The 288,358-nt window shown below is 38.6% G+C and overlaps 1 protein-coding gene across 1 annotated transcript; it reads right to left on the bottom strand.

Moving 5' to 3' along the window:
* Positions 1-44,323: 44,323 nt before the first annotated feature.
* On the bottom strand, positions 44,324-232,591 carry LOC149180535 (protoheme IX farnesyltransferase, mitochondrial-like). Its single transcript, XM_089416165.1, has 8 exons — positions 232,439-232,591; positions 231,939-232,341; positions 171,619-171,748; positions 92,529-92,666; positions 92,267-92,400; positions 45,644-45,769; positions 45,427-45,530; positions 44,324-45,090 (listed from the first exon to the last, which is right to left on the bottom strand). The coding sequence occupies exons 1-8, from the start codon at positions 232,458-232,460 to the stop codon at positions 44,705-44,707; spliced, it is 1,443 nt and encodes a 480-aa protein (XP_089272291.1). The 5' UTR covers positions 232,461-232,591; the 3' UTR covers positions 44,324-44,704.
* Between the last annotated feature and the right edge of the window lie 55,767 nt (positions 232,592-288,358).

The raw sequence follows: 288,358 nt of genomic DNA on the forward strand, positions 1-288,358 counted from the left end.
ACTCTGCTCAAAATTGGAGGGAAGGTGTAAAAATATGTTTGTTATAGCTTCATGGATGCTTTAGCAAGCATCTCCAAGTTTCCCTCATCCTTTTGGTCTTTTTTGGCCTCCTTGACCTTGTTTTCAAGTTGTTTTACCTTCACATTGGCGATCGTGTTTTGAGCTTGGTAGTGGTGTGACATGTGTCTGAGCAACTTATTGTCTCTATTTTCCTTCTCAAGGTGCTTCTCCAAGTGTTCATTCACCCTATTGAGCCAATATTCCTTACTCTGATGAACCTCTACGGAAATCCTATCTTCTAGGTCAAGGTCTTCATTCAGCAGAATTTGCTCTTGCTCCTCTTGCAAAGCTTTCTTGAGGCCTCTTGTTCTTGGTCTTTTCCTTTCTCCTCTCCCCTTTGATGCTTCAGGCTCATTTGATTTCATGATCTCCTTACCTTTGCCAACTTGTTGCACTAACTTGGCTTTTTCCTTTTCTAGGATCAACTCGTTTGCTTTGAGTTGACTGTTTTCATGTTCAAGGAATGATATAACATACTTTTCCATTTCTAGATTGATTGCTCATGTTTGTGTTGTGGTCTGTATTTTACTTTCAACATTTTAGATAGCTTCCATAGGAGTTTGAAGCCTGATAGTGTTCTTGAGCGTAGCGTCGGTCTCCTAAGCACAGCGTAGTGCTTCTAAGCACAGCGCTAGTCTCCTAAGCGCAACGCAGTGCTTCTAAGTGCAGCGCTTGCAATTTCTTGTTAATTTCTCCTAGTAAAAAAACTTTTTTTTCTTTTTTGGACGAGATAGCTTGATAACAGAGTGAATAGGATGTGAATTAAGGAGTTTTGGGGATTTTGAGTTTATATAGGGAAAGTTTCTTCATTTTTTCAAAAAGAAATGGGACCCACCCTCCTTTAGAAACTGATTTTCACTTTATGAAAACAGAGTTACCTTTTCCATTGCAAACCTGAGATGTCCTTTACTTTCCTGAGTGCTCGAGCTTCTTTTTCTGGAACTTTTTGAACATGAGAGTATGAGGAGTGTGTGAAAAATCAAGATCAACCCGCAAAAGTTGCTTTGTCATGTTTTACTCGCCGCTGGTTTTATTCATGAAAATGATGGACCTTGGAAACCCTAGCGACCCAATGGATGACCTAAGACCTAATGGAATAATGATGATGACTGACCCATTTTTATTGTGACACCTTCATAAAGTGTGAAAGGCGACCAGCATGAGTGAATTTCCAAAGAATGTCTTCATCTTTTGACTGACCAAACACTGACCAAATTTGTTGTGTAAACCTAGTAGCAAAAAAAAATTGATTTTGAAAGTCTGGAAAAACATAGTAAAGGCATATTTGATCCAGGTGACAGGCTAACAACACTGACACTAACATTGGCTCCAACTGGGGATGGCAGCGCCTTAGAGGTGTCAAGAACACCGTCGACCAAGTGGCCTTATTCATTGGGCAATGGAGTCAACATGCATAAAAACTGACTTTTGACTTAAGATTGACTGACCTTTCGACATGACAGAAAAACTGAAAAAAAAAAATATATATATATATATATATATATATATATATAATAATAATAATAATAATAATAAATAAATAAATAAAATTAAAATTAAAATAAAAAAAATTAAAATTAAAATTAAAAAAAAAAAAAATAATAATAATAATAATAATAATAAAATAAATAAATAAAAATAAAAATAAATGAAAACAATGCTGACTTAAAGAGCCTTAGGGCCTTCACTTCGGACTTCAAACTCCTATGGCGGCTATCTAAAATGTTGGAAGTAAAATATACACCGATATGTACAATGATGATGACTTTTCAGGGCTTTTTAGACATAGTATTGCTGTAGGAATTTACAGGGTAAGTTCCTCAGACAGAACACCAAAGGACACCGCTCACAACCAGATCGCAGATCAATACACCAGTATTTTGACGTGGTTAAAACCCTCAAAGAGGGAAACAGTCCACGGCCTGAGCCAACGCGGCCACTTCAGGCAATTTATTAATAAAAGAATGAAAATTTACATATGTTTCTCTCATGCACGGATTACACTACAAATGACCCTCCATGCGCTTTAAATAGAATTCATGGACCAATTGAGTGTCAAGCCACAGATCAAGTGTCGGTAATACCGAGGAGAGAATGAACCGTCGGATCACTACATATTGTGATCGTCGGATTGTAAGTTACAAAATGTACAACGGTAAAGAAACACACTTTACCTAACTCTTACCTAACTCTATACTAGACCAAGTTGTACTTAACTATTTCCTATTTGTCGGAATATCCTAACATCCCCCTTTAAGAACAACTTGGGATAGGATTGAAGGATTTACAAATATGACACAATAGGAGAAGGAAGGAGGCACTAGAGCCTATCCCCCCTTAGTGACAACTTCCTGAACTCCAACCATAAATCGAAGTTTAGTGAACTTCGCCTCTGTGAGAGACTTTGTGAAGATGTCTGCAACTTGATCATCTGTTGAACAATATTGCACTTCAAGAACATGGTCGTGAATGAGCTTTCTGATGAAGTGCATGTGCAGTTCAATGTGTTTGCTGCGCTGATGTTGGACTGGATCTTTGCATAGCTGAATGGCACTTTGATTATCACACCAAAGTGTAGTCGGATGCTGTTGTTGAAAGCCAAACTCTGACAGGATCTGACGACGCCACAAGGCTTCCTTACTAGCTTCTACGGTACCACGATACTCTGCTTCTGCTGATGAAAGAGAAATGGCAGCTTGTTTCTTACAAGCCAATGTAATAGGTCCTGAACCAAGAGTGAACACATAACCGGCAGTAGACTTCCGATCATCAGGGTCACCAACCCAATCGGAATCAATGAAACCAACCAATAGAGGAGATGCTTCAGCACTGTAATGAATCCCAAACTGGACTGTACCTCGAACATAACGAAGTATTCTTTTAGCTGCTTTCCAATGACTTTCACGGGGGTTTTGCATAAACCGAGCAACAAGGCCAACAGCAAAGGAAAGGTCAAGACGAGTATGAGTTAGATACAAGAGTTTTCCTACAAGTTGACGGTATAATGTAGTATCAACTTCAGGAGAAGTACAAGTAACTGAAAGTTTGACTCCAGACTGAAAGGGAGAATGGTCTGGCTTACAGTCTTCCATGTGAAAATGACGTATAATATCACAAGCATACTTAGACTGGGAAAGGGAAATACCCTCCTTGGATTGCAAGACTTGAAGACCGAGAAAATAGTGTAAGTGTCCTAAGTCTGTCATTTCAAATTTCCTTTTAAGGCTAGACTTCACATGGTTTATAAGGTTGGGATCACTACCAGTAAGGATAAGATCATCAACATAAAGAACAAGGATGATAAGAGAGTTGCCCACTTTCTTGGTGTAGACAGTATTGTCAGAATGACACCTAGAAAACCCAGATTCTAAAAGAAAGCTATCCATTTTGGCATACCAAGCCCGAGGAGCTTGCTTGAGACCATAAAGGGATTTCTTAAGTCGACACACAAGGCTGGAGTCTGTTTTTATGAAGCCAATGGGTTGTTCCATATAGATTTCTTCATGCAAGTCCCCATGCAAGAAGGCAGATTTAACATCCATCTGATGGACTTCCCATTTGAAAGAGGCAGCAAGGAAAAGAACAAGGTGGATAGAGTTCATTTTGGCACCAGGGGAGAAGGTTTCGGTGTAGTCAATGCCTTCAACCTGTGAAAAACCTTTAGCAACAAGACGAGCTTTATGTTTATCAACTTTCCCATCTGGTCCATACTTGGTTCTATAAACCCATTTGCATCTGACAAGTTTTCGTCCCTTTGGTAGAGGAACAAGATCCCATGTATCATTTGCCAATAATGAATGATATTCTTCATTCATAGCTGCTTCCCAATCTGGATGGCCTGAAGCCTCTGCAAAGGTGTCAGGATCATAATTTACTAGAGCTTGAGCCAGTAAAGAAGAGGCTCTCTCGAACTGAGAACGTGTACGTCGCTGATCTGTAGGATCACCGGCAAGATCACCTGTTGCATCTCGAGTAGCACGAACCCATTTTGGAAGCTGAGGAGCTGAAGGAGGATCCTGAGATGGCGGGGGAGGATTGTCATCCTCACTTTCATCATCTGAAGAAGAAATTTTTTCAAAAGTATAAGAGATAGGGAGAGGTGGCACAACCGTCGGACTAGGCTCGCAGGCCGATATATTTTCATCAAATTTTACATCTCTTCTAATGATAACATTTTTGGACTTAAATGGAATAAGTCTATAGCCTTTGACATCTTCAGAATATCCAACAAAAGTACATTTTTCACTCTTAGGTTCTAAAGCTTTATGCTTTTCATCTAGAATATGGGCCCACGCTTCACTTCCAAAAACACGAAAGTGACTTACATCTGGTTTGATTGAGCTCCATGCTTCTTCTGGAGTGATATTCTTTAAATCCTTAGTAGGAGTGCGATTTATTATGTAATTTGCACAGTTAATTGCTTATGCCCAAAAACTAAGACCAAGTCCTTTAGATTGTAGCATACAATTAGCCATTTCCTTTAAGGTGCGATTCTTCCTTTCAGCTACACCATTTTGTTGTGGAGTATATGGAACAGTATGTTGCATTTGAATTCCATTCTCAGTGCAATAGTTGATGAATGTGTTTTTAACATATTCTCCGCCATTATCAGATCTTAACTTAAGAATTTGATGTCCAGATTGTTTTTCAACAAAGGCCTTGAAGGCCAAAAAAGTGTTAAATACTTCGCTCTTAAGTTTTAAGAAGTATACCCAAGTGCATCTGGAGAAATCATCAATGAAAGTTAAGAGATACTTGCAGCCAGAGAATGACACAACTGGAAGTGGACCACATAAATCACTATGCACAAGCTGTAAAGGGGCTGAGGCGTGCCAAGAGGCACGTTTTTCAAAACTGTCGTGATGATGTTTTCCGAGTACACATCCGAAACAAACACCATCTCTGCAAGATACCATAGGAAGACCTGTCACCATATTTTCTTTACATAGATGCTGAAGGGAGCGATAGTTTAAGTGACCAAATCGCTCATGCCAATGTTTTCTCACTTCATCGTTATGAGCAACAAATACTGAGGGAAGATTTGATGACCCAAATTTGTGAAACTTATACAACCTTGTAGAATCATCAGCAATGCCAGTAGCCAAAATCTGTTTAGGATCTCTTAAGTCCTTGATTACAACATCATGAGGTGAAAATTCAACGATTTTACCTTCACCTGAATGAGTTATCTGATATACAGATAGAAGGTTGCAGGATAAGGTTGGAACACATAATACATCATTAAACTGACCATTGTCTAGATGAACAGTTCCAGTCCCTACAACATTAAGAGATCTATCATCACCAACATATATATTTTTGGTGTTACAATCATTTAAAGAAGAAAACATGGCTTTGTTTTTTGCCATGTGATAAGAAGCTCCAGAATCAATGAGCCACTCATGAGAATGAGAAGAAGAAGATACATTTAATGCATAGCCAGACCGAGATGCTTGACAACCACATGCAGAAAGTGCCATTCCTGAAGATGAAGTTGAAGTTGAAGATTGCCCCAAATGGATGTTATGCTTCTTCATTGCTGCTTCCAAGGCTTCCATCTTCTTAAAGCATTTGGATTCTAGGTGGCCATCTCGATTACAAAAGTTGCAACGTCTGTCAGTCTTCTTCCATTTGTTTTTATTGGTCTTATCATTTTGCTGAAATGATCTTTCATTTTGAGGCTGAGTTTGCTTAGGACCCTTGTTTGGTTTAGGACCATTCTTTTTAGGATACGACTTCTTGGGATTCTTTGAATTTGGTTGCTGCTGGGCGGCTAACGCTTTCTTGGAAGAGTTTCCAAGATTAAGAAGACCAAGGTGTAAGAGTTTTTCTTGTTCTCTTATTAAAGAATCACAAAATGAGTCAAAGGAAGGGGACTTGTAGTCTATTCCTTGAGAAATGAAGGCTTCTCGTGTAGAATGGAAGGTGGAAACAAACACAGAGTAGGCTGGTCCTAACTTTGTAAGAATGGAATAGATAAGATTACTATCTTCTTTCTTAACTTTAACACCTTCCAAAAGATATCTAAGGGTCTTGAACTTGGACAAGAAATCTTCAATGCAAGAAAAATTATTAGGGTCCAATGTAAGCAACTCATTTTCAAGCTGATGGGCTCTAATTTCATTTTTAATCCCAAAAACTTTAGTGATTTGTTCCAATGCTTCATTAGGAGTATCAAGTTCCGCAATATGGAATCTAAGATCAGGGGAAATAGACATTCCTATCAAACCACATGCTTGATCTTGTCTATTTTCCCATTTTGCAACCTTATCTTCATCCTTTGGTTTCTTCTCTTGGCCTGTGGCTATTCTGTAGAGACCTTTACTTCTAAGTAAATCCTCAATGTAGGACAACCATTGGAAGTAGTTGGTGCTGTCAAGGGTAACTTGGTATTGACTTTCCATTTTAATGGAGACTGAAGCTGAAGATGCTGAAAGTAAGTGTTCCAATGGATAGATCTCGAAAAATTAGGCTGGTTTAAAAAAAACGGCTCTGAAAACGGCTTCCGGAGGAAGAAGTTATGACCTTTTTAAAAAAGTTGTTGAAGTTGCCGGCAAAGTGCGGGAATGTGCGGAAATGAAAAATCCGCCCAAAAAATGGAGATTTGAACCCAAGACCTCTACTCTCTTAAGATAGCTTTGAACCAATTGAGCTATACAAAAAATTTGAGAGAGAGAGAGGGGGGGGGGGGGGGGTGCTTTGGGTTGCGTGCTTGCCTTGAGAAAGCTCTTTTTCCCTACAAAACACAAAACACAAAACCCAACACGGACATGCAAAGAAAACGAACCTTATGGCTCGAAGTTAGCTTTAGCCGAAAAACTAAATATTTTCAAAAATGAACCTTGCGGCTCAAAGTTAGCTTTGGCCGGAAACTAAATAATTTTCTCAATGTTTCTAATTTTCCGAGATCACCCTAAGGCGCATGGAAAAGAGCATACGCATGAGAAAAATCCTTCCTTTCTGTTTCTGATTTGCCCAGATCGCACAGAGTCGCAGGGCAAAGAGCATACGCAGAAATGAAAGGTATAGATCCGGTAATAAAAAAAGGTTAAATAAACTGAAACCGAAATAAACAGAGAGAAAATAACAGTAAACTGCAAATAAACACTGTGTACCTCCAGATCTTAAAAAATGACGCAGCTAGGGCTACCAGAAACCTTTTCGCGTGAAACGAAAGGGGTTCCTCACTGGAACAGATGCTCCGAACACAACAGAGCAGTCCTCTCGGCCCGAAAGCAGTCAGAAAAAGCAGATCTAGGAAACGGCAGTCGGATGCAGCTCTACCGACTTCAGATTTGGATCACCAACGGACGCGGCCCTCAAATAGCTCTGATACCATGTAGGAATTTACAGGGTAAGTTCCTCAGACAGAACACCAAAAGGACACCGCTCACAACCAGATCGCAGATCAATACACCACTATTTTGACGTGGTTAAAACCCTCAAAGAGGGAAACAGTCCACGGCCTGAGCCAACGCGGCCACTTCAGGCAATTTACTAATAAAAGAATGAAAATTTACATATGTTTCTCTCATGCACGGATTACACTACAAATGACCCTCCATGCGCTTTAAATAGAATTCATGGACCAATCGGGTGTCAAGCCACGGATCAAGTGTCGGTAATACCGAGGAGAGAATGAACCGTCGGATCACTACATATCGTGACCGTCGGATTGTAAGTTACAAAATGTACAACGGTAAAGAAACACACTTTACCTAACTCTATACTAGACCAAGTTGTACTTAACTATTTCCTATGTGTCGGAATATCCTAACAATTTCTTGAGAAGCCTACCATTGGTCGCCCCTCCTGAATAATCTCTTCCATTCATTTCTTCCAACAAGAAAGCATTTTTTCCTTTGAAGGTAGAAATTTTGTAGGGCCCCTTCCATAAGTTTTCAAACTTACCATGTTTTCCTTTTTCTTCATTTCTAGCATCCCACCGAAGAACCACATCCCCATATTGAAATTGTCTTCCTTTTTAATCTTTTCCTGGAGTTTGGATGTGTTCTGAAAAACCTCTTCTCTTGTCTGTTGTAAATGAATCATCTAATTTATTCTCCTTTGTATGTCATTAGTTTCACTATCCAATTCCTGTATAATTTAATTACCGAGACAACAAGAGATGAAGGAAAAACTATATCAACTCCATATAACAGCTGAAAAGGAGACATACCTATTGTTTTTTTGGTGCTGACCCTATCCACCCACAAGGCATTGATGAGTATTTTATGCCAATTCTTCTTGTTTACCTCCAGGACCTTCTTGATGATGTTAACCAAGGATTTATTGGAAAATTCAGCAAGATCATTCCCTTGCGGATGATAAGCAGTAGAATGTCCTAGAACAATATTATATTTGGCATAGAAGTCCACCATTCTTTCTTATTTGAAAGTAGCAGCATTGTCTGTAATTATTTTCTATGGGCAGCCAAATCTAGACAAAATATTAGACTCCATGAATTGAATGATGACAGAATCAGTAACTTTCCTAGTTGGGATAGCTTCAATTCACTTTGTAAAGTATTCGGGGTTGTTAATATCCATTTATGTTGTGTTGAAGATGAAGGATGGATTTCACCAATGAAATCAAGACCCCATTGCTGGAAAGGAGCTGAAATCAAAATGGGTTGTAGTGGTAATGGCAAAAGTTTCCTCTTTCCTTGAAAAATTTGACATTCATGGCAGCTCATGACTGTTTTGTACTCATCGGAAAAGAGGGTGGTCCAATAGAAGCCAGCGCTTAAGATATTGTTTGTTGTAGTTTTCCAAAAGTGATGACCCCCAAAATCCCCTTGATGAAAATCCTTCATTATATCTTTAGTTTCATTTTCTACCAAACAATTCAGCAGCACACCTCCAGGATCTTTCCAAAATAGAAAACCATCTAGAATAAAATATTTTAAAGCTTTCAGTTTCAGTGATCTAGCTTTACCTTTGGGGACTTCTGGAGGGGGATTCAAGTGTTGCAAGAAATAAACAATGTCAGAATACCAAGGTGAGGATATGAACATATTAGACACCTGCAGGAAAGGGTCGTCTTCTTCTTGTTCTTCTGACAATGCAGCAATCAAATTGATATCTAATGCGTGTATATTTCATTCAGCCATGAGTTTTGCTAACCCTTGTCCTTTGATGAGCTTTGTAGGCTTTATCTCCAAGTCATACTCCAGCATGGCTGCAATCCACTTTCCTCTTTTTCCTTGAGGATTTATCTGAACAATAGTTTCTTTTACTGTTGCAGTAGGAACATAAGCAATGGTATGAGAAGGTAGAATATAAACTCAGAAATCCTTGAGGGATTTTACCAACGCCAATCCCTGCTTCTCAATGATATTGTATCTTAGTGTTGCATCTCTTATAGTGCAACTGAAGAATGTTATAGGCTACTCATTTTTCTAATCTGTTTTTCTGCATTAGGATTGCCGCTAACATATGCTCAAAAGCAAAAGAAAATATGATGAAATCTGAAGTATAATCTTGGCTAATCAAAATAGGAGCAGTAGATAACGCAAACTTTACGGCATGAAATTATTTCTTAGCCTCCAAAGACCACTTTACCTCACTATCCTTCTTCAACATGTTTTTCATTTCTTTCAAGTGCTCAGCTAGATTAGGAATAAATCTCCTCAAAAAATTAATTTTCCCATTGAACGACTGAATCTCTTTTTTGTTCCTAGGGAAGTCTAGTTGTTGAATGGCCTCCACTCTTGCAGGATCAATGTGGCGGTGATATTTAGAGATGATGTGTCCTAGTAGCTTACCTTCCTCCATGGTGAACAAGCTCTTCTTTGGGTTAAGTGAGATGCCAAATTTTCTGCATTTCTGAAAAACAATCCTTAAGTGATGCAAGTGATCTTCATCAGATTTTGAAAATACTGTAAGATCATCTAGATAGATAACCAGAAATACATATTTTTCATTTGCAAATTCTATGTCCATAGCCCGTTGAAAAGTAGCTCTTGCATTCTTCAACCCAAAAGGCATCTTGGCATACATGAATGTACCCCATGGCGTCATGAAGGTTGTCTTGAGTTGATCATCCTTGTGCACCAGAATTTGATTGTATCCAGAGTATCCATCTAACAGTGACATCATAGAGGATCCAACCACCCTCTGTGGTATGTGATCCATCTTAGCCAAGGGATAGTTATGTTACAAGAATACCTTACTGAGATTTCTAAAATCAATACATAGACGAATTTCCCTGGTCTTCTTTCTCACAGGTACTAGATTAGACATCCATTCATAAAACCGAATGGGGACTATTATTCCAGACTAATTCTATTTACCTCTTTTTCAATCGATGGCAACAACTTGGGATTGATTCTCCTCAATTTCTGGCGAAATGGCTTCTGATCGGGCTTAATAGGAATGGTGTGCTGAATGATACTTTTGTCATAAACTTTCAGATCTGAGTAGTCCCAAGCAAATGCATCAAAAAATTCCTTCATTAAAGACATATACTTACCCTTTGTTTCAGGAGATAAGGACTTTGATAACTTGACCATTTTAGGATTTTCAGTTGTGCCAATGTTTACATCTTCAACTCCCTTTTCTATAGGAACCATGGTGGGCTTCTTAGCGACATCATCTCTGTCAAATAGCTCTTCCAAAGGCACCAAGCCTCTTGGAATGTTGTTTTCCTTGAGCTGTAATACTTCAGTGTCATCTGAGTGGATGTTTGGATCATCAAAGTTGTATGCATCATTAATGTGAGAATTATGAAATTTTCCCTCCAATTGCAGAAAACTGTCTATTTTCTTATCATCACCAAACACTTGCCAAAACCTTATATTATCTCAGACATTTGGGTGACGTTTGACATGGATGGAGTACTTATGATTAGAATGAATAGGGATCTTCACCATACTTGTTGCAATGGCGAGTGAGTCAACTATGACATTTTGAGTTCTAGGAATAAGAGATAAAGTATATTCTGGAAAAGTCTTGAAGATATCAAGTACAACATTGCGATAAGCTCTCATTCTTGGGTTCTTGGCCTAATATTCCCCTTTGACTTGCTTGATCACTAATTCAGAGTCACCATAAACAGAAATCTTTTTTGCTCCCAACTTTTTCAAAATTTTGAGACCAGCAATCAATGCCTCATACTCCGCCTCATTGTTTGAACATTCAAAAGCCAAATTGTAAGAGCTCTTTCTCACATTTTGAGGGATTTTATTTGACCGATTTAATGGACCATGTATCCAGACACCAATTCCTGCTCCTTCTCTTCCCGATGCACCATCGAACTCCATGGTCCAAAGACCATTTTCTTCATCCGGAAAAAGGATTTCTGAAGACTAAATTTTTTGATTTTTAGGATTTTGAACAATTATCTCAAAACTTTCTATTTTATGCACTATTCTTTGAATCTCCTCAATAGGATTTGCAGGCTGCCTATATTCTTCACCAACCTCTTTACCTTTTGCTGTAATAGTTTCATGTATGCTTCCCATTACGTTGGGAACTTCTGAAATTTCCACTAATTGACTTTCATCATCAATAGAATTCATATCACTAAACAGAATGAAAGAGTCAAGATCAGTATGAACAGCATGTATAGGATGATTGACTGGCTTCTCCTTACTGTTGATCATAAATTTCATCTTCTTTTCTCTATAAAGTTTCTGGAGCTGTCCAAAAATAGGGATAGTGGTGTATGAAAAGTCAAGCTGCAGAGTGCCCTTTAATTTTGCTCCCCAAGACCTTGAAAGCAACATGCCAAACCTAGGAGGAATATCAGCAACTACGACATCCATGAGTACATTTTTGGCCGGGATTTGGTCCAAGGACACTACCAAGTCTTTAATAAGGCCAAGGCATTTCACTCTTCCAGAATCAAAGGAATAAAGATCATGGTAAGGTCGGGTGATGCTCAATCCTAGTTTATCCATGATGGCTTTAGGCATCATATTATGGGAGGCACTAGAATCTAGCATAACATTATGAAGGATAAAATCATGAAGTTTAAGACTCGGATAAAAAGGAGGAATTTCGCTATCTTCAAGAACTCCTTCTAAGGCTAGACCAAAAAGGATGGGTGGCTCATCATTAGCCACATTAACTGTATCAGACATTTGATCAACCTCGAGCATATTTACAATTTGAAATTTATATTTGTCATTCCTTACCAATTCGGTAAGGGGAATGGCGATTTTCAATTTAGAAATTTCATTCTCCAAACTAAAAAGATTAGATTGTTTTTCTACCTCTTTTGAAGCGATGTCCTTCCTTTCTCTTTGGCCTTTAGATTGAGGTTCCTTCCTTTGACTTTCAGTTTGCAATTCGTTATCTTTCCTCACATTGCTAGTGGAGGCTTCATTTATTCTATTCCAATTTAGTATGACAATGTCCTTGTCTTTATTCTAGCCTGCAGGAGTGGTTTCTTTGCTTGGTGCGTACTTTTGTAGATGTTGTATTTTCTGAGTTAGAGTGACAGGTACATTTCTATTCCTCAAATTGTATTGTTTTTGGAGATGACTGAGGGCATTCTAATATCCTCTTTAGTACTCTTCAGTCCAAATAGCCCACAGATCTTCGCTTACGAACACAAACCGCTGATCACTTGGTATGAGAGTCTTTGAAAAACTGATTTTCCTCTATTAGGAAAGTAGGCAAATAATCTTCTTGAAAAAAGTGATTTGCTTCTACAATTTCTTCTTCATCTTCTTTCTGACCTTCAGTGTAATTTTGTTGGAATGGAGCTCTTACTTGACCTTGAGGATCTTGGTTTCGCTGCTCTTTTTTTCAATTTCTGAACTGTTGTTGTTGTTGTCCGCAAAAGTTAGGATTCCTCACTGAAGGTTCATCTTGTTGATCAGTTATGGATATTCTATCCATCATCCTCTCCATAGTTTTTATTATATTGTCAAGATTTGCATCAGAAGATGATGCAGGCTCTTCTTTGAAGACAACTTTCTTCTCCACCCTCTCTGGCTTTGATTTTGACTTCTTAATGAGCAAATTGGCTTCGACACTGATTGCATTCCACTGCATCTCTTCAAGAGTAGTGGGGTCTCTTTCTCTGAGCTGGTAGGCCATGTCCGGATCGAAAGCATCAAGATAATGAAGAAGAGCCAAACCAGGAGGAGGCTTCATATCATCAGGTATAGAATTGTACACTGTATTAAATCTTGTTGTGAATTCTTGAACTATTTCATTTGGGTTCCTTTTCATTGAATTATACTCAGCCAATATTTGTAATGGATTTTTCTTCTCTTGCCAACGAGCTAAGAATAATTCAATCAATCTTTGAGAACTATTAACAAAATTAGCAGCCATACTTCGAAACCGTTTCTTAACATCTTCTGTGAAACTCTGAGCTATAATCCTCATCTTAGCATTCTCCTCATCAATTTCTTCTAAATCTATGAAATCTATTAACAGCCATACTTCGAAACTGTTTCTTAACATCTCCTGTGAAACTCTGAGCTATAATCCTCATCTTAGCATTCTCCTCATCAATTTCTTCTAAATCTATGAAATCTGCACTTCCATCAAACAAAGGGAGTCTTTGACCATAATTCTGAGGCAAAGCAGCAAGTTGAGCAGGCAGTAAAAGAGGTGAAAATCTCGCCATGACTGCTAGAGATAGTGAAGGTGCTACAATGGATTGTGTAAGTAAGGGTGGTGATGTTGATGAGGATGATGGAACTACTAAAATGGGTTGTGGAGGCAAAGATGGAACGAATGGGGGAGGTAGGAAAGATGATGAAACTGAAACTTTGGGAGATGTAGCAGATGTGCTTGGAGGTGAAACAAAAGATGAATTTGTCACCACGTATTCCACTTTATATTGAACAAAAGCTTTTTCAGTAGTGATCTAGATTTGGTCAGCAAGGCTTTGAAGCTTATCAAAATTTAACCACAGTTCATGATCAATGTTAGCAGACAAATATTCTGAAGAGATAAAGTGAGTTTCAACCTTTAAAGGTTCTAAACAGTGAGTTTCAAACTTTAAAGGTTCTATGTTATCTCGAGATACAAGAGTGAGACTTGGACCTTGTAAGTTATCATTTTATTTTCTCTTCAAAAGGGATTTCCTCAAAGGTGAACAAATTTTTAGGCAAAGTAGTTCTTTTAATTTTACGAATTGCAATTTTAGTGATGGGTAATCTAAGTTTTATGAGCTGTCTTTCCGGATCTTCAACAATAAAGGGCGGATTTGGATCAGGGTTTGACCTGGTATGCCTTTTGGAATAATTGTCCATATGTAAAATTATTCCTTTTTATATAAAATCTTTTCATATCAGAAGGAAATCTATTCCTATAATTTGGCCGAGTATGATGCAAATAATCAAAAAATTGGAGCGTATTTGCTCCGTGAAAAGAAGTTAGTTCGAAATCCAATTCGAGATCGAGCAGCAATTTCACCTGCCAACTGGCCAGTTGTAAATGCCCACTGGCTCTTGACTATGCTCGACTGTCAACCCAAGGCAACCCATCGGAATAACCAAGGAGCCAGAATGTATTTACCCTAAACTGATGAGATTTATGAATTCAGCCTATCTTTGAATACTAAAATCTCAAAAGTACAGAACTAGTTCATTGAAAGCTCTTAGATATTTCCCAGATTTAATAGTCGTTCCCCGGCAACAACACCTTAAAATGTTAGTCCTTACAATCTCCTAGGCTGAAAAGGAAATCGAGAAGGGTAACCTCAAACCACTTCAGCTCAGTAGCTAGCCCTACTGAGCATGAGAGGGATCTCTCTAAGTCTCTTATCAGTGATATGACTTTAAATCAAATGAATTTTAGGCTAGATATGTGTATTTGTTTGTTTGTTTGTGAAAATTTGGTTTTTAGGATTTGTTGAACTTAGGGTTTGGAGCCACAAGTAGGTCTAGGTTGTGGGAATGCAGGAGAAAACATAAGAAGGAGCTAGATATCAGAAGCCATGGTGTAATTTGAGTATTTGTTAGTGTAGTATAGAGGATATAGTGTGGAAGAAACTAATGAGCATAAATAAACATGATTTCATTAGCTTAGGAAGACAAAACACATAACTATGAAAACCAGATAATAGAGCTTGAAAAACAAGAATTCTGAGTATTTTATCACAAGGCATTCATAGAAAGAAGAGATATAATGTAGATAAAGATGTTTAGACCATGAGAAAACAAAAAGAATTAAGTACAAGCACCATGAACTCACTGGGCTAGAGTTCCTTGAAAATAGTTGCAACTTGTTTCTGTATTAGCTGAAAATATGATTACATGCAAGCTTCCTTCACAAAACGTTCAACATTTTTCTCTTGACGTAAATGATACATATAGACTCTCCTAGACCACTTTCCCACCTTCAGGAGTTGAATTCCTTGGTGGAGGAACTAACTCTAAGATTCTCTCAACCAACAGCTGAGAGTGAGAAGGTGAAACTCAAACACTTCATGAAGAGTTTGTTTAGGAATTTGCTTCGTTTATGAGGCCTAATAAACATAAAAAAAAAAAAACAACCTATGATGTACATGTATTCATGCCTACATCACCTAGCCTTGTAACTAGTTCCATTACATAGAGAATCTTGACTTTGACTAAGTCAAACTAGAAACTAGAAATTTACACAGTGAAATTTACAATTTGAAACACAGAAAAGTGCAGAAGCACAACGCCGACTTTGAGTTGAGTTTTAGGTGCCTTCCAGGGGTCAAAATGAACATATAAGAGAACAGTAAACTCGACCTTCAAGTCTAGCTTCCATTACAATTTGAATTTTTGAATTTGGAGCATGGGAAGACCTTCAAAAATCCATTCTCCCAAGGTCGCTCAGACGCACAACACCTATCAAAAAATGGTCCAAAATTCTAGTTTTTGCCACTTTTTTTCCATTTTCTCCAAAACTAAGCCACCTCTACAAAATATGAGAAAAATAGGATTTTAGAGGATGGCAAGAGATTTTCAAAAATTTAGACCTTTCCTTAAATGGAGTCTTGAGGAAAAAGCACAGCGCCAAGGTGTTGCGCTTCTGGAGCCGCTGAATTTCTGAACTTAGACCAAAAATTCTCAAAAAACTCAAAATGCTCATAATTTTCTCAAAATTGGAGGAAAGGTGTAAAAATATGTTTTTTATAGCTTCATGGATGCTTCAGAAAGAATCTTCAAGTTTCCCTCATCCTTTTGGTCTTTTTTGGCCTCCTTGAGCTTGTTTTCAAGTTGTTTTACCTTGACATTGGCGATCATGTTTTGAGCTTGGTAGTGGTGCGCCATGTGTCTGAGCAACTGATTGTCTCTGTTTTCCTTCTCAAGGAGCTTCTCCAAGTGTTCATTCACCCTATTGAGCCAATATTCCTTATCTTGATGAACCTCTAGGGAAATCCTATCTTCTAGGTCAAGGTCCTCATTCAACAGAATTTGTTCTTGCTCCTCTTGCAAAGCTTTCTTGAGGCCTCTTGTTCTTGGTCTTTTCCTTTTTCCTCTCCCCTTTGATGCTTCAGGCTCGCTTGATTTCATGATCTCCTTACCTTTTCCAACTTGCTGCATTAACTTGGCTTTTTCCTTTTCTAGGATCAACTCCTTTGCTTTGAGTTGACTATTTTCTTGTTCAAGGAATGATATAACATACTTTTCCCTTTCCAAATTGATTGCTAGCTCCTTGATTTGGTAGTCCTTATCCTTGATAGTTTGTCTCATGTTTGTGGTCTGATCCTTAGTCTCTGGATCAATTAGTTCAAAATCATGCTCAACTGTGTCTTTCTCTTTTGATGTTGGTTCCCACTTTGTTGACGAAGAAAGCTTGGCCCCTTTCTCACTGTGAGAAGAAAACACAAGCCTCTACCCCTTCTTATACACTTTAGTCACCTCAAGTTTGGGTAGCTGAGTCTTCTCCACTATTTTGCTAGATGACCCCACCTCTGTTTCTTGCTTTGGCACACTAGGAGACTGAGATGCTGCATTCTTCTCATGCCATTTCAAGGCTGCTTCCAAAAAGGCTTCCCAAGCCATACCTTTCTCTGCCAGCTAGTGAAGGACAATGGTTTTGATGAGACTGTGATGGAACAAGATTGGGGAGTTCTCTTTGTCCTTTAATTGTATTTTTTCAGACATTTTGGAAATGCTCCTGAATAGATAATTACACATGTTGAGTGGCTTTTGAGAGGTGAAATGCATCAGGAGGTGAATATGGTAAGCATACAACTGGGAGAATCTACCTTCACAAGTGAAAAACCTCATGACAGTTTTCATCAAAGGGGCGTATTTCTCCAATAAATATCTGAAAGGCAGGGGTTTTCATACATATTTGGCACATGATAGTTTTGGGAAAAGCCCCTGGAAATACCTCAAAGGGAAAACCAATCAAGAGAGATAAATTTTATTAATGAGCTCATAGAGAAAATTATGTGTACAACAACAATAAAAAAAGCAATAAGTGCATTATTTGTTCCTCATTTTTGTTCCTAGCATTGATTTTATGTTAGGTCCCTATAATACTAGTGTATTCCCCTTGTTGTTATTGTTAGTGTAGTCCCCTATTGTTATTGGTGTGCCCATGTATCCCCCATGTTGTTATCGTTGTGCCCCATAGAAGCCCACTATTGCTATTTTTATGCCCTTACATTATTAATCTTATGTAGGCACTGATTATATTATGACCCCTTAGACTCCTATATATACCAAGGAGATATTATCATTTGTATCATCCAATAATTGTTCAATTATTTTATTTAAAGGAGGTTTCCCCCTCGAAGAGGATAATTTTTAAGCCATTGATCTATCTTTTTGTGAGTTGGTTGCATAACATTTGGTATCAAAGCTTTGGATTCTAGGGTTTCGCTTCTTCAAACAAAAGGTCTTGGAATTTTTTGCTATAATTTTTTTCTACAATGTTTCATAAACTAAAATTATGACACATGTAGAAAAAAAATCTTTGTGAACTTCCTGTACAAATTTCAGATATTAGTTCGTTTTATTTTTAGAGATATGATCTGAGGAACTTAGGGGTTTTGCAAGCTCTAGAATTCAATCTTAAACAGGTAACCTAGGAAAAATCGTCATCACTTTCTCTACGAGCATCAGATTGGAATTTCATAAAATTGACTGAAAGTGCATGGACTTTATTTTTTGTGTATCATTTTCAGATCCGAAGTCCAAAACAGTGATGCGCGGCACTCCGTACAAGCTCGCTTTACTGAACAAGTCTATAATTAGGTCATCATGGGAGATTGGTTATAAATATTTCTTGAATAATCCAATCTCTGTCTGACTTTGGGAATGGGAAATAAGACTCATAGGTCTACCATAGGATGAAATTCAGACCTTAGGAGATCGAAATTGTAGAGGCAAAATAGTTTTAATACCGTGCTCCTAAAAGTAAGAAAAAGGTGTGTAATGTTTTTTAAATTGCATAACTTTTGTTTGAAAAATCAGTTTGAAGTCATTCCAAGGGCATATTGAAGCATAGATATCAACAATGGGTTCTAAAATTCCTCCTAAACAAAAGAATTCTACACCCATTAATCCCTCAAAAATCTCTACTATGACACATGAAGAGGAAGGATTACAGCATGATATAGCAAAATTACAGGACCAAGTGCAAAAAATTTCGCTCTCACAAAGAGCAACCAAAGATGAAATAGAAGGGCACATGGATGGCTTAAAAGAGAACATGTATGGTTTAAAATCAGAAATAATGATGGCATTGATGGTTTAAAAGGAAACATGGATGGTTTAAAAGCAGATATGGAAGGTTTGAAGGAAGGTTTAACAAAGTTGCTACAAGAAATGATTCTTAATAGCGAAAATGTATTCCATGAAACTCATGATGAGAACAAAAGGAATGATAATCATGATTTTAGAGACTCAAATGTTGGATTTAAGACCCATCACATTCCAAATATCGAAATGAGGAATTTTGATGGCAAGGATCCGATAACATGGATACTACATATGGAGAAATATTTGGATCTCCATGATGTGAAACACACACAAAAGGTACGCATTGCATCTTTATATTTAGAACCCAATCAACTTGTATGCTATCGATGGATTTTTTCTCATAAACCACTTATCACTTGATCAATTTTTACTGAGGCAATGATAATAAATTATTATGATACAAAGTGCAACGCCTTCTTTAGCCAATTGATAAATCTCAAACAAAAGGATTCAATCACTGAGCACATTGAGGACTTACAAAAATTGAATATCAGGGTAAATGATATTCCATAGGAGCATAGGATTGATGTCTCCATAGGGACTTTAAAGCATAACATCCAACATGAGGTTCGCCTTTGGGAACCTGATTTATTGGAAAAGGCATTCAAGGTGGCAAGAAAAGTTGAAAGAAAAAGTATGGCAACAAGACCTCCACAAGCTACAAGGTTGACACCACAACAATTAGAGGAAAAAAAAGCAAAAGGGCTTTGTTATAGTTATGATAGAAAATACATTAAAGGTCATAAGTTTGTTGAATAGAAATTATTCTACATAGAATGTGAATAGGAGGTAGAAAAGGAATAAGAAACATCAAAAGAGGAGGGTATACACCAAGAAGCAACCCCAGAGAAAGAAGAAATGAGTCTGATCATATCTTGTAATGCATTGGAAATAATTACCACTCTTCAAACTCTCAAGATAGAAGGATATATCAAGAAGAAAAATGTAATAGTGTTTATTGATTCGAGTAGTACCCATAATTTTATTCATTGTAATATAGCCAAGGAATTGAATTGCTTTCTATATCCAGCACCAGAGTGTCAAGCGATGATTGAAAATGGAGGAACTATAAATTGCTCTGGAAAGTGCCATAATATCAAGCTAACCATGGGGTAATATGTATTGAATAGTCCAATGCTTTCCATTCCAATGGGTGGTGTTGATGTTGTACTAGGAGTCCAATGGTTACAATGTTTGGGGATGATAGGTTTTAACTTTCAAGAACTTTTCTTGAATTTTTTTCGGAAGAAAAGGAAGTTGAACTAAGAGGTATCACATGGAAAAAAGAAAGATAATCAGCTCTAATGGCATGACAAATCTTCTAAAGAAAAAAAAATGGGGCGTAATTGAACAACTATGTCCTCTAGATGTCCAAACATCGAAATAATATATTTCTCCAGATCTTCAAAAAGCCTTGGACAATCATTCCAAGGTGTTTGACACTCCCAAAGGCCTCCCACCTATTTGTGATCATCAACATGCTATTCAAATGATTTCAGGAAGTGTTCCTCCAAACATCGGTTCTTACAGATATCTGTGTTCCCAAAAGAGTGAAATTGAACATATGGTTTCAAAAATGCTAGAGGTTGGTATAATTCAACCTAGTCAAAGTTCTTTCTCTGCTCCAGTAGTATTGGTGCATAAGAAGGATGGATCATGGTTATGTGTCTGGATTATAGGGAACTCAACAAGATCACTATTAAATATAAAGTTATCATTTCTTTCATTCATGAATTGTTGGATGAATTACATGGATAAATTTACTTTAGCAAGTTGGATCTTTGTTCAAAATATCATCAAATTAGAATAAAGGTTGAAGACATTCTAAAAACAACATTCAGAACTTGTGAAGGTCATTATGAATTTTTGGTCATGCCTTTTGGCCTTTCACATTTCAAGGTTTGATGAATTTCATTTTCAAACCCACCCTTAGAAAATTTGTGTTAGTATTTTTTGATGATATATTAATCTACAGCGAGTCTTGGAATGATCATGTTCAACATGTTGACAGGGTGCTCAAATTGTTGGAGGAGAATCAATTATATGCAAAAACCTCCAAATTTTTCTTTGGAGTACAAGAGGTGGAATATTTGGGTCATATTGTATCTCATGAGGGTGTTAAGGTAGACCCGAACAAAATCAAATTCATTAAGGAATGGAAAATACCTACAACCATAAAGCATCTTCGAGGATTTCTCAGGTTGACAAGGTATTATCGTAAATTTGTTAAGAATTATGGAAGAATAGTTGCACCCCTAACAAAATTACTGAAGAAAGATACATTTTCTAGGACTCGATAAGAAACTAAGGCCTTTGAACATCTTAAAGAGGAAATGTCCCAAGCACCATTCTTAGCTACGCCAGACTTCACAAAAAACTTTATTATGGAATGTGATGCCTTAGGAAATGGAATTGGTGTTGTTTTAAGGCAAGAAGGAAGACCCATTGCTTTTGAAAGTCGTTCAATCAAAGGAAAGTATTTACATAGACCTATTTATGAGAAGGAAACGTTGGCAACACTACATCCACTAAAGAAATGGAGACTTTACCTAATGGGAAGACACGTATCATGATAGTCTTAAATACTTTTTGGAAAAATTATTATCTTCAGAAGTGAAGCAAAAATGGGTCACAAAGATGTTGGGTTATGACTTTGAAATCATCTACAAAATAGGGAAGCAAAATGTTGTTGCAGATGCACATTCAAGTCTAAAGGATGAGTAGGTAGAATCGTTGCTATGTGCCATTTCTATTATCCAACCTGATTGGATAATCGAAGTAAGGGATGAATGGAAAAATAATGAAGAGGTGTAGACACTCATCCAAAAGTTGCAACAAGATTTCAGTACATCTGATACATTTACCTAGAAAAATGATTCATTATGGTACAAAGATCACTTATATATTTGTAAGAATTCCCAACTCAAGAAAAAAATATTTTGGAATTGCACATATGCCCCTTAAGGGCACTCCATATTTTTAAAAACTTACCACAGGGTCAAGAAGGAATTTTTTTCGAATTGCCTTAAATCTGATATTCAGAAGTCTGTGGCAAAATATTTAGATTTCCAACAAAATAAAGTTGATACAATTAAGACCTCGGGTCTATTACAACCTTTATCCATTCCAAGTCAACGTTGGGAGGAGGCCTTAATGGATTTTATCACAGGATTACCCAATTCTGAAGGAAAAAGTGTCATCATAGTGGTAGTTGATAGACTTACCAAGTATGCATACCTTTTTGCATTATCTCATCATTTTAAAGCTAGTAACGCATTTATGGAAACAATTCAAAAGCTACATGGAATCCCAAAGATTATTGTAAGTAACAGAGATCCCATTTTCACTGGAAATTTTTGGAGGAAATTATTTTCTTGACTTAGTACTCAATTAGCTCATAACTCATCTTATCATCCTCAATGTGATGGGAAAACTGAAATAGTCAACAAATATTTGGAAGGATATATTGGTTGCTTTGTATTTGATAAACAAACACAATGGTTCAAGTGGTTACCTCTAGTTGAATGGTGGTATAACACTTCCTTCCATACTGCAGCAAAAATGACCCCATTTATGGCACTTTATGGATATCATCCACCATCCATCACATCATCTTTAAGAGAAAATTCTAAGGTTCAAGCACTGGAGGATAACATCGAGCATCAACAAAAAGTTCTCCAACTCTTGAAAGATAGCATCACTTTGTAGCATAGTTGAATGAAACAACGAGTAGATCAACATCGTAGTGAAAGAATTTTTTATGTAGGCAACAGGGTATTTTTACAACTACAACCAAAGAAACAAATATCCCTCAAGTAAGCTAAGAAGGATAATAAATTATCACCCAAGTACTATGGTCCTACAAGGTGTTGCAAAAGATTAGTATTATGGCATACAAATTGGAGTTCCCTGCATCTTCTCGAGTACACCTAGTTTTACATGTTTCATTCTTAAATAAGGTTATTGGTGACAAGCTCCCAATTCAAACAATGTTTCTAGAACTTGACAAAGAAGGAAAAGTCATATTTGAGCCTGAAGCAGTCACGGAAGCAAAAACCTGACAGCTATGGAATCGATTAATTTCAGAGTATCTCATTAAGTGGAAGAACTTACCCGTTGAAGGTTCCACATTAGAGGATGAGATTTTTATACAAAAGCATCCAGAACTACTCAAGCGTTGAGGACAACACTTTTTTGAAGGAGAGGAGCATGTTAGATCCCTATAATACTAGTGTATTCCCCTTATTGTTATTGTTAGTGAAGTCCCCTATTGTTATTGTTGTGCCCATGTATCTCCCATGTTGTTATTTTTGTGCCCCCATAGAAGCCCACTATTTTTGTTGTTGTGCCCTTACATTATTTTTGTTATGTAGGCCCTGATTATATTGTGACCCCTTAGAATCCCATATATACCAAGGAGGTATTATCATTTGTATCATCCAAGAATTGTTCAATTATGTAATTTAAAGGAGGTTTCCCCCTAGAAGAGGATAATTTTGAGGTCGTTAATCTATCTTTTTGTGAGTTGGTTGCATAAAATTTTCATGACCAACACTGTCTATGGCCTATGTGACCATGTACCTTGCTATTTTATCACCTCGAAAAATGTGCCCATAATTGTTGTATGGTAATGTACAAACTTCAAAATTGTCACACATCCTATAGAATACTCATTGTACAGTTTGACATTAATGTTTTTCTCTCTATGGAGTGCATGCCCCTTTCTTTCCTTGGGAAATGTGTCATCCCTCTTGTTGTGAATCTTCTCCTTCATCTCTCTAAAATCTTATTCTCTCAAAATGTGCCTCTTCACTCTCCAAAATATATTTTTATATCTCATTAAAAATTTTGTGCATAACCCTAAGATATTCAATGGTTAAGATTAGATATTTCCCTCGCAAGATCAAGTATTGTGATTTAATCTCTCGACGATATGACTCAAATCACTTAATTCTCTCAACTTTATAAAAAACACTTTCTAGTCATTAATATAAAAATCTTTATAAAATCACTTTATACAGTTATTAATATAAAAGGCATGTAGGTTTTCAACATGTAAAAAAATTACCTGCAGACAAATTCTAAAAATAGAAAATAAACAATGGCAAGAACATAAAACAGATGCACAAATATTTTCCCCTAGATCACAAAACTGGGACTATCAGATTGATTTTTCATTATATTTCTTGCATTGTTACAATACATATATATACACATGTCGAAGCATTCATAAACCCCGATCCATTAACCCTAGATTAGAACATAACCGTAGTTAACTTGACGGGATCTGCAAAATACCATGGGCAGAAAACCATCATGCCCAAAACCATGTGAAAAAACCATACACAAAACCATAGGTAGCTCCGCCCACCTGACATAGGGTCCAAAAAATAATTCTTAGGGTGTTGCCCTAGAACTAATATAGGAGGCTGCCGCCCCTTATGAAACCCCCCAAAAGGGGGGGTCTACGCCCAACGTAATGAACAGAGGGGGCATTCACCCCCGTTCTCGTGCGAATAGTAGTGGAAATAATATAACACACACCCAACATTATCCCACTTGTTTTCTTTTTCACACAGGGGGTCACAAGAGAGCTTAGTCATTGGTCCTGCCCTGCAACACCCATTGTTTCTCTACACCAAGAAAACTTCTCAATGCTCACAGACTTCGTCAATGCATCTGTATCATTCTTTAAAGTGTCCACCTTTACCAGCAACACCTTTTTGTCCTCAACCATATACCTCAAAAGTGATACTGAACATCAATGTTCTTTGTCTTGGAATGATAAGAAGGGTTCTTTGCCAAGAAAATTGCACTTTGGTTGTCATAGTCTATCCTTATAGCTCCTTGTACTAACCTCATACTTGAACACAATCTATGCAACCAAATTGCTTCTTTTCTTTCATGAGTGATTGCCTTGTATTTTTCCTCTGTATTTGAAGGTGCCACTACGAATTGTCTCTTGTTTATCCAACTAACTGCACCTCCAAATAGTTTAAACACATACCCACTTATAGATCTTCTTTTATCCAAATCTACAGCCTAGTATGCATCAACAAAACCATGGATGTCCAAAACTCTATCCAATCTTGGTCTTCCTTGGTAGCACAAACCATAATCATTAGTGCCACGCAAATACCTAAAAGCCTACTTCATTGATGTCCAATGCTCCTTCCCTGGTTTTGACATAAACCTGCTCACTACTCCCACTGCATGTGCAATGTTTATTCTAGTACATACCATTGTATACATCAGGCTACCGACTGCACTTGTGTATGGAACATGGGACATGCCCTCTTCCTCTTCTTGTGTCTTTCGAAAATGTTTAGTAGGTAACTTTACACCTACAGGAATAGGAACCTTCATAAGTTTACTATCTTGCATATTAAACCTCTGCAGTATTGTCTCAACATACTTTCTCTGGTTTAACCAGAGCTTCCTCTTTTCCTGATCTCGTTTAATCTCGATGCCCAAAATATAGTTTGCAGCACCAAGATCCTTCATGTATAATTTGGAGGACAATTGAGTCTTCAAATCCTGTATGATTTCTTTGTCATTTCCAATCAACAACATATCATCCACATACAAGACCAGATAAATAACGTGGTCATCAATTAATTTAAAATACACACACTGATCTTCTTTTCTTCTGGTGAAGTCAAGTCCTTGAATAAATGTTTCAAATTTTCGATACCATGTCCTCGGTGATTGTTTTAACCAATATAGAGACTTTCTTAACCTGCATACCAGTTCTTTATTTCACTTCACCGCAAATCCTTCAGTTTGCTTCATATTGATCTCTTCTTCCAGATCCCTGTAAAGAAATGTTGTCTTCATATCCATCTGTTCTACCTCAAAATCAAAAGCATCAACAACAGATAAAAGTAATTTAATAAAATCTACCTTGGCAATATGAGAAAAATTATCACCAAAATCAATTCCCAGCACCTGGTAATAACCTATCATCAACACGGGTAGGAAGTGGAGAAAAATGTGCTAATGCCAAAAATTAGGTTTTAAGGCAACTTTCTCCGGAATTATTTAAAGACAGCTTTTCTTTTATTCTTTAGGGAGGTTTTAGCCTATATATCATGACAGATATTCTGCACAATAGTCAATGTTTTTGCACTTCGGGATACCCCATGGGAAGTGAATAGGAGACATGACAAAATATTGTGTAACACTAGCCATGTCCCTCTTATTCCTTCTACATCACCCTGGATCAAAACGTTTTTTATAGCATCATTTGGAACACATGCAGTTACTTGAGATTGGAGGATATAAACCCTAAAAGCCTTAAGTGCCTTGACCAAAGCATATGTCTGCTTTTCCAAAATATTAAGCTTTAGTTTTGCATCTCTTAATACTCTGCTAAAGAAAGCCACCAGTTATTCCCTCCCTTCTTCATTCCTCTACAAAATTAATGTTACAATAGTAGAAGCAGAAGCAAACGAAAACAATTGAAAAGGATTTTTATAGTATGGGTTTATTAATACATGAGATTCTCGAAGTGCCACTTTAATTCTAGAAAAAGATTCCCTAACAATTGAATTCCATTTCATTTCAACACCTTCCTTTAGCATATCAGTAATGCCTTTTACAATCTTTGCATAATTGGGAACAAATCTCCTAAGAAAATTTATCCTCCCTTAAAAACTCTGAATTTCTTCTTATTCCTACGGAGTGGTATTTTCTTGATTTATTCTACTCTACTTGGATCTATCTTGACTCCTTTTGGCACAATATGGCCTAACAAATTTCCTTCTTTCAAAGCAAAATGAGATTTCTTAGGATTCAATGATAGATCATACCTTCTGCATTTTTCAAAAAAAAATTGTAAATGCTCCAAATGTTCTTCATCTAACTTTGAGAAAACAGTGATATCATCCAAATAAATAACAGCGAACTTATATTTTTCTCCCACAAAATATATGTCCCTAGCCCTCTGAAATGTAGCCCCTGCATTCATCAGTCCAAAAGGAATTTTAGAATACATAAAAGTGCCCCAAGGAGTTGTGAATGTTGTTTTCTTCTAGTCCTCCTTATCCACTGAAATCTGATTATAACTAGAAAAACCATCAATCATTGATAACCTGTAAGAACCAGTCACCTTCTGTAAAATATGATCCATCTTGGGAAGAGGATAGTTATCTTTCAAAGATGCTCTGTTCAAATTTCGAAAATCAACACATAATCTAATTTCTCCATTCTTCTTCCTTACAGGAACCAAATTTTCTACCCAGTCTGAATACCTTAAAGGAACAATTATCTTTGCATCTAATAACTTCTTAACTTCTTTCTCTATTGATGGCAGCAACAAAGGATTAATTTGTCTCAACTTCTATCTGAAAGCTTTCACTCCTGGTTTTAAATGAATCTTGTTTTAAATAATCTTGGTATCATGAGTCTTTAAATATTCATAAGACCATGAAAAAACATCCACAAATTTCTTAAAAAGACTTACATACCATTGTTTGAAATGTTTTGGAACATATTTAGACAGCCTTACCATTTTAGGGTGTTGCTCTGTTCCTAGATTGCATTCTTCAAGATCTTCCTCCAAATTTGCTTTCTTTGGATTCATTGCAACATAATTTGCATTGAACAAATTTTCCAAGGGTACCAAGCCCTTAGATATTACATTATCTTTGATTTGAAGAATCTTGTGATTGCCAACTGAATCTTTCAAAAATGTCATGTTTGTATGTTCTTCTTCAACCTCTTCTTCTTGATCAACATCTAAACTTGCAAACTCTCCAATCAACTCAAGAAAGTCTTTAATCAGTTCCTCATCCTCAAACCCCTGCCAATGTTTAATATTATCTGGGATTGATGGTATGTGTTTGATTTCAATTTCATACCTCAATGTGGCATTTAAAGGTGGTTTGAAATTACTAACTGCAACTGCTAAAAAATCAGCCATTATGTTTTCTTCTCTATGTACAGATTGTATATTAAAAGAAGCAAAGAAATTATCTATCAAATACCATACTTCATTACTATATGTTCTTAACCTTGGATGTTTTGTTTGACATTGATTCTTTATCTGCTTTACTACTGTTATCACCCCAAAATTCTCAAAACATCATTGTCTCAACCCTGCTTTTGGTCATGATTTCAAGGAGGTCTAAAGGTCATTTTAGTCTTGATAATGGGTAGGTGATAAGTTAAGAGTCTCATTTTCATATCCAAATAAAGTTAAATCAGCCTTGTTCCATGTCCTAGAAGTCTCTCATGTTGTTTAGAACCCATATTTTTTACCATTTTGAAAACTGTGTTGAAAAAGAGCATACACAAAAATCCGCAATTTCGTAGTGCAGCTAGTTCAAAAAAGGTGATTTGCGCTATGAAAATAGCTAATTTCGTAGCGCACTATGAGACAAAAACCCTATTGTTCTGTCTTAATAGTCAACTTACAAGGGGCTTCTTGAGCAATTGAAAACTCATTTTTGAAAAATGAAAGAGGTTTTTCTTATAAACATTCTTACCTACAAAAACCTCCTCCATTTTTGTAACAACTATCAAGGATCAAGAGATAGGAGCTCAGGAATGCAGCCTTCTTTTTCAGGAAAAACAGAGTTATTTTTATTGGTTGATGAAGTGGTTGTTGCTTTCCACTCCCTCATTTTGTCACCTTTCTCTCCACATTCGAATATCATTCCTTTAAAAAGTTACCCAAGCTCCTCTCTATCATTTACTTTTCAACCTTTGCATGTATCAATCAATTGTCACCTTTGAAAGGTTAACTTTGTGACAAACAGCTTGCTATCCAAAAAGTTCTTTACAGCTATCATATTTTTAAGAGGGCAGTTTGGGTTATAAAGGGAAATTGCCATGAAAATGAAAGGATAAAAAGAAGGCTATCATGGAGGACCTCAACTTCACACAAGCTTTCATCCACACAGATTACATGTATTTCTACCAAGAGCTGCAAGGGGATTTGTGTGTTTCTTGCACTGTTTTGAGCTATTGGTTTCAAAAGGAATTTCAGGCAAATGAAGATGAGTTTCAAAAATCTTAAGGAGGTTTTTTTCTAAGAGCATAACAAGGAACAAAAACCTCTTTCGAATTTCTCCCAGGTGCTACCAATTTGGAGTTTGAGACCTATTTACAGGATTCTGAATTTTCATGTTTTATACATGATTTTATAATGCAAATTTCGGACAACTGAAGCTTGTTTTCAAAAACATGAGAGAGGTTTTTCTTATAAACATTCTTATCTACAAAAACCTCCTCCATTTTTGTAACAGCTATCAGGGATCAAAAGATATAAGCTCTGTCTCAACAACTATTTTTCAGATAAAAACAGTGCAGAAAATGATAAATTTATAGGACAGTTTTGGCATAAAAGAGAAGAACATCTGTGAAGAAGAACATCTCATAAGGGTAAGTTGTTTTGATTCTTGGTGATCATATCAGTCTTTATGAATTTTTAAAAAATTCCCAAACTACATATTTTTGAAGGTCGTGTTGAAAATGAGCATATACAACAATTTCGTAGCGCACTACAAAACTGCTGAAGGTGACCATTTAGCACCTTATGGATGTATTTCGAAGGTAAGGTCTGATAAATTCCAAGTTTGATGATTGCTGGTAGACATATGAGGATCATTGATGAAGTTTCAGATGGCAGTGATGCAGAATGGTTCAAAGAAGTATTCCATAAATAATATAAAAGCTGTGTGTTGGGTCCCTATAATACTAGTGATTACCCCATTACTATTGTAGTTATACCCCTTATTTATATTGTTGTGCCCCTATTACCCCCCATATTGTTATTTCTGTGCCCCATAGAATCCCCCTATTGTTATTTGTGTGGCTTTATATTATTATTGTTAGGTCGGCTAGATTATATTGTGACTCCTTAGACTCCTATATATAGAAAGGAGGTTTTGTCATTTGTATCATCCAAGAATTGTTCATTTATGTAATGTAAAGGAGGTTGCCCCCTCGAAGAGGCTGAATTCTAAGGCGTTGATCTATTTTTTCTATCTTTTCTTGAGCTGGTTTCATAACATTTGGTTTCAGAGCTTTGGATTCTAGGGTTTCGCTGCTCCAAACAGGTCATCGTGGCATTTTCGCTATAACTTTTTTTCTGTGACGTTTCAGAAGTCGCAAAAAAAACCCATTTGAGACGAATTGGCGCTGAACCTTGGGTCCGAATTTCAGAGCTTTTTGCGCGATATTTTCGGAGAATGTCACGCTCACAAAAGCTAACAGAAGCTAAGATAAGTGGCGTGGAATCTAAGATAAATGGCGTGGAATCTAAGATAAAGGGCATGGAAGCTAAGATGGAGGATTCGATGGTAAATTTGAAGATAGATTTGAAGACAGACATGGAAGAATTGAAGAACTTGCTACAAGAAAGGGTCACTAATCGTGAAAAGGTAGTAAAGAAAACTCATGATGAGAACAAAAGAAATGTTCATCATGATTCCATAGACTCTAATGTTGGATCGAAGACTCACCATGTTCCAAAAATCGATATGAGGAAGTTTGATGGCAAGGATCCCGCCACATGGATATTACAGATGGAGCAATTCTTCGATCTCAATAATGTGCAAAACACACAAAAGGTACGTATGGCAACTTTATATTTGGAACCAAATCAGTTTGTATGGTATCAATGGCTTTGTTCTCGTAAACAATTTATCACTTGGGCAATTTTTACGGAAGAATTGATAGCACATTATGAGGATACAAAAAGCAACACTTTTTTTAGCCAATTGATAAGTCTCAAACAAAAGGGTTCAATAATGGAGCACATTGAGGAGTTCCAAAAATTGAACCTAAGGGTAAAAGATATTCCAGAGGAGCATAGGATTGATGTGTTCATAGGGTCTTTAAAGGATAATATCCAACATGATGTGCGCCTTTGGGAACCTGATTCATTAGAGAAGGCATTCAGGTTAGCAAGAAAAATGGAAAGCAAAATTATGGCAACTAGGAAGCATATCATTCACAACTATAAAGATGGAAGTGTTGTTGCCCATAGTCTTCCACAACCTACAAGGTTGACACCACAACAATTGGAAGAAAAAAGAGCAAAAGGGCTTTGTTACAATTGTGATAGCAAATACACAAAAGGTCATAAGTGTGCTGAGAAGAAATTATTCTACATAGATTGTGAAGAGGAAGAAGAAAAGGAGCAAGAAAGGTCAAAAGAAGAGGATATATTCCAGGAACAAAGCCTAGATGAAGAACAAATAAATCCGACCATATCTTGTAATGCATTGGCGGGAATTACCACTCCTCAAACCATCAAGATAGAAGGACAAATCAAGAAGAAAAAGGTAATAGTGTTGATTGATTCAGGAAGCACCCACAATTTTATTCATAGTAGGGTAGCAAAAGAATTGAATTGCTTCCTATATCCAGCACCAGAGTGTCAAGTGATGATTGCAAATGGAGGAACAATAAATTGCTCTGGAAAGTGCCATAATATCAAGCTATCCATAGGAGAATATGTATTGACTAGCCCAATGCTTTCCATTCCAATGGGAGGTGCGGATGTTGTACTTGGAGTCCAATGGCTACAATCCTTGGGTACAATAGCTTTTAATTTTCAAGAACTTTTCATCAAATTTTCTTCGGAAGGAAAGGAAGTTGAATTAAGGGGTATTGCAGGGAAACCAGGAAAGATAACCAGCTCTCATGGTATGACAAAGCTTCTAAGAAAGGAGCAAAGAGGTGTAATTGCACAATTATGCTCGCTAGATGTTTCCACATTGGAATCATCTATTTCTCCAGATCTCCAAAAAGTCTTGGACAATCATTCCAAGATATTTGAGACTCCCAAGGGTCTCCCACCTATGCGTGATCATGATCATGCTATTCATCTGATTCCAGGAAGTGTTCCTCCAAACATCAGGCCGTACAGATATCCCTATGTCCAAAAAAGTGAAATTGAACGTATGGTTGCAGAAATGTTAGAGGCTGGTATAATTCAACCGAGTCAAAGTTCTTTCTCAGCTCCAGTAGTATTGGTGCACAAGAAGGATGGATCATGGCGCATGTGTCCAGATTATAGGGAGCTCAACAAGCTCACTATTAAAGATAAGTTCCCCATTCCTGTTATTGATGAATTACTGGATGAATTGCATGGATCAATTTACTTCACCAAGTTGGATCTTCGTTCGGGATATCATCAAATCAGAATGAAGATTGAAGACATTCCAAAAACGACATTTAGAACTCATGAGGGTCATTATGAATTTTTGGTCATGCCTTTTCGCCTTACCAATGCACCTTCAACATTTCAAGGTTTGATGAATTCAATTTTCAAACCATTCCTTAGAAAATTTGTGTTAGTATTTTTTGATGATATACTAATCTACAACAAGTCTTGGAAGGATCATGTTGAACATGTTGACAGGTTGCTACAACTATTGGAGAAGAAACAATTATATGCAAAAAGATCCAAATATTTCTTTGGAGTCCAGGAGGTGGAATATTTGGGTCATATTGTATCTCATGAAGGAGTTAAGGTAGACCCTAGCAAAATTAAAGCCATTAAGGAATGGAAAATCCCCACATCCATAAAGCATCTGCAAGGATTTCTTGAGTTGACAGGGTATTATCGCAAGTTTGTTAAGAATTATGGGAGAATAGCAGCACCTTTAACAACATTATTGAAGAAAGATTCATTTTCATGGACTCCGGAAGCAACAAAGGCCTTTGAACATCTTAAAGAGGTAATGTGCCAAGCACCAGTCTTAGCTACACCGGACTTCATAAAAACCTTTATTGTGGAATGTGATGCTTCAGGAAATGGAATTGGTGTTGTTCTAATGCAAGATGAAAGACCCATTGCTTTTGAAAGTCGTCCAATCAAGGGAAAGTTTTTAAGCAAAGCTATTTATGAGAAGGAAATGTTGGCAATACTCCATGCACTTGAGAAATGGCGACCCTACCTAATGGGAAGACACTTCAAGGTAAAAACGGATCATGATAGCCTTAAATACTTTTTAGAACAAAGATTATCCTCTGAAGAGCAACAAAAGTGGGTCACAAAGGTGTTGGGTTATGACTTTGAAATCATCTACAAAAAAGGGAAGCAAAATGTGGTGGCAGATGCACTCTCAAGAAAGGATGAGGATGTGGAAGCATTGTTGTGTGCCATTTCTATTATCCAACCAGATTGGATTAGCGAAGCAAGGGAGGAATGGAAGAATGACGAAGAAGTGTGGGCACTTATTCGAAAGCTACAACAAGATTCCAGTACTTCTGATACATTTAGCTGGCAAAATGATTCGTTATGGTACAAAGATCGCTTATACCTCTGTAAGAATTCCCAGCTAAAACAAAAGATTCTTATGGAATTGCACACTTCTCCCTTAGGAGGGCACTCAGGATTTTTAAAAACTTACCACAGGGTTAAGAAGGAATTTTTTTGGGATGGCCTTAAATCAGATATTCAAAAGTTTGTGGCGGAATGTTTGGTTTGCCAGCAAAATAAAGTTGAAAAAATTAAGACACCGGGTCTATTACAACCTTTATCCATTCCAAGCCAACGTTGGGAGGAGGTTTCAATGGATTTTATCACAGGTTTACCCAAGTCTAAGGGAAAGAGTGTCATCATGGTGGTAGTTGACAGACTTACCAAGTAAGCACACTTTTGTGCATTATCACATCCATTTAAAGCCAGTACAGTTTCTACTGCATTTATGGAAACAGTTCAAAAGCTACATGGAAACCCAAAGATTATTGTAAGTGACAGAGATCCCATTTTCACTAGAAATTTTTGGACAGAATTATTTTCTTATCTTGGTACTCAGTTAGCTCATAGCTCATCTTATCATCCTCAATCTGATGGGCAAACTGAGATAGTAAACAAATGTTTGGAAGGATATCTTCGTTGCTTTGTATCTGATAAACAGACACAATGGGTCAAATGGTTGCCTCTGGCTGAATGGTGGTATAACACTTCCTTCCATACAGCAACAAAAATGACCCCATTTATGGCACTTTATGGGTATCAACCACCATCCATCACATCATATTTAAGAGAAAATTCTAAGGTTCAAGCAGTGGAACATCACATCGAACATCAACAACAAGTCCTCCAACTCTTAAAGGATAACCTCGTGTTGGCACAAAATAGAATGAAACAACAGGCAGATCAACATCGCAGTGAAAGAAGTTTTGATGTAGGTGATTGGGTATTCCTACGGCTACAACCATATAAGCAAATGTCCCTAAAGCAAGCTAAGAAGGATAATAAATTATCACCAAAGTATTATGGTCCGTACAAGGTGTTGCAAAAGATTGGTACTATGGCATACAAATTGGAGCTTCCTGCAGCTTCTCGATTGCACCCAGTCTTCCATGTTTCATGTCTAAAGAAGGTTATAGGTGACAAGCTCCCAATTCAAACAATATTGCCAGAACTTGATGAGGAAGGAAAAATTATATTGGAACCGGAAGCAGTCACAGAAACAAGAACTCGACAGCTACGAAATCGATCAATTTCAGAGTATCTTATCAAGTGGAAGAACTTATCCGCTGAAGATTCCACATGGGAGGATGAGAATTTTATGCAGAAGTATCCAGAACTACTCAAGCGTTGAGGACAACACTTTTTTGAAGGAGAGGGGCATGTTGGGTCCCTATAATACTAGTGATTACCCCATTACTATTGTAGTTATACCCCTTATTTATATTGTTGTGCCCCTATTACCCCCCATATTGTTATTTCTGTGCCCCATAGAATCCCCCTATTGTTATTTGTGTGGCTTTATATTATTATTGTTAGGTCGGCTGGATTATATTGTGACTCCTTAGACTCCTATATATAGAAAGGAGGTTTTGTCATTTGAATCATCCAAGAATTGTTCATTTATGTAATGTAAAGGAGGTTGCCCCCTCAAAGAGGCTGAATTCTAAGGCGTTGATCTATTTTTTCTATCTTTTCTTGAGCTGGTTTCATAACACTGTGCTACAAAAACAGTGTATTTACGTAGCACAGTCATGTTTTATTCTCTTGTTCATCTATTCGAGATTCTCTTTCTTGCACAGGGGGACAAATGAAGTTTCTATGGATTACTAATGCACGCCACATGTACACCAGCAAAACTGTTTGAAGATAGGCATTAAGGATTAAGGGCCTTAAAAGGAGGAACTCTGTCTCCTAGTTTTCAGGACAGTTAGGTCATGACTCAGCAGGTTTTGCAACAGCACTATGGACATCATCAAGCTCGAAGACATGGGTTGGCAGCTGATTAAAGAATGTATTTAAGTCATAGATAAGGTTGTTAAAAGCATGATTTAGGAGTTTCACTCCTATTTGTATTAGGACTCTTAAAGACAGCTAGTTGTCAAGTTGTAATTAAGTAGTTTGTTTTTGGAATAGATAGGTGTCAAAGTTAGGAATTCGAATTCCCCTAAAGATGGATCATAGTATCCAAGGTTGTAAAACTCTATATAAATATTGAGAGTCGAAATACACGGGGTTGGAAAATATGATAGAAAAGGACTACTTTTGTAAATGTTGTGAAGAGACTGATATATACAGAAACAGTTCAAATTTTCTGAATCGGAGATTCTTAGTGTACTTCAATGAGCTCTGTCTTTTATCTTTGATATGTTCTAATTCCATAGTCTTCATGCTTATTACTCAAAATTCATGGAGGAACATGCTCTGACTTCCTTTAAGTGTTAAACTATGGTGAATTGAGTTCTTGGGTCTTATCTTTTGATGTTTTTCTTCAATGTTTTAATACTTATTACTCAGAATTCATGGTTATTCATGCTCTGACTTCCTTTAAGTATTAGACTTTGATTAATCACTTTTAATACTTTCCTTTTGAATACCTTGATGTATCATTATTCAAAATTCATGCCCACATGCTATGAATTCTATGAACTTCAAGTTATTGAGACTTTCCTGAATGTGTTACTCTTTCATTGAAGTATAAACAAGCCTCAGTTCATAAGAAAAGCTATTTGCTACATTTTCTATGTCACTAACTTCATAGCCCAATGGTAGCAAGTCTCCATCTTTCAACCTATAAACATATAAAATCACAAACCATAGAGTTAACCATCTATCTATATCTTTAATCAATATCATTAATCCTTGAGAGATTCCTCTCAAGCTGAGGAGGCTAAGCCTTAGCCAAAAGATTGGTTTGAAATAGCTACTCAGAGTCTTCTTGATTAGCACCCTATCAAGGTCAGATTTTGTGATAACAACTACCAATTCAGAATCTCCAAAAACATAAATACACTGCACCCCTAAACCTTTAGCAGCTTGTAATCCTAGAACTAATGCCTCATACTCAGTGATATTATTCATGGAGTCAAATTCCAACTTATAAGGAAAAGGAAAGAAATAACATTTTGGAGAAATCAAAAATATACCTGCTCCACTTCCATCTCTTGAATAAGCACCATCAAAATAAAGTTTCCATACTCCACTGAACGTTAACAACTCATTTTTAATTGCTGAAGGGAGTTGCAATTTATTGTCTTCAGAAAACTCCTTTGCTTCTTGGAAAATAAAACAAGAAAATTCACCATTTTCTTGACTGTACACAATAGAATTACTAGAACCCTCCTTTGTAATGGTTTTAATAAACCTGGTTTCTCTGTATAACCTCCTCTCTTCACCTCCGAAAATAGGGATTATTGCATATGTAAAATCCAATTTTAGTACACCACCCAATTTTTCTCCCCAGGACCTTGAAAGGAGCATTCCAAAGCGTGCAGGAATATCTACCACCACCACATCCATCACCAAGCTTCTAGCTAGAATCTGGGCCAAAGAAACAACTAAATCTTTGATTACTCCTACACATTTAACCTTTTTAGAATCAAATGAATAAAGATCCTTATAAGGTTTAGTAATATGGAGGTTCAATTGTTTCATGACTGACAATGGCATCAAGTTATGTGAAGCTCTTGAATCCAACATACAATTATGCAAAATAAAAAAATGAATCAACAAGATATGTAGAAAGGTGGAGTGGAAGAATCCACTTCTTCTACATGGGGTCCAAACATTACTACTAGTCTCTCTTGTAAATTTACTGTATCTGCCACATGATCATCTTGAGAGAGATTTATAAAATCAGAAATTTGTTTTTTATATGTTGGAGTTTTAACCAATTCTGTTAAAAGAACTTAATTGTAATCTCCTCTAATTCCTTAGTTAGGCTAAAAACCTAATTTTGCTTCCCAATATTTTCATGTTTTTCATCATTTATCTTCTACTTTGAAACATCATTTTGTTAGGATATTTCGACACATACGAAATAGTTAAGTATAATTTGGTCTAATGTAGAGTTAGGTAAGTATGTTTCTTTACTATGTACTTTTGTAACTTACAATCCGACGGTCACGATATGTTCTAAACATGAAGTGATCCGACGGTTCATTCTCTCCTCGGTATTACCAACACTTGATATGTGGCTCAACACTCAATTGGTCCATGATCTCTATTTAAAGAGCATGGAGGGTCATTTGTAAGGTGGTCGTTCATAAGAGAAGCTTATGTAAAATTTCTTTCTTTTATTAATAAATTTCCTGAAGTGTCTGCATTGGCGCAGGTTGTGCATTGTTTCCCTCTTTGAGGGTTTTAACAACATCAAGAATACTTGGGTATTGATCTGAGATCTGTTTGTGAGTGGCGTCCTTTGGTATTCTATCTTAGGAGCTTACCCTGTAAATTCCTACATGGCATGAGAGCTATTTGAGGGTCGCATCCATTGGTGATCCAAATTGGAAGTCGGTACAACTGCATCCGACTGTCATTTCCTACATCTATTGTTTCTGACTACTTTCGGGCCGAGAGAACTGCTCTATTGTGTTATGAGCATATGTTCCAGGGAGGAACCCCTTTCGTTTCACGCGGAAAGGTTTCTGGTAGCCCTAGCTACGTCATTTTTAAGATCTGGAGGTATACAGTTTTAGTTATTTATCTCTCTGTTTATTTCGGTTTATTTATCTCTGTTTTTTATTACCGGCTCTATACCTTTCATTTCTGCGTATGCTCTTTGCCCCGCGACTCTATACGATCTGGGAAAATCATAAACAGAAAGGAAGGATTTTCTCATGCGTATGCACTTTTCCGTCATGCCTTAGTGTGATCTCCGAAAATCAGAAACATTGAGAAAAATATTTAGTTTCCCGCGAACGCTAACTTCAAGCCATAAGGTTTGGTTTTTTTTGTATGTCTGTGTTGGGTTGTGTGGTTTTTTTTCTTGTAGGCAAAAAGAAATTTTTCAAGTAAGCACGCACCCCAAAGCTTCAGTGACTAAAACAAAAAATAAAAAAAACCATCATTTTCCAAAAATTACTAACTTTTTAAACTAGCTCAGTTGGTCCAAAACCACTTTATGAGAATAGAGGTCTTGAGTTCAAGTCTTTCTTTTTGTTGAGATACTTTTTCAAAAAGCACATGTAACTTATGTTTTAAAATTATTTTATGTAAAAGTGTTATCACCCATATAAAAAGTGATTCACTTATAATTCTAAAGTCTCTTTATCTTTTATTTAAGTTACAATTTAGTGGGTAACTCATAAAGTACCATTGTAAAAGTTCCTTTCACTTATTTATAAAAGTGGGTAACATAGAATCTTTTTTTAAAGTGAAATAATTAGATTAAGTTTGGAAAGGAAGGGGGAGTGGAGGGGCGGGGGGGTGGTTTAAAATATAACATTATCATTCACTTTCGCACATTCACACACTTCGTCGGCATCTTCAATAACGTTTTTTCAAAAAGCCATAACTTCTTCATCCAGAAGCCGTTTTCAATGCCGTTTTTTTTAATCGACCTAATTTTTCGAGATATTTCCATTGGAAAACTTAGTTTCAACATCTACAACTTCAGTTTCTATTAAAATGGAAATTTCATGCCAATTTATTCTTGACAACATCAACTACTTCCAATGGTGGTCCTACATTGTGGATTTAATTAGAAGTAAATGTCTTTATAGAATAGCCTCAAGTGAAGAAACTAAACCTAAAGATGAAGATAAGGTAGCCAAATGGGAAAATAGGAAAGATCAAGCACGTGGGTTGATAAGGATGTCTATTTCTCCAGACCTTAGATTCCATATCGCAGAACTTATACCCTAATGAAGCAATAAAACAACTCACTAAAGTTTTTGAAATTAAAAATGAAATTAGAGCCCATCAACTCAAAAATGAGTTGCTTACGTTGGACTCTAATAATTTTTCTTCCATTGAAGATTTTTTGTCCAAGTTCAAGACCCTTAGACTTCTTTTGGAAGGTGTTAAGATTAAAAAAGAAGATGGTAGCCTTATCTATTCCATTCTTATAAAGTTGGGACCAGCTTACTCTGTGTTTGTTTCCACCTTCCATTCTACTAGAGAAGCCTTTATTTCTCAAGGACAAGACTACAAGTCCCCCTCTTTTGATAACTTTTGTGATTCTTTAATAAGGGAACAAAGAAAACTCTTATATCTTGGTCTTCTTAATCTTGGAAACTCTTCTAAGAAATCCTTAGCCTCCTAGCAACAACCAAATTCAAAGAATCCTAAGAAGTAGTATCCTAAAAAGAATGGTCATAAACCAAACAAGGGTCCTAAGAAATTTCAGTCTCAAAATGAAAAATCAATTCAAAAAATATTAAGGCAAATAAAAACAAAGGGAAGAAGACTGATAAACATTGCAACTTTTGTAATCGAGATGGTCACTCACAATACAAATGCTTTAAGAAGATAGAAGCCTTGGAAGCAGCAATGAAGAAGCATAACATTCATTTGGAGCACCCTTCAACTTCAACTTCATCTTCAGGAATATCACTTTCTACATGTGGTTGTCAAGCATCTCGATCTGGTTATGCACTAAATGTATCTTCTTCTTCTCATTCTCATGAGTGGCTCATTGATTCTGAAGCTTCTTATCACATGGCCAAAAACAAGGCCATGTTTTCTTCTTTAAATGATTATAACACCAAAAATATATATGTTGGTGATTATAGATCTCTTAGTGTTGTAGGGACTGGAACTATTCATCTAGACAAAGGTCAATTTAATGATGTATTGTGTTCCAACCTTATCCTGCAACCTTCTTTCTGTATATCAGATAACTCATTTAGGTGAAGATAAAATCGTTGAATTTTCATTTCATGATGTTGTAATTAGGGATCTAAGAGATCCTAGACAAATTTTAGCTACTGGCATTGCTGATGATTCTACAAGGTTGTATAAGTTTAATAGCTTTGGTTCATCAACCCTTCCCTCAGTATTTGTTGCTCATAATGATGAAGTGAGCAAACTTTGCAATGAGCGATTTGGTCACTTAAACTATCGCTCCCTTCAAAATCTCTGTAACGAAAATATGGTGACAAGTCTTCCTATGGTATCTTGCAGAGATGCTGTTTGTTCCAGATGTCTACTCGAAAAACATCAATAGGATAGTTTTGAAAAACATGCATGTTGGCACACCTCAGCCCCTTTACAGCGTGTGCATAGTGATTTATGTGGTCCACTTCCAATTGTTTCATTCTCTGGCTACAAGTATTTCTTAACTTTCATTGATGATTTCTCCAGATGCACTTGGGTATACTTCTTAAAACTCAAGAGTGAAGTATTTAACATGTTCTTAGCCTTTAAGGCCTTTGTTGATAAACAATCTGGACATCAAATTCTTAAGCTAAGATCTAATAATGGCGGAGAATATGTTAACAACAAATTCATCAACTTTTGCACTGAGCATGGAATTCAAATGCAACATATTGTTTCATATACTCCACAACAAAATGGTGTAGCTGAAAGGAAGAATCGCACCTTAAAGGAAATGGCTAATTGTATGCTTCAATCTAAAGGACTTAGTCTTAACTTTTGGGCAGAAGCAATTAACTGTGCAAATTACATAGTAAATCGCACTCCTACAAATATCACTCCAGAAGAAGCATGGAGCTCAATTAAACCAGATGTAAGTCACTTTCGTGTTTTTGGAAGTGAAACATGGACCCATATTCTAGATGAGAAACATAAAGCTTTAGAACCTAAGAGTGAAAAATGTATTTTTGTTGGATATTCTGAAGATGTTAAAGGATATAGAATTATTTCACCTAAGTCCAAAAATGTTATCATTAGAAGAGATGTAAATTTTGCTGAAAATATATTGACCTACGAGCCTAGTTCGGTGGGTGTTCCACCTCTCTCTATCCCTTCTACTTCTGAAAAATATTTCTTCCTCAGATGATGACAACAAGGATGACAATCCTCCCCCACCTTCTCAGGATCCTCCTTCAGCTCCTCATCTTCCAAAATGGGTCTGTGTTACTCGAGATGTATCAGGTGCTCTTGCAGGTGATCCTACAGATCAACGACGTACACGTTCTTGGTTCAATAGAGCATCTTCTTTACTGGCTCAAGCTTCAGCGAACTATGATCCTGACACCTTTGCAAAAGCTTCAGGCCATCCAGATTGGGACGCAGTTATGAATGAAGAATATCGTTCATTATTGGCAAATGATACATGGGATCTTATTCCTCTTCCAAAGGGACGAAAACTTGTTAGATGCAAATGCGTTTATAGAACCAAGTTTGGACCAGATGGAAAAGTTGATAAACATAAATCTCGTCTTGTTGCTAAGGGTTTTTCACAAGTTGAAGGCATTGACTATACTAAAACCTTCTCCCATGTTTCCAAAATGAACTCTATCCGCCTTGTTCTTTCCCTTGCTACCTCTTTCAAATGGGAAGTCCATCACATGGATGTTAAATCTACCTTCTTGCATGGGGACTTGCATAAAGAAATCTATATGGAACAACCTCCAGGCTTTATACAACCAGAGTACAGCCTCGTATGTCGACTTAAGAAATCCCTTTATGGTCTCAAGCAAGCCCCTTGGGCTTGGTATGCCAAAATGGATAGCTTTCTTTTAGATATTGGCTTTTCTAGGTGTCATTCTAACAATACTGTCTACACGAATAAAGTGGGTAAGTCCCTTATCATTCTTGTTCTTTATGATCCCAACCTTATAAACCATGTGACATATAGCCTTAAAAGTAAGTTTGAAATGACAGACTTAGGACACTTGCATTATCTTATTGGTTTTCAAGTCTCACAATCCAACGAAGGTATTTCCCTTTCCCAGTCCAAGTATGCTTGTGATCTTCTACGCCATTTTCACATGGAAGACTGTAAGCCATCCCCTTCTCCCTTTCAGTCTGGAGCCAAACTTTCAGTCACTTGTACTTCCCCTGAAGTTGATGCTACCTTATACCATCATCTTGTAGGAAAACTTTTGTATCTAACCCATACCCGTCTTGATCTTTCCTTTGTTGTTGGCCTTATTGCTCGATTTATGCAAAACCCACATGAAAGTCATTGGAAAGCAGCTACAAGAATACTTCATTATGTTCGAGGTACAGTTCAGTTTCGAATTCATTACAGTTCAAAAGCATCTCCTCTATTGGTTGGTTTCACTAATTCTGATTGGGCTAGTGACCCTGATGATCGGAAGTTTACTGCAAGTTATGTCTTCACTCTTCGTTCTGGACCTATTACATGGGCTTGTAAGAAACAAAGTGCCATTTCTCTTTCTTTAGCAAACGCAAAGTAAGGAAGCCATGTGGCTTCGTCAAATCCTGTCAGAGTTCGACTTTCAGTAGCAACATCCGACTACACTTTGGTGTGATAATCAAAGTTCCATTCAACTATGCAAAGATCAAGTCCAACATCAGTGCAGAAAACACATTGAACTACACATGCACTTCATTAGAAAGCTCATTCATGACCATGTTCTTGAAGTGCAATATTGTTCAACCGATGATAAAGTGTAGACATCTTTACAAAGGCTCTCACAAAGGCGAAGTTTACTAAACTTCGATTTATGGTTGGAGTTCAGGAAGTTGTCACTAAGGGGGGATAGCTCTAATGCCTCCTTCATTCTCTTATTGTGTCATAGTTTGTAAATCCTTCAATCATATCCCAAGTTGTTCTTAAGTTGGCCTCTACAAAAAAAGTCTGTGACCAGTACTACTGGCTACTGCTAGAGTTGCCAACATTATCTGGCTCAATGTTACTTGGGAGCGGGAGCGAAAGCGGAGAGCAGGAGCGAAAATGGGAGCGGGAGCGACATTTTCAGAAGCTCCCAGTTTGGGAGCAAATCACGAAGGAGTTCAACAACCAATATCACTAACATCAAGGTACATAGAGGGATTGGTGCTCTTGATTAAATACGAGTTCCATACCCTAATACATAACAAAATTCGATGGAAACATTGCAATCCCCCAATCCTGAAATCCTGAAAAACTGATAAGTCTGCTAGATTGAATGAAATCTAAAATTCTACTTTCTCCATATGAAATCTAATGAGGCCAAAACCACTCTCAAACATCCTGAGTCATTTCATGTGACATTCTCCTTAATCTTCATTTTCATCCTTTTACTTTAAGAATTTAACATTACCATGAATAGCATATCAATACTAGGGATCAGAGTCAGACAGGGAAACCCATGAGTCAGATAGGGAAGCCCAGGGAGTCCCCAAAAATGAAATTTCAAAAAGAATGTCGTTGAAGTGACTTGACCAACCGTTGTTACCGAGCCAGCCGAGTTGGCTCGGACTCCGCTGAGCCGCCCAGGTTGTTACCGAGTCGGCCGAGTCGTTAGCCAACTTGGCCAGCTTGGTAACAACTCGGCTGGTCGGTCCGGTTCAAAGACCGAGTCGACCCGGTTGGGCTATGACTCGGACCAACTCGGCCGAATCAGAATCGAAACGGTCGGTTTTTAAAACACTGGATCATATCAACTTGTATCGACAGAGATGATTGTTCCGAGACGAGAAGGCATTCAAAACCGAAAAAGAGATCAAGCCCTTTTCATCGACAAGCTTTGAAGACAGCGTTTTGAGGAGGAAGGCAATGTTATGAATAAATATATAGGAAATAATGTAAATGATAATAATTAATAATGATTAGTTAATTAGTAACTAGGTTGAAGAGTCATGTCTAAATGAGACATGATTCTCCATGAAAAAGCACCTGCATAGTATATAAGCAGCCCTCTCACTCTCATTTGTATCATCTTATTCATACATTTAATATATAATTTGTATCCTCATGGATATATTTATATTCCAAGTCTTTTGGAGTATTTAACCTGAGAACGAACTTTGTTCGCTTCAGGATACATGGATCTTCCGTAAACGAGTGTACCGATATTAAGTAGTGTAATGTTACGCACAAAATTTGTCTTCAATTTTTTTCTTGGAAAAGGAAACCGAAAAACTCAATAACAAAAAATCATACATGAATCTACCAATGGGTGTTCTGCAACACTAAAGTCAGTCAATTTAGCATTTGAATGCTTAAATGTATTCTTCGAAAAACATACATTTTGTTCAATATTCCCTAGCAACTTATGTCAACTAAAGGAGATTATTTGATTAAGAAACAGAAGGCAAATACTCAAACAGACTCTTACACAGTTTCCAGTACAAGCTCCAGACATTCAAACTATATTATCCAGATGCGGTTAGGGTATGTACACTTCCATAATTTAAGCAGTCAAATCACTGCATGGAATGGGGTCCCTTCCCATTCTGGCTAGGCTGTGAACTCACTCTCACAGTTTCCAGTACAAGCTCCAGACATTCACAATATGTTATCCAGACAGGGGTAGGGTATGTACACTTTCATAACCAAGCAGTCAAATCTCTGCATGGAATGGGGCCCCTTCCCATACATGGATTTGACGACTGGTTAGGCTGTGAAACTCAATTAGATTATTACTTCAAGTTCAACAGATTCTTACACAGAGTTCCAGTAAAATCTCAAGGCACTAAAGATAGGTTGTGAATCTATTATTTTTGCCTCTTTATCAGAGGAACTTTAGAAGGTATCTCAATAAAAATATAATGCATGTAACCTGCAATTTACATACTTCCAAGTTGACAAAAACCTAACATGTTGTACTGACAATGGGCAGATACCTTGGTAGACTCAATGAAAGCTCCCAAATCTCTGTTATGTCTCATTCAAAACCGGCTGCCTTAGCTTATCAATCAGCTGAGGAAAATACAGGTACAGGTAAGAATGGAAATGGTGCTGCAGAAGCATAAGCAACAGGCGGTCGTGATGAACGATCACGAGGATATTTCCTCCATACATTTCTGCCTTCCCTTCTTTCACTATCAACCAATTCAGCATTTTCAAAGGCCATGTTGTCACTTTCACCCAGATTAGTTGTAGCCCCATCAAGCTGTGTGTGGGGAAAGCGATGAAAAAGCATTCCAATCATCAACAATGGGAGATACAAAATGCTAGCATGGAAAAGCCTCCGAGCATTTTTTGTATTTCGATTGAAATAAAATAGCAATGCAGCTACACCCATGCCTGAAGTTAGCAATGCTGTCTCTAGCCCGAACCATGCTGATGTGATATTCCCTGATGTCAAGTGATGAAAACTTAGTCAATATGGAGCAAGTTGCATGTCTTTTGCAGTTATACAGCCTCAGAATGGATATCATTCTATAGATAAGACTTTTGGCTCCTAATTGAGAAATTTGTGATCCTTTACTTACGAGTATAACAGACAGTAGCAAACATCTTAAAGAAGGAATTTTCTAACAACACCAAATCAAGCAAGGGAAAACATCACAGAAATCTTCAGAAATAACATCCATAACGTCTAAAAACCTAAAACAGATATGAATATATATTGGAGGCAACTGAAGTAAGACTATCAGAGTATAGAAGGTAATCTCACTTCACTGAACTTACAGTGATATGCAACAAAACCCACTGGAAGAAGGTAGATGCAGTTTCGAAGAGCCACAAGTGATGTTTTCACCCCTGTGCTATCCAGTAGCGAGAGCATTTTGAATCTGCACAAAGTACAAGCAAAGAATGGCTCAAAATCAACCAGCCATAACAGCAAAAGTGAAGCAATTACTAAACAGAAGACTAACTTCCAGAGGCTAGCAACTAATCCACATACCCTCCAGCAGCATAATCATTGCGGCATAAATATGCAAGGGCCATGAAATGTGGGATTTGCCAAAAATAAAGAACTGCTGGAAGAACCAGTCCTTCTAATGTAACTTGTCCTGTAGCAGCCGCCCACCTAAAGCATGCCACAGCATTAATTGAAAATTTAATAATATAGACAAACAGATACATGCATTGAAATCATGATGCCCCTCCTAGCTGTTGCAGTGATTTCATAGCAAATAAACAATCAGAATTGGGTAAACACAATTAAATAAACACCTGTGGATGAATTCTAAAGTTATATATCTGCAAATTATTTGAATAGGAGATTGACCTCATCAGTTCCATGTCGAGGACTAGAATGCTATCTAGACTTGTACATTAACAAAGGAGGTGTGAGAGACTGCACTCTTTTTTAGTGGAAAAAGGATCTTGGCTGTCATACATTATTGAGTTGTGAATTTTTTAGGAAAATCAGAGATACATTATTTTACAAAATATACAGAATACAAGGAAATGTGTTTTGCTCATAGCTACAAGAACGCCAATGAGCTCAGAATGATACACAGGATCCAAGTGAGCTGCATCCTTCTGAAAAACAGAAAACTGTTGGAAAATGTAAGTAGTTTAGGTCTTCATAATTGTCAATGTACTCAAATAATTATGTATATCTTATGTTACAAGAAAAAGAAGAAGGAAAAATATTATTTTAGGCATGGGTTTCATGCTCAATTTTGATGGTCTTCTAGGTCAATCATGTTCTTCATGCTTCTAGGGTTTGTCATGTCAAAAAGAATATTTTTCTTGAGTCAAAACATTTGTATAAAACAATGTTACCAGACTCAGAATCGGCAATAAATCGGCGAGGCAAAAGAGCGAAGAGTTTTAATCGGATCGGGAAAAAATCGGCAAAAAATCGTTGAATTCATTAAATAAAAATATACACATATATTGAATTAAAAAAACCATTTTTCGTTAATATTGGGTAAAGGTATGTCCAAACAATGCATAATATCAATAGATGTCCAAAATATCATGAATAAATAAGTATCTCATATGTGTTATGAGTCCACACATGATCCGATTCCGAGTCTGGTAACATTGGATTGAAAAAGGAAAAACTTAGGCAGGTAACATCATAGTTATTAAAATATATATATATATATATATATATATATTAATAACTATGATGTTACCTGCCTAAGTTTTTCCTTTTTCAAAATTCAATCAAGTTTTTGATCAATTTAAATATATAAAAAATGGTAAATATAATAAAAATCGATTTTACAATTAAAAATAAAATATAATATCAAAAATTAAAGAACAATATTTATAATTTAAAACCATATACACATTTTTAATAATTAAAAAAACAAAAAATCAAATAAAAATATTTTTAATAATTAAAATATTAAAAATTAAATAGAAATCATTATAATTTAAAACGAGCTTAATAAAAATTTTGATAATTAAAAATATTAAAAGTCGAATAAAAGTATTTATAATTTAAAACCAAATAAATATTTTGGAAAAAAAGAAAAAAAGAGATGAAAAAATAAAACCAGACAAAAAAGAAATTAACAAAAAGCTGGATCGTTCTCTTTTGTGCAGCCAATTCAATTCAAATTTTGAAGCGCATGCAATTGGGAATGAAATGCCCGGCCGCATTACCAAACCAAAAAGCTATCAGTTCAGAGCGTTTTGACCGTTTCAAAAAGAGAGTATATAGTACATTATCGCATGCTAAACATCTGCAGACTTTCATCTCTTCTTCATAAACAGAAACGCTGGTGTCTGGACGCTGGACGCAGGAGTATGAATAAACCGATAAACCGTAAACGCCACAAACAGAAACGTTGGTCGATAAAGTGATAAACCGTAAACCGATAAACCGTAAAAGTGATCAACCGTAAACCGATAAACCGTAAACGCGATTTGACTCTGGAAGATTTGGATCTGATCGTTTCCATACCGAGCCGAGCGGGGATCGCGATTAATCGGCTAAATCGCCGATTCCTGTTTCACTGGTATAAAACCGTATTGTGCAAGCTGTAACATGTGAAAGATATTATTTTTTAGTCTAGAGAGTCCTAGAAACCTCCAAGCACAAGTCAGCCCTAACAGCCACAAGTCGGCCTAGAAGAGGCTTTTCGACTTCATGGAAAGGCTATAAATACAGGCAGCATCGACCTCATTTGCTCACCAATTCGATCTCTCAAGAAATTCGATCTGAAGCTGGGAAGATCAAGGAAGCTAGAGTGAAGATCAAGGAAGCAAGAAAAAGTCTAGAAAATTTGTTTTTGGGTTTTATTCTCTCACATGTGAGAAGATTAGGATTTTTGTAGCTTCAAGGAAGGCTGAGAATTGCAGGTCCGAATTGTTGGAGGCCAAATTGCAGATCCAAGTTGCAGGAGAGCTGAATTCTTTGATTTGTTCTAGTTTGACTTTGAAACTTTGGCTTGGTTGAAGGAAGACTTCTTGAAGAATTGATACATACCATAAATAATGTTTCTGCAGCTTCTACAAGGCCGAAGATTGCAAGGTCGAATTTGCAGGGCCAAATCTAGGGGCTGAAGTTGAAGCTGGAAGCTGGTTGAAGAAGTGACCTTTGTTGACTTGGTTGATCTCAGGCCTCATTGGAAGGGTTTCTTGATATCCTCTCTGGTTGAGAGGGAGTGATGATGGACATCACATTTGTATTCTCTTCTTCATGTCTCATGCACTTGACCAAGACTAACAGTTGTAAGTCTAAGTGAAGGCCATGGAGGGAGAATGGAGAATGGAGGATTGGACAAGCATCTGTGATTTCGTTGAGGATAGGAAATCCAAGATAGGAAATGGATGGACAGTCTTTGAGGATTGGACAAGTATCCAAGACAAGAGTGGTCGAAGGGGACTGATATTCTTTGAGTATTCGGAATCCAAGATAAGAATAGTCCTAAAAGGACATACCTAGTAAACATTTGGATGGGGTATGTACCTTGAAGAGGTATTGTGTTTCTCACGTAAAGCCTCCCAGCATTATGCTCTTGTATAAAAAAGAGCTTGTCAAGTTAAGGCCTTACTATGTTGACAATGTTGATCAAGATGTTGATGCTTAAAGATGGCATACCAATCTGTCTCTTCTTATGAGAACCCTTCAGTTTGAGAATAACCTTGTACCTAGTATACAATTATGAATACCTCCCTAGTTAAGAGGGAGTGTTGGAAAATGTAACTAGTTTCGGTCTTCATAATTCTCCAAGTACTCAAATCATTATGTATATCTTATCCTACAAGAAAAAGAAGAAAGAAAAATATTATTTTAAGCATGTGTTTCATGCTCAATTTTGATGGTCTTCTAGGTCAAGTATGTTCTTCATGCTTCTAGGGTTTGTCATGTCAAAAAGAATACTTTTCTCGAGTCAAAAATTTGTATAAGACATTATTGGGCAAGTCGTAACATGTGAAAGATATTATTTTTGAGTCTAGAAAGTCCTAGAAACCTCCAAGCACAAGTTGGGCCTAACAGCTACAAGGCGGCCTAGAAGACGCTATTCGACCTCATCGAAAGGCTATAAATACAGGTAGCATCGACCTCATTTGCTCCCCAATTCAATCTCTCAAGAAGAACTCTAATCTGAAGCTAGGAAGAACAAGAAAGCTAGAGAGAAGATCAAGGAAGCAAGAAAAGGTCTAGAAAAATTGTTTCTGGGCTTTATTCTCTCACACGTGCGAAGATTAGGGTTTCTGTAGCTTCCAAGAAGGCCAAGAATTGCAGGTCTGAATTGCAGATCCAAGTTGCAGGAGAGTCGAATTCTCTGATTTGATCTAGTTTGACTTTGGAGACTTTGTCTTGGTCGAAGAATTGACACATACCAGAATTAGGGTTTCAGCTTGTACAAGGCCAAAGATTGCAAGTCGAAGCTGGGTTCCGAAGTTGAAGCTGGAAGTTGGTTGAAGAAGAAGTGACCTTTGTTGACTTTGTTCATCTCCAACCTCACTGTAAGGGTTTCTTGGAGGGCCGACTTGGTGCTTGGAGGAGGGCTTAGTCTAGGGTTTTGGGTCTTGGTTTTCTCATTTGAAGCAGATTCTATAAGAAGAGAAGAGATTCTTATCGGGTCTTCCCCTTGGAGGGGTTTTCCCTGGCTTGGAGCCTAATACTAGTGTCCAATGTCTTCACTATTTTCTGCACTTGATAATTGTTTGATGAAAATATCTAATAAGAAACAAAAAAAGAAAAATAAAGTTCACAAGAGATTATTAAGGTTAAGGAGAATTTAAATTAATAGTTGCCCTATTTCATTCTCCAACAAAAACTTGGCTTGAAGCATGAAGGATAAACAACAAATCCATGAAACTATATATACAGAGCAAACATCCCAAATACCAGATTAATTGTAGAAGACATGAAAACATGCATATTTTTGCATAAATCAAGATAGATAGCATCCATGATTCCATTGTAGTTAATAGTATGTACAACAATCATCTATATTCTAGCTATTACAAACATACATCAAATTTTTAAGCATATTATAAAACATAAACATTTAAGCATATTATAAAACATAAAACATAGAGCATATTATGATTTATCTAGCAAGTGAGCAACTGTCAACATTTGTCATGTCCAAAATTCAAATAATAATGTTTACAAAATATGTCACTTGGTCACCGCCAAGACAAAAAAGGTTCAAAATTCAAATTCACAAGCCTACAAGTCTAATGAGTAATCTATGAACAAAAGTAGTAGATTGTGAATATATCTACTAATCTCTCCTCCTTCCACCACGAAGAGAATGTGGCGGCGGGCCTCCACGTGGTGGCAATGAAGAAGATGGTGCCTGTGGAAGTTGTGGCACTGAAACTGATGAAGAAGAACCCCCTGCTGTTGGTGTTGAACCATGGAACCTAGGAACCAAGGGACCAGATGGGGGTGGGGGTGGCATATCAACACGATCATCATCATCTTGGAATCGCTCAAAAAATTCATGCAAAAAAAAAAACACTAGTTAACAAAAAAATTAAAAACATGAATTAGAGAAATGCTTTATAAGGAAAAATTGGAAAATTCATACCACAATGGACATACCTGGATAAGAGCATCCTCTAATTGCTCTAATTGCAACACTCCATCCTCCAAATTGGGCTCCTCTGGATTCTTGTCCCAAATCAACAGGTCTTTATTAGACTTTGCATCTTCACAGTAATGGGACAACAATCGCAAGTTGTAATGAACATAAACCAAGCTCTCTGCCCTATCTAAACTCAACATGTTCCTTTTAACACTGTGGATGAAAGAATAAGAGCTCCAACACCTCTCTGCAGAAGAAGTGTTTACCACTTGTGATAGCACCCGCAATGCCAAAGCCTGTAGAAGTGGAGTACCCCCTCCATGCATGTCCCACCACTCAAGAGAAGAAAAAGTCTCTCGATCTTTAATTGCATGCATGCTCCCAAATGGACCAGTGTTAAGCGTATAGTTGCTCACCTGTCTCCATACCAATGTAGCCTCCTCCTCATCAGGGATTAATTTACTCAATGCAGCCATATATTTTATGTGAACCTCTTGATCTTGGTGTGGTTTTCTCCTGCTTCCCCCCCCCCAGGTGCTGGTGTTGAAAGCCATGATGGATGATAGTATTTAGGTGTCAAAACATATGCTAATGCATGCAATGGAACATTTAGCATTTCCCATCAGTTTTCCACCTCTGCACGAATATAATTGTACAAGGTGGTATCTCTAGGCTCAAGAATGTCTTTAATCTGCCCCAACATGTTATCCATTTGCTCATACACCTCCCCAATTACTAGTCGATCTGAATCTGCAAACTTGATCATGTAATAAATTGGTTTGGTGAATTGCAAAACATATTTAACCTGTGCCCAAAAGTAACTGTCAAGAACAATGTCCTTGACTGCATTAACACCATCTATATCAGTGTTAATTTCATCCCATGATTCAGCACACACCAGATTAGTTAAAGCTTGTCTCACCTTCACTAGCCACCTAAAGGTGAGGTAATAACTAGCAAATCTTGTCTTTGCAATTTTAAGCAACTGCAACTTGGAGTAAGTGCCATAGAAGTAGTTTACCCTTGTGTGCCTGTGATGAATTTAATGAGTTGCTTCTCTCTCCTGTAAAGCTCAGTAATCCACCCACATTCTTTGTGCTTCACGATATCATGCATCAAAAGGTTCAATGTGTGAACCAGGCATCCAGACCAAAAGATGTGTGGATAAGTACGCTCAATAATTTTTCCTGCTGCCTTACAATTTGCTGCATTATTTGTGATCACTTGAACCACATTATTCGGACCAACATCTTTGATTGATTTCAATAGGAGATCTGCAATGTTTTTTGCAGATGCAGCGATGGAGGAGGAGTCATGACATGTAATAAATACTGCACCACTAGAAGAAACACCAAGAACATTTATCAAATGTTGGTTTCTAATATTTGTCCACCCATCTGATACAATGGATACCCCAGAATCTACCCACTCATTTGTAAAACGTGTCAAAGCTCTTTGAACCTTAGCTTTTTCTCTTTCTAATAACAATGTTCTAGCTTTCTCATAGTTGGGGGCCTTGTATCCTTTTGGGGCTTCATAGATGGCCTTTACCATTTCATGCCAATAGGGAGAGCGAAGCACATTGAATGGTACACCGCAAGCACAAAAAAAACGGACTATCTTTCCATCCACATCATCCCTCCCAGCAACATTAAGGAAATCCCCTATTGTTCTTCTACCTCCAAAGCTTGCAGAAGTACCATGAGGAGATGAGCAGCTACCAAATTTAGAGGTTGCACTTGATTCAGAATGTGTTTTTTGTTTCTTGTTTTTTTGTTGTGCAACCTCCTCTATTTGCATGTATTTTCTTCTTTCTTCAGTTGAAATGTTTGGGCAAATTTGTACCCCCACAGGACCCCTTTTTTCATCACTGTCCAGCACCCCACAAAGATGCCTCCTCACACGGGTATATGAACCACAATATGGTTTTTCTCCATGACAAACATGAGGGCACACAAATCTATAAGATCCACCACCCTTTCCCCCATCAAGTTTGGTCACATAGTTCCACAAGGGTGTTAATGTAGCTTTCCCATCTTGTGTTTCAGTGTCCCCTTCAGGTTCATCCCCTTCCTCTTCAAACCCTTCCTCCTCATCATACATTGGGTCACTCATATTGGGACCACTGTCCTCTTGTGTTTCTTCCCTTCTATTCTTATTCCCCTTTGCCATCATTAAAACCAAGAGTGCAATGATACATAGAAGCCAAAAGAACACCATCTTGGAATATGGATATAGGTGGTGGACAACCTGTAAGTAAAGGAGCAAGTAGAAACAATGGGAAAGAGTAGGAGAGGGAGAAGAAAAATACAAAAAAATTGTCAAAAAAATAAGGGAGTTTGGGGTTTGAACTTACCTCTTTAGCTCTTGTAGATGAAGTCCTCCAAGCTCTTGCTCCAAGCTCCTCCTCCTTCTCCTAGCTCCTCCTCCTTCACTCCTCGAAGTTCTCCTCTCTTCTCCTCTCCTTTCCTCACTTCTCTTCTCCTCTCCTCTCTTCTCTTCTCCAACTCTCATAAACTCAAAGTGAGAAAATGAGAAATGAATGGGGGCTTTGTTCTCTTCATTCCTCACCTTAACCTCACTCTAACCTCACCCTAACCGACCCCATTTATGCTAAGTTAACATAAATGAAAAAAAAAAAATGATTTTTGCCTTACGCACGGCCTCTTCCGGAAGCGTACGGGAAGCATACGCTTCCTCCTCCGAAGCGTCGTGCTTCCGACGCCCGAAGTGTCGTACGAAGCACGCTTCGGAGGCCTGGAAGCGGCGCTTCCGTACCACGCTTCCGAATTTCCAGGAAGCGGCAAAAAATTCGGAAGCACGCTTCCGGCCAAGCTTCCTAAGCACTTCCACATGGGACGTGCTTCGGGGCTTGGAACCGGGGGGGAGGGGGCGCTTCGTGCAACATTGGGTGCTCCTTCCATGTTTTACTATAAATTAAAAAGTCATCAAAGAACACCAACACAAACTTCCTTAGATATGGACAGTACAACTCGTTCATAGTGGCTTGGAATGTTGTTGGTGCATTGGTTAACCAAAAAGGCATTACTTTAAACTCATAATGACCTTCATGAGTTCGGAACACAGTTTTTTCTATGTCTTCCAACCTTATTATGATTTGGTAATACCCTGACCTTAAGCCCAATTTTGAGAAGTATTTAGCACCATGTAGTTCATCCAACATTTCATCGATAAAAGGAATTGGAAACTTGTTTTTAATTGTTATTTTGTTTAGTCCTAGATAATCGACGCATAATTTGAACGACCCATCTTTCTTCCGAACTAATACAACTGGAGTAGCATACAGACTTTTACTTTTTATGATGATGCCACACTTTAAAAGATCTTGGACTAATCTCTCAATTTCAGTTTTTTGATGATGTGGATATCGATACGGTTTTATGTTGATGGGATTTGATCCTGCTCTGACTTCTATTCTATGCTCGATTTCTCTTTTAGGAGGCATCTTCATTGGAAGGTCTTGGAATACTTTTCCGTGCTTTTGAACTAGCTCCTAGACTTCTGGTGCTTCTTCGTTGACCAAATTTGAAGTTAACATTTCTAATTGATGACATAGTATTACATAAGTTGGTGCTCCCTTCTGAATCATTTTCATCATCTGGGATGATGATACAATTTGATTCTCAGATCGTTGGATCCCATATAACTTGTACTTATGCCCTTCCCATTTTAATTTTATAAATTGCTTTTGATGGTTGGCAGAGTAAGTGCCTAGGGTTTGTAGCCATTGTATACTTAAGACCACATTCACTCCTCCTAATGGTACAGTGTAGAATGGAGATTCCAGATTATAGTCTTGAATCTGCAATTTGAATTTATGGCATTTCCCCACCTTTTCAATTTTCTTCATTGTATACCTAAGACCACATTCACTCCTCCTAATGGTACAGTGTAGAATGGAGATTCTAGATTATAGTCTTGAATCTGCAATTTGACTTTATGGCATTTCCCTGCCTTTTCAATTTTTTTACCATCAGCTACCATAACCTTCATGTTGGACATGGGAAATGTGAAAATGTTGAGTTTTTTCGCCATGGTTGAGTCCAAAAAATTGTGGGCGCTACCGGTATTTATTAGAACCAATACATTGTTCTTCTTGATATGTCATTTTAATTTTAATGTCTGGGGCTGTGATATACCTGTCATGGACGATAATCATACCTGTGGAATACTCTCATCATCTAGTTCTAGAGAAAATTGTGGTGAATCTTCAATTTCTTCTACGTCTGATTCTTCATTGTCTAAATCATTGGTTGCTTCACATGTATACAGGTTCTTGGTTTCTTTCCCTTTAGCACATCTATCTCGGGTCCCATTTTTCGCCACAACATCTGCATTTACCTTCTTTCATTCTTTGCATTTCCAAATTAGTTTTGTCTCCTTCACGAAGATATGGTGGAACATATTTTGTATTATCCATGTTCGCAGCCTGGGGAAATATTCGTCTCGAATATACTCTTTCAACCTTTGGCCACTGCATTTTTTCATGTTTCTTTTCAGCAACTTTTGCTTTTTGTCTTGCTTCTTCTATCGAAGTAATGTCGTGCAGCTCAAGTTCTACCTATAGATGGGGTTTAAGTCCTATGATGTATGATTCAATGAGACGAGTTTTAGATATTCTAGGTACTTGTGTGGCTAAGGTTTCCCATTCCCGAGTGTATTCGTCAACATCTTCTTTTTGTTGCAATCTGGTGAGTGCTAAGAAGAACTCTTCCTCCTTGACACCTTGGAAACTCTACATCTAAATCTTGATTGTTTGAATCATTGGTTGCTTCACATGTATACAGGTTCTTGGTTTCTTTCCCTTTAGCACATCTATGTCTCGGGTCCCATTTTTTGCCACAACATCTTCATTTACCTTTTTTCATTATTTGCATTTCCAAATTAGTTTTGTCTCCTTCACAAATATGTGGTGAATATATTTTGTATTATTTGTGTTCTCAGCCTGGGAAAATCTGTCTCAAATATACTCTTTCAACCTTTGGCCACTGCATATTTTCATGTTTCTTTTCAACAACTTTTTCTTTTTGTCTTGCTGCTTCTATCGAAGTAATGTCATGAAGCTCAAGTTATGCATGTAGATGGGATTTAAGTCCTATGATATATGATTGAATGAGACGAGTTTCAGATATTCCAGGTACTCGTGTCACTAAGGTTTCCCATTCCTGAGTATATTCGTCCACATCGTCTTTTTATTGCAATCTATTGAGTGTTGAGAAGAACTCTTCCTCCTTGACACCTTGGAACCTCTTAAAGAATGCATTTTTGAATTTTATCCAATTGATGCCAAGTGTCGTCTTCTTCCACCACATACACCAGTTATATGCTTCGCATTCCATTTGCATGGATGCATGCCTGATCTTTTCATCATCATTATCAATACCATAAATCTCGAAATATTCTTCTACTTTATTGAACCAAGCAACGCTACATTTTCGTTACCATCAAATTTGGATAGCTCAATGAAGCATCAAAACTCATAGCTTGTTAACTTAAACGTAAAAATACACGAGGTATTGTAAATAATAATTTATTATATATAAAAATGTACAAGTGATGAATGTTACAATGAGGACCCATATATATATTCCTAAGCAAGTGTCCTTTCGTGACTGGGCATGTCTTTTAGACATGCCTTTTCATTTAACCTAATGACTACTTAACATAACCAATATTTGATTATTTAATATTTACATTTATTTTATTTATTTACTTGTTATGAATTATATTCATAACATAGCCCCTTCCTTTAGAGGCTTTGTCCTCAAAGTTGTATTGCTAACAATTTCTTCATCTTTGTGTTTGTCATCTCGGCATATGTAATTCGTTGTTTTTTCATGTTGTGTTTATCATCTTGGCATATGTAATTTGCTGGACAGTGTCTGAATCCTGGGTTAACAATTGAATTTTATTAATTTATTTTTATTTTTTATATATAATAATTTTTTTAATTAAATTACAATTACATAAAATATATATATATATATATATATAAATATATATATATATATATATCCATCCCGTATATTATATAGTTTTAATTGAATTAAATTAACGTAGTTGAATTGATTTAATGCAAATCTTGACGATGTGATGGTCCGACATTGACCAGGTCCTGGTCACGACTGTTGACCACCACGATTCGAAGTCACCGTCGTTTGGATTGCTAACCGACTGGTTCGCTCGACAACTTGACCACGATGGCTCGACGGCGGCGTAACTGTCCCGCTACGGCTTCCACACAAGTCACGCATCGATGCAGAGAGATTGTCAGCACACCACCAGTCACACTCGACCCTCACGGAATAGCCACCGACACATGCACCCATCATGGTACTTGCCACTGAACCAACCACAGCGACTGGCTTAGTCGACCACTGAAGCATAAAAACTGATAGGGAGGGTTCGAGCACGGACTCCTGTTGGGACACCTTTGAGACCATTCCTTCTGCCCATGCTACCTTAATGTCTCCATCCTTAACACCTACGACATTGCCAATCCACGATAGACAAGATTCTTCATTATTCTTGTCAACCTCTACCTTTTATGTTTTCTTCAAAGCTTTCTGGTTTGTAGATACATCTATAGTCTGAACAACGTTATTGTGTCTTATTTCATCCCTAGATTCTATGTGGTCAACCAACTAATCCACAATGTCAGGCACTTCTGCTTCCCTTGACATCGGAGAGTGACGACCTATAACGATGATCCCAACAAAGTAGTTATAATCTGGATGGTAAGCAAGCTCATACACACTTACTAACTCCTCTCCATCAAATTTTAGTGTATCTTGTGGACAATCCACAACTTTCAACCACCTTACTCTTGCTATGCGTTCTTTTGAATCCACATTTTTCACGATTCCTACTCATCTTGATTCAGAAACCTCACCATCATCATCGCCTGAACCCTTCTCCAATACATAATGCTCAAGAAAGAAGTCATGATCCCCAGCATCATCGATGGGAATCAAAGTTGTAGAATCTACACCATATTTCCTTGTACCATCTTGCCATATGACATCTACCCTAGTCCGTTTATTGCCCACAAATAGCTCCCCATCAGGAACATTATCTTTTATGTGGGTAACAATGTCATCTGTGGTAGGCATAGTAACTTCTAACATTCTCCTTTCAGATGCGGGAAGCAGACACCATTCGCCTAGCTGCCAATAAGCGTGTGAAAAACAAGACAATAGATGTAGCTCTTTAGGGTCCTATTTCTCTGTAGGAGTCACAGTTGACTAGGAATTGCAATCAGGTATTGTTGCAGCAATCCAATCCACAAAAACTAATCCCACTTCCACATTGCCTACTATACCTTCCTTGTTACTTTTTTTCCATGTACCACACAACCATCGAGCATTCTTGAAAACTGTCGATGAACTGCCCCAGACACGCCGCTCTGGAAAGTAAGGATAATGGAGATTATCAGGGATTGGAATAAGGCGGTCGAGGTCGGCTTCATTACTTTTCATTTTGATCCATCATCAAATAACACAATCACATTATCAACCACTTCATCAACTTTGCTTAGCCAGGGCCCATGAATTACATAATCACCCACTGCAAGCGCCCTTATTCGTTGAAGCTTTTTACTGGAAATATATTTTATTGTAGCTGATATAGGAGTTAACAAATCTACTTTAAGATCACGTTAACCATTATGCATGTCTGTCCTGATGGGTCCGAAGTTGCTGCAACTATCTCACCATGCAAGAACCCCCTGTGGTTGTCAAACACCTCAATGTCATTGATTTTCTCAGTGGTATCGGAAAGCTTTGTCCAGACAACCCGTGCACAGTCCTCTGGAATAGACTCATGTTCATCTGGATCTTCACTATCACTACTAGTGTTTTCTACAAGGGACGCCAAATGATGAACTTTTTCCTGTCACTAACCCCAAAAGTCTCCATAATGGCATTCTTCAACTTTTCTTTCTTCTCAATTGCTGCAAGTTCTTGCTTTCATGAACTTTGTATTCGTATAGGTGATGGTAACCCTTCAACTATAGTTTTTGAGTTACAGTTCATCCTTTTGGACCACGGCACAACATTTCCCCTTAGAATCTTTTTAGTGTTAGACATTTGTACAGCTGAAGAATTTTCAGACATGTAATCAATCCTTTTGGGATCCTAAATTTCAAGCATGGTGCCTCCTTCACTACTTGATGAACCTACCTGTCTCTGATCTTTATTGTTGAGCCAACCCTGCTTATCTACTGACCCATCAGATGAAGCAAGTGAAGAGCGATGATTCTCCCTTGGCAATTGAGTAGAAGGTGATTGAACTGAAGATTTCCTTTTTGAAGTTGGGGTCTTGATTGGACCAGCTCGTTTTACATCTTCCAAATTCAAAAACATAGTCTGTCTATTACATTTTTTCCCCAACTTTGCTTCTGTTTGTTCACCATCAAAATCAGTAATCTTGATATCTTCATCCTCTACAACTGTATTTATATCCTCTTTTATAGATTCTACATGTTTAAGTGTTGTATTTTCAATAACTTCATCCTCTTTGACATTAAGATCAGCTTCATTTTCATTATCATCAGTCTGATCAAAATCTTCTTCTCCTGCTTCACCTTGTTTTGTTTCTTCACCATCATTATCATCTTCCTTATTATCGATTTCCTTTCAACATGCTTTAACTTCTGCATATGATTTTTCTAAACGCTAAAATGCTTCTTGAATTTTACTAAATTGCTCAATGCATTCAGGACATGAACGTAATGGCACATTGTGCGGCGAACAATGTTCAAAGACCCGCATGATTATATTGTGTGCCATGGCTTTGATAGCACTAAAACATAAAAACTAATAGCTTGTTGACTTAAACGTAAAAATACACCAGAGATATTGTAAATAATAATTTATTATATATAAAAATGTACAAATGATGAATGTTACAATGAGGACTCGCATATATATACCTAAGCAGGTGTCCTTTCGTCACTAGGCATGTCTTTTAGACATGCCTTTTCACTTAACCTAATGACTATTTAACATAACCAATATTTAATTATTTAATATTTACATTTATTTTATTTATTTACTTGTTATGAATTAATATTCATAACACTCAAGTTTTGCTCTTCGTTGATATGTAGCTATCGACGGAGCGAATAAGGGGTATTGATTTGAGAGTAGCGTATTTGTGTATGGATTCCAGAGCTGCCTATTTTGAATATTTGTGTTACTATTTTCTTGATTAGGCATGGAAGATGCCTTTGGAGATTCAGGGTTCAAATGTGAGTCTGATGCGTTTGATGTATCTACAGAATCTAGACGCTGAGTAGCTTCATTACTCTGGAGTATTTGATCGGGTGTAACCTTCAACTTGTCACAAATACAAATCAACAATACCATTGCTTGATCCACCTTATCTGAAAGGACTCCCTGATCCTTTTTAGATTCATTCTGGTTCTGCTCAAGTTGACTCTCTATTCTCTTTGTTGTATCCTGGAGTGCCTCAATTTTTTCGCCTTGTCCGATCACCTTAGTCTCAAGGTCTAACAATCTTTTATTGAAATCAGCCATCGCCATTGATGAAGACATCGAGTGGGTCTGAGGCGGAATATATTTATCCAGTTTAACTTGACTCTAATAATTTTTTTAATTGATTATTATTATTATTATTATTATTATTTTAATTATTTTTTTTAACTTTTTTTAAATAATTATAACTATTATATAATTATAATTAAATTAATTATAATCATTAATTATATTAATTACTAATTACTAATTATAATTAAAGTCTAATATGATTCATATAATTTATATAACATTGGATGAAGGAACCGAACGCAGGAATGGTGTGACTGAATGAATGGATGGGACAGCAGAAATGGGAGATAGATATGGTTGACAGCGCAAAGGAGGAATGGTCAGATAAAACGGCAGGGAGGGCAGAAATGGTCAATGGTGGGAGACGTTTCACAACAGAATGGGCATGGAACAGTGACCGTGTGTAACCAGATTACAGCGGACTGTCGGAAAGAAGTGCAGTGGGTCGAAGGGGAAACAAGGCGTGGAACAAGGGCACGGTGGAGAAAGGGTTACGGCAGCGGATGAGATTGTATGCATCGGAGTAGCAAATCTCTGTGCAATGACTTTTTCAGAGAACTGAAATTGCTTCAATACCAGATGGAGCAAATAAGCTCATTTACAGACAGAAATATATATTCTATTGATGACGGAATGATGATTTACAATGCAGGAGGTCCCTGGCTTAAATATAGCCTTGGATGTCTCTTAATGAATAATTAATGATTACAGATTAACTAATTTTTACATAACAAAAGACCAGAACATGTGATGAAATATTATCTACACAGCGTCCCATCCACTTCTCGCAGCTTTACAGTCCCAGGAAAGGTACTTTACTGCCTCATTGTCCCTAAAAAAGCATCAAGTAGAACCTGTCTTTATATTTCCACAAAAGTAGAGGGGAAAGTAGGGTCATATTTTGAACACCAAAGTTCGAGGTTGAACAGAGCAGGCCCAGTAACTGTTTGCATTAACCATTTCAGTATTTTCAAAATAAAATAGGATCAGTATTTTCAAAATAAAATAGGAGAGAGATTGTTGTCTGAATAATGCACTCTCCAAACTTAGAATCGTCATAGAATTATTTTTGAAAATCATCGTAGAAGTATTTTTTTGCACAGGATATCCAATCTAGAGATGTTTCCACTGTGATTCCATTCCTTTAACTAAAACCTCAGCGAAGGGGCAGTTACTCCAGTACTATGACAAATAGCATAAAGTATAACTAGGTATCCCAAGGCTATGGCAAAAAAAAAAAAAAAATTACAACACAGAAAACAGGTGGAAGTCCCCATTATTAGGGAGATTGGTGATGCTGTGAAGGATGTATTGACAAGCTCAAAAAACAAAAAAATGTTAAGACTGGCAATAGAATTCGTGTCCAGACTCCAGACTGACCTCAACTCGCCAGAGAATAAGATTGAATAGGAAGAGAAGTTTCCTACCCCTATCAAGAGACTTAAAAAGCCAGAACAGAGGCCAACATAGAGGCAATTTGACTTTACAAACTCTACAAGAGAAACTCAAAGTGAAATCTGAATCTAGAAAGAAGTGGGAAGGAGAAAGGCAGAGGTCAAGCAGGAGATTTCCAAATTTCAGTGTTATGGAGCAATCTCTCAATGCAATGCTTCAGAAGGAGAAATGTTAACATAAAATATTATCGAGGCATTCATTTTTGTATTGCAAAAATTACATTGGACCGCCTTTGCAATAGGACTATGCAAAATCTCTCCCTCTTTCACATTTTCACATATCTTACTTTTTGGTCATTGGGGTTTAATCAGGAAAGAAAACAACAATAATCAAACCTTCCACAAGTTCCTAGACTGCATTGATGTGGAGAGCAGGAAATGAAACCAGGACACAGGTGGAGACACCCTAGCTTTTAGGGATCGTCAAAAGGGGCATCGATATCCCTGGCATGCGGAACCCCATATATGAACTCTTTAAAAAAAAAAAATTAAGGGTAAGAAAACATAAGCGATGCATCCGATCATTTAGGCACACATCTAAATGCCAAATTTAAGATGACTTTTCATTTTTTACTATTCAAATTCTGAAACTTAAACATCCTAGCACTAACCAAACACGACACATCCCCAATATCCTTTGAAACTTTTGGGCTTGCATTTTTCCATCTTTGGCAAAATGGGGATGGGTTGATATGCGGAAAGATTTCTATATCAACAAGGGGAAATTACCCAACAGCAAGTCCCAATTAGCCTTGCTCCCATTTGGGATAATGCTTCCCAACCAATATGTGAGCTTTGTTTGCCACTTAAAAGAGATGGAAATCAATTCCAAATCCTCCTAGTAGGATTATATTTAATCTAAATTTCCATTTTATTTAACTATTAAAACTATCTATCCCAGCGGGGAGCATAAACTTAGTTTGAAAAGCAGATATAAGAATAAAGATTGAACATTGAAGCATACAGAAGAAATTTATCTACTTCAATAATCATTAAGCACAGAAACAACATCTGCTAACACATAAGGAATTATTTGAAGTGAAAAACTTCTGATACGCAGAAAAATATATATATCAATGTTTATTAAAAATTAATTGACAGATGATATTGTTTACATTGGGGTTCCTGGCTTATATATTGCCATGGGCACCCTTTGGGGAAAGGGGATGATCTTATGATCGTGCCCTTTCGTCTAATTTAATCCTAAAATTAAATACTAACTAGTTTTTTAACATAACATTGCCTTCCTCTCGAAAGAATGCTTTGTCCTCAAAGCATACGTAACGACGGATGTTGTTGACAAAGTGCTTCATTCTCCCAAGAAGCACTTGATCAGATATTCCAAGATGATCAAGGTCCCACACTTTAAAAGGTCTTGGATTAATCTCTCAATTCCGTTTTTTGGTGATGTGGATATTGGTATAGCTTGATGTTGACAGGGTCTGGCCCTACCTTGACTTCTATTGTATGCTCAATTTCCCTATTAGGCGGCATCTTCATAGGTAGGTCTTGAAATACTTTTTCATGCTTCCGAATTAGATCTTGTATCTCTAGTGACTCTTCACTAGTCATATTTGCAGATAACATTTCTAATTGGTGACATTGTACTACATAAGCGGGTGCTCCTTTGCGACTCAGCCTCATCATCTGAGATGATGATACAACTTGATTTTCTGGTGCTTGGAATCCATGTAGTTTGTACTTCTGACCTCCCCATTTGAATTTTATAAATTGTACTTGATGGTTGGCGGCATAAGTACCTAAAGTTCGTAGCCATTGGATACCTAAGGCTACATCTACTCCTCCTAACGATACTGTGAAGAACGGAGACTCTAAATTAAAGTCTTGAATCTGCAATTTGACCTTATGGCATTTCCCCACCTTTTCAATCTTCTTACCGTTAGCTACCATCACTTTCATGTTTGGTAAGCGAAATGAAGAAGTATTGAGTCTCTTTGCCACGGTTGTATTTACAAAGTTGTGTGTGCTACCAGAGTCGATGAGAACCACTACATGTTCTTCTTTATGTGTGTAACGAATAAAATATATATAAATAATATAAATATAAATAATAAAGAGAAATCATAAATAATAATTAGTTAAGCTAGTAATTAGGCTGAAGAGGCATGTCTAATAAGACATGACTCTTCATGAAGAGACATGTCTAATAAGACATGACTCTTCATGAAGAGACACTTGCTTGGTACATAAGCAAGCCTCTCGTTCTCATTATAATTCATTATCATTCTTATTCTTATTCACATATTTAATATATTATTTATATCCTCATGGATATCTTAATATTCCAAGTCTCTTGGAGTAATTAATTTGTAAAAGGAACTTTGTTCGCTTCATGTGGTATCAGAGCAGTTCGGTCCTCTAGGTTGTTTAACCGGTGCACAAAGCTCATTCTCTGATCCAAGTCTTTGGCTATCGACTCTTCGTCAAATTTATTGATGTTGTAGTTCAAGCTTTTTGCTAAATATTTGTGTTATGTAAAAAATAGTTAATTTTAGGTTTATAATTTAATTTAGGTTTAGTTAGGCGAAAGGGCACGATCATAAGATCATGCCCTTTCCCAAAGGGTGTCCATGGCGGTATTTAAGCCAGGAGCCCCATTGTAATCAGACATCATCTGTCATTTTTCATATCTTTTAATAAATATTTATATATCTATTCTGCGTTCTGGCATTTTCTGCTCCATCTGGTATCAGAGCAACGATCCTGCCGCCTGCAACACCGGTTAACCACCATTATTTTCATTCCTCCGCACTTGCCATTCTCTGTCCCTGGCTGTCGTCCGTATTGTTTTGCTGTTCTGCCAAAATCGTCGGTCCTCTGCATCTACCCGCACTCCATTCACCGTTACTAATTCCCTACCACAGCGGGCCTCGTTCTTGACCAACCGTTGACCCTATCCTCCGCTATCCGTCTTCGACACTCGACTCACCCTAACGATTTCGGACGACTGCCTGCTCGGTGTTACGGTGATAGCCGATATAATTTTTTTTTAAAAATCAAAAAGGTTACCAACGTGCTGCCAGGTTTGGGTTACAGTAAAACATTCGATTTTTTTTGGGAACGATTCAAAGTTAATATATATAGAAAGACGGTTCAAAGAGATCTGAAACGGTTCAAGAAATCTGAAACGTTATAACGTGACTGGGTTATGATATATATATATAAAAAGTTATAACGTGACAAGATATATATACATAAAAAGGGTTATAACGTGACTGGGTTATGATATATATATATAAAAGGTTATATATATAAAAAGTTATAACGTGACTGGGTATATACGTCATATTTTAATTATATATGTTATATATATAATTTAATTAAAAAGTTATATAATTTATAACTTTAAATTTTATATATATATATATATATAATAATTATAAATTATAAATTATAATTATTATAATTTATAATTAAAAAAAATATATATTAATTAAATTAAATTATTAAATTAATTTAATTTAATTATTTAAAAAAAAAGGGGAAGGAAAAATATTTTAGCTGGCAAATAAATACACGCCTCCGCAGACCCGCTCAATGTCGACAATGACAATGGCGGATTTCCAGAAAAGGTTGTTGGATGCAGAGCAAAAGATAAATAACAACCACGACGAGGTCAGTAAGAGATTAAATGACGTCGAGAGCAAGCTTGGGGAGCAAGCAGACAAAATCAAAAATCTTGAAGATACGACAAATCGAATAGAGATAAAGATGGAAAGTCAACATGTCCAAACAGGAGTAAACTTCAGAGAAGTCTTAACAATGCTGAAAAGTCTGTGTAAAAAGTCGAATTGTACACCCGAAGAGCTATTAAAAGAAGGTGAAGAGAATCAAGAACACATTTCGCCAGAGTCAACTAAGTCCACAGACTCTCATGACAAGGTTGAATCCCCAAAAAAATCAGCGACACACCACCAAGAAGCAAGTAACACTGCCTTTACAAACAAGCAACTTTGGGATACCCTTACTAATCAACACCCTCTTTTTGCTCAACCATTAGCCACATACCAGAAGAGGGTAAAGGTTGAGATGCCTAAATTCGATGGGAACGAAAAAAACAATGTGGCATGGATAAATAAAGCAGAAGAATACTTTGAGATATATGACATCACTGACGATGACGAAAAGCTCAGACATGCATCCATGAAAATGGAGGGAGAAGCATATAACTGGTATATGTGGTGGAAAAAGACAACACACGTCATTAGCTGGAGGAGATTTAAAGATGCATTCTTCAAAAGATTCCAAGGTGTGAAGGAAGAAGAGTTCTTTTCAAAACTCATTAAATTACGACAGAAAGGAAGTGTGGATGAATACACTCAAGAATGGGAGACCTTAGTAACTCGAGTACCTGGGTTATCAGAATCTCGTCTAATTCAGTCATACATCTCGGGACTCAAAACCCATTTACAAGCAGAACTTGAGATGCATGATATTACATCTATAGAAGAAGCAAGACGAAAAGCAAAAACAGCCGAAAAGAAATCCGAACCAATATTTTGGTCAACAGTGGAAAAAGCTTATGCAAGACGAAGGATACCCCAGTATGTGAACTCAAATAATACAAGATATGTTCCACCACATCGTCGTGAAGATGAAAAATCTAATGTGGAAGCGCAAAGGATAAAGGAGGGTAAATGCAAGCGTTGTGGTGAGAAGTGGGACCCCAAACATAGATGTGTTAAAGGAAAGGAACCAAAGAACCTATATAATTGTGAAGCAACCAATGATTCAAACAGTGAAGAGTCTGATATTGAAGAAACAGAAGATGCCCCAGAATTCTCACCAGAACTAGATGACGAAAGTATTCCACAAGTATCATTATCAGCTATGACAGGTATATCACAACCTCAGACCTTAAAGTTAAAAGGACACATAAAGAAGAACAACGTAGTGGTTCTCATCGACTCTGGAAGCACACACAATTTTCTAGATGCAACCGTGGCAAAGAGACTCAATATATTTTCATTTCCCTTACCAAACATGAAAGTGATGATAGCTAACGGTAAAAAGATTGAAAAGGTGGGAAAATGCCATAAGGTTAAATTACAAATTCAAGACTTCAGTTTAGAATCGTCATTTTTCACAGTACCATTAGGAGGAGTAGATGTAGTTTTAGGTGTCCAATGGTTGCGAACCTTAGGTACTTATGCCGCTAACCACCAAGTACAATTTATAAAATTCAAATGGGGAGGTCAAAAGTACAAATTACATGGGTTCCAAGCACCAGAAAATCAAATTGTATCATCAGCTCAGATGATGAAGATGATTCGAAAAGGAGCACCTGCTTATGTAGTACAATGTCATCAGTTAGAAATGTTATCTGCAAATATGACGAGTGAAGAGTCACCAGAGATACAAGATTTAATTAAGAAACATGAAGAAGTATTTCAAGATCTACCTCTAAAGATGCCGCCTAATAGGGAAATTGAGCATACAATAGAAGTCAAGGCAGGATCAGACCCGATTAACATCAAGCCATACCGATATCCACATCACCAAAAAACAGAAATCGAGAGATTAATCCAAGACCTCTTAAGGTGTGGAATCATCTCGAAAAGTAAAAGTCCTTACGCTGCTCCAGTGGTGTTGGTAAGGAAGAAAGATGGGTCATTCAGGCTATGTATTGACTATAGGGGATTAAACAAAATAACAATTAAATATAAGTTTCCAATTCCCTTTATCGACGAAATGTTGGATGAGTTACATGGTGCAAGGTATTTCTCAAAATTGGATCTCAGATCAGGTTACTACCAAATTAGAATAAGATTAGAAGACATACCAAAAACCGCATTCCGAACACATGAAGGTCATTATGAATTTAAAGTAATGCCATTTGGATTAACCAATGCACCAGCAACGTTTCAAGCAACTATGAATGAATTATTTCGCCCACACCTCAGAAAGTTTGTATTAGTATTCTTTGATGATATTCTAATTTACAGTAAAACTTGGAAGGAGCACTTGCAACATTTGGATAAGGTTCTTACACTACTTAAAGAACACCAATTTTACGCAAAAAAGTCCAAATGTACCTTTGGAAAGGAAGAAGTAGAATACCTTGGACACATTATATCCCATGAAGGTGTAAAGGTGGACCCTAACAAAATCAAAGCCATAAAAGAATGGACCAAACCCGTTAATATATCCAAGCTAAGAGGGTTCTTAGGTTTGACAGGATATTACCGAAGGTTTATTAAAAACTATGCACATATAACTGCACCTCTAACAAATCTTTTAAAGAAGAATTCGTTTCTATGGGATGAGGAAGCAGGAAGGTGTTTTGAAAAATTAAAAGAAATTATGTCTAATGCTCCCGTATTAGCAACACCAGATTTTTCTAAACCATTTATCATTGAGTGTGATGCTTCTGGATTCGGTATAGGTGCAGTACTAATGCAACAAGGACATCCCATAGCTTTTGAAAGTAGGAAGCTCAATAAAAGAGAGCGCCTCAAATCCACATACAACAAAGAAATGCTAGCTATCATGCACGCACTAGCTAAGTGGAGGCAATATCTTTTGGGAAGTAAGTTTTCGATTCGAACAGACCATAACAGTCTCCAACATCTCCTTCAACAAAAAACGCTTTCCGAAGAACAACAAAAATGGATTGAAAAAATTGCCGCTTTTGACTTGGAGATACTACATAAAAGAGGTAAAGACAATGTAGTAGCCGATGCCTTATCCAGGAAAGATGAAGAACCAACATTACTTGCAATGTCGGTTGTTGTTCCTGAGTGGCTTAACGAAATTCGAAGTGAGTATGCCAAGGATCCGGAAGTAACAGCAATAATCAATAACCTTCCCAATAACTCAAAATTTGAGTGGAAGAATGATATCCTATGGTATAAAGGAAGAATATATCTAAGTACAAATTCCAAGTTTAAGTTCAAGATACTCAAAGAATTACATGACTCACCGTCAGCTGGACACGTAGGATTCTTTAAGACTTACTACAATGCACGTCAATCCTTCTTTTGGAAGGGAATGAATCGTGATATTCAGAAGTATGTAGCAGAATGTGACACATGTCAAAGGAATAAAAGCGAAAATATTATGACACCAGGATTACTTCACCCCTTAAACATTCCAAATCAGAAGTGGGAGGAAATCTCGATGGACTTTATTGAAGGATTACCAGTATCTGAAGGCAAGGACAAGATTTTCGTAGTAGTCGACAGACTCACCAAATATGCTCACTTTATGGCAATAAAGAAGTCATACTCAGCAAAAGAAATCGCTGAAATATTTTGCAAAAATATATATAAGTTGCACGGTTTTCCAAAAGTCATTGTAAGTGATAGAGATGCCAAGTTCAAAGGTAATTTCTGGAAGGAATTGTTTAACCATGTAGGAACTTACTTAAATATGAGTTCCTCTTATCACCCGCAAACAGATGGCCAAACAGAAGTTGTCAATAAATGTTTGGAGGCCTACCTACGTTGCTACGCTACAGAAAAACAAAATAAATGGGCTCAATGGTTACACCTTGCTGAATGGTGGTATAACTCCACCTATCATACATCAGCGAAAATGACGCCATTTCAAGCCCTATATGGATATGAACCCCCGAAATGGAAAGATCTAGCTATGGTCCAAACAAATCTACCTGTTGTTAAAGATCAACTAGAAGAAACCCAGAAAATCGTCCAAATATTAAAAGAAAATCTAAATAATGCAAGGAATCGTATGAAGCAACAAGCAGACCGTAACAGAACCGAAAGAGAGTTTGAAGTTGGAGAATGGGTATTTGTTAAGCTCCAACCATACAAACAATTATCCTTAAAACAGAAAGGAAAAAACAAATTGGCACCAAAGTTTTATGGACCTTATCAGATCAACAAAAAGATTAGCCAAGTTGCATATGGTTTAAGCCTTCCAGAGACAAGTCGTGTTCACAACGTCTTCCACGTATCTTGCCTTAAAAGGGCCCTAGGTAACAATCAAACAGCGCAAACAACACTTCCATCCCTAGATGATGAGGGAAGAGTCATTTTAGAACCAGAAGGTATTTTGTCTACTAGAGAAAGAAAGCTTCGTTATCGTACTATCAAGGAATATCTGATCAAGTGGAAGGACTTGCCCGAAGAAGAAGCTTCTTGGGAGAATGAAGTATTTTGTCAACAACATCCGTCGTTACGTATGCTTTGAGGACAAAGCATTCTTTCGAGAGGAAGGCAATGTTATGTAAAAAATAGTTAATTTTAGGTTTATAATTTAATTTAGGTTTAGTTAGGCGAAAGGGCACGATCATAAGATCATGCCCTTTCCCAAAGGGTGTCCATGGCGGTATTTAAGCCAGGAGCCCCATTGTAATCAGACATCATCTGTCATTTTTCATATCTTTTAATAAATATTTATATATCTATTCTGCGTTCTGGCATTTTCTGCTCCAATTTGGGAGTTTCTCCTTTTCTACGTTTTTCTAGGCATTTGGCCATAAAAATAAAAATAAATAAATAAATAAAATAAAAATTAACCAAAAAAAATATAAGTAAATAAAATTAAAAAAAAAAAAAAAAAAACAAAACGGATACAAAATCTCATACCAAGTATATTTAAAACTTTTTACGTGGAGAAGCCTGTGGTTTTAAAAACAACTCATGGTAATAGCCCATGGTATTTTAAAAGTTAAAAAAAAAAACAGGGATACATAAAAGCTCTCACGTGAATACAGGAGGTTTTAAAAACAACCCATGGAAAAAATGTGTGATCTAAATAATTTTAATCGTTTAAATCTAAAGATTGTGACCATACCAAGAGCCACGTCTCATCCAAATTCTCTGAGAAAAAAAATATTATTATAATTATAAAAAAGGATACTATATAAGCCTTATATAGTTACATATAAAAGGAAAAGTGGGTCTCAAAAAAGTACATATAAATTTTATATAATTATAATTTTATAATATATATAAATTAAAATTATATCATATATATAATTTATTTTTATATATAAAAAAAGTTATTAAAAATATTATTATAATTATAAAAAAGGATACTATATAAGCCTTATATAGTTACATATAAAAGGAAAAGTGGGTCTCAAAAAAGTATATATAAATTTTATATAATTATAATTTTATAATATATATAAATTAAAATTATATCATATATATAATTTATTTTTATATATAAAAAAAGTTATTATTATATAAAAAAATTATTAGAAGAGTGAAAAAAAGAAGAAGAGAATATTTGAAATATATATATATATATATTAGAATTTTATAAGAGAGAAGTGGAATATATTTTATAGATTAAGAGAATATATAAAATAAAATTAAAAAAATAAAAATAAGCAAGAAAAAAAAGAGTGATTTAAAAAGGTATTTAATATTTAAAGAGAAATGGACTAGTAATGAAAGGTTTCCTAAAACCTTTAGTAAAAGTGTTGATACATTATTTAAAATCAAAGGATCGCTCGCAAGAAGAGATATCATAATCACTATCAGTCCTGCTGAAAATTGTAATTATGTTAGTCCTAAATGTGCTAACCAATTGGTGATTCCTGAATCAAATATAGTTGAAAAGAATACTCTTGGCGAATATGACATAAGCAATCTACACCTAAGTATTGGAGATTACACTTTTACCTCACAATTCACCGTGAAAACCTTATATTCTAAGGATAGTGACATTGTTTTGGGATCACCATGGATGGAAACTCGAGGTTCCTTTATTCTAAATACAAAAAAAAAAAGTTTTTGACATTTTCTTACAAGAAGAAGAAAATAATGCTTCAAGATTTTACACTAGAAACCAACTCAGTATATTTCAAAAGTAATTTCTCAAGAAGGTAAAAAGCTGTTACAAAATATGCAAAACGAAATTAATAAAATCACTATTGACAAAAATGAAGAAGTTTATCGACTTAAAAACCATGGTGAAAAATTGCTGACGCAAATTAAGAAACTTAATAAGGATAAGAAGTCATTAGAAAGCCAGGTACAACAACTTATCAAGAAGGAAGCATCAAATGTAGGAATTCAAGTTGATGACAAAACAACAAATATCGATTCAGTGAATGTCACAACTCAAGAAGAAGACAAGCAAGTTGAAGAAAACATGCACTTGGATGTTGCAGTTCAAACAATGAACATCCCCAATGAATGTTTCATAACCAACTCAACAACATCTTTGCCAGGAGAAAATATAAAAATTGGCACATGCCTAGTAAGTAAAAATCAAACAAAAAAAGTTCCATATCGGCATCCGAATCATGAGAACAGACGAATCAACCATGCTACATATTTGAAGTAGTCAGAACCGAAACAACAAACTAATGTTCCAAAAAAGAGTAATGTAACCTCAACCCAATGCTACGAGGACAAGTTGTTACAAAATTCCAATGATTAGAATGCTATATAGAAGATTAATCTCAAATGGTCCGATCCCTTCTCAATGCAACAATTTTGTTTGTCACTAAGAAGATCATATCAGCTTGTATCGATGAAGATGACTATTCCGAGACAGAAAGACTTTCGAAACTAAAAAAAAAGATCAAGCCTTTTTCATCGACAAGCTTTGAAGACAAAGCTCTTTGAAGAAGGAGGCAATGTAACGAATAAAATATATATAAATAATATAACTATAAATAATAAAGATAAATCATAAATAATAATTAGTTAAGCTAGTAATTAGGCTGAAGAGGCATGTCTAATAAGACATGACTCTTCGTGAAGAGACACTTGCTTGGTATATAAGCAAGCCTCTCGTTCTCATTGTAATTCATTATCATTCTTATTCTTATTCACCTATTTAATATAATATTTATATCCTCATGGATATCTTAATATTCCAAGTCTCTTGGAGTAATTAATTTGTAGAAGGAACTTTGTTCGCTTCAATGTGTCCTTTTAACTTTAAGGTCTGAGGTTGTGATATACCTGTCATAGCTGGTAATGACACTTGCGGAATACTTCCACCATCTAATGCTGGTGAGAATTTTGGGGCATCTTTTGTTTCTTCTATGTCAGAATCTTCACTGTTTGAATCATTGGTTGCTTCACAATTATATATGTTCTTTGGTTCTTTTCCTTTAGCACATCTATGTTTGGGGTCCCACTTCTCACCACAGCGTTTGCATTTACCCTCTTTTATCCTGTGTTTCCACATTAGATTTTTCATCTTCACGACGATGTGGTGGAACATATATTGTATTATTTGAGTCCACATACTGGGGAATTCTTTGTCTTGAATATGTTTTTTCCGATTTTGACCAAAATATTTGTTCGCGTTTCTTTTCGGCTGTTTTTGCTTTTCGTCTTGCTACTTCTATTGATGTAATGTCATGCATCTCAAGTTCTACTTGTAAATGGGTTTTGAGTCCCGAGACGTATGATTGAATTAGACGAGATTTTGATAACCCAGGTACTCGTGTTACTAAGGTCTCCCATTCTTTAGTGTATTCGTCCACACTTCCTTTTTATCGTAATTTGATGGGTTTTGAAAAGAATTCTTCTTCCTTTACACCTTGGAATCTTTTAAAGAATGCATCCTTAAATTTTCTCCAACTAATGACGTGTGTTGTCTTTTTCCACCACATATACCAATTATATGCTTCCCCTTCCATTTTCATGGATGCGTGCTGAGCTTTTCATCCTCATCATTTATGTCATATATCTCAAGGTATTCTTCTGCTTTATTTATCCATGCAACATTGTTTTTTTCGTTACCATCGAATTTAGGCATCTCGACTTTTGCCCTTCGCTGGTATGTCGCTAATGGTTGAGCGAAAAAGAGGTGTTGATTGGTAAAGTTATCCCAAAGGTGTTTGTTTGTAAGAGTCGCGTTACTCATTTCTTGGTGGGGTGTCACTGATTTTTTTGGGGATTCAGCTTTTTCATGAGAATCTGTTGATTTTGTTGAATCTGATGAGTTGTGTTCTTGAATTTCTTCATCTTCTTGTAGTAGTTGTGCGGTTGTATAATTCATCTTTTTACACAAAAGTTTCAGCGATGTTAAGGCTTCTTTGAGATCTACTTCTGTTTGGACATGGTGATTTTCCATCTTTATTTCTATTCGATTTGTCATATCCTGAAGACTCTTCATTTCGTCAGCCTGCCCCTCAAGCTTGATCTGGAAATCATCTAATCTTTTATTGACCTCATCGTGGTTGTTATTTATCTTATGCTCCGCGTCAACCGAATTTTTTTGGAAATCCGCCATTGTCATTGTCGACATTGAGCGAGTTTGTGGGGGCGTGTATTTCTCTGCCAGCGTAATTTTTATTTTTATTTTTTTAATTAATTAAAATTACTTAGATATATGTAATTTTTAATTATATATAGTTTTAAATATATATAATCTAATTAAATATACGTATTTTTTTCAAATTATATATAGTTTTAATTATATATAATTTAATTGAAATATATGTATATTTTATATACTATGTGTATATTAGGATTTATTTACTCTTTATGAAATATATCGTTGGACAGTCACGTCCCCCCTGCCACGGTCATGTCTTTTGAATAGTCCGAATGGTTTTAACGGTAGACCTTTTGGATTTATCACCGCAGAGATCACCGCATGGAACAGCAGGTTCACCGCAGAGACCACCGCACGGAACAGCAGGTCCACCGCAGAGAAAAAAACGATGCAGGCTTCCGCTCAACAATTCAGCATGCCTACCTCCGACCCGTAGCGTGGTTAATTGTGGTGGTTTTTGTGTTACAACTCTGCGTAGCTATGTCCTGAAAAACCCTGCGACTGGCTGTTGTTTACCCGCAAGGCCAGTGACCACACACTCCAGCCACGACACTAAGCAGACACATGCACAGCCCACACGTAACTGCTGTTTATGGAAACCCGGTAGGGCCTGATGGCCAACAGAACTTGTGGTTGTCACCATTTCGTGTTGGCTCTAATACCAATGAAGTGAAAAACTTCTGATACGCAAAAAAATATATATATATAAATGTTTATTAATAATTAATTGACAGATGATATTGTTTACATTGGGGTTCCTGGCTTATATATCACCATGGGCACCCTTTGGGGAAAGGGCATGATCTTATGATCGTGCCCTTTCGTCTAATTTAATCCTAAAATTAAATACTAACTAATTTTTTTACATAACATTATTCAGACAGAAGACATGTCCTTAAATCCTACATATTTATTTTTGAAGCACAACTAAATTATGGAAAGAAATTTCTCATAAAATAGTGATAAATGAAAAATCCATGAAACTCACAGAAATATTGTTCATAAAAACATCGATTCACACAGGTTTTGATTCATCAAAAGCTTGGTCTTCTCTAGACTGTATTCCAGACCAATAAAAATATCTAGTCCCTTTTACAAAGTTTTCCAACACTTATTTCATAGAAAAAGGTTCTTTATATAATAATTACATCCGAAAAGGGGTAGTTCCTATCTCTTTCTAACTAATATCTAAAAATAATACAGAAAATAAATGCAAATACATGAAGTAGAACCATCTCCCTTAGCTTTGGAAGATTTTTCATAATTTTCTTCTCCTTTCTTCAAGATAAATCTACCAGATTGCACCATTTCCAAGTAACTGAGTGATGAGGGTAGGTCGTGGAACTCCCATGATAACTTCACAACTATGTTGCAGGAAACGCGGTATAGAGGTCCGTTTCCATGTGGAAACGGGTACGAAACGTGGAAACGCGTTTGGTACGGCCGTGAAACGCGTTTCTGGCCGTACTACCACGTTTCTCGAAATGGAAACGTGCCAGTACGGCCGGAAACGCGTTTCAGGGTAGTACGACCCACGTTTCCTCATTAACTTGTGTTTTTTTTTTATTTTTTTTTTTAAATTTACTTTTAGGGTATGTTAGTGACTTCTTGTTGCTTCTAGATGCGTGTCTAAAGTTATAAAAGTGAATTTTTGCCCTAGTGTTGATATGCAGTTCATCAAGAAGTTTGAGGGATATGCAGTTCATGTTAATGTTAAATTCTTAAAGTAAAAGTGATATTCTCCTTTATTTTTCATTTTCATCCTTTTACTTAAATTTTTAACATTACCATGAAATGACTCAGGATGTTTGAGAGTGGTTTCGCCCTCATTGGATTTCATATGGAGAAAGTAGAATTTTAGATCTCACTCAAAATCCAGCAGACTTATTTGTTTTTCAGGATTGGAGGGATTGCAATGTTTCCATTGGATTTTATCATGTACTAGGGTATGGAACTTGTATTTAATCAAGAGAACCAAGCCCTCTATGCAGGGGAAACTCCCAATAATCAAGATCATGTAGGGTACTAGGGTATGAAACGTGTATTTAATCAAGAGCACTAAGGTCGTTCGACTATGTAGGAGGAGACTCCCAATACAACAGTGGTCCTTCTAAAGAATGGGATGTGGATGCAGAAAATCTTGATTTGGATCTCTCTCTTGCAGCCTTATAGTCTTTATTGTACTTGTAGCCTCATATATTAATAAAAATAAAGGCTGATTTTGAGATTTGGATATATAATAAAGGTTGCTTTTGGATATTCCGATATTTTTATTTTCATTATGTGATCATTCATGAGTAAATGTGATGTAAATTAAATCTTAATGTTTAAGTGTAATAAATTATAATGTATCATTTATGCTTTATGATTGCACATATATATATATATATATATATATATATATATATATATATATATATATTTAAATATTTTCATATATATATATATATATATATATATATATATATTCGCGTTTCCCCGTTTCCAAAATTTGGGGAGGTCGCGTTTCGTATCGCTTCCCGTTTCGGAAACTTGTACCCGTTTCCCCGTTTCGTGCAACTTAGCTTCACAACTGTATAAGTGAGTGGAAACTCAGAGATGACTTTTTTTAATTTTGGTAATGTGGGAAGAGATAGAATTTGAATATTCTTCAGGAGTAGAAATAAGGTCCCAAATTAAGTTGTTCCAGTTACTGATTTCTTCAATCCTCTTATCTTTTTCCATCCTTTGCTCAGACAGGTTGTGACTGGAACTGTTTGACCAAGAAATTACAGAGTTGGCACTTCAAACTCCTCGATAATATCAAGTGTTTCATCCCAAATTTATGTAAACTCACAGTTACCTAACCAGGCATCTAGAGAGACTTAATAATGGAGTTGTTCTTCCTCTGTCAACCTACGAGGATGTTTAGAACTATCACTATTTTTCATTTCCTAGATTTTTAGATTGTCAAGAGCAACTTGTGCATCCTTTTGTTTAATGATCCAAACAGAACATTCAATGAGCTTGTCATGTAATCACTCAATTTCATTCAACGTTTTATAAAAGTATCTCTATAAATTGAAGAATTTTTCATTGATTAATAAGGCTTCAGTCTTCAAGAAATTGGCACTTCCCTGTTTGGATTTTAATTCTTCAACCTCTGTTTCAAGAATAGAAATTTGTTGTTTATATCCAGATATTTCTATGATTTGTCTTTCCTGTACTGATGCATTTCAAAATTTGGCTTAGAATGCTCTTCGTTTATGGATTGCATTTCTTTAGCATGAATTTCTTGAATCCTAAAAACATCAGCATACTTAGCTACCAGTTGAATAACTTGTTGTTTGTGTTTTTTTTCTAACTACAATTCTTTATTCCTGAACTGTTCTTGTAGGACAATAATTTGTTCTTATTTTTCCTTTAGCTGTGTGGTCAATTTATTAACAAATCATTTATTTGCATCTGCAAATACCCCCAATACATCTGTTGTTTCTTCTGCAAATTCATTATCAATTAAGTGAGAGGCATTCCATATGACAGATGGGTCCTAAGGCAGGTCTTCTAATTGCCCCACTTTTCTTTTCTTCCCTTTGGCTTTGACAATACTCTTTTTTTGTGTGTGGGAGACATAATACTTAGTGGGATGATTGTATCCTCCACAGTGAAATAACTTTTGATATTCATATCACCCTTCTTTTTCATTTTACCCTGACCCTTTTCTTGAATAGACTCCAATGAGGGAGGAACATAGCGGAAGGGGTTGGATGCATCAGTACAAGGGATAGAAGAAGATCCCTCAAAATCAAAATGGGGGTGGGTAGCCATCATTTTTTGTATACTCCTTTTCCTTCCAATTTCAGCCTCTATTTCTTTTTGCCTGGTTTTTTCTCCCTGAACCTTCTCAAAGCTATTTAACAACTCCTTCCTAATCTCCTCCATTTGTGGTGATTCACATGGAGTAATTTGGCTTCTAATCCCTGCCAAATGTTGTTTCAGCCTATGAATGCCCCCAAGACCCTCAATTTTTCTATAGCAAAATTTCCAATGCATTTGATTATCAACCACTTCAGGATATGCCCAAGCAGCATCTTTCACTCTAGGAGCCATTTTTTGACATGGAAATTTAAGGAAAAAATCTGAAAATGAAAACAAAAAAAATAGCATTGCTTCAATGTTCATTTCTTTTACAAAAAACATTCTTTTCAATTTCCAGATTTGCACAAAAAATAAATACGCAAAAACAGATTTTAGAAGTGAAAAAAAATACCTCTAGGCACAAACTGCCTCCTCAAAGTTGCTCCAACAAACCAACTCCTCAATGCTACTCCAATGGCTGCCCAAGAAGCTTCTCACTCTTGCTCCAATGCTTGCCCAAGACTTCTTGTTGCTGCTCCAAAACAAACTCCACAACTCTTCACAAACCCCTCACAAATTCTCACTCAAATGCAATGAGATAGTTGTGAGGAAATGAGAGGGGTTAGGTAGCTTTTATAGGGTCTGGGAGAGGTAAATGGAACCCAAAGGTAGAATAGAATGGGCTGTGGGGTCCTGAATTTCCCCCAAAAAGAAAATACAGCCGCTTTTCGGTCGCTGCCACCAAGCCGGCCTAGTTAGCTCGGGCTTGACCAAGCTGGCCGAGTCAAAGTCGGTCACCGACTCGACCGGCTCGGTAACAACCCGGTCAGCCGAACCGATTTGGCCACCGCGCTGACCCGGACAAGCTTTGGCTCGATCTGGCTTGGTCTGGCTCGGCCGTTTCGGTTTCGAGCCAGCCACTTTTTAAAACAGAGGTACAAAAATGTCAAAAACTTCTTTTTCGTATTCAGGATGAAGGAACCTAGGGTTTCCATCCAGGGTGAACCTCAAATAGTGTCACCTTGATCGCTTCATAAGGTTTGAACTAAGAATCGTGATATCAATGTATAATCTCCAATGTTTAATTGTAAATCGGTTATGTCATATTTTTTGTTGTCATAACAGTGTAATTTTCGATTATTTTTTACTCGAGAATCACTAATTGGTTTGTGATTTTAGGTTTTATATAATTTTTATCTTCAGCTTGCGAGATAGTGATAGTAACGTATTTTCCCACAATAGAACCTTTAATTCTAAATAGCACTGAAGCATAGTTATATGAAGTTTCTGGAAATCTTCCTTTATTTCAGAGTTATACTCCAATTTTTTTCTTCAATAGTTGACTCAATATTTGCCTTTGTCAAAATTATAATATTTTTCCAATCACTTTATTCAGTTGATCACTTTCTTTCCTTCTTTTTATTTTTATTTTTTTTAATATATATATACCTCCAAGAGTTCAATAATTCACTTCAATAACTTCCACTTGTAATTACCTTCACTTTAATGTACTTGAACATTTTAATAATATAATATCTTAACCCTTTTAATATCACTTTTTATCCAATTGAATATCTTATATTTTCACCCTTTTGTAGCCCCTTTTTAATTTGGGAGATCAGGAAAGTTATGTTTTTTTGGTTGACTCAAATGCACAGCACGTGTGCCCACCCTTAACATTTTAGAACCACGTTCACAACTTAAGGATATGTTTTTTTTTGAGAAGATGATTATAATTATTATTTATGAAACATTTTGGCCTTTAGGATAGAGTCAGATTAAAATAATTTTTCCACACAAAAAACGTGTTCTCTTGTTAGAAGGTGTTCAACATTTAAGGCATTGTCACCCACGTTTTGTTTTTTTTGTTGCACTGTTAAACGAAAATTCTACTATCCAAGGGCGAAATTTTACCCACCCATGTAGGCATCACAATAGACTACCTATACATTACGGCCCTGTAAATTAATGTGCACAAGCAATAGTGGCTAATAGCGACTAACTTCACAAAAAAAATAGTGGTCGCCAACAGCTAGTCACTACAGGGGTTGTGGGTCAGCAACAACTGCTCATTGTTTATGCGGTTGGTCGTCGAGTGGTGTCTGTTACCATTTTTTCAAGCATAGCAGACGAAGTTGGTAGGTTGCACGTAGATGCAGACAGCAAATGATGGGGACAAGGTGGGATGCCAAGGGCAAGGAAAAAATGACGGAAGTTGTAGCTTGTGGCCGGCTGTGGAGACGAGAAACAGTGGTAGCGGTGGTTGCATTGCGTTGGAAGTCAGCAAGGGGCAACAACATGTCGTGTGCGGATGTCAGCGAGGACAATGGTTGTGGTGCGATGGGTCCACTGCTTGTGGTCTGTTGACGGTGATCACAGGTAAGTCGTTAGTTTATATATATATTCCATTTTTTTATATGGCCAAAGTCCTGAGGATAAAACTTACAAAATGGAGACCCTCCACACTACGTAGCGAAATGCTTAAATGACAACAAGGTTGACGAATTTTGTCGGCCAAAGACCTGGATCGGAAGACGAGGCTCTGTGTAGCAGTGTAACGAACAAAGTTTGTATACTCAAAGGAATGCTCTAATATCAATGTAACGAACAAGGCTTGTATACTTAGAAGTTAAATACTCCAGAAGACTTGGAATATAAAGATCTCCATTGAAGACACAAGAATATATATTAAAATGTATGAATAAGAATGATGTTATAAATGAAAATGAGAGTATGCTTATATACCCTAGGCAGGTACCTCTTCATGGAAGGTCATGTACCATTTAGACATGTCACTTTAGTACTAATTACTAATAAACTAATCACTATTACAATTATCATTATTATTTATATTTATATTATTTTTATATATATTTTATTCATAACATTCTCCTAACTCTTGTTTATTTTTCAAATACTTAGGGCCTAAAAGTTCATTATTGTTAACCAATGTCATCGGAACCGGTCAGTCTAACCGGTTTGGCGGCAAAAATCGATCTGAACTGACCCTCCGAACTAGAAAATACCAGTTTGGTAGCGAACCAGTCCAGACCGATTTGGAGGCCGGTTCCACCAAGTCGCGCAACTTGGGCATAAAAGGAAACGCTTTTTTTGTTTTATTTTATTATTATTTTTCCTAGTTTCTAATGCTACTATACCCCCTCTATTTCACTCACACTATTCGTTCGAGTCTCTCGCAATTCTCGAGCTGAGTTTGGTGAGGAGAATTCGACAAGTTTTTCGCAAGGTTGTTCTGAAGGATATTTTTTATAGATTTGAAGAGTAGATTGGAGTCTTGGAGAGTTATTGGGTTGGCAAATTTTCGAGCTATTTCAAAGATTTCTTTTTTCCCAGAGATCTTTGGGTTTTCTTCAGTGGTTTTTGTAGTTGATGGAATAATTTCTTTTTATTTTGTTGGGGCTGCTACATAGCTAATTTTAGAGGATTTTGGAGCTAATTTTCTCCAAAAAATTGCAAAAATTTGCAATTCAAATTTTGAGCCAGACATGTAGTGCTTCAGAGTGTGAGTGGAATTGGAGTGTGTTTGAGCATAAACACGCTAAGAAGAGGAACCATTGGGAGCAAAAGCAGTTGAATGACATAGTTTTCATTCAGTACAACCTTACGTTGAGGCGCAACCAATTGCTGAATAAAACCCCTAAATCAAGCAACATTGTATTGCGTGACTTTGATCCAACATTAAAATGGGTTGTGGAGAGTCAAACACCAACATTTGACAATGAAGACCTTTCTTGGTTGGACTTAGACCCACCTCCACAGGATGCAGAGGCAGATATATCAGAAGCAACAGTAGCAACTTCAGGTCCAAGGGAATCAAGCCATAATCCCATTGCAGACTTGGATGCTACTCATTGTTCAAAAGAGGATGACAAGGATGATTAGGAAACAGATGATGATTATGATGATGATTGATGATTTGATCATTGATTTGTTGTAGTTGTAGCTTGTAGTATTGTAGGTTGTAGTATAATACTATGATCTATCATGTTATTTTGGACTATAAAGGCCTTTTAGACCCTGCTTCTTGATGTTTGTAACATTTTTGGTTCAACGATGTTTTGCACTAAGTGTTATTTTGGTTATATGCACTATTACTTGCTATATAAATGAGAAATTTTGCATATTTGTGTATAAATGGTTTGGATTCATATGGACGCACATGAATATATTTGTTTTTTCTTTAAAATATGGATATTTTATGTGTTTTTGGTCAACCGGTTTTTTCCCCCGTTTTTTTCCGGTTCCGGTTCCAACCAGTTCTCGGTCCACAAGGTTTTCGAGTTCGATGACCGGTTTGGTTCTGATAACATTGTTGTTAACTTAGAGTTAGTGATATATAAATTCTTATGTTAGAACAAACGTAATAATGTGTTAGGACATTTAACGATGTTTTTAGGACAAAGATGCAATAAGGTTATTATGACATAATAAGAACATGGGTTACTCTTTATAGGAATAATGAAGCATTGTTTCTCCTTCTATATCAATGTGTTTGCCACAAGTTCACTATGATGGAATGATATAAACAAACAACATTGATTCACCCTTCCTATGTTTGAATTTTAATATCTCTAGCAAGCCGACCTGCCCCACATTATTTGCTTGCTTTTTCGGGTTCTTAACTAGATCTTTCCAATATGTAAGGTAATTCTCGGAGACCATGGAATGCGTTCTATGCAGATCTGGTTATTTAAAATTCAATTAATACTCATTGAAATCGACTGTCTGTGTTTTAAACTTCTATCTCTTGTTGCCTAGGCTATAAAAGCTCATGCATTTTCCATTGTCTAGTCCAACAGCAAAATATGTGCAGGATCCCAAACTTTGGAACTTATCCTCATATGCATTGAGATAAAGTGCTACCACTCTTCAATTATACGTTATAGAGCTGCCTTAAATATTTTAGACTTAGTGTATAGAGTTGACAGCAAAAATCTGGAACACTTATTTTCTATCTAATTAATAAGAATGTGAGGAGCCTTCACCTAAAGTTGGATAGGATTGATCTGTTGATTTTTGGTAGCATTAGATGTGCTCTAGCCATGAAAATTGTTGGGCAGGCTAAAGCACATGAAATCTCCAAGACGCAGAAATGGTTTGGGCAAATTCTAACCGGTTTGGGAGATATTAAAATAATTAACTTTTTTAAAAGAGTTCCTAAGTCTAAACTTAGGAAAAGAAAATATTAATGGATATTAATATAAAACTGGGTTAGAAGGTTCCAAAAGTCATGGATCAAGCCAAATCTAATCTAAGCCTTTGATTAGAAATTTAATCTCGGTCATTAAAGGACCAACAGGAAAAGTATAAGAGGAGGCTTGAGGGTAAGTTGGAAGACACACCAGAGTGATCAGTGATTCGATTTACTAGAGCGGGGTTTGCTAAGTAAAGTCAAATCAATGATCAACAGCGAGGGGCAGTGAGTACTGGACAGAGAGGCAAAGATAGTGTCGAGAGACCAGCACAGAAGCAGCAAGGCAGATGCAGAAGCTAGAGCAAGCCACGCAGAGCCTAGCAGAGACAGCGCAAAGGCTAGAGGCCTTGCGTCATCCACGCAAAGGGCAACAGGAGTGACGCAAAGGGTCCCAGAGGCTGTGCAGTGCCTCAAAGGGCTAACGCAGAGGGTTCTAAGGTTGACGCAAAGGCTAGAAGTTCCAGCACAGTGCTTCAGAGTCACTGGAGAGGGTTTCGTGGTACAGGTTTTCCGAATACATGTTTCCGAATCGAGAGGTATTATTATCGGTTGTTTTTTCTCTGTCGGGTGAGCCAGTTTGTCACCCAATTGTACTCAAGGAAAGATGTTCAAACCGCCCGTAAAATGGCCAATCTCGTAGGAACGTAGTCGCTTGTCCGCATCGGGCAAGGTGGGCCTTGATTCCGGGAGGCTCGCTTTGGATCCCGATCACGAAGGTCCGAATCTTAAGCTCGATCTGTAACATCATAATCTGGATAAGAACCACAGGAACTGAATCACGCAGCATGGTCGGACAAGACTAGCTCCTCCCGGCGAAGGGTAAACAACCCGAAATCGCGTAATTACGTATATAATGAAGCGTCATGAACAGGCATACCAGGTTAGGCGTCACACCTTACTTACGAGCATTACTGCATAATAATAAACCCTCAAAATTGTTGCACCGATTTTCCCGCATTGGGTTTTTCCAGGGACGAGCTGTCCAAAAATAACGGTGTCACTTGTGTGTTTGTTTTCTTTCAGTTGTTGATATGTAGATGTTGAGATTGTATTGTGTTTATTTCGTTATTTATATGTTTTAAATAACTTGTTCAGAATTAACAAGTAGAAGAAATAAACCAGAAGAATACAGATTAAATTTCTAACAGATAGACTTGGAAATTTCAACATGGTATCGGAGGGTGGTTGCAGATCACAAGAGAGTTGAAGGCATCAGCTGAAGCAGAGCAATTGCAGTAGAATCAACTGTCTCGAGTGACAAAATTTGATCCTTGCAGAAAGCGACAGAAGAAGGGTTGACACAGAGGGACTGCATCATCAGTCCGAGCCAGAGAGACCAGCGCACTGGCTAAGGGAGCATTTTTGCTAGTGCTGGGATTGCGCAGAGCCTAGAGGCTCAATCCTTCAGTTGCTAGGGCAAAGGAAGTTGTGGGCAATTTGCGGGAACGAAGCTGGTGGGGTATTGTGGGCAAAACAATACCTAACAAGGCAAAACCAAGGTAGAGGGAGTTGCTATCGAGGCGGATTTCTAGCCAAGGAATCTGGATCAGTGTTGTAGGTGCACAGAAGATCGGAGAGGTGCAACTTCACAATTGGCATAAGGATTTCCAGAAGGGAAATCGAGACTTAGAGGGAGTCTAGCAGAGAACTTCCAGGCGAGAAGTAGGGAGACTCAGCAGGAGTCGAAGAGAGAACTTCTAGGCAGGAAGTAGAGAGACTCAGCAGAAGTCGAAGAGAGAACTTCCAGAGTGAAGTAGAGAGACTCGGAGGAGTCGACAAGAAGAGCAGAGAGATGGCCATGAATGAGCTGAGGGATCAGGATATGCTGAACGGGGCGTCCAACTTTATAGTTTGGAAGGCCAGGATCCTGTCCATTCTAGATAAACATCGCATCAAGGCCTTCGCCTTGAGAACAGTGGCGATCCCAGTTGACCCGGATGATAATGAAAAGTACAAGGAGGCAATGGCCAAGGCGAAGTGCATCATCCTTGATGGGATCAAGCATCATGTGGTCCAACATATTGCCGAGAAGGAAACGACAAATGAAATGTGGGAAGCCTGAAGAAATTGTACCAGCATACTTCCGTGCAGAGGAAGATGTTACTTGAGAATCAGTTGTGGGCATACCAAATGAAGAAGGGGGAACAGATAGATCACTTCTTCGGTCGATTGAAGGAGATCTGAGACCAATTGACTTCCATAGGGGCCACGCCAGATGAGGAGATGTTGGTAAGGACCACACTTAACGCAGTCTCCGAGGAGTGGGAGACATTTGTCCAGAGCACACTGGGCAGCACAGATCTTCCAAATTGGGAAGAATTATGGGCATCTCTTCACCAAGAGGAGATCAGAAGGCTGAGCAAGACGAGAAGTAGCAAAAAAGGAGTCCAGATCAAGAAGGAATAGGAAGAGGATGCAGCTCTAGCATCTGCGGGAAAGCAGGAGAAGAGGAAGAAAAAGGACCTCTCCAAGGTCAAATGCTTCAACTGTGGGGAACTGGGTCATTATGCAAACCAATGTCCCAGGAAGAAGAACAAGGGAGAGGCTTCTGACTCTAAGGCAGCACCAGCGAATGCAAAGGAGGTTGAGGAGGATGACGATTGTGCCATGAATGCTCATGTACCTTTAGAGAAGAGGTGAAGAGACACTGAGTTGTAGTCAGGAAGACTACAGATGATGAGGGGCAGGATCCTTGAGGTACCCAACCTCTTGGATTATACCTTCCTACGGGAGCCCCGAAGAGAGAGTAGCAGGACTAGCGGATGTCGGTAGAGACGGATGCGGATAAAGTAGCAGAGCGTGCTACAATGCAGGAGTCCTTGGGCAGCACGAGGCTAGCAGGCTACAGCAGTGTGAGAGGCAAGAAGAGTGTTGCAACAATGCAGGACGGCACAGAGAGGTTTGCAGCGGTGCAAGATGCAAGTAGTTGTTGCAGCAACGCAAAGGTCAGTTGAGAGAGCACTTGTTAGCGGCATAGAGAGCTTCAGCATCGGGAGTGTTTCTAGCCTGAGAGGGATGTCAAAAGTTGGGTGGATCAGTTACTTACTTCCCAGTAACTGAGTTGCAGTGCAGTAGCAATTGGCAGTAGCATGATGCATCATGATGAGAGGGGGATGCAGTGCAGACGCAGTGTTGGGAGGATGGACCAGCAGCAACACAGATGCAGAGGGAGTTGTCGTGCAAATGCAGCAGTGGCAGTGGCAAGGCCATGGGCAGCAGTACATGATTTAGCAGTGCAGAGGATGTTGGGCCAGGAGGCCTAGGATCAATACAGGTACTGGTGCTAGATAATCAAGGTGATGCTCAATGAGGAGTATTACTAGAGCACAGTCCTCGCTAAGAGGGAGTGTTGATTTGTGGTAGCATCAGATGTACTCTTGCCATGAAAATTGGTGGACAGGCTAAAGCACATGAGATCTCCAAGACCCAGAAATGTTTTGGGCAGATTCTAATCGGTTTGGGAGATATTAAAATAATTAATATTTTTAATGGAGTTCCTAAGTCTAAACTTAGGAAAAATAAAATATTCGTGGGTATTAAAATAAAACTGGGCTAGAGGGTGTTGGGCCTCAAAATGGTCCCTATTTTCACTCCATTATTCACCAATATCTTCACATCTTACCTTCATGTCACCTCCATTCCACCTCCACATCATTCCATTTACCTCATTATTGGATTATAACTATGCTTTTCCAAAGTTTATTCATTCTTAACATTTTTAAGTGAATTTATGGCTAAACTTTAGAAAATAAAATGCTTATACTTATACCTAACAATTAGCATGAGTTTGTTGACATGTGTAGGCACAAAGGAAGCTTCCAGGGCATCTTTATGTGGCCTTGAATGATCAAATTCGAATTTGATAAGATAAGCTTCATGGAGAAGATCATGGACCTCATGGAGGAGATCATGGAGGATAGGGTTATGTGTCATCATTGGTTGAGAAATATGTGGGTCAAATGAGAGAATAGTGGGTCTACATTTATGAGGTTGTTATCATAGTTTTTGCATAAATAGGAGTACCTCCTCCATTCCAAAGAGGAGGACTCTTAGAGCATTGTATCCAATTGATGATGGAATAGAATAAAGCTTCATTTTGCATATATTTCTATTATGTAGTTATAGATATAAGTTTTACATATATTTCCATTATGTAGTTTTAGATTTAATTTTCCTTAATGTAGTATATGGAATAATTTGTCTTGTTCTTAAGAGAATTGAGCTCACTCTAAAAGGATGAGAGAAACATGTTATTTCATATTAGATCTTGTTTCATTTCATTGTTTAGATGTTTAAGGATTTGATTGGTGAATGAGTTTTGAATTAAAATCTTATCAGCATGTGAGAGAACAACCAAGGGTCTAAGTTAGACTCTCTCTCCATTTGATTTGCATGATAATTAAAATTCATTCTTTTGCTTTTATGTTTCAAGTATCATATGAGGAGATACCAAGAGTCTAAGTTAGGCTCTCTCTCCAATGATTTATATGGTAATTGAAATTCATCATTTTGCTTTCATGTTTCAAGTTAATTCATTTCCTATGCTTATGAATGAATCCTAGTTTAGTTTGGATTAGTACATGAGAGGACAATCAAGAGACTAAGTTAGTCTCTCTCTCTACTTGAATCTAAACAATAACTAAGTTCATTCTCTTGTTTTCATTTTAATTTTTTTTTAGTTTCATATGATACTGTAGGGAAGGACAACCAGGACCTCCTTAGTTAGGAGCCTCTTCCCTTGCATATTGTATTGAATCTTAAATAATTTAGTTAGACATAGAGTTAGTTGCCTACTCCTGCATATATTGTGCTAGCACCATCACAAGCTTACGAGTTTCCCTGGTCGATAATTTATGCAGCAATTTAAGTCCAATAAATTGCTCAACAGAGGGTTACAAAAGTCATGGATCGAGCCAAATCTAATCATAGCCGTTGATTAGAGATTTAATCTCGGCCATTGAAGGACCAACAAGAAAAGTGTAAGAGGTGGCTTGAAGGTCATTTGGAAGACACACAAGAGTGATCAGTCATTCGATTTACTGGAGAGGGGCTTGCTAAGTAAAGTCGAATTAGTGATAAGCAGTGAGGGGCAATGAGTACTGGACAGAGAGGCAGAGATAGTGCTGAGAAGCCAGCGTAGAAGCAGCGAGGCAGACGCAAAAGCCAGAGCAGGCCACGCAGAGCCCAGCAGAGACAACGCAGAGGCCATAGGGCATGCGTCATCCACACAGAGGGCAGCAAGAGTGACGCATAGGGTCCCAGAGGCTGCGCAATGCCTCATAGGGCTGACGCAAAGGCCAGAAGGGCTAGCGCAGTGCTTCAGAGTTGCTGGAGAGGGTTTTGTGGGATAGGTTTTCTAAATACCTATTTCCGAATAGAGAGGTATTACTGTCGATTGTTTTTTCTCTGTCAGGTGAGCAAGTTTGGCACCCAGTTGTACTCAAAGAAATACTGCATAATAATAAACCCTCGTAATTGCTGCACCAGTTTTCCCGCATTGGGTTTTTCCAGGGACAAGTTGTCCAAAAATAACGGTGTCACTTGTGTGTTTGTTTTCTTTCAGCTATTGATCTGTAGATGTTGACACTGTATTGTGTTTATTTCATTATCTATATGTTTTAAATAGCTTGTTCAGAATTATTAAGTAGAAGAAATAAACCAGAAGAATACAGATTAAATTTCTAACGGATAGACTTAGAAATTTCAACATGATCTAATTAACTTATTACTGACACAACCATCCTGTTTACACAAAGAAAACTTAAGACTATGTATATTCTATATACTATTATCCACCTAATGTCTCAGACCTTTCCCAGAGCTTTCCAAAGCTAGTACAATCAGGAACTGAAAATTAATTTTTTTATGTTTCAGACCTTTTCTGCTAGAATTATCATATGATATACTGCCTACATGTAATTAGTAACTTACCTATATAGCCTACAGTTTAATAATAAGTAATCTAACTAAAAAGTGTTGCAAACATCACATCATGATGTTTTTCCCAGGCACTGATTTTATCAGCCAAAAAAATAGCTGATTTTTAAGTTCGAAAAAATTGGGAAAAAATCATAAAAATCGCAATAAAATTGTGATAAAGCCGTAAAATCACGATAAATTCATGGTTCAATCCAAAAAAATAGCCCAAGTCTTTTATTTTCTTTTTTGTATTTTTTTTTAAATTTTGCCTATGCCTGCAATTTTTCCTGATTTTTTCCCAATTTTTTTGTTTTCCAGACCCTTGCCAGTTTTATCCAGATGTCGATTTCAGCAACAGACTCTAAATAGAATATCTGCTGCTTAGGGTTTCAAACAAGTGGCAAACATGCTTCATAATAAATAAAAAATAAAGAAAAATGAACTTGAACATTACTTACTTTGGATCACAATGTGAGGGCCAGCTGTCACAGGATCCATTTCAGTGGCATGGGATTTGTTTCAGGGATTCAAGCATCCAATTATGTGGCACATCCTATGCAGATATGCGTGGATCCATTTATGTCACATATCTTATGCAGATCTGGTTGGATCCCATTTATGTGGCAGATCCTACACAGCTCTGGGTGGATGCATATCCATATCCAGATCCAGAACATGAATCTGCAGATTTAATAACACAGTAATATTGTAATCATAAACCTTGGTGAAATATTAGGTCCTCCAGCATAACTAACCAGTTAACAAGCTTGTTAATTACCAAGAAGTTCAGAGAACAAAAATTAGTAGGTTGTGATATAAAATATAACAGGAAAATCAAAGCCTAAACCTAGAATTCATTAAGTTTAGGTTAACTCATCTACTGCACATTATAATGCATTGTAAGATTTAGGGCTCCCCAAATAAATGACAGCCCTGATTGCATTGTTGTGGATAGCAGTGGAATTGGGAGCGGAGAAGCTACAGGTTTATGGTGATTTGTAATGAACAGGGATAGCATACGCAATGGAATATTCAAACTATCTGGAATATAAGACAAGTAATATATTATAAAAATGTTGAATGTACAAGAAATATGTTTACAAATGTGGGCCCGAGTATATACCTAGGCAGGTGCCCCTTCATAAATGGTCATGTCCTTTAAGACATGCCTCTTCAATAAATAATTATTATTTAATTAATTATTATTATATTAATTATTTTATATTAATTTTGTATATTATATTCATAACATTGCCTTCCTCTTCAGAAAGCTTTTTCCTCAAAGCTTATTGCTTGCCGTGTGTCATCTGTTTCTTTGTCTTGTAATCTATTTGCATCTTTCAGAATTCTTCCCATTCAATATTCTTGACACTATGCTGTAGAAATTACTAAGTAAACAATTGTGTTTAGATTATAACACGTGTCAATTTTCTTGGCAGCTTGGATGTATGTGATGTGCTGATGGAGGCTGTCAGGTTACTGATAGAGGCAGCGGCTGGTCATCTAGTGGCTGCGGCTGTTGTGCGACTGTGGACTTTCTAGCGGCGTGAAGTGGTGGCTCAACAATGTGCTGAGTTGAGTGGCAAGGCAACGGATTTCAGCGTTGGCTCTTGTATAGTGGGGGCATGGGATACTTGGCCATGGAGCACAGTGATGCTGACAGCATGGGCAGGGACAGGAGAGTGGTGGCTGTGCCAACTGTCGAACAAATGGCAGTTGCTGTGGTGGCCGGTGTGACAGAGCTTTTTGATTTTTTTATAGGCTAGGTCACATTTTGTTTAATGAACACATCCCTTCGTTCAACGTTTCAATGTATCTCTTACGGACAAGCGAGAGGATTTATGACGACAGTGTAGTTTACAATAGATATCGTTACAATCTAAATTCTCTTTGACTGTGGATGCGGTTTCAAGAGTAACAACCAAACAATGGACAGCAATGGCGACTCAATTGCATCATGCGGCTACATACAGTGGCTTTAACGGCTGTTGTGTGCAGCAGTAGCTAGAATTTGTTTTTTGTTTTTTCTACTTTTTTTATAAATCCCGTTTTTTATAAAATATATATATATATAGATATGCATAATTTTTTTAATATATAATCTTAAGTTTTTCTTTTTTTTCCTTGTTAATGGCCAAGGGCAAGTTTTTAGTTTTATTTTTAAATCACCAAAAGTCAACTTCAAATATTGGTGGCCAAAGGCCAAAATCGGACTGATTGTCGAGGTGTAAGAGAAACTCCAAAATCTCCGAGTGTGCGGTAAAAACTTGGCCAATGGCCGAGATTGGAGAACGAGGCTTTGATACCAATGTAACGAAGAAGGTTCATATATGAAACGGAATATTCAAAACATCTTAAATATGTAAATATGTATTATAGGACAAGTAATATATTTATAAGAATTTTGAATGTACAAGAATATGCAATATGATATGTTTACAAATGAAGGCTTGCTTATATATCTAGGCAAGTGCCCTTTCATGAATGGTCATGTCCTTTAAGACATGCATCTTCAGTAACTAATTATTATTTAATTAATTATTAGTAATATTATTATTATTTAAGTTATTTTATATTATTTTTGTACATTATATTCATTACATGGTTCTAAACTGATAATATATTGAGAGTCGAAAAGAATCATTTTTCGGAACATTGGTCCACAAGCTAATATGGATCAGGTTTCGCATTGGAGTAGACAGTTAACAATTGTTTCTTTCAAGCATCTATTCAGGGAACTAAATACTTTGGCAGTTAAACAATCGAAGGATGGTGTTGGATTACAAGATGGAATTCTAAATTACAGAGTTAAAGAAGGAAGAATGCATCTTGCAATGGCATAGCTTCTACAGTTTCCTTATTCTGTTTATTTTTAAAACATTTAGTTTCTGATATTGTCCTCAAACAAAGAGAGTAAAGTTCTCTAATGATGATAGTCTTCAGAAAGCTTTAGTATATACTAATCAGGCATATTCATATAACTTCACCCAACAGGGTTCTAGTGCCCTGAGCACTATTTTTTAATGTAATATTATCTTTTCCATCTTAGAAATAAAAATATAACGATTTCTGTAGATTCCCAATGCAAATGAAGCCCAGGGCTCCCATTCTAGTATAAAATTTGTCACTGCTGCATGCTTAAGAGAAATGAACACATTTGATTGAAAATATAAACTGCATGCAAGAAGGTCTATCTTTAAAAGAGAAACTTTGCATTAGCACAAAATCCTCATTTTTTGTTCTCAACAAGGAAAATATCCCATGTCCTTTGAAGCCAAACTATTGAATAAGAAAACGGACGTGCACAAAGAAGAGTACCCAATCAATGGAGGAATTGCGCCAACAATGGCTCCAACCCAGGTATTTATTGGGTGAATCTGCTTTAAAGGAGTATAAATAAGTGCATAGAAAGCAAGATTTGATGTTGCAAGCCCAGCTGCAAGAACATTAGCCTGCAATAACCTTGCAAAAGAAAATTTACAACCATTAGTAACTGCTACCCAGACATCTTGATGCAGAAGAATACCTATTTTAGCATAAAGAGTTCTGACAGTAAAAATTGAAAGCAACTAATATACACCTTCAAGGCCAACAGAACACTGCCAGTAAAGCCCATACACATAGCCCATGTGACTGCACTAGGTATGCTCAGTCGTCTACCAGGTAAAGGCCTTCTCATTGTACGTTTCATCTTGGCATCATTGCTAACTTCAAAAATCTAAGATGAAACCAAATGAAACAACTCAGATTTAGATAATTATGGAAACGACAAAAACCAGGATCACTAATATCTTGCAAGAAATCAAAATCTTATCAATCCTGCCATGAATTTTAGTTCATAAAACTTTGAAATCTGACAGTGCAACGAAGGACCATGATTTTTTTTATAGTAGTAGGGATGACAAATAACCATAAGAAGGTAATACATTCAATAAATATTAAAAAAATATACCGCTGCAGAGAATAATTATTGCTAAGAACAAACACAAAATGCATCTTTAATATTTAAAGGATAGCCTCATTGAGAAGAAGATATAAAATAATGTTCACAGCAAAAATATAGAGTTGTAGTTTATAAGTATGACCTACCATGGATTTGTTGCAAGGTTGGTCTACATTATATGTTAAAATTTGGGTACCAGAGGACAAGTAATTCCCTAAAGCTTTGATCTTTAGCCTAGGGAAAAGTGTCCAAATTTATTTTTTACTTTTCTCTAAAGTCAATTTAATTTAAAAGTGACTTTATAACTGGTAAAGTTACATTCTAATTTAAAAGTGACTTTATAACTGGTAAAGTTACATTCTAATTTAAAAGTGACTTTATAAGTCGTAAAGTTACATTCTAATTTAAAAGTGACTTTATAAGTGGTAAAGTTACATTCTACTTTAAAGATGACTTTATTAAAGTAAATGATGAATTAGAAAGTGAAAAAGTGACTATGGAAATAAAAGGCTAAGTGGGTCTTTATTTAAGTGGGTGAATTAAAAAATAAAAAGTGAGAATTAAATGCACATTTATTCTCATCCCTAGATCTAAATGAAACTCAGCCATTAGATCTTAGGGTAACCCAAAAGGTCATTTAGAGAATAAAAGGAGAAGAGAAGAGGAAAAGATCAATTCATTCTTTCATAAGCATTTGAGAGAAAGAGAAGAAAAAGAAAGGAGAAAATTTCTGAGCAGTGAAGAAGTGAAGGAGAGCAGCAAGAAGACATTTCGGCAAATCTGGCAAGCAGCATATCCCAACAAAAAACCGTACAGCAGGAGAAAGGCACAGAAATCGAGGAAGAGGGGCAGCAAGTTCTGGGCACATTTTTCGAGGCTGGTCGTACAACATATAATGTTGTTTTATTGCTGTAAAAAAATTCTGTTTTGGTTGTTCGCTGATTGGCACGATTTTCAAGGTAGAGTTCAACCACGGAAATCGAGATAAGTTGTAATTTGTGGTCGCTGGAATTTTTACTATGTATTTCAGTTTCTCTGTAAAAACATTTTCAAAAATAAATAAGAGCTCTCAAACTGGTTTTCCCCAAGAGTTGTAGGGGGTTTTTCCAGGGTCACATTGACCAAAAATCACTGTGTTATTTTCTGTGTGGGGCTGTCATAATTTCGCTGTGTTTTATTTCTGCAATTTCAACAGTTGTGAAATTTCTAAATTTGTGTTTTTGGAAAAATATTATCATTTCTAGATTTTAAAATTTTTATCACGCTTGGATTTAAAACTAAATGCATGGAGTAATAAGGAAAACAGAGAACCAGAGTGGAGGTTGAAGTTTCTTCATGGTATCAGAGGTTGGTTGGCTGAAAAGTACAATTTGGGACAACAAATTGAAAATTACAGCAAGCTGATTTTTACACAGAAAAGTGAAACGTGTCTTTGGGTTTGAGAGTTGAAAACAAGTTGGTTGGGCAAAACAACTACAGTGCATGGAAGGAGAGAATCCAGAGCATCTTTGAGGAAGCAGAAGTCTGGGGCATTATGGTAAATACCACACAGAACCTAGTAACAGTAACTGCTAACCCTGTACAGTTGGAAGAGTTTAATAAAAAGAATCCTAAGGCAAAAGGATTGATTCTGGAAGAAATCAAAGACCATGTCATTCCTCATGTGAGAGGAAAGACTTATACACATGAGATGTGGACAGCCTTGACCAAAGCTCAAATGAAAACAGAAAAATGGTCCTAAAGGAGAAACTGACGACCATTAAAATGGCTAAGACTGACAGTGCTACAGCATACCTCACAAAGATCACTTCAGTGAGAGCTGAGTTGGCAGTCGTAGGTGAGATCATTGCACCCACTGAGTTGGTGAGAATTGCTTTGAATGGTCTTCCCAAGACTTGGGAGAATTTTGTGAATGGCATTGTTGCACGGGAAAACCTTCCCGATTAGGAGGTTGTGGGATGATTGCATTCAAAATGAGATAAGAAAGAACCATCTTGGGGCAACCAAACAAGTGGAGAAGGATGAAAATGTGGCATTGTTAGCAAGAAGCAAGAAGGGCAGAGCAAAGAAGCAAGCTTCCAACAGTGGAGGCAAAAGCAAAGGTAAAGGCAAGCAGCAGAACAAGGAGAAAGACTATTCCAAAGTCAAATGTTGGAATTGTCAAAAGTTGGGACACTACGTTGTTGTGTGTCCGGAGAAAAAGAACAAGAAAGGGAAAGACAAACCCATGGCAGCTTCTGCAGAGATAGAGAGCTTCTCAGAGAGATTTGATCGGGAGTTTGTGTTCATAGCTTGTGAGGCCACTAGTGCAGGATCACCTGCCATATAAGTTCAGAGGGAGCACGCCTTCCCCACTACTAGCAGAGCATCTTCTAGCATTTGGTATGTTGACAGTGGTGCTTCCCGCCACATGACAGGAGTCAGAGAGTACTTCTCAGAGCTTTCAGAGGATGATACTAATATGGAGGTAGTACTTGGTGATGACAGCATTGTTAGAGCAGTTGGTGTGGGGACACTGACATTTGATAGGGGACCCAAACCTCACTTGAAAGTGTCAGATGTTCTATATGTGCCTGGAATGAAAAAGAACTTGATATCTATCTTAGCACTTGAGGATAGAGGGTATGATGTGTTGTTCAGGAGAGGGCAGGTGCTTATACATCCTAGGGGAACTCCAGCTTCTTCAGCTAGAGAGATTGGTGTGTGCCATGCCAAGGTGTACAAGTTCTCATTCCAGCGCCCGATGGCATTGAGTATCAACACCCGAGACAATACCGACAGCAGATCTAGCAATTTAGAGTTGTGTGAGATTTGGCACTGCAGGATGGGGCACATGTATCATGGGGCCTTGAGTACATTGCGGGAGATCACCACTGGTGTGCCAAATTTCAGTTCTGATCACCTTGATGTATGCAGAGGATGTGCTATGGGGAAGTTTGCCAAATCCCCTTTTCCCAGCAGTGACAGCAAAGCGACCGGGATCCTTGACTTGATACATACCGATGTGAGTGGTCGGATGTCTCATGTATCATTGAGTGGCTATGAGTACTATGTTTTATTCATTGATGACCACTCCAGGAAGACCTGGATTTATTTCTTGAAGACCAAGAGTGAGGTCTTCAAGCGGTTTCAAGAGTTCAAAGCTTTTGTGGAGACCCAAACAGGTAGGAAGATCAAGGTCCTCAGGTCGGACAATGGAGGGGAGTATACCCTTGGTGAGTTTGTTGATTTTTGTGCTGAGGTAGGCATTAGGAGGGAGTTCACAGTTCCTTACTACACCCAGCAAAATGGGGTTGCAGAGAAGAAGAACAGATCCATTGCAGAGGCTGCCAAATCCATGCTTCATGATCAGGGGTTACATTTATTTTTGTGGGCAGAGGCCTGCAACACTGTTGTGTACTTGCAGAACAGAAGTCCACATCGTGCCTTGGGGAATATGACTCCAGAGGAGGCCTTTTCTGGGAAGAAGCCTGATGTTGGGCACTTGTGTATCTTTGGGTGCCTTACATATTCCTATGTCCCCAAGGAGAACAAGACCAAGTTAGAGCCCACTGCAGACAAGGGCATCTTTGTGGGTTATAGCAAGACCTCGAAAGCTTATCGAATTTATATCCCTGCGCAGAGGAAAGTGGTTGTCAGACGGGATGTGAAGTTCGAGGAGGAGAGAGTTTTCAGGAGGTCACGGGAGTTAGAGTAGCCAGAGTCACAAGATCCTCAGGAGCAGCTGAGTCAAACACAGGGATCCAGTGGTCAGGGATCAGGAGGTACATCGATTACAATGTCAAGGCCATCAGTGAGCAGTGGCTCTCAGAGTCCGGTGGGTGGTTCTTCAGGCAGCATGCAGGGCAGTCCGCAAAGCAGTTCGCAAGGTAGTCCACTAATGGACAGTTCGCACGGTACTTCAGCATCTACAGGCACAGGTTCAAGCATGAGGTCAGTTGACAGACCTTCAGGAGTTCAGGCTTCTAATAATGATGAGGATTCTTTCACTCCGGTGGGAGAAGTATGTGCAGGGAAGAGGAAGCCCAAGTGGCTTCAAGATACCTTGCGTGAGGCCACATCGGTTGCTGGGCCAAAGAGACAGGTTAGAGAGAGTAAACCATCTGAGCGGTTCTATAGTTAAATGGCATTGGTAACAAGCATTGTTGACTCCGAGCCTTCTAGTTATGAGGAGGCAGCCAACCAACAGGTATGGAGAGAGGCCATGATGGAGTATTCTTCTATTATGAAGAACGATGTTTGGGAGGTAGTGCCGAGGCTTGAAGGTAAATCAGTTGTTAATTTGAGATGGCTCTACAAGACAAAGCACACTACAGATGGCAGCATTGAGAAGTTCAAGGCTCGATTTGTGGCGAGAGGGTTCTCACAGGTAGAGGGAGTTGACTATGAGGAGACCTTCGCTCCCATAGCTCGGTATACATCTATTCGCTCCATTATATCGATTGCAGCAGAGATGGGTTGGAAGATCCACCAGATGGATGTGAAGACCGCATTTCTCAATGGCTTCATTCAGGAGGAGGTTTATATTGAGCAGCCGCAGGGCTTTGAGGTGCATGGGAAGGAGTCCTATGTATGTAGATTGAAAAAGGCACTCTATGGCCTGACGCAAGCTCCTGGAGCTTGGTACTCGAGGATTGATACATACTTGCAGCAATTGGGTTTCACAAAGAGTGAGGTTGATCTGAACCTATACTTCATTGTGGTGGGTGAGGAGCCTCTCATTCTGGTGTTGTATGTTGATGACTTGATCATCACTGGTGCAGAGAGACTCATTGAGGGCTGCAAGAGAGATCTTACTTCAGAGTTTGAGATGAAGGATATCAGCTTGATGCATTATTTTCTGGGATTGGAGGGATTTCCTGGGACAAGGGAAGTACATTGTGGATATTCTTAGTAAATTTCACATGGAGGACTGCAAACCCATGTCTACACCTATGATCACTAACTGGAAGAAGCTTCACGCTTCTGATTCCGAGTTGGTGGATCCTACTCTATACAGACAGTTGATTGGTTGTTTGATGTATTTGGTCAACACTCGACCAGATATATGTTTTGCAGTTAACACTATGAGTCAGTTCATGTGTGAGCCCAGGAGAGTGCACTGGGTAGCTGCAAAACACATTCTTCGTTACTTGCAGGGGACTGTGGATTTTGGTCTGGATTATAGATAGGGTGATGGAGTGAGACTGGCAGGGTACACGGATTCAGATTGGGCAGGTTGTGCTTCAGATAGGAAGAGTACTTCCGGGTGTTGTTTTGGGTTGGGTTCGGTAGTTGTGTCGTGTATCAGCCGGAAACAAAAGTCAGTTGCATTGAGCTCAGCTGAGGCAGAGTATATGGCTGCTAGTTTGGCTAGTTGTGAGGCCATATGGCTTCGCAAGATGTTCTTTGGTCTATTTGGTCAAGGATAGACTTTCAGTAATTTACTGTGATAATCAGAGTTGCATAAAACTCACGTAGAATCCAGTGTTGCATAAAACTCACGGAGAATCCAATTTTTCATGACAGGTCAAAGCATATTGAGATCAAGTATCACTTCATTAGAGACTATGTCCAAAAGGGAGTTGTCAAGCTTGAGTACATTTCTACAAATCAACAGCTAGCAGACATTATCACCAAAGCCTTACCACGAGGCAAGCATGTATACTTCAGAAACAAGATGAGAGTGGTGAGGAACACTTTCCTCGGTGAGAGGGAGTGTTAAAATTTGGGTACTAGAGGACAAGTGGTTCCCTAAGGCTTTGATCTTTAACCTAGGGAAAAGTGTCCAAATTTATTTTTTACTTTTCTCCTAAAGTAACTTTATAAGTGGTAAAGTCAATTTAATTTAAACGTGACTTTATAAGTGGTAAAGTTACATTCTAATTTAAAAGTGACTTTATAAATGGTAAAGTTACATTCTAATTTAAAAGTAACTTTATAAGTGATAAAGTTACATTCTACTTTAAAGGTGACTTTATTAAAGTGAATGAAGAATTAGAAAGTGAAAAAGTGACTATGGAAATAAAAGGCTAAGTGGGTCTTTATTTAAGTGCGTGAGTTAAAAAATAAAAAGTGATAATTAAATGCACATTTATTCTCATCCCTAGATCTAAATGAATCTTAGCCATTAGATCTTAGGGTAACCCAAAAGGTCATTTAGAGAATAAAATGAGAAGAGGAGGAAAAAATCAATTCATTGTTTCATGAGCATTTGAGAGAAAGAGAAGAGAGAGCAAGGAGAAAATTTTTGAGCAGTGAGGAAGTGAAGGAGAGCAGCAAGAAGACATTTTAGCAAATCTGGGCAACAACATTTATTGGCACGCATCCCAAGGAAAAACTGTACAGTAGGAGAAAGGCATAGAAATCAAGGAAGAGGGACAGCAAGTTTTGGGCACATTTTTCGAGGCTAGCCGTACAACATTTAATGTTGTTTTATTGCTATAAAAAAATTCTGTTTTGGCTGTTCGCTGATTGGCACGATTTTCGAGGTGAAGTTCAAGCACGGAAATCGAGATAAGTTGTAATTTGTGGTTGCTGGAATTTTTACTGTGTATTTTAATTTCTTTGTAAAAGAATTTTTAGAAATAAATAAGAGCTCTCAAACTAGTTTTCCCCAAGAGTTCTAGGGGGTTTTTCCTGGGACACATTGACCAAAAACCACTATGCTATTTTTTGTGTGTGGTTGTCATAATTTTGATGTATTTTATTTCTGCAATTTCAGCAGTGTGAAATCTCTAAATTTGTGTTTTCAAAAAAATATTATCATTTCCAAATTTTACAGTTTTTATCATGCTTGGATTTAAAACTAAATGTGTGGAGTGATAAGGAAAACTGATAACCGGAGTGGGGGTTGAAATTTCTTCATTATATGCAACAACCAGCGTTAAATACAGCGCAACCCAATAATGACTAAGCCAACCATAGACATAGTAGTAAGTTACCAGGTATTACTACAAATATGTGGCAAGTATCTGCCATTTTCCCAAGATCATCTGACCTCTCTCTTGTAATAAGTGGTTCACTGGCAATATTTGCAGCATAAGTTTCCATAATTGAGCAGTTGCAGCACTAATTGCAGAGAAAAAAAATCCTCATGGTAAACGCAAGAATTAAATGTCATCTACATTCATAATAAATTCAGTATATATTCCCTAGTAATGAAGAAAATCCTCATATTAAATGCCGCTACATTCCATCTATTAATTGAGCATTCTCCTCTCATAAATAAATTGACCTCGGCCCTGTTAACACCCAAAATAAAGTTCTACAAAACTCATATAAGGCATGCAGTTAGGATGGTTCATGGATACGTTACAGTAATTGGTTGGTAGTTCTATCATTTCACATCGATGGCTTATAGAGTGTTGTTACTAGTTTCCTAATAATAGCAAATGTTCTCTATTACTTGCTTCGTTAGTGCTGCAAAGAACACAACAAAACTCTCTCCTACATCTTAGGCCAATATACATACCCTGTAGAGTCGCCACAATCTTCCCAGCGCCAAAATATACAACATTCCTTGAAGTACAAATCTCCCTACTCTATTCTATCCTTCTTTCTTGTGGAATGAATAGAGTGCCTAACTTTATGCAGCTCATCTTAAATTGATATTCATTTTCTTCCTAATCAGCAATTGTTTCCGCTTCAATTGTTGAAAGACATCTCCAATATCAGCATCTTCTACATACTCCTCTCCCAGAACTTTGAGGGTAAAAGGTTCAAACTGCATTATGGTTTCCATCGCTGCAATTTTCTACTTGAGTGGTATGGTCAACAAATCTACATCTTATAGTTTGACATACCCTATGTCTATTTTAGTACTAGATGAAATTATTGCAAAACACCCATCTACTTGTAGCGTCTAGCTTGCCATGACTTATGCTAACTTGCAAATACTAGAGTGGTTGACAGCCAGTGCAAATCATGGTCTCATTACCCAAAAGATAATGCATTCATTTCTTCATTGTCTGTACAAGGTCATAGAGTTCCCTATTATATGTAGGGTATTTTAACATTGCTCCGCGGAGCAGCTAAGAATGCTAATACACAGGCCTTCCTTGCATAAGGACTGCCTACATGGCATACCCACTTGCGTAAGTCTTAATTTTGAATTGTTGCTACAAATCAGGCATTGACAAGACTAATGTTCAACAACCACTTATCTGAAAATCATCAGAAGACATTTGTTGTTGTTTGCCCCTTTTGTCGCACAAAGTGTCTAAGCACCGCGCCAACGCTTAGAGTAAGGGTTGCCACTCTAATCCTTACTCACTCCATTTAGACTCTCCTAGACAAGTCAAGGGGGGTAGTCCCTAAGGTGAATGGATGAGGGTAGTCTGTGGAACATGGGCTCTAGGAGATATTAAGGATGAACAACTTGGTGAATTTTGTCAGGCCAGGAGGTAACTCCTCAAATCAAATCATATTATTCATTCAGGTTGTTCATTATTATATAAAAGAGGGAGTGATTGTTCAGTTCATCTCCCGATGACTCTCCATCTTCTCTATTATTTATTTACACTAATTATAGTTGTTCACCCAATCCCTATGATTAGGTGTCAACATTCCCCCCCCCCTAATCTGAAGGAATGTTGGTGAGTCCAAGCATCGTTCTGAATCTTTCAAGCTTTTCTCTTCCAAGCACTTTGGTGAAGATGTTTGCAATTTGCTCATTAGTGGAACAATGGTGGAGATAGATTGTTTTGGCCTCAACATGATGTCAAATCAGATGATATTTAGTATTGATGTGCTTCGTTCAATCATGGAACTTTGGGTTCTTGGCCAAATTTATTGTTGAGGTATTGTCAATCACAAGTGGAGTTGATTGTACTTGTTTTACCTGCAAATCTTAAAGAATTTTCCTGAGCCACACAATTTCTTTTTTTGCCTCAGCGGCTACCACATATTCTGCCTCTGTTGTGGAATTTGTTGGAACTGATTGTTTGCGTGATCTCCAGGAGACAGCTCCTGATCCAAGACTCATAGCATAATCTGAAGTAGATACCCCAGTTTCTTTGTCTCCATCGAAGTCTGAATCAGAGTATCCAATCAAGCTGAAGTCGCCCACCTGTGTATACTTGATTCCAAAGTCTTGAGTTCCCTTCAAGTACTTTAGAACTCTTTTTGCAGCAAACCAATGTCCCTCACAAGGCTTTTGCATAAACCTAGAGAGGATTCCAACAGCAAACGAAATGTCTGGTCTGGTAATAGTTAGGTAGTTGAGACTTCCTACAAGTTGTCTATACTTCGTTGCATCCTCAAATTCTTTTCCTTCAATGGATGTGAGCTTTAAATTTTGTTCCATTGGAGTAGTCAGAGGATTGCATTCAGTCATGCCAAACCTGTTCAACAGACCTCCAATGTACTTCTTTTGAGAAAGGAATATGGACTTCGAATGTTGAGTTACTTCAATACCAAGATAGTAATGAACATAGCCCAAATCAGTCATTTCAAAACCTTTCCTCAATTCCTTCTTTATGGATGCAATGTAGCTCTCATTGTTCCCTGTCATCAAAAGATCATCTACATATACCATAAGATATACAACTATTTTGCCAACCTTCTTGACAAACAAAGTTGCATCATCAAGATCATACTGTTTGAAATTGAGTTTCAGAAGATGCTCAGTTAGTTTTTCATACCAGGCTCACGGTGCTTGTTTGAGGCCATACAAGGATTTCATAAGTTTGCATACTTTATGTTCATGTCCTTTCACAACAAATCCTTCAAGCTGGGACATAAAAACATTCTCTTTTAGATCTCCATTCAAGAAAGCAGTTTTTAATCCATTTGATGGACTTTCCAACCGTTATGAGCTGTTAGGGCAAAGAGTGTCCAGATGGTAGCCCATTTTGTTGTGGGGGCAAAAGTATCCTCATAATCGACCACTTCCTTTTGTGCAAAACCTTTTGCCACAAGCCTGACTTTGTGCTTGTCAAGTGAGCCATCAATTTTATACTTGTTCTTGTAGACCCACTTGCAGCCAATTGGTTTGGTTCCCAATGGAAGATCAACCAGCTTCCAAGTGCCATTCTTTATTAAGGCATCATACTCCTTTTGCATTGCTTCTTTCCATTCATCATGAGAAGCAACTTCTTTGAAGGAAGTTGGTTCAAAATCTGTAGACAAATTCAATTCACAATCATAGGAAACATCCATATCAACAGGTGAATCAGAGTCATCTACATCGCCTCCATTTTGTCGGTTTGAATTTCTAGTTCCTGTCTTTCCACCTTCATCGGGATGAACACTTTCAAGTGTCTTTGTCAGCCACTTTGGGGGACCTTTCTCAGATGGTCCACGCTACTCCGTTGATTGAGTTGGCACTGAATCAAGATTGAGTCTCTCAATTTTGTCAATCACATCACTCAAAGTATCATCCATTGTTGGAGTTTCATGCGAGAGAGAGTGCTTTAGAAGAAGATTCCACAGACTGATCTAGTATAGGAATCCACCCTTCAAGATGTGGAATCTGATTATCAAATTCTTGAAATGATTTTGCATTTGCGAATATATCCAAGCGATCAAGTTGCCGTTCAATAACATTGTTAGTTTTGGATGATCAAGAAAGATTACATCTCTAGATACAACAAACTTTTTATTGACTTCATCATAGAGACAGTATGCTTTGGAGGTGTTTGAATACCCCAGGAAGATACACTTACGACTTCTTGCACCAAGTTTGTTTCTATGTACCTTTGGTATCAAGGCATAACATGTGTCACCAAAGACCCTGAGATGATTTACCGAAGGAATGTGCCCATACCACATTTCATAAGGAATCTTGTTTATAATAGCATTAGATGGACATCTATTTTTTACATATACAGCACATAGAACTGCATCAGCCTAAAACATCAATTTTACATTTTTGAAAAACATCATGAAGCGCACCATATTTAAGATTGTCCTATTCATTCTTTCAGCTACTTCGTTCTATTGGGGATTATAAGGCACAGTTGTTTGATGTTTGATCCCATGTTGGCGAACATAGTTTTCAAATTCATTTGAAGTGTATTCTTTTCCATTATCCGTGCGAATAGAGTCAATATGAGATTGTGCATCATTTTCAATCCATGTATGAAAGTTCTTGAATGTTTGAAAAGCATGAGATTTGTTCTTCAATAAATAAACCCAACACATTCTAACATAGTCATCAATAAATGTCATCATATATTTATTTCCATTTGCAGAAGGAACAGGCAATGGACCACATAAATCTGAATGAATGAGTTCAAGTTTTCTATGTGTCCTGGAATGTGAATCATGAAAACATTGTTTGCTATGCTTTCCTAGAATGCAAGCATCACATTGCTTAAGTTTCCTAGGAATTGTAGGCAAACCAGTGACACCATTTTTCTTCAACAAGCGGAAGTTGCCATAGTTCAAGTGTCCAAAGGTAGCATGCCATAATAAACTTGATGGAAATGAACCTTCTTCATAATGAGAATTGTATGAAAAATTTTGTGCACTAGTAGAAGTACCCTGCAGCTTGAGAAGCCTTTCTTCTTCTATCCCCGTCATGACAAGTGAGTGGTTTGATCCTTTTCTCACCTCAAACTTGCCATCAAACATATGAATGGAGTGTCCTTGCTGGCGGATGTGTACCAAGGACAATAAGTTTCTCCTCAGCTGTGGGAGATATAGAACATGATGCAGAAGAAAGTTTGGAAGACCAGGCAATTTAACACTGATTGTGCCAAGCCCTGATGGCTTGAGTTTTGATTTGTCTGCAAAGTATATTGCTCCATCAACATTGTCAGTAAATTGTTCAAAAATCTCTTCTGAAAGTCATGTGGTAAGTTGCTCATGAATCAAGCAACCAATCATTTTTCCAAGAAGCAAGTGAAGCATTAAATAAGCCTTCATTTACTCCAATATTACAGTGTGCCACAACATAGTGAGCGGATTCAAGTGTTTTACCTTTCTCTTTGTCATTAGTTTTACCTTTGGGTTGGTTTCTTTCCTACTCAATTCTATCCCAAGGTAACTTGCATGTGGATGCATCATGTGATCCATCTCTTTTGCAACGTATGCAATGCAAATCTGACTTTTCTCCTTGAGAGTGTATACCCCCCTTACCTCTGAAATTTCTTCCTCTTCCTCTTCGACCACCTCTTCCTCTGGAAGAATCTTGAGCAAGATTCTTTTCTCTATGAGCAAGGCACACAGCCTCTTCAAAAGACTCAGGAGTTGTCTTCTTCCTAAAAGCTTTCTCTTTCAACAAATTTTTTCACAAGGGAGTCAAAGGTAATATCTTTGAGGTTTCCATTTGCTTGCAATGACTCAAGATAATTTGAGTAATTGGGATAAAGTGCCTTGGAAAAAGCTATCAGAGGAATATCCAGTTCAACATTAGTGACTTTGATATCATGCATTATAGATTTTACTTTTGATGCAAGAGCAAGAGGATCATTATTTTGTAATTCAAGGGTGAAGAGTTTAATCATGAGTTCAACAACTTCAAGTGCAGTGTGAGTCATAGAGTTCCTTCAATTTTTGTAAGGCTTCGAAAGCATTTGAAAATGGCAAGATATGGCGACTTACCTCTTCATTTATTGATGTTGCAATCAATGCATAAGCCTTGTTGTTCTTATTTTCCCAAATGGTGAATTACTTGTCTGAAGTAGGTTGCTCTGACTCTTTGTCTGCGTTTCCAACACACACTCCTTTCCACAGCTCATTAAAAATGAGGGTGTGTTTGATTTTCCGTGACCATTCTGGATAATTCTCCTTGCCGGTGAGAACCACTCCCACAATAGATATCAATGAATGCATTTTAAAAAACTATGTACTGTAAAAAAAATATACTTTCTGCTGGCAAAAAAGCAATTTTGGGAGTTGCGAAAAAAATATATAGTCTGATATTTATGGCAACGGTATACCAACCAGGTATGGCAGCGTTAACACTCCAGTATTATGGGTCCACGAAGGGTGGTTTGCAGAGCGGTTTGCAATGATGGGGGTAGCGTATCACTTCAACGGTGGCGTTGGGAGGTATTTTATGACAGTATGTATAGGGGACAATGATAGCGTAATGGGAAAATGTATTATATGAATGGGAGCAGTATTACAAACCAAGCGGTAGTATGATGTCATTGCTCGAGTATTTAACTCTGTTGTCAATGGGGAGTCTCTCCATTATGTTGGACACACACACGACCAAGCAGTGTGGTATCGCACACAGCAACACAACGACACAGTGGAGTGGGATTACTGGGTTTGGTGGTATGCTTCAGGCAGTGGAGCAGTTTTTATTGCACAATGTTCAACACCAGTCACATACAATAAGTAAATACCATCAACCGATGCCAATACACTCGCCATACACTGATAACCAGTTTTCAAACGGAGTATACAACGCACTGTCAGTCAATGAAGTTTTGTTTTTCAACACTGGTAAGAACAACACCAACACACATCGAGCACAATCCTTCAACGGCACAAAGCACAGTCCTAAGTCCTTCAAAGGCACCGAGAATAGTCCTTCAACGCTCAACAACTGAGTATGGGAGCAGCGTATGTGCATATGGTATATTCACAAATAAATTGCAGGAATCGGAGTAGGTTGCTACCTACCATACAGTCGCAACTCCTTTCTCATGCACCTCCACAGTCAGCCCTCCACGACTCCATTTGCTTATAATGACTCTGCCAACAACATTCGACACACAGTAGTGATTTATCAATCTACAAAAAAATGTAGAATGGAGGCAGAATAGGAAGAATAGGCAGAATGGGAAGATACCATGGGAGTTACAAAATAGAGAGGAAAACCAAAAATGGTGCTGGCTCTAATACCATGTCAAGCCAGGAACTCAAATCAAATCATATTATTCATTCAGGTTGTTCATTATTATATACAAGAGGGAGTGACTATTCAGTTCATCTCCCGAAGACTCTCCATCTTCTCTATTATTTATTTACACTAATTACAATTGTTCACCCAATCCCTATGATTAGGTGTCAACAAATTTAAAGCGAGTCTCGGTCAATTGAGATAGATAGACACAATAAAACCAGTGCCTTTACTTTGAATTAACCATAGACTAAATAAAACAAGTTATCCAGAGAAAACTTATAAATGTGACGAATAATGACAATCATGAATGATCAATGCAAATGCTTAAAACTTTATCACACAAGATAGTCCATATTTAAAATAATTAAGAATTCATATCTAGAATTTAATTAACTTTCTCCTATAGCCAATATAAATTTTAAAACATTAGTCGCACTTGACAATATAGAAATATTACCACAAAATGACACTAAGGAAATTTATGTAATCAATTCAACTGTTCCTTAGGAAATTAATTAAGTGTGATGAATGAAGAAATCAAAATCTTTTAATATGACAAAGTAAATCAAAAGGGTTAATAAATTGAAATTTTAATGGGCCATGAGCCACATTAAAAAAAATTAATGTGAAAGCGCAAATACTCTTTTAATTTAAAAATTTAAAGTTTTTTTTAGATTTCAAAAAAAAATGCTTTAGGTTTTTTTTTTTTAAATTAGATTTTTTTTATTTTTAAATGTAAATAAAATCAAAATCATAAAAAGAAATTGAAAAAAAAAAAGTTAAACAAAACAAATCAAAAAATGAAAAAAAAGGGCCAAAACAAAAATCGAATTTAAAAAAATGAATATAACTAAAGCTTTGAAATCGGATTATATAAATAAAAAGAAATAACCTAAAACCTAACCGTGCCAAACATAAAACGAAATATACAACAATGAAAAGGAAAATCAAATGTGTGTGTTTGTTGTGTGCAGGTGAAAAAAGGCGGATGAGCAACTCGAGGAGCTCAAGCGAGGAGCAGGGAGGTAGCAGCAAGGAAGAGAGCTACAACAGCAGATGGGTGATGAGGATTGGAGGCTTTGCAGGTCGACGAGCGGAGAGGGACAGAATCGCAAGGTTTAGGCAGTCACAGAGTGCAGCGAGGGAGAAGATCTAAAGACTGCGGAAAGGCGAGAATGGAGCTGCGATGGTAGAAAGAGCTCGACAGCAGTGAAAGGAGGTTGGAGCGAGGAAGAGAAAGTCGCAGAGAACGGAGGACTGTATTGCAGGTGAAGCCAACGAGGAAGTGTAGGCAACGATGGGGGACGCGGGTTCGAATGCGGATGGGCAGCATATGGAAGAGCTACAACTGCGGATTTTTGGAGGGTTTTCAAAGGGTTTCGTGCAGGAATGGAGGGGTAACAGGATGGACAGGTAAAAAATGCAGGCAGACAAGGGTCAAAATTTTCCAAATATAAAAAATTTTAAAACCCAAACGCAAACAATAAAAAAAATTCGAAATTTTCTAAAAAACCCCAAGATGTAAACAATAAAAACAAATTCGAAATTTTATGTTTAGAAATCCCCAAGTAGCAAAAAAATTGTAGCCCAAAACTTAAGATAAACCCAAAAGAAATGAATTTCACACCAACGTATTTCTTCCTCAGATCTATAGCTCCAAAACAACAAGAAATACCCAAACGATATATAGAATGATAAAACTAAAACCCAGAAAAAACCCAAGTCAAAAAAACAAATAATTTACAAATCTATCTACAATAATGGTAGATCTATCAGATCTGAGTATGAGTCCAACTCCGCTCCCAGATCTGATAGTCTAAGGCTCTCAACAGCCAGATCTATCAATTTCGCACATAAAAAATTAAATTTTTGAATTTTAAAAGAGGTCCTTAATTCAAAACCCTTCATGTATCACCAATAAAAAATCTTATGATAAGCGCGGGATTAAATTAAGCTAGGCTCTTCAGAAAACATGGATCGGGAATTGGCCGGTCCAACTGAAAACTTCCCCTAACGCCCGAGGATCTAAATATCAAGACTTTCCTGCAAAACTCAATTCAGCCATCAAAATAGAGTGAGAAAATGATAATAAATATCAGATAAATAGAGATACCTGCTATTACATTCAAAATTTAAATTATCACTTAAACCCCAACGACTAAGCAAGATACTTGTACTCAAATCGCTCTTCAAAAGCTATCATCAATGGCTAAAAAAAATTTACACATGAAAAACAACACATCTTACAGTGTTTCAATGAAGAGTAACACCGGCGAAAATTAGCCCCTAAGTCTTTCTTTATTATCCAAAAAAATTATATAAGAGCTTTTTGCCTAGCACACGACTCAAAGGTCGGATGGATCAACTAACAAATGACCTCCTATTTAAAGATAAATCCTCCAATGGCTAGTTCGATTGATCCTCGTCAAAGCAATCTCAACCGTTGATGAGGATTAAAAGTTCTTTTAATCTCATCCGTCGAAATATTAAATTCTTCAGGAAATTCGAATTTTTCAATTAAATGCATTTTAATTAACTCAAAAATAAAAATGTTGAGTTAATTTCCTCAAAAATTTGACTTTGACTTAACCCCCAGGGACCAAAGACTTAAAATTTAGCAAAATAATTAATTTGTCTTAGTCCCGGGACCTTTTAAAATTTGATTTTTAAGAACCGATGAATTTTGCCTTTGGAGAATTTAAATTTACCTAGGACCTAGAATTAATTAAATTTTTGGCTTAGGATTTTAATTAATTTTTTGCCAGAAACAGTGTTACTTGGGAGCGGGAGCGGAAGCGGGGAGCGGGAGCGGAAGCGGAAGCGGGAGCGACCATTTTCAGAAGCTCCCGGTTTGGGAGCGAATCCCGGAGCGATTTTTTAAAAATATATATATATTTTATATTTTTTAATTTTTGATACATATATGTCAACAAAAACATGTAGAATGATGAAATAGACATAAAAAACATAAAAAAACATAAATTGATCATTGAACCATATCACATCAATCATCTAGAAATTATAATCGTCATCAACCTTAGTAAAATAATAAATTAAAATAACATTCAATTCAATAACATTTATCATCATTGATCACCAAAGTAACAAGTTGTACTTGTAAGCCAAGTTTAACCATTACAAGAAGTAATATCGAAGATATTTCTAAGTCCTAACTTCTAACTGTTAACATGATATGAAATGTTAAAAATTTATAAAATGAAACATGAATAATGAGATGAAATGAAACAACTTTAGTCTTTCACAAAGCATCATATTCATAATTCACAATCATTACCAATGAGTTATAATTGCCAAGGCCCAACTTCAAACTTCAAATTTTCATTGTCACAGTGATATAATGTTTACAAAAAATATCATAATGTCATAATGATATGAAAGAGTCAAGAGTCAAGAGTCAAGGACTCAAAACTCAACACTGAACAGTTATGAAAACTAAAGTGACAAGTCTAATAGAAACTAAAAAAGACAAGTAAACTGTAAATCTACAAGTGGCCCTTGCCACGAGAGTCTCCAGGAGTATAAGTAGGTCGTGGCGGTCTTCTAGGAATCTCCCGCCCAGACCGACGACCAGAACTAGAGCCTCCACGCGAGGGTGTCGATGGAGGTGGCGACAGCAATGGAACAAGACTCGGGCCCCGAGAACTGCTACTGGATGGTGGAGGTGGAGGTGGCATGGCTGCTGCAGCTGCTTCAGCTTCATCCCGTACAAGCTCATCTTCTAGTTCTTCCATATGTACAATGCCATCCTCCAAATTGTCGTCCTCAGGGTGATTGTCCCAAATTTTATATGTGGGATCTTCATTAGCCCGATCACAGTAATGGCTCAACAACCTCAAATTGTAGTGCACATAAACCAAGCTTTCTGCTCGGTTTTCGTTGAGCCTATTTCTTTTCACATTATGTATATAACTGTAGGTGCTCCAACACCTCTCTGCAGAAGAAGAATTTACAACCTGTGCAAGAACTTTCAATGCCAATTTTCGCAAAAGTCCGTCGCCGCCATATGTTTCCCACCATGTGAGAGAATCAAATTTATCTTTGTCGTCCATTGCATGGAAGTTACCATACAAACCACTGCCAGTGAAGTATCTGCCTATTTCAAGGCGCACAGCTGCACATTCCTCCCTGTCAGGCACCAACTTTTCTAATGCATCCAGATATCCTTTAGTTACCTCTCGATCTAAATGGGGTTTGGTCCTAACACCACCCCCTGCTGCAGGTTTGCCCAACCAAGAATCTGAGTAGTATTTTGGCGTAAGGATATACGCCAAGCAATGTAGTGGAAGGTTAAGCCTTTTCCACCGTTCACACACACAATCGTGAATCAGATTGTACAAGTCGGGATCTCTGTTATTAACAATGTCTTTTATTTCCCCCAACATGGTATCCATTTGCTCATACACCTCGCCAATCACTGGTTTGTCTATATCTGCAAACCGAATCATGTTATAAATTGGCTTGGTGAAATCCAATACCTGTCTCACAGTTGTCCAAAACTGCCCATCAAGAGCGGCCTCCTCCACCGTTTCAAAACCTGCAATGTCAGCTACATTTGTAGCCCTTTCCTTTAACACCTGCCAATTTGGACTTGATACCATGCTAGCTAAACCCTCTCTTACCTTCAAAAGGCGCCTGAAGGTGAGGTAATAGCTACCAAATCTAGTCCTCGCAATCTTCAGCAACTCCAATCTCGAGTGACTGCGGAAAAGGCCATGGGTATTGCTATGATTTGTAATAAATTTTATCATTTTTTTTCCTTTCTTGTACAAATCACCAATCCATTGGTATTGTTCATTTTTGTTTTTGACAATATCATGCAACAGAAGGTTCAATGTGTGAACCAAACATCCAGACCAAAATATGTTCGGGTATCTATCCTCAATAATTGCTCCCGCTGCCTTACAATTAGGAGCATTATCAGTGATGACTTGAATGACATTGTATGGGCCAATACGCTCAATTGTTTCAAGCAATGCTTCTGCAATGTTGATAGCGGTCTTGAACTTGTCTGAGTAATCATGTGCAGCTAGAAAAATGGGACCACTTCGGGACACAGCAAGAACACTTATCAATGGCTTGCCTTTTACATTTGTCCATCCATCAGATACAATGGACACCCCATTGTCAGTCCAAGAACTTGTCATTTTATTCAAAGAATGTGATATTTTTGCTTTTTCATGATCAAGGCCAACAGTTCGTGCCTTGTCATACCCAGGGCTCTTGTATCCTTTAGGGGCATCATTTATGGCAGAAACCATTTCGTGCCAATAAGGTGAGCGTAGAACATTGAATGGTATCCCATTTGCATAGAGGAACCTGTAAATTTTTGAATCCACATCATTCCTACACCCCTCATCAAGGAAATCTGATATGGTTCTACGGCGTAAAGATGATGACCCTGAGCCTCCATGTCCATATCCACTGCCTTGGGAGGATGCTGAAGGAGTTCTTTGTGAGCTTTCAAAGAAACCCCTTGATCTTTTTGCTTTGTATTGGGCGTCCTCCTCTTCCTTTATGTATTTGGCTCTATCTGCTGTTGACACCGCGTCGCAAGTTCTGATTCCTATTTGTTTCTCTCCATCCCATGCCCTTTTCCCGCAAAGGTGTCTTCTCAAACGGGTGTATGAGCCTGTGTAATCAGTGTTGCAATGGGGGCAATGAAATTTAGTGGTTCCACCCCCTCTCCCTGTTTCAGCCCTCTGAACATATTTCCACAATGGAGTTTGGTCTTGTTTAGTTTTTTGACCCTCATGTTCACCCTCCTCCACATCCTCCTCACTGGAGTTTTCACCTATTTGACTTCCTCCGGCTTCTTCATCCACCTCTTCAGTTTCAGGCCCCCTCCGTTTCCTACTCTCCACCACCATAATAACCAGAAAAGGGACCAGGAAGAGGAAAATGCCAATAAAAATCCCAGGTCCATCGTGTTTGATGTTTGTAGGGTTTGAGTCTTGAATCTGCAAATTAATTTAGTTTATTGGGATTAATTCATTTAATTTATTAATTTAATTTAAATTAATGATCTTTAAACTCAAACAGGTAAATTAAACTAAACAAACTAACTACCTAACCAACTAAACTAACTAAATGATTAAGTTACTTACCTCTGCAAGCTTGCTCCTCGCTCCTTGGCACTTGCTCCTCGCTCCTCAGCTCTGGCTCCTTGCTCCTCAGCTCTTGCTCCTTGCTCCTTTGCTCTTCCTCAACTCTTAAGCTCAAGCTCAATCTCATTGAAATGATTTTTTTTTGGCCCATTGGGCTTATAAACCAAAAAAAATTAGTTAAATTTTTTTGTTTTTCCGGGTCCGGCGGAATTTTTTTCCGCCGAACCGCTCCCGGATTTTTAAAATTCGCTCCCGGAGCGTTTTTTAATGCCCGGGAGCGATCAGGGAGCGATCGCTCCCCGATCGCTCCCGGGCATTAAAAAGCGCTCCCTCACAGACCAGGGAGCGCAAATTTTTTTACGGGAGCGCGCTCCCGAAAATCGCTCCCGTCCGGGAGCGATTTGGGGAGCGCGCTCCCGACCCGCTCCCGCCCGGAGCGCGCTTCGGGAGCGGGTTCGAGGGGGGGGGGGGGGGGCGCTCCCCCGCAATAGTGGCCAGAAAATTTAATTAATTAACCTATGAGGGGATAAATTATTTTTCCAACCTTCAAGACACTTTACATCATGATTTTCATACTTTTTACATCTCAAGGGGGAAAACCCATTTGTAAAAGACCCTCACAGACTACCCATTTCTGCGACACAAATATAATCCAACAGACCAAGCAATTTGTAGTAAAATAGCCTAACCAAATAGTCAGGATTATTCCCAAATCACTTTTACATAGACTCGATCTAGAACACTAAGACTCGCCTAAGATTCTAGTGACAAAATCTATTCCAACTTTGGGTAAGGCTGAAGGAAAACTATGTCGACCATCCGACAATGGATCAGTGAAACAAAAGCCTCTCGGAATGTAAATCGTCACCAGAAAAGTAAGTTTACATAGGCAATTACATGCATGACACGGATCTGCTCAGATTATTGACATCATATACATGCAAAATGGGTTTACATTATAACATGATCATCGTGCTGATGATGATAACTGGACGGCACGAACACATCGATCAGACGCTATCCCTTTAGCGAAAAAAGGGGGTGTACTGCTATGGGTCGTTGACACGTAGTGGTCAACATCTAGCTCTACTTGGGGACACGTTACTGCACCGGAGGACTGTGAGAATCCAGAATCTGCATCCACGCAACACACAACATAAGTAGCGTCCATCCAAAAATCATCATATAATGTTAAGCACAGGAAAGCTATAATCTCTTCATTTATTAACTATCCTAATAACATGAAAAACATAAATCTAACTACAAAATGAAATACTGAAATAACAAGGCATAAGGTTAGAAATACAACACAAAGATGCCCCATTGCATCAGATGCATTCAATATAGTGCATACTAAGAATTTTCTCGCTTTCAAGCAAATCTGTCAGTTGTTTCTCAGATGTGCCATGTCCAATCTTGCACATGGTAGGACTTTTTCCTATCCGAAAATCAAGCTGCTCACAGCCATCAGATGCATCAAACCGCTTTCTCATTCTCTTTCTCTTGTGCTTTTTCTTTGTGGCAAGCTGTATCACTGATGATGTGGAACATTCTACTTCAAAACTCTCAGATGAAGTATGTAAGATATGCATGACATGTCTTTCTTCATTCTGCATCTGCTCTGTCAAGAATGATGGATCAGTGTCACAGGTGTCATGAGTTATAACTTGATCTTTTATGACTGGTGGATTAACCATGTAAGCATCAACCTGATTCTTATTAATTTCCATTTTATCTGGGTCACCTTCAATTAGCCACTTTTCAATGGAACAAATGATCTCCTCATAATAAGATGGAGCTTGCTGCAGCAGACAAGGAGGTGTATGCTCTGTTGACGTTTCCTTGTTTCTTTCATCCTCTGATCGATGTTGAAATTTATGTACCTATATTGTTACGACATCCATCTGGTTAGAGTGTTCAACCTTCATAGCACTGACTTCCTTGGCATGGTTTTCTTCCATGGTCAATAACTTATTCTGAAGACATAGCTGACCAGCTTCCATATCTTTTATGACTTTGTCATTATCTGCTTTTATGGTGTCCACTTCCTTAGCATGTTTTTCTCTCATGACAAGTAAGTAATTTTGCATGGAAGTCCTTTCTTTCTCATGATGACTCTACATCGGTTCTCAAAGCCTCCATATTTTGAGCACGCTTTTCTACGACAGTGGCTACGTGATCAGAGTGCTTAATTTTCATGATTTCCATCTCCATATCACGTTTTTCCAGCTGGGTGTACAAAGTTATCATATCCTTCGCGTAATCAACTATAAATTTTTCTTAATCAAGCTCCATAATTTTACCAGCTGCGTTTGACTGAAGTTTGAACTGCATGTCTTTAATCAACTGCTTTAGTTTTTCTATAAGATGCTTATCATTTTCCCTTTCATTGTCAACACTGATTTGACAACTTGTTCCTGTTTTTCCACTATCATGGATTTGTCTTGCACCGGCACAAGTGGATGGCACATTTTGACATGGAGAATTGTCCTGAAATATTTCATTGACAGTTGGATCCTGTTAGGTTCCTATACTAATAGGTGTCATAATTTATGATTGACTTAGTTTATATTTGTAATATGTACATACCTTTGCTTTCTGCAAATCAAAGGACAAAAAGAATAAAGAAAAAAGGCCAAAAAAGAAATGAAAAAAATGAACACCAAGAAAAAAGACCATGAAAGTGTGCAAGTCTAAATGCCACTACCATTTACTTTGATGAAAAATAAAAAGTTGTGTGCAACTTGTTACTCATGCCACAATCCATGGGAATCAAACAGTTTAATCTTGGTTATTCCATGTTTTGAATTTCATGTTTATAGATAGAGAATGAAAATTTAACCAAACTGTTTAACCTTGGCAGATAATTAGATTAGGTAGAGTGAATAAAAGAAGCTCAACTGTTTAATCTGAGCCCTTGGATGTAATAAGGTTAGACTTAGTTAGATTACTATTGTAAAATAAAAGAAAAGGTTTTGATAAGGGTTTGTCAGTTTAAGTGCACCCCAATAAAGAGAAGTAAAAATGGTAGGATGAGTAGATGGATAAGTAGAAGAATGGTTGCAGAATTATAGTGATTGATTGGATAAAATCATATCATTTATTTTCATCATCAAGTTGCTAAGAGTGTCGATGATAATGGAACATTTACAAAGTCAAATGATTAATTTCCCCATTCATTTCACCTTTAATTTACTAATTTCCCGTGAGCAAAGTCAAAAGTACCTAAAACCTTAAGTTAAAGGGGCTCAGAACATTTCTCTGACTTCTGGAAGGACTGGACCCTCGGTCCAATAACTTATAGGGACTAAGTACTGAAAGCCCCCTTATTAACATTCATTCCTTCCATAATTCACTCGTTTCACCTAAAAAATCCCTTTTCTAAGGTAAAAATCACCATTTGCCTAAGGAATGTAATTAACCCCATACAAAACCCCTTTTTCACAAAAAAACCCAAAAAAAAACATTTAGCCTAAGTTATAATGTGTAAATATGGATATATAAATGAATGTCAATACATTATACTTAGCGCAATTGTCTTTCCGCCTCCATTTCATATTAACTTTAATTTTCGTTATATTTATTTAACTCCCAAAAACAAACCCTTTCCCGTATTATTTATTAAACCCATATGATAATATCTCGTCCCCGAGGTTTGAAATATAAACCTTATTAAGAAAATTAAATAAATGGATTAATCAGTCGATCAGCGACTAATTAAGAACCATAACCCTCCGCCGATTAAAAAAGATTAATTAGTCAATCAGTGATTAATTAAATCTTTCCCCGCCAATCAAATCACCCCCGACACCATTAAGCCTCCCTAATCCGCAGTTAATATCCCGTTGGGCCCCTCCATTAACTCCCCGATCAAATCATTGCCCCGATCACCGTGCGATCTGACCCCTTCAGATCCAACGGTTGACGCTCATATCGGGCGGCCTCCGAAAGTCAAGCTTTACCCGCCTAATGTGAGCGGTTTCACTGTTCACTCCGTCACTACGTGACGCCTGATGAATGGAATCGGGCAGTCTTCCTTCAAAACCGCCCACGCCTCATAAGCGGTGCGATGGCCTTTCAATATCGCTTCCCCGCCATTTCGATAAACTGCCTGTCCGTTCATTTAATTGAATTTCGCGCCATATTTCAAAATTCTGCCCGTTAAACCTTATAACGTGAAAACCTATGTTTTCATGGTTTTCGCCCATTTGACTATGTAAACCTATGAAACCCTCCAGCGCCTCCCTAAACCTCTGCAACACGATTTCACCATCTGTTTTCCATCCAAAACTCTATTGCGACCCCTTTCCCAGTCATCCCTGTGCCAGAGAGCCATCAAGCACCCTTCATGAAGACCTGTGTTCTCTTAAAAAATATTGAATTTTTTTCTGGTTATCAAACTAAGATCAGATCTTGGATAAACAGTTCTGATACTAGTCATAGAACTGGTTTATTCCAAGAATCAACAGAAAACCTCATTCAAAACTTGTGCTCAGAGGATGAACACAATTATACAAGGAAACAAAGAAGAAGACAACTACACAGAGCATTGACAGTCAAAACAGAGCAACCAAACAGAGAATACAGTTACAAGACAAGTGAACAAAATATGCATGTACTTAACCTATATCCACTACCTGATGCTGATATACACAAAAATAAAAGGATTTGTTGTTGAATTAGATAGTAAAAACCTAAAATATACAGTAAAGGTAAAAAGACACAGTAAAGAACAGTCAAAGTGTATCAGGGTTAAAGAGTATCAGATTGAAAACCAAGTCAAGTAAATCAGCGAGCATGAAGATAAACAACAAGGAAAATAGTTACAAAGCATAGCATACAGTTTCATGTCAAAGTGAAGACAGATGAAAAAACAAAACGGTAAAAGTAAAACAGTAAAAGTAAACTTGGATGCAATAAGGGTTAAACAGAAATGAAAACACTTTCACCAGCAACAATGAAGTTTATCCAAAGTAAAAGTAAAAAACAGTTAAAGGAAATTTGAGGTTAAAAGATGAAATCAGAACAGAAATGGTACATTCTTCAGAAATTTCTTGTTTAAGCCATAGTTTTGCAGAAACTATTGTGGCCAATCCAAGAAGTATTTTAAGAAACGGGAGGAGAATTTTGTTCCTAAAAGACTGATCTACAAAAACCTATCTCACTTTTTACACAGGTATTACCAAAAGGGAGATAAGTGCATGTCTTCACAGCGTATTTTTCAGTGTGTGCAAAGTCCTGTTTTTGACATCTTTTTGCAGGGAATATTGTGAATAGCTGGAGCTGAATTTTGGGAAACTGAGAGAGGTTTATCTCAAAAACATTCTTATATACAATAACCTCTTTCACTTTTTACATATCTATCTCGGATTGAGATATACAAGCGTATGATTGGACCATAATTTTGCAGAATTTCTGGGGGAGAATGCACAAAGAAAGGATACAGTTAGTGACTGGGAAGCTTCATCATCACTTAAGAGTTCCTATAAAATTCGAATTTCTCTTATTTGTCACCATAAATACATAGAAATAGTGTAAAATAGATTCATTAGTTTTGAGTGTCATTTAATTAAGTTCTATTAATGTAAAATAGTTTGAGATATTTGTAAAACCAATCTTGATATTTCTTCAAGATATTTGAGTTTAGAATTAGTATAAATACTTCTTTATTTGAAGTATTTTGGGGGGATTAAAAAGCATTTCTATAGACTTTTTTTTTGAGCTAAAGGAGCTATTGTAATCAAGGCTGGGACTGGTTTACAGGATTAAATAAAGCTGAGGACATTTCACTCGATTCATGTGCACTGTGGGAAACAAATAAGTATCACTTCTCTGAGTTTGATTATTGTTTTCCTTTATGTTACGAAATATCACATGTGTTTCTCATAATTCCTAAAAGCAAACAAGGAGTAATATCATCAGAATTAGCTTAAGTGCTCTCTGTTTTAACTGTTTGATTATTTAATGTTTTCTACTAAATTGTTTAAGTTTGAAAATTCTTAATTGCTCTCTTACTTCTGTAATTCATTCCCTCCATTGGCCCCTAGTACAGGATTCTTAATTGCCCTTGCACCCTGGTTAAGATTTTCATCCATTGAAACCTTCAGATTTGTCCTTGCCGTGCTAGCTTGCCTTGTGAACTCTTACCTCTGTGATTAATCAAATCCTGATAAACCTTTCATACTTGACTCCATAGCCCAATGGCCTAAATACTTGCTCTGCCCATCTGTCTTCTTAATTCCACCACCCAATCAAAACAAAACACCCCTGAACTTTCATAACTAGCCTAATATCCCATCAAACAAAGCTAAATTATAAAGAGAGAGCCCTCTCTGGACTTAGGTTGGCTAGAACCCGAGTCTAAAAGATTGGTTTGTGGTTACCTCGGAAATTTCTTTCTTTAACCTTGAGAAAATTCTGAGTGATAACATAGTGGCGACTCCACTGGGGAGAACTAACATTTTCTTCAGAATTGTTTTACAGGTTTAGATCTGATCTATGATGGTGGACAGTGATCAGACACACAAAGGTTAAAATCATCCACCTGGCGACTCCAAATCAATTTCACAATCAAGACTCCACTGGAGAAATGAACCTAAAAGAACTATGTGAAAAGATCAGGCTTTTAACTTGGATTGTTATCCAAGACATTATGTTCTTTCTCATTGATAAAGTTTTTCAATGTATATTGTATTTTAGAGAAGATTTTAGATCAATTTTTTATTATTTTCCTTTAGTCTCCTTACATATTTGAACAACTTTCTTTTTAATCTAATGAAGATCATATTCCAATCAAGACCAATCATACAATCCCTGTACATGTTCCCATACCTTGTAAATTTCCTGATAGATATAAGCCCCTCATTTTACCTCCTACACTCCATGCTTTTCCTAACGATTATCACAAGCACCTCCCTAGGTTTGATGGAGAGAATGGTATCACTGCCCAAAAACATATTCAAGCTTTTGAGAATTATCTTGACTTATTTGAAGTAGATGAAGAGGATGTCAGTATTAGACTTTTTGCTCTTTCTTTGCAAGACAAAGTCAAGAGTTGGTTCAAAACCCTACCTGAGGCAAGCATCTCAAATCTCCAGCAGTTTCTCAAATTCTTCCTTGATAAATGGATAATAAAAGTTAATCTGTTTGTGATCATAGAACAATATAATTAGTTAAAAAGATATCCAAATGAAACAATACAACAATTTTCAGACAGATTTAATCAAATCTATTATTCAATGCCATCAAATATAAGACCTCCCCCTGGTTCAGCTCTTTTGCATCACCCAAGAGCATTTAATCCAGAGCTAGAATTTCAGCTAAGAGAAAGAAACCCCTCAACACTAGAACAGTTGCAGAACATGGCAGTAAATGTAGAAGTTACTCTGCAAATTAGAAGAGAAAAGTTAAAAGCAAAAAAAGAGGAAAAACTCAACATTTTGATAAAGAAGATAGAGGAGAGGATACAGAAGATCACCATGAAAGATGAATTTTTTGTTCAAAATCACCATGACACATTTGTTTCACAAAAAGAAGAGGTTGACAGCCATGAACAAATTCATGTTAATTCCAACTACCATAAATCTGAAGATAGAGTTATAGAACCATATGTGGAGAGGCAATCTATTGATCTAATGTGTATGTTTGATGACATTACTTCTTTTGATGATTTGCCCAAATATGATCAATATGATGATAATTATGTTCTTCAAATCCATAATAACTTTACAGAGCAATCAGAAGCTAGTTTGGAGAATAAGGAAATTCAGTTTCAGTAGCTTGAAAACAGTGACCAGCTTGTCCATTTCAGCAATGAGAATGAGGAGGAAAATGCAGAAAATTTTGAAATCAGTGAAGGAACTTTACCATTGTGTTTTGCTTCGTTTCAATTTATTAGAGATAAATTTTCATGCAATTAGAAATCAAATGTCAACAAGTTTGATATTAACCATCAAGACTTCTCATATATAGATTTGAAGCCCCAAAATGCCATTGAATGTCAGGTTGCAGAAGAAGACTTTGAAGCTGGAACAAATGGTCAAACTATCCAAGATGATTCCCTACCATTCTGTTATGAGTCAGCTCAGTTTTTGAAAGGAAATTTGCATAATCTATATGTAAAAAAGGATGAGCAGTTTTTAGAAAATCATGCAGTTTCATTGGAACCAATAGAAAATAGACGCCAACAGTCCTTTCAAGTTCTTTATGATCCAATAGCTAATAGGTTGGATGATAAATGCAATCAAAATTTTTCTCCATTAACAGACTATGAGAGTCAAAATCAAGATCATAAAAGTTTCACTAGACAAACATTTCAATCAGTAGAAGTATCATCACAAATGCCATCTGAAAGTCTGCAGGGTGTTAAAGATAAAAGTGATATTTCAGTTTCACGGCATGCAGACCATACACAACAGAGGTACAGTTGTTTGAAACAGTGCAAGAATAGTGTATATATTTTACAAGATCCTTTTGTACAGTTTCTAGATTCAACAAAGGAAATCAGGAATTTCCTTATCTTCTCAAAGGTTAACAAAGTTATATTTGATTTCAAGATCTCAATTTTAACCACCAACAAGCACAAACAACAAAAGTCACCAATGTATATGATGCTTGAGTGGTTGCATTGGTCGTTTCATTTTACCTAACCAGCAATTAGAAAGCTTATTAGAGTAAGTAGGTAGGATTTCAGTTTGAATAAATTCAGATTTCAGCAGCAACTTTATGTTAGATCAAATTTCAGTTTCCAGAAAAGGCTACATTTTCGGTTCAATATTTTCAATCACAAAGATTATACAACAGAGCATACACGTGTGGGATTGGCCCAATGGATCAGGCTACTAGTCGACGGTGTTCTTGATATTTCACAAGGAAATGCCATCCCCAAGTGAAGCCGATGTTAGGTTCCTATACTAATAGGTGTCATAATTTATGATTGACTTAGTTTATCTTTGTAATATGTACATACCTTTGCTTTCTACAAATGTTTTCCATATTCAAAAATTCAAAAAAAATTAAAAAATGTAAAGAGGGTCTGTCCTAAAAGAAAAATCAAAAGACAAAAAGAATAAAGAAAAAGGTCAAAAAAGAAATGAAAGGCCCTCATCTTCAAGCAAGGAAGTTGTCGAAGGATGTCTAGATGACCACATGAAGGAAGAGGTACGTATATGGTAATAGATTGTTAAAGTCAAGTCATAATATGATTACAAATTGTATGGGTTAAATGCTTTATCTCGTGAGCATGATTGAAGAAGAAGAGAATCTTCTATTAGGAAGATGCATGAAGGCATGTAGACAATATGCCTTAAACTATTTTAAATATTGACAAGATGGAATCAATATGATATGACCTCATGGAGAAAATGAGGTAGTTGACAATCATGGTTTCTATGTCAAAAAAGAAGATCCTGAGGAAAGCAATATGTAAAGAATATGAAAGAAGAGTTTGTGGTAAGATACATCTATAAGATAAGATAAGGAACCAACATCTGATTTGAAAGATTAGCTATGACATCTCCATGAAGAAGGTATGAAGAAATTGATATGTATGATGGAAAAGGAAAAACATTGGTATTATGTGTCTTGGAGATGTATTCATGCATATGCAAGATGTTGATTCTACAATACGTTGATGTCATGACGAAAGGTCATCATAAAGAGGTAGCTTTGATTTATTGTTCATTTTGATTTTTGAAAGCATCTAGTTGGGTTGTTACAGGGCCACTGAAATAAGATTGTAGAAGTCACCTACAACATTGTAATACTCATGTGATTGGATGAAAGATCCTGAAAGAAACATGACTTAGAAGAGGTAGTTGTATGAAGGACAACCAAATGTGAAATAGAAGATCACTTTCCGATGAAGAGAAGGATGACATGACTACCGATCAACACTATGGTTCGTTGAAGGAAAGTGATGGAGAAGATGGTCGATGCCCTATGAAGAAAAATCTAGAAGATGAAGCCTCCATGATGAAGAAGTTGAAGTTCATGACATCGAAAGGAGGAGCTCTACTAGCAGCTGATAGTACCATGATCTCCACCAAAGAGCAGATATTTGTTGTTGGAAACAAGTCCCTAATTAAGAGGAAGCTTGAGCAAGTTCCTAGGTAAGAAGGAACTTGGGTATATTCCTTTTATAAGAATGAGTATATCCTCCCTAGTTGAGAGCGATAGATAGATACATCATTCTTGTCTTCATGTTATGAACAAAGAATGGAGGATTAGGTAAGCATCTGAGGCTAATTCTGATACTCCTTGAGGATGTTGTACAACATCCAACAGGCAAGGGTAGTTGAAGAGGAAATTCCTTGAGGATATGTTATTTCAAGACAAGAATGGTCCTAAAAGGACATACCTTGTGAACATTTGGATGGGATATGTGCCTTAAGAGACAATGATGATGTTGTCTATCAGTCATTGTCTCATCAGCATTGTGCTCTGATCTTGTGGAGAGATAGAGTTGTTAGTCAAGGCCTTGCTATGTGACAATGTTGGTTGGTATGATGAGATGTAATGAGATAAGTTGAATTAATGGCTAATCAGATGGCTTACCAATCTGACTCTTCTTATGAGAATTCTTCAGTATGAGAATGTCCAAGTACCGTGTATGGATAATGAATACCTCCCTAGTTAAGAGGGAGTGTTGAAATATGTAACTAGGTTAGGTCTTCATAATGACATATGTAAGCATTATTTTATGTATTTGATATTAAAGAGAAAAGAAAATTATTATTGTCATTCTTGATGCATGGGTTTCATGCTCAAGGTTATTTTATTTATAGGTCAAGCACCCATCGAGTGCTTCTAGGGCTTTTCATTGAGTCAGCAAGTCAATTGAGTCATTGCCATGTATGGAAAACCCTCTCGGGCTTATTGTATCATGTCAAGAAAATTTATGAGTCAAAATTAGAGTCAAAGACACTCCAAGACCTTGTCAACAGGCAGTCAACAAGCCGACCTATCAAGCTGTGAATTCGGCCTCTTAGAGATGACATGTCAACCTATTAAGGGCATCCAAGTAGCCTATATATAAGAACCTCGACTTCATTTGGAATGGGAATCGTCAAGTTCAAGCCATAAAGGAAAAAATGGTGAAGTCAAGGAAGAAAGTCTCCAATCCTCCTAAAGATGTGTCTCCCTCTACCACTAAAATAGAAGACAATCAATTTGAGGAGGCTCCATGGTTCAATGGGAACTTTAATATATGGGAAGCAAGAATGAGAAATTTCTTAAAGACTCAAGGCATTGAAATCTGAAAATCAGTAATTGTTGATAGCATGATGGATGGAGAATCCAGGGAGTACAATGCAAAAGCAATGAAGGCAATCTTGAATGGGCTACCTGATTCTATAAAAAACAATTTAGGAAAATGTTCATCAGCGAAGGGTATATGGGACAAACTTCATGACCTTCATCCAAAAGGAGCATTAACCATGACTATCAGTCAAGAAGATGATGGAAATCAAGAAGGAAATCCAGAACCCATCATAGAAGCTGAAAATGAGAATGATGATATCAAGGCTAAAGAAGATCTAGAAGATGAAGAGAATGAAAAAGATTTTGAAAAAGATCTCCTCGCTCAACTTACAGCTACCATGGAAGAGATTATCAATTTGACAAAGGAAAACAAGGAACTTAAGAAGAAAGCACTAGTTGGTGACCAAGACCAAACAAGGGAGAAAGTTGACCTTGTGCAGCCTCAAATACAGGAAAGGGATGAAGAGCTTACCAAGCTTAAGAAGGAATTTCATCAAAACAAAAGAAAGCATCATGAAGAAGTCATATCCATGACAAATCAATTGGATAAAGAAAAGAAACAAGAAGATACCTTGTCAAGTCAACTACAAGAAGCCAGAAAGTTAACACAAGGAGCTAAGAAAACAATGGAAGCATTAACAATCAAAGAAGAATAGGTCGATGAAGCAGAAAAGGAGAGAAACACCATGATATGTCAACTAAAAGCGAAGGATGATGAAATCTTCAAATTAAAATCTAACATCAAACTTCTCAAGGCCGAAACATGTAAAGCTACAAGGACCAAGGAAGAAATGGAGAGCAGTCTAGCAAAGGAAAATGAAGAAATCTTCAAAAATGAAGTTAGATATCATCTCTCTTCAAATAGAAGCAAATGAAGCTACTCATATCAAGAAAGAAACTGAGAAACAACTTGCTAGGAAGAAATATGAGTGTGAAAGATTGGAAGAAGAGATTGTCTTCCTCAGGAAAAAGGTTGAAGCTAAGTTGCACGAAACAGGGAAACAGGTACGAGTTTCCAAAACGGGTACGGGTACGAAATGTGGCCCCCCCAAATTTTGGAAACGAGGAAACGCAATATATATATATATATATTACGATTTAAGAAATATGTGCAATCATAAAGCATATATGATACATTCTAATTTATTACATTATGATTAAATTGTCAATTGTCAATGCATCAACTATAAGTCTCTAAATTTACATCACATTTACTCATGAATGATCACACAATGAAAATAGAAATATCCAAAATCAGCCAGGAGAAATTTCTAATTTCTTGTCTTGTGCTTGATTGGGAGTCTCCTCCTACATAGTCGAACAACCTTAATGCTCTTGATTAAATACAAGTTTCATACCCTAGTACCCTACATGCTCTTGATTATTGGGAGTCTCCCCTGCATAGAGGGCTTGGTTCTCTTGATTAAATACAAGTACCATACTCTAGTACATGACAAAATCCAATGGAAACATTGCAATCCCCCCAATCCTGAAATCCTGAAAAACAGATAAGTCTGCTAGATTTTGAGTGAGATCTAAAATTCTACTTTCTCCATATGAAATCCAATGAGGGCGAAACCACTCTCAAACATCCCGAGTCATTTCATGGTAATGTTAAAAATTTAAGTAAAAGGATGAAAATGAAAAATAAAGGAGAATATCACTTTTACTTTAAGAATTTAACATTACCATGAACTGCATATCAACACTAGGTCCATAGGCTTGAACATTCGGCTGCCCCACTCAAAAAAATCCTTTTTTTATAACCTGAGACACATCTAGAAGCATCTAGAAGATATTTGAGTCGCCCAATAAAAAATTAGAAGTGAAAAAATTAAAAAAAAATACAAGAAAAAGTCATGTTATAAGAGGAAACTCCGACGTACGGCCCGGAAACTCGTTTCCGGCCGTACTAGCCACATTTCCTCCTCGAGAAACGGCCCAGTACGGCTGGAAATGAGTTTTCGGGCCATACCGTACGGGTTTCCCCATTTCTGTTTCGTTTCCGTACAGAAATGGACCCTGGACCCACGTTTCCTGGAACATAGGGTTGAAGGGATGAACAAAACCTTGAAGAGCTCTCAAGCCTTGGATCGCATGCTCAGCCATCAAAGATGTCCATTTGATAAATCAGGTCTCGGGTATACAAGTGAGTCCTCAAACAAGAATGATAGTGCTTCAAACAAAAAGGATGTGAAGAAGCTAGAGAGAAATGGTGATGCTCCCAGTTCCAGCAAAGGCATGGAGAAAAATCAAGGCAACAATGGAAGAAATCCTGCTCCAAGAAGAAATGTAGATAATGTCAAGGAAGCTAGAAGCAATGGTTATCATCAAAGGATCTCAAGACAGAAAGACTTCAGAAGTACATCAAGGAAATCTCCATCTCCCAGGTACCAAAGTTTATTTCTTGGTTATTGTTATTCTTGTACAAACTTGGTCACATGGCAAAAGATTGTAAAGCATATCATAAAAATAAATGTTATGGTCCCCAACCATATCATAAAGATACATATTATGGTCCCCAACAATCTCCAAGGAACAATTTTGCAGGAAGAAATCATGAATTCTTATTCATGAACAATGTAGAATGCTTCAAGTGTCATAACATTGGTCATATGGCACGTGATTGTAACTTGGGCTTTTACACAAGCTAGAACTATGCAAAAGAAGAAAGTTACACTAGTATGGAGAAGGAAGCAAATACAATCCAAAAGTCCCTTGAACTCTCTAGCCAACAACACATGTTATTGGCCTTATTTTTGACAATCTAAGCATTTGATGGGAAGACTCTGCCAAAAGAGATGATGCATACAGTTAGGGGGAGCTTGAGATTCTTGATCATTATTGCAGAAGCTATTAGTGAAAGGGTCCTTATGAAATCCTTGTTGATCTATATTAACAATCATTCATTGATAAAGATCATTTCTCAAGAGCACTCCATTGAAGAACCTGATCTCTTAACTATTCTTTGGACCGGTGTTGAAGATGTTTCTCACTTGATCACTAAGTAGAAATTGGAACAATAGAGAATGTCATCTAATACTAGAGAAATATGGCAAATAACCATGCTGCTGTTATTACAGAAGTTTATGTCTCGACTCAGGGATTGAATGTGAGAACAGCAAAATTATGGACACAAATAAAGGCAACCTTCAAACAAACAGATACTTCTGGGAATGAAGTATGAAGCAAGAGCAGTTAGCAGTATCTAACAAAACTGAAGCATTGTTGAAGCCATGATAAAGTAGTTCTGAGACATGAAGAGGGGATAATGTGCTAGTTGCAGCAATCCTTCTATCTTGAGTAAAAAGAAGAGCACTTCGACAGGGGGAGTCCTTGTGCACTCCTTTGCCATTGATGTCAAAGGGGAAGAGAAGAAGAATATTGCCATCAATAACAAAGGGGAAGATTGTTAATATAGGTTGTCATTGATGTCAATATGGCAATATTCTGGATACTAAATGATGATATGAAGCCAAGGAGAAGTAGTGCAGATCCGTGACAAAACAGAAGCAAGAAGCCATGAGGGGAAACCAGAGGAAAGCCAAGACAGTCAAGCCATTGGAGAGAATATCGGAAGTCATAGAAGCTATCAGAGCAGAGCTATCAAAGCAGAGAAGAGGTATTGCAGCGGTATCGAAAGCCATTAAGGAAGCCATCAGAAGAGGAACACATCAGAGGAGTATTGTTATGAATATAATTCATAACAAGTTAATAAATAAAATAAATATAAATATTAAATAATTAAATATTAATTAGGTTAAATAATGATTAAGTTAAGTGAAGAGGCATGTATAAAAGACATGCCTAATCACGAAAGGTCACCTGCGGAAGTATAAAAGCAGGGCCTCATTGTAATCTTAAATCATCTTATACATTATATATATTAATAAATTATATATTACAAATACCTGTGTGTATTTTAACATATTAAATCTCCAAGCTATCAGTTTTCTTGCTTCAGCCATAGTTTTTATGATTCAGTGGTATCAGAGCCATGGCACACGACATAATCATGCAGGCCTTTGAATGCAGTTCGCCGCACAATATGCCATTACATTCACATCTTGAATCCATGGAGAATTTTAATAAAATTCAATAAGTTTTTCAGCGTTTAGAAAACTCGTGCAGAAATTAAAGCATGTCGAAAGAAAATCGATAATAAGGAAGATGATATCAACAATGAAGAAACAAAACAAGATCAAAATGAGGACTATCTTGAGAAACAAGAAGATGTACAATATCATATCAACGAAGAAGAAGTGGTCAAAGAAAATCTACCATTAGTGGCTCTTGAGAAAAAGCAGGGTTTTGAAGATATAGAGTCTATAAAAGAGGATGTAAAACAATATAAAATGAATGAACAAAATGAGACTCCAGAGACTAATCAAACGAACAACAACCTAAAAATTTATAGAGAATTATCAAGGGAAGAAACTGACAGTAATAACAAACAAACCAAGATAAAAACATTGAGTGAGATCGATTATTTACAAATGGATTCTTCTATTGATAGTATTCCGGAAGAGTTTGTGAATGGTCTTGTGGCAGAATTCATTTACGACCCCATTCGAGTGCCTCTAACAGAAGACACTGCTCAGATTCTTTACAACCGTAGAACACTAGAAAAGATTTGGGACAGCAAAAAACTAGTTGTTAACCCATACACGCGTCAGCCCTTCGACATTCGCAATGCCATCCCGCAGACTGAGCTGAAGCAACATATGCGTCAATACATCATTGAAAACAACATAAGCGACCTTGAGGTCATTCCCGCGGATTACACTGAACCCTTAAACTCAGCAGATATGCAACATCTGTTAAATGAATTGGTTATAGCTGGAGAGCAATGTTTGATCGCCAGTAAAAGCGGCGATGATAAGGAAACAGAGGCAAGTTCGAAGATCCTGTGGCAGAAATTGAATCTGGTCCGTCTTTATTGCCAATACAAGGCAAAAAACAGAGAAACTTTTTTATCAGTCAAGGGATACGAATACATGTTGAAGGCAATAAACCCCGCGTTATACTCGTTATCCTTCTATTACTCCTCTGCCCTTGAAGATACCCGAGAGGCGGGCAAAGAACTGGCCAAGATAATTGATGCCATCTATTTGAAAGACAGCGATCTGTAGACTGTCCCTATAGAGAATATATCGGCTCTTCTACACATTCTCGCTGCTCTTGTTGATAGGGAGGCATGAAAATCCAGAGTATGGTGATAAGAATTTACGTTCATATCTATGAGGCTTCCATCAAATGTGTTCTTAGAGGGTACTGCGGGACTTTTTATAATATTAGCTTTAATCATGCTCTACATATCTTAAATCAGCGTTACAATAGCAGGGATCTAACGAATGAAGACCTCTACAACGTAACAGCGCGTCTCGCAGCTCCTTGGAATGATAATCGTTGCACAAGTGTGCAAAATTACAGTGATGGTGTCATCAAAGTAGTAATCATTTGTACTTGTCGTTTCCATGACCTGCATGTAGCTTCCACTCGTCGTGCTGAGTCTTAGGGTCAGGGTAGCCGCGAAGAAGATCTGATTAATGAAGAGGATCAGGAGAAGAATATCCATATGATAAGTGAGGCACTCGATCGGGGACTCCTTTAATTGATTCCATGGTGTGGAAACGGACGTTGCAAGGTTTTCGTATAGTCAAATACGTTGTTATAATTGTGGAACATGTTCTTGATGGTTGCAAATTCTACCAGTCATCGCACCTGCAATATGGTTTAAATATTACCACATTAGCTTTTCGAGAAGAAACCAACGTTAATGTTAGTCGTAGGAACAACTTTGCTATAATTTTCCAACGTTTTCAAAGGCCCATGCTCCCTTGTTCGGATAGTTGTCACGAATGCGTCAAATGGTCAAACGAGGCAGTGTTACTATTGAACGTGTCGGTTTGGTGAGTGCAATAGGTTATAATAAAATGGTGGGTTATTATATAATTACATATTATATATATAAATTATAACTTTATAATATATATATAGTTTATAATTATATATATATACAAAAATAAAACTTAGAGTTTCAAAATTAAAATAAAATTAGAGTTAAAAAAATAATAATGAGAATTTAAAAAAAAAAAAAGACAACCTTGGATTCAAAATAGAGTTACTAGCAAGCCAACCGTCATGGAGACCTTCCACCTTCCATATGCCGAGACAACAACAACAAGGACAAATTGCCAGCAATATAACTTTGAGGACAAAGCTTCTGAAGTAAGGGGCTATGTTATGAATATAATTCATAACAAGTTAATAAATAAAATAAATATAAATATTAAATAATTAAATATTAATTAGGTTAAATAATGATTAAGTTAAGTGAAAAGGCATGTCTAAAAGACATGCCTAATCACAAAAGGTCACCTGCGGAGGTATAAAAGCAGGGCCTCATTGTAATCTTAAATCATCTTATACATTATATATATTAATAAATTATATATTACAAATACCTGTGTGTATTTTAACATATTAAATCTTCAAGCTATCAGTTTTCTTGCTTCAGCCATTGTTTTTATGCTTCAAGTATTGCAGAATATTAGAGCAGAGAATATCACAGGAGCTATCAAGAGAAGCATATCGGAAGAGTCCATCGGAAACAAGTCATTGGAAGCCACGAGAAACAAAGAGAAACACATATTGGAGGTGCATAAGTGGACGTGCATAAACAGTGTTAACAAAGGAGCCATATCATGCGATATCGGAGGAATATCATAAAAGAGCGGAGGAGTATATATCGGGTTAAAGTATATAACCACATATATTGGGTTAGTCATATTAGACCAGAAAAGAGCAGAGGAGCATAGATCCGGTTAAAGTATATAACCACATATATCGGGTTAAAGTATATAATATCCGGTTAAAGTCAAAGTGAATGCACGTGGTTACATTCCAAAAGGCGGGTTTGTAATAGTGGCAGCGGTTTTCGGGCAGACTCAAGGCTGTAAGTGGTATTTAGGGTTGATCACCCGATACCATTCATCGACCAATGTGTGGCAGGAGAAGGAGAGAGGAAATCGCTTTATCGGGCGGGTAACCCTCGTGCATGTAGCTCACCCGATATCGTTGTCCAGCATTGGATCAAATGCGATTTTGACTATGGTGCAGGATCACCGAGCAGCTTTGTTGGTCGAGTGTAATATCGACCGTCGGATGGGATGGTAGGATCTATGGTGGAAGATTGATCCGGAAAAAGGCAAACATCGTAAAATGTGCAAAGGCTATAAAAAGGGAGAAAAGGTAAGTTACGCATGATTATTGTGTATTTCTATTATATAAACATTATAATTGAAATAGCAAGGATATAAGGTTTTTCGTGCATTTCATATGTATACTTATCTTCTGGCTTTAAGCCTTGCCACATTAAAATATGCGATTGCGAGATATATATATATATATATATATATATGGACCCACGGGACCATTACAATATGATGTATTGTTATATCCAAGGATAATTTTAGGGGCGAATGTTCGCCCTTTGGCGAAATTAAGGGGTTTTAAATTTTTAGTGGATGAATATTTTGTATCATAGTACATTTTTACAAATCACCTCAAATAGCCCACCTTATTTTAAGGGAGAGGGTAAAAAAGGTAAATTTAGCCCTTGAAATTAGGACTTACAAACTTCCATTCGCCCATTTTCAAGAATAGGTTTTATTTAAGTGAATCCTATGGGCCAAATACCATATTTATAAAAGAGGTATGGTAAATTAATAAAAATATAAATAAATGAGAGGTATGGTAAATAAATAAAACATTTTTTATATTTACTCCATAAGTCACCTTATATACATGTAAGGGTGTAAACAAATAAAAATATAAGTAAAGTGGAGGTATGGTAAATAAATAAAACGTCTTTTTATACTTACTCAAAAGGTATGGTAAATAAATAAAAATATAAATAAACTAGACGTATCGTAAATAAATAAAACCTCTTTTTATATTTAGTCCATAACCCTCGTTCTATTTATGAAGGCTCAAGAAAGAGGTTTTATTTAAGTGAATCCTATGGGCCAAATACCATATTTGTAAAAGAGGTATGGTAAATTAATAAAAAATATAAATAAACGAGAGGTATGGTAAACAAATAAAACATATTTTTATATTTACTCCATAAGTCACCTTATATTTACGAACACTCAAAAAATGGGTTATATTTAGGTGAAACCTATGGCCAAAATACTATGGGACAAATACCATGGACTAGATTGTTATTAATACCATGCAAAAAACCATTATTAACCCTACTATTAGAATTAATAAAAATAAAAATGGCACATGGTATTGACCCATGGTATTCACCAAAATGGCACATGGTATTGACCCATGGTATTCACCTAGAATGTAGCCTATTTAAATGGGGGAATTAAACCAGCATGTAGCTTATGCTAAGATTCACTAAGACTTTACAAAGTTTTATTATTTAACCAAGATCTTACAAGATTTTATAATTGAGTAAAATATTCTAATAAAAATAAAAATGGCACATGGTATTGACCCATGGTATTCACCAAAATGGCACATGGTATTGACCCATGGTTTCACCTGAAATGTAGCCTATTTAAATGGGGGAATTAAACCAGCATGTAGCCTATGCTAAGATTCACTAGGACTTTACAAAGTTTTATTATTTAGTGATACAAGATTTTATAATTGAGTAAAATATTCGCCATGCCTGGTGAGAGATTCGCCAAAAAATTATATATACATATTATATTATTGATAAAATCGCCTTCCATTTTTCCTATATACCATGGAGATTCGCCCATTTATTATATTTATAAATTTAGGGGGGGTTCTTAAAATTTTCCCTGGTTATATCACATCCGCCTATCAGAACTCTCATATCGCAAGTTATGAAGGGTTGTCACCCCCGAAACCCCTGACTGCGATATACAGTTGCAGACCCGATGGTCCTATTATATCGCGCCCTAATGGTATATCGCGCCCGTCATATCAGGCGTTATGTATCGCAGCGTTTAAAGCCCTTGTCACGTTAAAATTGCAATTACGATAATAACGCAAACCCGACTACACCATTGCAATATGATATAATATACTATCGCATCCGTCGCATATCGCATATATTGTAAAGCCTTGCCACTCTATAAAGCGCCAATTGCGATAATGCATGGACCCGAAGGATGTATTAACAACCGTTTAATATCATATCGCGTCCACCCCATTGGAATTATCATATCATAAGTCTTAACAGGAAGCCACAATGAAAGCGTCGATTGCGATATATATATATATATATGGACCCGACGGAGTTATTAAAACAGTTTAAAATAATATCGCGTCCGGGTATCGGGGAATTGGCTATGTTATGTGCAAATCTGCCGATTGTGATAAAGTTGTGAAGGAGCGAACCCGATGAAGTTATAGATGCAGGCGTAATGCATTTGAAGTCTGGCCTTATGTGTTCGGAGGGTATTTTCCGTGTATTTTCTGTGCATCCTTGTATTTCGATATATTGTATGGTCCCAGGTTTAAAGGCTTAAGGCCTTGTCATATTAAAGCGGCAATTGCGATAAAAGGATGACGTGGCATGTGGGACCTCTATATGACTATAGTCTCTCTTATATGGTTTCCGTGAACAATTAATGTATATTGTATGAATATTAAAAAGGGTCTCTCTGATATTTTTTAATATGCAACACTATAGTATTTCGGCCTCTCTTCCTCCTGAACGTGTCCTATGAGTATTGGAACACTCGAATAGACAGAGGAAGCCATGGATCGAGAAGTCTAAGTGTCAAGTGAGCATAGATGGTCAAGCGAGCGTAGAGGAAGCTAAAGCGACCAGAGGAGGGAAGCCAGAAGGTCGAGCGAGCGTTGAGGAAGTCGAAGCTCAAACGAGCAAAAGGGAAGCCAAAGACCAGGCGTATCAAGATAAGAAAACAGAGAATTGTCTTTATGCAGTGGTTGTTGGCAAACTGGTCCAGCAGGACAGAAAGAAGTCGAAGGTCCTGCAAGACAAAAGGAAGACAAAGGTCCAGCCAGACAGGAGGCAGTGAAAGGATGAGACTCACTAAAGCTGTGTGGAGACATTATCAGAGATCATGATGGCTACTTGATATCATCATGAGATAACTTTTGTAGACTCTGTGTGGACAGTATGAAGAGTTGTAAAGACTTCTTCATATGAAGACTGGTTGCCATTGATGTTGTAGTATGGAGACTACAGTGAAGCTGTAAAACAGATCCAAACATTGCAACAGAGGGTTGGGGCCCTTGAGGTTGGTGCCTCAGAACTGGAAGGATTGGTGTCCTGGGAGTTGGTGCTCCTAAGTCCAAGGTTGGTGCCTTGACAAAACAAAGTTGATGCTCCGAAGGTTGGAGCGTCACAAAAATCCAAGTTGGTGCTTGGCAACAGATTGGAAGCATATATATATTGTATCTATTTTTATTGCAAATATTATATTAATAAAAGCATTTATTCTTGTTGTTCATCTTGTGTTCTAAATATAAATGTTTTAACTAGTAAAATAACAATTGAAAAGAAATACTGATTCACCCCCCCTCAGTATTTCCAACAGCGAGAGGCAATATTGTTGCGCCTCCATCAAATGCATACGTTGCTGCCAGAAGCAAGTGGACCAAGGGAGAAGTCAAAGCAAAGAAGATCATCCGGGACTCTATCGACAAGCGCTTGGTGGCATATGTTTCCAAGCTGACCACCTCCAAGGAAATCTACGATAGACTGGTGAGTTTATTTAAAGTTAATGATGCAAATCAATTTTTGTTCCTTAGAAATAAGTTGAAGGAAATTAAGAAGGGAAAAGATGAGAGTATGCAAGCATATTTCTTAAGGATCACCGAGATCAAGAATGATCTCCTATCTATTGAGGAAGTAGTTCCTGACAGGGAAATGACTATCACAACTCTTAGAGGACTGCCACCTGAATGTTATATATTCAGGACTACTCTTCTCAACAATAATGTCATCCCAGGATTTGAGGAATTGATGGCTAGATGTTTTCAATAAGAAACTAGGATGGAAGAGCAAGAAATGCCCACACTTAAAGGTAATCCCTCTGCCTTTTCTTCTCATGCTAAAAGAAGAAACAATTCTGGGGCAAATGTAGGTTTTAACCCCATACAGAAATTACTTGCATAAGAATTCTTAAAACACGGAAAATAAACAATGCGAGAGCAGAACACATAAAACACATATACACAGAGATTTTCCCCTGGATCCCAAAACCGGGACTACCAGCTTGATTTTTCATTATGTTCCTTTCAATGTTACAATACATATTTAAGCACATTGAAGCATCCAATACCATGGACCAAAAAACCTTCAGGTCCAAAACCATGTGCGAAAACAATGCACAAAACCATAGGTAGGTCCGCCCAACTTAATATAGGGTCCAAAAAAAATTTCTCCAAGGCGTTGCCCCGGACCCCGATCACCGAGATCAAGAATGATCTCCTATCTATTAGGGAAGTAGTTCCTGACAGGGAAATGACTATCACAACTCTTGGAGGACTGCCACCTGAATGGTATATATTCAAGACTACTCTTCTCAACAATACTGTCATCCCAGGATTTGAGGAATTGATGGCTAAATGTATTTAAGAAGAAACTAGGATGGAAGAGCAAGAAATGTCTGCACTTGAAGGCAATCCCTCTGCCTTTTCTTCTCATGCTAAAAGAAGAAACAATTCTAGGGATAAATCTGAAGGAAAGGTTGGACCAAAGGGTGGAAGAAAAGGACGATGTTACAATTGCAACAAAATGGGCCACTATGCAAGGGAGTGCCCTAATAAAAGGGACTCACACCATGATGATGACCAAAATCACTCTCAAGGCAATCAAAGGAATGGCAGGTCAAATGGCAGAGGTAAAAGAAATGTCAGAAATCAAGGAAGAGGACAACCCTTCAAGAAGGCAAGAAACTCCAGGTATGAATCTAATGTTGTTAACAATAAGCAAGATGAATATTGTCTACCAGCGGCCCTCTCTACTACTGCTCCCCCGGACTCGCTGGGAAATTGGCTTATTGATAGTGGTGCCTCAAGGCACTTCACTAGTTACAAAGAAGCTCTCTCTAATCTGATATAGAGGAGACCAACCTGGAAATTGTTCTTGGGGACAACGCAAAATATCCCGTGAAAGGCGTAGGGAATGTCACTCTTCAATTGAATCAGGGTAATACAATTCATTTGCAAGAAGTCCTATATGTACCTTATCTCAAAAATAACCTGGAGTCCATTTCGACAATGGAAGACAAAGACTACAAGGTGATCATCATCGATGGCAAGGTACATGTATGGAAAAAGAATTTTAAAGAAGCTTTCACTCTTGGGTTTCGAGTCGATTCATTATATCAAGTCGGAGGAAGTCCGCTGGGTGTCATGTCTTGTGACACATCACTTCAATCCGAACTATGGCATCGAAGGTTTGCTCACCTCCATTATAAAGCTCTACCCAGTGCAAGACAAATGGTGACAGGGATGCCGAGTTCCGAGTAGAGCATGAAGGTGTATGTCCTGGATGTGCTGAAGGGAAGCTTGAAAGGGGACCATTCCCCTCAAGCCAAAGCAATACCTCTGATATATTGCAGTTGGTTCACTCAGGCATATCTGGTATGATGCCTGTAAACTCTTTGGGAGGATATTTATATTACCTCACTTTTACAGATGATTATTCTCGCAAGACTTGGATATACTTCTTGGAAAAGAAGGATCAAGTGTTCACTTGGTTTCGTCACTTCAAAGCCTTGATCAAGAATCAAACCGAAAAGAAGATCAAGATCTTAAGGACTGATAATGGGACTGAGTATGAATCCAATGAGTTCCGTGACTTTTGCAAAGAGGATGGCATTTAGAGGGAGACTACAACACCATATACTCTTGAGCAGAATGGTGTGGCGGAAAGGAAGAATCGTACGATTGTGGAAGTTGTTCGTGCTATGCTCCATGATCAAAGACTTTCGAAGTTTCTATGAGCAGAAGCTGCGAATACCACCGTATATGTGCAAAATCGATGCCCTCATCAAGCATTGGGTTCCAAGACTCCCGAAAAGATGTTCACTAGTAAGAAACCTGACGTATCTCATTTTAGAATTTTTGGAAGTCCTGTATATTTTCATGTGCCAAAAGAGAAAAGGAATAAATTGGGTGCATCTGGAAAGAAAGGAATCTCCATGGGCTATAGTGAAAATACTAAAGGCTATAGAATCTATGTGGCTGGTCAAAGGGAAGTTGAGATTAGCCATGATGTCACTTTTGACGAAGATATGGCTTTTAGCAAAATTGACAATCTTCTTACTCTAAGGGAATCTAAAGAAGTCGTCACCAGGAAACTGGAGGAAAAGGAAGATGAGACAATGCCCAATGTGGAAGAACCTATGGATCCTATTGATCCCCCTCCGCAAGAGCCTTCCTCTTCTAGGAAGAGACCTTCATGGCTTAGGGGGACACTTGATGATGCTGAAGCACACATTTCACCCAGAGGGACTTTCCGCGAAAGTAAGAAGCCGGCCAGGTATTAGGTACTTGACCATCATGAGCACGATCATCCAAAATGAGCCTTCATCATTTGCAGAAGTTATCAAGCATCAAGTATGGAAGGATGCTATGACTGAGGAATATGAGTCCATCATGAAAAACGATGTGTGGGATGTGGTCCCCAGACCCCAGGACAAAGTCGTTGTCACTTCGAAATGGCTTTACAAGATAAAGCATGGAGCTGACGGAAGCATTGAAAAGTATAAGGCTCGTTTTGTCGCTCGTGGCTTCTCTCAAAAGGAAGGTATAGACTATGACGAGATATTTGCACCTGTTGCCCGATATACCACCATTCGCTCGATCATAGCCCTTGCTGCTTCGCAAGGATGGAACCTACATCAGATGGACGTCAAGACCGCATTCTTGCATGGTTCAATCAAAGAGGAAGTCTATGTGGAACCCGAAGGATTTGAGATTCATGATCGGGTATCTCATGTGTGTGGGTCGAAGAAAGCCCTCTATGGGCTGAAGCAAGCACCCCGAGCGTGGTATGAGAGGATCGATAGCTAATTGATGAAGCTGGGATTCACTAGGAGTGAAGGCGACCCTAACCTTTACTTTAAGGTTGAAGATGACAAACCTCTCATACTGGTGTTTTACGTTGACAACCTCTTTCTGACAAGTGCAGACCCTCTCATTCTCAAATGTAAGAGGGAGTTGGCTTCCGCGTTCGAGATGAAGGACATAAGACTGATGCACTATTTCCTAGGACTGGAAGTCAGGCAGAAAACAGGGGAGATTTTATCTGAAGGAAAATATGTGGAAAAGATATTGGAGAGATTTGGTATGGTGGACTGCAAGCCCGTGACTACCCCGATGGAGCTTGACTTCAAGAAGTTAAGCGGTAGAGCTGTCGGACCTGTTTTACAAAATGCTACCGAGTATCGTCAACTCATCGAAGCATTGATGTTCTTAGTGAACTCCCATCCGGATATATGTCTTGCAGTCAACACGTTGACTCAACATATGGTTGAGCCTCACCACACACATTGGATTGGTTCCAAGAATCTGTTGAGATATCTTCGTGGCACAATCACTCATGGGTTGAGATACACTACCGGAAATGTGAGACTACATGGATGTACCGATGTTGATTGGGCAGGCAGTGTGGTGGACTGAAAGAGCACTTCCGAGTGTTGTTTCTCTTTGGGATCTGCCTTGATATCATGGATGAGCAAGAAGCAAAAGTCAATGGCTTTGAGCACCGCCGAGGCAGAGTACATTACTGCTAGTATGGCCTCTTGTGAGGCGGTCTGGTTGCGAAAGCTCTTCAGTAAGCTGTTTGGATTTACATTGGATACTATCGTGATCCTGTGTGACAACCAAAGCAGGATTCGTTTATCAGAGAATCTTGTACAGATGAACAGGTCACCGACATTTTGACGAAGCCCCTGGAAAAGGTCAAATTCTTGACTTTCCGAGAACGGCTTGGTGTCATTGAGAAACCCTCTTATGAAGGTCGTGTATGATGCAAACATTAAGCTCTAGGAGCTCCAGGGGGGAGCAAGGTACGTCTTGGAGCGACATGCAACCACAGGGCGACTCACCCTCCCCTAGTGGTGTGCTAAGTACAGGGTGAAAGGTTCAACCTTCCCTTATGACACCCCGTGGCGACTATGGGGCAAGATGATTAGTTCTCCTGTGGGCCAGGATGATTAGTTCTCCCGTGGCGACTGTTGGATAGGATGATTCGTTCTCCTGTGGACAGGATGATTAGTTCTCCTGTCGAGGCATCCTACCCATGCAATCTGGGACTCATGGGAAGTACCTCTCATCTGATCAATGAGTATGGAAATGGGGTTAGAGACCATTTGTAGTACTATCGATGGACGCATCGTTGTATCTACCGTACTCCCTATGCTAGGATGACCTCCATCGATCTGGGATCAGTGAGAGTGGTATGACACACTCTGAGACTGACTTTGGGTCAGTGGAGGATGGTATGATACATCCTCGATCATTTCTTCTTCTTCATAGTTCAGTAGAGCAGAGCAGAGCCAAGCAGTGCAAGGCAATGCATTTGATGGCAGGGATAGGTCCAACGGTCAGACAGATAAGCAAATGGAGTTCTCCCTAGTTGAGAGGGAGTGTTAAAATTGGCAACTAGGACCAAACTCCCTATGGGTCACCTTATTTATGTCAGTTGATATTTTTCCGAGATTCCTCTTGTCAAGAGATGTAGGATTGATCTAAAGATCATCCGATTCCAACAAGTATTTATGGAGATATGAATTTATTTGTATTTACTTGACAAATTGTCAAGGTCGGCCAGCAGCTAAATGTGTGGCACACATGCCCAGCAAATCATATAAGTACAAGTGAGGTTGATTCATTATCAACTCATCTCAACTCATCTTCTCTCTCCTCATCTTATTGGGCAAGCATGAAGCAGTTTCTCTCACACGTGCAAGAAGAAGGACGAATTAAGGCAATGTTGACTGAATTAGGGCGGCGTTTAGGGCAGCATTGACTTTTTGGGCGGCGTTGACATTTCTAGGGCTGCGTTGACCAAATGCTAGGTTGTTTTATGGAGCACTGACCATGGGAAGACTTATGCTGACTTTTTAGGGGTTGCATTGACCTGAAAGTTGACCAGCGTTGACTAGTTAGGGCTGACTGCAGATTGCTGAACTTTGATTGTTGTTTTGACTAAGTATTCTAGATTGTTTTGGGCTGTTGAAGATAGCTATTGAAGACCAAGTTCTTCAAGTTTACTAGAAGTCGATCTGGGGCTGCTTGACCAAGTTTGACTTTGTTGATTTAAGGTTTGTTGTTGTTGTTATAAAATTACAGAATTCTGAATTGTACTATTTCTCTCTGCTGAACTATTGAAGATAAAAGAAGATTTGAACGAAGGGTTTACCGCACTGGGGTTTGTCCCTGGCTAGCCGCCACATCTTGTGTCTCTTGTCTTGGCTTGTTTTCTGTCGATCGTTAAATGTTCTATCTGCACTTTACTTAATGTATATGTGATTGCTAATCAATGGCTAAGAAGAAAAGAAGTAAACTGTTGTAAGCATAGAACATACCAAAATTTAGGCACTAGAGGAAGAGTCTTGGCCTTTCCTAGGGTCTCGACCTTAAGGAAAAAAGCACCTAAATGCTTGCGGCTAGGTAGGATTGTGCTACACAAAAAAAAATATTAATTTTGAAACCCTTCAAACTATGCTCGCGACCTTGAAGAAAAGGCCCAGATCTGCTTGCAACCTGAAAAAATGTGTTTTAAGTATTGAAGGGCTTTCGTAGTGCATTATATTAGATATCATTTTTGGGATTCAATTGCGTTAAGTAAGTCATTCATCTATGACCATTTCCATGAGAGGTGGTCATAACCGACTAATTTTTCATGATTTTTGAATAGTCCACTTAGCACTCATTGCATCGGGTGATGCTCACAGGGGTGAAGAAGTGGGATTGAAACTAGTGAAATGAATCACATAGCGTCAATCATCACTTTCGGGCTTGCACTTGGTAAGCAGGACTTCCCGGGAGGTCACCCATCCCAGATCGCCTCTGGCTCAAGCGTGCTTAACTATGAAGTTTTCCCCACAATCAAGCCCACTTAGCTTGCTAACCCATTTGCAAAACCTTAGCAAGCAAATTTAGAAATGTGTGTGAGCTGCTCCAAAAAAAATTATTAAGTCCTCTCTAACAAAATTTGCAATAAATTCTTAGAAAAAATTTGGAAACTTTTACAAAGAATTAAACCCCAAATTTTTTTATTTGGAGGCAGAGCTTAGCCTCAAAAATTACTCTCAGACTTGAAAAAATAAGCTAGAAACCCTTTGCGGCTAAGGTTTATGAGTAGAGGATGGAGACTTTAAAGCAATGAGAAAGGTCTTAAGAAATACATCTTACCTTCGAAGCTAAAAAATCCCACCTGCAAAAAACATTAATGTTGAATTTCTAGATGAAACCCTTGAAAGAAAATTCGCTTTAGAAACAGGGGTGAGACTCCCTAAGCTCTCGACCAAGGTGAAACCGGACTCAAAAATTCAAGGTTATCCAATAATGATTTTTCCCAAGATAAATGATGAAAACCCTTTCAAATCTGTGTTTTTCTCTTACAAAAATTTGATTCCCTTTTTTAAAACCATTGTCGTCTAATTTAGGAGAGAAGAATGACTTCAAAAATTTATGCCTTTTCCTTGAGTTCAATGGGATCAAACTACAAAGAAATTCATCAAGGAAAATCCAAGACAAAACACAAATCTTCTCTTCAGATCTGCAAGGGAGTAAAAGAAAAACCCAAATCTATATACACAAGATGAACTAAATTATATCAAAAGGGTTAGAAAATATTTACAAATAATTCACAAGGGTTGGATCAAGGAGTATGAGTACAACTCCATTCCTTGATCAACTAATAATATGGTCTATATTAGCAGATATATTAAATAAAAGCACAATAGTAAGAGAATAGATGAAGATTAATGAATTTTTTCCAAGTAATGACTAAGAAACCCCTACAAAAAAATATTGTTAGATAAGTCTTTGACCCACTATAAAAATTTCTCATTTCCCACCACGGCTTTTAGTTTCACCTTATTTCTCCCATATAGTTAAATGCCCTTTCCCATATCCATACATTCAACAACTGAAAAAAATAAATTTTTGCTGAAAACACAAATTCTGGAAATTTTATAGAATGCTGGAAAATGCAGAAATAAAAATCAGCAGGTACAAACAGCCATTATAACACATTTAAACAGAGACATTTTTGGTCAAGGTGACCCTAGAAAAACCCCCTACAACTCTTGGGGAAAACCAGTTCGAGAGCTCTTTTTTATTTCTGGAAAATGCCTTTTATAGTGAGAAATATTCAGCAAACAAATTTTACAACTTATCTCGATTTCCGAGCCTCACAGCACACTGGATATTTCCAAACAACAAAACAAAACACTGAAAACTGTTGTACAGCTGCAGTACGGACTGTTGTACGGACGGCTGTACAAACTGTGCGGACAAGCTGTACTAACTGTACAGACGGACTGTACGGACCTCGATTTTTGTGCATAAAATCAACTGTACGACCCTTGATTTCTGTGCAAAAAATCTGCGTTTTACTATTTGCTCATTCAGTTGTACAAATTTGCTTAAATGTTGCCTTGGTATGTGTGCCAAGTTGCTGCCTCCTTCTCCTCCCTGTCCAGAAATCTCCCTTGCTCTCTTACTCTCTCTCTCTCAATCTGCTCATGAAAGAATGAATGATCTTTTCCTCCTTTTCCTCCCTTAATCCAACCCTAAGTGACTTTTGGGTGATCCCTAAATCCAATGGCTGAAATAGATTGAGATCTAGGGTTGAGATTAAATGCTCATTTAAATCTCACGTTCTATTTTTTAATTCACCCCACTTTAATAAAGACCCACTTACTCATTTATTTCCAAAGTCACTTTTCCTTTCTAATTTTTCATTGACTTTATAAAAGTCACTTTAAATTAGGCTTTAGTAACTTTATCACTTAAAGTCACTTTTAAATTAGATTTGACTTTATAAAAATTATAAAATCACTTTAGGAGAAAAATTAAATACTTTTGGACACTTTTCCCTAGGCCAAAGATCAAAGCCTAAGGGAACCACCTGTCCTCCGGTACCAAATTTCAACACTCCCTCTTACCGAGGAAGGTGTTCCTCACCAAACCCATCTTGTCTCTGAAGTATTCATGCTTGCCCCGTAGTAAGGCTTTGGTAAGAATATCTGCAACCTGCTCATCAGTGGGAATATACTCAAGCTTCACAGTGCCCTTCTAAACACAGTCTCTAATGAAATGATATTTGATCCCGATATGCTTTGACCTGTCATGAAATACTGGATTCTCCGTGAGTTTAATGCAATTCTGATTATCACAGTAAATCACTGAAGGTCTCAACGGCTGACCAAATAAGCCAAACAACATCTTGCGGAGCCAGATGGCCTCACAACTAGCTAGACTGGTTACCATATACTCTGCTTCCGCTGAACTCAATGCTACTGACTGCTGCTTCCGGCTGAACCATGACACTACTGCCGAACCCAAACCAAAACAGCACCCTGAAGTTCTCTTCCTATCAGAAGCACAACCTGCCCAATCAGAATCAGTGTAACCTGCTAATCTCACTCCATCCCCCTGCCTGTAGTCCAGACCATAATCCACTGTCCCCTGCAAGTACCACAAAATGTGTTTTGCAGCCACCCGGTGAACCTTCCTAGGCTCACACATAAACTGACTCATCGTGTTGACTGCAAAACAAATATCTGGTCCAGTGTTGACCAAATACATCAAGGAACCAATCAGCTGCCTGTACAATGTGGGATCCACCAACTCGGAATCCGAAGCATGAAGCTTCTTCCAGTTGGTGATCATCGGTGTCGACATGGGTCTACAATCCTCCATGTGGAATCTGCCAAGGATGTCCACAATATACTTCCCCTGCCCCAGGAAGAAATGCCCCTCCTCCTGCCACACCTCCAAACCCAAAAAGTAATGCATCAAGCCGATGTCCTTCATCTCAAACTCCGCCGCAAGATCTCTCTTGCAGTGCTCTATGAGTCTCTCTGCACCTGTAATGACCAAGCCATCCACATACAGCACCAGAATAAGAGGCTCCTCACCTATCACAATAAAGTAAAGGTTCGTATCTCCCTCACTCTTTGTGAAACCCAACCCCTGCAAGTATGTATCTATCCTGGAGTACCAAGCTCTGGGAGCTTGCTTCAGGCCATAAAGGGCCTTCTTCAGTCTGCACACATGGGCCTCCTTCCCATGCACCTCAAAGCCCTGTGGCTGCTCAACGTACACCTCCTCCTGTATGAAGCCATTGAAAAATGCATTGTTCACATCCATCTGAAGGATCTTCCAACCCATCTCTGCTGCTATCGATATAATGGAGCGGATCGAAGTATATCGAGCCATGGGAACGAAGGTCTCCTCATAATCAACTCTCTCTACCTGGGAGAATCTTGTAGCCACAAACCTCGCTTTGAATTTCTCAATGCTGCCATCTGCAGCATGCTTTACCTTGTAAAGCCATCTGGAAGTAACCACAAATTTGCCCTCAGGCCTCCGCACCACCTCCCAAACATCATTCTTCATGATAGAAGAATACTCCTCCTGCATGGCCTCTCTCCAAACCTGCTGGCTAGTTGCCTCCTCATAGCTAGAAGGCTCAGAGTCAAGGATGCTAGTAACCATTGCCATATAGCTACAAAACCTCTCAGGTGGTCTACTCTGTCTAATCGGCCTCTTAGGCTCAGCAACAGATGTGGCATCTCTCAAGGTGTCCTGAAGCCACTTGGGCTTCCTCTTTCCTGAGTGCACTTCTCCCATAGGAAAATGAAACTCCTCCTCCCCATCATCATCAGGAGCCTGAACTCCTGACTGTCTGTCTGTTGTCCTCCTACCTGCACCTGAACCTGTAGAAGCTGAGGTACCGTGTGACCTGTCCGTCAGTGGACTCCCTAGTGAACTACTCTGTGAACTGCTCTGCATGCTGCCCGGAGAACCACCCCTCTGGCTCGGTGAGCCACTACTCACTGACGGACCTGACATCCTCATAGATGTACCTCCAAATCCTCCTGATCCCTGCCCACTGGATCCCTGCGACTGACTCAACTGCTGCTGAGGGTCTGGCTGATCTAGATACTCTAACTCCCGTGATCTCCTAAAGGCCCTGTCCTCCTCGAACTTCACATCCCATCTGACAACAACTCTCATCTGTGCAGGAATGTAAATCCGAAAGGCCTTTGAGGTCTCACTGTAGCCCACAAAAATACCCTTCTCTGTGGTGGGCTCTAGTTTGGTCCTCTTCTCCTTGGGTATGTAAGAGTATGTAATGCATCCAAAGATACGAAGATGACCAATATCAGGCTTCTTCCCAGAAAAAGCCTCCTCCAGAGTCATGTGCCCCAAGGCACGATGCGGACTCCTGTTCTGCAAATAAACAGCTGTGTTGCAGGCCTCTGTCCACAAGAACAATGGCAACCCCTGATCATGCAACATGGCTTTGGTAGCTCCTATGATGGATCTGTTCTTCCTCTCTGCAACCCCGTTCTGCTGGGGGTTGTAAGGAACAGTGAACTCCCTCCTAATGCCTGCCTCCGCGCAATAGTCAACAAACTCTCCAAGGGTGTACTCTCCTCCACGACTTGATCTTCCGACCTGTCTATGTCTCCACAAGAGCTCTAAACTCCTGAAACCGCTTTAAGACCTCACTCTTAGTCTTCAAGAAATAAATCCAGGTCCTCCTGGAGTGATCATCAATGAATAAAACATAGTACTCATATTCACTCAAGGAAACATGAGATATCTGATCGCTCACATCGGAATGAATCAAATCAAGTATCCCAATCGCTCTGTTGTCACTGCTGGGAAAAGGGGATTTGGCAAACTTGCCCATCGCACATCCTCTGCAAATATCAAAGTGATCAGTACTGAAATCTAGCACACCTGTAGTGATCTCCCGCAATGTCCTCAAGGCTCCATGATACATATGTCCCATCCTACGGTGCCAAATCTCACACAGCTCAGAACTGCTAGCTCTGCTGTCGGTACCACTGCTCAATGCCACAAGGGACTGGAATGCAAACTTGTACACCTTTGCATGGCGTACACCTATCACTCTAGCTGAATCAACTGGAGTGCCCCTGGGATACATCAACATCTGTCCTCCCCTGAACAGTACCTCATATCCTCTATCCTCCAAAGCTAAGACGGATATGAGGTTCTTCCTCATCCCTGGCACATAAAGAACATCTGACACCTTCAAGGGAGGTTTGGACTCCCTCTGAAATGTCAATGTCCTCACCCCGACTGCTCTAACAACTCTGTCATCACCGAGTACTACCTCAATATCAGTGCCACTCTCTGAAAGCTCTAAGAAGTACTCACGGACTCCTGTCATGTGACGTGAAGCCCCACTGTCCACATACCAGATACCCGAAGATGCTCCGCTAATCGAGGGAAAAACATGCTCCCTCTGAACCTGTGTGGCAGGTGATCCTGCACTAGAGGACTCATACGCAGTGAACCCAAACTCTCAGTCAAAACGAACTACAAAGTCCTCAACCTCTGCTGAAGCTGCCACGTTCTGGTTCTTCCCCTTGTTCTTCTTCTTCTCCGGACACACAACTGCATAGTGTCCCATCTTTTGAAAATTCCATCAGTTCACCTTGGAATAGTCCTTCTGTGTGTCACCCTGTTTACCTTTACCTTTGCCATTGCCCCCACCATTGCTTGTGGAACCCTGCTTCTTCCCTTTGCCTTTCTTGCCTCCTGCCGACAGTGCTACATCCTCATCCTACTCAACTGGCTTGGCTGCCCCAAGCTGACATTTCCTGATCTCTGTCTGAATGCAATCATCCCAAAACCTCTCCCATGTGGGAAGGGTCTCACGTGCACAAACCCCATCAGCAAAGTTCATCCATGAACGGGGGAGGCCATTCACTGCAATCCGCACCAACTCAGTGGGTGGAATGTCCTCTCCAACCGCTGCCAACTCATCTCTCACATTAGTAATCTTTGTGAGGTATCCAGCTGCACTATCATTACCCATCTTAATAGTCTTCAGCTTCTCCTTCATGACCATTTTCTGGTTCTCATTGGTACTCTGGTAGAGATTGGGCAATGTTGTCCACATCTCATGGGCATTTCTCTTTCCTCTCACATGAGGAATGCAATGGTCTTTGACTCTGTCTAGAATCAATGTCTTACCCTTGTTGTTCTTTTTATTATACTCAGCCAACTAAGTGGCATCAGTAGGCACAACAACAGGGTTCTGTGTAGTATGCACCATGATGTCCCAGACTTCTGCCTCCTCAAAGATACTCTGCATTCTCTCATTCCAAATGATGTAGTTTGTATGCCCGTCCAACCTATCCTCCACCCTCAATCCCAATGACATCTTGCTGTCCTAAAATTGAAAAATAGCACTGCCGTAGTAAAGATAAAAATTGTTGTTTGTAAAAAATCAGCTTGCTGGAATTTTCTGAGTGAAAAATCAGCAGGCTTTAATTTTCTTCCTTGCTCTCAAGCTCTAATACCATGTAAAAATTTCTCATTTCCCACCCCGGTTTTCAGTTTCACCTTATTTCTCCCATATAGTTAAATGCCCTTTCCCATATCCATACATTCAACAACTGAAAAAATAAATTTTTGCTGAAAACACAAATTCTGGAAATTTTACAGAATGCTGGAAAATGCAGAAATAAAAATCAGCAGGTACAAACAGCCATTATAACACATTTAAACACAGAGATTTTTGGTCAAGGTGACCCTGGAAAAACCCCCTACAACTCTTGGGGAAAACCAGTTCGAGAGCTCTTTCTTATTTCTGGAAAATGCCTTTTACAGTGAGAAATATTCAGCAAAAAATTCAGCAAACAAATTTTACAACTTATCTCGATTTCCGAGCCTCACAGCCCACTGGAAATTTCCAAACAGCAAAACAAAACACTGAAAACTGTTGTACGACTGCAGTACGGACTGTATGGACCTCGATTTTTGTGCAGAAAATCAGTTGTACAGCCCTTGATTTCTGTGCAAAAAATCTGCCTTTTACTGTTTGCTCATTTAGTTGTACGGATTTGCTTAAATGCTGCCTTGGTATGTGTGCCAAGCTGCTGCCTCCTTCTCCTCCCTATCCAGAAATCTCCCTTGCTCTCGTGCTCTCTCTCTCTCAATCTGCTCATGAAAGAATGAATGATCTTTTCCTCCCTTAATCCAACCCTAAGTGGCTTTTGGGTGATCCCTAAATCCAATGGCTGAAATAGATTGAGATCTGGAGCTGAGATTAAATGCTCATTTAAATCTCACTTTCTATTTTTTAATTCAACCCACTTACTCATTTATTTCCAAAGTCACTTTTCCTTTCTAATTTTTCATTGACTTTATAAAAGTCACTTTAAAATTAGACTTTAGTAACTTTATCACTTAAAGTCACTTTTAAATTAGATTTGACTTTATAAAAATTATAAAGTCACTTTAGGAGAAAAATTAAATTCTTTTGGACACTTTTCCCTAGGCCAAAGATCAAAGCCTAAGGGAACCACCTGTCCTCCGGTACCAAATTTCAACACCCACAAACTATGGATTCTTCAACTTCTATGTCTTGGTAGTTGGTTGGTCCAACCAAAGGCTTCCCCTCACTCCCAAGCTCTAAATATTAGAAGGGTTTACACACTCTAAGGTCAAGTTGTTAGATCAATAGAGGTTAATTAACAAAATAAATCTTAATATCTAGAGATACATGTTAGATCAATTGAATTAAAATGTTTCTCTAAACCCAATAATTAGTGCAAGATAGTTGGGCAAATAGTTAATCCACAACTAGCTAATGAAATAACAATTGTTTGAATTTAAATCAGTAGAGCATTAAAAACACTATTCATAAAACATTACCACAAAAACTGAAGAACAACACCATAATTTTCACCCCCAAAGACTTTTGCTTTATTGCTCAGAAAATAAAAAGGTACATAGAGCTTCTTTAGCCAAGAGCTTACTTTTTGATCTGAAGATCAAAGTTACAAAATGAGGAGCTAAAAGCTTCCTTATAGAGAAAAAATGAGAGTTCTAAATCTCTCTCCAAGTGAAAATGTCTAGTTGCACAAATTTGACTTGATCCCGGCTAGTTGAATGCTTGATCCATGCCAAAAAATCTTGTCCCTTGATCTCGAGGAGGAAGTTCAAATTCCTTTGAAAATGGCTCATCGAGGGTCTCAGCATTTTGGCCTAAGTAGAGGCCATGGGATTCAAGGATCAATCACTCTAGAGGAATGAATCTTGATATGATGATGACATTGCCTTGGGTTTGGTACTGCCCACGATATGGCCACTAGTGGATGCTTATGACAGATGATAATGTTGGTGATAATGGATAACCTTTTTCTTTAGAGAAATTTGTTCAATTTTAAAACACCTATGACGGTGATTATGAATACCTCCCTAGTTAAGAGGGAGTGTTGAATTTGTAACTATGGTCGGTCTTCAAAATGTACATTTGGTCACTTGATGTAATTATATTTATCATTGTAAAGCATTTTTATAAATGCTTGAGTTAAAAAAAAAAATGTATTTTGAGTCAAAGTCCCAGTGCAACTTTTGAGAGATAAAAATTTGAATTTTTGAAATGTAAATTTTGGGTCCAAAAGTGACAAGTTGGCATCCCTCCATGTCAGATCAGCCCTGGCTCGACCTAGACAGATCACTATATAAAAGCAGCACTTCCTCCTCCACTTGGGCATTCACATTCTCACACACAAAGATAGTTTCTGGGCAACCAACCGAAGGATAAGAAGGACGAAAAGAAGATTGAAATCCCTCTTGCGCATCTCTTCTTTAGCTCACACGTGTGGACAGTTTCCCTCTCTTTTGATTGGCAGATTTTCTAGGCAGTTTCTGTCGTAGAAAGTCGAGTTTCTGAAGCAACAACAGAAAGTCGAGTTTTTGAAGCAATTACAAAAAGTTGAGTTTTTGAGGCAGCTGCAAAAAGTCAAGTTTTTGTAGCTAATGCAGAAGGCCGAATTTTTGGGGCAGATCAATAGATTGAATTGTTGGATTAGACTAGGAGGCCTGACATGGAAGGAAAGACCAGGTTTGACCAGAGGTCTAGGTGTGTCTCTCATTGAATAAAAAAATTTCTCTATTGAAAAAGGTTGTTGGGTGTTGTGATTTCTATTGTTCTATTGTACTTTATGGTTGAATTTTTTAAGTATAATTGTTGAATGATATATTGGAATAAGTTAAAAGAAGACCTACATCAAAAGTAATTATCAGAATTTCAAAAATATTTTGCTAGCCCTAATTGCACTAAAAAAATCAAAATGCAGAGATAATGTGGCTCGGGTCTGCATTGTTCCACAGAAAGTATGCCTTAGTCCTTTGCATGGTTCCACAAAGAGTATGCCTTAGTCCTTCGAATGGTTCCACACAGAGTATGCCTCAACTTGCACACAACAGAGAGATACACGAGAGATCCGAAATTTGGCTTGGAGGGGAGTGAATAGGTTCAATATATAGTGATTCGTCAATGCAAAGAGGTGCGTCACGTGGAGCAAGTCGGCTTGATCTTGGAAGGGCTGACTTGAACACTTGTGGGGTAAATATACATTTAATTTTTCTCTTTTTATTTTATTGATGAAAATATCGACCGAAGCTACCAATTTCCAAGACTTCCTCTTAGTTAGGGAGGTACTTTTCATTCTCTCTCAAGTTCAACCTCCCCGACCAACTCACTGATCTCTCGGTAATGACCTATGGGAGAGATCACAACATCAGATGTACAAGTCTCATCATAAGGGAAGCCTCATAGCATTAAGTTCATCAATCAACATTGTTCATGAGGCCAAACTCTCCAACCATATGAAATGGCTTCTCAGTCAATCATAATGACCCAAGAGAGTAATCAAAGTCAATCTCTTTGACCATCCCATTGGTCTCTCAATCAAAACCAAGAGAGAGAACTCAACATCAATCTCCCCAACCAGCCTACTGGTCTCTCAGTCAAACACAATGACTCAAGGGAGTAATCAGGATCAAACTCTCTGACCCAATGGTCTCCTGATCAAGCTCAATGACCTAAGAGTGTACACAAGGTCCATCTTCCTGACCATAAACAAGGGTCTCCCAATCAAGCTCAATGACCTAAGGGAGGAATCCCTATCTCAATATCAAACTATAGTCTCTCAGTCCACAATCCAAGGGAGGAATCTTGATCTCGATGTCAAAAGGTCAATCTCCCTGACCATATGATCTCTCAGTCAAATGTAATTACCCAAGAGAGCGTACTCAAAATCAATGTCCCTCATCAAACACAATGACTTAAGGGATCACTCCAAGCCTCAAAACCAACCTCCCCAGTCATAAAGTTTCTCGGTCAAACTTAATCACCCATTGAAGTAACCAAAACAATCTTTCCAACCATAAACCATGGTTTCTCAGCCAAGCGCAAGGAAGATTCATGATGTTATATAATCAATGCTTCCTCTCTCTACGAGAGGGATTCTCAATCATTCCAAGCTTCTCTCAGAAGCGAACAAACTTTATCTGGGATAGTGGGCTTTGTCAAAACATCAACAACCTACTTATCAATAGGAATGTATTCAAGCCTAACAACTCTTCTTTGGACAACATCCCGAAGAATATAGAGACACTTGATCTCAATGTGCTTTGAGGGTCATAAAAAAGTAGATTCTCAATAAGCTTCATACATCTTTGGATATATCACAATCGATTCCAACACCTGAACAACTTTCGAAGGCAAACTGCTTCACAACAAGTTGAACAATCAACAACTTCAGTCGTGTTAAATGCAACATAAGTCTACATCATACTCATCCATGAGATCTAGGCTAAAACAGCCTCCAGAAATGATCTTGCTATCTTCAGAACATTCAACCCAATCAAAATCTACAAATCCATGCATCATATAGTTCAACGAGTCACACTTTCAATCATAGGTAGTAATGCATTAGATCAAGATCCTTCAATCAGCTCCCTCTTACACTGGACAAAGAGGTCCTCAGCCCCAGTCAAAAATAGATCATCACAATTACGAGCTCATTTTCAACAACGTATCAACATCATTCTAAAATAGCCATTAATTTGTGAGTACCATACACAAGGTGCCTGACTTCATATTCTTCTCCCTATTACTAAGGTAATCCTTCACTTGGCACATCAAATTTGCTACCTTTGAGTCCATAGCTCAACATGATTCTTCTTGTCACTATATTTGCTTTGTTCTTCCATTCTTTCCATCTGTTGCTACAGTTGTGGCAGCATTCATCATGTACCTGCAATCCTCACTAGGAGGGCATGGAAGAACAATCACAACCAAGCAAGATATATAAAGACAAGAGACAACAACAATAGTAATAAACAAGAAAAAGAGATAAAATACTTATCTTTTGAGAGGATATCAGCTCCCTCTTGATCTTTAGTCCTCTTTCATCCATCAACAACTTTTTTACATTCATTTACATCATCGTCATGATGTTATTTCTTCCTTGCAAAGGCTAGGGTTTCTTCTTTTCAATGGAAACATTCAATCTATACATACTAGGGTTTTTCTTGTTCAAAACCTTTTGTATACTAGGGTTCATAAACCCTAGACTTTCTAATTTGAATACCAAAACCCTAGCATGATGAAACTCATCATTATCAAATAACTTTGTAACATAATTAGGTCTTCATGTGCATGAATTGAATCCAAGCACCGATCATCAGTAAATGCAAAGGGGTCAACACATATGTCATCAACTCATTTGACAATCAATAGGTTCTTTTAATTCCCTTGATCAGTTTTGAGAATGCAAGATCTGCAAGTGACTTGATCTTTAACCTTGAGGGAAGGATTTGGCCTCGTGATCTTGACATGTCCAACAAATTTGTTCCTTCAATTATGTGACATCTTACAATCTCCAACAAATCTGTTCCATCGGGATTTTGTCTTGGTAAAAATTTGATGGCTTCACAAATAACGGAGTTGTACCTTCAACACTTTATACACAAATCATTATATTCATTACATCATATGTAGGACATTGACAAAAGTCTTCTGATATATCATGCAAGACTTCAGATTTCTGACAGAGGTCCTCTGCGAATACTTCAAACGACAAATGCATGGGAGTCATTAAACTTTAGTCTTAGTTTTCACATTGTAGTATGTTATGCATAATCCTTGAGCAATTCTTCAATCAATAGCACTTAAGGTTTTGAGAGAGGCTCTTTTTGAGATCAAGATATTCAGTGACTTTGCCAATCTAGCACACGGACATCAAAGGAAAAATGCTTATTCCACATACTTTCAAATCGACTTCTGCAAGGTAATGATCATTTACAACTTTTATTTATACTTGATCGAAAAACAAGGTACATACAAAACTTTTGCTTCACTGTCTGGTTTTCATATTGACTAGACCATTTTCTACAATATTGTTCGATTTCTGAGGCTTCTTTTGTGTAATCTCCCTGAGAGACTATGTTTCTTACAGTAGCTTTATAAAGAAAGATTTACCTTCAGAATACTTCAGCCTCTTAAGCATATAAATCAGATAGGTAAAAACTCAGTCATCTTCAAGATTCTCGACCTTAAATTGAGGTCTCGGAAGAATTTCGGTCTCTGGAAAGACTGAGGAGTTCGATCCATTTACTCTCCTTGATGATATGATGGCCAGAGTATGCATGACCAAGTTATATCATAAACCAAAAACAATTTGCAAGTTGACTTTATTTCAATAAGAACTATACCTTGAACAAACTAGGTATGCGACCTAATCAAAAGATCTTCTCTTTTCTGAAATGTTAAGAATTTCGGCACTGAAATTAGACCTCCTGAAAACCAGTGGAGATATATTTGGCCTACTAAGGCTCCTTCTTCCTACAACTGAATTTGGCCTTTTTAAGGGCTTTTCAGTCAATTGTGACAGATAGCTCAAGATCAGAGGGCTTCACGAATCAATTGTTTTTTCCTTTCTAGGGCTGCTCTCTCACCCAAGGCTCTAATACCATGTTGATTTTTGTAAAAATTCCACAAAATTCTACAACTGCTTATATGAACAATCTGAAATCTAATTTCTTTTTATAAAGACAACAAAATTTCCCTACTAATTTTGCAACGAAATATGAACAGAAATAACACAGTCACATACTAGGAAACCCAACTGGGAAAACCCTCTACTTGATTGAGAATTTTATTGATAGAAGAATGAGAAATAGATCTCTTACAAAAACAATCTTGTTTCAATAGAAACCAATATGGTTTTCTATGCTTGTACTAAGCTGAAACACTTGCAAGACTTTGATCCTTGCTTCCCTATTTCCTTGCGAAAATCCCAAGGAAATTTTCCTATAAATTTGTGCTTAAGCCTCCCCTCCCACGCTGTTAATTTTGAGTTAACATGTTCTTTGCTTAGATCAGATACTTTGTTTACCCATTAGCCCATTAAAAATTCCTTCAAACCATAAGTAATCACATTAATAATGACAGTAACTGATGAAAGAACATCAAATATAAATGCAGAAGACAAGCCAAGACAAAAGGACACCATATTTAGCGGATGCTAGGGAAAAACCCCAAGATGGGGAATCCCTTTGATCAAATCTTCTTATTATTATATCAAATGTTCAGCACATAGAGAGTACAATAAGTCAAAACAAACTTGCCAAATCACTATTTGGCAAAGGCAGCAAATCTGGTTGATGTAGCTTACAACCTGGCTAGGGTTCCAGGAAGTCACTGAGCAACCTCCTCCCAATGAGCTGACCTCTTCCAAGCATTCAACAATGAACAAGGACTTGAGGCTTCTTGTCAAAGCACCCTTCAGCAACTCTGAACTAACAATGACATGAATCTTCCCACAAACTAGGGTAACATCCTCTAGATATACTACAGGCTTCTTTCCTTGACTGCGACTGAGGTACAGGACTCAAGTTAGGTCATTCGGCTTCTCCACAAGAGCTTCCAACCAGTTGTTGCAATGGCATTTCCTGCGGCCCAAACCAGAATATAAGAACATGAAAGATTAGACCTCAAACTCACCTTTATTCTAGCTGCCTGATCTGACAGAGAAGCCGCACTAAATCACAGGTGAAGCTGCCACAAACAACCCGTATATCCTTCGCTCAAGCTGCCCTAGGACTGTAGTTCTTTTCACAGTAAATTTTCAACCAAAAATTATTCCTCAAGAGCCTCGTCTTCCTTGCATCAAACTGCCTCTAACTCGTTGTCCAAAACGCAGAGATATTCTTGATAACGAATGTGAGAAATGAGGTTGTAGGCACCTCAATATATACTAGTCAATGGGGTTGAAGAGACGTGACTTTTGGGTTTATTGAGCCTGTTAGCGCTTGAAATTTCACCTCAGGCTGAGAAAGGTAAACCTCAAGGCCACATCAAACCATTTAGCCTCGTAGCTAGCCCTACGGGGCAGGAGAAGGCTCTCTCCGGTCTATCTCGGTAAAATCTTCAATAGGTGAGATGACCAACAAGGTGACACTGATATTAGGCTAGTAAACTGATCAAAGAGGTTGATTTGGGGTTTTTGGGGTTTTTGGTGGCAAATTGAGGAGAGGGCAATTTTGGGTGCGGGGATTGGACACAGTTTCTGCAGGGGGTTCCTTGGGGCGAGGTAGGAGACAGTATTGATGCCTTTGATTGAGGTGGATGATCAGGAATGAAAGATGAGGAGCTAAAGAGAGCAAACAATGACTTTGAATTCTCTTTAGACAGTGGAAAACATAGAAATTAAACAAACTTAAAAGCAGAGCATGGCAGGCATGAATTCATACTTTAACACTTCATTTGTTTAATGTGCAGAAGTAAAAGAAAGGAAATGATTCACATAACACACTTACAAGTACATTGAGAAACACACCATCAACACATGAGTCCACAAGAATCCCAAAGAGGACTGCAAAACCCTGGTCTTCCTTAGCCAAAAATTGCAGAGATACAGTGAATAATACAATGATAGCTTCTCCCTCAAGAGTCCAACCATGAAAATGAGCAAGAAAGTACATAATATAGATGATCTAACCTCTTTCCCTACCTCCATGGGTCGAGCTCACTATCCTAGGAGCTGTTTCAACCACTTCTAAACTAAGCACTACAATCTAGGCAGTGAAAACAACTTGCCTCTATAAGCTAGGAAACCAATCCATTCATTAAATATTTACCCTTTACATGAATGAATCTTCTAGAAGTGTTAAACAAGAGTAAAAGTGTCTTAGAGTTACAATAATTACATCAAAGATAATCATCTTCCACCCCAAAAAGTCAAACTGGGTCAAAACTGTGTTTTCTGGGCTGTACAATGCAATCTGGCAAAAACTACCTGAAGGGTCGCACGCCCCTGCCTGACGGGTCGCGCGCATTTGGAGCGATGTTTGAGGCACTTGCAGGTGTCCAAATTGAACAAAAGTGGGCTTGTTGGAAAGGTCTGTGAGTCTACTTTCCAACCCAACTGGAATTTTTGAATTTGGAGGCCATTTGCGCTGTCAAAACTTAATTCTCCCAAGACTGGTTTCTGCAACTCAAAAAAGGGCCAGAAAGTCATTTTTTGCTAGTTTTTTGACCTTTTGGAGGACCAAAACTGCACAAAATCTCAAGTCCATCCATGGGCATATGTAACTTTGCTTGACAAATCTAGAAATGCTGAGTTTTCGCCAAAAGGAGTTGCCATGATGAAGGGTTGCGCGCGGGGTGAGACCCGTTAATGGGAAAAACCTGCAAATTGCCTGAAAATGTCAAAATTCACCCAAAATTCTCAAAAAATTTTGGGATTTGTGCTGTGGCTGAGCTAATTAGTGCCTTGATCTTTGAGGGAAGCCTCAGCCAAGATACGGAGTGGATTGGTCTTCTTTTTCCGTTTTAGGGCCTCAGACAACCGCCTTTGAAACATTTTCATCTTTGCCTTGCACACATGCATTCTTGCCCAGTAATGGTTTTTCATGTTCCTCAGCAATTTCTTCTCTTGGTTGGCCTTAGCCAACAGCCTCTCTAAGTGTGCATTCTCCTGGATGAGCATGGACTCTCGGTCAACGGGCAATGGATCACCGGGTCTTCTTCGGTTCAAGACTCGGTCACTACGAATCCTCCACAACTCATCAAGTGCCTGCTCATCTTCCAGCTGTTTGTTGCGTTGCTCAAGGTAGGTGATGGTCCATTGTGCTCCCTCTAATCTCCTCTGCAAGGCATCATTTTCAGCTCTGAGATGCTGAATGACCTCCTTTGCCTCTTGGCTAGAAGAACTGGCCTCAAGGTCAACAAACTCAATATCGGGAACTCCTGATGGACCCTCATCAATCATGGGCTGTTTGCCCCTCTCTGGTACCTGTGCTGGTGAAGAAAGCGAGGCCCCTTCCACTTGATGTGGAGATAACACTCACTGAGCCGATGATGAAGGCGAGACCCCTTCCACCTGCTGTGGAGATAGTACTCGCCTAGCTGCTGCAAATAAGGCCCTCGGGCCTTTCTGATATGTAACCAGAGGTGAAGAGCTGATATGTCTAGTGGCAGGGATATCATGCTGCTGTGATGGCCCTCCCTCCTCGTGAACAACTGCATGATGTGGTGAGGGTGGTGCTGTGAAAAAATCTCGAGAGATGAACTCCTCCCAAGAGATGCCCTGCTGAGTCAACTGATGCAGTACCACTAGCTGAATCAAACCATAATGATAAAGGCTCCTGTACTGCTGTGCCGGGCTTTTCCTCTGCATCATGGACACCATCTTCTCAATGTTCTGATAAAAGAAGACCGGGATGTTCATCATCCGCACTCGAGTGAAGTGCATCAAGAGGCGAATGTGATATGAGTATACCTGGGAAAATCTTCCCTCACAGGTGAAATAAAGCATAATGAGTCTCATCATGGGGGCATACTGACTCCGGAGGAACCTGAAAGGAAACACACCGGCCAAATGTCTCATGAATGGTGGCCGGACAAAAGGCTCAAAGTGAATTGTATCCAATACCTTACGCTTATTCCAAATTTCCCCGACATTTGGAATCCCTGTAGCCTGTGCAATGATCTCGGGTGTCAAAATGAAATCCACCCCAGCAAGGTTTACATGTCCCTCATGCAAGTGCAAAACAAAGAGGCGGGCCAACTCTCGGTGATGTTGAATCCGAGAGATCCTCTCACAAAACTCATAACAGGACATGTACTGAAAGCAAGAAACTGCCAAAGGACAAGCTTGTAGACCTGTCAAAGAAGTAGGCTCCTCTCTCCTGTGATGGCCACCTTTTCCACCTCTATGTGGCCTCCTCTGTACCTCAACCTCTGACACTGATGCTTGGTCATCACTCTACTCATATGTTTCGGTTTCTGACATGTTTGAGGAGCAGAGTGGACAAAATGTACTGCTGTTTCTGCTTGTAAAAGTGCTGAACTCTATGTTGTTTCAAGGGGACAATGACATGAGGGAAATGTTAGGGGAGGGACCTCTTGCACAAGGAATTGGGAATATATGAATAACAGGGAATTTAGGGAATACATTGCAAACAAATATTTGCATATATACAGGCATACATGTACATAACAAGGATATAGGGAATCAGTTACAAAATCACTGCATATAGGAATACATGTATAAACAGTGAACATAAGGGAATACATGTATGTAACAAGGGGACATTTGGAAACTTATTTACAAAAACTCACATATTCGCCAAGAAATTTTTATGTTTATAGCATGCATATGGTGAAGCAAGAGTAGGGTTTGAGTTTTTGATGCTTTGGGAGGGGGAAGGGTTTGCAATTATTTACAACATAGCATGGGGAAAATAGATATGAATGCAAATATGAGTAAAAAGGGAAGGAGGGAAACAATTTACCAAGGGAAATACCTTGAAACAACACAAACCCTAGCACATTTACACATTAACAACGCAGCCATATAGTGTCTTTTCACTTGCATGATTTGAGGTTAAAACACAAGCATGAGGGCTTACATTCATAACCAACCACCAAAATGATGTGTAGAGAGCCTACCTTGAACAAATTCGATGACTTGGAGGAAGATTGAGCAAATTTGAAAGGAGATCGCAGAGAACAGGTTGACGGGTCGCGCGCCCCTCCCAACGGGTCGCGCGCGCTTGACGGGTCGCGCCCGTTCAAAAACTGAACTGTTGGATGGCCTCTGACGGGTCGCGCGCCTAGCCTAACGGGTCGCGCGCCTGTCTTGAGCTCGAACCTTGACCAATTTTCGCCCAATGCTCTTAATGTTTGGTCACTCTCTCTCAACCATGCTTTGGATGCACAATGAGACTAATAGGAGGGAAATTGAACTTTTATAAACTCCATTTGAAAAAATTTAATGCTCAAACCCACTTTCTAAAGTTTATCTTTGACACTTTATAAAACTGACTTTTTGGCTTCCTTTTGTCCTGAAATTGACTCTTTTAGTGCTTTTTCTTGATTCTTTTTTGCAGGTAGATCATCTGAGGGATCTTGGCAAGGGGACCAGGGTTACTGCTGCCCTTTGAAGTCTTTTGAAATTTCATCACTTTTACAAAAATTTAAAATGACCTTGGCTTTAAAAACAGAGTTTTTAAATCCAAGGTGAAAATGAACTGTACAAAATTATTGAAGAAACATCTTTACAATCCTCCCTCTGGCTTGCTGAGCACTTATGAACTTTCAAAGACATGACCTTGCAGAGATAAATGACCAAAACCCTAGACCTAGGAATTTGACTTCAAGACAAAACAAGACAAGCTTTGAAAGAGCTTAATGATTGATATGACCTGATTCAGCAATGCCAAGAGGGGTACAAAGACACCAGCTCCTCCATCAGGGTTATGGCATGCCTAATGGAATGCAAAACATGACACTGATGGGACACCTACCTATGCAAATGCAAAGAGTTTTGATCACTGATGGAGGGCTCAAGACCGACTCTAACAGAGCCGACATATATGTGAGGCCGACCTTGTTAATTTTACATGAGAAAAACATAAATTCAAAATCACACTTCTCCTTAACCAAATTCGATGATCTTTAGGTCGATTTTAATTATCTTCACCAAACGAGTTGTCCAAAGTGTAATTTGGCCCTAGTTTCCAATGTTAACACTCTCTCTCAACTAGGGAGAATTCCACCTGCCAATCCATCCATCATCAATCATCATGCCATCACGTCGTCATGAACCATCTTTGTATCTCATCTCTACTCTGTTGAACACTGATATGAATAATAAAGAAGAATCAATCGAGAGTGAGTCACAAGACCTTGCCACTCTCCACTGACAAAAGTCAATCTACAGAACCAAAGGGTGACCTCCAATCGAACTTGATCCGAAGTGATCAAGTTGAAGAAACATCATTTGTCCTAGACATATGGAGTACGGCAGTACACGATACGTCCATCGATAGTGCTATGATCCCAAAACACTTTTCCCAACTCATTGGCTAGATGAGAGGTACTTCCCATGTGTCCCGGACTACATGGGTAGGATGATGCAAGAACATCGGCAGGGAAATAATATATCACATCCTATTCACAACCACTCGTAGGGAAAGGAGAAACCACATCCTACAAACACATTTCATAATCATACGTAGGGAAATGATGAACCACCTCCTACAGTCACATATCACAATCATTGTAAGGAAAGGATAAACCACATCCTACACGCATGCAAAACACCGCGAGTAGGGAAAGGATGAACCACGTCCTACACTCATGCAAACCAACAATAATAGGAAGGATCCTACACGTGGGGAAAGGATGAACCGCATCCGACCAACATGTCAACCACAAATCGTAGGGAATAAGCATCCTACATGTGGGGAAAGGATGAACCACGTCCCACTGACATGTCAACAGATGCCTATAAGCATCTCTCACTGGGGTATCCGTAGGAGAAGGTGAACCACTCATCCTGCTCATATGCCATAGGAGAAGGTGAACCACTCATCCTATGCATATGTCATCAACAGTAGGGGAAGGTGAACCACTCACCCTACATACATGTGTCCGCAATCGTAGGGGAAGGTGAACCACTCACCCTACACACATGTCAACCACCATGGGGTATCATAGGGGAAGGTGAACCACTCACCCTGTACACAACACACCAATAGGGGAAGGTGAACCACTCACCCTATGGTCGCTCATAGCTCAATAAGTACCCCAAGCCCCCAGGAGCTCCTAGAGTTCAATATTCAACCGGGACCCTCATAGTAGGGTCTATCCATGACTCCAGCCTCTTTCTGAGAAAACTTGATCAAGAGGTCTTGAGAGGATGTAGGTAACCTGTACATCCATCCTGCAATGTTGGAGCTTGATTGCTCCCTGCTGTAACTTATCCCGAATAAAGTGATACCAGGTGCCAATATGATTTTCTGAAAAGTCAAGACTAGATCGATGGGAGCCCCATAGCTCTATTCAGTAGCAAACATATTGATACTTGACAGTACTAAGCAATCCTCTGCTTCTTGCATATCTCATCAATAGTGATAAAGCTTGGAGGTTTTCCAATGTATGATATTCAAATGGCTCATGGATGAGTTGTTTTCGTAAGACAAAATTGCTGCTAAGAACCTTCAGGAGCTATCATCAAAATATTCATGGTGTCACAGATATTTCAATGAGCAGTTATACAATATATGAAGCTCATCCATAGGGTGATTAATCAAGTACAGCAGGGATCCCACAAGGTATACATGCGCATATCAACGGCTCCTTCACCTTATTGACAACTCAACTCTAATGGTTTGATCATAACTCCCTCTAAATATGGAGGCAGTGACCTTGCCAAAACACAGTCGTGAAGCCACCTGAAACTTGTTCCTTTTCTTACTTTAGACCCTTACGTTAATGATTATGCAGCTTTTCAAGTAAATAGGGATATATCAAAGGCATCGTCAGAACCATCATAATTAGTGCTCGTGTCTTGCCTTTTTCAGGCTAGAAGAGTCATCGAGCTATTTTATAGCTCCCTGTGAAATCTTACTTCAACTGATCATATAGCCTTCATCACTCTGCCTCTTAACTATATCAGCTAACTTGACCAGACATGCTTTGCCCAACAATGATTCTAAACAACAATGAATTGTTACAGAGAACTATTCCAGAGTTCCATGCACTCCCTTTTAAGAGTAAAAGCTTCATATGAGCTTCATTTCACATCAAAGCCAAAGGTGCTACAATTTGTTTCACTGGAAGATCCCAGTAGCTTCTTCATAGTAAATAACCTTTCAGAAGATAAGTTATCCAAGATTTACATTTGTCTTGTTCACAACTTCGTTTGTGAACAAGACTATCAATCAACTGGGGTTACAACATATCAATTTAGCTGCTGAACTGTAACGAAATGTGGGACTGAAAAGAGACCATAAAAGATGTTGAGCTTTATATGTTGAGATGCCATACATAGGGTAGAGCAGAACTAATGCCATATATAAGTAACCAAGAACTTTACTGCACAGGGTTCTATTCATGACTGGTAGATTCAGGTCTTCATACGACAGGAAGAGATTCAAGATATTATCCCAGAGACATGCCTTCAGCAGAGTTTCAGCTCTGCTACTTTTTTACTGATTGTTACAAGTCTGATTGTATCAAGGTGATTAGCTGATATTGGCATCGTTCCAAACATCTCCTGCCATCATAGATCGAATCAAGTTGTGTTAAGTTAATTCTGAGCAACAAATGACCGTTGATGTATTCGATTCCTTCAAAGGCAGCAGAAGATTGTGGACTCCTGCCCTTAAGATGTTGATACGGTCATTAGTAAATACGTGGATCAAGTCATCCTTCCACCAGTCTATGGCAACAATGGAGCAACTCTGAAAACTGATGGGGTTGCCGTAAGATAAGGCCCAGATTTGACGGAAATATTCTTTCTGTTGTACAAAACTTCTTGCAGAGATATGATATTACATTTTCAATACTGTAACCCTTCAAACACTTTAACTGTTGAGAGCCTACTTCAACTGAAACCCACACTGTAGATGATTAGTTTGATTTTGTCGAAAAGCTAATAGTATTGCCTATGAGTGTCAACTGAAGTACTTGCTGCCAGATCAATATTGGTGACTTCCTGCTATACCTTTGTTCGACCAAACCCTTGTTTATGATAAGCAGGGGAAATAATACTGCAGTAACTTTTACTGAATAGTTCGCTGCCTAGGGCTTCAATGTCTTACAACTCAGATTGCAAGATTTGGAGTGATGTACTAGAATCAAGTTACTTCAGATGAGAAACATGGTGGCTTTGAATTTATGTGTGGGACGCAGCTTCTTATAAAAGACAGTTTAGGCTTGAGAGTATATATCAGTGCTTTAGTGAACGATGATGTTACTGTGATGCTTCAGGAGATTTTCAGGTTGATCAATCGTATCAGATTACAAATTGAGTTGGACCGAAAGATTCTTAACTTTATGAAACGTGTTCAAAAGTGCAATCGATTCTCACAGCATGATGCCAATAGTGTCGGCTTAGCTTTGATGGGGATCGTGATGCATGAAAAAGTGAATACCTTTTATAATGCAAGATCTAAGACAGAGCTTCATGTCGATGTTCCAGAACACCTTCTTCAGTTGATTCAACACAAATATCTGAACCGAGAGAGAAATTACCTTGAATTCGGATCATGAGCCAAGATGTTCCGGAGACTTCAAGCACTGCAGTCAGCTATAATGAATTACCCCTGGAAAACTTTCAACGACAGTTGCAGGCTCATATAGAAGTGAAATGGAACAGATACGATATTAAGCAGGTCTGAGGTTCAATCCCACACAGAGCATCCGAATTTGAAACAACTCGAGAAATGATATCAGCAGTGGATCCGAAGCCCTTTTTGTCTTGAAGTGAGGGTCCTTATTTGTATGAAGCTAAGTTGCATGAAACGGCGAAACGTTTGAGAGTTTCCAAAACAGGTACGTTTAGAAATGTCACCTCCCAAAAATGGAAACATCGGCCGAAATGTCAGTGGAAACATCATACATGTATATATATCTGGCGGGATTAGTAATTATTATGGAAGACCAAGAGGCCCCAAGCAAGCGCAATACGGAACCTCAACTTTCTAAATGTTCGAAATTGTAATAAGGATGAGGTTGATGCAACAACAGCTACACATAGTCAAAACATTCACAACAGGGAACAAAAATTTAGGTCGAATTTGACTGCATATCAGGATTTTCTCGCTCTACCATCGTGTCATAATGTCAACGCTATTATGTGATGGTGTCACTCAGTGTGTTGCAAGTCACGCGGGGTGGTATTACAGAAATCTGATGTTGTAATTAGATGCCACGCTAAAGAAATGTGACCATATGCCACAAGAGCAGAGGAGATTTTTATAATATTCACTTTTTGATGTCTAACACACTTCTTTGTGTAGCAAGCAATGCCCCATTACAAAGTCGAAGTCATGCCAATAACAATCTGGTGAGGTTGCTTCAGATCACCGTACCTGAATGAGCCCAAAAATAAGCAGTGAGCCCAAATAGTTCAATGCTAAAAGATGACTGATCTTTGGTGACGAAGGAAGAAATAAGCATCTTAGTTATTGCTTTCTCTCTCGCTTGGGTTTGCCCTCACCTAGAGCCCTGATACCATGTTAATTTTGAGTTAACATGTTCTTTGCTTAGATCAGATACTTCATTTATCCATTAGCCCATTAAAAATCCCCTCAATCCATAAGTAATCACATTAACCACGACAATAATTGATGAAAGAACAATGAAATATAAATGCAGAAGACAAGCCAAGACAAAAGGACACCATATTTGGCAAATGCCAGGGAAAAACCCCAAGATGGGGAAAACCCTTTGATCAAATCTTCCTATTATTATATCAAATGTTCATCAGAGAGAGAGTACTGTGAAAATTTCTAGACTCGAAGGAACCCCCACTGCGGCAAATCTGAATCTACTCACCTACTTGATTTTTAAATTACATTCATCAAGTTATTCTTCTGAATACTGAAGCAAATTACTTATGCAGCCTACACTAATTAAATATTTGATCTCATAAAACAGAAAACAGAGCAAAGAACAAGATACATAGGACACACTTATTTTTGGACACAATAGTCCCCGTAAAAACCCAATGCAGGAAAACCGATGCAACAGTTATGAAGGTTTATTATTATGTAGGAGAAATATCTGAATACAAATCTAGGATGCTCATCTAGCAATCCTTTACAGAGAAAACACTGGTGGAAAATCTGAGTGTTTTACTCACTTCACCCAGCAGAATTCCGACTGATTCGGCACAAGACTGGCTAACCCCGGCTATTTCTACGCTAGCTTTGCTTCAACCCTACGTCACCTTCTCTGCCCTATACAACAGCTCTCCCGGTTGTTCCGACAGTTCCGGCAGTTCCTGGCAGTTTCGGTTGTTCCGGCAGTTCTAGATTCTGCATGACAAACAACTTTTCTGCGTTAGCTCTCCCAGCTACTACGCTGCCTCTCTGCAAGCTCTCTCCGCTTCTTTGTTCTGTATTTTTTGGAATGTCCTCCCGGATTCTCTCTGCCCCTCAGCTGCAAGATCTCCCCAATCAATTTTCCTCTTGAGAACTTCTCACCTCAAAAAATCGATTTCCTCAATCTCCTTGTGTGTGTTTCCAAATGAACCCCAAGCCTCCATTTTATACTTTTCCTGTTGAGTCTTCAATGGCCGAGATTAAGTCTCTAATCAACGGCTAAGATTAAAACATGACTTGATCCGCCTTCCAGATCATTGTCACCCATATTTTGATTAATACCCATTAATATTTTAATTTTCCTAAGTTTGGACTTAGGAACCCCATTAAAAATATTAATTATTTTACTAAAATACAATCCAAGTGGAATTTCACCAAACGGTTTTTGGGTTCTTTAAAAATCATGTGTCTTAGCCTCTCCACCAATTTTCAAAGCTAAAGCACTTCCGATGCTACCAAAAGCTAACACTTCCTCTTAGCGAGAAAAGTGCTCTAGCAACAATGTCCACCTGCATGTTGCTCTGTTTCTGAAGCACCTCCTTTCTGCATTGTTGCTGCCACCAACACTGTGTTGTTGCTGCTACTGTACTGCTGCCCATGACACTACCACTGCCACTGCTGCATCTGTACTACAGCTCCCTCTCAAACGTTGCATCTGCTATGTTGCTAGCACTGCCACTGCTAACACTGCATCCGTACTGCAACTCAGTTGCTGAGAGAAGCAACTGAAAAACATCCAAAATTAGTTGAACTTAACTATGTTCAACATAATACAATGAATGTTGGATTCTGACTGTTGCTGATTCTGACCCTCTAAATCTTCTGCGTTGCTACTGACTCCTGCATTGTGCCAACTGCACTGCTGCCAACCTTGCTCTGCGTTGATCAGTCTCTGGTCCCAAGCTATTGCATCTGTCCTCCAAACAATCCACTGCATCATCTAACACTAAGTCCATCTCGCTACTGTTGAATCTTGGGCTCCCGTAGCAAGGAATTGATCCAAGACGTGGACTCCTCAAGGCAGCAAATCTAGTTGATGTAGCTTACAGCCTAGTTAGGGTTCCAGGAAGTCACTGAGCAAAATTCTCCCAATGAGCTAACCTCTTCCAAGCATTCAACAATGAACAAGGACTTGAGGCTTCTTGTCAAGGCACCCTTCAGCAGCTTTGAACTAACAATGACATGAATCTATCCACAAACTAGGGTAACATCCTCTGAATATACTGTGGCCTTCTTTCCTTGACTACAGCTGAGGTAGAGGACTCAAGTTAGGTCATTCGGCCTCTCCACAAGAGCTTCCAACCAGTTGTTGTAATAGCAATTCCTGCAGCCCAAACCAGAGTATAAGAACATGAAAGATTAGACCTCAAACTCACCTTTATTCTAGCTACCTGATTTGACATAGAAGTCGCACTAAATCACAAGTGAAGCTGACATAAACAACTCATCTATCCTTCGCTCAAGCTGCACTAGGACTGCGGTTCTTTTCACAACAAATTTTCACGCAAAAGTTATTCCTCAAGAACCTTGTCTTCCTTGCCCCAAGCTACCTCTAACTCATTGTCCAAAACGCAGAGATATTCTTGATAATGAATGTGATAAATGAGGTTGTAGGCACCTCAATATATACTAGTCGATGGGGCTGAAGAGACGTGACTTTTGGGCTTATTGAGCCGACATATAGGTGAGGCCGACCTTGTTAATTTTACATGAGAGAAATATAAATTCAAAATCACACTTCTCCTTAACCAAATTCGATGATCTTTAGGTCGATTTTGGTCCTCTTGAAAAGAGGAATTTAATGCCATAATTATCTTCCCCAAAGGAGCTATCCAAAGTGGAATTTGGCACTAGTTGCCAATTTTAACACAAGCTCATACACACAAACACAAATTTGTGTTCTCTACTGCCTTGTCTCACCAACTCATGTTCACAAGGCAATGAATAACAATGTGCCTTGATCCTCCTTTTAAGTTTTTCGAATAGGCTAAATCTAGGGAGTCTTTAATTTAGGAAATCAAATTGTTGGTTGAAGAGTTAACAAGGGCTAACAAGTTGTTGTAATCATCCTGCCTTAATTTAGAAGTTAAGGCTCTTTTAGTCCTTTCCCAAATTAACTCACACTAGAAGACAACAACTAAGCCTTCCACATCTGCACTAGTCAAGCTTCACACACACGTCCTAACTTTTATGAATTTGCCCTAAATTTTAGGAACTCATCCTAATTTTTAGAAATTAGCTCCTAACTTATAGGAATTGGTTACCAACTTATAGGAATTGGTTACCAATTTATAGGATTTTGTGCATACTAAGGCACAAGTCAAAGAAAGACCTTTCTCGCTACTTTCTAGTAGCATACAAGACAACAATTTTCTAGTAGCATACAAGACTCGAGCAATTTTAAAACTGATAACTACTTCCCATGATACAATTCCAATCATTAAGCAACTATACATGAAAATTTCAACTATTAACATTAAGATCCATAGAGCTGTAAAGATCACAGTAAGACAATAAACAAGAGACACCAAAATTTACCCTGGTAAAACCCCACTCGAGGGGGAAAACCCAAGTAGCCTTCCCATATGAGAGAATGTCCAATTCAACCCGATTTGTACGTCGAAAAAGCATATCTTTGACAAGATTACATAGGCAAACATTGACCAGCAAGATTACCTCCCACAAGTGCCAAGCCAACTCTCCAATATCCAATACAATGATCCCTCTAATTCTGTTCTTAAAAAGGTTTGCCACAGGTCTCTAAGAGGGTCGAACTTCAGCCTCAGAACTCACACTATTCACAGAGATAATGTGCCTCGGGTCCACATTGTTCCACAGAAAGTATGCTTTAGTCCTTTTCATGGTTCCACATAGTGTATGCCTCGGACTTGTGCACAAAACAGAGATCTGAAATCTGCCTTGGAGGAAAGCAAATAGGCTCAACATATAGTGATTTGTCCATGCAAAGAGGTGTGTCTCTTGGGGCAAGCCGACTTGATCTTGGAGGGGCCAACTTGAACACTTGTGGGGTAAAATATACATTTATTTTTTCTCTTTTGACTTTATTGATGAAAATATAGACTGAAGCTACCAATTTCCAGCAGTTTTTACGAGGGTCATGATAGAGGAGTTCAACAATCATTGCCACCAACATTGAGGTATATAGAGGGCTTGATTAAATGCTAGTTCCATACCCTCGTACATGACAAAATCAAATAGAAACATTGTAATCCCCCAAATCCTAAGATTCTGAAAAGTGTTAAGTCTATTGGATTTTGAGTGGGATCTAAAATTCTACTTTCTCCATATGAAATCCAATGAGGTTGGAACCACTTTCAAACATCTTGAAATAATTAATGGTAATGTTAAAAATTTGTAATTAGTTTTACCTTAAGAATTTAATATTACCATTAATTGCATAGCATTAGTAGGGGCTAGACAAATCCACTTCCCAACACTTGAAATCCCTTCTAATATTGCTTAGTCACCCTTAAATGCACTCCAAAACCTTTGAGAGATCCAAACCTGTGACTCAATTGCGTGAGAATGAGGCAAAAGTTCTATTTAAGATGCTTTTTCAGTGGACACCTCTAGAAAAGGGTGTATATACAAGCAGTTCAATTCATTAGGAGGGCATCTCACACACAAGTTCGATATCCAAGAGGAGGCAGAAAAAGTGTGAAATTCCAAGAGGAGGAGATTTGTCGGATAAGGAAAATCGAAGTTTCTGGGTTGTCTCTCTCTCTCTCTCTCACGTGTGGATTTACTAGGCTATTTGCTAGAAGGTCGAAGTTATTGTTGGGTCGAAGTTTCTATTGGGTTGAAGATTCTGCTAGGTCAAAGATTTTGTTGGGTCGGAGTTTCTGTTGGGTCAAAGTTTTGTTGGGCCGATGTTCTGCTGGGTCGAAGTCTTGTTGTTGCATCTAGGTCGAAGTTGTTGTTGGAAGGTTATCATCTGCAGAAGAAGGGAACGGTTGACTTGGTGGTTGGAGGAATTCTGTGTCTAGGTCAAGGAGTCTTGCATCATCTCATGAAATTATTAAGGAAGATTTGTTGACTGGGTTTTTCCCTAGTTGTCCACCTACATCTGGTGTCATTGATCTTCGTGTTATTGCTATTGGTAATCGCTTGATGAACTAAGATAAAAGAAGAACTCAAGAAAGTCAATAAGAACATAAGAATATCACAAGTGATTATCAACATAAAGAAAATATTTCTGCCTTTCTGATTTTCTAAACTTGGTTCTATCTCGTTTTCCTTGTCTTTCTCCAAGATGATGTCATTTAAACTCTTGCTCTTCTTTAATCCCATAAGATAGAATTGACTCTAAAAGAGGGCATTAAGCTCCTTCCAATTTGCGACTTTCTTTTTCTTGGTAAGGAACATTTCATGACATAAATTATCTCACCATAGAAATGAATATCCCTCCATCTTTAGTCAAGAAAAATAAATATTTACTACATCTAAAGAGCCATGACAATTGAAATAGACTACTAGTTGTCTTAACCGATTACTAAGTTGAGCACGATCCATCAAACCATCAGAAGGCATTATCTCTACTTTAGTTTCAACTCTAAAAGGGTTCTTAGAAGTCGAAGGATTAGTTTCCCAATGAAAATTCTTCTCAAACTCTAATTTAGGGCTTTCTAGATTCTTTTTTTCTCCACTAGGAATTTGCTCTCCTCCAAATTCAAACTTGTAGACCATCACTTTAACCAAATTCAATAAGTACTACAATACTTTCTACACACATTCCAAATTCTTGAATCAACACTCACTAATCGTAGTTCAACCTGAAGCACCATGGTAAGTAATTCCAAGTATAAGTTGCATGAAATGGGGAAACAAAAACGCGTATCTAAAATGGAAACACACTTGAAACGTGACCCGTCAAACATTAGGAAATAGGGAAACACAACACACACACACACACACATATATATTGACACTTTGAGAGAGAGTATTTAATTTTAACATTATGATTTAGAAAACAGATCCATGAATAAATAAGCAAGTGCCAAGGCCCAAGAACATTTAAATGAGAAACATAAAAGACACTGGACAAGAAATACATAATGCAAAAAACATTTAAATTTGAAACAACTCCCTAAATTGGCTACAATCCTTCAATTGACTTCCATAATCTAATTGTTTAAGCTCCAATTCAGGCATTTCCCTCTCTCTCTAACCCCTCTCAACCTAGAGAATGCCTTCTTATGCACCATCTCCAAGAGTGAATTAGATAGATTTGTTTCTCTTTACATCCCCTCAATTATCAAAATAGTTCAACTTCCCCTTTATTTTGTACTGCCACTAACCGTACCAACTTGTCCTAGTCATATAATGCCACAAACACAGCCCTTCCCCACTAAATGTTTATCTCACCAATTTATATTGTTGCAAGGCTTCGTTGATCCTTCAACCTATACCTTCATCAAATACTCGCAAAAATCTACCTACACAGTTCTCAACACATGCACACCAGTTTATTTAATCGAGTCGATATGCCAGTTGACTTTATCATCAATTTTTGTTCAATTGAATCTTCTTTATCAACCAGTTGAATTGATTAAATCATCTTTATAAGTGGATCCCACCTCCAGTTTTCTAGATTTCTCTCCTGTCGAACCAATTTCAAATCACTTATTCACCTGTGTGAGAGTTCTCCTTTGTCATTGCAATTGTGCTGCATCCCCAATCACTTACCAATTCAAATATGCTCAAACAAAAAATAGTTTAAAAAAAAAAAAAAAAGAGTAAAAGTTTAAAACTGGGAAAAAATATCCATATCAGCAAACCCTATAGTATCCCATTAATTGCATTGCAACTTCTGTAACTAGACTTTGCAATCCATTGCCTCTGCCAGCCTTATCAAGGACATTCTAGCTATCTCATTCCCCTGCTCCATTATTAATGCTACAGCTTGAGTGGTTGATCATTTTGTTACAACTAACAACAAAATAGCAAATGATTATCTACATCTTATGGCAAAGTATTCGTATTTTGTCAGGAAAGAAATGACTTCAATGACAATACATACTAAAATCAAGCATGTAGGCCTCGAGGACCAGCCTTAAAAAATGCTGTCTTCAGTGAAAAACCAAACCTGATTGAACGAGTTGGCAGAAGCAGCAACCATCATTGTACCAGCGCAAGTCCACGAAAGTGCAGCCCAATCAACACTTGCGCCACTACCGAGAACAAACCCTGCTCCAGAAGTTGCCACAACAAGCATGCTGGAAGGAAGCAAAAGTACATTCTTGAGTAAGAAATATAATAAAATCAACAATATTACCATGTCAAAGAAAACATTATATCTGCATCTGAGCCAGAGTGCTGGAACAAAAACAATGTGGAACATACAAAACAACATTTGATAACATAAATGTGCTATCAAGACCACCTGCGTAAATGACTTGTGATGTAGAAAAAGCAGCATTTTGAATCCCACCTATCCATACAATACAAACAAAGGAAGGGTTTCTGTAACCACCAACATATGAAATAAGGCCTAAACTTACGGGTCATGGATACAGCGGCTTTAATAATGTCAGTCTTTCTACTATTACTTTCTACACTTTTTTTCTCACTGTGGTACTGCTAATGCCGATCCTACAAGTGCAAGAACAACACTTGGGAGAAAGCAGATTCAAGGAGAACATCCATACCAGTGTACAGGTTATCACTATCAGTGTTGTTATCAGTGGAACAGTAGTTAATATAAATAGCTGGAAAAGTTTATGGCATGGTTTTGAATGAAAATAAAAAGAATGTGTTCTGCATAAGTATTATGAGTGGATAGATGCTAGAAGTCGAGTACACAATTAAGAAAAATACATTACTTGGCTTGATTCACTGTGCTAACTATAATAGGGAACAAATTCACTAACGCATTGCTGGACTTAAGGTTCTTTATGTTGAGTTTGGTTGACAGTAATTGACCTGTTAGATGTGTACAATGGTGGCAGACATTAATTGGTGCACATGAATAATTATAAAACCCTATGAAAGTAATTTTTGGTCACAAGGTTTGGGCCCCAAGATTGTTCAAGATTCCAGTGTGCAGAGTTGCAGTCTCAGCACTGTGTAATGAGTACTTCCTTGTTTGGTCATCCTCTCCTAACTTGCATCTCAGGTTGTATGTCGAATCACAAGAATCTGCAACTGCTAGTTTAAAGTCATCCGGTTAAAAACCCAACCACAGATAGGTTATCAATGATTGAAGGCCTTGATTGTGTAATGTTCCTTAGGGAAAATTGCCCTTAGGGATAAAGAACATATGACAAAATTAGTTCCAGTATCACAATATCTTTTTCAATTCAAAAGTGATGATAGTGAAAACACAGTAATGTAAGCAAGTAAATGATTTCCAACAGTACACATCAAGTAAAAACATTCATCCCAGGGCTGTTGCACCAGTAGGGTTTACTGTACAGCCTCCATAATTGAGTAGCAGTCTCTATGCTAACTGTAGATTTTACTTTACTTGAAATCCTGGATCTGCTTGAATTGGTGAAATTTGGCAGCTTAGGGAGAAATTCCCTCCTTTGGGAAGCCTTCCTCACCCTTTGGAGACCCTACTAGCCCTTGGAAGAATATAATTTGCTCAAGGAAAAATATTATTTTTAATATGAAACCCACCACTACACAAAAGTACACGTTGCCTGGGCAAGGAAATTCAAGCTCTTCAGCCACATATAAATCGAGTTGTCTTTAGTGAGACTTTTTTGAAAGCTTTTCCTGTGGGCTTTTACGGTCTCATTTCTCTAAAATCCGGCAGGAATTTATTGAAATCACAAGTTTGATGGGTAACCCCTGCACAATCGAAGTGCCGTTGGGGTTTTTCATGGTGCTGAATCCATATATACAGTCAAAAAACCAGTTTAAATAACACAAATCAAGATTTCACCTCAATTTTTCCGCCGGATTTTGGCACCGGAAAGTCCAAAAAGTCGCATTAAAGACAATTCCAATATAAATAGACCACATGTCACATCACTTGGAGGCATCTCACCACTCATCCATTCATCTACTATTGGTTCGACTACTTCTGAAAAATGCAGGTCTGAGCTCACACGTGTGAAGAGGGAAGATAGAGAATCTGTTGACTGTGTTGACTTTGTGTTTTGGGCCTTTGACCAGCGTTTACTTTTGTTATTTTTGGCATGGTTTGACTTGGGATTTTTAATCTGTTTTGGAGGCCGAATTCAGGAGCAAGGAGGAGAAATTTTTCTGGGCACTTTGACCATAATTGACCGCAGACCTGAGGCAGCCTTTGACCACATTGTTGACTTTGACATTGACTGATTTTGAGGCAGAGTTTTGGGAATGTTTTGACCAAAAGTTTGACTTAGGGAAAGAGGCAAATTCTTTGCTGCCTTACTAAACTTTTTGGAGCACTTTGACCAGATAGGGCAGAGTTGACTTTTTGGACTCATCTTTAATTGGTTATTGGATGGTTGATTTGACTAATCAAGGATTTGACCGTTGGCTCATTGTTGATGTACTTGGACATTTTATGTCTCTGCTGAACATTTGATGACAATCTAATAGAAGAAGAATTTGGAAAGGGTCCCCCCTTGTGGGGTTTTTCCTTGGTCTTTGACCAAACTTTTGTATCTCTATTGTTCTTGGCTGTCTTCTATTGTGCATTTGATCACATTCTGTGTATCTATAGTTGCTTATTGTCACTAGAAAATTGAAAATTATATTGGAAATTGACTGCTAATTGAAGAAGAATTGGTATAAGTGATTGTGTTAAGCTTAGAACACTGGAAAATTGACATGAATGAACAAATCTGAAACTAATTCATTGCGCCAAGACACAATATTTTTGTTATGAATAAATATATAGGAAATAATGTAAAATAATGTAAATGATAATAATCATAAATAATGATTAGTTAATTAGTAATTAGATTGAAGAGTCATGTCTAAATGAGACATGACTCTCCATGAAGAGACACCTGCTTGGTATATAAGCAAGCCTCTCACTCTCATTGTATCATCATTCTTATTTACACATTCAATATATAATATTTGTATCCTCCCCCATAAGAATAGCCTTGTCCTCAAGGCTGAAGCTGCGGAAACTGCTGAAGAATAGTGGCTAGTTCCCAGGTTGCATCTTCCGGAGAGGTGTCTTTCCACTTGACGAGGACTTCCTTGATCATACGGCCACGCAGGTGCCATTCTCGTGTGTCCAGGACCTGTTCAGGTTGGAGCCAGATTGACCCTTCTTCATCCAGTTCAGGTAGACTGGTTTGAATTCTGCAATTGTTCCCAATCACTTTCTTGAGGTATGAGACATGGAAAACTGGATGGATTTTTGCAGTGTGTGGCAAAGCTAGCTTGTAGGCCACTTCTCCAATGCGCTGAAGTACTGGATACGGTCCGTAGAATTTTGGAGATAGTTTCTGACAACCCTTGTCTTTGAGTGATGTTTGCTTATATGGTTGCAGCCTCAAAAATACCTGATCCCCTTCTTGAAATTGGTGTTCTGAGCGATGTAATTTTCTTCTTTTTATACCAGAGCTTCAGGAATTTCTTCTGCACATTAATAGTGATAGTACCCACTGATTCCATCCAAGGGTATCCTAAAACAACATCCATGTTATCCATATCTGAAGCATAAAAATCACCATGCAACACATACTTATCCATAGAAAGCTTCAAATCCTTATAAACTTGAACATCTTCATCATCAACATGTGTGTTTTCAATGTGTTTGGCTGGAACTTGCAAATTTTTTGCCAAATTAACATTGATAAAATTATGCTTGCAACTAGGATTTATAGACACAACGATCTTCTCCTTCTGAATCAATCCATGAACCTGCAATAAGGAGACACCCGTAGAAAATAACCCCTTACGTGTCTCATTCTCCTTTTTTCTAGCCCGAGACCATTTGTCTAAAAGAAATCTTTCATATTTGGCCTCTGAAAGTTTGAGCAACTGCTTGTTGTCAAATGAGCGCCACCATTTGGAAGCCTCATCTTGAAAATTAAACGGTACTATACCCCTCAAAAATTCCCCATATTTGAACTTTAACCTCTGTATGAATTCTTCAATAGTAGGGCTATCATCTTTCCCTATAAAATTAAGATCCGCCATGAAGAGGGTTTTGAAAAAAATTCACTTGGCAAAAATTTGAAATTGTCACAGTTTAGTCAATATTGCTCAGAATCCCTATTATGACCTGTTTTCGGAAATGGAACAACCATTCTACATCTGCCCATGTGATAGAAATCCCAATCCAGGCACAGGAATTTCAGATCCACACTACAACTGTCCCGCCGTCACAAAAAATTGTTGAAAAACCGTTGATTTTAAATCAACGATATTTCCCTCATCCAGACTCCGATTCGACTGATTTTTTTTTTTGAAATCGGGTATTTTTTCACAAAGAATCCAGATCTGCAATTAGATTCTGCAGATCTTGCACCAGGACGTCCAAATCTGCACCGCAACTCGCTGCCCCATAAAATTGTCTGCAACACCACTGGTTTTTCGATCAGTGATATCTCCTTCATCCGGACTCCGATTCGGCCGATTTTTTTTTGAAATCGGGTATTTTTTCCCAAACAATCCAGATCTGCAATTAGATTTTGCATATTTTGCCCCAAAACGTACAGATCTGATCTGCAAACTCGCTGCCCCAGAAAGTTCCTGCAAAAAATTTAAAAAAAATCTCCACTTTTGCCGAAGAAAGTGCTCTGATACCACTTGTTATAGATCTAACGCGAATACAAATAAACCCAATAAATAACAAGATATGAATATAGATAGAAATGCTTCTTTATTGATATTAAAACCCTTAAAGTAAGGCAACACCATACATTCACTCCTTAAAGAAGGAGAACACTCCACAAGCCATATGCATGTTCATACACTAATCCTTGACACCTCTCAATGTGGAGTCTCTAGCCTCTATATAGGCCTCATACATACAATACCATGGGTCATTACCATGGTTCCCTCAATACCATCTATCTAAATCATGGGCCCCTTACATTATTACTAACTACTTGTGGTCTCTTACATGATACGGGTTAACCACCTTATTTATTACTATGGCCCATCCCATTATTACATTATTCCCTTGGGTACCTCCCTTTGTACCCCATATTATCCCCCCTAAGTATTTAACATTTTCGCTTCATCTAGTATCAGAGCCAAGTTTGGTTGATCACCAGGCCTTTGGCCACCAACCTGCCGTCAACATTGTTGTCATCAAGACTCAAGTGTTTCGCTACAAAGTGGGAGGTTCTCTAGTCAGCCAGTTTCGCTGATTCGTCAGAGACCCTTGGCCATTATAAAAATAAAAATAAAATAAATAAATAAATGAAGATAAGAAAAAAAAGAATTATCACATATAAAGGAGTGAAAACAAAAATTATTAAAAAGAAATAAATAAAAGATTTTAAAAATATATATATATTATTATAAAAAAAAATTATAAAAAAATCCAAAAAAAGGAAGGGATTATTTAATAAATTAATTAAAAAAGGGTTATATTAAATAAATAAAAATAAACATCAAATTTACAAGGCATACGATCGTCTGCCGCATGCCCGAGAACTGCCGCCTACTTCAAAATCGGTTTGCGCCATGTTCCAACCACGTTTGTGTCACTGTCTTACGTTGGTTCTCAACACCAGCCGCCACAACTGCCACCTCGGGCCCTAATCTGCAGCAACTAGCGTCCACCCGATAGTCGGCAAGGCCACCACGTTGGGCCTGCAAAAAAATGTTGACCAAAGAGAAACCACTGCGATCCGCCGTCATCTGCCTGTCGCCGCCCTCAATCCACATACCTCAGAGCCCACCATTGTTTCAACTGCAACCACAGCACGTCCTCTGACCAATGCCCGAAACCCCCATCACCTACTCTCTAGTGACTGTCAACCACCTCTTTGGTGCCTATTGACCAGCGGCCTCATTACGGCTACAGTTACAGCCATCGACAGCTGCCATAGGCAGCCAATCTACCATCATTGATACCGTTGAGCCTACGTGCAGGTGACGTAGCTATTGTCCTGTTTAATGTTCTCCGAAAATCACCCACGCCATTTCCACCCTCGAGTTGTTTTACACCCTACCGCCACCATCTCATTAACGCACTGAAAGGGATTTTAGCAAAGGTTTACAAACTATATTCCCCTCAGTCGAAAGAAAAAAAATCGTGTTATAGTACAATTGTGAACTTTCACGGGCGAGACGTCAACTGAACCGAGAGGTAAAAGGAACCAAAGGTGGTCACCGAAGCGTCACAACGCATCTAATGTTTACCTTCAGCAAACAAATATTTATAATTATAAGTACTTGCTGATATAATTAAGTTATATCAAGGAAAAATATAATCGTGAAGAATTAAGTGTCTAATAAAAAACATAAAAATAAAAAACAAGGGAATATATTAACTACAAGATACGAGATAAAGGATATTCAAAAAGAGGTGTAAGTATGAAGGCATGATGAATTTTAAGTGATAAGGTGAATTCAAGTGGGCAGGGATATTTAAAAGTGTTTTTTGAAAAATCAGAAGGGTGCTTAGTATATCATAGAGTATTTGAGAAAAAAAATGTCAAATATATATATATATATATATATATATATAAAAAAGTAAAAAAAAAGAGATACAATAAGTGGAGAAAAACAAAAAAACAAAGAGATGTCGTCCACCAAAAGTAGTGGTTTCTTTGCAATATGTCCTTTTTATTTAGAAGGATACCCTAATTGTCAAGAATCATTTAGAAATCAAAACGTTGTTTGCACAAAATGTTACAAAACTTTTACCTTAGTTGAACTTCTAAGTGATGCAAATAAACAATTATTAGCAAGAAATATGAGACAATTAATGGCAAGTTGTAAGGAATGAAGAAAACAGAACCCACATTGCAAGTTGAAAGCCCATCATCACTTCTACCAAACAATGTAATCAAGTGTACCAAGAAATTGCAGCTAGACGATCAAGAGAACGGCAAAATAGCCAAACTTCAACAAAACAAGAAAGTGTTACAACACGAACATAAAAATCTTATGGATATGCATTACAAAGAAATAATGGAAAAAGACGAAGAAATTTCTCGCCTCAAGGACCACGTTGAAAAATTAATTGCACAAGTCAAGAAAACTAAAGTCATGAACAAGGAACTCAAACAGCCCTTATCAGAACAAGAAGAGAAAATTTAAGTTTAAAGAACCTTAATAAAAATTTATTAAAACAAATCAGATATCTAAAAGATGATAAGCTTAAAAGTCAAAACATTGAAAATAAGGTTGATAAATCAGAAATCAAAGAACTTTTACATATGAAAAACCATAATCAAAGTCTACTCACTCAAATTAAGAAACTTAAGGATGGTAAGAAAACATTAAAAGAAAAGTTAGAACAATTCACTCAAGAAGAAGTATCGAAATCTCCAGTTATAACAGTCCAAGTTGAAGATAAGGGAACGAATATCGATCCAGTGAATATGACAACTCAAGAAGACAAGTCAGTTGAAGAAACGACACACTTAGATGTTGCAGTTCAAATGATTAACATCCCAAGTGAAGGTTTTGTAACCAACTCAACAACATCGTCCCTTGAAGTAAATCAAAAAATTTCCACACACTTAATAAGGGAATGTCAAACCAAAAAAGTTCCCTATCGGCATCATTTTCATGAGTAGAAAACTCAACCATGCTACATATCACGACCATTCAGAGCAGAAACAACAAACTGATATTCCAGAGAACAGTGATGTAACCTCAATCCAGTCCTATCATGACAAGTCGTTACAAAAATCTAGTGATCAGAATATTACACAGAAGTTTAGGATGGTTTGGTCCCTTTTCGGTGCGACAATTTTGTTTGTCACTTAGAAGATCATATCAACATGTATCGACAAAGATGACAGTTCCGAGATAGAAAGACATTCGAAGCCGAAAAAGAGATCAAGCCTTTTTTAACAAGATTTGAAGACAAAGCTTTTTGAGGAGGAAGGCAATGTTATGAATAAATATATAGGAAATAATGTAAATGATAATAATCATAGATAATGATTAGTTAATTAGTAATTAGGTTGAAGAGTCATGTCTAAATAAGACATGATTCTCCATGAAGAGACACCTGCTTGGTATACAAGCAAGCCTCTCACTCTCATTGTATCATCATTCTTATTTACACATTTAATATATAATATTTGTATCCTCGTGGATAACTTTATATTCCAAGTCTTCTGGAGTAATTAATATTGAGAAAGAACTTTGTTCGCTTCAATTTCTCTACAATGAATAAGCAGCGGAAATAAGAGAATAGGCAAAGATAAAGAAACACATTCACACACAAAATTTCCTAGTGAACCCAACTGGGAAAACCCTCTGCTAGTTGTAGAATTTTATTGACAAAATTGAGCAATATAGAATTCGTTACAAGGCAATCTGTTTCACTAGAGAACAAGCTTGTTCTCACTGCTAATACTTAGTTGAAACCTGCTTGCAATAAACCCTGACCCAACTCCTAAATCCTTGTGTTGCCTGGCTCCTATTTCCTAGTGTTGGGCAGCCCCTATTATTTAGGAATTAACTCCTAAATATCAACGCACTTCTGCAAGGAATTATCTCTGTCAAAAGTCGTGTATAGGCCTCTCCTTACACGCTCCTCTTAGCAACCAGCTCTCACACAAAACTCGTGCTCAAACAATTATCATACAATTTTGCCTTTCGACCTCCTTATAAGCAATTGGACTCACCTAAATCTGGAAAATTTAATTTAGAACTTGAACCCGTGATTGATTAATAAATGAGTAAAATTAACTCTTATAACTCGTTGTAACCTCAATTAGACATTTAAACTCTCACTCGTTCCTTTCCAAAGATAAACTAGCACTTGGAGACAAACAAAACTGAGTCTCCAAATTCAAAGCATAAGTTAACTGCTTCATGACTCGTCCTCGTTGCTAGGAACTCGTGCATGCTAAGGAAGACTTGAGCGAGGTCTATCTTGACTAAGGCACCAGTTAAGAAGACCTTAACTCACACTCCCTCTTTAGCGAGGAAGGGATTTCGTACAACTCCCAACTTATCTTTGAAATGAACAAACTGCGTCTTGTCAATGCCTTGGTCAAGATATTTGTTGTCTACTCCTCTGTTGGAATGTATGGTAGCTTCACTATCCCTTTCTACACACAATATCTGAGATGATGATACCTGATCTTGATATGCTTTGAGCGATTATGAAACACTGGATTCTCAGAGAGCTTGATGCAACTCTGATTATCATAGTCTATCACAGTAGGCTCCATATTTTGTCTAAAATGTCCCACAAGCAAATTCCTCATCCAAATAGCCTCACATGTTGCCAAAGTGGCAGCCATGTACTCGAACACTAATGAACTGAGTGCAACTGATCTTTGCTTCCTGTCGTACCAGGTAACAACTGTTGACCCAATGCTAAGGACACCACCTGGAGTACTCTTCCAATCTATGGAGTTCCCTGCCCAATCTACATCTGTGAAGCCCTCAAGCCTCACTCCATCAACATGTCTGCACCACAATCCATAATCCGTTGTGCCTCTAAGATACCTCAAAACTCGCAGCAACCCAATGAACTTTGGTCGGTTCCATCATGAACTGAGTTAGTTGGTTAACTACAAAAAAAATATTAGGTCATGTATTGACTAAGTGCATCAATGACCCAATGAGTCGCCTATATATTGTAGCATCCACTCGCCTTGCTCTACTAGCATCCACCTTCCTCCAATTTGTTACTAGAGGCATCACCATGGGCCTACAATCCTACATATGAAATCTCCAAAGAATCTTTGTAGAGTACTTCGATGTCCCACAAAGATCTCACCATCACCATGCCAATCCTCCAAGCCAAAGAAATAGTGCACAAGCCCGTTATCCTTCAATCTCAAACTCCCTTGCAAGGTCCCCTTTGCAATCCTAGATCAAGCTATCTGTTCCGGTCAATATAAGGTTGTCAACATAGAGCACTAGAATGAGTGAAAGCCCTCCAACCATGATATAGTACAGGTTGGCATACCTCACTCTTAGTGAAGCCCAATCATCGAAGGCAGTTGTCAATAATGAGCTCTCTTCAGCCTACACACAAGTGTATCTCTGCTGAACAAGTTAGACCCCTCTGACTACTCCAAATAAATCTCCTCTTCAACCACTTGGTTGAAAAACGTTGTCTTCACATCCATCCGGTGGATCTTCCACCCCATCTATGTTGCAAGTGCCAGAATAGTCCTGATGGATGAATACCGTGCTACCGGGGCAAAGGTCTCATCATAGTCTATGCCCTCAATCTGTGAGAAGACCTTGGCCACAAACTTGGCCTTGTACTTCTCCACACTCCCATCTACTCCATGCTTCACCTTGTACACCCATCTCGAACCAACTATTGATTTGCCCTCAGGTCGTGGCACAATCTCCCAAACATCGTTCTTCATGATGGAGGAATATTCCTCCACCATGGCATCCTGCCAAACCTACTAAGAAGTTGCCTCCTTATAACTAGAAGGCTCAATGTCCACCACCTCTGTCATCAGTGTCATATATCCTGTGTACCTTTGTGGTTGCTTGCTCTGCCTGAACATGGTGCTAGGAGCTTCAACCTACTCCTGGGCCTCTTGAATCAGCTTCTCGACCCACTTGGCTTTCTTCCTCCTTGTGTTATGAGTCTCTCGCTGAGTAGTTGCCTGCTCTCGCCCTGGTCTCTTCTCCTCATCATCCTACTATGCATCCTGTTGTGGATCCTATGTGTGAGCCTCTTGCCACCTGCCTGAGACACAATCTATGATCCAGCTGAGGCTCCTCCTTGGGAGCGAGTAGCTACTCCATCTCAAGTCTTCCAACCTTCTCTCGCTCTAAGGACTCCCCCATAGCTCTGAACTCCTCAAACCTCACATTTTGCCTAAGAACAGTCTTCTTGAGTCCCAGTAGATACACCCTATATGCATGTGTTGTCTCACTGTATCCTATAAATATACCCTTTTCTGCTACAGGCTCCAACTTCTTCCTATTATCTTTGGATACATGGCAAACTTTTGCACCAAAGGTACGTAAGTGTGAAACATTAGGCTTCTTGTCTGTGAAAGCCTCATCTGGTGTAACTCGTCCAAGAACCCTATGTGGACTCCTATTATGTAGAAATACTACAGTGTTGCATGCCCCTGCCCACAAGAACATAGGCAGACCTTGATCATGCACCATGGCCTTGGCCACTCCAACAATATTGTGGTTCTTCCACTCAGCCACCCCATTTTGCTGAGAGTTATCAGGTGTTATCAGCTCTCTCCTAATACCATCCTTCGCACACAACTCATTGGAGGTATTGGAGACATATTCTCCACCATTGTCACTCCTCCCAGCCTTGATCTTCTTCTCGATTTCGTTTCCTACCAAGGCCTTAAACTCCATGAACTTGCTTAAGACTTCATCTTTCTTCTTCATGAAAAATATCCATGTTTTTCGAGAAAAATCATCAATGAAAGTAACATAATACATGTCTCATAAGAGATGGAGAAGAGAAGGGTTTGCATACATCTAACTGCACCAGCTCCAAAATCCCTTTGGCTCTGTTGTCTCGGCCCTAAAAAGAATCCTTGGCATACTTGTCAAGCCAAGTGTGCACCCCTTACACACATCATGTTGATCAAAACTGCATGTCCGTAAACTTGTGGCTTCCTGTCGAAGAATCTTCAACACCCCATGACGCAAGTATCCCATGCGCATGTGCCAAATTTCTCCAACATCTCTACTCTACTCACCACTCGCCTTGTTGCTCAAGGTTGCACATGTCTCAACTTGCAACCTGTAAAGGTTCTTCACCCTCACACCTATCTGCTTCACTACTCCAGAAGCTAAGTGCTTGAGGTACACCTTACCTTTGTTGAAGATGACATCATATCCTTTTTCCTCAAAGGTAGTTATTCAAACAAGGTTCTTCTTTAGTCCTAGAACATAGAGGACATCTCTAAGATGGAGAGGGCTCTTAGACTCCCTTTCAAAGCTGACAGCACGAACTCCCCTAGATGCGTACTTGCCATCATCTCCTAGCTCAATCTCCTAGCTCAAACTGCATGTCCTTCTCCTTCAATTCGCTGAAATACTCCCCATTCCCAGTCATGTGAAAAGCGGCTCCAGAATCAATATAACATGTGTTGCTCCCTACTAAGCTTGCCATGCAAGCTATCAATGAGAAATCTTTTTCAAACTGAGAAGCAAACCCATCTACCTCAGTTGATGCAACCACATGATTCTTACTAGACCTCTTATTCCGATTTGGACACTTAGTAGCATAGTGCCCAAACTCATGGCAATGGAAGCACTTGATCTTACTCAAATCCTTCTTCTTCTCACCCTTCTGACTAGACTTGGCCTTCCCTTTGCCTTTCTTTCCCTTGGCCTTGCCTGCAAGAGCAAAATTATCCTCAACCTTGGTCTTTGTTGATCTACCATCTCAAGTTCCTCGAACACAGTCAGTCCATAACCTTCCCAACTAGGAAAATTTTCTCTACCACCAACAACATCCTAGAAACCATACCAAGACTTATGAAGTCCTAGTAAAGTGAAACTCACAAGGTCATAGTCAGATACTTGGACACCTACAACTCCTAACTCATCTCGAACCTAAGAGAACTTTGAAAGATATGAGACAATAGGCTCTCCTTGTTTCATCTAGATACTCCTTAGCTTCTCATTGCGAGCAAGCTTCCTGGTATCACTAGAACTCTGATATAGATTTAATATAGTTTTGAACTTCTCAAAAGTTGACTTCTTCTCATGGACATGAGGAACTATATGATTTTTTACCCCTTCTAGAATAATCCTCCTGGCCTTTACATCATTCAGTTTGTTAAGCCAATTGTTAGGGATCTTGAGGTGGTGGTATAACGTTCTTGACAAATTCTCCCACCCCATTATCCTCCAATACTATCATGATCCTCCCTTTGAAAGTACAAAGTTAGAGGCTTCCTCTAAATAATGATCAGCTCTCATTCCTTGGTACGCCATCCTCCTTGTCCAAAGACTGCTCTTGACAAATCTACTCTTGTTCTTCACAACTCTAAACTTTGTGTGTTGGGCTTTATGTTGTACCTCACTCTAATACCATGTAGACTTTCCTTGAAATCCTCAATTTGCTTGAATAAACAAATCTCAAACTAATTCGTTGCACCAAGACACAAGATTTCCCTACAATGGATAAGCAGCAGAAATAAAAGAATACACAAAGATAAAAAAACACAATCACACACAAATTTTCTAGGGAACCCAACAGGGAAAACCCTCTATTAGTTGTAGAATTTTATCGATCGAATTGAGCAATATAGAATTTGTTACAAGGCAATGCGTTTTACTAGAGAACAAGCTTGTTCTCACTGCTAATACTTAGTTGAAACCTGCTTGCAATAAACCCTGACACAAATCCTAAATCCTTGCGTTGCCTGGCTCCTATTTCCTAGCATTGGGCAGCCCCTATTATCAACGCACATCTGCACTGCCTGGCTCCTATTTCCTAGCATTGGGCAGCCCGTATTATTTAGAATTAACACCTAAATATCATAAGCTAGGTATATGCCTTGTTACCCACCACCTGTGGGTGACACCCATAGGAGAATTTTAATCTTAGATGATCCTCAATCGTGTTAAAATTGGCAACTAAGGCCAAACTGAACATGGGTCATCTTATTTATGACAGCTTATATTTTTCTTGGATTCCTCTCTCCAAGAGGTGTAGGATTGATCTAGAGATCATCCGATTCCAACATGTACAAATGAAGTTATGAATTTATTTTGATTATGGACAAATTGTCAAGGTCGGCCAGCAAACTTATGTAGGCTCAGAAGCCCAACAGTCATCCTCAACGTTGCATATAAATAGAAGGTGACTTAGCCTCATTTGGACACACTCATCTTCACACTTTCTCTGAAATTTCAGGAGGCAAAATTTCAAGAGAGCGAAATTTCAAGAAACCGAATTTCTGGACAGTTTGACCAAAAGCGTTGACCAACATGCGTTGACCTCCTTTGACTACATTTTTGTGAGGGCTATCTTTGTTTGGGCAAGCAACGTTTCTAGGCACAAAAATCAAGGCTAAACGTTGATTGTTGACCAGCGTTGACTTTTATGGTTAGGGCTCTTTTGTTGTTGTTATAAATTATCAGATTTGTAAATTGTACTATCTCTCTCCGTTGAACTATTGAAGACTAAAAGAAGATTTGATCAAGGGTTTCCCCACATTAGGGTTTGTCTCTGGTTGGTGCCACATCTTGTGTCCTCTTGTCTTGGCATGTCTTCTACTATTTATTTTTATGTTCTATCTGCATTTTACTATCATGTTGATGTGATTGCTAATCTAAATATTGATACTGGGCTAATAAAGAAATTGAAGTAAAATTTCTCTAAAGTATAGAACATACCATTGTTGCCTAAAATTAACATGGTATCAAAGCTAAGGTGAAGACAAAGCCAAAGCAGGAGTGAAAGAGCAATCACAGAAGACAGTTGGACAAGGACAAAAGGTTCAATGGGTTCCTTATCCTACTTCCCGGTTAAAGACAAGCTCCATGATAAATCTAACTATCATGGATGGAAGAAGTCTCTTGATTTGACCTTGGAAGAAAAAGAAGTGGTGGACTATGTGTAGGGTAAAATCCCTGAACCTCCTTGAAATGCACCAAATGCACCAGATGATGAAGTCAAATCAAAGAAGATTATTAAGGATTCCATTGGCAAGCATCTAGTGGCCTACATCTCCGAATTGAAGACCTCCAAGGAGATCTACGATAGGTTGGTCAGCGTGTTCAAGGTTAGTATTGCTAATCAAATTCAATTTCTCAAGAATAAGTTGAAGGATAATAAGAAGGGCAAGGACGAGGACAATTCAATCCTATTTCTTGAGGATTACTGAGATCAAGGATGATCTACTCTCAATTGGAGAAGTCATTCCTAATAGGGAACTTACTCTCACCACCCTTTGAGGACTCCCACCCGAGTGGTATGTATTTAGAACCACCGTCCTCAACCATGATCGAATTCAAGGGTTTGAAGACTTGATGTCGAGATGCATTCAAGAAGAAACAAGAATGGTGGAGCAAGAAATGCCTTCTAATAGAAGCAACCCCACTGCATTCTCCGCTAATGCCAAAAGGAGAAATAATGCAGGGTCTAAAGGTCATTTCCATGGAAACCCTAGATCTAAGGGAGGAAGGAATGGCAGGTGCTTTATTTGCAATAAGTTTGGCCACTATGCAAGGGAGTGTCCAAATAGAAGGGACACATCGCATGATGATGATCACAATCATTCCAGGGGCAACTTCAACAACAACGATCAAAGGAATGGCAGGTCCAATGGCAAAGGAAAAAGGAATGTGGAACATCAAGGAAATGATCGACCCTCCAAGAAATCAAGAAACTCCAGGTATGAAGAATCAAATGTTGTTAACAAAAGCAAAACGAGTAATATCTTATATCAGCCCTCTCCAGTGCCTCTCCTCTTGACACTTTGGGAAATTGTTTGATTGATAGCGGTGCCTCAAGGCACTTCACCGGATACAAGGAAGCCCTCTCCAATCTGATAGAAAACGATACAAACTTGGAGGTCATCCTTGGAGACAATGCCACCTATCCCGTGAAGGGAGTAGGGAATGTTACCCTTCAATTGAATCAAGTTAACACTATTCATTTGCAAGAAGTACAATATGTTCCTAATCTCAAGAAGAACCTAGTGTCCATTTCAGCCATGGAGGACAAAGGATTCAAGGTGGCATTCATCGATGGAAAGGTACGTGTTTGGAAAAGAAATTTTAAAGATGCTTTTACTCTTGGGTTCAGAGTTCACACTTTGTATCAAGTTAGAGGAAGTCCATTGGGAGCCATGTCTTGCGACACATCTCTACAATCTGAACTATGGCACCGGAGGTTTGCCCATCTTCATTAAAGGGCCCTACCCAATGTGAGACAGATGGTGACAGGTATGCCCAAGTTCAAAGTAGAGCATGAAGGTGTATGCCCAGGATGCGCTGAAGGAAAACTTACAAAGGGACCATTCCCCTAAGTAATAGCAAGACCACAGATATATTGCAATTGATCCACTCCGACATATCTGATATGATGCCCGTAAACTCTTTGGGAAGATACTTATATTATCTCACCTTTACGGATGATTATTCTCGCAAGACCTAGATCTACTTCTTGAAGAAGAAGGATGAAGTGTTCACCTGGTTCTGACACTTCAAAGCCTTGATCGAAAACCAATTTGAGAAGAAAATCAAGATATTGAGGATTGATAATGGGATCGAGTACAAATCCAATGAATTCCAAGATTATTGCAGAGAAGTTGGCATTAAGAGGGAGACTACAATGCCATACACTCCTGAGCAGAATGGTGTGGCTGAAAGGAAGAATCGCTCTATTGTAAAAGCGGTTCATGCTTCATGATCAAGGCCTTTCGAAGTTCCTATGTGTTGAAGCTGCAAATACCTCTGTGTATGTTCAAAACGGATGCCCTCATCAAGCATTGGACTCCAAGACTCCGAAGAAATGTTCACTGCTAAGAAACCCGATATCTCTCATTTTAGAATTTTTGGAAGTCTCGTATATTTTCATGTGCCGAAAGAGGAAAGAAGCAAATTGGGTGCATCTGGGAAGAAATGAATCTTTGTGGGCTATAGTGAAAATTCTAAGGGATATAGAATTTATGTGGTTGGTCAAAAGGAAGTTGAGATAAGTCATGATGTCACCTTCAATGAAGATATGGCCCTCAGGAAGATAAACAACCTTCCTATCCTAAGGAAGGACAAAGAAGCTGACACTGGAAATCAGGGTGCAAAAGAAGGCAAAACAATGCTTGATGTTGATGAGCCTATGGATCCTATTGATCCTCCTCCTCATGAGCCCTCCTGCTCCAAACGGTGATCCTCATGGCTTAGGGAGACTCTCGAAGATGTCGAGAGACACACTGCACCAAGGGGGGCTTATCACGAAAGCAAGAAGCCGAACAAGTATCAAGGATATTTGACCGCCATGAGCACTATCATTCAAAATGAGCCTTCATCATTCAAAGAATTCGTGAAGCATCAAGTATGGAAGGATGTTACGAATGAAAAATACAATTCAATTATGAAGAATGATGTCTAGGATGTGGTTCCTAGACCCCAGGATAAATCGGTTGTCACCTCTAAGTGGCTCTACAAAATCAAGCATGGAGATGATAGAAGTGCAGAAAAGTTCAAGGCTCGCTTTGTTGCTCGAGGCTTCTCTCAAAAGCAAGGTGTAGATTACGATGAGATATTTGCACCTATTGCCCGATACACCACCATCCGCTCGATCATAGCCCTTACTGCCTCGCAAGGATGGAACCTACATCAGATGGATGTCAAGAACGCTTTCTTGCATGGTTCAATCAAAGAGGAAGTCTATGTGGGACAACTCGCGAAGTTTGAGGTTCATGATCGGGAATCTCATGTATGCAGGTTGAAGAAAGCTCTCTATGGATTGAAGCAAGCACCTCAGGCTTGGTATGAGAGGATTGATAGCTATCTGATGACATTGGGATTCACTAGAAGTGAAGCCAACCTAAAACTTACTTTAAGGTTGAAAATGATAAACCTCTCATTCTGGTACTTTATGTGGACGACCTCTTTCTGACAGGTGCAGACCCTCTCATTCACAAATGTAAGAGGGAGTTGGCTTCTGAATTTGAGATGAAGGACCTAGGACTGATGCACTATTTCCTAGGGTTGGAGGTCTAGCAAAAGCAAGGCGAAATTTTCCTCTCTCAAGGAAAATATGTTGTGAAGATATTGGAAATATTTGGGATGATGGACTGCAAGCTTGTGACTACCCGGATGGAACTTAACTTTAAAAAGTTATGTGGTAGCGTTGTTGGACCTGTATTGGGAAATGCTTCTGAGTATCGTCAACTCATAGGAGCAGTGATGTTCTTAGTGAACTCCCGTCCGGACATATGTTTTGCAGTTAACACATTGGTCCAATATATGGTTGAGCCTCATCATATACATTGGATTGGTGCCAAGAATCTTCTGAGATATCTTCGGGGCACAATCACTCATGGATTGAGATACACTGTTGAAGATGTGAGGTTGCATGGTTATCTGAAGTTGATTGGGCTGCAATGTGGTGGATCGCAAGAGCACTTTTGGATGTTTTTCTTTGGGTTCTGCTTAGATATCCTGGATAAGCAAGAAGCAGAAAGCGATTGCCTTGAGCACCGTCGAGGCTGAATACATAGTTGCTAGTATGCCCTCATGTGAAGTTGTCTTGTTGAGGAAGCTCTTCAGTGAGCTGTTTGGACGTGTATTGGATACCACCGTGATCCTCTGCGACAATCAGAGTGGGATCCGATTATCAGAGAATCTCGTGTTTCATGATCACTCCAAGCATATAGATATCAGGTACCACTTTATCCGGGATATGGTACTATGAGGAGCAATAACGCTCCATCACATTGGGACTGATGAGTCGTGGAGAGACCCTCTTATGACGGTCCTGTATGAGATGAACATTGAGCTCTGGGAGCTCTGGGGGCTTGAGGTACTTCTTGGAGCGATGAGCAACCATAGGTGAGTGGTTCAGCCTTCCCCTAGTAGTTTTTTGTGTATAGGATGAGTGGTTCGGCCTTCCCCTGCAATACCCTTGGCGACATATAGGCAGGATGAGTGGCTCATCCTTCTCCTGCTAAGACGTCCTACCCATGCAGTTTGGGACTCATGGGAAGTACATCTCATCTGGCCAATGAGTAGGGAAATGAGGATAGGGACTATAGTACTACCGATGGACGCATCGTGTACTACCGTACTCCCTATGGTAGGACGACCGATATTGATATGGGATCAATGGGAATTGACTTCGAGTCAGTAAGAGTGGTATGACACACTCTCTTATGGTTGGAACTGACTTTGGGTTAGTAAGAGTGGCATGACACACTCTCTTTTAATTGGAAATGACTTCGTGTCAGTAAGAGTGGTATGAGACACTCTCTTTTGATTGGGACTGACTTTAGGTCAATAGAGAATGGTATGATACATTCTCGATCACTTCTTCTTCATAGTTCAGCAGAGCAGAGCAGTGCATTGATGGTAGAGATAGTACAGATTAGCAGATGGAGTTCTCCCTAGCTAAGAGGGAGTGTTAAAATTGGCAACTAAGGCCAAACTCCACATGGGTCATCTTATTTACGACCCCCGATATTTTTCTTGGATTCCTCTCTCCGAGAGGTGTAAGATTGATCTAGAGCACCCGATTCCGACGTGTACAAATGAAGTTATGAATTTATTTTGATTATGGATAAATTGTCAAGGTCGGCCAACAAACTTATGTAGCCTCAAAAGCCCAACAGTCACGTCTATTCATCCTCAACGTTGTGTATAAATAGAAGGTGACTTAGCCTCATTTGGACACACTCATCTTCACACTTCCCTCTCTCTCTCCACACGTCCAAAATTTCAGGAGGTCGAAATTTCAGGAGAGTGAAATTTTAGGAGAGCAAAATTTCAGGAGGCTGAAATTTCAAGAGGCCGAATTTCTAGACAGTTTGACCAAGCGTTTACCAGCATGCATTGACCTCCTTTGACTGTGTTTTTGTGAGGGCTATCTCTGTTTGGGTAGGCCACATTTTTGGGCACAAAAATCGAGGCTAAACGTTGACTGTTGACCAGCGTTGACTCTTCTAGTTAGGGCTCTTTTGTTGTTGTTATAAATTATCAAATTTGTAAATTGTACTATCTCTCTCTATTGAATTATTGAAGACTAAAAGAAGATTTGGTCAAGGGCTTCCCCACATTGGAGTTTGTCCCTGGCTGGTGCCACATCTTGTGTCCTCTTATCTTGGCTTGTCTTCTACTGTTTATGTTTATGTTCTATCTGCATTTTACTATCATGTTGATGTGATTGCTAATCTGAATATTGATACTGGGCTAATAAAGAAATTGAAGTAAAATTGCTATAAAGCATAAAACATACCATTGCTGCCTAAAATTAACAAATCGACAACCAACAGCCCCTTGTAGCCACCAAATAGCTCGATGTCCCATCAACTCCACCACCTGATCCAGCCATTAGTCAACCTCGCCTATCTATCATGATCGTATGTTTGAAGGTGGACCTTCCAACCCCAAAGGTATGGCTTTCATTATGTAGTTGGGTATTTTTGCCTAATTATCATGGACACTTTGGGCATGGATTAGTGGGGGGATCTGGCGAAAAGAATGGGCTTCGTTTGTACTCTTGTCCCCTTGTCCAACTTGGTGGTTAACCTTGTATCCTAGTCCCATGGGATCTCCTTTACTGGCTACTAGCTTTAGAAGTGGCACTATATGGGAAATCTCGATTCTGGTTGTGTGGTCCCGCTCAATGTTGCATGAAGCGGGGACGAAACAGGGATGTTTTTTGGAAGCGGGGACGCGGAAGCATCATTTTCCAAAAATCTAGGAACCGAAGCGTCTGCTATATATATATATATATATATTTGCATTTATACTCAAAACAAACATCCCAAATACCACATTAGTTATCGAAGACGTGAAAACATGCATATTTTTGCATAAATCAAGATAGATATGGCATCCATGATTCCATTGTAGTTACTAGTATGTACATCAACCATCTATATTCTAGCAATTACAAACATACATCAAATTTTTAAGCATATTATAAAACATAAAACATTTAAGCATTTTATAAAACATAAAACATAGAGCATATTATGATTTATCCAGCAAGTGAGCCACTGTCAACATTTGTCATGTCCAAAATTCAAATAATAATGTTTACAAAATATGTCACTTGGTCACCGCCAAGACAAAAAAGGTTCAAATTCACAAGCCTACAAGTCTAATGATTAATCTTGACAAAAGTAGTAAATTGTGAATATGTCTACTAATCTCTCCTCCTTCCACCACGAAGAGAACGTGGAGGCGGGCCTCCACGTGGTGGCAATGAAGAAGATGTTGCCTGTGGAAGTTGTGGCAGTGGCACTGAAACTGATGAAGACGAACTCCCTGCTGTTGGTGTTGAACCGTGGAACCTAGGAACCAAGGGACCAGATGGGGGTGGCATCTCAACACGATCATCGTCATCCTGGAATCGCTCAAAAAATTCATGCAAAAAAAAACACCAGTTAACAAAAAAATTAAAAACATGAATTAGAGAAATGCTTTATAAGGAAAATTCATACCATAATGGACATACCTAGATAAGAGCATCCTCTAATTGCTCTAATCGCAACACTCCATCATCCAAATTGGGCTCCTCTGGATTCTTGTCCCAAATATTGAGGTCATTATTAGTCTTTGCATCATCACAGTAATGGGACAACAATCGCAAGTTGTAATGAACATAAACCAAGCTCTCTGCCTGGTCTAAACTCAACCTGTTCCTTTTAACACTGTGGATAAAAGAATAAGAGCTCCAACATCTCTCTGCAGAAGAAGTGTTTACCACCTGTGATAACACCGGCAATGCCAAAGTCTGTAGAAGTGGAGTAGCCCCTCCGTGCATGTTCCACCACTCAAGAGAAGAAAAAGTCTCTCGATCTCTAATTGCATGCATGCTCCCAAATGGACCAGTGTTAAGCATATAGTTGCTCAACTGTCTCCGTACCATAGCAGCCTCCTCCTCATCAGGGATTAATTTACTCAATGCATTCATATATTTTTTGTGAATCTCTTGATCTTGGTGTGGTTTTCTCCTGCTTCCCCCCCCCCAGGTGCTGGTGTTGAAAGCCATGATGGGTGATAGTATTTAGGTGTCAAAACATATGCTAATGCATGCAATGGAACATTTAGCATTTCCCATCGATTTTCGACCTCTGCATGAATATAATTGTACAAAGTGATATCTCTAGGCTCAACAATGTCTTTAATCTGCCCCAACATGCTATCCATTTGCTCATACACCTCCCCAATTATTGGTCGATCTGTATCTCCAAACTTGATCATGTAATAAATTGGTTTGGTGAATTGCAAAACATATTTAACCTGTGACCAAAAGTACATGTCAAGAATAGTGTACTTGGTTACATTAGCACCATCTCTATCAGTGTTAATTTCATCCCATGTTTCAGCACACACAATATTAGTTAAAGCTTGTCTCACCTTCACTAGCCGCCTAAAGGTGAGGTAATAACTGGCAAATCTTGTCTTTGCAAGTTTAAGCAACTGCAACTTGGAGTAAGTGCCATAGAAGTAGTTTACCCTTGTATGCCCTGTGATGAATTTAATGAGTTGCTTCCCTCTCCTGTAAAGCTCATTAATCCACCCACATTCTTTATGCTTCACAATATCATGCATCAAAAGGTTCAATTTGTGAACCAAGCACCCAGACCAAAAGATGTGTGGATGAGTACGCTCAATAATTTTTCCTGCTGCATTATCTGTGATCACTTGAACCACATTATTCGGACCAACATCTTTGATTGATTGCAATAGGAGATCTGCAATGTTTTGTGCAAATGCACTGATGGAGGAGTCATGACATGTAATAAATACTGCACCACTAGCAGAAACACCAAGAACATTTATCAAATGTTGGTTTCTAATATTTGTCCATCCCTCTGATACAATGGATACCCCAGAATCCACCCACTCATTTGTAAGACGTGTCAAAGCTCTTTGAACCTTAGCTTTTCTAAACACTATTCTAGCTTTCTCATAGTTGGGGGACTTGTATCCTTTTGAGGCTTCATTGATGGCCTTTACCATTTCATGCCAATAGGGAGAGCGAAGCACATTGAATGGTACACCGCAAGCACAAAGAAATCGAACCATCTTTCCATCCACATCATCCCTCCCAGCAACATATCAGAAATCCCCTATTGTTCTTTTACCTCCAGAGCTTCCAGAAATACCATGAGGAGATGAGCTACAAAATCTAGAGGTTGCACTTGATTCAGAATGAGTTTTTTGTTTCTTGCTTTTTTGTTGTGCAGCCTCCTCTATTTGGATGTATTTTCTTCTTTGTTCAGATGAAATGTTTGGGCAAATTTGTATCCCCACAGCACCCTTTTTATCATCATTGTCCAACACCCCACAAAGACGCCTCCTCACACGGGTATATGAACCACTAAATGGTTTTCCTCCATGACGACCATGAGGGCACAAAAATTTGTAGCTTCCACCACCCTTTCCACCTTCAAGTTTGGTCACATAGTTCCACAAGGGTGTTAACGCAGCTTTCCCCTCTAGTGTTTCAATTTCCCCTTCAAGTTCAACTTCATCCCCTTCCTCTTCAAACACTGGGTCACTCATATTGGGACCACTGTCCTCTTGTGCTTCTTCCCTTCTATTCCTACTCCCCCTTGCTATCATTAAAACCAAAAGTGGAATGAATATGATACATAGAAGCCAAAAGAACACCATCTTGGAATATGGATATAGATGGTGGACTACCTGCAAGTAAAAGGAGCAAGTAGAAACAATGGGAAAGAGTAGGAGAGGGAGGAGAAAAATACAAAAAAAAATGTCAAAAAAATAAGGGAGTTTGGGTTTGCACTTAATTCTTTAGCTCTTGTAGATGAAGTCCTCCAAGCTCCTACTCCAAGACCCTCCTCCTCCTAGCTCCTCCTCCTTCACTCCTCTAAGCTCTCCTCGCTTCTCTTCTCCTCTCCTCTCTTCTTTTCTCCAACTCCCATAAACTCAAAGTGAGTAAATGAGGGATGAATGGGGGCTTTATTCCCTTCATTCCTCACCCTAACCCAAGGTAGACCCACCCCCAACAAGCAAACTCACAAAAAAATAAAAAATAAATTAAAAAAACAGACTTTTTAAGCCGCGCGGTGGGAAATTTGGAAGCGTGTACGGAATCGTACGTGATCCGTACGAAACACGCTTCGGAAGGACGCTTCCTGAATTTCCCGGAAGCGCCTTTATCAGTCCGAAACGCATTTCGGTTTTCTGAAGCCCGTTTCGGGAGGCGCTTCCCCCACGCATCCGTACGGATCGCGTTTCGGGGTTAGATCCCGGGGGGGGGGGACGTTTCCTGCAACACTGGGACTCCCGCTTCCCGACATCACATATATCACTCCCTTCCGCTTATTATAACCCCTTTTCACATATTTCCCATCTAGGTCCACATTTGTCCATTGGGTCCACAAGGAGTTAGCCTCCCCATCCTGTTGTCCACACTTTGGGTCAAGCCTAGAACGATGCCCCGTAGGTTGATGCAGTTAATGGAAAGTAAAAAGCATAATTTGGCCACTCTCAATAGTAAATGTACCATAAAATGCAAAAGATGGCCGAGACATACAAATTTAGCACGTAGGCAGAAGCCATCATGAGCTTTACCCCCTATATGGCCATCACCTTGGTTCCTAAGGCCCCTATATTGGCCCCTTGCATCATTAAGGAACCCATGATTTTCCCAACCCCTAGTGGGTGATGAACTGCCCAACCTTAAGGGGGTATTCACTGCTATATCATTCACATCATGCTCTCCTCCCCTAGAGCCTTGAGTAGTTATAAAGAAAAATCAATAAAAGTCAAAAGGCATATGAAGGGTGGAAAAACAAAGGTTGAGGTAACTCATGTACCATGATTGCTCCCTCCTACATCTATACACCCAAGTGTGGGCTTCCCTCATCATAGCTACCCTTGTACCATGGCATGTGGCTTGGAGCTTTCCCTTGCTGCCCCACTCTATTCCATCATTATATCACATGACAACTGCCACATGATGTATGTACCATGGAACTATCACTCCCATAGAGGTTGATACCATCTAATAGGGTCCTTGTTAAAATTGGCGATTAGGGCCAAACTCCATGTGGGTCATCTTATTCATGGTTGATAATATTTTTATTAGATTCCTCTCGTCAAGAGGTGTAGGATTGATCTAAAGATTATCCAATTCCGATAAGTATTTATGGAGATGTGAATTTATTTTGATTATGGAATAATTATCAAGCCGACCAGCAACTCATGTAGGCTCAGATGCCCAATAGTCGTATCTATTCATCATCAACATTTGTGTATAAATACACGGGGTCTTTTCCTCATTTGCACACACTCGTATCATCACATCTCTCTCTCTCCTGCACAGAAAAGAGACTCTTCTCCTACTGCACAGAAAGAGACTCTTCTCTCACACGTGTGGAAGGAAGGACGCAAATTTGAGGCTGCAATTGCAGATCAGAAGTTTGACCATCAGACTCTCTCTCAGAACTACGTTGTAGGTGGAACTAACTCTCCTCAGAAGGCCGCATTTTTTGGTGAAGGAATCAAGTTGATCAAATGGTCGGTTTGCAAGATATTGTTTGCCCTAGTTGAGGGTTGATCTAGGGTTTGTTGTTGCTGATGTAAATCAGATTTATGTACTATTTCTCTCTGCTGAATTATTCAAGATAAAAGAAGATTTGATCAAGGATTCCCCATATTGGGGTTTGTCCCTGGCTAGCCGCCACATCTTGTGTCTCTTGTCTTGGCTTGTTTTTTTGTCGATCATTTAATGTTCTATCTGCACTTTACTTAATGTACATGTGATTGCTAATCTGTGGATAATAATAAGAAAAGAAGTAAACTACTCTAAGCATAGAACATACCATAAATTAACATGGTATCAGAGCTGAGGTGACAAAGCCCGAGCAAGAGCAAGAGCAATCACCGAAGAGAAGATTGGCAAGGCTATCCTAAAAGAATTAAGGGGTCCTCAACACTCTTCCCTGCCGAAGACAAGCTTCGTGAGAAAGCTGACTATCACGGATGGAAGATGTCTCTCAATCTAACCTTAGAAGATCAATATTATTGAGCCTCCATTAAACGCACCCGCTGCTGCCAGGAACAAATGGAAAACCGGCGAAGTCAAAACAAAGAAGATCATCCGGGACTTTATCGACAAGCGCTTGGTGGCCTGCATCTCTGACTTGAACACCTCCAAGGAAATCTACGATAGACTAGTTAGTTTATTTAAAGTTAATGATGCAAATCAAGTCTTGTTTCTAAGAAATAAGCTGAAGGAAATTAAGAAGGGCAGTGATGAGAGGATGCAAGCATACTTCTTAAGAATCACCGAGATCAGGAACAATCTCCTATCTATTGGGGAGATCATTACTAATAGGGAAATGGCACTCACGACTCTTGGAGGATTACCATCCGAATGGTACGTGTTCAGGACTACTCTTCTGAACAATAATGTAATTCCTGGTTTCGAGGAATTAATGGCAAGATGCATTCAAGAAGAAACAAGGATAGAAGAGCAAGAAATCCCCATGCCCAAAGGTCCTCCTGCTGCCTTTTCTTCTCATGCTAAGAAAAGAAATAATTCCGGAGCTAAAATAGAAAAGAAAGGTTGGACCTAAGGGTGGAAGAAAAGGATGATGTTACATTTGCGATAAAATAGGTCACTATGCAAGGGAGTGCCCTGATAGAAGGGACTCACACTAGGACGATGATCCAAATCCCTCTCATGGCAATCAAAGGAATGGCAAATTTAATAGCAGAGGTAAAAGGAGTGCCGGAAATCAAGGAAGAGGACAATCATTCAAGAAGGCTAGAAATTCCAGGTATGAATCTAACACTGTTGACAATAAGCAGGATGAATATTATCTACCAGCTGCTCTATCTACCTCTGCTCCCTCGGAGTCGCTGGGAATTTGGCTTATTGATAGTGGTGCCTCAAGGCACTTCACTGGTTACAAAGAAGTTCTCCATAATTTGATAGAGAAAGAAACTAACCTGGAAATTGTCCTTGGAGATAATATGAAATATCCCGTGAAAGGTGTAGGCAATGTCTCTCTTAAATTGAATCAAGGTAATACGATCCACTTACAGGATGTATTACATGTACCTGACCTCAAAAAGAACCTGGTGTCCATCTCAGCAATGGAAGACAAAGGCTACAAGGTGACCTTCAGTGATGGCAAGGTACGTGTATGGAAAAACAATGTTAAAAATGCCTTCACTCTTGGGTTTCGATTTGATTCATTATATCAAGTCAGTGGAAGTCCGCTAGGTGTCATGTCTTGTGACACATCTCTTCAGTCCGAACTTTGGCATCGGAGGTTTGCACACCTTCATTATAAAGCTCTACCCAATGTAAGACAAATGGTGACAAGGATGCTCGAATTCCGAGTAGAGAAAGAAGGTGTATGTCTGGGATGTGCAGAAGGAAAGCTCAAAAGGGGACCATTCCCCTCAAGCCAAAGTAAGACCTCCGATATATTACAGTTGGTTCACTCAGACGTATCCGATATGATGCCTGTGAACTCCTTTGGAGGATATTCATATTACCTTACTTTTACAGATGACTATTCTCGAAAGACTTAGATATACTTCTTGAAAAAGGAGGATGAAGTGTTCTCTTGGTTTTGGCACTTCAAAGCCCTAATCGAGAATCAAACTGAAAAGAAGATCAAGATCTTAAGGACTGATAGACTGATAATGGGACTGAATATGAATCTAACGAGTTCCATGACTTTTGTAAAGAGGCTTGCATTAAGAGGGAGACTACTACACCATATACTCCTGAACAGAATGGTGTGGCGGAAAGGAAGAACCGTACGATTGCGGAAACTGTCCATGCCATGCTCCATGATCAAAGACTTTCGAAGTTTCTACGGGCCAAAGCTGCAAACACCACCATATATGTACAAAACCGATGCCCTCATCAAGCATTGGGTTCCAAGACTCCTGAAGAAATGTTCACCGGTAAAAAACCTAACGTATCTCATTTCAGAATTTTTGGAAGCCCTGTATATTTTCATGTGCCGAAAGAGAAAAGGAATAAATTGGGTGCATCTGGAAAGAAAGGAATCTTCATGGGCTATGGTGAAAAAACTAAGGGCTATAGAATCTATGTAGCCGGTCAAAGGGAAGTTGTGATTAGTCATGATGTCACCTTGACAAAGATATGGCTCTTAGCAAGGTGGACAATCTTCCTACTTTGAGGAGCACTCAAGAAGCTGACACCAGGGAACCGAAAAAGAGAAAAAAAAAAAAAAAAAAAAAAAAGATGATGTAACAATGCCCAATGTGGATGAACCCATGGATCCTATTGATCCACCTGAGCCTTCCTCTTCTAGGAAGAGGCCCTCTTGGCTTAGGGGCTACTCGATGATGCTGAAGGACACACTGCACCCCGAGGAACCTTCCGTGAAAGTAAGAAACCTAATAGGTATCAAGGATATCTGACCATCATGAGCACGATTATACAAAATGAGCCTTTATCATTCTCAGATGTCGTCAAGCATCAAGTATGGAAGGATGCTATGACCGAAGAATATGAGTCCATTATGAAGAATGATGTCTGGGAAGTAGTTCCCAGACCCCAGGACAAGACAGTGGTCACTTCTAAATGGCTTTACAAGATAAAGCATGCAGCAGATGGAAGTATGGAAAAGTGTAAGGCTCATTTTGTCGCTTGTGGCTTCTCCCAGAAGGAAGGTATACTTTATGACGAGATATTTGCACCTGTTGCCAGAATACCACCATCCACTCGATCATAGCACTTGCAGCTTTACAAGGATGGAACCTACATCAGATGGATGTCAAGACCGCGTTCTTGCATGGTTCAATCAAAGAAGAGGTCTACGTGGAGCAACCCGAAGGATTTGAGATACATGATCGAAAATCTCATGTATGCAAGTTGAAGAAGGCCCTCTATGGGCTAAAGCAAGCACCCCGAGCATGGTATGAGAGAATCAATAGCTACTTGATGAAGCTGGGATTCACCAGGAGTGACGCCGATCCTAACCTTTACTTTAAGGTTGAAGATAACAAACCTCTCATACTGGTGTTGTATGTGGATGACCTCTTTCTAACAGGTGCAGACCCTCTCATTCACAAATGTAAGAGGGAGTTGACTTCTGAATTTGAAATGGACCTAGGACTCATGCACTATTTCCAAGGACTTGAAGTCTGGCAGAAGTCAAGGGAAATTTTCCTATCTCAAGGAAAATATGTGGTGAAAATATTGGAAAGATTCAGTATGGTGGACTACAACCCTGTTACTACCCCGATGGAGCTTGACTTTAAGAAGTTAAGCGGTAGCGCTGCTGGACCTGTTTTACGAAATGCCACCGAGTATCATCAACTCGTCGAAGCATTAATGTTCTTCATGAACTCCCGTCCAAATATATGCTTCGCAGTCAACACGTTGAGTCAACATATGGCTGAACCTCACCACATACATTGGATTGGTGCTAAGAATCTGTTAAGATATCTTCGTGGCACAATTACTTATGGGTTAAGATACGTTGTCGAAGATGTGAGACTACTTGGATACACTGACGTTGATTGGGCTGGCAATGTGGTGGACCGTAAGAGCACTTCCGGGTGCTGTTTCTCCTTGGGATCTGCTTCGATATCTTGGATGAGCAGGAAGCAGAAGTCGGTGGCTTTGAGCACCGCCAAAGCAAAGTATTTTTGCTAGCATGGCCTCCTGTGAGGCAGTCTGATTGCGAAAGCTCTTCAGTGAGCTGTTTGGATTTACATTGGATACCACCGTGACCCTATGTGACAACAGAGTGGGATTCATTTGTCAGAGAATCCTGTATTTCATGATCGCTCCAAGCATATCGATATCAAGTACCACTATATTCCAGATATGGTGCAGCGAGGAGCAATAAGGCTCCAACATATCGGTACAGATGAATAGGTCGTCGACATTCTGACAAAGCCCTTGGGGAAGGTCAAATTCCTAACTTTCTGAGAACGACTTGGTGTCGTTCAAAGACCCTCTGATGAGGGTCCTGAATGATGTATTGAGCTCTGGGAGCTCCGAGGGGTCACGGGGTACTTCTTGGAGCGACATATGACCACAGGGTGACTCACCATCCCCTAGTGGTGTACGTGTATTGGGTAAAAGAATCAAAACATTCCCTATGACACCCTGTGGCAACTATGTAGCAGGATGATTAGTTCTCCCGTGAGGTCTGCATGATGTGTTCTCCATGACGATTGTGTAGCAGGATGATTAGTTCTCCTGTGCGGTCTAGATGATGTGTTCTCCATGACGATTGTGTAGCAGGATGATTAGTTCTCCTATGAGGCCTGGATGATGTGTTCTCCATGGCGATTGTGGACAAGATGATTCGCTCTCTTGTGGGACAGGATGATTCGCTCTCCTGTGGACAGGATTGATTAGTTCTCCTATCGAGGCATCCTACGCATGCAGTCTGGGAGTCATGGAAGTACCTCTCATCTGATATATGAGTAAGGAAATGAGGATAGGGACCATAGTAGTACCGATGGACGCATCGATGTATCTACCGTACTCCCTATGCTAGGATGACCTTCAGGGATCAATGATACTGGTCTGGGACCAGTGGTAAGAGTTGTACCCGCTATGACACTGACTTCGGGTCAGTTGAGCACTGGTCTGGGACCAATGGTACACACTCTGAGACTGACTTTGAGTCAGTGGAGGATGGTATGATACATCCTTGATCATTTCTTCCTCTTCATAATTCAAACAAAGCAGTATCATACATCCTCGATCATTTCTTCCTTTTCATAATTCAAACAAAGCAGAGCAAAGCAGAGCAGATCAGAACAGGGCAGAATAGAACAGAGCAGAGCAGATCAGAACAGGGCAGAACAGAACAGAGCAGAGCAGAGCAGGGGTCAAGTTGTATAGGGCAGTGCATTTGATGGATGAATAGTAGCGACCGACAGACGAATTGCAAATGGAGTTCTCCCTAGTTGAGAGGGAGTGTTAAAATTGGCAACTAGGGCCAAACTCCATGTGGGTCATCTTATTCATGGCTGATAATATTTTTATTAGATTCCTCTCGTCGAGAGGTGTAGGATTAATCTAAAAATCATTCGATTCTGATAAGTATTTATGGAGATATGAATTTATTTTGATTATAGAATAATTATCAAGCCGACCAGCAACTCATGTAGGCTCAGAAGCCCAACAGTCACATCTATTCATCATCAACATTTGTGTATAAATACAAAAGGCCTTTTCCTCATTTGCACACACTCATATCATCACATCTCTCTCTCTCTCCTGCGCAGAAAAGAGGCTCTTCTCCTACTGCGCAGAAAGAGACTCTTCTCTCACACGTGTGGAAGGAAGGATGCAGATTTAGGGCTGCAACTGCAGATCGGAAGTTTGACCAGCATTGACCATCAGACTCTCTCTCAGAACTGTGTTGTAGGTGGAACTGACTCTCCTCAGAAGGCCGCATTTTTTGGTGAAGGAATCAAGTCGATCCGACGGTCGGTTTGCAAGATATTGTCTGCCCTAGTTGAGGGCTGATCTAGGGTTTGTTGTTGTTGATGTAAATCAAATTTATGTACTATTTCTCTCTGCTGAATTATTCAAGATAAAAGAAGATTTGATCAAAGGGTTTCCCCATATTGGGGTTTGTCCTTGGCTAGCCGCCACATCTTGTGTCTCTTGTCTTGGCTTGTTTTTATGTCAATCGTTTAATGTTCTATCTGCACTTTACTTAATGTACATGTGATTGATAATCTGTGGATAATAATAAGAAAAGAAGTAAACTGCTCTAAGCATAGAACATACCATAAATTAACAGTCCTTGATTAACTTCCTTCTTGAACTTGGCGACACCTAAACACTCTATAGCCCATTATGGAAGGGCAAAGCCACTATGAAGTGTCTACTTGGTTCCATAATTTGTAAGCTCATTTACACAATTATGAATTGTTGTACTGGAAGGTCAAGAGACACATTGAATGTTGTACAGGATTGCAGGTGGGTCTTCATCTCAGGGTTTGGTCTCCCTATACGGGAACCAAGCCCTTCAGAGGGTCTTATTGTCATTCATAGAGTGTGCGTTGAGAGTCATAGGCCTCCACTATAGCAAAAAGCAAATAGCCATGCCATGGGATCCTCTAGTACCATTCATTGCTCGCTTGTGTTCCAATTATTTGCTGATGATGATGTACCTGAACCACCATACCTAGTCGGATACACCTTTGCACCACACACTTGGCAACTGATCCAGAGCCCAGATGGGGTTGTATCTCACCATGGGAGACAAAGGGAGGGCTTACATCATTGCTCCAGCCCTTGCAAATGGGATACATGCTTGCTCAATTCAATTGGAGACCCACGAGGATGTTTTTGAAGCCCCACAGCTACTTGGGAGCACCACGGGTCATTTGCTTGAAGATCAAGGGGCTATCCCCTTCATCACTATTTTTGGAGCCCTTCCACTCAACTTAGCACATGAAGGACTTCAGTAGGCCTTTCAATGGCCCTTCTAGCTACTGTATTACCATTTTGGCCCTCTTGAGAGGCCTATTTTTCATATTAAGGAGTTATTTAGTGGGCTTGTCACCAAAGGATGTTATTATGCACATTAATTTATTATTAAGGGCATCATTAGTCCTAATTAGACAATTTGAATCCCTTAAAAAACCATATAAATCGATGTGAGGTTCATTTCATTCCTCATCATCACTTGGATTTTGGGATATATCTTTCTAAATATTTCAGACCTACAAATTGTAGAATGATTTTGATGATTATAAGCATTTTGATGTGTGGAATAATTTTGCTATCTCTCTTGGAGCTTCTATTTTGCAAATGTGATGGATAAATATACTCTCTTATCATGTAAGTGTTCTTTTCATGTGAGTTCCTTGATAATTTATGTCTAACATATGGAACGTTATGCTTTGATTTAGCTTGTGCCCTAAAATTTAATGCGAATTTATGAAACACTTGTAATTTTGGCCCGTTGCATATGTTATTCATCTTGGAGAACGAATTTTCCTAGGGGTAGGTTGTGCACACTTGAAACTCCATCAAATCTTACATATTCAAGTATAAAAGTTTGAAATTGTCATCTAGCTACATCCATTAGTAGTGAAGTTGCTTCTTTGGGCCTCCTTAAAGAGCGAATTTCCAAATCTTGATCATTTTGACTACAATCTTCCCAATAGCCAAACACCGGTCCTAGATCCTTGATGATCAACCCTAAAACTATTTTTCTCTCCCCTTTTTCCTATTTTCTGCCCTAACCCTAGAAGGCCCACTGGGGCCTAGCACGAGTTTCATTTGAGACATCTCTTTGGGGTGTAAATTGGTACACTATTGCGTTGTCCCTTTCTCTAAGTGCCCTCAAAGTTTCAAGCAATTCTCGTGGCTAGTTTGAGAGAAATCTCAAGCCCTAGCTCCAAAATCGTTTCTATTCTTCACCTTCCTTGGTTAGAGGCATTTCTAGGGTCATTTGCTCTCAAAAACTCATCAGAAGTTCACCTTTCTTTGACCCTTTTCTTCTAATCCTTGCTTGACCTAGTCATATTGTTGATGATCACCCCAAACCCTAGGCCTCGCTTGGATCCCCTAGGTCTCTCTTGTGGTCCCAGCCTTTGTATGATCTATATTTCACAAAACCTTAAGAGAGATCCTCCTCCCTTTCTAGGAAACCTTGATCTAGGCATAACTCTTTTGTTTGAAACTCCTTTCACCTAGGCTTAGGCCTCCTTCCCTTGAGCCTTTCTTGGAGAGCCCTTCTTTTGCTTCTAAAACAAGCAACCTATTATCTGAGTCTCTCTTGTGAATGGGCTTTGGAAATCACATTGTACATTGTTATTGACTTCATCATTCTAGTGATTTCCACCATATCGAGACTCCTGTCAGTGATGTGAAAATATCTGAATCTAACACATCAGAAACCCCTACTGCAATTACTAGTTTACAATCTCCTACTTGTTCTTTACATTAACAAGTTATTTAATTGCATAAACATCGAAGTAAACACTATTGCAGCCTTCACAGATATACAGATCATGCACTGAAATAAACAGTAACAATAACACAAGGGACACCATTATTTTTGGACAATCATCCCTGGAAAAACTCAATTCGGGAAAACCGGTGCAGCATATAGAGAGTTTGTATTGTTAAGCAAATTTCGTGAATACAACTAGGGTGCCAGAAATGGCTCACCCAACAAAGAATGTCCTCGGCAGTAGTACCTCTAACTGGAGACGGATATTCCAGCAAATCAACAACCGGATGATCAAACCCCACAGCGACTCTGGTTGTTCCCTATGTTGGACAGCGAAAAATGCTCCAAGCACTGCTCAGGAACTACATCACTCCTCCAGGAGCTGCGTCACTCTATCCCAGCTCAGAATCTGCTGATCTGCTCCCAATTTGCCCCACATAATCTCCCCAGCGCTGCCTCTGAAGCTCTCTATGACTTTTGCGTCGGCCACTACGGCTTTTGCGTCCTCTACGTCAGCTCCTACAGCCTCTGTGTCAGCCCTTTTAGGGCCTGCGTCGTCTCTCCCGGCACTTCACTGCCTCTCTGATACGTATTCTTCATCCTCGAATGGAAATCTCTTGTTGAACTGCCCCTCACTGCAACTGATCACTAACTCGATTTCCTCAGCAAACCTCGCCCCAGAAAATTGAATTCTTGATCTCTCTTGGTGTGTCTCCAACTGACCCTCAAGCCTCCTCTTATACTTTTCCTGTTGGTGATTCAACGACCGAGATTAAGTCCCTAATCAACGGCTAAGACTAGAACTGGATTGATCCTCATCACTTAGAACTTTCTCACCCATATTATATTAATACACATTAATATTTTTATTTTCCTAAGTTTAGACTTAGGAACCCATTAAAAATATTAATTATTTTAATATCTCTTCATCCAGGTGGAATTTCTCCAAACGATTTCTAGGTCTTGGAGATCTCATGTGCCTTAGCCTCTCCACAAAATTTCAAGGCTAGAGCACATCCGATGCTACTCAAAATCAACACTCCCTCTTAGCGAGGAATGTGCTCTAACAATACTTCCCCATAGAAGCATTACATTGATCCTCCGCATCAGCCCTTTGTGTTGATGCTTGGGTTGCTGCCCCACATCCATTGCAGTGCTGCTTCCTGTACTACTGCCCATGACACTGCCACTGCTATATTTGTACTACAGCTCCCTCTCAGCATGTTGCATCATGTTGCCCATAGCACTGCCACTACTAATTGATGCACTACAACTCAGTTACCGAGAAGTAACTAACTTCACCCAAACACGGACATCCTGGTCAATCTGGAAGCCTCGTGATGTTAAAGCCACCTTTGTTACTATCATGTGGTCCCCTTGCTGCCACTACGCTACTACAGCCTCTTTTGTGCCTCTCACACTGCTACAACCTCTACTGCGTTGCTACAGACTTTTGCACTCTAGCACTGCCTTGTCGCTCCATCACACCTTACTCCACCGGACACCTGTCATCATGCTATTGTCTTTAAGGGCTCCCGTAACCGGATGTGATCCAAGAGTTTGGGTACCTCAAGGATCATGCCCCTTCTATAGTCCTCTCGACTACAACTCTATGTTCCCCCACCTCTTCTCTAGAGGTGCATGAGCACTCATGGCACAATTGTCATCAGTCTCGACATCCTTCTCCGCCTTTGCTGGAACAGCCTTTGAATCGGAAGCCTCTCGCCTTTCTTCCTAGGGCACTGAGAGGCATAATGTCCCAATTCCCCACAGTTGAAGCACTTGACCTTGGAGATGTCTTTCTTCTTCCTCTTTTGTACCCCCTATTGTCCCGCTGATGCAAGAGTTGCATCCTCCTCCTCCCTGATTCGAACTCCCTTACCACTACTCCCCGCCTCGATCAATCTCCTGATCTCTTCCCGTCGAAGAGCTGCCCACATCTCCTCCCAACTGGGGAGAGTCGCTCTACCCAAAATGCTTTGGACAAACGTCTCCCACTCCTCGGAGGCTGCATTCAGGGCAGTCCGGACCATGAACTCTAGATCTGGTGTAGACCCCACGAAAGTAAGCTAGTCACGAATTCCTTGCATCTAAGAAGGAATGGATCTATCTCCTCTCCTTTTTGCATCTAATATGACCTCAGTTGATTCTCCAATAACATCTTCCGCTGCACGGAAGAGCCCTAGTATATAAAGTGGTCAGCATCTGTCACATCTCCCTTATTGTGTTCTTCTCAGCAATATGTGGTATTACATGATCCTTGACCCCATCTAGGATCATGCATTTCGCCTTTGCCTAGGCCTCCTCATACTTCTCATTTGCGTCAAGATCAAGTGGGACAGCTACTATTCTTAAGGCATAGTCCTTGATGCGATGTTTATCCAGGATTGCCATGATCTTGGCCTTCTAGATGATGAAATTGGAAGCCTCGTCCAATCTATCCTGATCCTCCAATCCATTAACTGCCATCTCTGCTCCTTTTCTCTAGACTCCCTCCGATTCCTGATTTCCCTCACGGAAATCCTCCGGCCAACTGTTGAATCACTCCTCTTCGATCCTCCTTTGCCGCTGCAACACGGATCTAGATTTCTTGGCTAGAAATCTGTCGAGGTAGTGCTTCCCTCTACCTTGGTTCAGTCTCCTTACACATTGTTTTGCACTAACAGAAATAGCGTCCCACCAGCTCCTCAAATTGAAATCTGCTCAGCTCCCTTAGCCCTGGAAACTGAAGAATCTGAGCCCTTATGGATCTGCGCAATCACAGTGAGAGCTAGATCAGCTCCTCCAGGCCACTACGTCAATCCTTCCTGGCTCTAAAGGATGACTTGGCACTGCGTAAGCCTGATTTGCCTCCCTCTGCCTCTGCGCCGGCCTGGACAGCAGATGCAGCTACTGTGTGGGCTCCTCCCAGCAACTACGTCACCTTCACCTGGCTCAGAGTATTGATGCAAGCACTGTGTGAGCCTTTGCGTCACTCTTGCCTCTTCAGCTATGGAACAACGATGTCTCTCAGGACAGTTGCTTCTCAGTTGCAAATTCTCATATTTTCTCAGTTGGTGTCCTCAGTCGCCTATGATCTGCAACATGGCTCTGGTACCATGTGAAAATTCCTTAATCTAACACATCAGAAACCCTTACTGCAATGACTGGTTTACAATCTCCTACTTGGTATTTACATTAACAAGTTATTTAATTGCATAAACATCGAAGTAAACACTATTGCAGCGTTCACAGATATACAGATCACGCACTGAAATAAACAAAAACAATAACACAATGGACACCTTTATTTTTGGACAATCGTCCCCGGAAAAACCCAATTCGGGAAAACCGATGCAGCACATAGAGGGTTTGTATTGTTAAGCAGATTTCGTGAATACAACTAGGGTGCCAAAAATGGCTCACCCAACAGAGAATATCCTCGGCAGTACTACCTCTATCCAAAGCCAAATATTCCGGCAAATCAGCAACCAGATGATCAAACCCCACAGCGACTTTAGTTGTTCCTTATGCTGGACAGCGAAAGCTGCTCCAAGCACTGCTCAGGAATTGTGTCACTCGTCCAAGAACTGTGTCACCCTATCCCAACTCAGAATCTGCTGATGTGCTCCCAGTCTGCCCCACAAAATCTCCTCCATGCTGCCTCTGAAGCCCTCTACGACTTTTGCGTCAGTGTCCACAGCTTTTACGTCCTCTACGTCAGCTCCTACGACCTCTGCGTCAGTCTCCACGGCTTTTACGTCCTCTGCATCAACTCCTACGGCCTCTGCGTCAGCCCTTCTAGGGCCTGTGTTGTCTCTCCTGACACTTCATTGCCTCTCTGCTATGTATTCTTCAACCTCGGATGGAAATCCCTTGTTGAACTGCCCCTCACTGCAACTGATCACTAACTCGATTTCCTCAGCAAACCTCGCCCCAGAAAATCGAATTCTTGATCTCTCTTGGTGTGTCTCCAACTGACCCTCAAGCCTCCTCTTATACTTTTCATGTTGATGATTCAACGGTCGAGATTAAGTCCCTAATCAACGGCTAAGATTAGAACTGGCTTGATCATCGTCACTTAGAGCTTTCTCACCCATATTATATTAATACAAATTAATATTTTTATTTTTCTAAGTTTAGACTTAGGAACCCATTAAAAATATTAATTATTTTAATATCTCTTCATCCGGATGGAATTTCTCCAAACGATTTATGGGTCTTGGAGATCTTATGTGCCTTAGCCTCTCCACCAAATTTCAAGGCTAGAGCACATCGATGCTACCCAAAATCAACAAGTGAATGTCTGTAAAGAGCAGGGGGCATCGACTGAGGTGACAGTGGGTCCTTGTCCCATTGTTGTCACTTGATCTAGTAGTAGTCCCTTTGGAACCCCTTCTAGGGTTTCGACTAGATTGAACGGTAACAAGCCTCTCCTTACACACTCTTCCTACCAACCAGATCTCACACAAAACTCGTGCTTAAACAATTATGATACAATTGAGTCATTTGACCTCCTTATAAGCAATTTGACTCAGCTAAATCTGGAAAATTAAATTTAGAACTCGGACCTGTTATTGATTAGTTAATTGAGTCAAATTGACTCTTGTATCTCGTCCTAGCCTCAATTAGACATTAAGACTCACTCGTCCCTTTCCAAAGATAAATTAGCCCTTAGATACAAACGAAACTGAGTCTCCAAATTCAGCGCATAAGTTAACTGCTTCATGACTCATCCTAATTTCTAGGAACTCGTGCATGCTAAAACAATTATGATACAATTGAGTCATTCGACCTCCTTATAAGCAATTTGACTCGACTAAATCTGGCAAATTAAATTTAGAACTCGGACCTGTTAATGATTAGTTAATTGAGTCAAATTGACTCTTGCATCTCGTCCTACCCTCAATTAGACATTAAGACTCACTCGTCCCTTTCCAAAGATAAATTAGCACTTAGATACAAACGAAACTGAGTCTCCAAATTCAGCGCATAAGTTAATTGCTTCATGACTCATCCTAATTTCTAGGAACTCATGCATGCTAAGGAAGACTTCAGCGAGGTCTAACTTGACCAGGCACCAGTCAAGAAGACCTTAACTCGCTTCTTTTCAACAACTACTCTAACAACAACTAACCAAGTTCAATCCTATTATTACTACTTTCTTGCCTCAACAACTCGATATCTTGTACTTGTGTCTCTTATTATTGCAAGTCTTCTCTGTTCCAAGATCCCTAAAATTATCTTGTGGTTTTTGCTAATATCAATAGGGACCTTAACTACCTCCAAAACCCACAATGGTGCCAAAGAGGTTTTATGGCAGACCTTTTCTATCCAGGATTGTTCTTTGTTGTTGGAATAGTATCCACAATACCTCGTTCAAGATAGGAGTCTAAGCTAATCTAAATTGTTGTCTGTTTCAAGGGAAACGTTGTCGCTTTGGCATGAAGGTGGAGTGTTGCTTAGGTGGCTAGCGACCCTAATTTGGGCCCATGCTGTCACAAAATAACCTTGAAGGGTCCTGCGTTCCCTCATACAATCCCTAGAGAGAGACCTGTTGCCTCGAGGGAAGTCCTGGTGCTAAACTGTTGCCCTAAATTGCCTCAAAAAGATACACTAGCCTTAGATGGTGCCCTAGAGGACCTCCGCTAACTCTGTGGGGGTTTGTTGCTCCACAAAAAGCCTCATTGTCCTCGATGTTATCCCCAGAGAATTCAGAATAGAGGAAAGATGTCACAACATGCCCCTTAAAGCCAATTCATCCACACAAAAAAACTCACTTTTTTCTTGCCAGAACCCAAACGAAAGATGCCTTTGCCAGACAGAATAAAGAAAGGGATTGGCTAGGGCAGGATCATCACTACCGAAACCAATCAAAGGAAAAAGGGGTCTTAAAACCCTCAAAGCCTCAGCTCACAAAAGAAATATCTAATTCAACCATAATGAGAATAATGATTTTCCTCTCTTATTTATATACTCCCTTTGGAGTCTCTTCTCCTTATTTTAATTTGAGGGGCTACAAGTTCCCTCCACATAGCCCCAATTCTGGCTTCCTTCGCAATTTTTGTCCCAATTACCCCAAATTACCCAATGTTGCCCCAAAAATATTGGATAATGAGTTTGACTATAGCCTACGGGGTTGGATAGACTATTCCGGCCACCATAGGGCCATTAATTAGTAGGGAACATCACAATATGTGAAAATTTCAACTATTGCAGAAACTGGAAAGTATTCTTCTAACTGTAAATTAATTAACACTTTATTTGCTACAACAAACAACGAATAATTCACAACTGCGATTTTCACCAAAATAAATAATGCGGAAGATAAACTGGAAACTGAGAAAATACTGGCGCACACACAAAAATAACATTGTTATTTTTGGACAAAAGTCCCCGCAAAAACCCAATGTGGGAAAACCGATGCAGCAGCTTAAGGTTTTTATTATTAAGCAGCAATGAGAAAATTCTGAGGACAAATGGATGCCCAAACTGGTAATCCACTACAGGAAAACTGGCCACAATGATTAGTGAGACAAATTTTGTCTCACCCGACACTGATCCAACTCCAAAATTAGCAAATATTGGGCTCCACAAAACCCTCGCATCAAATCTGCGCAAGCACTTGTATGCTCTACCTGGAACTGCAACTGATCAAGTCGTCAACCCAATCCAACCTCTGAGAATGATTTGTTGGCCCTTCTGGAAATTCTCTGGGCCTCCAGCAACTGAATCGACCCTCTCTCTCGCCAAATCGAACTTTGCCTTTGAAGCTTTTATGCCAGCACTGCGTAGCTTCACTAAGGAAACTCAAGCCTCCTTTAGCTGACTCTTTGGAACTGGAAGACTTCCTCTAGTCTCATTATCTCTGCCCCTCTCTGTCTCCGCGTCCCCTCTCTAGCTTGAATTCTTCCGACAAAACACCACTACTCTTTAGACAATTGAACTTCCCAAGGAAATCGATCTCAAGTGTGTTCCTCCATCTACCCATCGACCTCTTCTTATATCTCCAGTTGGGACTCCAACAGCCAAGATTAAAACTTAATCAATGATTGAGATTATTTCCTAGTCGATCTGTGCGAGTTTCTAGAGAAATCTCACCTTCCTCAATTAATTATTGTTAGTTAATCATTTTCCCTAAGCTAGACTTAAGAAAAATTCAATTATTGATTAATTAACTTAATTAAGGAAATTCTAGGTGGATTTTCCATAAACCTTTTATGGGTTTTGGAGTCTTGGTGCTTTTTAGCCTCTCTGACAACTGTCGAGAATAGAACACCATCCGATGCTACAAAAGTTAACATAGTCCCCCCTTCCTAACATTGTTTGTCCTCAAGTGTACGGTCCTCTACGAATTGAGGACAAATGGGACTCATTAGCCTATCCATTCATGTAGGCTAAGTCCACCTAAAAGGGGGAAAAACCCCAAAATACGTATTGTTGGGTGAGTTTTGGTGCAACTGGGCTTAAAATACCCAAAGCTGGGATTTGGAGTAAGGTTTACTCAAACACTAAAGAAAGATGAAGCCCTTTAGAAAATCTATAGATAAATAAGGATTGAGTTATGTTGTCGCACAGAATGTCTAAGCACCACGACAACGGCTCAGATCGAGGGTTGTCACCCTAATCCCCAATCTCTCCATTTAAGTTGTCTCCCTACAGCAGGCTAAAGGGGTAGACCCTGATCTGAGTCGTTGTCGTGGTGCCTAAACATTCTGTGCGACAACATTTTTTGGCGTCGTTGTCGAGGACACGTTTCTTGGACTTTAGCTTTATGACATTCGACATTCATCTCATTTCATTCTTCTCATCCTTTCGTCTCTTGCCAGGATAAGTTCCTTGTCCTTGGTTCCTTGCTTTCGGGTTATTTCGAGTTAGATTTTTGTCTGAGTGGCGACTCCACTTCCTCTATCTTCTACAAGAGTGTGTACTAGAAGACATCCAAGCAGTTTGGTTAATCCTGCTCCTGATCCTAAAAGGGCTCTCAGAGTACGATTACACAAACTCTCTTCTCGTACCCTTCTTGTTAATCTCGAACAAGAAGCTCTCTCTGATATCCATTTGCTTTTTCCTAACCCGGTTGAGCACGACATCATGGACATGTTCGCCTCTCGTAACTTTGCCAACATTCAAGGTTATCCTAATGATCTTCTAGACCATGGGATGGATAAATTGCCTTCCTTTCAGGGCAATAATGCAATTAGTGTTAATGCTCATCTGAAAGCTTTTGGTTCTTGGCTGGATAAATATGCGAGGGTTGTTGATTATAATCATGAAGATGTAAAAATGATCCTTTTTGTTCTTACCTTGAAGGGAGATGCTTTAGATTGGTTTACGGAAAAGCCTCAGAATTCATTTGATTCTTTGCAATCAATTCTTAATGCCTTTAAGGAAAAGTATGGAGATAAGAGAGAAGAAAGGCATCTCATAAAAGCTATCTATGTCATTAAAAAGAAAGAAAATGAGATCGTAGAAGAATTTAATAAGAGGTTCAATGATATTATTAAGGAATTACCTCAAGATTATAAACCTGCTGATAAATCTCTTCGGGACTTCTATATTGATGCTTTTAACCTTGATCCCTCTTATGAATTAAGATGTGCTAAACTTCCTAATTATATTGATGCTTTTAACCTTGATCCCTCTTATGAATTAATATGTGCTAAACTTCCTAATTATAGGGATTGTCAAGCTTTAGCGGTAGAGCTTGAACAAGATAAGAAGGCATCTGGGAAGTCTGAAATCCCAGGTTTTGATAGGGCTTCAAAAAATTTGAAAGAAAAAAGAGAAAAGAAACAAACTAGATGCATCTGGAAAGAAAGGAACATTTATGGGCTACAGTGAAACTTCGAAGGTATATAGAATCTATGTGCCTGGTCAAAGGGAAGTGGAATTAAGTCATGATGTCACTTCGATGAAGATTTTGCTCTTAGGAAAATCCAAGAACTTCCTATCCTGGGAAGGACAATGATGATGCTGATGCAGAAAAGCAGGATGAACCTTCATCTGATGAACCGATGCCCGATGTTGAAGGCCCGATGGATCCCATTGATCCACCTCCTAGTGAGCCCACTACTTCAAGAAAAATACCTTTGTGGCTCAGAGATACTCTTGAAGATGTTGAGAAACATATTGCGCCGAGGGGGGCATTTCGTGAAAGCAAGAAGTCGAACAGGTACCAAGGGTGTACTCTTGGGTTTTCCCCAAGACTTGTAGGGGGTTTTTCCAGGGTCACATTGACCAAAAATCTCAGTGTTTAAATATGTTTTAATGGCTGTTTATTACTGCTGATTTTTATTTCTGCAATTTCCAGCATTCTGTAAAATTTCCAGAATTTGTGTTTTCAGCAAATTTATTTTTTCCAGCTTGTTAAATGTATGGTTATGGGAAAGGGCATTTAACTATATGGGAGAAATAAGGAGAAACTGAAAACCGGGGTGGGAAAACAGAAATTTCTACACAATGCTTACTCAATAGGGGCATCCAGTGGCATATCGCAGTGAGAAACTTTCAGACACAGTCCGGAAATATCCCACTTATGACAAAGAGATGTATTCCATTGTGCAACCATGCCGACAATGGAAGCATTACATTTTGGGGAAGGAAACGGTCATCCACACAGACCACCGACCCCTGCAGTTCATACAAACGCAAGGGAAGTTGCAGAATGATCGCCATCAGAAGTGGTCCACATACCTGCAACAGTTCCATTTGAATATCAAGTATAAGAAGGGCATCACCAATAATGTTGCAGATTGCCTCAGTCGACCACCGATCATGGCATTAACCACCGTGCTCAACTCTTATGGGCACGAGACTTTTGATTGGCCACTTCTCTACAAAAGCGACCCAGAATTCGACCACACATACAAGACGCTCTTAGAGGGTCAGCAAGTTCCAGATTTTCACCTCCAGGATGCCCTATTATGCCACCTGGGACACCTTTGTGTTCCTTCAAGAGAGCGTGCCAAGATGATTTGGGAAGCACACTATAGTCGGGCCGCAGGGCATTTCAGGGTCGAGAAAACGATGGCAATACTGCAGAAATATTTCTATTGGCCGAATCTTCGACAGGATGTCGAGAAGTACATCAGATCCTGCACTGCCTACGTCATTGCCAAACCGACCATCGAGAAGCAAGGCCTCTGTACTCCGTTGCCTACCCCTAGTCAACCTTGGGAATCCATCTCCATGGATTACATGTCAGGCCTTCCTTCTACTAAGCATGGAAACGACTATGTTTTTGTAGTTGTCGACAGATTCTCGAAGATGGCCATTATAGAGGCCTACAAGAAGAACATCACAGCGAAAGCCACTACTAAACTCTTCTTTGAACGAGTGTGGGTACACTTTGGGAACCCACAGTCTATCATCTCAGATCGGGACAGCAAGTTCCTCAGTACATTTTGGTCCAATCTCTGGTCGATGCTGGACACCAAGCTCACTAAGTCCACAGCTTTCCATCCCCAAACTGATAGCCAAATAGAGGTCATCAATAGGATGATCGTACACATTCTGCGCATGTACAACTCAAAGCATCCACGCACATGGGATGAGAGCCTCCCTTATGTCCAGCACAGCTATAACCGGGCTCTCCACAACTCGACTGCCCACAGCCCTTTTCAAGTGGGCTTGGGATTCCAGCCACTACGTCCCATTGATGTGGCCATGCCATTTGCAACTACTCATGCAAATTCAGCTCATGTCCAGTCCAAAACCGATAAGGCAAACAGCTTCATTGAGCACATCCAACATATCTGCCAGCAGATCCATGACATTCTAGAGAAATCAAATGCCAAGTACAAGCAGCGACATGATCAACATCGGGTGCCACACAAGTTTCAAGTGGGGACAAAGTCTGGTTGCATTTGCAAAAGAAACGCCTTACCAGAGCCTATCGAAAACTCAAACCACTCCAATATGGTCCTTACACCATTACTAAGGCGGTGGAGATAATGCATTTGAGGTCAGCATTCCCCCATTCCTTGGCCTGCACCCAGTGTTCAAGGTGGATCACCTTCGACCATACTTCCCAACATTGCTAGACACATCAGTCATTGCAGAACAACTCACACCTACAGAGTTAAATCCAGATTGCATGGAACAAGCCACAACTGATCGGATCATGGACACGTAGATCAAGAACACCCGACAGCAAAGGGCAAGTAGCTCACCAGGGACCAAGTTCAGCAAAAGTTTCCTCATTTCATGGAGGAACTCAACGCAATAGGGACCATCGCTTCCTAAGGGGGGAGGAATGATCCAGGTGGATATTGGTGGCCACCTGCCTATTCCACTTGGACCCCCAACACTGTCTCTTTCAGTTTTTTGGTTTCCTTAATTGTAGCACAGTTTACTAGTTTTGGCAATTTTTCGGGTCCTGAACTTTCGAAGCCATTTTGAGGCCCTAAACGACGTTTTTAGGGAAAACAGAGAGACTGAAAACGTCCCAAACCGGTCTGCCAATTAGTTTTCGACATCTTCGAAACAAGGTATTATGATAGCCAAACGGAGATCGTATGCCAAAGTTACGACCCCGAAAAGTTGATGTACCAATTTACCCAAAACGGGCCCACAATTTTGGCGCTTCATCTCCTAGGGCTAGGTTTTTGGATGTTTAGGGTTTTCCATTGTTTCTCAATAATAAATAGGCATTTTAGCCTCATTGTAACACAGTTCGGAAGCATGTCGCCGCCACATCTCTTCTCAAAGATAAACTCCCATCGCCCGAGCTAGTCTTATTTCCATTCTGTTTGTAAAAGCATATTTCAATATTTGATATTAATGAAATGAAGTGTTATTTCTACTGCATCTTTGTATTTATGGTTATATTTGTAATTTGTTGCATTCTTGTTTAAATCCGAATCATGTGCTCATATAATCACTCTAAGTTTCTCTTGTTTCTAATGATTTCATAACATAAGTTTAAGAGAATTTTAATAAGAGCACTAATAATCTCTAATAAGCATCTTGGATCATTGAGTAATCTAATTGTCAACTTGGTTTTAGTGGATAATCTTTTAGAGTGCTTCATTTATTGTTATTGATCTTGTGTTGATAAGTAACATTGTGAGCATATTGGTTTCAAGTAGCTTAAAACCATCTTATTGATGGCAATCTAATATCATCTTGCATTTCATTCTAGGTAGAAGTGCATTTATAAAATATACCTCCAAGCAGAAGCTTGGTTGTAAGAAGATAGGACCACCTTCTTCAAACAATTTGCGAAGTCTAGACCCTCATCCACAATTAACACGGTGACCTTGCAATCCTTTGTAGGAACAGAGGCACTCGCGTGGTTAAAACTCCATGACAAGTATCATTAATAAGCCCATAGTCTCCTTCCCTTGGACTTCTCTCTACAACTTGAATTTGAAACTAGCTACAAAAGAATTGAGGAGAAGGAATAACTTAGACTAGGCATATAATTAGAAGTAACCATGAGCTTGCATTTCACATAGATCTAGGTCTTGCACTTCATATAGGATAGAATTTGCATATTGCAGCAACTGTTTATCCAGTGACTTGGAATTCTAATTTAAATTGTGCAAGTAATTTATCTCAAAGGCACTGGTCTCTAAATAATAATCTTAATAAATTTAATCATGTGATGCTTAATAATCATACTTGCCTAATAATTTCAACTAAGTTGTTAGGCCATTCAGTTATGTCTCCTTTACTTGTTGCTTTCTAACAAGTAGTTCATTTCTTCATTCATACGGACTACCCCCTTTAGTCTGCAATTAGGAGACAACTTATTGAAGCAGAACTCTCCACCTATGCACAAGCCACTAAACATACAGAATAGAATAAAGCTATGCGAGAAGAATACCAATCTATCATGAAGAATTGAATTTGGGAAATTGTTCCTACACCTAGCAACAAATCAATTGTCACTTCCAAATGGATTTATAAAATCAAACATGTGATAGATGAGAGTATTGATAAGTACAAGGCAAGATTTGTAGTTAGAGGTTCCTCTCAAAAGGAATGAATTGACAAGGAAGAAACTTTTGCTCCCACAGCCAGGTACACTACTATTAGATCTTTGTTTTCTTTAGTTGTCATTATGGGATGGAATATCCATCAAATGGATGTCCAAACAGAATTCTTGAATGGAACTATAGACGAAGAAGTATTTATTGAGCAACCACAAGGATTTCAAATCCATAGCAAAGAAACTCACGTTTGCAGATTGAAAAAGGCATTAAATGGTTTGAAACAAGCTCCTAGAGCTTGATATGCAAGAATGGATGCCTATTTACTAAGAAATGGCTTTGTCAATGTTAAAATTTGGCAACTCAGGGATGAATTTCTCCTAGAAGAAATCATATCTTTCAATTTTGTTTGAAACAACAATAATAAAATTTCATTTCTAACAATTCGAATGACTTCCAAAAATAGTAAGCCACACCTCAATTTGGAAGTGACTTTCCAAAAATAGAAAGTCATGTCTAAATGATCAAGGATGATCTCGACATATGTAATCCACTTTAAAATCAAATCATTCATTATTATACAAATCAAGAATTAATATTTTTATCCTTACTAGTATTATTGTTATTATTATTATGATACTATTATATATAAAAATAGTCTAAAAGCATTCACCTTTAATGGATTAATAAAAGTGAATTCTCTCATGGAATAAGTAAATTAAATTGAGAATCTCTTACTTGGCAAATTGAACCTCTCTTGGAATTAAATAGTAACTCCTCACTTAAGAGAATGTAACTCTCTCTCACTAATTCAATGTATGTCAAAAGTGTAACTCGTCTTCATTAAATGCACATGTAACTCCCTCATTCAATTCGATTTGTAGCTCGAACTAAATATTCTCTCATGTCTAAGTGTAACTCTCTCTCTCTCCTTAATTCGAATTGTAACTCCTCAACACAAGTGTACCCTCTCTCTATTCTTGAGATGACTTACACTTCTCCTCAAGTAACTCCTCTCTTTTCTCATCTATTTAAGCAAGAACAAGTGAGAGTTGAGAGTAGTATGTTCATTGTGAAGAACGAGAGCAAGTGTTGAGTGTGTGCAAGAGAAGTGTAAGAGCTAGTGAAGAGCAAAAGCAAGGGAAGAGTTGGAGCAAGTGTGAAGGACATGATTTGATCAAGAGGAAGAGATCTTCAAGCAAAGAGCAAGTGCACTTCAACTGCAAGTTGATCAAACATTGGTGACTTTATTCATTCTCATTATCTCTCTCTTTGTACTCTGTTGAAAAATTGAACAAATCTAATAGAAGAAGAATCATTTGGGTTTTCCCCCTTGAGGGGTTTTTCCTTGGTCATTAGATCAAAATCTCAATGGCTTATATTTGTGCTTGGTTGTCTTCATATGATCCTTAAATTTATGTTCTATCTACAATTTCTGATTTGAAAAGTTTTGAAAAAGAAATTTTCATTCTAAGTACATTCAGTAGGATTCAGTTTTTTGCACAGTGCATTCAGTTTCTTGCACAGTGCATTCGGTTCCATCCAATTTTTTGCAAAGTACATTCAATTTAAGCAATCTAAGGTTTCCAAGGTTATTCATATTGTTGTTGGAGATTTCCAAAAATGAACTGTTCATTTCCGAAAATCTCCAACAACAATACATTCAATTTTCTGCATAAAAATTCAAGTTTCTGCAAAGAATTTTTTTTTTTTGCATAGAACTTTCAGATTTTAACAATGGTATCAAAGCCTTAGTGAAGACAAGTCCAAGGAGACCAAAGATCACCTGAAGGGACCCCACTTGTTGCCAAAGTTTTATGATCAAGATGACTTCGTCCTACTTCAAGGCAGAGGAGAAGTTGAATGATGCTTCAAACTTTGCTCTATGGAAAGCAAGGCTAGATATGACACTTGAAGAACACAAAGTTTTGGAGTATGTTGAAGACACAGTAGCTGATCCACCAGAGAATTCAAGTGTTGTTGTCAAATCCAAACATAAAAAGGGTGAAATCAAAACTAGACAAATTATCTTTGATTCTCTCAGAGATCATCTCATTTCTTATGTTTCTAGTTTGAAGAAAGCTAAAGAAATGTATGACAAACTAATTGGCATGTTTGAAATTAGTATCTTGAACCAGATTATTGCCTTGAAGAATCAGTGGAAGGGCATCAAAATGAACAAAGAAAGATGACAAATAAATGATGTTGATTGCGCTTGGAGGCCTTTCTCTTGTTTGGGAGACTTTTATCGCCACCATCAACAATGTCAACACTATTCCCATAATTGATGAGCTCCTGGGAAAGTGTATCCCAAAGGAGGCCAGAATAATCTTCAAAGGGAGAATTTCACATCATGAAGATGACACTACAACATTTTCAGCCTATGACAAGAGAAAGAAAGGTAATAAAAAGAAATTTGCTTTCAAATCAAATAAAGGGAATCTAGACATGTGAAAAGTTAGATGCTTTAACTATAAAAAGCATGGTCACTTTGCTTATGACTGTAAAAAAGGAAGAAGAGCACCTAGATTCAAAAACAAATCTGATTATAAAAAAAAAAAACATTTATGAAAATCAAAGAAAAAACCATCCTAAAAAAACAAGAAATCCAAGGTATAGAAATAATGCAGCGGAAACTCAATCAGAATATTTTCCTGCTTTTTCTCTTTCCAGTTCTTCTTCTGCAGATTTATTTGATAGTTGGTTAGTTGATAGTCATGTTTCCAAACATTTTACTGGTTATAAAAAAACACTCTCTAATCTAATTTAGAGAGAGACTAATTTAAATGTCATCCTTGAGATAATTATATTCACCAAATTAAAGGTTATGGTTCAGTTTCATTTCAGTTAGATGATGACAAATCTATTTTTTCGCAAGAAGTTTTGTATGTACCTGGTTTGGAAAAGAATATTGTATCCATATCTGCTCTAGAAGATAAAGAAATGAAAGTTGCTTTTATTAATGGAAAATTTCTAACCTAGTCTAGATGTTTGGCAAAAACCTATTGAAATTTATCTTTTTAAAGGAAAATATGTTGTTAAGCTTCTTGAAATATTTGTTATGGTAGAATGTAAGTCCATGCATACTCCTATGGAAATGAACTTTAAGAAATTATGTGGCAAAGTTGCAAGACCTAGTCTAGAAAATCCCACAGAGTATAGACAGCTCATTGGTGTTTTGATGTTTTTGGTAAACACTAGGCCTGATATATGCTTTGTTGTAAACACTTTAATTCAGCATATGATTGATCCCTTTCATGCCCACTGGATTGTTGCAAAACATGTACTCAGATACTTGCATGGAACTATCAATATAGGATTGAAATACACTGCTAAAAATGTAAGACTTCATGGATATACTGATGTTGATTGGGTTGGTAACTTTGTTGATAGAAATAGCACTTTTGGGTGTTGCTTTAGCTTGGGATCTGTCATGATCTCTTAGATGAGCAGAAAGCATAAGTTTGTTGCACTGAGTTCAGCTGACGCTGAGTAAATTGCTGCTAGCATGGCTAGCTATGAGGCGGTGTGGCTGAAAAAGCTTTTTGGGGAACTATTTAAACAAGTTTCAAACACAACAGTTATATATTATGACAATAAGAGTGGGATTCGTCTTGCAAAAAATCCTGTGTTTGATGATAAGTCCAAGCATATTGAGATCAAGTATCACTATATCCAGGATATGGTGTAGAGAGGAGCAATGAGGCTCCATCACATCTCCACTAATGATCAAATAGCTAACATTCTTACCAAGTCTTTACCGAAAGAAAAGTTCTTGGTTTTTAGAGAGTAGCTTGGACTTATGGACGTGACCCTTCCAGGAAGCGGTCACAGCTGATCGAGAACACTGAGTTGCCTTCCCCCCCTGTCAAAGCTCACTGTATTAGGGAATGATGTCGAAAAACTCCTAAGGATGAGGGACCTCTTGTGTAGTGTGTGCCACAAGAGTAAGCCTCAGTATGCATCTGACCCACAGTATGGAACCTAGGAAAAGCCACCTATCTGGCCAATAGGTGTAGTGAAACTTGTCTATGTGACTTGTCTAGGATGCAGGTGTTCCACCACTTGACGTTTAATGAAACTTGGTTGTGTTTGATTCTTGTCTGTGTGACTTGTTTGAGTCTTGTCCATGTGATGATCATTTCCTTTCCAAATTTGTGTCAAGTGGATGATTCTTCTTTAGATTGTGACTTTATTATTACAGACATTATAGAGCAGAGTTGAACTGAGATGAATGAAAGAGATCAAAGGAAGCAAAGATTTTTGATGCAGAAAGAAATTCCTCCCTCGCTGAGAGGGAGTGTTAAAATTTGGCAGCTTGGGGATGAATTTCTCCTAGAAGAAATCATATTTTTCAATTATGTTTGAACCACCTATAATAAAATTTCATTTCTGACAATTCTAATATGACTTTCCAAAAATAGTAAGTCACATCTCAATTTGGAAGTGACTTTCCAAAAATAGAAAGTCATGTCTAAATGATCAAAGATGATCTCGACATATGAAATCCACTTTAAAATCAAATCAATCAAGATTACACTATTCAAGAATTAATATTTTTATCCTTACTAATATTATTATTATTATGATATTATTATTATAAAATAGTCTAAAGTCATTCACCTTTAATGGATTAATAAAAATGAATTCTCTCATGGAATAAGTAAATTAAATTGAGAATCTCTTACTTGGCAAATCAAACCTCTCTCTTGGAATAAAATAGTAACTCCACACTTAAGAGAATGTGACTCTTTCTCACTAATTCACTGTATGGCAAAAGTGTAACTCCTCCTCATTAAATGCGCTTGTAACTCCCTCATTCGTTTCGATTTGTAACTCTCACTAAATACTCTCATGTCTAAGTGTAACTCTCTCTCCCCCTAATTCAAATTGTAACTCTCTCTCTATTCTTGGGATGAGTTACACTTTTCCTCAAGTAACTCCTCCCTCATAGAATTCAATTCTCCTATTATTGGCTCAAGGCATGAATTCATTTTGTAACTCGTCTCCTTTCTCCTCTATTTAAGCAAGAGCAAGAGTTGAAAGTAGTATGTTCATTGTGAAGAAATAAAGCACGTGTTGAGTGTGTGCAAGAGAAGTGTGAGAGCTAGTGTAGAGCAAGAGCAAGAGAAAGAGCTAAAGCAAGTGTGAAGGACATGATCTAGAAAAATATTTTCAAGCAAAAAGCAAATGCACTTCAGCTGCAAGTTGATCAGACATTGATGACTTTATTCATTCTCATTCTTTCTCTCTCTGTACTTTGTTGATCAATTGAAGAAATCTAATAGAAGAAAAATCATTTGGGTTTTCCCCCTTGAGGGGTTTTGCCCTGGCCATTGGACCAAAATCTCAGTGTCTCATATTTGTGATTGGTTGTTTTCATATAATCCTTAAGTTTATGTTCTATCTACAATTGTTGATCTGAAAAGTTTTGAAGAATAAATTTGCATTCTAAGTACATTCAGTTGCATTTAATTTTCTGCAAAGTAAATTCAACTTCCTGCAAAGTATATTCAGTTCCATTCAGTTTTCTACAAAGTACATTCTGTTTTTTGCACTTTCAAGTTTCTGCAAAGAATTTTTTAATTTTTGCATAAAACTTTCAGATTTTAATAATAAGGACTTTGTTGATCCAAATCTCTACATTAAGATTGTCACGAATGAACTTGTTATTATACTATTATATGTGGATGACTTACTTATTACAGGTGTAGAACATCGTATTCAAGAGCGTAAGAAGATGTTGGCAGAAGAATTTGAAATGAAAGACCTTGGGCTTATGCATTATTATTTGGGCCTAGAAGTTTGGCCAAAAACAGGCGAAATATATCTTGGTCAAGATAAATATGTGATCAAGATCTTGCAAAAGATTGGCATAGTAAGCCCCTGACAACTCCCATGATCACAAATTTGAAGAAGTTGAAGAATTCAAATTCTAGTCTTGTGGATCCCACAAGCAATTATCAGTTGGTTGGCTCCCTCACGTACTTGGTAAACACTAGACCTAACATATGTTATGCAATAAATGTCCTCAGTCAATTTCAATTAAAGCCATCACATGATCATTGGATAGCTGCCAAACATATCTTAAGATACTTACATGGAACAATTCATCACTGCCTAAAATATGATGGTAAGGAAATTCTATTATCAGGATTTACAAACTCTGATTGGGGTAGCAATGAGAATAATGGAAGAAGCACTACCGGTGGTTGTTTTAGTTTGGGATATGCTATGATCTCATGGATGAGTCAAAAACAAGACTCCGTTGCTTTAAGTAGTGTTGAAGTTGAATATGTTGCAGCCTGTGAAGTTGGAAAAGAAGTTGTTTGGCTCAGGAAGCTTCTTACAGATCTATTTGGAGGACCCATGGACCCCACTGTGATATTTTGTGACAACCAAAGTAGCATAAGGTTGACTGAGGATCTTGTGTTCCATGCTAGAACAAAGCACATTAATAATAAGTATCATTACATTAGAAGTTTGGTACAAGATGGGGTCATAAAGCTACAGTATATCTCGATAGATGAACAAGTAGCTGATATCTTGACTAAATCTCTTCCCAATAAGAAGCTTGAATATTTGAGAAGCAAGCTTGGATTAGTTGATATATCCCATTTGATTGAGAGGGAGAGTTGATGAGTTACTATACCTTAGGCTTAACAAGCCCGTATGATGGTACTTAGGGTTGGTATCTTGGCAAGTAGCCTAGATGACACCTAGATCCCTGTTAGGGTTGGTACCTTGGCAGGTAGCCTAGATGGTACCTAAATCCTTGTCGATGTCTTGGCAGGTAGCCTAGATGACACCTGGATCCTTGAATTGGTGTCTTGGCAGGTAGCCTATGTGACACTTGGATCCTTGTTGAGTTGGTGTCTTGATAGGTAGCCTAAATGACACTTGGATCCCTATTAGTACCTTGGCAAGTAGCCTAGATGGTGGTACCTAGATACCTTGGCAGTTGGCCTAGATGGTATCAAGATCTCTAGCATTGTATATGCTGATTGTGATACTCTTCTTAGAACATTTCAACTTGAGGTCATCCTTGTACTATTTGTTTAATTATGAATACCTACCTAATTAAGAGGGAGTGTATGTTCGGTCTTCATAATTAGTATTGTATATTTATTGGAAAAAAAAGAGAAAAAACATAATTTTGAAAAGCATGGGTTTCATGCTCTATTTCATTTTGTCAATTAGGTCAGGCATGTTCTTCATGCTCTAGAGTTTATTGAGTCAATATTGTACTTGTCATTTGTATAAGACCCTTACAGGCACATTGTATCATGAAAGAACTTAAGTATTCAAATTTATTTTTGAAGTGTCATTTTTGGACTCTCGACACCAAGTCGGCCCTGCCAATGAAGTCCTCCTAGAAGAGGACTATTCTACCATACAAGAAGGGTATATATTGGAGGAGAATTTGACCTCTTTGGCATCCATCCTCAAGCAAGTTTGATTTGCACCTAAAACAGAAGTAAAAGACAAGCGAAGGAGAAGGAGATTGATTTTTGACCTAATTCAGCCTACATGTGCGAGTTTCTAGGGTTTTTCTGCTATTGCTACAATCTGAAGTTGCAGGCCGAAAATTGCAGTGCTGAAGTCATAGGCCGAGACCTTGAAAATTGCAGGAAGAAGACACTTTGACCTTCATTGACTTGGATATACTTTGACTCTTTTGGAGAAGATACTTTTGAGGGCTGACTTGGTGCTTGCTGGAAGTTTTTGGTCTTGTTTTTGGAGTCTTGGTTGTCTCATTTTGACTTGGTTCTAAATAGAGAAGTGTTTGGCTGGGTTTTCCCCTAAGAGAGGAGTTTTTCCCTAGCTGAGAGCTTACATCTTGTGTCTCTTGTTCTTGTGATCTTCATACATTTTGAATTGGCAATTGCTTGATGAAAGAAGAAAAAATAATAAAGAATTAAAGGCCAACACATAATCACAAGTAATTATCAAGAAAAGAGGAATTAAAACCCTATTTTCTATCTACATTGATTTCTCAACAAGCTAAGTAGGGGCTGATTTCCACTGACACAGCAAGCTGATTCACACACACCCTTTTCCATTGTTCCAATAATATCAGCTATAATGTTTTTATCCATCTTGGGGTTTGATGGTTCAAGCCTTGGATACTTACCCTTATGCACTGTTTTGTTCACATTAGTAATCGGTGAGCTGCCCTTATCAGCTATAGATTGCTCTATCTTTTTGGTCACACTTGCTTCCTTGAAGACTCTTCTTCCCACAGTCTTCAGGGTCAAACTAACAGGACTAGGGCTGATAGTTTTTGGCTTCTTATGTTTCACTACATGAAACACAGATGTCCCGTTACCTTGAGATGTTTGAGATGCCAAGCTATTGGGGTTGATCATTCGAAAATTCTGACAACCTTCATCCTGACGGAGCTCCTCCATTGAGCAGTTTATCTTCGAATTCATACTACTACTAATTCGTTTCTTTCCTTTTGCAAAAGTAAAGAGGTCCCTCTCGCCAGATTTACTGCCCATGTGTTCATGCTCAGGTGACTGGGAAGGATCTTCACTGTCCATCTCTTTGTGCCTAGGCATTCTTGTACAGTTAGTTGTGGTATAAGTTTCCGAATCCAGTCCCAGAATGCTCCCTCTGTCTACTGTTGTATCAGCTGCAATGTTTATTGTGCAACTACAAACTGTAATAGATATAATATTCTCATGAAGTATTGTATCTGATGAACTTTGTTCTGAGCTGGTGTCTTCAGATCCCAGATAATGTGCATAATTAATATCAACATAATTGCCAGGTTCCCTATAGTCATGTTCTGCATCAGACTCAAACTGATCTTTATTTGTTTTATTTTTTGTGGCTTGACTATTACACTCATCAAAGTGCATCAGAATTCCAGTAGATCTCTTTTCTAGGCTCCCATACCCACAACACTATTCATACCACTTAGGCCCATGTTCACAAGATCTCCCTTGGGATCACCACTGACAAGCATACCAACACCACTCATACTGTTCACACCCTTTATGTTCCCTACCCCCATTGAAATTTGACGCAAAAGGATCCATGCCTCCTGAAAGCATCATCTTGCTTTGCAAGTAATGTTGCTGGTGCTGTACATTCAGTAAGGGTTGTGGACTCAAAGACTATTGAGATGAGGGGGTTGGTCAATTTCATTTGTCAACTGTGCCTGTATATTAAGCTGTTATTGGGAATTAATTTGCTGTGACTGATAGAGGCTCTGTCCATGTACACCACCCATACCTGATGTTACAACTTTTGAAGGACTCATCCTTGTACCTGGTTCCCCATGAAAATCCCTTTAGGCATTATTTCATCCATCTTCCCAAAATGCAATTACAACTTCAGAGTTATTTTTCATGTCAAAGGCCTCAAAGCATTGATCTAACCTCTCAGAGATAGTGTTTGGCATGTCTGTTTCACCTTGCTCCGAACTAGGCTTCTCTAATTTCTGCAAGACAGCATGTAAATGAACCTCCCTAACATCTGAAAGTGCATACTGCCTGGTTGACTGAATATCACTTCTTTTCTGGTGGAATTCAATGTTCCGCTCACACTTCCTTTTTAGAGCCTTCAATGCTTCGTGGGCTTCTTGCCGAACAGAATCCAATCCAATTCCTGACCCAAAAGCTTATTATGTTCTTGAATTTTAACAGTGTGTTTAAATGACTCTTGAAGCTCAAAATAAGATCCTGTAGTTGCACATAGTTGATCCTGAGCAAACTTCAACAATGTCAAATCACGCAGCAACTGTTTTTCTTCCCGTAAAGGCATACTCTCCAGCTCAATTCTATATTGCATCTGGAATATCTTCTCACCAATTTCTTCTACAGAGGTTGCATTCTTTACTCTGTTCAAGGTCAACTGCACTGGTTCCATCTCTTGTCGTTTGGACTTGATTGCCTTACAGAATGCCCTTCCTTCCTTGCAGCTTTCAACCTCTGTCATTTATTCTTTGCTAGCCCACTTCATCTGTATGGCTGCTTTGACGCAATCCCTGCTCTGGGTTTTTAACTTTTCTCATCCAATTGCAGCCGAGCAAGTCAAATTTGAGTTTTAATTTTGTTGTCCAAGTCCTTGGTATTTTCACTAAGCATGGGAGCTTCTACTTAGTAGCATCTGTTTCAGGCTTTTGCTCATTCTCAGAAACAAGAGTAAACAAACCATTAACAAGAACACCTGTAGATACCCAATCAGTCACACTAACGGCAACATCCTCTTGCATGTCTGGTTGCAGTGTGGATTGTAGTCCCCAGAATTTTTATCTAACATGTCAGAAAACCCACCAATGTTAGACATTGCAGTCACTTGATTCTGGATCAGACTATCATCTTTCCCATGATGCACCTCCTCAACATGTTGCCCATTCATGTCTTCAGTGAGAATACCATTATCGTCATTATTAAAACACCCTGACTCAAGCTCATTGTCATCATTTAAATTAAAATGAGGTTCCAGCTCTCAGTCCCCATATGGCAAACACTCCATTTCAATCTCATCATTTGTTTGAGCTGCAATGGAAGGTGCTGATATGAAGGCACCAGAAGCAAGACCAGTAAGGCCCCTATTAAAGCACTAAAAGTTGATGTATGGTGATCATGACCAATAATCCCAGACTTATTTTGAACCCCATCAATATTGTAAGGTGAAGATTTTGAGTTGCCCCTACCACCAGGTTCAAAGAATTGATATCTTCTATTCTTTGCCTCTTCCTCTTTTAATGCATGTGTTTTAACTACATCTGATTCAAGTTGCATTTCTTCCAAAGAATTTTGGAGTTCCCTAATTTCTTGCATTATATTCTACCCATAAGGGATTTCAGGAGCCATAACTCTTAAAACTTCATTCATACAACGTGCAACAGCAAGCCTTACATTTCCATCTTTATGCCTTAATAACTTGTATTCCCCCAAGAAATTCACTACTAAAACCATAGCTGCTAGAGTCAACTGAGAAGGTGGTTGTCCCACCATTTGTAGTTGCCTTGTCATCTCCTCCAACAAACGAAGAATGACATCTTTGGATGGAGATAAAAGTTGATCTCCTGCTCTAAAAAGCTCTTCTTCCATCATTCCTCTCATCATCATATTGTTGTTCTGATTTGTAAGAGTGCTGGTCCCTCACCCAAACAATCTGGATTCCATTGTTAACCATCAGGCTGGCAGGATGCACAGTTCTGATACCACTGTAATGTTCCTTAGGGGAAATTGCCCTTAGGGCTAAAGAACATATGACAAAATGTGTTCCAGTTTTGCAATACCTTTTTCAATTCAACAGAGATGATAGTGAAAAGTTAAAACACAGTAATGTAAGCAAGTAAATGATTTCCAACAGTACACATCAAGTTACAACATTCATCCTAGGGCTATTGCACCAGTAGCTGTGCAGCCTCAATAATTCAGTAACAATCTCTACACTAACAACTCTAACAACAACTAACCAGGTTCAGTCCTGCTGTCACTGCTCTCTTGCCTCAGCAACTTGCTGTCTGGTATCTCTGTCTCTTACTGCTGCAACTCTTCTCTGCTCCAGGGTCCCTGAAATTATCTTGTGGTTGTTGCTAATATCAGTAGGGACCTTTGCTACCTCGAAAGCCCACTGCGCTGCCAAAGAGATTTTATGACAAACCTTTTCTATCCAGGATTTTTCTTTGCTGATAGTATTCACAGTACCTCGCTATTCAAGATAGGACTCTGGGCAGGACTGAATTGTTGTTTGGTTTCATGGGAAATGCCGTTACTTTGGCATGAAGGTGGAGTGCTGCTTAGGTAGTCCGGAGCCCTAATTTGGCCCCGTGCTGTCACAGAATAGCTTTCAAGGGTCCTACATTGCCTCAGACAATCCCTAGAGAGAGACCCGCTGCCTCAAGGGAAGTCCTGGTGCTAAACCGCTGCCCTAAATTGCCTTAGAAAGTTAGAAAGGTATGCTGGCCTCAGATGCTGCCCTAGAGGGCCTAAATTGCCTTATAAAGTTAGAAAGGTATGCTGGCCTCAGATGCTGCCCTAGAGGGCCTCCACTGACTCTGACGGGGTTTGTTGCTCCACAGAAAGTCTCATCATCATTCATGTTAGCCTCAGAGAATTCAGAATATAGAAAAGATGCCAGAGGGTGCCCCTTTAAGCCAATTCATCCACAGAAAATCTCCCTTTTTGTTTGCCAAAACCCAGATGAAAGATGCCTTAGAAGAATTATGCCAGACAGAATAGAGAAAGGGTTGGCTAGTGTGGGATCATCACCACCGAAACCAATCAAAGGGAAAAAGGCTCTTAAAACCCTCAAAGCCTCAGCTCACTAAAACAGAAATATCCAATTCAACCATGACGAGAATAATGATTTTCCTCTCTCTTATTTATAGACTCCCTTTGAGGTCTCTTCTCCTTATTTTAATTTGAGGGGCTACAAGTTCCGTCCACATAGCCACAATTCGGGCTTCCTTCACAAGTTTTGCCCCAATTACTCCAATTTACCCAATGTTGACCAAAAGTATTGGATAATAGGTTTTCCCCTTTATCATTGACTATAGCCTACATAGTTGGATAGGCTACCTCGTCCTCCCTTGGGCCATTAATTAGCAGGGAACATCACACGTTGTTGTTCTTGTTTGAATGAGGGGTGTTGGAGGAGTTGCCAAACAGCTAGTTCCCACTTAAATTGATCTTAGCATGTTATGTACCTTGTGACATGCTTATAATTATCTGACATGTAGTTTCTTAGAACTACCTGTGAGTATTATCAACCCCATTACACGCTATGAAGATATGTATGGAAATGCTTGTTCAAATGAAGTCTTATGACCCAGAGGTTTTCTCCCCTACATATGTGGGGTCTTCTCTCATAATGGTAGTTTCATTTCTTATTGTGTTCTTTCCTATTTTTCTCTAACAATCCAGTGGCAGCTGAGCAACATTGCCTTTTTGTTGTTCAATCTCTTGCAGCTACTATGGAAAGGGTTTGTCTGTTTGGGGAAATGCAGCATTGTGTCTCCATGGTATCTAAAGTATCAAGCTGTTTCTCTTGGCAAACCCTATCAAAATATTTCAAGACAAAAGCTCTGCAGTTTGCTTAGCGGCTTGGCTTCTGCTACTGCATTTAAAAGTTTCGTTGTCCAGGCACATGCTGCTCCTTGTTTACTGCCTAAGAGATTGTAAAGGGTGGATACTACTATATGATTTTCTTTTTCGCCCATGTTTGACTGTTGTTTAAAGATATTGCAATTTCGCTATAGTTTCAGGGACGTTTTACGGATGTGGTAGTGGATTATCTTTTTCTTCTTTTCTAAATATTTTTCTCGGTCACTAGAAACATATGTCTCCAACCCAAAAAAAAAAAACTGACAATTACATAAAAAATTACTCAAACGTCACTGTATTCGGCCAAATTCAGAGGGGGTTTTTGCGATGTGGTAGTGAACTAAATTTTTCTTGTTCCTTTTTAAATATGTTTTCTCGATGACTAGAGACATATATGTCTTCAAAAAAATAAAGAAAACTAACAACTACATCAAAAATCATTCAAATGTAACTGCATTCGGCCAAATTCAATCGTTTTGTCCTTGACTGAATTCCTGACACGCTTCTGTGCTGAAATTATAATGGCCAACCAAAGCCTGGCCATTATATCATTCAAATATCGCTGTATTCGGCCAAATTCAATAGTTTTTATTCTTAACCGAATCCCTAACATGCTTCTGTGCTGAGGTCATAAAACTATAATGGCCAGCGAGAGCCTGGGAGAGTTGGTCCTAAATTGTTGGGAGAAAAAGAATATATTCATAATATAACAGAACATTATGAAATAAAAATTAGCCAAGATCTTATCAACGGCGGGGTCAAAAGGGTAAGTACCTTAATCGGGCTTTGGATAGCTCCCAGAAGCACTGTCCATGATGTTGAATAGATTCCACCAGCCCCTTTGATTTCATCACTACGGAGTTGTCACCCAATGTTGCAGAAGCAGATGCCACATTTCGTACGTCTCCTCCAAACCCCTTCAAAGAATGTATGAGAGTTCTCGAAGAAGAATCGAACAAGGGGGAATTCCCCAAACTTGTCGCATGCAGATCGAAACCCCTCCGGGTAGAAGACAGATGACGAACCCTCCCATTACCAATTTCGTTCAATGGAAGGCAATGAGAAACCGAAGCAATCGAAACCCCTTTCAGAAGAATAGAATAAGCAGATTTCTTCGAATACTTTCTCAGTATCGCCGCCATAGCGTTCGAATTGCGAAAAAAAACTACTTGAAGACCTGAAAAATAAATGTGAATTACATATATCTCAGGATGCAATTTTATAAAGAAACAACCCAGAGGGACGAGGGAAGGGACAAGAACAGGACAACTGACCTGCAATATTGTCTTTAGGCATATTAGTCTCTCTGTTCGGGCTTCTCACGGCTCCACCAGATACCTATTGGATCTACAAGCGTTTACAGTTTACTACTCTCCGAATACGATATATATTTTCCAAATTAAATAAATCTATATTATTATTATTATTCCTTATTATTTATCCCTTATTATTCTTTGTCAAAGGCAAAGTTTTGACAAAGTATACTCTCCGAATACGATATATATTTTTCAAATTAAATAAATCTATATTATTATTATTATCCTTTACTATTTATCCCTTATTATTCTTTGTCAAAGGCAAAGTTTTGAGAAAGTATGTGGATATTTCAATGTTTTTTTTTTTGTTGGGCTCAAATTCATATTATTAATTTGGGTTTAACCCAAAAAAAAATCAAAAATTTTATAATATAATATTATAGATTAAAATATATGATTTTTTAAAAATAACTTAATTTATTTATGTTCTATTTGATTGACTATTAAATTGAAACATCTTATTACCCTTTGATGTGTTATTTATCTCTATTATTAATTAACCAGAAATATATAAATCACATCAAAGTATATAATAGGCATTTATCATACAATTTATTTTGAGAAGGTGATCAAATTATTGCTAATGATTATAATCATTTTATATTCTTATTTATAAAAATGGTTAATGATTAATATAATCTAATAAAAAATATATTATTTAAAATTACATATATAATTTAAATTGAGTATTTAAAACCACATATGTAATTTAAAAAGATTTATTAATGATATGTGAGAGATATATTTTTATTTTTATATTATATTTTTAAGAGGTAGAGCTCACTTGGGTTTTGTGCGAACTTAACCATATATGATAAATTTTACACTATTAAGGAATGAACGATATTCAAAATAATAAAATGTTTATAATACGAATAAATATAAAATTTCTCATATTCACAAACCAAGGTATAATAGAAATTTATGATAGGACCTCTATAACCAGGTCTAATAATAAGATTTTCATAAGACTATGTCACCAAATTATAAAAAGCCAAATGTAAACTATTAATAATTATTTATATGTTGTAATACAAATAATGTTTGAAATATTTTCGTAAGAAATCACATGGAAGATTTAGGTCGAAAAGTTTCGAACCAACCTGTATGGTTCATCAACAGGACAAGATGAAGATGAAAAATCAGATCATAGCGACAAGTTAAATAGGGAAATAGGCATTCGGCTAAAACGGCTAGATTTGACTTGGTGATGAGGATACAACAGGACAAGATGAAGATGAAAAATCAGATCATAGCGACAAGTTAAATAGGGAAATAGGCATTCGGCTAAAACGGCTAGATTTGACTTGGTGATGAGGAAAACGGTGAAGAAATTATATAAATAAATTGAAAACTCATTTTTATTAAATTTAAAATAATTTAATTAATTTAATTTTAACTAAAAAAATTAATTATATGTATAATTATATAAAAAAATAGCATTGACCAAAAATATATAAATATAAATAAACAAAGAATGTTAATTTACAAAATTTAATAATGCATTTAATTACAATTTAAAACTAATCGAATTATAAAATTTTAAATCTTTGTATTTTTATTGTTTTCTACTTTAATTTAGCTATATTTAAACTAAGCGGCGGGGACTAGCTACCATGTAGCCCTTGTTACTATTCATGAACAATTTCACAGATATGATCCAAAGATTCATTCTTATCCTGAGTGTCGATTACTTTGCAAAGTCAAAGATTCATTCTTAGCCTAGGTGTCCATTATTTGGAAAATCATGCAAATAATGATATCTTTGTTCAAACTCTCACTTCCTTATCCCTATATAAGGGACAAGCATGCATCTCTAGTGATTATATTGGTAACCGAACTTATGTCATATGAATATTAATTGTTATTATTATGTCTATCTAGTGATTGGAGTGGTAAAAGTCCTTATGTCATGCGAATACTAATACTGATTTGTTGATTCCATTATTCAAAAAAGAAAGTTAATCTTAAATTTTTAATATTAATTTTATAATAATAATTATTAGAAAATCAATTGTAACATTAAAAAACTATGATGGGGTTTATTTAGTTAAGTTTTTAGGGTTTATTAGTCACAAAGTATGCGTATCGAGGGGGTGGGTATCGAGGGGGTGTGAGGAGGAAGTGGTGGTAGGTGTGTTGGTGGCCTCCCTTTCAGGCAAATTGTAACAAGTACTTATAGTGCCTCAAATAGCCAGCCAATCAATAGAGATAATAATCAATGATCAGATGCCTCCAAGATTTAGTGTGGATCGTGCTGACAGTGCTGGACCCGCCAACATGTCAAGGCGATCTCCCTGGTAAGAAGTCCCAATTAGACCTCACATCGTTTGGTGTAGGAGTCCCAGCAGTGGGTCGTAAGGTAATGCCTTGACCGCGATGTCGCACGAAGGCATGTAAGATAACTCTATCAGTAGCAAGGGTGTGACTGATGCAGTGAGTCAAGGAATGAGTATGAGAGGTTCCAACACTTCAAAGGAAGAGGAAGGTGTAGGTGAGTCCAGGTTGAAAGGGATTAGTCCCAACTCGGCTAGGAACACACAACACAAAGGACATGCATAGCTTCGGCACAGCAGTCGACACAGATGAGACAATCCAACATACAAGGTAAGATAACACGAACAGCACTCATGGATCAGTCTGAGACGAGTGTGATGGTTGACATAACAAGGTTCAGAGAAAGGTTTGTCTGGTGTCCGGCAGAGTAGTCGACAAGGACGGTGATAACATTAACAACATATGCAACACATTAACAACAAGATTCATATAAGTGCATACAAATCAATTCATATACAAGTATGTAAGTTAAACAACATATATCATTAAGGCAACTGGAGCAGCCCAACTACAATAACAACATATGCATGAAAATGTGTTGGCTTTTATTATATAAAGAAGTGGAAGTCATAATCATACAATACACCATGTAAACCTGCTAGCCCTATCAGTAGAACATTACAGCCACATCCACCTGCTCCTCCAAAGAAATGTACTAGTTCCGTGCAGTGGAGAAACCAAGGCGCATTACAATATTGTGCAAGCCTTCTTCAGGATAGTCTTAGTAGAAGCTTGGCTAACCAAAAGCCTATACAATGAGTTATGAGGGACTATTTATAGCAAAGGGTGGGGTGACCCTTGACATTCCCCTTTGTGACAGTTCAACTACCCTCATGACTCTTCACCTACTCTATGGTTGTTACATACAACTGTTGACACTCGACTTACACTTGGCATGACTCAACACTATAATGCACATGTACTCATGTGAGACAACAAGGCTTGAGCAAGCCTTGCAAGACATCATTGACACTCGGTCCGTTTGTGGTGAGACCAACTCTTTGACATGCTTGATGGTGAAGCTGGTGAGCCGATGCCAAGCTTGGTCGTTTGTGATGATGTGCATGCACCTCATGGTGACATCTTACTTAAGTGAACTCTTGCCTCCGTTGCAACCGGTGCATTGGTTCAGCCCCTTCATCCAACTCGTCTGCTAACATGCGCATGGTCTTCTTAGGTACGGTTGAACCGGCAACACACTGATGCATAGTGTCCGTGTTGATCTTCAAGTGTGTGTTGGTGGTCATGTGCATCAACTTGTCGAAGTGCATGTTCAGCCCCAATTGGACTTGCTTCTTGTCTTCGCCTTAGTGAGTGTGTTGAATGGGTTGGATTGCATGTGTGCGCTTAATGACATGCATGTTGTTGGAGCCTTTGCCTGCGATCAACAACACCGCTCACCATGTTTTCTCTGTGTTAGCTGCTAGGAAGGATCCTTAACTTGAATTGGTGCAGTTTCCTCTCTGAGTGCATGTCACGCCCACTGTTGTTCTTGTTCCCACTACAACTCATTGGACTATCTGTGCAACTTCATGTTCTTCCTGAGTTGTTGCTTCAGCACATGCAACTCCTTGTTTGTTCCATATTCTGCCTTCACGCGATCTTCATGTCACGTTGTCACTTCATAGCCTAAGTCTCCAAAGTTGCTTTCATTATCAGTGGATCTGCTTGACCTTGCAACTTTTCTCCACCTCTATGTTGTCAACAACCTTCCTCTTGAATTCGCTGCATTCATTGCATTCGGTATGCTGCCTTCAGCTGTTGTTCATGATGTTGCTCATTGTGATGTTGTTGCTTGATGTCCTTGTCCACGAACAACTTGATGTCTTCGTGAGTAGGTAAGCCCATGGAAAGTTGATCAACTGCATCCCCAAGTGTGCTCTAAACGGTGTCTTCGTCTCTGCTCTCTTGGAAACCATTGCACATGTATTGTTGAGAGGCAGATGAACACCTGTGATCCCTAGAGACATGGCAACACTCATAGCAATAAATCTGTCAGTCGAAGACCAAAATGAACATGAGAACTGACTTGCAACATACCTTGGTGAATGATCATGAAGGTTGCACAATTTCGGTCGGGAGGTTGGGAGACTGACTACCAAGACTGCACAAGGCACAGTCCGGGCTACTGGGAGACTAAATGACTGCTGGAACTACAAATGCACAATCCAGTTGGGCAGTTGGCTGCTGGGATTACAGAATGTCGATTCCAGCTGGGAAAGACTGCTGGCCCAAGGACAGATTTGCGCAAATTTTTGGGCCAAGCAGCCACTGACCTCCAGTAATGCGCAATTCAGTCCAGAAGGTCAGTGTTGTACCAGAATGTGCAAATCAGGAGAGGAAGGTGAGCCTTCCTTCTCCAGATTGCGCAATGCAGCCTTGGTGAAGGCAGAGACCGGGTTAAGGTTGGCCCAACCCGCCGACAGGAAACTGAAAGCAAGTAAGTCAATTAAATGCATGGCGACACTAAGTGATATCAGAATTGATATACAGTGCATGCAAAACATGGATGGAAGATTGAGCAAACAGATCAACATGCATGTGGGTGAGGATGTTCGCCGATTGGGTGAACTTTTGTGCAGAACAGTTTCATGCATGCGACAGCAGTGAGATAGCAACGAAAATCGAAACAGATCTAGGACAAGCTAGAATATATGTAAACGACAACAGGCGCTCAAAGAAATCAAGCAAACAACACTCACACAAGCGAATACACAAAAAGCGACAGATATGTTGAAAAACACAAGTTGAGGCCACTTACCTGTGAATGGATGAGTCGGATGTGCCGAAGAGTTCTGGATGTGCTGTGGGATGTCAGAGCTCCAAGATCGATGTGAATGAATGAGGTCTGATGCATCTAATGAATAATTTTGGTCTCATGACGCGCATGCCACAAATCTAGGAAAAAACAAGACTTGGAGGGAAACTTCTAAAACAACTTTGCATGTAACCCATGGCTACTAAAAATAGCTCCCTAAATCATGGGATGCCTTTTGCATGTTTTCTATTGCTATTCTGGTAAGATCAAGTCATGCATGTATGCAAGTCAAGTTTCCTTGGTCCCAGGTGGAACTGGTCAACCAGACTGTCCATGCATGCCAATGCTCAACTGCTTGGGAAAAATGTGCATTCCTAGCTGTAAGTTGGGCTGACTACCCAGGGGTTGCACAATTTATGGGACCAGCAACTCACTGCTACCCAGATTTGCGTAAATCCTGGGTTGAACTTCTTGTTGATGGGAAAAATTACACAATTCCTGCTGGGAGAATTGGCTGGCAGGATTGCACAATCCTGGAGCCCAGTAGGCTGTCAGAGGGAATTGCACAATTCCTGGAGTGAATGGTTGGTTTCCCTCCATAAATGCGCAAATTTCACTGGGAAGTTGCTTAGCCTGCAGTTGGACCAAGTCTGAGTGAGCAGCCTGTGAAGGGAAAAGATCAAACTGTGATCAACAAGCTACCTTTGAGCAAGAAAGACACTGAAGCTTGAGGACTTGATGAAGCAAGGCAAGCTACTGTGAAGGTTGGTAGGGAGGCTCCAAAACAGGCTAAGGAAAAATTTTGGAGGGTGGTTGTAGCCACTACAACAGATCGCAACAAAATGGAAATACTTGAGATACTTGGATGGAGGGGAACTAGTCCTCCTCATTGTGCACAACACCCAAAAGCACAAGCACTTACCTACCCAAAACAATTGAAACGTCGAAATATGAGATCCAATCTCAAAAAATAGGTGGATACATTTAGTTAATATAGGACAATACCCTCATCTACAAATTTATATGGGGTGTGGGCTTTAAAACGTGCCTTGATCTGGTGGAACATCATAGGATGGAAGCCCAAAAGTCATGTGAAACTTGGGTTGGGATCCAAGGGATTCTTCACAATAATTATCAAAATTATGGAAGACAAATATAGCATTTTTAAAAATGGGCCTTATTTTTTCAAGTCTAATAGGCTATATGAGATTCTAAACTAAAAAATTTAGGATGGAAAAAAGAATATGTTAAGTTGGTCCCTATATAGGTTTGTTTGTATTCCCTCCCATGGGAATACTAGGAGGTATAGATATTGGAAGGTATTAGGAATGCACTTGGATTCTTTAACAAAATCTCCAAAGCAACCAAGCATGGATGGTATACTTATTATGCTCATATATGTGTCTATATGAATGTCTCTTAGGACCATGAATCCATCAATCTCAACTTGCAAGATGAGATATGGAACCAAAACCTAGAATATGAACATATCCCCTTTCACTGCAGAAGGTGCCATGAGAATGGCCATTTATTTAGAGATTGTCCTCTTAAACAATTATCACCCCTCGAAAAGCCCTCCAACCCCATGGATGAGGATGGTTTTGAACAATTCATCCCTCATCGAAGACCTACATGGCGATAGGTAGGGCAGTTGAACATCCTTGGCATCAATATCTATAATAACGATGACATTCTCTCAAAGGATCCTGATCTAGAGGAGGGCCATAAGCTATTGCAACAAAATTATATGCAGACACATCGTGATGACAATGGAGATCAATAATCTTCAAAGAAACCAAGCTTGAAAGACATGCAGGATCCATAACACATCATTCCACTCTCATGTGAGGATGAAGAAATGACTCTTATGGATGAAGAGCCACTAGACCAAGATGATGGCAAGGATATGGATCTGGGTGAGCTAGATCTCCAAGCAAACATGGAAGCTTTCAAATGTCAGGAAAAGCATGCAATTTTAGCTAACGAGTTACAACTCTTGCAAAATGCCCTTATTCAATGTAAAGTGTTTGTACCATTGGCTCAAACAAGTAAATCATTTGGATCCTCTTCCTTATGTGTTAAAGTTTCTCATTCTCGAGAAAACCCTAAAACCTCCAAGGAATATCATGAGAGAGGGAGGCATATCAACGAGCAATTATTGCAAGAATTAGGAGAATTTCTAATCAACTCTAACCAAATCTCCCTTGCGACAAATAAGTTCCTCCCTAGTCACATTGAATCAATGATGAAGATCCTTTCATGGAACATAAGATACCCAAATGGCCCTAGTAAACATTGTAGCTTGAGGAATAAAATTCTCAATGAACACCCAACAATTTTCATGATACAAGAAACAAAATGCTTCAGCAATACCATTAAAAGACTAGCCTCAAAATATTGGCAAGGTTGTCAATTAATTGTTACAAATGTTCAAGGAACAACTAGAGTCTTGGCCATCCTTTAGAATTTGCTAGAAAATGTGATCTATGATTTGTTTTCAACCAGGTATACTATTACTTCCCTATTCAAGCTAATTAGCTCAGCCAAAGTAAGTTACATCGCCAATGTGTATGGACCACGATATCTACGAGAAAAAGACGTCTTCCTTCAATCCATTTGATACATCAAGAATCTCATTGGGGACCACTATTGGATATTAGGGGAGAATTTAACATGATTACCTCCCTACCTGAAAAACAAGGAGGAATACAGCAACTAGAGTTTGATTTTCAGAAATTTGTTGAACTTATTTAGGATCTTAACTTAATTGACATGGAAGCCAACAATGACACACATAGTTGGAACAACTATTATGGGGGATCACATCAAGTGGATTCAAAACTAGATTGATTTCGTATTTTTGAAACCCTTATGTTAATGGGCTTATCTTTTGAATCTTGCATTTTTCCATGTTATGGCTTAAGCCACTAGCCAATTGGTTCCAATTTGGATCTGCACATTAATCCCAAGAATCATCCTTTTCGATTTCAAGTCTTCTAGCTACAACATCCCTCATTTCAAGAACAGTTTGCATCTCGTGGAAAGAAGCAACAATAAGCAAAGGTAGCCCTATGTTTAATTTTCAACAACAACTCAAATTTTTAAAGATAGGATTGAAGCAATGGAATAAGGAGGATTTTGGTAAGAGATTCTAGGTAAAACAAGATTTGGAACTATAAATGGAAGAAATATAATAAAGAGTGATTTGTAAAGGACACCTGGACTTCTTGGTTGAAAAGGAATCTCATATACAAGCTCGATTAACACAATGATGTAAGCAACAGGAACAACTATGGAGACATAAATCTAGAGTTTAATCGCTAAAGGCAAGAGAGAGGAACTCCAAGTTCTTCCATAAGTTAATAATTCAATTACGATAGCATAATCATATCATGATTATTTGGGATGTCGAAGGTTGCAATTTGACTAAATATGAGGACATTGAAAGTTGACTTCTAGAATAATATAACACCTTACTCATTGAACCATTTCCTAACAGATAAGAGGCAATTAGGAAGATTACTTAACGCATTCCTCAATTAGTCTCATATGAGAAAAATGAGGCTCTCTTTCACCCAATATCCATAAAAGAAGTGGAATGTGTGGTACGGAGATGCCAAAAGGAAAATCATCAAGGTTGGTGGTTTCACAACTAACTTCTACTAAACTTGTTAGAATACCATCAAACAGGATGTCTCAAAGGTGATTGAAGATTCTTGGTGCTTTGGTTCAATACTACAAGCTCTAAGTGCAACTTTCTTCACTCTAAACCCAGAGGAAGATAAAATCGAGGACCCCAACAAGTTCTACCCTATTTCCTTATGTAACTTCATCAAAAAAATAATAACCAAGGTCCTAGCTAGCTGCTTTAAACCTCTATTGGCAATGTTCATTTCTACGAAGCAATTAGCATATGTGGAGGGACATTAGATTTTGGATGCCATTATGAAATCATTCACTCTCATAAAGTGACCAAGATAGTTGGCATGATGACAAAGCTTGATATGTCTATGGCCTTTGAGTTGGAAGTAAATTCACCACATTCTTCTTGCTTTTGGTTTCTCTTGATAGTGGACCCAATCGGTTTCAGCTCTTACTTTCTTTCTTTTTTCTCTCTCCACATTAATAGTTCCCCATCAATAATTTTTCACCTTCCTATGGTATTCAAAAAGGGGACCCCGATGGATCTTTTAAAGTGAACTGGTTCATAAAAATGTTTAAGTGTGAATGATTAAACTTAAACCAACAATTAACTTAAATCAAATGTGAAGAACTTTTAATAAAGTTCCAATCAAAGAAATGTAGAAGACCGAGAAGAGAGGAGAAACAAGAAATGACAACCATGTGAGAACAAAGCTCTTCCAATAGGAGCCTAGACTATGTCTCTGAGTCCTATCTCCATCGGAGTGGCCTCTTTATTAATCAGATGCTAAGCGTTAGAAAATTTTGTTACATCACATAGTCTTCAATCTGGTATAAGAATCCTACAAAACCTGCAACAAAACTGAGCTCTTTGCCACTAGGAAGTGGTCTCAAAAATACTGCCAAAATCCCTCTTTGGTTGTTGCAAAAATCAAGCTCAAAATCATATAGGCTTACAAAAGTTTGCAGGCTAATACTCAACTCAAAAGGCTCTCAACTCTGTTTAAAATTCAACACTCAAAATTGTGGCATATTGGTTAAAATTTAATAAATTTTTGGGCTCAACATACCTGGGGTCGAACCCACGGGCTGTCAGCCATGTCTCGCATGGTGATTACCGTAATCATAGGTTGTCAACCCCTTTTAGTATTGTATCCAAACAAATATTGATTTGAAGACATTGTGTCAAACAAATATAACAAACTATAGGCCTTTACAAAATGTGACTACCCAATCAATAATCGGCATCGCGGTGCATTCATTTCAATTGCCATTTTCTAAATCTGGAAATGTACCAAACAAGTGGTGATCCATTTAAGTTACAGTGCATGACATTAGTTTAAATGATGGTCGGTTGTAACAATTGTTCATTATGGGAAGTCGTTAGGTCAAACCTATGGCCTCCACCCTTTAGCTTTAAACGTTACAACTAAAACTTAAATATAACATGTTTGTAACCCATAAACAACTATCTCGGTGACCCAACAACCAAGTTGTTAGCTGCCTTCACCGAGGTCGAGGGTTCAACCCTGATAGTGCCAAGTTGTTACGCCATCTACCAGAGATTTTTTTTAAAACGTTCCTGGCCAATTTGTGGCTGCCACGTGGTGACACCTAGTTGGTCAACATGCCTGCCTTTTATCACCACCTCATGCATAGTCAGTCGTCCAAACATCAAGCCACGTTAGCATGCCCACATACTTTTCACATGTCCCCACTCTGCCATGTCATCCGTTGACAAACCTACCACGTGTCACTTGATGGTGTTTCCATGTTAGTTTCTAGTTGTTCCATGTGTCATGCTCAAGCTCAGTTGCATATTGGTCACGTCATGCCACATTTTCTCTTCCCATTTGGCCACATAACCCATATACATCTACCATATCAACTCTATACTAACATGTGTCCTTTTGCAAGGCTTCCACATGGCACGTCTACTAACATATTTTTTTTCCATGCAAACTTTAGAACGCGATAACTTTCGTGTATGAAATCTGTTTTCACCCGTTCAAGTTGTCTTGCAATCCTCGTTGAGCTCTTTGACATGGGATTGTTTCCATTAGATTTTGAGCACTTTGATTTTTTATGCTTTTTGTGATCCTACTAGATAATTCCTCCCCAATTAGAGGATTTTGGACCTCCAAAAGGTTGTTACTCAGACACCAAGTGAGAGAAATACTTCCCCACCTGTCTGGTATTTGTGCACCCTGTTTTGTGTGCTTGGCTCGTCATAAAAAGTTGCATAATAACTATGACAATTGAAACCATATTATTAACCATTGGCATTTTCCTACATCCTATTGCATTCACTACTCCATGTACAACATAACGATAATGATAACAAATACAAGAATGTTAATGAAAATGAACTAACAACATGTTTCATCCTCTTGGCATATTCACACAATAAATACTCTAAGAGACGCAAAATACAACGAAGATTTGTCATTCACTTTTTGCCAATGTGAGCCAATGGTTCATCTTCCTCTATTTGTTCCTCTTATTTTGCTGGTATATGCACAATCATCTTTCCCTTCTTCAGACGAAGCTCCAGATGGAATTGCTAACATTTAACTTCTTGATGTCCACCTTTGTTGCAATAAGTGCAATAGTTTTTCAACATCCAACCTTTTTTGTACTTCTCTTTCTTCCAATGTGGAGATGGGTCTTCATGTCGTGTCCCCTTTTTGGTCAACATAACTTTCTTGTACAAAGCCATTCTTTTCCAACACTTGGCAACATTATGGTTATTCAACCCACAAAATGTGCATGGTTTCCTATACCACAAATTCTTTACATTTCCAATCTTCTTATAATCAAAAGAAACATTGGAATAATTAGGCTTATTATACCTTTGATGGTTTCCACTTCTTTTCATAGGTCATTCTTGTAATGGTCTAGTTTCTTCCTTTGGAGAATTCCTTGCTTCCACTGCCTTGGAGCATTCCCCTTCACCATACCACAATCCTACATAGCAAGGTCTTGCTTCCACCTTTAAAGGTTCAATTATACCTTGGCCATTAATTCTAAGGCCCTTTCCCTCATAACCCATCTTGGTTAACAACCTCAATCCAACACCTTGAGGTTGTTTCTCAAAATCACCAAAAGAAACATCTACTTGATGGGGAGATGGACGTGGAGAATGAGGAGGAGAATAAGAAGAATGATTACTTGAAGGAGAGGAAGAAGAAGGAGACTTTTTCAAACTGCCACAATTTCCTTCATCTTTGACTTTTTTCAATGAGCTTCCTTCTCCAGGCTTCTTCTATTCCCAACATATTTCGTCTACCATGGGCTTCATTGCCATGAAAGCTTCACGAAACTCTTCTTCAAAAGTATAAGTATTCTCCTCTCACTAGTTTAACAATATTTCTCCTCTTCGAGTGAAACTTCTCAATCCAATTTCTAGATTGCCTTTTACAAATGTTCCTTCACCTTGCTTGAGTTTGCTCCTAGTTATCATGCACACTCACAAACCAATATCAATATTTCTCTAATACCACTTGATCTAGATATTTTAAAGTGACTTTGTTCGTAAAAATGTTCAAGTGTGAATGATTAAAATTAAACCAACAATTAATTTAAATCAAACATGAAGAATTTTTAATGAAGTTGCAATTAAAGAAATGTGGAAGAGAATAGAAGAGAAGAAAAATAAGAAATGACAACCATGTGATAACAGAGTTTGTCCACTATGGATTATGTCTCTGGGTCTTGCCTCCACGGGAATGGCCTCTTTATTAATTAGATTCTAAGCATTAGAAAGATTTATTGCATCACATAGTCTTCAACCTGCTACAGGAAGCCTAAAAACCTGCAACAAAATTGAGCTCTTTGCCACCATGAAGTGGTCTCCAAAATACCATCAAAATCCCTCTTTGGTTGTTGCAAAATTTGAGTTCAAACTCTTTTTGTCTTACAAAAGTTTACAGGTTAATACTCAGCTCAAAAGGGTCGCACCTTTGTTTAAAATTCAACACTCAAAACTGTGGCACACTAGTTGAAATTTCAATATTTTAAATTTTAGGGCTTGAAAAACCCGGGGTCAAACCCATGGGCTGTTGGAAATACCTCACATGACAATCCTCGTAGTCATAGGTTGTTGGCCCTTTTCAATATTGTATACAAACAAATATCCATTTGAATCCATCAAGTCAAACAAATATAACAAACTATAGGCCTTTACAAAATGTGATTGCCTAATCAATAGTTGGCATCGTGGTGCATTCATTTTAATTGCCATTTTATAAACCTAGAAATGTACCAAACCACTGGCAGTCCATTTAAATTATAGTGTGTGGAATTGGTTTTAAATGGTATTTAGTTGCAACAATTGTTCATTGTGGAAGGTCGTAGGATCAAATACACAGCCTCCCACCTTTGGCATTATATGTTGCAATTAAAACTTAAATATAATATGCTTGTAATCCATAAATGATCACACTAGTGGACCAACTGTCAGGCCATTGGTTGCCTCCACCAAGATTGGGGGTTCAAACCCCAACAGTGCTCTATTTTTACACCATGTAACAACCCTTGGTTGATTTTCCATGTGAATAAAATAATACCAAGGTCATGGGACACATATTTGAATGGTGGGAAAAACTTTATATTGGGCGTCACTTGTGGTTTATTTGTGGCTATGGAAATTAGAATTGGCATTGGAAAAGGCAAAGAGGCAATAATTGACATTTAATTATGAAATTAAAAGAAAATAGGAGAAAAGGATGTTGAAGAGGCACAAATTTGCATGTAAGGGAAATTAGAGAAAAAAAGAAGGAAAAAGAAGACAATAGAGGCATCAATGATAAAAAGGCATCAAATAAATAGTTCACAACTTTTGGCTCAACTTTTGGTCATTACAACTTTTGTTAGTTTAGTTTTGGATCTCTCCTTTCATCCTCTCTCTCACTCTTGCACACTTAGAGTATTCTTGGAGCACTCTAGTATTCTCTTGGACTTGGAAGAAGACAATAAAGGAAACAAAGGGAAAGCAAAGGAAAGTAGGGAAGCACAAGGAAACAATTGGATTACTTTGCAAGTAACAAGTTGCATGTGAAGATTCTATAAGAAATAGAATTATGTGGGTTTTCCTCTCAATATTGGAGAGGTTTTAGCCCTCGCTAATCGCTTATATCTTATGTCCTTTGTCTCATTATTCTTTATTTTTTTGTTGTTGTTGTTGATGAAGAGAACACATAATAATAAGAAAGTAAAAGAAGAAGCAAATGAAGTAAAACTAAAAATACATCACAAACAATTATCAAGAAGAGAAATCGTCTCATCTCACTGCCCTAAGATTTCTCAACAAAATGGTGGAATACAGTTCACATGACTCTACTTATAGGCCGGATGAGAATTCAATGGAATGGGACAAGTTAGTTGAGAAACAAGGACAAAATAATTCTCCTGACATATTAGATACACTGAGAATTTTGAAGGCAAAAATTAGGAGTTGCAAGGCAGATAATAGAAGGTTGACTGAGGCACAGGAAAGTCTTTCCAGAGCTCAAGAAAAGCAAGAAAATTTAATGCAGTAACCCTTCAGAGTCTTTCATATTTGCATAAATAAGGACAACTAATGATCATTCATGGAGATAGGTAGGAGGAAAAGACTAATGGAGCATATGGTAATAGGTCTCGATCAACATACAAGTTGGATAGAGATGACACAATCAGAGGTGACAAATCTTTGGATACATCTGACAAGAGGGGTAGTTCCTATATGTTTTATTCTAGTTATGGTTCCGAGAGACATCATCGCCATCACTACCATCATCCTTATAGGAGGAGCGAGAAGAAATAATTTCTAGAAGAGATTAAGAAAGCTAAGACACCTACATTTGATAGAGAGATGAAGGGGTCAGAAGATGAAAACAAATGGTTGCTTGGGATGAATAAGTTAATCAGATTGCATGATTATTCAGAGAACATGAAAGCCAAGATAGCTACCTTCACTCTAAAAGGGAAAGCAAATATCTAGTGGGAAGATGTGAAGAACGTCAAAAGCATTAGAGAAGAGGTGTTGGTTTGGGATGACTTTGAGAGACTTTTGAAGATGATGTACCTATCTGAAAGATATTATGATGACAAGGCTAAGGAGTTGTTGGGGTCTACTTTTGTACCCATTTTCACATCTTATCCCATTGTTTTTACTATCATTTACCTTACTTTACCCATTTTTGGTACCCTAAAACCACTCCACACTAGTTAAACCATGTTACTTTACAGTGGAGGTAAGATTTATTAATAAGTGTTATTTTCGTATGTCTTTGATTGGTTTAGGTAGATGTTAAATAAATTTATAACTCTTGATTCAATTTGACTGATCTATAGAAGGACTCTTGAATATAGGCAAACATTTGAAGTGCGTGGATAGGTCATCAACGATCCAACACCCAGACCAACAACCATTATGTACTCAGTTTTGCACTTAATTCAATACTCTACTCAATATCAAGCAACCAGTCAACCATCGACATCCCATAATAGTCTTTCTTGTTCTCGAACATGGAATTAGTTTCTTTGGTTCAAGGATAGTGCCACGATTGGGACAGTTCGGTTACAATCTGGGTGAAATAATCCTAAAGATTTCACTTGGCTTAACTTAGTTTAAATCCCAAATATTTTTACTCTCCTTAGTCAATCGGTTGTAACTATTTGATCGACCTGAACTCTTTAAAAGGCCCAATGTTTTGTATGTAAAGTTACACACATATATGCACACAAAGATACACGCTTAGGCTGAGCTGGTGATTGTGGCACGACACTCTTTGATTTTGTTATGTTAAGACTGAACTCTTGAACTGATGTTTTATTAAAGTTTTAATATAATTATTGTCTCGACTTTTACTCTTATTTAAGCATTCATGTCTCTTTAATATACAAGTATTGAATTAGCTTAGGCTTGTTCTAGGTTGTGGAAAGGGCCCACCACGAACCTTGATCAAGTCCTGTAACCATTTTAGTGTGTAGGAAGTGTGTTTCGATTCATTAGATAGAACTGCACTTAAATTCTCATTTGCTTTCATTAGTGACTTTCATAATTTTTGCACTTAATTCCGTACTCAAGTTTCCTTTGATGTTTTCATAAATCTGAGTTAAAGATAACAAGTGTAACGCTATTGAGTCTTCGCAAGCCTGTGGAACATTGTTATGAGCATACTCTGTACATGTTACTCTTCCGAGTTCGTGAATGCTGGAAAATGAAGTTTTTATTTAAAATGAATTTCTGAAGGAGTAAATTCTTATGTTTTAAATTGGATTTCTTGTCTTGGATGGAAGTGTTTCATTGCTTATGAATCTATATATCAGTGGCACAAGACCCTTATAGCTTATGGTTTGTTCAAATCTCCAGAATTGTTTAGAGACATTTTTGGGTGTGTTATATTCTTTCCACGACTAGCCCCACGTGAGAAGCCGGGGGGGTGTTAGAGGGGGGCGACCAGCTTGCCCTTCGTTGCATTGGGCGCAGTGGGGGGGTCACAGGGGGCAAGATTTTTTTTTTTGGACCTTATATTAGGTGGATGGACCTACCTATGGTTTTGTGTGTTATCACTCAGATTTTCCCTAAAGTTGTTAGAAGAAGGAAAGGGGTCCGAGGTAACCACAAACCAATCTTTTAAGTACAGAATCTAGCCAATCTGTACTCAGAGAGGGCTCTCTCTTTGTGATTTAGTTTTGTTTTGTGAGATATTAGGCTAGTTATGAAGGCTTGGGGGTTTTGATTTTGTTTAGTGGTGGAATTCAGGAGCATATGGATAGAATAAGGTATTTCAGGCCATTGGGCTATGGAGTCAACTGAAGATGGCTTAACTGAATCAAGTTGATTTAGCAAAGGATAGTTTCATAGGGCAAGATCACTAAACCAAAGACGAATGATAGCTTAAAAGGGTGAAATGGTCTTGAAGAGGGAGGAAGATAGCTAAGCAGTTTCAAAGGTAGAAGGGACTGCTGTAGAAACCACTGGCACTACATTTTGAGGCTTTGTGGTCGACTCACTCTACCTGATTTGTAGTGTTTTCTCTAATTCTTGCTCTGTCTCTTTTAGTTTCTCATTTAGCTTAAGGACCAAGTCCATAAGCCCTTCTTCATTTTTCTTCTCAATCACTTCAGTAGTCTGTGGGTGAATGAGTGGTGGCAATTTCAACTACTTTCTCAGTGCAACTATATCTTCATTTTTTTTGTTTATTAGGCTCTCTGCAGCTTTGATATCCTTTGGGTTATGGCCCAACTCAATAATCAATTCCTCCAATGATTTGATTCTGTTGTCCTTCGCCTGTGAGGAGGTGTTTTCTAGTTGCAATTGGACAGTAGTGTTGTTTAGTGAATTTTGCAACCTATGTTCCATCATTGCCTTGTTTGTCGGTGGAGAATAAACCATTTCCCCTGTTTGCTTATGCAGTTCTATCTAATCTATGGGGAGGATATCTTTAGCTAAGACCTCAAAATTAGTCTTGAGGTAGTCTGCAAATGACTTGGGCTATTGTACTATGGGCTTTAGAAAGCTCATCTGCATTTTGACTTCTTTGATGTCATAAGCTGACATCAATATAATTTGATTTGTATGGGCCATCTTCAAGTATTGAGTATAGGCTTGGGCCTTCAGCTGCTCATTCTTGGCCTTTATCTCCTTGAATTTTCCTTTTATGTCTATGATCTTCTCAGATGAAGATCTGAAAGATGAAACTTCGGCACTCTACTGTCTTTCAAGCTCTTGTCTTTGTGAAGTGGAAGGTGTCCCACCTGTTGGGAATGTATGTAGACTGTCTCCACCTTCTTTCCTCAAACTCCCTGTTGTTTCCTCAAAGAATTATTCCTCTGAATATGGATTTAGCCTGTGCCTCTTAGCACCAGGCTAGTCTGAAGGACCACTGGCAGGGGTAGCTACTTCCCTGTCTCTTTTCAAGTTCTTTTCCTCATTCAGAGGAGTCTGCACAATCGGGGGATTTCCCATATTAACCTGCGCTGGATGAGGCTGAGGTGGAGCTTTTTCTTTAGAGATTTCAGGTTGCTCTGACATCTCTGGTTGTTTTGATGTTGGAGTACTTGTTCCCTGGTCTTGTTCCTGTGGTGGTTCTACTGGGGGTGAACTAGTTTCCTGTGTGTGCCTTTGAGAAGTCTCTATTGTAGAGGCACTAGGCTCTGGTATTGGCCTTTGAGTAGATTCAACTGGTACCTGTTCACAAGAGTCTAGGTCAAGTCTCTTTTCTAAGTTTCTCATCACATTCTATACCTCAACTTGATCACTATCCATTTCAACTAGAGTTCCTTCCCTCCATTAATCCATATTTGCATACTGTTCTATCTCAGGAATTTTGTGATGGATATATGGTGACAGCTTATGTTTCATTCTCCTATCACAAATGAAAACTTATGGATCATATCTCCAAGCAAAGCTTTTCTTTAGTCTCATTTTTTCTATAATTTTTTCTGCTCTTTTCCCTGCTTCTCTATTGTTGCAGACAAATGGGCCTAAGTGGTCTTTAATTCTCAATTGTGCTTTCTTATTTGCCTTGGTGAAATGAATTTGATCAGAGTTTAACATTTGCCTATAATATTCCAGGGCAAACAATCTCATATGAACATACTTAGGTAGTTTGAACGAAGGGAGTTCACAACCATAGATTTTGATCTTAGTGTGATTCTGGTATAAGTACCAGTCACCTATCTTGTACTGCTTTGGTAGTTGAAGGATTCTCTTGATTTCATCACTTATCCTAGGAGGAGGACTTCTTGTCAGCATGGTGGTCACAGGGTGGACAAACTAGTAAATGAATTCATTGTATGAATAGGGACAAGTATGTGAATAGTGGAATATGGAAGTCCAAAGAATGACTGATCTGGGATTACCCTTTGTATCAAGTTTATTTACAGAGAATGGGAACTTGTCAGACTGATAGTAAAGGGAAAGGTGATATATGACTGTAGAATACTTGAATACCTTTTTATTTTCTAGCCTGATGAACTGGTCATGGATTTTCTCAGCAATGAAAGCAACATAGTTATATTTGACAGCAGGAGGCTGACCAGGGGTAGAAATGGACATTAAAACTAGAGTCAATTCATCCACGTATTCACTAGTATTGAAATCCATGACTGCAGCCATCATATTGACTATATTTTTGCCTATCTCTGTGAAGAAAGATGCCACATAGGGAGGAGGATCTTTGGGTTGATGTTGTTTATCCATAAAAATCTGGCAAAGGTGACTGAGTTCAGACTGGGACATTTTAGATGCTTTCTCTAGTAATTCCCCAAGGGAAATGGGGGTGAGGTCTTGACTGGGTTGAAACTATAGCATTTCATTGATCGAAGCTGCAGTAATTGTGAAGAGAACAGTTTGATTAGGGGACATTATTGCTCTGAGGGTGGGATTATAATTGGCTTGACATTGATGGATAATGTCAGGGAAAATGCACACAGAGGGGAGCATGTACCTTGGGAGATTTGATTCCCAAAGTCCTATGGTATCAGAACCATTCATGTAATTGTCCCAACATTGACAAAATAATTTCAAGGAGCTTTCCTCAGTTTCAAGATCTTTTATTTTAAAATCTTTACCTGCTAAGGGCAGATAATCCAAATCTCTATGAGGAGTAGTGATAGGAGGTATATTGAGGGCCACGGGGGTTTCCATTTCTGGTTCTTGTGGATTCAGATAGGAAAATGGGGTTTTCAAGTAGAGTTGGTGAAAACAGAGGGTCCTAGGAGTCTTCAATTCTAAATTCCGCAACTGAATTATAATGAATTTTGGGTTTTTCAAAGTAATCACAGAGGAAATCAAGTATTTACAGGGTTTCTGGAAGGAAACTGGTAAATACCTGTTTTTAAGTGACGGGCAATGGAGTGCAGGTTCACTGGGTGCAAATGGTGGACTGGAGCGGCATCGAACTGCAAGTTTCAGGGTGGCTGACGGTTGGAGTACGAGCTAGTCAACTTCTACGTTCAGGTTGCATGCATGAGTTTTCAGAATAAGGACGAAAAACTGTTTTAACTTTGTTTTTATGCAAAGTCAAAGCTTTTGGCGGGTTCGTGATATGGACAGGTGGCGTCAGCGGGGAGGTGACTTGACATTTTGTCTTTAGCGGGAGGCGGTAAGCGGGTTTCATCGCACCGCTAGTGGAGGGTAAGTGGTATTTGGGCAAGACCGCGCGATTCCATACGCTGCTTGACACGTAGCATAGGTACTATTCATGAAACCGCTCACCATCGCATGCTAAAAGTCGACCACAGAGGTCCGTGCGATATGCGCAATGATCGTCGGATCTACGGGATCCGATCAGACGGTCATCGGGGAGCTGAAGTGACTGGCATATACAAAGGGCGAGCCCGATATAAATTAAAGAGATTAATCATATTGGGGGTGATTTGATTGGTTATCGAGTTATTAATTAGTCCAAATGACGTAATTAATCCTCATTAAATGGTGGCGGGGTTGGGTTCTTAATTAACTACGAATTAGTTAATTAATCCTGTTTATTTATTTGTTTTATGGTTATATTTAACTGAGGGGCGGGATATATAATGATGTGGGTTCTGTATAATAATATAATACGGACGTGGGTAATTTTGTTTTATAGGAGAATTATATAATAAACATTAGTGGTTAATATGACAAAAGTGAATGGTAAAGCGCTAAGTGCAATGTTTTCCAAAAAAAATTCATTGTATAACATATTGACTTAGGCTAAAGTGTATAAAAGGGTTTTTATGAAGATTTATTTCAATTTCCCTATGTAAAATAGGATTTTACTTAAGAAAAGTTTTATCAAAGGAATGAGTGATCTTATGCGGGGGGGGGTAATGTTAATGAAAGGGACTTAAGTACTTTAGGCATTTCCAATTATTGGGCCGAGGGTCCGGTGCCTCCAAAAGTCAGAGAAATGCTCTGAGCCCCTCTAACTCTGGTAATTACCTTTAGTACTTAGGGAATTAGTGAAAATTTTTAGGGGAATGGGCAGGGAAGTTAATTATTTTGACTTTGAATGTTGAAGTGCCTTTCCATGTGATACATGCCTTTGCTTAGTGATGAAAGTAAAAGATTTAAACATTTAAACTTATCATTAACCACATATTTATTTTGAAACCATCATCTACTTACCCTACCTACTTTACCCTAACATTTTCACTTCTTTATTAGGGTGCACTTAGACTGGCAAACCTATTAGGTTCCTATAATACTAGTGATGCCCCCATTAATATTGCAGTTGTATCCCTTATTAATATTGTTGTGCCCCTATTGTCCCCATATTGTTATTACTGTGCCCCATAGAATCCCTTTATTGTTATTTTTGTGCCCTTATAATATTATTGTTAGGTCGACTTGGTTATATTGTGACTCCTTAGACTCCTATATATAGAAAGGAGGTATTGTCATTTGAACCATCCAAGAATTGTTCATTTATGTAATGTAAAGGAGGTTTCCCCCTCGAAGAGGCTGAATTCTAAGGCATTGATCTATCTTTTCTATCTTTTTGTGAGTTGGTTTCATAACATTTGGTATCAGAGCTTTGGATTCTAGGGTTTCGCTGCTCCAAAAAGGTCATCGTGGCATTTTCGCGATAACTTTTTTCTGCAAAGTTTCAGAAGTGAAAAAAAAACCCATTTGAGACGAAATCGCACTGAACCTCGGGTCCGAATTTCAGAGCTTTTCGCGCTATATTTGCGGAGATATGATCTGAGGAAGTTGGTCTTTTGGCAGACTTCTGAATTACATTCCAAACACTTGCCCTGGGGAAAATCGTCATAACTTTCTCTCTGAGCATCGGATTGAAATTTTGTAAGAAGGTACAGAAAGAGGATGAACTATAGTTTCTTGTATATATTTTTCCGAGCCAAAGGTCGAAACAGTGACACGTGGCACTTCTTACAAGTTCGCTCTTCTAGAAAGGTCTATAATCAGATCATCTTGGGAGATTGTGCATAACTCTTCCTTGGAGAATCCAATTTGGATCAGACTGGTGGCATTGGAAAGAGGACGCAAAGGGCTATTACAGGTCGCAATTTCAGAACTGGATGATCCGAAATTACAGAGATACATCAGATTCAATATCAAGCTACTACAAAGTGAAAAAAGGTGTGTAGTTTTTTTAAATTTTTGCATAAGCTTGGTTTGAAAAATTAGTTTGAAGGAATTCAAAGGGCATAGTAAAGCATTATTATCAGTAATTGATGCCTCGAGGAAAGAAAATTCAAACACCTAGTAAGCAACCTGAAATCTCTAGCATGACCCATGAAGAAGAGGAAGAAATGCAACATGATATATCAAAATTACGAGACCAAGTGCAACAAGTGTCACTTGCACAAAAAGTAACATAATCTAAGATGGATGGTTTAAAGAAAGATGTAGAAGCTAAGATGGATAGTTTAAAGAAAGGCGTAGAAGCTAAGATGGATTGTTTAAAGAAAGGCGTAGAAGCTAAGATGGATGGCATGGAAGCTAAGTTGAATGGCATGGATGCTAAAATAGATGGCATGGATGATAAGATGGAAGAATTGAAGATAAATATGAATAAGTTGCTACAAGAAATGGTCACTAATGGTGAAAGGGTAGTAAAGGAAACTCATGATGAAAACAAAAGAAATGTTAATCATGATTCCATAGACTCTAATGTTGGATCGAAGACCCACCATATTCCAAAAATCGATATGAAAAAGTTCGATGGCAAGGATCCCGCAACATGGATATTACAGATGGAGCAATTTTTCAATCTCATAATGTGAAAAACACACAAAAGGTACATATTGCAACTTTATATTTGGAACCAAATCAGTTTGTATGGTATCAATGGCTTTGCTCTCGTAAAAAAATTATCACTTGGGCAATTTTTACGGAAGAATTGACAGCACATTATGAGGATACAAAAAGCAACACTTTTTTTAGCCACTTGATAAGTCTCAAACAAAAGGGTTCAATAATGGAGCACAATGAGGAGTTCCAAAAATTGAACATAAGGATAAAAAATATTCTAGAGGAGCATAGGATTGATGTGTTCATAGGGACTTTAAAGGATAATATCCAACATGATGTTCGCCTTTGGGAACCTGATTCATTAGAGAAGGCATTCAGGTTAGCAAGGAAAATGGAAAACAAAATTATGGAAACCAGGAAGCATAGCACTCACAACTATAAAGATGGAAGTGTTGTTGCTCCTAGCCTTCCAAAACCTATAAGGTTAACACCACAACAATTGGAAGAAAAAAGAGCAAAAGGGCTTTGTTACAGTTGTGATAGCAAATACACTAAAGGTCATAAGTGTGCTGAGAAGAAATTATTCTACTCAGATTGTGAAGAGGCAAAAGAAAAGGAGTAAGAAAGGTCAAAAGAAGAGGATATACTCCATGAACAAAGCATAGATAAAGAAGAAATGAATCTGACTGTATCTTGTAATGCATTGGCTAGAATTACCACTCCTTAAACCATCAAGATAGAGGACAAATCAAGAAGAAAAAGGTAATAGTGTTGATTGATTCAGGAAGTACCCACAATTTTATTCATTGTTAGATAGCAAAAGAATTGAATTGCTTCCTATATCCAGCACCAGATTGTTAAGTGATGGTTGCAAATGGAGGAATGATAAATTGCTCTAGAAAGTGCTATAATATCAAGCTATCCATGGGAGAATATGTATTGAAAAGCCCAATGCTTTCCATTCCAATGGGAGGTGCTGATGTTGTACTAGGAGTCCATTGGCTATAATCTTTGGGTACAATAGCTTTTAACTTTCAAGAACTTTTCATGAAATTTTATGTGGAAGGAAAGGAAGTTGAATTAAGGGGTATTGCAGGGTAACCAGGAAAGATAATAAGCTCTAATGGTATGACAAAGCTTCTAAAAAAGGAACAACGAGGTGTAATTGCACAATTATGTTCACTAGATGTTTCCACGTCAAATTCATTTACTGCTTCAGATCTCCAAAAACTCTTGGACAATCATTCCAAGGTATTTAAGACTCCTAAAGGTCTCCCACCTATTCATGATCATGATCATACTATTCATTTGATTCCAGGAAGTGTTCCTCCAAACATCAGGCTGTACAAAAATCCCTATGCCAAAAAGAGTGAAATTGAATGTATGGTTGCAAAAATGCTTGAGGCTGGTATAATTTAACCTAGCCAAAGTTCTTTCTCTGCTCCAGTAGTATTGGTGCATAAGAACGATGGATCATGGTGCATGTGTCCGGATTATAGGGAGCTCAAGAAGCTCACTATTAAAGATAAGTTTCCCATTCCTGTCATTGATGAATTATTGGATGAATTGCATGGATCAATTTACTTCACCAAGTTAAATCTTCGTTCAGGATATCATCAAATCAGAATGAAGACTCAAGACATTCCAAAAACAACATTTAGAACTCATGAGGGTCACTATGAGTTTTTGGTCATGCCTTTTGGCCTTACCAATTCACCTTCTACATTTCAAAGTTTGATGAATTCCATTTTCAAACCCTTCCTTAGAAAATTTGTGTTAGTATTTTTTGATGATATACTAATCTACAGCAAGTCTTTGAAGGACCATGTTGAACACGTTGACAGGGTGCTACAACTATTGGATGAGAAACAATTATATGCAAAAATATCCAAATGCTTCTTTAGAGTACAAGAGGTGGAATATCTGGGCCATATTGTATCTCATGAAAGAGTTAAGGTTGACCCTAGAAAAATTGAAGTCATTAAGGAATGGGAAATCCCCACATCCATAAAGCATTTGTGAGGATTTCTCAGGTTGACAGGGTATTATTGCAAGTTTGTTAAGAATTATGGGAAAATAGCAGCACCTCTAACAACATTGTTGAAGAAATATGCATTTTCGTGGACTCCAAAAGCAACAAAGGCCTTCGAAGATCTTAAAGAGGCAATGTGCCAAGCACTGGTCTTAGCTACACCAGACTTCACAAAAACCTTTATTGTGGAATGTGATGCTTCTGGAAATGGAATTGGTGTTGTTTTAATGCAAGATGAAAGACCCATTGCTTTCGAAAGTCATCCAATCAAGGGAAAGTATTTACACAAAGCTATTTATGAGAAGGAAATGTTGGCAATACTACATGCACTTAACAAATGGCGACCCTACCTAATGGGAAGACACTTCAAGTTAAAAACGGATCATGATAGCCTTAAATACTTTTTAGAACAAAGATTATCCTCTGAATAACAACAAAAATGGGTCACAAAGATGTTGGGTTATGACTTTGAAATCATATACAAAAAAGGGAAGCAAAATGTTGTGGCAGATGCACTCTCAAGAAAGGATGAGGATGTGGAAGCATTGTTGTGCGCCATTTCTATTATCCAACCAGATTGGATAAACGAAACAAGGGAGGAATGGAAGAATGATGAAGAAGTGTGGGAACTTATTCGAAAGTTACAACAAGATTCCGGTACATCTGATACATTTAGCTGGAAAAATGATTCGTGATGGTATAAAGATCGCTTATACCTCTGTAAGAATTCCCAACTCAAACAAAAGATTCTTCTAGAATTGCACGCTTCTCCCTTAGGAGGGCACTCAAGATTTTTAAAAACTTACCACAGGGTTAAGAAGGAATTTTTTTGGGATGGCCTTAAATCGAATATTCAAAATTTTGTGGCGGAATGTTTGGTATGCCAACAAAATAAAGCTGAAAAATTGAAGACACCAGGTCTATTACAATCTTTATCCATTCCAAGCCAACATTGGGAGGAGGTTTCAATGGATTTTATCACAGGTTTACCCAAGTCTGAGGGAAGGAGTGTCATCATGGTGGTAGTTGACAGACTTACCAAGTATGCACACTTTTGTGCATTATCACATCCATTTAAATCCAGTACAGTTTCTACGACATTTATGGAAACAATTCAAAAGCTACATGGAAACCCAAAAATTATTGTAAGTGACAGAGATCCCATTTTTACAGGAAATTTTTGGACATATTATTTTCTTTTCTTGGTACTCAGTTAGCTCATAGCTCATCTTATCATCCTCAATCTGATGGGCAAATGGAGATATTAAACAAATGTTTGGAAGGATATCTTCGTTGCTTTGTATCTTATAAACAGACACAATCGGTCAAATGGTTGCCTCTAGCTGAATGGTGATATAACACTTCCTTCCATACTGCAACAAAAATGACCCCATTTATGGCACTTTATGGATATCAGCCACCATCCATCACATCATATTTAAGAGAAAATTCTAAGGTTCAAGCAGTGAAACATCACATCGAGCATCAACAACAAGTTCTCCAACTCTTAAAGGATAACCTCGTGTTGGCGCAGAATAGAATGAAACAACAGGCAGATCAACATCGCAGTGATAGAAGTTTTGATGTAGGTGATTGGGTATTCCTACGGCTACAACCATATAAGAAAATGTCCCTCAAGCAAACTAAGAAGGATAACAAATTGTCACCAAAGTATTATGGTCCGTACAAGGTGTTTCAAAAGATTGGTACTATGGCATACAAATTGGAGTTTCCTGCAGCTTCTCGAGTGCACCCACTTTTCCATGTTTCATGTTTAAAGAAGGTTATAGGCGACAAGCTCCCACTTCAAACAATATTGCCAGAACTTGACGAGGAAGGAAAAATTATATTGGAACCGGAAGCAGTCATAGAAACAAGAACTCGAAAACTACGAAACCGATCCATTTCAGAGTATCTCATCAAGTGGAAGAACTTATCCGCTGAAGATTCAACATGGGAGGATGAGAATTTTATACAGAAGCATCCAAAACTACTCAAGCGTTGAGGAAAACACTTTTTTGAAGGAGAGGGGCATGTTAGGTCCCTATAATACTAGTGATGCCCCCATTAATATTGTATTTGTAGCCCTTATTAATATTGTTGTGCCCCTATTGTCCCCATATTGTTATTACTGTGCCCCATAGAATCCCTCTATTGTTATTTTTGTGCCCTTATATTATTATTGTTAGGTCGACTTGGTTATATTGTGACCCCTTAGACTCCTATATATAGAAAGGAGGTTTTGTCATTTGAATCATCCAAGAATTGTTCATTTATGTAATGTAAAGGAGGTTGCCCCCTCGAAAGGCTAAATTCTAAGGCGTTGATCTATCTTTTTGTGAGCTGGTTTCATAACAAAACCCTTATCAAAACAATTTTTTTTTTACATAGTGATACCTATCTAAATCTACACTTATTCCATCCAAGGGCTCAGATTAAACTGTTGATCTCCTTTTATTCACTTTACCTATCTACTTATATGCCAAGATTAAACTGTTTGGTCAGATCTTTATTCTCTACTTCTAAAACATGAAATTGAAAATATGAACTAGTCAAGCTTAAACTATTTGACTATTCATGAATTGTGGCATAGGTGACAAGCTACACACAATTTTTTATTATACCAAAGTAAAAAAGTAGTGGCATTTAGACTTGCACACTTTCTTGGTCTTTTATTTTGTTGGGGTTCATTTTCTTTCATTTTTTGACCTCTTTTTTTATTCTTTTCACCATTTTATTCTTTTTCTAGGGTATACCCTCTTTACATTTTTATTTTTTATTTTTTTACAAATGTGGAAAACTTTGCAACAAGTAAAGGTATGAACATATTTCAAAGCTAAACCAAGTCAATAATGATATATGACACCTATTGGTATAGGGGCATAACATTGTGCACGAGTTTCGCACATGATTTTGGGCATGATGGTTTTCTGCCCATGGTATTTTGTAGATTCGATCAACAGAATTACAATTATGTTCTAATCCAAGGTTAATGGATTGGGGTTAATGAATGCTTCAACATGTATATATATGTATTGTAACATTGAAAGGAACATATTGAAAAATCAATCTGGTAGTCTCGATTTTGGGATCCAGGGGAAAATATCTATGTATTTGTTTTATGTTTCTTGCCATCGTATATTTTTTGTTTTTTAAGAATTAGTTTGCAGGTAATTTTTGTACAGGGTTAAAACCTACAAACAAAGTGTTATTTTTAGTATAGATTGTGTGTTAACATTTATGGAATTGCTTGTCATTTACAGTGTAGTTGTTTGATTTCCTGTGTGAGATTTACTTGAATTGTAGTGTAATAATCATTTGAATAGACAACTCATTATTTATTTGATTTCATAGTAAGCTTTAGTTAGATTTATTCATGTTCATCATTAGATAAATTGAAGTTGTGTGTGTTGATTCAGATTGATTCTAAGTTAGAAAATCATAAGTTATGTCTTTTAAATGTTGAGTTTTCTTTGAATTAAGTAGCACATAAGGATTGATTTGAGTTATCATTGAGTTTACTCTTGGTTCATAGTACCCCGGGATTAACTTGTGCACTGGTTCTGAATAGGGTTAATGTTAAATTGGTTTGAGAACAAAATTAGTGATAGTTGTCCATTTTATTTCCGAATGAGTTTTTGAGTTAAATATATCGTAGTTAAGAACATAATAATGATTTGAGTTTTGAATAGAAAATAGATCTCGTTAATGGTAATTTAGATTACAATGAAATAGTCTTCTTCACTTCAGCAATATTGGGTGTGATTTTTAGACACAGATTTGATCATTTCGTACTAGAACTGGATAGGGTAAGTTTGAGTCTGAACAGGAATGCATTGCAACTCGAAGTTTACGAACTCAGGTTAGAAATTTAATTTAGGGAATGCAATGATGTATAAAATCCATAACAAGAGTTATATGATTTGAAGATGGGTTCTGTTAGCTCTGCTACAGTTTGCAAATTTGATGGATTAAATCAGGTTAGACAGTGCTGGTTTGGGTTGCAGAGGGTTTGCAGCTGTTTATTTTATCCTTCCTCCTTCATTTACATTATGCCCTTATAACTCCTTACACCTCTGTTTCCTCCTTCCTTTTAAATCCTCCTCATTCTCCTTTAAGTACCTTATCCCCGTTTTTCTCCTTTAAACCCTATAAGCCCCGATAACTCGTTTTAACCTTATATAAACCCATTTCTTCGTTTAGTCCGTGGCACTAAATTCCTTTATTCCCTTGCTTAAATTCCTTTATTCCCCCACTGCCTCTGTTCTATCTTATTAAATTCTCCATAAGCCTTTTCTTTGGTCCCGGGCGCAGAGCTAAGACTATGAATCCATGGATTATATAGTCGCGCACATATAATAAAAATCATGAACCTGCGACATTATTAACCCTCTGCTGCTTTTGAAATCTCCACCGTTGATCGCATCCGATTTAATGTCTCCACGTTCTCCGCCCACACATTAACTATCGTGCATCTTCCCCTCCATCTGACCGTCCATCGCCAGATCGATGCCAGTCGCTTCTCCTCATCGCGCGACCTACCTGCCCGTTAACGCGCGGGGCCGGTGGTTTTGGCTGCCACGCGTCGTTATTTGGTTGGATCACTACCTGTTATACGGAAACAGCCTTGGGCCCAAGGGCAGTGCGGGGAAACTGCCCGTCCTTGGCCGTTAAATCACTTACAGCTTCAGCGCACGATCGCCGTCGGATCTGCCCAACTGTGATCCGACGACCCATATTCATTCACCTGCGATTACTCCCGATAGCCTCCAAGATCTAATCTCTGCCATTCATCCTTGCGATCTGACGGCCCATATTTGATTCTCGCTTCTTCTCCGATAGCTTCTGCAAAGCGATTCCCGCCGTCGATCCACGTGATTCGACTGTTGATTGTTCTCCTCCTGTGCCCGCCTCCGCCATGAAATCTTCATTCCTTTAACCTGTTTTGTGCGCCCGAAGGAGGAAGGAGACCGCAATTCAGTACTCTGCGTGAGAAAGCTACAACTACCTACATTTAAAGACAGAATGTCCGAAGGACAGAAAGGACACCCTCGAGCAATTCAACCATTTATCAGTGATGGAGCCTTGTATCAGTCATTATGCCACTTGTTCTAAGGAGGACTGCAGAGCATCAGAAAAGACCAATTTTGTTCATTTAAACATTCAGATTTCAGCAGAGGCCCATTTCAGATTGTAAATGTGGTTGGTGGTCCATTAGGACACCTCCACGCATAGCATAGCAGAGATTTTTGTAAACAAACTCCATATATACTCAGAAGACAGAATGTAATCAATTGATGAGTGTTATTTTGCTATCAGGTTCAACTTCTGGAAACTGTAACTGCTGTGATACCTGCAGCATCTGGTCTTCATTTTCAGCTAATGCAAGCTTCTTTTGTTGTTTATTTCTCACTGTCCACTTCTTCTTCTTTGTTCCAGTCTGTGCTTGTTATGCATTTATTCATGTGCTGTTAATGTTTAGCATTAGAGGGGCTGTCATCCCACCTCTGTGTTTGAATTTAGCATGTATCATTGAATTTATATGCAGGTTTCTATTTTTCTAATGCCAGAGAGCTGTCATCCTGTCTGTGTATTAGAAAACATATTTACAGACCTTTTAACTGGTTGCAGCTGGCCATCACAGGGTCCTGTGCATCTGCTGGTGTGGTCAGTGTTCTCCATCATCACATTTTCCTTAAACTGTGAGTAATTGGTGGTCTAAAGCCTTGTAGTCTGGGGGTGTTCACCCATATCTGGGGTTAGGAACAATAGAAGTGGTTATCTGGCTTGAATATGCAGCATTTCTTACATTCATCCACCATTTTACAACATTTTTGTTGAGTTTATAATGTTCCCGAGCATCTTTGATATACAACCTAGGAGAGTTTCTTGGGGTGATAACATTAATTGGCGTCGTTGTCAAGGAGAGGAGAATCGAAGCTCAGCTTCCCTGGGAGAACGATACAGTTTCAAGCTTTGATGATAGACAAAGTTTGAACACAGTTTTTGGTTGTAATCATCTATCTGGCGACTCCATTGTAGGAAGACCATCATTTGGTGACTCCACATTGTAGTTCTGGTGCAGTTGGTGAGGAATGCTCGCATAAATCCTTAGAAACCATCAACTGGACCATTGCCTGATCCTGAGAAGACTGTTAAGCAGAAGTAAATTTCGTAGAAAGGAGCATCAGGATTAGGTAAGCCTTGGAGTTTTATGTATCCCTGCTAGTGTAGAAATACCTTCAGAGATTCATACAACTCCTTGTTATTCATTTCCCTTTCGGACCTCAGTTGAATGAAGCTTTCCATGTTGTCCATTATATTCCTCTATTTCTGTCATTCTGTTCATTGATTCATCCTACTCAGTCCACTAGTATCCCTTTCGTATACCTCAATCATGGCAGGCCAGCAAGCTCTCATAAAGATAGAATGAATAGTTGCTGCTAGGTATGGACCCTTAGTCTTGCCTACCCCTTTGAATGCCATGCCTAGAGGAGATTATCAAGAATTTATGCCAAAGTTTACTGGTGCAGAAGGAGTAACAGCTGAAGAACACCTAGAAGCTTTTTACAGTTATGTTGATAATTTAGATATCAATGAAGAGGATGTCTGGATGAGGGTTTTTGTCTAAAGCCTAGATGGGGAAGCTAGAAAATGGTTTAGAGATTTACCCCCTAGGTCTATAGCAGATATTGAAGCCTTAGATGATGTTTTTTTAAAGCACTGGGGGAATAATAAAGATCTGCTCTTTTATCATGATGAATTTGGGAACTTGCAGAGAGAAGATGGTGAGCTGATGTCTGAATTTAACATTAGATTTAATCATATGTACAACAGAATGCTAGCTGAAGTAAGACCGAACCCTTCTTGTGCTATGATCACTTATGCCAATGCTTTCGATTCTCAGTTCTGCTTGCTGTTAAGAGAAAGAAAATTTGCTTATTTGGCTGATATTCAAACTGCAGCCTTTGAAGTAGAAGCAAACATCATTGCTGCAGAAAGACTCGAAGGTGATGCTGAAAGGAGAAGACAGGGGCAAGAATCCTCATCATCCTATGATTCTGAAATAGATGAATTAGCTAGGATGATTGAGTTATTAGCCTCTGAAGTTTCCAAATTAAAGGCTGAGAAGTTTCCTGAAGAAGTAGGTGTTCCTTGTGACTCTTCTCTTCCAAAGCCAAATCCACATAGAGGAACACAGGAGCAGTTGTAGATTTTGCAAAGAAACAGAGATGTAAACGAAGATCAAAGGGTGAAGACCCTTTGTCAAAATATAGTCATGGAAGAGGTGCAACATGAGGAGGAGGTCCATGTTTTGGAAGGTGCTCCTTTTCTAACATGGGTTGCTTATGAGAAAGCAATATCCAGAGGCATTGCTCAGCAATTTGTTGTAGCTGCAGAACAACAAGTTGACCAGCAGGGGCAGCCAGCAACAGATCCCTTCTTCCTCCAAGAATCTGTGCTTGATGCTAGCTCACCTTCACATGGCTATGTAGATCTGCCAATTTTCTAGCCTGCTATCATCCCCTGCCCGGTGATTAAAAAGGGAGAAGAAAACTCCCCATCATCTTTTGTCCCTCTGTCTGCTCAAATGAAATTCCCTCACAGTTGCCCCTTGAACACTAAGGTAGGAAATAGCTCAATGCTCAAGGCTGAAACTGATCAACTCAGTCTTGATATTCTGAAACCTACTCAGATGGCCTCCACACAGATTGAAAAGGCAGCTTATCAGATAACAGAAGAAGAGGATGCACAGTCTTGGAATTCCTACTCGGATGTGGACTGTTTTGAGCAAGATACAGGAGCAGAAAATGTCTCTGTGTCCCCTGCACAAGAATACAATGGTGCATCTTTCATATTAGTTGTGCAGACTACAAAAGACACAAACAAGTACACAATAGCCATGATTATTCAGCAGGTGTACATAGGCTCTCATGAAGAACGTCCAAGCAGGAAAATACACAGAGGGGAAATGAAATTCTATCAATATCTACCTCTTAAGCTCAAATGTCCTAAATTGTTTGAGGTACATGATCAAATCAATCCTGTTTTGCAGCTCTATGATGAAGGGTCGAGAGTAGGAGGAACAATTTTGATGGCCCAGCAGATGGGCAGCTTTTAAAGATTTAAGTTTTCAGGCTTTAATGATTGTAAACAGTTTCTTGTTCAGTTTTTAGGAGTAGGCTTGGTTTGACTCGATGCCCAATGGATACTAGGCACAGTTTTAAAAGCTAGTTTTTGCATGAAGGCATTGGTCTGTAGGTTCTTGAGACCTCACAGGGAGGATCTCATCCCCAGAAGGAGCCAGTGTTAGCTCTGCTACAGTTTGCAACATTTGATGGATTAAATCAGGTCAGACAGTGCTGGTTTGGGTTGCAGAGGGTTTGCAGCTGTTTATTTTATCCTTCCTCCTTCATTTACATTATGCCCTTATAACTCCTTACACCTCTGTTTCCTCCTTCCTTTTAAATCTTCCTCATTCTCCTTTAAGTCCCTTATCCCTGTTTTTCTCCTTTAAACCCTATAAGCCCCGATAACTCGTTTTAACCTTATATAAACCCATTTCTTCATTTAGTCTGAGGCGCTAAAGTCCTAGCCCTCTATTTCTCTGTTCCTCGCCTTCCCCTATTCCCTTGCTTAAATTCCTTTATTACCCCACTGCCTCTGTTTTATCTTATTAAATTCTCCATAACCCTTTTCTTTGGTCCCGGGCACAGAGCTAAAACTATGAATCCATGGATTATACAGCCGCGCACATATAATAAAAATCATGAACCCGCGCCATTATTAACCCTCTGTCACTTTTGAAATCTCCACCGTTGATCGCATCTGATCTAATGGTCTCCACGTTCTCCGCCCGCACATTAACTATCGTGCATCTTCCCCTCCATCTAACCATCCATTGCTAGATCGACGGCAGTCGCTTCTCCTCATCGCGCGACCAGCCCGCCTGTTAACCCGCAGGAGCGATGTTTTTGGCTGCCACGCGTCGTTATTTGGTTGGATCACTGCCCGTTATACGGAAACAGCCTTGGGCCCAAAGGCAGTGCGGGGAAACTGCTCGCTACGTAAAACCGCCCGTCCCTGGCCATTAAATTGCTTGCAGCTTCAGCGCCCAATCGCCGTCGGATCTGCCCGACTGCGATCCAACGGCCCATATTCATTCATCCGCGATTACTCCTGATAGCCTCCAGGATCTAATCTCCGCCATTCATCCTCACGATCCGACGACCCATATTTGATTCCCGCTTCTTCTCCAATAGCTTCTGCAAAGCGTTTCCCGTCGTCGATCAATGCGATCCGACGGTTGATTGTTCTCCTCTTATGCTCACCTCCACCATGAAATCTTCATTCCTTTAACCTGTTTTGTGCGCCCGAAGGAGGAAGGAGACCGCAATTTAATACTGTGCGCGTTAAAGCTACAACTACCTGCATTTAAAGACAGAATGGACGAAGGACATAAAGGACACCCTCGAGCAGTTCAACCATTTATCAGTGATGGAGCCTTGTATTAGTCAGTATGCCACCTGTTCTAGGGAGGACTGTAAAGCATTAGAAAAGGCCGATTTTATTCATTTAAACATTCAGATTTCAGCAGAGGCCCATTTCAGATTGTAAATGTGGTTGGTGGTCCATTAGGACACCTCCACGCATAACATAGCAGAGATTTTTGTAAACAAACTCCATATATACTTAGAAGACAGAATGTAATCAGTTGATGAGTGTTATTTTGCTATAAGGTTCAACTTCTGGAGACTGTAACTGTTGTGATACCTGCAACGTCTGGTCTTCATTTTCAGCTAATGCAAGCTTCTTTTGCTGTTAATTGCTCACTATCCACTTCTTCTTCTTTGTTCTAGGCTGTGCCTGTTATGCATTTATTCATGTGCTGTTAATGTTTAGCATTAGAGGGGCTGTCATCCCACTTCTGTGTTTGAATTTAGCATGTATCATTGAATTTATATGCAGGTTTCTGTTGTTTTAATGCCAGAGAGCTATCATCCTGTTTGTGTATTAGAAAACAGATTTACAGACCTTTTAACTGGTTGCAGCCGGCCATCATAGGGTCCTATGCATCTGCTGGTGTGGTCAGTGTTCTCCATCATCACATTTTCCTTAAACTGTGAGTAATTGGTGGTCTAAAGCCTTGTAGTCTGGGGGTGTTCACCCATGTCTGGAGTTAAGCACAGTAGAAGTGGTTATCTGGCTTGAATATGCAACATTTCTATCATTCATCCGCCATTTTACAATATTTTTGTTGAGTTTATAATGTTCCCGAGCATCTTTGATATACAACCTAGGAGAGTTTCTTGGGGTGATAACATGTTCTATGATAGATTATGAGTACACTAGTAGATCCTTGGAGCCATTGAGGTATGTGTTGGGTGTGGATCGTGATTATCTTCTTGATTGTTTAGAGGTTTTTGTTTTAGTCACGTTGGATCCTTGTTCCTAATGGGGCGGCAACGCTACCCATTTAATCGTCATCCGGGGGGATTTTACGAGCCCCCCTTGGCGGGGGTTCAAGGGTGTGGTGTAGGTAAATTCTCTTTGCAGACAAAGACAATCCCTCTAGCCCATGGGAGAGGGTCTAGCCACATACAAGACAATATAATATAAGTTCCCTTAGGTTGATAATGGATTCAAGATCCTACCTCTTGTATCACTAATTGTGTTTGATGAAGTCCTTGTGTCTTTGCTCCAACGATCAGCTCCTTAAAGTTAATCAAGCACCTGAGACAAACAAACAAGAGACCAAATCACACAAGATAGCATAAAAAATATTCAACCTACTTAAGAGGCCAAGGAGTCTTAAGCTACCAAAAAGCATATGTAAGTGATATAGGAAACAATATATCAGTTGTTTTATTAATATGAGAAAAAGGAAAGTACAACCTTCGCCTTAGCGTTACAGGTCTCCTTCGATGTGTTTGGGTTCTAACACCACTGTTAGCATCTCTTGATTCACCTCAAAACTGTTGGACACCTAATCCTAATGGGTTAGTGTGGAAGTCGAATGGACAAAAGCAGTCCAAGAGACCTTGGGATCTGAAACCCAAGAGTCACATATTGTACTATAAATGTATATCTGATGTTAATAAAAAAAAGTACTCACTGATTTATCTTTCCTATTCTATGTTTCCCATGTGTGTTTAACATGGTATCAGAGCGGGCGATCTCCTGCCCTGCTCCATTGTGAGCCACCTGTTTCAGCGCTGCCATTCCTCTGTTGTGAGCAGTCCTGGCCCTCTGCCATATTCTTTTCAAGCGCTGCCTTATAACGCCTCTGTCATCAACGCCTCTGCCCTGAGCATTGCGCTGCTCTGCCTCTGCCTGGGATATGCTAGTAATTGAATATCGCTGCTCTGTCCTGCACTGCGCTGCTCTGCCTCTGACATGGTCTGACATTCTCTGCGCATCCGTTTTGAACCCTCAACCAACCGTAACCAATGCCTTTGGTATAATCTGCCAACCGTTACACCTCGGACGTGGCTCCATAATTCCCATTGAACTGTGGACAGTGTAGAGACCACATCTGCACGCGAATTTGTCTCAAGACGAGGAGCTGGGAGAAGATAAAGCGGACAGAGAAGCCTTAATATCGCTTCCAACAGCCGAAGATTTGTGTGTGTTCTCCTTGTTACAGGCGTGTGTTCAAATCATGAAGAAGCTTCGGCCTTGCCATATATTCCTGTAGCCTCCCATGCTGCCTTGCAGCCCTCGGCGACCTTTTCAAAGTACTGAATTCCGGTTAACGGGAGAACTATGGTTACTCTCGTGAATTTTTCGTATTCGCAGGTAACAATGTCCATGAAGAACTCTGCACTATCATTCAATTCCTCAATCGTCTTCCCTTTCCACTTGCTTGCGAGGTGAGGAACGATGGCGCTGTCGATGTAAATTCCAATTGCCGTAAAGGTGATGAACTTGCCTTGTCTCCGGTTGGAACCATCCGTATGCTCAGAGATAAATAATGCAAAGGTAGCAGAGATGGCACCGTTTCTGAAAGTAGAACCATCGAAATGGACTGGGTCAGCGCTGTCTGGTAAACTGCAAGGAGAATCCAAGAAGGTTGCACCGTGTTGCCAAGGAGCAGCGCATTGAAGTATCACAACGCAAGCACAGAACGCCATGAGAGCGATCAGCCAAAGTCTTGAGTTGAGAAGTGCGTGAGCATGGGCGTGTCTAGCGCCTTTCCGGGGCCACATGAGATGCCCATTCACAGAGCTTATGACTTCTGAGGGAATCGATATTAACGACATTTTGCTGTGCTTCGACATTTTACTGTGCATTGGTCATTTTGGTGTGGCTCTATAGCACTGGTTGTTTTGTTCTGGAAGACCATCCTTGGCACACCACAGCGATGTCTCTCAATGGATGACGCTAAGTGAAAGTACTGAATGATTGATGAATCGAGGGCACCTGTAACCTGTTAGCAGCAATAAGGGATCGTAGCTATTCTGGAGCTGGTGAATCAGTTGGTGGATTGTTGCCCAACTGCATTCATTGCTTTAGTGACAAACAAGAATAATAGAGTAAATAATTTTGGGACCATTACGGCTACGAAAGGAGAAGAGGTGGATTTGATTTTGGCATTCAGAGAATGTGAAAAATTTGATGGAGTAAAGGAACATGATTTAACATTGATTATTGTTGGTATCACGCTGCCGGAACACTTTTAGAAAGTTGTTTGGTGTCAGAACGCTTTTGGAACCTCCACCTTCCTTACCACTCTCATGCTGTCCTTGGTATCGTTATTATTATTTGTGTGTTGACTGCATATACGCTGTTCATATATACGCTGTTACGCTGTTCATATATACACTGTTCATATATATGTATTACCCTATTACGCTGTATACGTTGTCTCCTTGCCATATCATATAACCGTGCCCACCTGTAAAATCAATACATTACTTGCTTCAAGTTTGAGACAACCTGGACGCAGTTTAATACCACCATTCTGAGTTAGACCAACACCATTTTAATAACACTAGTTTTAAAACAATGTTGTTGTGACTACTTTGCAAGGGTGGTAAATATGTTCTTGTATATCTCGTTTGGAAAATGTCCATGCTAAGAACGCTGCTCCAGCGACAAGAGAAACATGACCAGAGATATGTGCTCCACCATTTGAGTTTGAATTGAATTATTCTCCATGTATGTGAACCGAGAAGGGCAAGAGGCATCCTGTACTACTGTAGTTACACTTGAAGGAATGCTAGTAGATACAAGTTCTTCTGGCTTTTGATTATAAAGATCCTCTTTTGGCTTAGTTGTAAGCCTTTTGACATCAAGCTCACCGGTATTCTATGCGTGTTTCCACCTTCTGTTATTGATGTAGCTGCATTAAAGGGACTGTATGCTATCTCAGAAGTTGAATGAGTATGGTTTGATGATGATACAAGGATTGTGGTGAAGAGGGAATCTATTCTTCCATTTCCTAGGCAGCGTACATCATAAACAAATGTTGAGGTGCCATTTTGGGGACTGATAATTGCATATCTACTAATTTGTATTCGCTGACATTTAATTGTCGGGTTCTATCTTCCAATCTGTTCTTTGTTTAAGTTAAGTTTTTGAATGAGAAAAGTCCATTATGTAGTAGCTATCACTTAATGGTCGTTGCATTTAATCTCTGAATTTTCTACTGGATAATATAAGTTTATTTGGAGACTATTACTACATGTGGAAGCATTAAAAGACAATGGTACAGTTGTGAAATTGCTGAGATGCATGTTACTAGTCCGTTTTAAAGAACCTGGATTTTGGGAACATGTTGCTGATGCTGATTTGAAAGTGAAGGAGTACTTGAAGGATCCAAACAAGTTTGCAGTTCCTACTGCCCCAATTGTGGCATTGTAGTTAAAACTCATTATAGTGCATTGATTCCTTGATTCCACTGCTGCATAAAGATTTTGTTTTTGAAGGTGTAAATCAGACATTGAAGAAAAAATGGCCAGAACCAGTGAAGTATTACAGTTCCTTAAAACTCTGATATTATCTACTGTTGATGATCCATTACAAATCAGCAAAGGATCTCTCTCAGAAATTCAGACATGTCTACAAAATGCACAGGAAAAGATCGATTTTTTGCAGCTTGAATCACAGCTACAGCAAGAAGAACTACATCAAAATAGACACCATTCTGAACCTGTTTCTGTTCAGAACATTGAGACAACCACCCATCAGCAGCATGTTAATAATGGTACAGTTCATTCAAATAAAGCAGCAGTTGTATATGCAGATGCAGAAACTCAGTCTGCACTTCCCAAGCCCATCATCAGACCTTGGGAATAGCTTGTCCACAACAAGCACAAAACTGGTCTTGGATATGACAAGGACTTGTCCTTTCATATTCCAGACTATGCCAAGCCCATTCAGTTTCAGAGTGTTGGATTCATTCATGACAGTTCACCTGCTCCTTATGACAGTTCAGCTTCAGCTGTTCCGGACTCTGCCCCTCTTCCACAGCAACAACAGATTGTGAAATGCCAACACTGTGATCGAGTTGGCCATTTGAAAGATCACTGTTTTGATCTTCATCCATGTAAGCACTGTCATAAAACCAGTCATTCTTCACACAGATGCTTCAGAAATAAACGTCCTGCAAGAACAAAGATTCATCTTGGATGGATCGCTTCTTGGCAATGGGCATCAACAGCCAAGAAGATATTCCAAACGCATGTTAGAACTTGTTCTAGAGTATTGAATAGTCTTGCAGTTGAGTTTTCTCCATCTTCTCACCTTGTACCTGACAGGGGGGGAAATGATGGTCATCTACAAGCTTCAAAGCCACATCAAGCGAGCCTGAGCCACAACCTGCCACACCAGTTTCAGAGTTGTAGCCAGAGACAAAGATGCCCCTGAACATGTCTTTAGTTGGCAATCTGGGACACTTCCTCTAGCAGAAGACTTCAACTTCTTGCCAATTTTGGAAGCATTCCAGGAACACAATTGAGAACACTTTCTCTAGCAGAAGACACCAGCTTCTTGCCAGTTTTGGAAGAGTTCCAGGAATTGCATTAAGCATTCCAGAGTTGTTGGTTATCCTTAAACCATCACAGGTTGAGACTTCCCTTTTTAGGTTGAAGTTTTACCTTTTATGTGGGGTGAGACCTCCCTTTTATGGTTGAAGGTTTCCCTCTTTAAAACAATAGGATCACTTCCTCTAGTAGAAAACTTTAGGTTCTTGCCAGCTTTGGAAGAGTTCCAGGAACTGCACTAAGCGTTCCAGTGTTGATGGTCATCCTTAAACCACCGCCCTTTATACCAACATTTCATAGAGCACATTCAGCCTAGTGCTGCCATGCATTTTTTGCACATTTTGTATTACAACTCTCTTCTTGGACTAATACATAACCCTTCGGATTAAGGGGGGGAATGTTGGACACCTAATCCTAATGGGTTAGTGTGGAAGTCGAATGGACAAAAGCAGTCCAAGAGACCTTGGGATCTGAAACCCAAGAGTCGCATATTGTACTATAAATGTATATCTGATGTTAATAAAAAAATGTACTCACTGATTTATCTTTCCTATTCTATGTTTCCCATGTGTGTTTAACAAAAACAATGGAATTTCAAGGCTTCTTCCTCTTTATTCCAAACCAAACACACTACAAACTTATTCTTCCTTCACAAACACAAACTAGAAGGCTAAAACTATCAATATCTTGCTGGTTATTCAAGCTCCAAAAAAGACCAGTTCAGCTTGGAAATGGAGGAGTTTGTATAGATTTGAGAGAAGGGGTATGGATCCTATTATGGTGGGAGAGGTCTTATATTCTTTGGTTTGTTCCATTTTAAAAGGGGAAAGGAGCCAAAACAGTCTCTCGGCTCTATCTAGCCCAACCATTTACCAAACTTCCCTTCACGGAGCTTCTAGACGTGGAAGTTTCGACTCCATTTTTAAAAACTTTCCAAAAGAGGGTCGACACGAGTTATGAATGGCTTACTAGCACCGTTCGACGCTAGGCCCAGTGTTAGACTATGCAAATTGACGCAGGGAAGAAATTGAGCACTAGCGCCGATCTTTGAAACTAAGTTTGAAGGAATATTATTGGAAAATGATGTAAGAGGGAAATGTTCTGCAGATGAAGAGGGATGTATAGGCATGCTCTTCATGATGGGAAAGCATATGAGGTTTATTGTAGAGGTCCTCCATGATCAAGGAATGGGGAGTACAGGGACAGTGACAAAATGTTGTGTAACAGGGGGTAGCGCCCTCGAATCTAAAAATAGATGAAAAAATGCCTTGTAAAATATTGTAATTTCGTAGTCAATCAAAGTTGTTCATTATGTGGATGATCTGACGGTAGAAGTTATGTTAATTTAGGGTTTTTTCCCTAGAAAGCAACCCTCGGTTTATATGAGGGAATTGTATTGCAATTGTGTATGATTAGTCTGAGAGAGAGAGAGAGAGAGAGAGAGAGAGAGAGAGAGAGGAGCTTATGTGAAATCAAAGAGGAAATTACAATAGATCTATTATAGGTTTGTTACACAGTATTTTGTCACATTCCCAACTTTGTACTCGAGGTGTCATCCTTTGTGCCACTGCCATCACAAATGTCATAAAGCGACAAAAGTTGTGTAAACTCATTCACCATGAATTATATGCTTCACACATCCCTGAAGGGATGGAGAACTAATGTCTTGAAGTAATTCTAGAAAAACTTGTGAAAAAACCTAATTTGCAAGACCAACGCTACTTTTAGTAGGCAAATCTGTGCTGGTGACCTTTTGTCTAACTAGTAAATAGCATTGGCAGCACAACTTTTGATAAGAAAATCTATGCTGATCCTCTTCAGAGAGTTTCTCCAAAAATGGAGCAAAAGCTTCTCTTACTAAAAGCCTCGAGAATGGCAAGCCGATAGTTGTTGGATGAAGATATGGTCAAGTACTCCCATTTAAAGCTTTTGATCCTACCTTTAGGGATCTTACCTTTGGGATAGGGACCTTCTTCCCCCTTTGGTGGATCTCTAACCTCCTCTCCATCACTATAAATATGTTCCTCACTTTCCTCAATGGGTTGGTCATTGCTGGTTTCCATTCTTCTGCTCGATTATGCTTAGATGCTGCCATTTTTGTGAGAGAGGAAAGGACAACTTATAAAGTTTTTTCAAGTTTTTAGTTGATTGAGATCTTTGTTTACTACTTGTGTGCTTGAGAATTAATGATTGTTTTTTTAATTAAATAGTGGTTTCTCTTTTGCATTGATTAAAGGAATCGATTTTGCATGGAATTAGTTTTCATTTCAAAAAATTTACTTTTTGTTAAAATTGCATTAGATCACTTGCATGAAAAAGTTATTTATTGGAATTAATTATTGGAAATAGATTACATTTTTCAATAATTGAAAACTAAATGGTGCATTAGTTGCATTAAATCATTTAGAAAAAATAAAAGCATAATTCATATAAGTGCATCTTAGTAAAAGTGAAAATTATTTTTACTTTTTGGCATTGTATTTGGAAAGTGAAAGTGAAAGATCTAGTTAGGAAAGCTTTGTTTGTTGCATTCTTCATTGTTGCATTATTGTTTGAATCTCTTCCATTACTGGATTAGCTTTCATCGAAATGGAAAGAATCATTTTCTCATGATAATTGCATCATAGGAGTTCAAGTGACATCGTTTTGAGCCTTAAAACTGAAACTTAAATGAAGATAAACTTAAAGTTGACCTCAATTAACCTAAGGAGCATTTGAAACTTAACACAAACATTTAGAGGTCTAGGTTATATACATGTTCCAACGCCGTTAAACTTAGGAGTTTTCGTTATTTTCCAACATTGTATCTCGGGGTGAAATCCCATTCCACGTATGAAAGTGTATATGACCATTATCTAGTACTTTCGGGTATATCGGAGGCACTCCACGCATGGTAATTATATGGGAATGCTCTCATCAGATAGTTACGCATTAGATAACACTACTATGGATTTCACTCCCTTGTACTGTCGTGTATATTTTGGGAGTCCCTTATAGGTTGCTATCCATCCATAGGTAACCGGGTTTGCCACCTTGTATACCGTGATACACTAAACACAACATTCAAGGAGATTGGTTGTTGTACGTTAAGTCCTTGGTTTTCCAAGGTGTATATAGCAGTTCATGGTTGTTTGGTAAACCTTTATGCCTAGTTACCTCTTTTTTATTTATTTGTTGTTAAATTTATAGATTTAATTGACCGCGGAATAATATCCTTCTTGTGGAAATACTCCCTAAAAGATCTTAGGTTGAGACTAATGGCAACAGTTCCTGATTCTACCAACTAAGGAAACCCCCTGACAGAAATCCTAGTCCTTTTCCTTCTTTTGGAAATGTTGGTGCTCCCTATATGGCAACGTTGTGCCTTCTTGGATTTATCATTGGTTTGTTGATTTGGTTATTTTCGACCCCTATGGTTCCGAATGTCCAAAATGCTCCTTAACCAAGCTCTCCTCCACCTGAACAATATCAACCTCCGATTGAGCCTAAAGTTGACTCTTTGCCTTCTTTGCTTATTCAATCTTATTCCTCTTCTTCCTCTTCGTCTGGTGAAATCTTGCATGCTAGTAATCAAGTGGATAAGAAGAAGAAGAAAATGAATATTAAGAAGAAGAAAAATAAGCAAAGGGCCAACCAAGCGACCATTGATATAGATGCAACTGATGTTGAGAAACCTTATAATCACCCCCCTAAAGTGAAATTACCTTACAAGCTTTGCAAGGGTGAACACCTTCTTCGAGAATGTCTTGGTATTCCCAAGATATTAGAAGTGTGGTCCATAGGTTCATAGCGACCTTTGTCATCAACCTCTAGAGAACATGTTGGTGATAAACCTTCAACTAATGATAGTAAAGCCCATGGGAAAAAGGGAAAAGTCAAATTTCCCTGTAGGTTATTGAAAGGGCATCATCCTATTCACCTTTGTCCTTATATGGATGAAGGCTCTAACATGTTGGATAACCTAAACGCTTCTCAACCTCGTCTTCCAACTCGTTATTGAAAGCTTTCCCTTGATCCTCTACCAGTTGATCAAGTGATTGATTAGAACTCATCTTCGGTTAATCCCACTCTCTCTGAAAGTGAATCTCATGAATCCATTTCCGACCAACCATTGGTTGAGGAAATGGTTGACCCGATTCCACCTTCGGATGATCGCACCTTTCCTATAGAGAGGGAACCTCATATCGTTCAGGTTCTTCTTGTTTCTTCGATTTTGAATGAACTGGAGGGAAATCCTCCCATTCCCAAGGTGCCTGGGAGCAATTCTCTTATTCCCATAGTGCAAGGGGGTAACTCTCTCATTCCTATGACACCCCCTCCAAGTAGTTTGGTCACTTATTTTGATTGGAGTCGACTGGCAGGATATCGTCTTCCATGTTATGTTCCTTTCCAGATCACAATACAAGCTTATAATATGGTCGTACCTAACATAGTCATAGACAAGGGTTCATCTGTTAGTATTATGTCCTCAATTGCTTCGAAAGCTTTAGGTTCTCTGCAGCTTGTCCATGTCACCCATAATCTATTAGCTTTTAACAGAGGAACCAATCAACCGTTGGAGATCCTTCCTAAGTTGCCTATTACTTTGGGAGGAAAGATCATCTATCTTGACTTGATGGTTGTTCTAGGCCCTTTGGATTTTAATTTACTCGTCGACGGTGACTATGTTTATGTCATGGGAGATCTTGTCTCTTGTCTCTTTCGTGTCATATGTTTCCCGCATGAACAAAGAATTGTGGCCATTGATAAGCTTTCGTTCATTGGTCCTAATTTGACTCTCGATCAACCATATTCTCTAAATGGTCCTTGTATACTAGTGATATCACCCCGCCACAGGTTAATTATGTGGCCACCTGTTCCATGACCGCGTCAACTGATGATCTAGTCAGTGATATAGCGCATCGTGTACCGGGAACATTGGAACCCGATCTTTCCATTAGATCCCTTGACAGGTATCCATTCCAAAGTGTTCTCCCATTTGATGAGAACCTCTTAGAAGCCATGGTCTTTTATAGTCCATAATCAAGGTGATGAGGATAGTTCTTTTACTATGTCAGCCTAGTTACAAAATGAAATAGGTCTCCATGATCAGAGTTCTTTTACTTGTGTCAAGCTCATTAAAAAGTGAAACAAGGTGGCATGAGCATGGTTCTTTTCCTATGCCAAGCTCGTTAAAAAATGAAACAAATCCCCTTCCAATTCAAGTCTTTGATTAGATCTTGTAAAATCCCAGTCAAATCTTTCACTTGATCTTGTAAGTGAACCTTCATCCCATCCACTTGTTAGTAGCCAGTAGTCTACTTAGGTGAATGAAATGAAGCTTGGGGGGCTTGTACCTCAAATTGAGTCATTATGTTGGGGGAATGTACTTCAAATTGAGTCATTATGTTGGGGGCATGTACCTCAAATTGAGCCATTATGTTGGGGGCATGCAAACTCATCTTAAGCATAGTTTATCTTTGTTTCAAGCTTGTGTAAAAATGAAACCATTCTCAAGCATAGTTTGTTTCCATTTCAAGATTGTGTAAAAATGAAACCAAATCCAAGCATTTATTTTTCTCATGTCTCAAGCATGTGAAAAAATGAAACCATCTTCAAGTATACTCAATCATAGTTTCCCATGTTTCAAGCTTGTGTAAAAATGAAACCATTCTCACTTTACCTCTCATAATTTCCGTCTTTATCAGCATGTTTTTGCTGGATGAGCCTTGGTTTTTTCATTCCATTGTCACCATCTCTTTGGTCGATCATACGCTTTCACTTGGTTGTTTTACCCTTGCTTGGGGAACATCTGCAATGAGTGGTCTTATTAGCCAACCTATTGACCTTTACATGTTTTGAACAACTCCATCATGGCAAGAACCAATTATTATCCTTTTATACCACTCGTTCTTCTAGACAGAGTCATCTTTCAACTCTTTTCTTACTCTCGAAATATGAAAAGATTGTCGAGCACTTATCTTTTCAAACTCATAAAAATAAATGAAAAGGCATCTGCTCAGTATAAGTTAACCCTTTTTCAGATTGAGATAGACAACTGTATGAAAAAGGAATACCTTAGTCGACCATGAGTAAGAGGTTCTCTCGAATATCATTTTATACCTTTTTGGATTCGAGGGACTATTTACGAAAAGGGATCTTTGGAGTTTTCTTTTTTGCCTCTTTTTCAAACTCTCTAAACATGAAAAAGACGTCGAGTTTCACATCTGTCAGACTCTTAAAACTTAAAAAATGCAATACTTGTCACCATGATGAGACTGGGTTACTCCTTCCTAGGGCTCATTAAACTTACTAGGATGGATTCATACGAAGGATGAACTTATACGACAAGTATACAATATCCTCTTCAAGCTTGTGATTAAAAATAAAGAGGTACTTGCTAGAAATAACGGGGGGAAATGGAAGTAAAGTTTGTTTTGTACCTTGTATAAAAGGCAACATGTCACTCTTGAACATGATACTCATATGTATCTCGTGTCGGGTTTGGGATATCCTCTCTTTGCCACTTGCCTTCCCGAGTTTGGGAAATCCGTTTGCCTATGATTCGATCACCCAGTTGTCACCATGAACCTCTGTTCCCATTTTGAGTCAAATGCTGCCAAATTATGGAGTCGTGTCACCGATATGTTCAAGAGAATTCCTATCTATAAAGTCAAATTTCCTATACTTATTTTCCCCTCTATTACAACAATTTTGAATCACTCATATCGTTTTGAGATATCCTATGTTTCAAGTCGATGACGTGGGAAACTTTATGGCCCTCCTTCAACGGATCACTTCCTATTGACTTCAGTTCATTATCCAAGAAGATGATTTAGAAACGCCCTTTCAGTACCTTAGAGATTTCATGCCTCAATGGTAAGTTCTTCATGTTCAATGACAGGCTTACATCATTGGCCTTCGATTGAATGATTCTGCTAGTGTTCGACTTCAGCTCACCTATTCACACTTGATGATTGTATTGGTGTACCTTGAGGGCCATCATTGTTATTGGTGGTTTCTCTCTTGCCTGTTAACAATTTATATTATTGACCGGTATCAAGTGGTTTCTAACATGTTCGACATCAACACATCTATTCACATAGTTAGATTCGTACTTTGGTCGAGATAGAGATGAAGACCCTGGATCTCATATGTTAAAATCTAGGTTGCGAGGAGTTATTGAGTATTCATGATTTTATACATGATCATTTTCATACAGATGGTTGCGTTCATGCCGTGGATCCTTAAACATGATCCTTTTCATATGAATGGTTGTGTCCATGTTGTGGATCCACAGACATTATCATTTTCAAACGGATGGCTGCATCCATACCGTGGATTCATGTATTATATTTTGATGCCTATCCAGATGTATTATCAAGCATATGTATATATCAAAGATATCATATATTGTATCATTTTTTATTTGCAGGTCTCCTGATGGTGGTCTTCCAAGTTCCTTGCCTTAACTGATAAATCACTTCAACCATCACTTCTTGTTCTGCTTTCATGCTTTAGGGGGCATCTGTTACACAATATTTTGTCACATTCCCAACTTTGTACCTGAAGTGTCGTCCTTTGTGCCACTGCCGTCACAAATGTCGTAAAGCGACAAAAGTTGTGTAAACTCATTCACCATGAATTATATGCTCAACACATCCTTGAAGAGATGGAGAACTAATGTCTTGAAGTAATTCTGGAAAAACTTGTGAAAAACCCTAATTTGCAAGACCAACGCTACTTTTAGTAGGAAAATCTGTGCTGGTAACCTTTTGTCTAACTAGTGACTAGCGCTGGCAGCGCAACTTTTGATAGGAAAATCCACATTGATCCTCTTCAGGCAGTTTCTCCAAAAATGGAGCAGAAGCTTCTCTTACTAGAAGCCTCGAGAACGACGAGTTGGTAGTTGTTGGATGAAGATATGGTCAAGTACTCCCATTTAGAGCCTTTAATCCTACCTTTAGAGATCTTACCTTTGGGATAAGGACCTTCTTCCCCCTTTGGTGGATCTCTAACCTCCTCTCCATCACTATAAATCCATTCTTCACTTTCCTCAATGGATTGGTCATTGTTGGTTGCCATTATTGTGCTCGATTGTGCTTAGATGTTGCCATTTTGGTGAGAGAGGAAAGGAGAGATTGTTAAGCTTGGCTTGGATTTGGGACCATCCTGAAGGAGGCCTTCAACATCAAGGCACTAGTTGTATGCTTCCCTCTTTGATTTAATCATTAATACAAAGCATGATTTACTTCCCATAAGCTTGTTTATGATAGTTTGCTTAGTACAGTACTCCTTGATTTGTTGTATAACTTACATTGGAATGCATATGCTATTATCTCTCTTGGTGTTGTCATTTGATCTCTCTTGCAGGTATTCAGATGCAAGGAGTAGCAGGGAGCAAGCCTAGGAGCTAAGGGATCATGATCATCACCAAAGGTCAAGCGCATAGGAGAGAGGTAATCCATCTCCCTTTCTCATTTGTGATTTTGATTTTAGGTTATGGAATTTTTCTTGTTTTGTCACAGTTGTTACTAGACCCACACATTGGGCTAGAGGGATCGCTTCTATCCGTAGAAGGGATTATTTGGTTAACAAGATTGCATCTATTTTTTTTGTTGGATAATATAAAAGAAATGACTGACTATTTCTTTGTGGACGTAGCCCAAATTGGGTGAACCACGTATATCTATGTCTCTCTTGTTTTATGCATTTATGTATTTGTGTTTCCATAATATTTTGTGTATTTCATTACTCTGCTAATTAATTTCTAACAGTATGTGCCTTATCTTAAAGATGAGAAAGTAAAGATTCAAAGGTTCATCAATGGGTTGCCAGTAGAGTTTAGAGACATGATTGAGTTTGATGAGCCTCACTCGCTGGAGGAAGACACTAGAAAACTGAAGCATTGTTATTAATAGTCAAAGTGTAAATCTTAGTCTAAGCAGGACTAGAAAGGGAATGAGAAGAATAAAGGAAAGTGGGCTAAGAAGCAAAGAAGACTTTAGGATGCAAGTGATAAGGAGAATGTAGCATCATACAAGAAGTTCAATGCGGTGGATAGAGGACATGAGTCTCAACCTAAGGGACAAAATAAGGGCGATGACAAGAAGCCTTTGAGGTGTTGGACTTGTGGTGGAGAGCATCGTCGAAGTGAGTGTCCATCGCATTAGGGTGACAAGCCTAAGATTTACAGTGCTTAGGAGGCACAGGGAGTTGGAGATGTTGGTCAAAGTATTCCTCGAAGTTATGAAATAGTGGATAATGGGCAGGTAGATCATCAGGCATCCATTATCGAGATGGAAGGTAAGCTCCATGATCAAGTTGTTTCTATTTTGATTGATCTTGGATCGAATTATGATTATATCAGTCCTAACCTGGTGGATAAGTGTTGCTTGAATAAAGAAGTGCATGCATAATTTTGGTTGGTGCAGTTAGCTATAAGGACCAAGAGAAGAGTTCGTTATTGAGTGAGATCTTGTGCATTTGAGCTGAATGGTATGCCTACATTAGCACTTCTAAATGTGCTTCCTTTAGGATCATACATTATGCTTTTTGGCATGGGTTGGTTGTTCATTTACAAGAGTAAATTCGATTGCTATAACAAGGCTATTGAGTGCATGGATGGTGATGGAGAAAGTAGAATCTTGCAGGGAAATAAAAATCCTACATAAGTGAGAATGGTTACAACTATGCAAGCAAAGTGTAGCCATAGGAAAGGATGCTTGTTATTTGTAGTGCATATTTCTAGTGATAAATGGAAGGATGTTGAGGATGAGGAAGTCCTGAAGAGGTATCCCATTTTACAACAATTTCAAGATGTGTTTCCTGTAGAAATTATAGAATTATCGCTTCATAGGGAAGTGGACTTCTCTGTTGAGTTGATGCAAAGTGAAGCACCAACATCTAAATCACCATACATGATGAGTACTTCAAAGTTGGTGGAATTAAAGTTGCAGCTTAAGGAAATGCTTGAGAAAGGATACATAAGGCCAAGTGTGCCACCTTGGGGTACACCAATGTTGTTTGTGGAAGAATAATGGTACTCTCAGATTGTGCATTGACTATAAACAGTTGAACAAGGTGACCATCAAGAACATGTATCCATTGTCCTTGATTGATGACTTGTTTGATAAGTTGAAGGGAGCAACAATGTTCTCAAAGATTGATTTGAGATCATGAAATCATTAGGTGCACACCAAAGAAGAGGAAATCTACAATACTTCATTCTGTACGAGGTATGGGCATTATGAGTTCATAGTGGTTCCTTTTGGTCTTACTAATTCTTCGACTAATTTCATGTGTCTGATGAACAATGTATTGCATCCTTACCTGGACAAGTTTGTGATAATGCTTATTGATGACATATTGATATATTATAAGAATGAGGAAGAACATGTAGAACACCTAACAATAGTATTGATATTGTTGAGAGAACATTAGTTGTATGTAAAACTCAACAAGTGAATTTTCTTTCATATTGGAGTTCATTACTTGGGACATGTTTTTTTCCGAGAAAGGCATAACAATGGACCCGAAAAAGATTAAAGCTATCACGGAGTGGCAAACTCCTAGGAATGTTGATGATGTCAGATCATTCATGGGATTAACAAGTTACTACAAGAGGTTCACCAAGAACTTCTCAAGGATTTCATATCCTATCACATCCTTGCAAAGGAAAGTAAAGAAGTTTGGATGGATAGAGGAGTGTGCATCCAACTTTGAGCAGTTGAAGCATTTGCTTACAAATGATCCAATTTTGAAGATTGAAGATCCATATAAAGAGTTTGGTGGTTTGTACAGATGCTTGCAAGGACAGACTTGGTGGAGTCATAATGCAGGAAGGGCAGGTAGTTTGTTGTGAATCAAGAAAACTAAATGAGCACGAGCAGAACTATGTGACTCATGATCTTGAGTTGGAAACTATCATCCATGCATTGAATATGTGGAGGCATTATCTTCTTGGAAGGAAGTTTGTTCTGATGAGAGATTATAGTGGATTGAGGTACTTTCTTGACCATCCTAATGTAAATTACAGGCAAGCTAGATGCTTGGCTACCCTTAATGAGTTTGACTTTGGGATAAGATACATCACAGGCAATGAGAACATGGTTGTAGATGCTCTTTGTAGGAGAGTGCGGGTGAACCTCATTTCAACAGTGAGTTCATATGGGACAGATTTACAGGAGCGGATCTTGCATGCAGGGTAGCATGATGACAGGTACCAACAATTGAAGTAGAGGTTGTATCAGTAGGGTGAAGGTGATAGGGATGAAGAGTATCATCTCATGACATATGGCTTGGTGAGATTGAGGAACAAGATTTATGTGTCGGATAACAGTGAGTTGAAGAAACTTATCTTGAAGGAGTTTCATGTTAAGCCATATTCAAACCACCCAAGATACCAAAAAACATTGACAATAGTTAAGAAGTTCTATCATTTTCAGGACTTGGAGAAAGAGGTGCTTGAGTTTGTTACGAGATGTTTGGAGTGTCAATAAGTAAAGGATAAGTGTAAACACCTAGCTAGTTTGTTGCAACCTATTTTTCTTCAGAATGGTAATGGGAAGTTATTTCCATGGACTTCATTATAGGTTTTTCGAGGACATCAAAGAATCATGATTCCATCATGGTTGTTGTTGACAAGTTGAGAAAGGTAGCTCACTTAATTGCGGTGAAGTCTATGAATTCAGCTAGTGAGGTAGCTCAGATCTTCATCAGGGAGATAGTGAGATTGCATGGTGTTCCCAAGAAGATCATATCAGACAAAGATGCAAATTTTAGTTCCAAGTTTTGGAAGGAGTTGTTTGTAGGATTGGGGATAGAGTCGGCCTTCAATACAACTTATCATTCGCAGACAGATGGACAGGCATAGAGGGTTAACAAGATTCTTGAGGATATGTTGAGGATGTATGTCATGCATTAGCAAAGGAAGTGGGAATAGTATATTACACTAGTAGAGTTTGCACATAATAATGGCTATCAGGAATCCTTGAGGATGAGTCCATTAGAGGCTTTTTATGGGCAGAGTTGTACTACTCCTTTTAGCTGGAGTGGTCCAATCAATAGGGGACTTATTGGACCAGACATGTTGGTTGAGATGGAGCAGGAAATGTAGGTTATCAAAAGGAATCTAAATCCATCACATGACAGGCAAAAGAGTTATGCAGATTAGCATAGAGCATTCAAGGAGTTTCAAATTAGGGAGCATGTGTACTTGCGGATCAAGCCCAAGAGGAGCTCCTTGAGGATTGGATCATGTGCCAGGTTGGCGCCTTGGTATTGTGGGCCTTTTGAGATCCTTGGGAGGATTAGGCTAGTGGCATACAAACTTTCATTACCGACAACAATGAAAGTCCATGATGTTTTCCATGTTTCATTGCTTAAGAGATATGTCCGGGATGTTTCTCATGTGATTGATTGGTATGTATTGCAGGTGGAATCAAAGGGAGAGTTTTATCTGAGCCATAGTGCTTTTTGCAGCAAAAATAACTCATGCTTCGAAACTGAGTAATCGAGTAGGTTAAAGTGTAGTGGAAGTACTTTGGGCTCGATGAAGCTACATGGGAGATGGTTGATTAGATGAAAGCTATGTATCCTTCCTTATTTGATGGTTTAAAATTTGTGTTGGTACATGTGTTTTGGTTAATGTTTATATATGCACATGTGTAATGTAAATATATCAATGAGTTGTGTTATAAAGCTCCAATAAGCAGTATGTTGTAAATACTGCATCGAGTAGTGTTATAAAGCTCTAATAAGAAGTATGGTGTTCATGGTTTCAATAGTTTGTTATGTTGTAAATGTTGCATTGAGTTGTGTTATAAAGCTCCATGGGCGACATGTTTTGATGGTTATAAGCATCATAGAACATCGAGGACTGTGTTCCCCCAAGGGGGAGGGGTTTGTAACAAGCCCTAGTTGATTTTCCATGTAAATAAAATAAGAGAAAGGTCATGATACACGTATTCCAAGATGAATGGTGAGAAAAACATTATAGTAGGCATCACTTGTGGTTTATTTATGGCTATGGAAATTGGAATTGGCATTGGAAAAATGCAATAATTGACATTTAATTATGAAAATCAAGGAAAATAGGAGAAAAGTAAGGTGAAGAGACATAAATTTTCATGCAAGAGAAATTAGATGGAAAATGAAAGAAAATGAAGAAATTAGAGGGATCAATGATAAAAAGGCATTAGAGAAACAATTCACAACTTTTGGCTCAACTTTTGGTCATTATAGCTTTTGTCAGTTTAGTTTTGGCTCTCTCCTTTAATTCTCTCTCTCATACAATCTTGCACACTTGAGTATTCTTGGAGCACTCTAGTATTGTTTTGGACTTGGAAGAAGACAAGAAAGGAAGTAAAGAGCACGCAAAGAAAAGCAGGGAAACACAAGGAAACAATTGGATCAACAAATACAACGAGATTACTTTGCAGGTAACAAGTTGCATGTGATATCTCCTTGATGGTTTTTGGATGCATGGTATATGCATGTGATTCTATGGTTATGTGTTGTCATTGGCAAGGAGATTTTCCTGGATTGCCAATGGTTTCATCCTTGCCTTGCCATTTCCTAGATATCCATGTTGTAGTGGGTTTCTCTTTTGGATTTTCTGACTGGTTTTTAGGTTCCCTATGGCTGTGGGTTGAAACAAATGCTTTGGAGCCCTGAAACATATTGGGTTCCCTAGAGTCTGTGGGTTGAGTTACTAGTCCCTGGAACCTAAGGGTTGGGACAAACGTTTTGGATCCATGTGAAAGCTTGGGATTCCTAGAGACTTTGGGTTGAGTTTCTATTTACTGGAGCCTTGGACAACTTGGGTAGAGACCAGTCTGGTTGATGTTAGTGATTTTGAGACCATATAGGTGAAATCATTGTGGTTGAGGGTTGAGGTAGTGTGGCCTTTGGAATCCATAGTTGGTTCTATTTTGGTTTAAGCCTTATGATCCTACATTCATGCTTGGAATATGGCACGAGGGTGATTGGATAAAAGAGATATTTGGTTTAGCCCAATCTATGGTCGAGTGGTACGTGGAAGTCCTTGACTTGGTTGGAATTTTCATACGTTAATATCAAATATTTTCCTATTGTGATCTATGAGCATTTGTATTGATTATGATGGTGATATTATGGCTGATTTTCCATGGTTTCTATTCTGGTTATATGATGTATTTTATCTATGGCTCATGTCATGTTTTGATAAGTTATTGAATGGTTAATGAATGCATGAGCTAACTAGTGTTATTTTAGCTAGTTAGTGAGGGCATAGAACCTTCTTGGTAATTCTCAGACGAAGATTATCAATTTATGATCATACATGCATTCACGACTTGTAGCTTTCATGTTTACCACATGTTTGAAGAAATGTCTATCATGGGCCAGGCATGTTTAGGTCAAGTTCTTGTTTAAGTTTTGATTGATTGGGTTTTCCATCATCTTGTTTATGTTTCTAGAAAGTTACAAGTAATTATGGGAAATATTATAGAGACTAACCTGAAAAAGTGGCTCAGATATTGGACCCGCTAGCAAAAAAATGGAGTCTTTGGGTGACAACAGCATGGAAGCAGGCATGTGAGTGTAGGTATAGCCTTCCAACTACATAGATGTAGTGTTAAGGGTGAAATTATGGATCTAGGTTTGTGAAAAAGGGTTCCAAAGAGATTGATCTTCAATGGTGGTTTGCAACCTCCTGAGTGGTATGTAGTCTCTGAGGGATGTCAATTTATTGTCAGATTGCAGGCCCCACTTCCATAATTGGAACTTGGAGTTCAGGGCATATCATAGTGACACTCAACTCATGTTTACCCTGCAGTTCTTGTGAAAGTGGGTAAATGTGGGAGGAGGCATTACACACCATCAACAAAATATTTGTTTTGGAACGTTCTTGGCCAATCCAAAGGTGGCACATGATGACCCTTTATTGGTCCATGTGTCTGCCATTTGTCACCACCTCATGCACATTCATTCGTCTAGTTACCATGTCGTGATGCCATTCCACATTAGCATGCCCATACACTTGCCACATGTCCCCGATCTACCACATGTTCATTGCCTAGCTTTCCACATAAGACATTTATGACAACCATGCTAGCTCCGTACTACTTTGTGTCCTTTTGCAAGACTGCCATGTGGCACCTCTGCTAACATTTTTGCCTATTCCACTCAAACTTTAGAATGCAATAACTTTCACACACCATATTTGTTTTCTCCAATTCAAGTTGCGTTGGAATTGTCTTTTCGAGTGCTTTAGCATGGTTTCATTTCCATCATATTTTGAGCACTCTGATTTTTAAGGCTTTTTGGGATAATCATGGATTAGATCCCTTATCTCCCTTGCTCTTCATCTTAATGGAACAAAGTTTGGGGTGACATCCCAAAGCAACAAGTTCGTGGATGAGAGGCAATTTTGTCACACGGAATCAGTCGACGGTGCGGACACAACCGACCTTCCTAGAAGTCTAAGACTTTCTAATGACAAACAAGACAAAAGAGAGCAATCCTTCTCTAAATATGCATTACAATATGAGAAATCAAGTGTTTAGCTCTTACCTCTAACCAAAATCTGTTGTAGTATTCCAGTTTCGTTGATCCAGATGAGCTCCTCCTTCTCTTCGAAACCTGCATTCACCAACAGTCAAACCATTAAATAGCACCTGATTATAACATAAAACAAAGTATATTCAACATATAGACCAAGGAGTATATGAAACAACTCATAAATAACAAGTTATTGAGAAGAATGGACTAATTTGTATTAAAGGTAACAAAAGGAACCATTACAACCTGAGCCTTGGTGTTGTGCAAGCTGCTCCCAGGGTCCACAAGAGTCCTCCTTTACTCTGATCAGCTCACCCACCTCCCAATGGAAACAAGTAAAGATGGTAATCTCTCCTCACAAGCTCTCACAAGGAAGTCCTAATTCCAACAGCATCTACCCTTAGGAATGTTCAGCTTTCAACCTCCCTCCCTCTGGCCCAATGCCTGTATTTATAGTGCTCTAGAGGAAGTTAATCAGCTCCACCATGGATGGGATAAGCCCCTCTTTCAATGGGATAGGCTCCCCTCTTCATGGGATAAGTTCCTCTTTCTTTGGGTACATGAACCATCTGGAGGCGCTTCATACACGTCAAACAAGCTTCTAGAATGCTCTAGAAATGACCACAAGTAACTTTTTAAAGATGAAACTTGCGCCTTTTGACCTTTACAGGGGTACGCACCCACCCCTTTACATACAGAGCGTACATGTACGCAGGTATTGTGAACTTGGGCTGCGTACCCGCAGGTAAGGCTAAGAGAAACTGCGTACCAGAGATAATTGAATTTAAATGACTTTTCTCTTCTTTCTGGAGTTTGACATGCAGAGCAGAGGCATGAGACTTGCCAAGGAGGATAGTATGACAGTGGATGGAGCCATACTAACTGCAAATAGTCATGGTGACATTTT

The sequence above is a fragment of the Pinus tabuliformis genome, chromosome 3_2 (genome assembly GCF_031772625.1).
Source record: "Pinus tabuliformis cultivar Carrire ecotype Pingquan chromosome 3_2, CPIR1, whole genome shotgun sequence".
Classification (NCBI taxonomy): Eukaryota; Viridiplantae; Streptophyta; class Pinopsida; order Pinales; family Pinaceae; genus Pinus; species Pinus tabuliformis.

Excerpts from the sequence above, each read along its gene's own strand:
- LOC149180535 (XM_089416165.1), bottom strand. The coding sequence starts at position 232,460 with ATGCCTAAAGACAATATTGCAG. Across the intron at positions 92,667-171,618 it reads CTGCCAACTCGTTCAATCAG|ATTTTTGAAGTTAGCAATGA; the intron begins GTTTGGTTTTTC and ends GTTTCATCTTAG. Across the intron at positions 45,091-45,426 it reads GGGTTTTGTTGCATATCACT|GGAATATCACATCAGCATGG; the intron begins GTAAGTTCAGTG and ends ACTTGACATCAG.